This window comes from Cantharellus anzutake (genome assembly GCF_015039405.1).
Source record: "Cantharellus anzutake strain C23 chromosome Unknown EI90scaffold_2, whole genome shotgun sequence".
NCBI lineage: Eukaryota > Fungi > Basidiomycota > Agaricomycetes > Cantharellales > Hydnaceae > Cantharellus > Cantharellus anzutake.
In genome coordinates, this window is record NW_024066952.1 from 679,453 (window position 1) to 929,248 (window position 249,796).

General features: G+C 49.5%; 86 protein-coding genes and 3 non-coding genes across 89 annotated transcripts in view; 44 read left to right on the top strand and 45 right to left on the bottom strand.

The window, feature by feature from the left end:
- The first annotated feature begins 830 nt into the window (after nucleotides 1-830).
- On the top strand, nucleotides 831-1,340 carry EI90DRAFT_3030269 (uncharacterized protein). The gene is made up of 2 exons (XM_039058198.1): nucleotides 831-1,083; nucleotides 1,143-1,340. The coding sequence occupies exons 1-2, from the start codon at nucleotides 987-989 to the stop codon at nucleotides 1,286-1,288; spliced, it is 243 nt and encodes an 80-aa protein (XP_038923238.1). The 5' UTR covers nucleotides 831-986; the 3' UTR covers nucleotides 1,289-1,340.
- A 204-nt stretch (nucleotides 1,341-1,544) lies between these two features.
- On the bottom strand, nucleotides 1,545-4,545 carry EI90DRAFT_3149869 (uncharacterized protein). The gene is made up of 4 exons (XM_039065622.1): nucleotides 4,448-4,545; nucleotides 4,203-4,369; nucleotides 3,069-4,134; nucleotides 1,545-3,013 (listed from the first exon to the last, which is right to left on the bottom strand). Exons 1-4 carry the CDS (start codon nucleotides 4,504-4,506, stop codon nucleotides 1,930-1,932), a joined length of 2,376 nt encoding a protein of 791 aa, XP_038923239.1. The 5' UTR covers nucleotides 4,507-4,545; the 3' UTR covers nucleotides 1,545-1,929.
- Nucleotides 4,546-4,855: 310 nt separating this feature from the next.
- Nucleotides 4,856-7,608, bottom strand: EI90DRAFT_3030271 (nucleoporin protein Ndc1-Nup). Its single transcript, XM_039058199.1, has 10 exons — nucleotides 7,462-7,608; nucleotides 7,300-7,402; nucleotides 6,951-7,245; nucleotides 6,767-6,893; nucleotides 6,556-6,716; nucleotides 6,366-6,504; nucleotides 6,225-6,305; nucleotides 5,389-6,172; nucleotides 5,069-5,323; nucleotides 4,856-5,003 (listed from the first exon to the last, which is right to left on the bottom strand). Exons 1-10 carry the CDS (start codon nucleotides 7,561-7,563, stop codon nucleotides 4,891-4,893), a joined length of 2,160 nt encoding a protein of 719 aa, XP_038923240.1. The 5' UTR covers nucleotides 7,564-7,608; the 3' UTR covers nucleotides 4,856-4,890.
- A 1,093-nt stretch (nucleotides 7,609-8,701) lies between these two features.
- Nucleotides 8,702-10,369, top strand: EI90DRAFT_789359 (uncharacterized protein). The gene is made up of 2 exons (XM_039068050.1): nucleotides 8,702-10,236; nucleotides 10,289-10,369. The coding sequence occupies exon 1, from the start codon at nucleotides 8,789-8,791 to the stop codon at nucleotides 10,157-10,159; it is 1,371 nt and encodes a 456-aa protein (XP_038923241.1). The 5' UTR covers nucleotides 8,702-8,788; the 3' UTR covers nucleotides 10,160-10,236; nucleotides 10,289-10,369.
- A 1,103-nt stretch (nucleotides 10,370-11,472) lies between these two features.
- On the bottom strand, nucleotides 11,473-12,802 carry EI90DRAFT_2964582 (myosin regulatory light chain cdc4). The gene is made up of 5 exons (XM_039055495.1): nucleotides 12,499-12,802; nucleotides 12,258-12,414; nucleotides 12,136-12,201; nucleotides 11,894-12,041; nucleotides 11,473-11,809 (listed from the first exon to the last, which is right to left on the bottom strand). The coding sequence occupies exons 1-5, from the start codon at nucleotides 12,499-12,501 to the stop codon at nucleotides 11,758-11,760; spliced, it is 426 nt and encodes a 141-aa protein (XP_038923242.1). The 5' UTR covers nucleotides 12,502-12,802; the 3' UTR covers nucleotides 11,473-11,757.
- Nucleotides 12,803-13,238: 436 nt separating this feature from the next.
- Nucleotides 13,239-15,292, bottom strand: EI90DRAFT_3030279 (major facilitator superfamily domain-containing protein). The gene is made up of 10 exons (XM_039058200.1): nucleotides 15,222-15,292; nucleotides 15,132-15,167; nucleotides 15,030-15,076; nucleotides 14,957-14,966; nucleotides 14,816-14,905; nucleotides 14,642-14,762; nucleotides 14,238-14,580; nucleotides 13,750-14,147; nucleotides 13,563-13,682; nucleotides 13,239-13,498 (listed from the first exon to the last, which is right to left on the bottom strand). Exons 3-10 carry the CDS (start codon nucleotides 15,074-15,076, stop codon nucleotides 13,458-13,460), a joined length of 1,170 nt encoding a protein of 389 aa, XP_038923243.1. The 5' UTR covers nucleotides 15,132-15,167; nucleotides 15,222-15,292; the 3' UTR covers nucleotides 13,239-13,457.
- A 2,741-nt stretch (nucleotides 15,293-18,033) lies between these two features.
- Nucleotides 18,034-20,302, top strand: EI90DRAFT_2988007 (concanavalin A-like lectin/glucanase domain-containing protein). Its single transcript, XM_039056030.1, has 11 exons — nucleotides 18,034-18,811; nucleotides 18,861-18,950; nucleotides 19,014-19,080; nucleotides 19,134-19,202; nucleotides 19,252-19,291; nucleotides 19,338-19,422; nucleotides 19,480-19,584; nucleotides 19,649-19,724; nucleotides 19,780-19,963; nucleotides 20,021-20,157; nucleotides 20,214-20,302. Exons 1-11 carry the CDS (start codon nucleotides 18,341-18,343, stop codon nucleotides 20,246-20,248), a joined length of 1,359 nt encoding a protein of 452 aa, XP_038923244.1. The 5' UTR covers nucleotides 18,034-18,340; the 3' UTR covers nucleotides 20,249-20,302.
- Nucleotides 20,303-21,056: 754 nt separating this feature from the next.
- Nucleotides 21,057-22,281, top strand: EI90DRAFT_789943 (uncharacterized protein). Its single transcript, XM_039068051.1, has 2 exons — nucleotides 21,057-21,836; nucleotides 21,895-22,281. The coding sequence occupies exons 1-2, from the start codon at nucleotides 21,390-21,392 to the stop codon at nucleotides 22,183-22,185; spliced, it is 738 nt and encodes a 245-aa protein (XP_038923245.1). The 5' UTR covers nucleotides 21,057-21,389; the 3' UTR covers nucleotides 22,186-22,281.
- EI90DRAFT_788718 (uncharacterized protein) lies at nucleotides 21,797-26,230 on the top strand. The gene is made up of 15 exons (XM_039068048.1): nucleotides 21,797-21,836; nucleotides 21,895-22,425; nucleotides 22,480-22,846; nucleotides 22,900-22,995; nucleotides 23,054-23,141; nucleotides 23,204-23,297; nucleotides 23,353-23,440; nucleotides 23,506-23,514; nucleotides 23,570-24,246; nucleotides 24,299-24,381; nucleotides 24,431-24,450; nucleotides 24,500-24,938; nucleotides 24,986-25,836; nucleotides 25,893-25,924; nucleotides 25,982-26,230. The coding sequence occupies exons 2-15, from the start codon at nucleotides 22,215-22,217 to the stop codon at nucleotides 26,041-26,043; spliced, it is 3,117 nt and encodes a 1,038-aa protein (XP_038923246.1). The 5' UTR covers nucleotides 21,797-21,836; nucleotides 21,895-22,214; the 3' UTR covers nucleotides 26,044-26,230.
- A 611-nt stretch (nucleotides 26,231-26,841) lies between these two features.
- On the top strand, nucleotides 26,842-27,878 carry EI90DRAFT_3030298 (uncharacterized protein). The gene has a single exon (XM_039058201.1). It carries the CDS (start codon nucleotides 26,900-26,902, stop codon nucleotides 27,419-27,421), a length of 522 nt encoding a protein of 173 aa, XP_038923247.1. The 5' UTR covers nucleotides 26,842-26,899; the 3' UTR covers nucleotides 27,422-27,878.
- A 2,946-nt stretch (nucleotides 27,879-30,824) lies between these two features.
- Nucleotides 30,825-31,637, top strand: EI90DRAFT_3030309 (uncharacterized protein; the record flags this gene model as incomplete). The annotated part of the gene is given in 5 exon segments (XM_039058202.1): nucleotides 30,825-30,883; nucleotides 31,100-31,177; nucleotides 31,197-31,311; nucleotides 31,364-31,469; nucleotides 31,484-31,637. 3 exon segments carry the CDS (start codon nucleotides 30,825-30,827, stop codon nucleotides 31,306-31,308), a joined length of 249 nt encoding a protein of 82 aa, XP_038923248.1. The 3' UTR covers nucleotides 31,309-31,311; nucleotides 31,364-31,469; nucleotides 31,484-31,637.
- A 188-nt stretch (nucleotides 31,638-31,825) lies between these two features.
- Nucleotides 31,826-37,874, top strand: EI90DRAFT_3030312 (uncharacterized protein). The gene is made up of 22 exons (XM_039058203.1): nucleotides 31,826-32,319; nucleotides 32,384-32,930; nucleotides 33,011-33,392; nucleotides 33,458-33,553; nucleotides 33,614-33,701; nucleotides 33,771-33,864; nucleotides 33,929-34,016; nucleotides 34,085-34,093; nucleotides 34,149-34,855; nucleotides 34,914-34,996; nucleotides 35,047-35,063; nucleotides 35,089-35,091; nucleotides 35,116-35,554; nucleotides 35,602-36,452; nucleotides 36,511-36,542; nucleotides 36,604-36,800; nucleotides 36,857-36,880; nucleotides 36,931-36,986; nucleotides 37,037-37,091; nucleotides 37,144-37,461; nucleotides 37,517-37,592; nucleotides 37,651-37,874. The coding sequence occupies exons 1-22, from the start codon at nucleotides 31,879-31,881 to the stop codon at nucleotides 37,800-37,802; spliced, it is 4,755 nt and encodes a 1,584-aa protein (XP_038923249.1). The 5' UTR covers nucleotides 31,826-31,878; the 3' UTR covers nucleotides 37,803-37,874.
- Nucleotides 37,875-38,836: 962 nt separating this feature from the next.
- On the bottom strand, nucleotides 38,837-39,617 carry EI90DRAFT_2892443 (uncharacterized protein; the record flags this gene model as incomplete). The annotated part of the gene is made up of 3 exons (XM_039053997.1): nucleotides 38,837-39,005; nucleotides 39,064-39,229; nucleotides 39,281-39,617. Coding segments are annotated over 3 exons (672 nt in total), but the record flags the coding sequence as incomplete, so codon positions are not given.
- Nucleotides 39,618-40,905: 1,288 nt separating this feature from the next.
- EI90DRAFT_791062 (uncharacterized protein) lies at nucleotides 40,906-43,480 on the bottom strand. The gene is made up of 6 exons (XM_039068054.1): nucleotides 42,963-43,480; nucleotides 42,840-42,902; nucleotides 42,668-42,782; nucleotides 42,273-42,608; nucleotides 42,039-42,213; nucleotides 40,906-41,977 (listed from the first exon to the last, which is right to left on the bottom strand). Exons 1-6 carry the CDS (start codon nucleotides 43,104-43,106, stop codon nucleotides 41,131-41,133), a joined length of 1,680 nt encoding a protein of 559 aa, XP_038923251.1. The 5' UTR covers nucleotides 43,107-43,480; the 3' UTR covers nucleotides 40,906-41,130.
- A 767-nt stretch (nucleotides 43,481-44,247) lies between these two features.
- On the bottom strand, nucleotides 44,248-45,166 carry EI90DRAFT_2894971 (uncharacterized protein; the record flags this gene model as incomplete). The annotated part of the gene is made up of 4 exons (XM_039054012.1): nucleotides 44,248-44,425; nucleotides 44,549-44,657; nucleotides 44,711-45,046; nucleotides 45,100-45,166. Coding segments are annotated over 4 exons (690 nt in total), but the record flags the coding sequence as incomplete, so codon positions are not given.
- On the bottom strand, nucleotides 45,053-45,695 carry EI90DRAFT_790528 (uncharacterized protein). The gene is made up of 2 exons (XM_039068053.1): nucleotides 45,385-45,695; nucleotides 45,053-45,333 (listed from the first exon to the last, which is right to left on the bottom strand). The coding sequence occupies exons 1-2, from the start codon at nucleotides 45,526-45,528 to the stop codon at nucleotides 45,163-45,165; spliced, it is 315 nt and encodes a 104-aa protein (XP_038923253.1). The 5' UTR covers nucleotides 45,529-45,695; the 3' UTR covers nucleotides 45,053-45,162.
- Nucleotides 45,696-45,921: 226 nt separating this feature from the next.
- On the top strand, nucleotides 45,922-46,606 carry EI90DRAFT_3115347 (uncharacterized protein; the record flags this gene model as incomplete). The annotated part of the gene is made up of 3 exons (XM_039062773.1): nucleotides 45,922-46,014; nucleotides 46,067-46,131; nucleotides 46,192-46,606. 3 exons carry the CDS (start codon nucleotides 45,922-45,924, stop codon nucleotides 46,604-46,606), a joined length of 573 nt encoding a protein of 190 aa, XP_038923254.1.
- Nucleotides 46,607-47,303: 697 nt separating this feature from the next.
- Nucleotides 47,304-50,403, top strand: EI90DRAFT_3115348 (uncharacterized protein; the record flags this gene model as incomplete). Its single annotated transcript, XM_039062774.1, has 8 exons — nucleotides 47,304-47,344; nucleotides 47,408-47,717; nucleotides 47,773-47,986; nucleotides 48,050-48,207; nucleotides 48,261-48,862; nucleotides 48,921-49,273; nucleotides 49,330-50,105; nucleotides 50,164-50,403. 8 exons carry the CDS (start codon nucleotides 47,304-47,306, stop codon nucleotides 50,401-50,403), a joined length of 2,694 nt encoding a protein of 897 aa, XP_038923255.1.
- Nucleotides 50,404-50,603: 200 nt separating this feature from the next.
- Nucleotides 50,604-51,312, bottom strand: EI90DRAFT_2988029 (uncharacterized protein). Its single transcript, XM_039056031.1, has 2 exons — nucleotides 50,885-51,312; nucleotides 50,604-50,831 (listed from the first exon to the last, which is right to left on the bottom strand). The coding sequence occupies exons 1-2, from the start codon at nucleotides 51,265-51,267 to the stop codon at nucleotides 50,726-50,728; spliced, it is 489 nt and encodes a 162-aa protein (XP_038923256.1). The 5' UTR covers nucleotides 51,268-51,312; the 3' UTR covers nucleotides 50,604-50,725.
- A 71-nt stretch (nucleotides 51,313-51,383) lies between these two features.
- Nucleotides 51,384-51,455, top strand: EI90DRAFT_t21. Its single transcript has one exon. It is a non-coding gene; the product is annotated as a tRNA-Glu (tRNA).
- A 1,054-nt stretch (nucleotides 51,456-52,509) lies between these two features.
- EI90DRAFT_791643 (uncharacterized protein) lies at nucleotides 52,510-53,457 on the top strand. Its single transcript, XM_039068055.1, has 3 exons — nucleotides 52,510-52,580; nucleotides 52,667-53,279; nucleotides 53,340-53,457. Exon 2 carries the CDS (start codon nucleotides 52,840-52,842, stop codon nucleotides 53,242-53,244), a length of 405 nt encoding a protein of 134 aa, XP_038923257.1. The 5' UTR covers nucleotides 52,510-52,580; nucleotides 52,667-52,839; the 3' UTR covers nucleotides 53,245-53,279; nucleotides 53,340-53,457.
- Nucleotides 53,458-53,726: 269 nt separating this feature from the next.
- On the top strand, nucleotides 53,727-55,187 carry EI90DRAFT_3011281 (uncharacterized protein; the record flags this gene model as incomplete). The annotated part of the gene is made up of 6 exons (XM_039056454.1): nucleotides 53,727-53,894; nucleotides 53,971-54,093; nucleotides 54,588-54,649; nucleotides 54,803-54,824; nucleotides 54,883-55,070; nucleotides 55,115-55,187. 6 exons carry the CDS (start codon nucleotides 53,727-53,729, stop codon nucleotides 55,185-55,187), a joined length of 636 nt encoding a protein of 211 aa, XP_038923258.1.
- A 4-nt stretch (nucleotides 55,188-55,191) lies between these two features.
- EI90DRAFT_3030336 (uncharacterized protein) lies at nucleotides 55,192-56,334 on the bottom strand (the record flags this gene model as incomplete). The annotated part of the gene is made up of 2 exons (XM_039058204.1): nucleotides 55,730-56,334; nucleotides 55,192-55,665 (listed from the first exon to the last, which is right to left on the bottom strand). Coding segments are annotated over exons 1-2 (241 nt in total), but the record flags the coding sequence as incomplete, so codon positions are not given.
- EI90DRAFT_3115351 (nuclear protein 96-domain-containing protein) lies at nucleotides 56,058-63,373 on the bottom strand (the record flags this gene model as incomplete). Its single annotated transcript, XM_039062775.1, has 17 exons — nucleotides 56,058-56,161; nucleotides 56,213-56,231; nucleotides 56,282-56,334; nucleotides 56,391-56,892; nucleotides 57,233-57,460; nucleotides 57,514-57,714; nucleotides 57,766-57,883; nucleotides 57,937-59,093; nucleotides 59,145-59,205; nucleotides 59,253-59,476; nucleotides 59,577-61,699; nucleotides 61,755-61,940; nucleotides 62,000-62,588; nucleotides 62,639-62,775; nucleotides 62,828-63,094; nucleotides 63,158-63,238; nucleotides 63,301-63,373. The coding sequence occupies 17 exons, from the start codon at nucleotides 63,371-63,373 to the stop codon at nucleotides 56,058-56,060; spliced, it is 6,123 nt and encodes a 2,040-aa protein (XP_038923260.1).
- Nucleotides 63,374-63,819: 446 nt separating this feature from the next.
- On the bottom strand, nucleotides 63,820-65,615 carry EI90DRAFT_3030347 (uncharacterized protein). Its single transcript, XM_039058205.1, has one exon. The coding sequence runs from the start codon at nucleotides 65,535-65,537 to the stop codon at nucleotides 63,861-63,863; it is 1,677 nt and encodes a 558-aa protein (XP_038923261.1). The 5' UTR covers nucleotides 65,538-65,615; the 3' UTR covers nucleotides 63,820-63,860.
- A 75-nt stretch (nucleotides 65,616-65,690) lies between these two features.
- EI90DRAFT_3143445 (3-hydroxyanthranilic acid dioxygenase) lies at nucleotides 65,691-66,342 on the top strand (the record flags this gene model as incomplete). The annotated part of the gene is made up of 3 exons (XM_039065023.1): nucleotides 65,691-65,855; nucleotides 65,907-66,009; nucleotides 66,077-66,342. 3 exons carry the CDS (start codon nucleotides 65,691-65,693, stop codon nucleotides 66,340-66,342), a joined length of 534 nt encoding a protein of 177 aa, XP_038923262.1.
- A 499-nt stretch (nucleotides 66,343-66,841) lies between these two features.
- Nucleotides 66,842-68,174, bottom strand: EI90DRAFT_2902548 (uncharacterized protein; the record flags this gene model as incomplete). The annotated part of the gene is made up of 7 exons (XM_039054098.1): nucleotides 66,842-66,963; nucleotides 67,022-67,106; nucleotides 67,161-67,304; nucleotides 67,360-67,440; nucleotides 67,498-67,551; nucleotides 67,603-67,658; nucleotides 67,727-68,174. 7 exons carry the CDS (start codon nucleotides 68,172-68,174, stop codon nucleotides 66,842-66,844), a joined length of 990 nt encoding a protein of 329 aa, XP_038923263.1.
- Nucleotides 68,175-69,799: 1,625 nt separating this feature from the next.
- EI90DRAFT_3030354 (eukaryotic translation initiation factor 2 subunit alpha) lies at nucleotides 69,800-71,313 on the bottom strand. The gene is made up of 6 exons (XM_039058206.1): nucleotides 71,191-71,313; nucleotides 71,008-71,140; nucleotides 70,635-70,956; nucleotides 70,317-70,578; nucleotides 70,169-70,258; nucleotides 69,800-70,111 (listed from the first exon to the last, which is right to left on the bottom strand). The coding sequence occupies exons 1-6, from the start codon at nucleotides 71,281-71,283 to the stop codon at nucleotides 69,983-69,985; spliced, it is 1,029 nt and encodes a 342-aa protein (XP_038923264.1). The 5' UTR covers nucleotides 71,284-71,313; the 3' UTR covers nucleotides 69,800-69,982.
- Nucleotides 71,314-71,491: 178 nt separating this feature from the next.
- EI90DRAFT_t25 lies at nucleotides 71,492-71,585 on the bottom strand. Its single transcript has one exon. It is a non-coding gene; the product is annotated as a tRNA-Trp (tRNA).
- Nucleotides 71,586-72,819: 1,234 nt separating this feature from the next.
- On the bottom strand, nucleotides 72,820-73,558 carry EI90DRAFT_2964621 (uncharacterized protein). Its single transcript, XM_039055496.1, has 2 exons — nucleotides 73,552-73,558; nucleotides 72,820-73,469 (listed from the first exon to the last, which is right to left on the bottom strand). Exon 2 carries the CDS (start codon nucleotides 73,421-73,423, stop codon nucleotides 73,070-73,072), a length of 354 nt encoding a protein of 117 aa, XP_038923265.1. The 5' UTR covers nucleotides 73,424-73,469; nucleotides 73,552-73,558; the 3' UTR covers nucleotides 72,820-73,069.
- A 259-nt stretch (nucleotides 73,559-73,817) lies between these two features.
- EI90DRAFT_3030360 (uncharacterized protein) lies at nucleotides 73,818-75,336 on the top strand. Its single transcript, XM_039058207.1, has 3 exons — nucleotides 73,818-73,968; nucleotides 74,167-74,409; nucleotides 74,456-75,336. The coding sequence occupies exons 2-3, from the start codon at nucleotides 74,314-74,316 to the stop codon at nucleotides 75,176-75,178; spliced, it is 819 nt and encodes a 272-aa protein (XP_038923266.1). The 5' UTR covers nucleotides 73,818-73,968; nucleotides 74,167-74,313; the 3' UTR covers nucleotides 75,179-75,336.
- Nucleotides 75,337-76,699: 1,363 nt separating this feature from the next.
- On the bottom strand, nucleotides 76,700-78,519 carry EI90DRAFT_3115358 (uncharacterized protein; the record flags this gene model as incomplete). Its single annotated transcript, XM_039062776.1, has 7 exons — nucleotides 76,700-76,813; nucleotides 76,862-77,226; nucleotides 77,281-77,326; nucleotides 77,380-77,442; nucleotides 77,496-77,954; nucleotides 78,008-78,392; nucleotides 78,461-78,519. 7 exons carry the CDS (start codon nucleotides 78,517-78,519, stop codon nucleotides 76,700-76,702), a joined length of 1,491 nt encoding a protein of 496 aa, XP_038923267.1.
- An 86-nt stretch (nucleotides 78,520-78,605) lies between these two features.
- Nucleotides 78,606-82,629, top strand: EI90DRAFT_3030363 (nuclear condensing complex subunit). Its single transcript, XM_039058208.1, has 16 exons — nucleotides 78,606-78,993; nucleotides 79,046-79,235; nucleotides 79,289-79,480; nucleotides 79,534-79,801; nucleotides 79,855-80,034; nucleotides 80,089-80,323; nucleotides 80,377-80,531; nucleotides 80,589-80,768; nucleotides 80,818-80,946; nucleotides 80,999-81,172; nucleotides 81,230-81,484; nucleotides 81,533-81,657; nucleotides 81,710-81,798; nucleotides 81,855-81,964; nucleotides 82,016-82,215; nucleotides 82,264-82,629. Exons 1-16 carry the CDS (start codon nucleotides 78,699-78,701, stop codon nucleotides 82,484-82,486), a joined length of 3,000 nt encoding a protein of 999 aa, XP_038923268.1. The 5' UTR covers nucleotides 78,606-78,698; the 3' UTR covers nucleotides 82,487-82,629.
- EI90DRAFT_3030364 (formyl transferase) lies at nucleotides 82,370-83,992 on the bottom strand. The gene is made up of 7 exons (XM_039058209.1): nucleotides 83,869-83,992; nucleotides 83,740-83,814; nucleotides 83,616-83,689; nucleotides 83,286-83,555; nucleotides 83,132-83,224; nucleotides 82,943-83,077; nucleotides 82,370-82,885 (listed from the first exon to the last, which is right to left on the bottom strand). The coding sequence occupies exons 1-7, from the start codon at nucleotides 83,984-83,986 to the stop codon at nucleotides 82,535-82,537; spliced, it is 1,116 nt and encodes a 371-aa protein (XP_038923269.1). The 5' UTR covers nucleotides 83,987-83,992; the 3' UTR covers nucleotides 82,370-82,534.
- Nucleotides 83,993-84,121: 129 nt separating this feature from the next.
- Nucleotides 84,122-88,453, bottom strand: EI90DRAFT_2902817 (uncharacterized protein; the record flags this gene model as incomplete). The annotated part of the gene is made up of 28 exons (XM_039054111.1): nucleotides 84,122-84,447; nucleotides 84,502-84,661; nucleotides 84,710-84,785; nucleotides 84,837-84,929; nucleotides 84,977-85,020; nucleotides 85,070-85,096; nucleotides 85,153-85,166; nucleotides 85,219-85,591; nucleotides 85,641-85,715; nucleotides 85,778-85,817; nucleotides 85,873-85,990; nucleotides 86,058-86,208; nucleotides 86,264-86,411; nucleotides 86,460-86,523; nucleotides 86,581-86,653; nucleotides 86,702-86,822; nucleotides 86,883-87,118; nucleotides 87,168-87,320; nucleotides 87,375-87,462; nucleotides 87,517-87,611; nucleotides 87,667-87,678; nucleotides 87,730-87,771; nucleotides 87,831-87,860; nucleotides 87,925-87,970; nucleotides 88,017-88,034; nucleotides 88,087-88,133; nucleotides 88,183-88,278; nucleotides 88,334-88,453. The coding sequence occupies 28 exons, from the start codon at nucleotides 88,451-88,453 to the stop codon at nucleotides 84,122-84,124; spliced, it is 2,886 nt and encodes a 961-aa protein (XP_038923270.1).
- A 292-nt stretch (nucleotides 88,454-88,745) lies between these two features.
- On the bottom strand, nucleotides 88,746-89,495 carry EI90DRAFT_793038 (uncharacterized protein). Its single transcript, XM_039068056.1, has 2 exons — nucleotides 88,899-89,495; nucleotides 88,746-88,844 (listed from the first exon to the last, which is right to left on the bottom strand). The coding sequence occupies exon 1, from the start codon at nucleotides 89,418-89,420 to the stop codon at nucleotides 88,956-88,958; it is 465 nt and encodes a 154-aa protein (XP_038923271.1). The 5' UTR covers nucleotides 89,421-89,495; the 3' UTR covers nucleotides 88,746-88,844; nucleotides 88,899-88,955.
- Nucleotides 89,496-89,499: 4 nt separating this feature from the next.
- On the top strand, nucleotides 89,500-92,258 carry EI90DRAFT_2988056 (mitochondrial intermediate peptidase). Its single transcript, XM_039056032.1, has 4 exons — nucleotides 89,500-90,063; nucleotides 90,118-90,643; nucleotides 90,724-91,401; nucleotides 91,459-92,258. Exons 1-4 carry the CDS (start codon nucleotides 89,539-89,541, stop codon nucleotides 92,082-92,084), a joined length of 2,355 nt encoding a protein of 784 aa, XP_038923272.1. The 5' UTR covers nucleotides 89,500-89,538; the 3' UTR covers nucleotides 92,085-92,258.
- A 338-nt stretch (nucleotides 92,259-92,596) lies between these two features.
- On the bottom strand, nucleotides 92,597-93,258 carry EI90DRAFT_2838619 (uncharacterized protein; the record flags this gene model as incomplete). The annotated part of the gene is made up of 3 exons (XM_039053676.1): nucleotides 92,597-92,947; nucleotides 93,007-93,099; nucleotides 93,190-93,258. Coding segments are annotated over 3 exons (513 nt in total), but the record flags the coding sequence as incomplete, so codon positions are not given.
- A 238-nt stretch (nucleotides 93,259-93,496) lies between these two features.
- On the bottom strand, nucleotides 93,497-94,297 carry EI90DRAFT_793711 (uncharacterized protein). Its single transcript, XM_039068057.1, has 3 exons — nucleotides 94,204-94,297; nucleotides 93,615-94,148; nucleotides 93,497-93,564 (listed from the first exon to the last, which is right to left on the bottom strand). Exons 2-3 carry the CDS (start codon nucleotides 94,140-94,142, stop codon nucleotides 93,556-93,558), a joined length of 537 nt encoding a protein of 178 aa, XP_038923274.1. The 5' UTR covers nucleotides 94,143-94,148; nucleotides 94,204-94,297; the 3' UTR covers nucleotides 93,497-93,555.
- Nucleotides 94,298-94,859: 562 nt separating this feature from the next.
- On the top strand, nucleotides 94,860-96,732 carry EI90DRAFT_3115364 (mitogen-activated protein kinase; the record flags this gene model as incomplete). Its single annotated transcript, XM_039062777.1, has 12 exons — nucleotides 94,860-94,935; nucleotides 94,999-95,230; nucleotides 95,287-95,356; nucleotides 95,415-95,465; nucleotides 95,523-95,532; nucleotides 95,592-95,799; nucleotides 95,852-95,898; nucleotides 95,951-96,125; nucleotides 96,187-96,249; nucleotides 96,315-96,402; nucleotides 96,462-96,527; nucleotides 96,577-96,732. The coding sequence occupies 12 exons, from the start codon at nucleotides 94,860-94,862 to the stop codon at nucleotides 96,730-96,732; spliced, it is 1,242 nt and encodes a 413-aa protein (XP_038923275.1).
- A 99-nt stretch (nucleotides 96,733-96,831) lies between these two features.
- EI90DRAFT_3115365 (uncharacterized protein) lies at nucleotides 96,832-99,498 on the top strand (the record flags this gene model as incomplete). The annotated part of the gene is made up of 8 exons (XM_039062778.1): nucleotides 96,832-97,210; nucleotides 97,831-97,898; nucleotides 97,960-98,341; nucleotides 98,395-98,496; nucleotides 98,544-98,740; nucleotides 98,797-98,824; nucleotides 99,012-99,262; nucleotides 99,346-99,498. 8 exons carry the CDS (start codon nucleotides 96,832-96,834, stop codon nucleotides 99,496-99,498), a joined length of 1,560 nt encoding a protein of 519 aa, XP_038923276.1.
- A 965-nt stretch (nucleotides 99,499-100,463) lies between these two features.
- On the bottom strand, nucleotides 100,464-102,051 carry EI90DRAFT_2964645 (heterotrimeric G protein alpha subunit B). Its single transcript, XM_039055497.1, has 7 exons — nucleotides 101,969-102,051; nucleotides 101,816-101,910; nucleotides 101,442-101,761; nucleotides 101,134-101,392; nucleotides 101,009-101,080; nucleotides 100,752-100,956; nucleotides 100,464-100,688 (listed from the first exon to the last, which is right to left on the bottom strand). Exons 1-7 carry the CDS (start codon nucleotides 102,021-102,023, stop codon nucleotides 100,624-100,626), a joined length of 1,071 nt encoding a protein of 356 aa, XP_038923277.1. The 5' UTR covers nucleotides 102,024-102,051; the 3' UTR covers nucleotides 100,464-100,623.
- Nucleotides 102,052-102,197: 146 nt separating this feature from the next.
- On the bottom strand, nucleotides 102,198-105,615 carry EI90DRAFT_3030381 (fungal-specific transcription factor domain-containing protein). Its single transcript, XM_039058210.1, has 13 exons — nucleotides 105,501-105,615; nucleotides 105,342-105,421; nucleotides 105,212-105,290; nucleotides 104,945-105,149; nucleotides 104,776-104,891; nucleotides 104,371-104,724; nucleotides 104,161-104,318; nucleotides 104,044-104,112; nucleotides 103,804-103,991; nucleotides 103,707-103,748; nucleotides 103,263-103,656; nucleotides 102,452-103,207; nucleotides 102,198-102,401 (listed from the first exon to the last, which is right to left on the bottom strand). The coding sequence occupies exons 1-13, from the start codon at nucleotides 105,588-105,590 to the stop codon at nucleotides 102,353-102,355; spliced, it is 2,580 nt and encodes an 859-aa protein (XP_038923278.1). The 5' UTR covers nucleotides 105,591-105,615; the 3' UTR covers nucleotides 102,198-102,352.
- Nucleotides 105,616-108,613: 2,998 nt separating this feature from the next.
- Nucleotides 108,614-111,741, top strand: EI90DRAFT_3030383 (putative NADH dehydrogenase). The gene is made up of 18 exons (XM_039058211.1): nucleotides 108,614-108,769; nucleotides 108,832-109,193; nucleotides 109,247-109,268; nucleotides 109,328-109,467; nucleotides 109,525-109,552; nucleotides 109,615-109,763; nucleotides 109,812-109,833; nucleotides 109,888-109,959; nucleotides 110,006-110,040; nucleotides 110,093-110,144; nucleotides 110,202-110,269; nucleotides 110,318-110,473; nucleotides 110,525-110,649; nucleotides 110,700-110,706; nucleotides 110,760-110,986; nucleotides 111,036-111,125; nucleotides 111,176-111,259; nucleotides 111,311-111,741. The coding sequence occupies exons 1-18, from the start codon at nucleotides 108,751-108,753 to the stop codon at nucleotides 111,327-111,329; spliced, it is 1,677 nt and encodes a 558-aa protein (XP_038923279.1). The 5' UTR covers nucleotides 108,614-108,750; the 3' UTR covers nucleotides 111,330-111,741.
- EI90DRAFT_t22 lies at nucleotides 111,547-111,634 on the top strand. The gene has a single exon. It is a non-coding gene; the product is annotated as a tRNA-Tyr (tRNA).
- Nucleotides 111,742-111,875: 134 nt separating the features above from the next.
- EI90DRAFT_3030386 (GPI mannosyltransferase 2) lies at nucleotides 111,876-114,149 on the top strand. The gene is made up of 4 exons (XM_039058212.1): nucleotides 111,876-112,204; nucleotides 112,269-112,675; nucleotides 112,727-113,003; nucleotides 113,054-114,149. The coding sequence occupies exons 1-4, from the start codon at nucleotides 112,202-112,204 to the stop codon at nucleotides 113,663-113,665; spliced, it is 1,299 nt and encodes a 432-aa protein (XP_038923280.1). The 5' UTR covers nucleotides 111,876-112,201; the 3' UTR covers nucleotides 113,666-114,149.
- A 2,057-nt stretch (nucleotides 114,150-116,206) lies between these two features.
- EI90DRAFT_3030389 (Spc7 kinetochore protein-domain-containing protein) lies at nucleotides 116,207-120,476 on the top strand. Its single transcript, XM_039058213.1, has 10 exons — nucleotides 116,207-116,392; nucleotides 116,451-118,313; nucleotides 118,371-118,520; nucleotides 118,573-118,962; nucleotides 119,027-119,150; nucleotides 119,200-119,267; nucleotides 119,320-119,583; nucleotides 119,636-119,811; nucleotides 119,860-120,041; nucleotides 120,096-120,476. Exons 1-10 carry the CDS (start codon nucleotides 116,246-116,248, stop codon nucleotides 120,377-120,379), a joined length of 3,648 nt encoding a protein of 1,215 aa, XP_038923281.1. The 5' UTR covers nucleotides 116,207-116,245; the 3' UTR covers nucleotides 120,380-120,476.
- Nucleotides 120,477-120,766: 290 nt separating this feature from the next.
- On the bottom strand, nucleotides 120,767-123,759 carry EI90DRAFT_3284932 (uncharacterized protein). The gene is made up of 2 exons (XM_039066945.1): nucleotides 123,609-123,759; nucleotides 120,767-123,555 (listed from the first exon to the last, which is right to left on the bottom strand). Exon 2 carries the CDS (start codon nucleotides 123,482-123,484, stop codon nucleotides 121,013-121,015), a length of 2,472 nt encoding a protein of 823 aa, XP_038923282.1. The 5' UTR covers nucleotides 123,485-123,555; nucleotides 123,609-123,759; the 3' UTR covers nucleotides 120,767-121,012.
- Nucleotides 123,760-124,341: 582 nt separating this feature from the next.
- EI90DRAFT_3191144 (uncharacterized protein) lies at nucleotides 124,342-126,084 on the top strand (the record flags this gene model as incomplete). The annotated part of the gene is made up of 11 exons (XM_039066391.1): nucleotides 124,342-124,565; nucleotides 124,628-124,721; nucleotides 124,773-124,874; nucleotides 124,924-124,959; nucleotides 125,018-125,054; nucleotides 125,105-125,156; nucleotides 125,208-125,338; nucleotides 125,394-125,438; nucleotides 125,493-125,554; nucleotides 125,605-125,658; nucleotides 125,717-126,084. 11 exons carry the CDS (start codon nucleotides 124,342-124,344, stop codon nucleotides 125,726-125,728), a joined length of 849 nt encoding a protein of 282 aa, XP_038923283.1. The 3' UTR covers nucleotides 125,729-126,084.
- EI90DRAFT_794469 (uncharacterized protein) lies at nucleotides 126,085-127,558 on the top strand. The gene is made up of 8 exons (XM_039068058.1): nucleotides 126,085-126,373; nucleotides 126,447-126,804; nucleotides 126,860-126,892; nucleotides 126,952-126,996; nucleotides 127,051-127,116; nucleotides 127,177-127,185; nucleotides 127,254-127,428; nucleotides 127,483-127,558. Exons 1-7 carry the CDS (start codon nucleotides 126,195-126,197, stop codon nucleotides 127,401-127,403), a joined length of 840 nt encoding a protein of 279 aa, XP_038923284.1. The 5' UTR covers nucleotides 126,085-126,194; the 3' UTR covers nucleotides 127,404-127,428; nucleotides 127,483-127,558.
- Nucleotides 127,559-127,650: 92 nt separating this feature from the next.
- On the top strand, nucleotides 127,651-130,332 carry EI90DRAFT_3284935 (FMN-dependent dehydrogenase-domain-containing protein). The gene is made up of 15 exons (XM_039066946.1): nucleotides 127,651-127,747; nucleotides 127,805-127,846; nucleotides 127,916-127,958; nucleotides 128,020-128,082; nucleotides 128,169-128,298; nucleotides 128,372-128,566; nucleotides 128,617-128,703; nucleotides 128,769-129,056; nucleotides 129,121-129,181; nucleotides 129,236-129,270; nucleotides 129,332-129,403; nucleotides 129,460-129,613; nucleotides 129,670-129,809; nucleotides 129,865-129,997; nucleotides 130,052-130,332. Exons 1-15 carry the CDS (start codon nucleotides 127,669-127,671, stop codon nucleotides 130,114-130,116), a joined length of 1,587 nt encoding a protein of 528 aa, XP_038923285.1. The 5' UTR covers nucleotides 127,651-127,668; the 3' UTR covers nucleotides 130,117-130,332.
- Nucleotides 130,333-130,581: 249 nt separating this feature from the next.
- Nucleotides 130,582-131,321, bottom strand: EI90DRAFT_2902879 (uncharacterized protein; the record flags this gene model as incomplete). Its single annotated transcript, XM_039054116.1, has 2 exons — nucleotides 130,582-131,052; nucleotides 131,166-131,321. 2 exons carry the CDS (start codon nucleotides 131,319-131,321, stop codon nucleotides 130,582-130,584), a joined length of 627 nt encoding a protein of 208 aa, XP_038923286.1.
- A 1,884-nt stretch (nucleotides 131,322-133,205) lies between these two features.
- EI90DRAFT_794953 (uncharacterized protein) lies at nucleotides 133,206-135,274 on the bottom strand. The gene is made up of 3 exons (XM_039068059.1): nucleotides 134,379-135,274; nucleotides 133,724-134,318; nucleotides 133,206-133,666 (listed from the first exon to the last, which is right to left on the bottom strand). Exons 1-3 carry the CDS (start codon nucleotides 135,033-135,035, stop codon nucleotides 133,344-133,346), a joined length of 1,575 nt encoding a protein of 524 aa, XP_038923287.1. The 5' UTR covers nucleotides 135,036-135,274; the 3' UTR covers nucleotides 133,206-133,343.
- Nucleotides 135,275-136,794: 1,520 nt separating this feature from the next.
- On the bottom strand, nucleotides 136,795-137,865 carry EI90DRAFT_3149905 (retrieval of early ER protein Rer1). The gene is made up of 6 exons (XM_039065623.1): nucleotides 137,778-137,865; nucleotides 137,586-137,721; nucleotides 137,518-137,533; nucleotides 137,270-137,462; nucleotides 137,080-137,214; nucleotides 136,795-137,021 (listed from the first exon to the last, which is right to left on the bottom strand). Exons 1-6 carry the CDS (start codon nucleotides 137,831-137,833, stop codon nucleotides 136,958-136,960), a joined length of 600 nt encoding a protein of 199 aa, XP_038923288.1. The 5' UTR covers nucleotides 137,834-137,865; the 3' UTR covers nucleotides 136,795-136,957.
- Nucleotides 137,866-137,976: 111 nt separating this feature from the next.
- On the bottom strand, nucleotides 137,977-138,426 carry EI90DRAFT_3030408 (uncharacterized protein). The gene has a single exon (XM_039058214.1). The coding sequence runs from the start codon at nucleotides 138,331-138,333 to the stop codon at nucleotides 138,157-138,159; it is 177 nt and encodes a 58-aa protein (XP_038923289.1). The 5' UTR covers nucleotides 138,334-138,426; the 3' UTR covers nucleotides 137,977-138,156.
- Nucleotides 138,427-139,218: 792 nt separating this feature from the next.
- Nucleotides 139,219-140,600, bottom strand: EI90DRAFT_794998 (cornichon protein-domain-containing protein). Its single transcript, XM_039068060.1, has 8 exons — nucleotides 140,334-140,600; nucleotides 140,249-140,268; nucleotides 140,118-140,179; nucleotides 139,967-140,035; nucleotides 139,796-139,908; nucleotides 139,600-139,722; nucleotides 139,496-139,518; nucleotides 139,219-139,408 (listed from the first exon to the last, which is right to left on the bottom strand). Exons 1-8 carry the CDS (start codon nucleotides 140,456-140,458, stop codon nucleotides 139,398-139,400), a joined length of 546 nt encoding a protein of 181 aa, XP_038923290.1. The 5' UTR covers nucleotides 140,459-140,600; the 3' UTR covers nucleotides 139,219-139,397.
- Nucleotides 140,601-140,896: 296 nt separating this feature from the next.
- On the top strand, nucleotides 140,897-141,680 carry EI90DRAFT_3030418 (uncharacterized protein). Its single transcript, XM_039058215.1, has 2 exons — nucleotides 140,897-140,921; nucleotides 140,982-141,680. Exon 2 carries the CDS (start codon nucleotides 140,986-140,988, stop codon nucleotides 141,334-141,336), a length of 351 nt encoding a protein of 116 aa, XP_038923291.1. The 5' UTR covers nucleotides 140,897-140,921; nucleotides 140,982-140,985; the 3' UTR covers nucleotides 141,337-141,680.
- Nucleotides 141,681-142,871: 1,191 nt separating this feature from the next.
- Nucleotides 142,872-144,749, bottom strand: EI90DRAFT_3030423 (uncharacterized protein). The gene is made up of 4 exons (XM_039058216.1): nucleotides 144,239-144,749; nucleotides 143,355-144,122; nucleotides 143,117-143,297; nucleotides 142,872-143,035 (listed from the first exon to the last, which is right to left on the bottom strand). Exons 1-4 carry the CDS (start codon nucleotides 144,689-144,691, stop codon nucleotides 142,971-142,973), a joined length of 1,467 nt encoding a protein of 488 aa, XP_038923292.1. The 5' UTR covers nucleotides 144,692-144,749; the 3' UTR covers nucleotides 142,872-142,970.
- A 745-nt stretch (nucleotides 144,750-145,494) lies between these two features.
- EI90DRAFT_2964670 (uncharacterized protein) lies at nucleotides 145,495-145,982 on the top strand (the record flags this gene model as incomplete). Its single annotated transcript, XM_039055498.1, has 2 exons — nucleotides 145,495-145,572; nucleotides 145,623-145,982. Exons 1-2 carry the CDS (start codon nucleotides 145,534-145,536, stop codon nucleotides 145,980-145,982), a joined length of 399 nt encoding a protein of 132 aa, XP_038923293.1. The 5' UTR covers nucleotides 145,495-145,533.
- Nucleotides 145,855-149,188, bottom strand: EI90DRAFT_3030431 (uncharacterized protein). The gene is made up of 6 exons (XM_039058217.1): nucleotides 149,117-149,188; nucleotides 148,484-149,058; nucleotides 148,086-148,425; nucleotides 147,409-148,020; nucleotides 147,235-147,353; nucleotides 145,855-147,186 (listed from the first exon to the last, which is right to left on the bottom strand). Exons 2-6 carry the CDS (start codon nucleotides 148,967-148,969, stop codon nucleotides 146,254-146,256), a joined length of 2,490 nt encoding a protein of 829 aa, XP_038923294.1. The 5' UTR covers nucleotides 148,970-149,058; nucleotides 149,117-149,188; the 3' UTR covers nucleotides 145,855-146,253.
- Nucleotides 149,189-149,212: 24 nt separating this feature from the next.
- On the top strand, nucleotides 149,213-151,239 carry EI90DRAFT_3030432 (thiamine biosynthesis protein). The gene is made up of 8 exons (XM_039058218.1): nucleotides 149,213-149,338; nucleotides 149,390-150,053; nucleotides 150,115-150,238; nucleotides 150,292-150,435; nucleotides 150,495-150,536; nucleotides 150,586-150,912; nucleotides 150,964-151,019; nucleotides 151,074-151,239. The coding sequence occupies exons 2-8, from the start codon at nucleotides 149,438-149,440 to the stop codon at nucleotides 151,208-151,210; spliced, it is 1,446 nt and encodes a 481-aa protein (XP_038923295.1). The 5' UTR covers nucleotides 149,213-149,338; nucleotides 149,390-149,437; the 3' UTR covers nucleotides 151,211-151,239.
- Nucleotides 151,070-152,847, bottom strand: EI90DRAFT_796166 (uncharacterized protein). Its single transcript, XM_039068061.1, has 4 exons — nucleotides 152,771-152,847; nucleotides 151,856-152,716; nucleotides 151,684-151,809; nucleotides 151,070-151,623 (listed from the first exon to the last, which is right to left on the bottom strand). The coding sequence occupies exons 2-4, from the start codon at nucleotides 152,623-152,625 to the stop codon at nucleotides 151,569-151,571; spliced, it is 951 nt and encodes a 316-aa protein (XP_038923296.1). The 5' UTR covers nucleotides 152,626-152,716; nucleotides 152,771-152,847; the 3' UTR covers nucleotides 151,070-151,568.
- A 1,337-nt stretch (nucleotides 152,848-154,184) lies between these two features.
- EI90DRAFT_796379 (uncharacterized protein) lies at nucleotides 154,185-155,093 on the top strand. Its single transcript, XM_039068062.1, has one exon. It carries the CDS (start codon nucleotides 154,431-154,433, stop codon nucleotides 154,899-154,901), a length of 471 nt encoding a protein of 156 aa, XP_038923297.1. The 5' UTR covers nucleotides 154,185-154,430; the 3' UTR covers nucleotides 154,902-155,093.
- A 192-nt stretch (nucleotides 155,094-155,285) lies between these two features.
- EI90DRAFT_3115382 (uncharacterized protein) lies at nucleotides 155,286-155,687 on the bottom strand (the record flags this gene model as incomplete). Its single annotated transcript, XM_039062779.1, has 1 exon — nucleotides 155,286-155,687. One exon carries the CDS (start codon nucleotides 155,685-155,687, stop codon nucleotides 155,286-155,288), a length of 402 nt encoding a protein of 133 aa, XP_038923298.1.
- A 1,016-nt stretch (nucleotides 155,688-156,703) lies between these two features.
- Nucleotides 156,704-157,135, top strand: EI90DRAFT_2839973 (hypoxia induced protein conserved region-domain-containing protein; the record flags this gene model as incomplete). Its single annotated transcript, XM_039053682.1, has 2 exons — nucleotides 156,704-156,782; nucleotides 156,945-157,135. Coding segments are annotated over 2 exons (270 nt in total), but the record flags the coding sequence as incomplete, so codon positions are not given.
- A 2,516-nt stretch (nucleotides 157,136-159,651) lies between these two features.
- On the top strand, nucleotides 159,652-161,936 carry EI90DRAFT_3030452 (uncharacterized protein). Its single transcript, XM_039058219.1, has 4 exons — nucleotides 159,652-160,074; nucleotides 160,126-160,182; nucleotides 160,230-161,185; nucleotides 161,251-161,936. The coding sequence occupies exons 1-4, from the start codon at nucleotides 159,990-159,992 to the stop codon at nucleotides 161,590-161,592; spliced, it is 1,440 nt and encodes a 479-aa protein (XP_038923300.1). The 5' UTR covers nucleotides 159,652-159,989; the 3' UTR covers nucleotides 161,593-161,936.
- Nucleotides 161,937-191,837: 29,901 nt separating this feature from the next.
- On the bottom strand, nucleotides 191,838-193,532 carry EI90DRAFT_3115393 (uncharacterized protein; the record flags this gene model as incomplete). The annotated part of the gene is made up of 10 exons (XM_039062780.1): nucleotides 191,838-192,033; nucleotides 192,072-192,207; nucleotides 192,329-192,397; nucleotides 192,457-192,528; nucleotides 192,593-192,811; nucleotides 192,861-192,981; nucleotides 193,041-193,148; nucleotides 193,210-193,325; nucleotides 193,382-193,397; nucleotides 193,461-193,532. 10 exons carry the CDS (start codon nucleotides 193,530-193,532, stop codon nucleotides 191,838-191,840), a joined length of 1,125 nt encoding a protein of 374 aa, XP_038923301.1.
- Nucleotides 193,533-196,609: 3,077 nt separating this feature from the next.
- On the top strand, nucleotides 196,610-200,012 carry EI90DRAFT_2964679 (uncharacterized protein; the record flags this gene model as incomplete). The annotated part of the gene is made up of 6 exons (XM_039055499.1): nucleotides 196,610-196,933; nucleotides 197,394-197,488; nucleotides 197,540-197,856; nucleotides 197,879-198,150; nucleotides 198,213-198,507; nucleotides 199,597-200,012. The coding sequence occupies 6 exons, from the start codon at nucleotides 196,610-196,612 to the stop codon at nucleotides 199,701-199,703; spliced, it is 1,410 nt and encodes a 469-aa protein (XP_038923302.1). The 3' UTR covers nucleotides 199,704-200,012.
- Nucleotides 200,013-201,759: 1,747 nt separating this feature from the next.
- Nucleotides 201,760-203,494, bottom strand: EI90DRAFT_799191 (uncharacterized protein). The gene is made up of 3 exons (XM_039068065.1): nucleotides 202,242-203,494; nucleotides 201,992-202,172; nucleotides 201,760-201,917 (listed from the first exon to the last, which is right to left on the bottom strand). Exons 1-3 carry the CDS (start codon nucleotides 203,262-203,264, stop codon nucleotides 201,853-201,855), a joined length of 1,269 nt encoding a protein of 422 aa, XP_038923303.1. The 5' UTR covers nucleotides 203,265-203,494; the 3' UTR covers nucleotides 201,760-201,852.
- An 831-nt stretch (nucleotides 203,495-204,325) lies between these two features.
- EI90DRAFT_3030480 (uncharacterized protein) lies at nucleotides 204,326-205,832 on the bottom strand (the record flags this gene model as incomplete). The annotated part of the gene is given in 7 exon segments (XM_039058220.1): nucleotides 204,326-204,423; nucleotides 204,436-204,475; nucleotides 204,486-204,497; nucleotides 204,542-205,633; nucleotides 205,676-205,681; nucleotides 205,698-205,703; nucleotides 205,715-205,832. Coding segments are annotated over 4 exon segments (1,128 nt in total), but the record flags the coding sequence as incomplete, so codon positions are not given.
- A 356-nt stretch (nucleotides 205,833-206,188) lies between these two features.
- EI90DRAFT_3030484 (uncharacterized protein) lies at nucleotides 206,189-208,238 on the top strand. Its single transcript, XM_039058221.1, has 4 exons — nucleotides 206,189-206,743; nucleotides 206,809-207,693; nucleotides 207,763-207,943; nucleotides 208,007-208,238. Exons 1-4 carry the CDS (start codon nucleotides 206,273-206,275, stop codon nucleotides 208,069-208,071), a joined length of 1,602 nt encoding a protein of 533 aa, XP_038923305.1. The 5' UTR covers nucleotides 206,189-206,272; the 3' UTR covers nucleotides 208,072-208,238.
- Nucleotides 208,239-208,430: 192 nt separating this feature from the next.
- EI90DRAFT_3030487 (uncharacterized protein) lies at nucleotides 208,431-208,838 on the top strand (the record flags this gene model as incomplete). The annotated part of the gene is made up of 2 exons (XM_039058222.1): nucleotides 208,431-208,507; nucleotides 208,558-208,838. Coding segments are annotated over 2 exons (253 nt in total), but the record flags the coding sequence as incomplete, so codon positions are not given.
- Nucleotides 208,839-209,719: 881 nt separating this feature from the next.
- EI90DRAFT_3030489 (uncharacterized protein) lies at nucleotides 209,720-210,487 on the bottom strand. Its single transcript, XM_039058223.1, is given in 5 exon segments — nucleotides 209,720-209,740; nucleotides 209,789-210,004; nucleotides 210,045-210,314; nucleotides 210,326-210,396; nucleotides 210,410-210,487. 2 exon segments carry the CDS (start codon nucleotides 210,168-210,170, stop codon nucleotides 209,903-209,905), a joined length of 228 nt encoding a protein of 75 aa, XP_038923307.1. The 5' UTR covers nucleotides 210,171-210,314; nucleotides 210,326-210,396; nucleotides 210,410-210,487; the 3' UTR covers nucleotides 209,720-209,740; nucleotides 209,789-209,902.
- A 1,713-nt stretch (nucleotides 210,488-212,200) lies between these two features.
- EI90DRAFT_3115399 (histone-fold-containing protein) lies at nucleotides 212,201-212,954 on the bottom strand (the record flags this gene model as incomplete). The annotated part of the gene is made up of 6 exons (XM_039062781.1): nucleotides 212,201-212,255; nucleotides 212,308-212,426; nucleotides 212,492-212,582; nucleotides 212,642-212,700; nucleotides 212,793-212,870; nucleotides 212,940-212,954. The coding sequence occupies 6 exons, from the start codon at nucleotides 212,952-212,954 to the stop codon at nucleotides 212,201-212,203; spliced, it is 417 nt and encodes a 138-aa protein (XP_038923308.1).
- An 844-nt stretch (nucleotides 212,955-213,798) lies between these two features.
- EI90DRAFT_2964687 (histone-fold-containing protein) lies at nucleotides 213,799-214,513 on the top strand (the record flags this gene model as incomplete). The annotated part of the gene is made up of 5 exons (XM_039055500.1): nucleotides 213,799-213,880; nucleotides 213,952-214,080; nucleotides 214,139-214,243; nucleotides 214,312-214,400; nucleotides 214,454-214,513. 5 exons carry the CDS (start codon nucleotides 213,799-213,801, stop codon nucleotides 214,511-214,513), a joined length of 465 nt encoding a protein of 154 aa, XP_038923309.1.
- Nucleotides 214,514-216,218: 1,705 nt separating this feature from the next.
- On the bottom strand, nucleotides 216,219-217,195 carry EI90DRAFT_3030498 (uncharacterized protein). Its single transcript, XM_039058224.1, has 2 exons — nucleotides 216,513-217,195; nucleotides 216,219-216,366 (listed from the first exon to the last, which is right to left on the bottom strand). Exons 1-2 carry the CDS (start codon nucleotides 217,188-217,190, stop codon nucleotides 216,244-216,246), a joined length of 801 nt encoding a protein of 266 aa, XP_038923310.1. The 5' UTR covers nucleotides 217,191-217,195; the 3' UTR covers nucleotides 216,219-216,243.
- Nucleotides 217,196-217,275: 80 nt separating this feature from the next.
- Nucleotides 217,276-218,250, bottom strand: EI90DRAFT_2903117 (PWI domain-containing protein; the record flags this gene model as incomplete). Its single annotated transcript, XM_039054126.1, has 3 exons — nucleotides 217,276-217,842; nucleotides 217,901-217,954; nucleotides 218,008-218,250. The coding sequence occupies 3 exons, from the start codon at nucleotides 218,248-218,250 to the stop codon at nucleotides 217,276-217,278; spliced, it is 864 nt and encodes a 287-aa protein (XP_038923311.1).
- A 240-nt stretch (nucleotides 218,251-218,490) lies between these two features.
- Nucleotides 218,491-219,307, top strand: EI90DRAFT_3143462 (emp24/gp25L/p24 family/GOLD-domain-containing protein; the record flags this gene model as incomplete). Its single annotated transcript, XM_039065024.1, has 4 exons — nucleotides 218,491-218,800; nucleotides 218,851-218,929; nucleotides 218,994-219,124; nucleotides 219,186-219,307. The coding sequence occupies 4 exons, from the start codon at nucleotides 218,491-218,493 to the stop codon at nucleotides 219,305-219,307; spliced, it is 642 nt and encodes a 213-aa protein (XP_038923312.1).
- A 72-nt stretch (nucleotides 219,308-219,379) lies between these two features.
- Nucleotides 219,380-220,763, bottom strand: EI90DRAFT_3149921 (DNA-directed RNA polymerase III, subunit Rpc31). Its single transcript, XM_039065624.1, has 7 exons — nucleotides 220,577-220,763; nucleotides 220,438-220,527; nucleotides 220,252-220,381; nucleotides 220,060-220,197; nucleotides 219,951-220,009; nucleotides 219,733-219,895; nucleotides 219,380-219,683 (listed from the first exon to the last, which is right to left on the bottom strand). Exons 1-7 carry the CDS (start codon nucleotides 220,604-220,606, stop codon nucleotides 219,673-219,675), a joined length of 621 nt encoding a protein of 206 aa, XP_038923313.1. The 5' UTR covers nucleotides 220,607-220,763; the 3' UTR covers nucleotides 219,380-219,672.
- Nucleotides 220,764-220,789: 26 nt separating this feature from the next.
- Nucleotides 220,790-221,345, top strand: EI90DRAFT_2903455 (uncharacterized protein; the record flags this gene model as incomplete). Its single annotated transcript, XM_039054138.1, has 3 exons — nucleotides 220,790-220,822; nucleotides 220,888-221,130; nucleotides 221,187-221,345. The coding sequence occupies 3 exons, from the start codon at nucleotides 220,790-220,792 to the stop codon at nucleotides 221,343-221,345; spliced, it is 435 nt and encodes a 144-aa protein (XP_038923314.1).
- A 1,284-nt stretch (nucleotides 221,346-222,629) lies between these two features.
- EI90DRAFT_798410 (flavin-binding monooxygenase-like-domain-containing protein) lies at nucleotides 222,630-224,520 on the top strand. Its single transcript, XM_039068064.1, has 2 exons — nucleotides 222,630-222,654; nucleotides 222,706-224,520. Exon 2 carries the CDS (start codon nucleotides 222,831-222,833, stop codon nucleotides 224,169-224,171), a length of 1,341 nt encoding a protein of 446 aa, XP_038923315.1. The 5' UTR covers nucleotides 222,630-222,654; nucleotides 222,706-222,830; the 3' UTR covers nucleotides 224,172-224,520.
- A 2,980-nt stretch (nucleotides 224,521-227,500) lies between these two features.
- Nucleotides 227,501-228,069, bottom strand: EI90DRAFT_3011323 (uncharacterized protein; the record flags this gene model as incomplete). Its single annotated transcript, XM_039056455.1, has 2 exons — nucleotides 227,501-227,766; nucleotides 227,823-228,069. The coding sequence occupies 2 exons, from the start codon at nucleotides 228,067-228,069 to the stop codon at nucleotides 227,501-227,503; spliced, it is 513 nt and encodes a 170-aa protein (XP_038923316.1).
- Nucleotides 228,070-228,317: 248 nt separating this feature from the next.
- Nucleotides 228,318-230,376, top strand: EI90DRAFT_2964702 (uncharacterized protein). Its single transcript, XM_039055501.1, has 7 exons — nucleotides 228,318-228,665; nucleotides 228,743-228,991; nucleotides 229,062-229,684; nucleotides 229,814-229,866; nucleotides 229,959-230,029; nucleotides 230,105-230,230; nucleotides 230,313-230,376. Exons 1-7 carry the CDS (start codon nucleotides 228,506-228,508, stop codon nucleotides 230,363-230,365), a joined length of 1,335 nt encoding a protein of 444 aa, XP_038923317.1. The 5' UTR covers nucleotides 228,318-228,505; the 3' UTR covers nucleotides 230,366-230,376.
- Nucleotides 230,377-231,179: 803 nt separating this feature from the next.
- Nucleotides 231,180-232,265, top strand: EI90DRAFT_797936 (uncharacterized protein). The gene is made up of 2 exons (XM_039068063.1): nucleotides 231,180-231,972; nucleotides 232,033-232,265. The coding sequence occupies exon 1, from the start codon at nucleotides 231,355-231,357 to the stop codon at nucleotides 231,949-231,951; it is 597 nt and encodes a 198-aa protein (XP_038923318.1). The 5' UTR covers nucleotides 231,180-231,354; the 3' UTR covers nucleotides 231,952-231,972; nucleotides 232,033-232,265.
- Nucleotides 232,266-232,518: 253 nt separating this feature from the next.
- Nucleotides 232,519-233,495, top strand: EI90DRAFT_3030523 (uncharacterized protein; the record flags this gene model as incomplete). Its single annotated transcript, XM_039058225.1, has 3 exons — nucleotides 232,519-232,572; nucleotides 232,633-232,733; nucleotides 232,843-233,495. The coding sequence occupies 3 exons, from the start codon at nucleotides 232,519-232,521 to the stop codon at nucleotides 233,288-233,290; spliced, it is 603 nt and encodes a 200-aa protein (XP_038923319.1). The 3' UTR covers nucleotides 233,291-233,495.
- A 6,514-nt stretch (nucleotides 233,496-240,009) lies between these two features.
- On the top strand, nucleotides 240,010-240,377 carry EI90DRAFT_3030531 (uncharacterized protein). Its single transcript, XM_039058226.1, has 2 exons — nucleotides 240,010-240,173; nucleotides 240,202-240,377. The coding sequence occupies exons 1-2, from the start codon at nucleotides 240,077-240,079 to the stop codon at nucleotides 240,276-240,278; spliced, it is 174 nt and encodes a 57-aa protein (XP_038923320.1). The 5' UTR covers nucleotides 240,010-240,076; the 3' UTR covers nucleotides 240,279-240,377.
- A 657-nt stretch (nucleotides 240,378-241,034) lies between these two features.
- Nucleotides 241,035-243,219, bottom strand: EI90DRAFT_3030534 (uncharacterized protein). Its single transcript, XM_039058227.1, is given in 9 exon segments — nucleotides 241,035-241,294; nucleotides 241,326-241,741; nucleotides 241,796-241,893; nucleotides 241,920-241,984; nucleotides 242,008-242,219; nucleotides 242,288-242,534; nucleotides 242,558-242,654; nucleotides 242,688-242,842; nucleotides 242,854-243,219. 8 exon segments carry the CDS (start codon nucleotides 242,840-242,842, stop codon nucleotides 241,103-241,105), a joined length of 1,482 nt encoding a protein of 493 aa, XP_038923321.1. The 5' UTR covers nucleotides 242,854-243,219; the 3' UTR covers nucleotides 241,035-241,102.
- Nucleotides 243,220-245,551: 2,332 nt separating this feature from the next.
- EI90DRAFT_3030538 (uncharacterized protein) lies at nucleotides 245,552-246,078 on the bottom strand. The gene is made up of 2 exons (XM_039058228.1): nucleotides 246,013-246,078; nucleotides 245,552-245,951 (listed from the first exon to the last, which is right to left on the bottom strand). Exon 2 carries the CDS (start codon nucleotides 245,916-245,918, stop codon nucleotides 245,709-245,711), a length of 210 nt encoding a protein of 69 aa, XP_038923322.1. The 5' UTR covers nucleotides 245,919-245,951; nucleotides 246,013-246,078; the 3' UTR covers nucleotides 245,552-245,708.
- Nucleotides 246,079-248,937: 2,859 nt separating this feature from the next.
- EI90DRAFT_3030555 (uncharacterized protein) overlaps nucleotides 248,938-249,796 on the top strand; it is a gene marked incomplete at its 5' end in the record, with an annotated part of 3,593 nt that continues 2,734 nt past the window's right edge. The window contains 3 exons of the mRNA XM_039058229.1: nucleotides 248,938-248,995; nucleotides 249,058-249,680; nucleotides 249,735-249,796. The exon at nucleotides 249,735-249,796 is cut by the window's right edge and continues 848 nt beyond it. Coding sequence (XP_038923323.1) covers nucleotides 248,938-248,995; nucleotides 249,058-249,680; nucleotides 249,735-249,796 — 743 coding nt within the window. The remainder of the gene's footprint in view (nucleotides 248,996-249,057; nucleotides 249,681-249,734) is intronic.

Consider the following 249,796-nt stretch of genomic DNA (forward strand, 5'->3'; position numbering starts at 1 on the left):
TAATATTCCAGGTGACACGTCAATAATGATTTGTTCGATCGCGTCGAAGAAAGGAGCTTCCACAAAGTCCACCGAGACTATTACCATTGCTCATCCACCCGGGGGAAGCAAGCAATGCGCACTATTGATTCATTGGGGAACTTGAGGACGTGGAGACAATTTGACAATACTATACTGTGATAAATTGTAGCGTCCGCGTTGATGATCATCAGGAAGCACATTTCTCCGAAGAGAACTTTGTAACAGAACACCCCTTTGAGAAGGCACCTAGTGATGCCACCGTTGTCGCTGGAGAATCCGGAGATGTCATGGAGTTTACGGAGTGAATCAAGCTCGTTGTTGATTCACGACATGTTGCCGCTCCGGCTCAGGAGCGAGGCAAAAGGGGGCATAGCAAACAACGGCTGCGGCCGCATGCCAATGAAGGGCTTAGTTTAGAAGTAGTCTTTCAGATCTCTTGCATCATCTTCCTGCCACTGCAAGGGACCATTAGAACTGATTTCCATCATTGTGGCGCTGAATGCGGTATTTTGTGATCAATTCAGCCTCCATGCTAACGCCCTCAGTTGCTCGTGGGATTGCTCGATCTTGGACGAGATCGAATGGGACTTGTGTGTCCCCGGCCCATCCTGGTGCTCACATCCTTTCCCTCGCGTCCGCTGCATGCCTCGGGATATCTGGGTGTCCTCTTGTACGCCATACCCGCCTATGGCTTTTCGCACACTGATCATCATCTGCGTATGCTCAGTTCGCAGGTGTCTTGTCTTCTTCCTGGTCATCTGCCTAGGTGTCTTGTAAGTTGCGCACACAAGATGACTATATAGGTTCGAGATGTCTCCCTCAAAGATGGACAGAGATAGGGACTCAGGCGAGGCTAATTCCAAGTGAACGCTCTACATGTTACAGCTGTTAGAACGGCTGAAGGCTAGAGTCACACGTCTGAAGTGGCAGGGAGCTGTGCATGGGAAAGTGAATAGGCGAGGGTGATGTATATTAGGCTTCTAGTGTGGCGGATGATCGCATCAACCAGCGGTTTCTCTTCCTCCAGTACGACGTTCGTGCCCTCTACCAGAAATAAATGGCCTAAAACCGTCGACGTGAAATCTTCGACACAAGCGCAAGTTTCGATCTAATGCCCTCACTTCATAATATCTGGCGCTGCACTGGCGGAAGATGCCACCCCCATCGGTGTATATGTATATGTATTCATGTGCCTGGGGAGTCGAGCTTTTCTTTCAGGCACAATATCTTCGCCTCCCATTTGCCAATGGACAGGGATGAGTCATAACGATCAGCCTGTCTTCCAATGCGAGGGAGTTTCAACTTCTACACCAAATTCCGTCAACACAATGAACTTCAAATTGATGGCCCCGGCCGCCCAGTTAGAAATTTGGGCGCGTTCGAAGGATCACCGAAGCGAAGTTCCATGGCAGCGCCAGTCTAGGGATTGTGTTCATTAATAATACTATGGTACAAAATGGATTTGTGCAGCGGACAGTTCATATGAAAGAAATATGTGGTGACCCCCAACACGAAAAGAAAAGGTCGCAGAGGAAAGTGTAGTGAGGCAAAACAATACAGACCCAATCTCTTACAGCAATAAAGGAAAGAACAGGAAACAGGCTGATGTGAGTTGCGTCGACTGTATGACTAGGGGTTTGGGATGAAAGTGCAATAAGGGTTGAGTCAACGTAATGGCTGGATCATGATTATAGCAGCTTAAAGTTCATCCAATTTTTAAGGGCCCTGGCGAGGCATACACGTACACGGTGTATGAAAACAGTGGGCGGCGGAATCCTCCTGCTGTCTGCCGGCTAATGAGACATTAGATGGTGATACAATCAGTCAGAGCAGTCCGATATCGTGAGAGCGGTAGTGTCATGATGTCGGAGTCGAGATCTTCAGGCTTCAGCATCGATTTGACAATCGCTAGGACTTCAAACGCTTACGGCCATGCCCAATGCCACCCTCCGATGCCACGACCCCCGCCGCAGGCCCATCAACATCATCGAGGTCACGACTCCGACGGCTTCCGACGGTCGAGCCAGCCTTCGACCCAAGTGGGTCTTTTCCGGGGCTGGCTGAGCCAGAAGTATCTTCAAACTCGAGGGCAGATTCCGATTGTCCATCTTCGGCATTGTCTGGGTCCAAACTTGGAGGGGAAATGTTCTCCGCCTCGGGGGATGGACGTGAGGACACCTCTGTCCATCCTTGTGCATGAACAACGTAATCCGCCCAATTCTCAGCTTCTTCCTCGAATTCTTCTTCCTCATCGTCGTAATCATAGAGCTCTTCATCGTCAATTTCGTGCGTCTTGTACTGCCGCAGGAACTGCTGGGTGATGTCGCCACCAGACTCCATGAGCTGCTGGAGTAAGGGCTCATCTCGGGTGTATTCATCCTCTGTATCAACACTGGTGACACCACGTTTGCATATCGAACAAGAGCAAGTGAACAACGGCGTATAGACCTCTTGCCACAAAGACTCTAATAACTGCGGTATTGAAGGGCCGAGATACGTCCAATATACCGGTATCCGAGGCACATGTTCAAAGGGGCGAGGCTCAGCAACAAGCAGGCGTGTCGGGGATGACGATGACCACTCTCCAGGTGTCGATGATGACGTTTGGGAGGGTACGACAGTTTGGCATGTGGGAAGAGATGGTGACATTGATTCTGCAGGGAGAGGATTAGACTCAAGTGATTGTGGTTTAACTTCGGGAGAAGGTGAAGGAGTTGTTCTAAAGGTGGTCGCAGGACTAGAACGACCATCAGTTCCGTCACTCCCGCCCCGACCACTGCCACTGCCTTCGGATGCTGTCGTGGTAGACGCTGTAAGACTAGGGGAAGCTTCCTCCGTAGGCGAGGTACTGGTATATTGGGCTTGCCAATCGTACCCTGCCAACCAGTTTTCAGGCGCGCGTAAGTATTCACATGACAGAAGCTGCTCGGTTTTGATTTTCTGGGCAACTGTACAAGGATCGACACCGGAGGCTTTGGACATCGCAATAAGCCTGATGCGGAGGCGTGAGCACTCAGTCGCGGCACGCGATTTAACCCAAAACGTACCTTCTGAGGCAATTCTCCAAAGCTGGTCGGAGAATGAGCCTAAAGATGCGCAAGAAAGCAAATTGGCAATCACTGAGCAAGCTACCACGAGGTGGAGTAGAGCCGAAGTGCACGTTGCTAGGATACCGCAAGCCCTCCGGATTAATTTGGAAGCCTTCGTGTGGATGGACCACAGCAACCCCTCTGTGTGCTGCAGACTCCAAGTTCTCGACGGCCGCTGAGTATCCGTCTTGCCAGAAGTCGGCAGGAGCAAACCAATAACCTTCCATTACTCGGCACTTCGCCCACTCATGGAGCGCCATATTCCGCAAACTTTCTCGTGCTTTGTAAGTGTAAACCTCGTGAATACTGAGATTGTCGGGAAGAGGCTCTACATGATAGCCTTGGGCCATGCGTTCATGTTGTTCTGCACGCATACGCTGAAGAAGCTCAAATTCCTCCGCACCAATTCTATTCAACAGTACGCTCGATCGGTACTGTTCCATGTGCTCGTCATACCGAGTGTTCTCCTGAAGCCATAGCCGATCATCGATATCAGCAGTTACTCTTTTGATGTCGCCCCGACCAGAACGAACAAAATCAGAATAAATGACGGGAATAATGGAGTCAGTTGCAAGTTGACCGATGTTTGGGCCGAACGTCCGAGTAAGCTTCTTATCGAGTTCTTCTCTGCGGCAAGTCAAGCATGTCATCAAACACTGGGCCCATGTCTGCACGTCATCATTAAGGCAGAGACCAGGAGGTTTCCAACGTCCTTGGTGATCGACGTCGTGCCACGGTCGCAATGTTTGCGGCACATATTCATCTTGAAGACATACAGAGCAAAAACGCTCCTTGTGATGCAGAGCGCATGCAGAAACCCAACCCAGATGGGCAGTTTGCACCTGGTGCTTGGCAGGAGTGGGATTTAATGATGAAAGGTTGAAGAAACATGGAATGCAACAGGTATTGATGATGGCCTGGTATATAGAAAATGGCGATGGGCGCTCCAAGTCAGAAAAGACAGTATGTTGACGTGTTCGGTCCAGCATTTCTACAATCTGTGTCCAGAACCTATGGCTAAAAACTAGTTTAGGGAAGGCAGCACGCGCAACGTCAGAAACGGTGACACGGCAGCAACATGAATTGACTCACGCGCAGATTCCCACCGTCTGCATACCGATTGCAGTGCTTGCAACTCCTCCGCGGCGGATAGCATTAGCCAGAGGGTGCGCGCATGATACTTGTGTGGCTGATCCCAAGTGCGCGGGACATATGGATTGACTAAAAAGAAATCGTTGATGATCTCGGTGGCCACAAGCCTAATTGTAAGGAGAACAACGTTAGCGTCCTTAATCAAGAGAGAAGCATTCGGTTCAGCAAAGGCTCATCAGTCTCACTTTAGGACTTCAGCGGGGAGTTCAGACCAAGAGCGATAAGCGAGTTTCCCTTTGAACATGGTGAAGCCGACGGCGAAACGACGATTTGATCGGAAGGGCTGACGGGAGGCGGGGTTACAAAAAAAATGGGGACAAGCAATGAGTTCAGTAGTGAAAAGAGAGCAGAAAACACCAGAAGCAACCGCGAAGGGCGGTCGAGCTTGCTGGTGAACGTCCTTAGGCGCGCTCGTTCGAAAGTGGAGGGGAAACCAAAGACGAATGTGGCGCAGCTCCGTTTCTTCTGTGGAAAGGAGTTACCCGTTATCTCCGTGTTTATCCCGTCACCGGGCGGCTCACGTGCAGGGCACGACACGTCACTCAGAGAGGCCAGATGAGTCAGAAGCGCTCAAGGCTGTACCTAAAAAAACTAGCTAGCTTAATTTTATTGTGGCGTGTATAGCTATTCATACTTGTTCTACTATGAGCTGGAGTTGCACAGCGACATCTGGCGGAAATTTGAATGCCTCCAACCGCGGACCAAAGGCCGCCGTAATTATCCTTACTCCTCCTCGCAGTGCTGGGAATGGCTTTTTCAGCATCACACATCACAGGAACGCCAAAAAAAAACACATGGAAGCTTACTGCTAAGAAGTGGTCCAATCATTTCGCTTACTGCCTCGCTTTCTTTTAGCTGCCGGTACTCCAGATATTGTTCAAGTGCCTCATCTCCGGATGGCTCGAAAGAATGGGCTTGAATAACATCTCTTTGGATCTCTTGTGAAAATGCCTCCAGGACTGATAGAAAAGACACGAAGGCTTCTAAGATGCGAGGAACATCTCTCTGTACAACCCCATAAGAATCTTCCTCCAGGGATCGGGCGGTGAGGTACGAGAGGCCTGAAAGTGAAGAGGACTCTTGCATCAGTGGCTCAGCGGGACTTGGAAGCAGCGACGACACTTGCTTTCCACAATCCAAACGTCAAGTTTTCGCCAAGGAAGAGAAGACTCCACACATTCCACCTTACTTCCAAATAGTGCCCATCGAACATCGTACACGTTCCGTCGCAAGGTCGGAGTAAGACGATTCAGAACAATGCGGTCCACCTTCTTATCCAGCTGTCGTAGAAGTTGCCTTGAATCCGGGGTATCTCTAATAGTCTGCAGACTTGCACTGAAAGCGGCCGTCACCATACTCGCAACCGAACTCGTGCTGGCGTTAGTGTTGGGTCTGGGGGAAGTTGAGGCCACCAGTGCAGGGGAACTCGAAACTGACTGGCTAAGGAAAACTTTTGGGATTTCTTGAATGTTTGATGCGCCGTCCCTGGCCGATTCCACTAAATGTGTGAGCACTTGAGTACTCGCACCCTCACTGCTAAAACTATCTGCTATGATCTCAGTAGTAGACTTCGCCGGCTGGCGGAAGATACCAGCCGCCGGTCGGATCACAGAATCTTTAGACTTCGCTTGGGGCGTGGTAGGAACGACGAGGGTTGTGGTAGCGGAAACGGGGGTGGAAGAAGCTGCAGGTGGTGCCCCACGCCTGAGGAGTGTCTGATAATCCCGTCCCAAAAGAAGAAGACATTCACGGGAGATGACTGCCCATGCGCCGGCACTCGAAGATCCATTGGTTGGGGCGGAACTGGGTGGATGGGCCATTTTCAAGTCCGAAAACAGTGCCTTTCTGCGCGCAACAGCATCTGGCGAGCTGGACTGTGCCAGGACGTCGAGTTCATGGAGAGCATGATGCTGATACAAGATTATGAGGTGGCATGTATCATGAGGATTGACTAGAAATTACCTTGATATACCGATCTGGCGATGTGACCCCAGAAACGAGGCATGAGTTAGGGTCTGGTGCATAATGGGATAGCACAATCGGCTTTCGTGGGTGGTCATGGTATGATTAATCCCATACGAACATAAAGGCCAAACTTATTACCTGCGAAAAGTACCCATCCACCATCACACGCAGGATCTCCCAAGTCAGTGCCGTTGTTACATTGACAGAAAGGGAACGGCATATCAACTCAAGGGACACCGGTGAGAATTTCGCCCGTACGAACGTGCTCACGTACGGTCTGTCAACGAGTAAGTAATGAAGCCGCACATGGATATCGAAATCGACATACCTCAGGAAGAAAGCAAAGTATAAAACGAATCTCCAGACACGAAGCCGGAAAAGGTAGTAACTGACAGAGAATATGATGGACACACTGCTTGCCAGTAACACTGTTGGCATGATGACAATCTTAAGCTGAGGCAAGTAATTGGGACGATGCGGAGGGTTCGTCTGTCATTCTATGTCAGCATTCGCTATTTGGACAAGACGAGACAACAAACCGTGAAGCTTGGCCACGAGCCCTTGTGGCGCCAGAATATGGCGACTGACGACGCATAAACAATTCCAGTCAGCATATTCGATAATGCTATGAAGAGAAACCGTTCATTCAGATTGAGCCGGTATCGCCTAAAATGTTGTCCGTTAAAGGTCATGGAGGAACGCGTAGCTCACGGAGATACGAACACGGTTGGAGCGAACAATGCAAGACGCGGATCGTCACGTTCACGTAAACCGGCAGAAACGCAATAAGAGAACGCCAAGACCCATCCCTGAAATGCATACAGCACGAATAAGCGCGCGATCGTTGCAGTGGGGAATGATGATAACCGTGCTGCCAACGTTAAATACGGTTTGGGGGCGACCGTATACTCTTGTTGCAGCATGATGCGAAGCAAAATAAATGATGGAAGGACTCCAAAGCTGAATGTGGGGACTATCAGGAAGAATTTCCAAGGGGACAAGCTCGCAATGATCTCATCTTCGAAATAGTAAGCCTTTGAGCAACGAGCCACTCGAAATATTGTGTACATACGAAAAATTCCATTCTTCGGTGAGAATGAAAGAGTATTGCCAAGGATCCATGTCAACACAAATGACAGAGTAATGATACGAATATTTCTCTGCCGCAACACTAACTGTGCCAATGAGTCAGCTGGTGGTGGCACGCTTCAGCGGACGTTTCTCGATCACATACTTTGCATGTATCGGCATACGAAGTCGAGGAAGAGCTTCTGCTCTTTGGGGGTCGTATGGAATAAATTGATGAAGGAGTGTATGGTGACCTGGCGGACGACATGTTAAAGTTTGTTGGAGGATGCTTGGATGGTGGCTGTGATCCCGGTGAATCCCGTTTCAGGATGCGAACCTTTGGTCACGAGCCATCAAAAGGGATTTCGTTTCACGTGAATGTGGGAATCAGACTGAAGCCCAGCCCGAGCCAACCATTACAATGATGAACCAACGAACCATAGCCTTGCACGGCGGAGCTCGGGCGCCCTCATTTCAGGACCACCTATATCACCTGAAGGACCTCGACACCATGAACCAATGCTAATGTCATGTCACTTGGGAGACGGAGTCCGGATCTTGAGGAGAGACATCCGGATGCGATCTTGCATCACGCCAGCTGCATGGGCCCTACTTTTGTCTTTTCGGAGCTGTATATACATGGTGCATCTCAGGATGAAGGCACACCATGTTCCAGTCCCCGGTCAGGGAAGTACATCCCGTGGCATGGCCCTGATAGAAACTTGCAAGTGAGTGTATTGATCATAAGTATTCCCGTTGTCGCGTCGTTCAAGACCGAACAATGAATTTTTGCGTGCTAATATTGAAGTTTCTGCGACAGAATATGCAGGAGGGTATGCCATACAAAAACATCATTTCTAGGTGGGTCGGGATCACGACCATATCAATGTCAATATTGCGCCTGAGAACTCGTCGGTCGACATGCGCAACGACGCGGATCTTATTTTCTAGGTAAGCCGAGTTCGGCTCTGCATGATCCAGATATCACACAGGCCCGCTTAGGCCTTCCGCTTAGCGCCCATATAACAATTTTAAATCAAAGCGAATTTGATGTGAGGTGTTGGATCGATGTATGCAATTCTTCAAAATGTGGTGCTAAGTATCAGCCCGTTACCAAGATCCGCCAGTTGTAAGTTGTAAGTTGGTTCATAGGAACGTCGAATGGTTGCCAAGTCACTTGGAATGCTTGTACTCGCTTGGCTGTGTACATAACAAAGAGGGGAACTTCATCGGCTCGATTTGAGGGGCATGCGCTTTTGGCTTGACGGCGCTTGTTTTTGAGCGCCCGAGAATGCTTGGAACACGGCCGCCCAACAGGGATTAAGGTTGTTCAGGGACCAGCTGACGATGAGAAGTCGGAGACACAGATTGTACAGTAATTGAAATGTCTGAGGCATATACATACATGAAATTCCAAATCAGTGCCCTTTACATATTTGCATGTTGGCCACAACAGCCCACCTATCCACCCACCATTCCCTTCATTCCCTACCATGGCTTATGCAGGCCACCAAGATGCTTTCACATTTCAACGCGACCCTGAGCATAACGATGCAGCAACCAGCCCTGTTTGCTCAATGCTCGACGCATTGATGCATCCCGTTCCACTCTCTGTCCTCGCTCTTTCAGTTCTCGTCGCTATGGGATTCGGCCCGCAGTTATACTACAAGGCCTCTCGTCGATTGCTGCAAATACCCGTTTCTGATCTCCAAGACGAAACTCCCCCAAAGGCTCTCAATGAGTTTTCACCAAAGAAGCTGGAGCAACCGCAAGCTCAGCAGGCGGGAAAGAAGAAACGCGCAAAGGAGCGACAGAAGCGCGCAAAGGAACCTCTGAAGGAGATCCCTGCTAAGCTAACGAAGAGTGGAAAATCAAGCTCGTTCGCTCAGCTTCCAAGAAAAAATGAATATCAAACGCGACATCAACCGCCTTTGCATCGCTCGCGTACGGCCGTTCACAATACTTTTGCCGATGAAAGCACCTTTTCTGGCTCCAGTGCGGCAGGAGATGATGACGGACATGTGGATCCGTCCTCTACACTACCATCAACACCAACCGCGGATGAGCCCCATCAAACCCCTACACAGAAAAATCTCCCCATTTCCGTGCCCTCATTCCCAAAACTCTCTCCCCCACTCCCCGCATCATCACTGACTGTGTCTCTACTCTCTCGATTCGCAGAATCACCAAGTTCACTGCAATTTGCACCGGCTGGACCAAGCGCCGAATCACCGATCGTTCCCTCTCCCGACCACGACTCACGAACATTGACCTCATCTCCCACCTCGCCTTCCGTACTCTCGGGTATCGCATCGACTACCCCTTCATCACTCCTTTCCCCCCAAACCCCTCCCGTACTTCCCCTTCCTACCTTCCAATCATTACCAACGAATATTTCAGAGAGCGACGAATTGTTATTCCAAGACCTTAATAGTCATATTGCACCTGACACCGATAATCTCTGGATCGAAGGTAATAGCAGGGCTCAGCCTCGATATGGCCACGAGGCAGTGCAAGGCACAAAGATAGCTACGTCTGTTTCTGCGCCGGTATGGGACAGCTCACTAGACTGGGACAATGAAAGCAACAAACGGGGTTCCGATAGTACGTTGCGAGGGCAAAGCGTCAATTCATCGAGCGTGGAGACCCTAGTATTGCCCGAAATAGCCGATTCGCCTTACTCCGTCTCCCCCCGGGAGAACAATTCTCTTTCCCTTCGCTCAATGACCCACCGCCTACCCCTTCCAATCTTGATCTCTCTGCCCCTCATGATAGTGTGCCTGAGGGGTTGGACGTTGGTGCTCTTCGTGCGGCTCTTGAGGAATCAAAAGCGAACGAAGAAAGGTGGAGATTGGGATGCGTGAGACGCGGAGAGGAAATTGAAAGACTTAAATGGGCTTGGACCGAAGAGGTCAGGAAATGGTCCAGAAGGGAAATGGAGGTAAGCACGCGTTTAATGCCCAAGGTCCCCGACTGAATCATTGTCTCAATAGATGCAGCAGCAAATATATCGATTTATAAGCATGCAAACTGTGCAATTGCAGCAGCAACAATACGGTGTCCCATCCCCGGTCAGTGGCACATTTCCGCTGGTGATGCCGAATGGAAGCGGAAAGCCTGGCGTGCCGTTCAGCCCTACTGGGTCCCTTCCTGTGAGCCCGCAAATACATGCGCCACATCCCCAGTTCGCCATACCGGGCTCGTTAGGCTTCCCACCATTCTCGATCATCAATGGCATACCTGTTGGTCCCAATCCGCTGGGATCTCCAACTGGTATTCCGTCCCGCCCGAACTCAACGGCGCCGGGTAATCGTCGGGGTAGCAGTAATTTTCACAAACGACCTTCAGCAAGCTCTCGACACTCTTCTCGATCCCGTGCTTCGTCTCCCTTCTCTCCCGTTGGTCCTAACCCCAATGCACAAGCGTCGTCGTCTCAAATTAAATCTTCCCCCGGTAAGCCCAAGATGCAACCGTCCAACTCACTAGGATCAAGTAGTTCCCAAATTAATGGCTTCCCGCCTTTACACGGATCAAATTCTGTGCCACGATCTATTGCATCGCCTTCCAGTCGGTCTTCCTCTGTTCTAGGGGGGTATGATGTGGAGAGCGGTACCCCTATCGATCTCGCTATTGCTGAAAGTGACGAGGGGGCCGAAGAGGAAGATGCTATACCTGAGCATCTTGCCAGTGCTATATTGAAAAATCCTGGAGGGAAAGCAGGTTCGGTCGAAAGCTCCGCTAGCCGAAGTTCCACAGCTTCTAGTCCAAGAAAAACACTTCAGCCTCTTCAAACGATATTCTCTGATTCCCCACCATCGGGGCCCACGCCGGTTGCTGTTATGGAGGGTGTGGTCGTCAGAGGTGATGGTGTGGATGGTGTTGACCACAGTGATTCTCGGAGTGTCAGTCCAGCCTCGTTAGATAGGGACCAAAGGACGCGTTTTTTGGCCTGTATTCCTTAGGTTGATCACACACGTTAATTTTTTGTAGTTTGGTTCTGAAATCGAACTCAAACTCTTTTCTCTCTTTTGTTGATATTTATTCCCTGTTTTTTTTTTTTTAGAAAAACCTTCTCTTATTATTTTCGTCTTATTATCGAACTGATCATTTTTACTGTTCGTTCATCCCACCTACTCATCGTCAATACCTCGTCTCACGCAATATCTGCCTGACCACCATCCACCATTCATCTTTGATTCATTATCATTTTCATAAACATTCAAACCCCCAAGTCCTTCACGCATTGCCCCGTATGGAACGGGTAGCTGCCAGTATACTGTAAGCTCAATTTGTCCCAACTTCATGGCATCCCTTGGCCTTACGCGCCTCAATAGCAATTATCCTACATGGTCATCCACAGGGGGAGCATGGCGTAAGGTAATCTTGATGCAAGGAAAATTAAATAGATACAAGGTACGATGCGAGGTAGCGGTAGCAACGGTAGTTGTTAATGCGAAAAACATCATAGGTTGAGGATCATTCTCGTGAAGCTTTCATAATTGACATTCCCATCCCTGTTGGAGCACGCGGAGCAAGGGGAAAAAAAAAGACGGTAGTTCATATGGGCCGAATGGAACTAAGCGAGGAGAAAAACTCACGGCCCGATCTGAACGCCCTTAAGCAGTTCGTCGACTTCTTCGTCGGTCATCTTTTCCCCTAGTTGTGTGAGGACGTATCTAAGTTCACCTGCGCCGATGAAGCCATTGCCTTCCTTGTCGAAGACTTGGAAACCACGGACGAATTCTTCTGTGTATTTTATAATGTATGTATTAGAACGGAGGAGGATACATTAAGTATCCTCCCCGTGGGTATATGGATCGATAAAAGTGGGTTCACGGACCAGGGGTTCCGGCAGGTTTGAAACCATCAGGACGATTTAGTATCGTAAGGAAGGTCTTGTAATCGACTAATTTGTAACGGAGATTTATGTGGCTTGGGGTAAACCAATTTGGATGGACATACCATCCCGCGGAGCTGCTTGAACGATCTCTGATACTTCTGCCTGTGTTGGATTCTGGCCTAATGCGCGTAATAGGTCACCAAGCGTTTCACGGGGCACGGCGCCCGTTCCTCTCTTGTCGAACAAAGCGAAAGCTTCCTTGTATTCGGCGTTGTCGCTCTAAAGGAAAGAAAGAAAGAAAAGGACACGTTTGTTGGATGTGATCGCCACGCGTTCCGTAGCATCGTAGTACTGGGAGCTTACCATGATCGGACTTGGGTAGCGTTAGCGTTTGGACGCGTTTTCTTCGATATGAAAGTGTTGAGTTGCGGGGAGTGCCGCGTACAATAGCAGGCGTTTGCCGGAATAGGCGGGAAAAGTAAGACGAGCGCAGGCGCGTCGACTCAAGATCGCGATCCGTTTTGTGCTTGGTCAACAGATTGCTATGACTCTCCGTTTCCTGGTTATATCCAACAGCGTAGTCAGATTTCTCCTATTTATCAACACGTACGTCGCCTCTGTCACTCCTTTTGGTCTTCCTTCTGCTTCCTTTTCAACAAATTCCGACCGCCTATTATGACCTATCCCGATCGCGTGTCCATATATCCTCCGTCAACTGGGAGAATGGCTTACTTGTTCCCGCTACACGCTTGGCACTAATTATCGTTCGAGAAGCTCTTCGACGCGATCGGCAACTGGGCGAGACCGAGATGTTATCGTCCGCCCCTTTCAGCTAGGCAGGATCCCAGCCTCTACTAAAGTAGACCTTTCAGCACTCATTGGAGTGGATGGAAACATCGCTCTCGGCCTTCTTCTCTTTAGCCCTGGAATATTTCTGCAAGCTGGGAAGGAGGCTTTATCTTCACGTCCCCTCGCTTTGCAGCAGCAACGTATTTCTTTGGAATCAGTAATTGTACTCGTGAGAACGTTTAATTCTAGAGTATCTGATTCCCACTGGTCAGGATCTTTTGGAACTGGTAGGGCCTGGCGATGCTTCGCATTGCATAGCACTTTTTGGAATCATGTTTGGGTGCTGGAATTTTTACATCTTCTAGTAACATGGGCCATTTTACATTTGGAATGAGTCTACATTTGAACGGTCATCACAGTATGTACTGTGATTCTAGAAGGGGTTGGATAATTGAATCGTCATCAATGGATGATCAGATATTCAATTTAACTGTTTCCCCCGTCTATCTTCGTGTGCCAGTTGGTGTGTCCGATTAGAAGCGGACAAAAATGCGGGGCATTCGCTTGAATCGGGCTGCAAAGACGAAAAGAGTTATTAGGACGGCATCTGGATATATGTCCACAGGCGACATGCGTACCCCAAAGGAAGATCACAGCTCCACATATCTGAACACCTCCAGCGTACAATGAAACTATGTGCCAATTTTGATTGGAGCAGCTCAAAATGGTGCCAGCTAGAGTCGGGCCAGCAAAGTAGCCTGCGTTGGTTTGATCTGAGGAGTTAGAAATATGAGGGTGACGACGAATTAAATCCACGATTCTCACCAGGAAATCCCGAAATCACCAATAAGCCAGAAAGATTCGCAGGCTGATCTGATCCGAAGAGTTGCGCACCAACAGGGGTAAGCAGGCTAACAAAACAACCTCCCCAGAATCCGTATAGAATCGCGAAGAACATGATCATGCCATAGGTGCTCGACTCATTTGCTCCGAAATTGCCAATCAGATTCCAAATGATGACCTGGGTGATACCGGAGATAAAGAGGGAGATGAAGAGCGTATTTGCTGGGCCGAAATTGTCGGCAGTGAGACCGACAATGATTCTACCGATGAACGCCGAAATGTTTGCAATCGTTATCGGGAGCGTGCAAAGACTGGAACTAATTCCAGGAAGCTTCGAGCGAATAAAAAGTGGCAGGAATAAGAAGGGTACTAGGTGGCCACTATGGCGTGTCGAGACATCATTGGTCAAGAAATTGATGCAACATGAGTGAGCGATTAATTTGTCTCCCAATATATGAATGTACTCTCACAAAACTGCAATCGTCAAAGAAATTTCTAGACTCCAGAAAACCGAATCGCGAAACAAACTGGAGTTGAGCCATTTCGTGCGCGGCAGGACCTCAGGTTGCACTCTTTCGACTGATGGGCTTTCGACATCCTCGGAACCTTCGATTTTCGCGTCGGGAGATATTTGCTGCTTCTCGACATTAAATGGTGCCTCGGCTTCCGCCCGTTGAGGATACTCTCGCTCCTTCATCAACACAAAGGAAATTCCAAGAATGACAACTTCCACGCCGGATTGCACAAGATATACACCGCGCAGACTCATGTGTGAAAGCAAGGCGCGGATAATCAGTGCATTCATCCCGCCACCTTCAAGGTGCACAGACCATCAACGCGAACGGAATGGTGGGACCAGGGATATCAAACTCACCGAATGAACTGCCAGCAATGACAATGCCTGTGGCAAATGCTTTGCGGCGCCTGAACCACTGAGCTGGCAGTGCGCACAATATCGGAAACAAGATGCCGTTGCTCATTCCGAGCATGAGTCCCTGGAAGGGCGTGTTGGATGCCCTGACAACATGTCTGAACACAAGTTGCGCACCTGCGTTATGAAGAAGTGCCAAATTTTTGTAGACCAAGCAGAAAGGAATACCGATAACACGTGGAGGACAGATCCAAGAATGATGAAGCGCTACAATGAAGATTAGGGCCGACAACGAGTCCGAAGACAAGGATTTGTTACCCTGTAGCCACTGAAACGGGGAATAAATGTACTGAAGGAGAACAAGTTCACAGTGGGGGGGCTAATGACTTACTATTGGTCTTCCAGCTTCCCAAAAAAGAACGACCCTATCGGAAGCATCTTGCATGGCATCGTGTCAGTAGCTACCAGAGCAGGGAAACAACGAAAGACATACACTTGCTTGAGTGGCACCGAGAAGACCTAATACTGACTGCGAATCTTAGCTAAGGGTCTGGGACTGCGGCGGGGAAGACAAATGACGAACCTCGTTTACCCCTGGGAACGTGTTATGCGACTTGAAATACTCCAAGAACACACCATAGGCAAGTGGCCAACCTCGAATGCAAGTATTACGAGGTGAGCTTCAGGAGATAATGGCGGGAGTCGTACTGATAGTTATGTAGGCTTGAAGGAAGCAACCCAGGACGACGAGCCAACCAGCACGACCTCCGTCAGGAAGCTCTGTATCAGCTTCAGCCTCAGGAACCTGATCCTTGATGATCGTTTGCTTCTCGATCGGCGAGACATTGGAAAAGCATCCACTCTTCTCCGATCGCGGTTCCTGTAAGCTGGGAGTCTTCGAGGTGGTGATAGAAAGTTCTTCGTTGGGGTTGGGCGATGGCATATGGAATCCAGCAGTGGGGAGCCTGAGCTATGGGTTAGTGGAAGCTGACCTTGGTGACTTTTTAAGTGCTTAGATTTTCCTCTCTGGGTTCGGATGAGGACGGTCCGTCTTAGAAAGCCCAGAGTTGAGTACACACGCGCGAGCCTAGGACTTTCAGCCGTCACTCCGCACAGGGCGCCGCAGAACGTAATTGGCCAGGGCAACCATGGCCATATGCGAGTGACCACGGGGTGTAGTGCAATCTCCTAGCAGCTAAAAGAACGAGCATTTCCATGATCAGCTAGAGGAGCCAAAGCCAGGCAGCATCGAGTACAGAATTGTACATCAAGTGATCATGTCCTAATATCACGATTCCGTCTGAATCGGGCTATGAGACACCCCTCAGGAACGTAATTAATATCAACTCATTAGGGCCTCCAGAATGGTAACAAAGCCATCGGAATTGTTAGAATACAAACGGTCCGACCACTGGCTTGAGGACTTGGGCGGCAAACTTGGCAAGGGTCCTGGGATTCGGCACGCTTCTAAGTAATACATGGTCCCAAGGGATGACCTACATCTAACCAATCATTCCTTGATCTATTATCAGTATACCAAGTTGGTCAGTCAAGAGGAGCATTCTCCTTCCAGGCATGCTCCCATGAATGGCTAGAGCGTCAGATATGCTGATTCGCATCGGTGTGACGGCTGTCGCGCAAGAGATGGCCAAGTAACAAGGATAACCGATAGTGGAAGCACATCATGGCAAGTTCCGTGTTAGGCTCTTCGAACAACATCAGTGATGTTTACATCGGATGTGCTCCCCATAAATTTCTTCAAAATAGCTCCCATCATACATGGACGTCCCAGGCAGGTTCGGTAACTTTTCAAGCGGCCCGTACGTCACGTCCAGCCGATTCCACTTGGAGAGACTGCGATCTGATTTCCCGCTCCGCGAGAATCCACAGGAAGTACAACAAAGGCACAAGTGTCCTATTGGTGGTAAAACCGTTGGGCCCTGTGACTGCTGGACAGGGCTCATTAATCAAACTAATACTAGTGCCTGTGCGGCACCAGATCTACTTAGGAAGATGGATGTATCCGCAGGGTCAAAAGCTTCGGCCGTAAACCCGGCTAGGTGACGCCCTATCGCAATGTTTGAATAGAAGTGGGTGTTGTCTTAAGGATAAGGCGCATATCGGGCGGATGAAAGAGGATAATTGGGTTATTGAAAAACTATTTTCCGGCGATTAGAGGCACACAAGTCTAAAGGAGTCGTGACAATGACGTAAGGAAAATAAGGTTAAGCCCGATAGCCTGCAACAGCCGATGAAAGCCGGTTCGTCATTCCCGATGTAAGATATTGTTCTAGGCTCTCTGGTATCCTGGTGGTTCAACCTCTCACTGAAGGGCTCTTCCAAGGTTCGGGTTATCATGACAAGCTTAAGAGCACTTCGGATGCCCCATCCCCGCGACTATGCCTTCGCTAGGCGCTCAGTATTACCTCGTAAAGGATCGAATAGCTCCTATCAAAGTATTGCGAAATAAGGGGGATACAGAAATGTTCGGACCCCATTCAGAAAGGCATGCCGTAGGGCGTTAAGATGCACAACAATGCTGAATCCAGGATGGCGAATCGATGATGCCTTCAGGATGCTGGGTTAAAGTATCCGATAGCCGTACAATTCCAGGGAGCCCCCGAATGCAAGAGATTGACGTACGACAGTCAACAGTCCTGTTGACAAAACGATATATGTCTGCCGAGCGGACTCAACAGTAAGCCGTGCTGATCAATGTGAAAACAATACACCGTATATGTGGTTGTGCATAACAATCCAGCCTAGTTGTGAGTGTCAACCCGGACGTCACACATATTGGCTGCCTGAAAGCACCTGCACATATCCATGAAGGCTTCAGAGGGTGCCTCAAAACGATATGCGAGCCCTAGCCATCTTCTGAGCGATCTGGCCTGTTGACCAAACCCTCAGTCTACCTCCACGAGCCCTGCTTTGAAGGCACGTGCCAGGCGAAAGGCTAGACAGACTTTCAAGTCCAGGCACCTGCCTTTTCGATTGAGGGCTTAGGCGCATACCATTGTGCTAGGCTAGGTTGGGGGTTGGGTGCTTTACCGTGCGTCAACTGTTATGGCGCCGATGATTCCCGGCTATGTAGGCTACTGTAAAAGGACATGGCTCAGTGATCAAATTCTCCACAATACACTTACACAGATCTGAGGTTGCGCCACGAGACGACGGCCGAACCGGGAACACAAACACACCACGACTGCTAGAGGCGGAACTCCCGGCAGACGGCAAAGTAAATTATTTCCCCTAGTCTCGACAAAGTCGCAGGGTTCCACTGCTTGGTTTTAGCATCCTTACGCAGAAATCTTGTCACTTTTCCTACTCAGAAAGTCAGTTGATGAGATTGCGTTTCTTAATTTGGCAGTGGCATATATCTGAGCACGTGTAGGTGGACCCGCAGTCTCACAACTAGGCTTAACGATCGATTCCCAAAGTCTCTGCAGCTAGTCTACGAGACTTTGAAGATTCTTTCCTTATTTTCTTTCGGTGGTGAGCACGACAGCTCTTTCTCTCCCAGAGCACACCTGCATACGTTTGTGACATTTTTTTTTTGTTCTGCGTTGTAGGCCGCTCGATTTCCTGTCACCGCTGGGCTTCTTGCCACCTTCGGCACCCGTTTCTGCGTTCTCGAACGTGCTCAGGAAGCATTTTCACCCTTCAATTTTGCATCTTTCCCCCAATCTCCTCCATCGCAACATGAGGCGTAGCTCCATACTTGCTGGCTTTCTTCTATGCATTCCTTCTTCCTTGGCCTTCTTCGATTTTGGTACGCCCGGAAGCCTTGGAAGCCTCGTTTCGCGTGAATTCCGCACATCATGGGAGACGTTCAAGGACTCTGCACTCGCTCGACCGCCACAACGCCACCGTTTAAGGCGCGCAAGCACCACAGAAAAGTGCCAGCTTCGCCTCCTCCACACCCATAACTCTACGTCCAGTCCTTCACCGACCAAAGTGTCTACGAGTACGTCCTATGCAATCCCAAGTACTACTCGTTCTTCAACGTCAATAATGTTCCCATCAACTACCTCTCAAACGGTGTTGTCTTCCTCAACAGAATCGCCTGCACAGAGCACAACCTCTGCATCTAGGACCTCCTCTTCAGCCTCTCCCGCTACCTCGTCCTCCATGCCTCAGCCTTCATCCGCTTTTACTTTAAAGCAGTTTTATGTGCGTTGACAGATTCACAATGTGGATGCTTTTTTGACCCTCTGCTTAGAACGGCAGCTCTTTCTTCAACGGATGGAACTTCTATTCCAACAATGACCCTACCCAGGGGATTGTCAACTACCTTGATCATGATACCGCTGTGCGTGAGGGTTGCCGGACTCGGATAAGATACTTGCTGAACCGTGATCACGCCCAATTTCAGTTCAGCACCGGTCTTGTGTCTATCAATAGCGCAGGACATGCCATAATGAAGATCGACACAACTCCCGGTAAGCATGTTCTGTTGCTACAGCCCCTAGGCTCTCATCTCGGTATTTCTCAGTTGTATCAGGGAACCGCAACAGTATCCGTATTCAGTCTCAGATACATTTCAACGGTGGTCTCCTGATGCGTGAGTGCCATTTATCTCTAAAATAACATTTTTTTCAGGTGGTATTTAGTGGACGCCGTTCATATGCCCCATGGGTGTGGCACATGGCCGTGAGTCCAATTATTCTCATTGGTTCCCCTGACCGATGCCCCTCAGTGCATTCTGGATGAATGGACCGCATTGGCCCTACACTGGTGAGATTGACATCCTTGAAGGTGTTCATGACTCCACGCAGAACCTGGTTCGTTCTTGCAACCACTTGGGCATGGAAGGCATTGGTTGATTGGCGCATTTTCAGGTGTCACTGCACACCGACAATGGGTGTAACGTCGCAGACAATACCGGCTCCACAGGCGTATCTGTAAATGGGAATTCATGTTCAGCCACTGGGGGCGCTAATACGGTAAGGTGGTTTATTGTGACCGACTTTTTTTTGCACCAAACCCACATTCCTGCTCCTTCATTAGGGCTGTGGAGAACGAGTCACAACCCCTAACAGCTATGGCTCAGCTTTTAACAGTGTTAACGGCGGAGTATATGCTCGTGGGTCTAACACTTTTTTCTGTTTCTCGAACGCATTCCAACCGGAGTTTCCTAGTTCTTTGGGACACCACTGGTCTCAGTGTGTTTTGGTTCCCTCGTGCATCTATACCGAATGATATCAAGATTGATGCACCGCTACCCAATACCTGGGGGACACCGGTCGCGCGCTTCCCAGCATCTGCTTGCAACCCTTATCAGTTCTTCGTGGATCAAACAATCATCTTTGACACCACGCTTTGGTGCGTTTTAGTTACCGACCGGCTATTGCTAGGCACTGATGAGCTCCTTTTTTGCAGCGGTACCTGGGCAGGGAGCAATGGAGCTTGGAATTTAGCGAACTCGGCCGGGCAAGGTGCGAGCTGTGCAACGTCAACTGGAGTTTCGACCTGTACAGCCTTTGTTCAGAACAATGGCGCCGCTTTCGCCGATGCATGTGAGCACCAATTAGAGGTTCCCCCGTCTAACCCGTTCTTATTCATGGTCATGCAGATTGGGAAGTTGTAAGCGTCAAATTGTTCCAGTAATGTGTTTTTCCTAGCGAGATGGGAGTTATTCGTCGTTGCTTGGTCGATTTTTTGTGTAGAATGTAAACGCTAGCGTCTTTGTATCCATTTGTTGTTTAATATAAATAGCCTTTCAGGCTGGAAACGAAAGGACATCGCTTGCGCACTCCGGGAGCCGAGGTAGTCGCTCGGTACGAGCCTAAATTGCAAGGTCCCATCAGTTTACATCTTATGTAAAGCTAAGGATTTGCACAGGCTCCGTTTGTTTTCTTTGCTTTTATGCTGAATGCTTGAGCTGTATTGTAGCGGAGTTAGCCGAATTTCGCCTTGATGATTCGCATGTTTGGTAAGGGGGATTGGCTCGACCACGATAGTCTCTTTCCTCCCGTTAGTCCCCTCAGTCGAGATTGCATATGAAACGTTTGGATACAGTAGGTATCAGTTAACAGGGGAGTTAAGACATTCAAAGCCTCGCCCTACAGCCGGCTTCAAATGAATCTGCCGGTTTCGATTTCATAGGCGGGTAGAACAGTCATCTACCAAAAAAAGTTACTTATGTAGTTGACGACATCGCGAGGGATCTCTCTACTTGGGTAAATCGCCTGACGCCACGGCTCAAATTTGGTAGAGGGGCGCTGCACCCAGACCCCTTTCGCTAGATTGGAACCGGTGGGTCTTTTTGAAAACGGCTGTAGTCCGGACACAGTGAAATGAGGAAAGGGAAAGTGATCCGATCGGCGATTATGTGCATATCACATCGTCTGTAGACAAGTTTGACTTCCATGCCAACGAAGTCTTTTGTTCTTTTTACTTTATTTAGGAGGGGGATGTGAACTCCATTCTATTCCCGTTAAATAAAGGCTGGTGACCCGCCTACCCCGTGCACTTGTGGGCTGTTTCTGTCCGCTTAGCACCCAGGAGTCGAGTTGCAGTGTCAATGATGAACTGTGGGATCCTTGCGTACCCAGATCCACCAGGAAGACAAAAGCACCTCTCAAAGGAGAGAAATCGCCATCTGTTCATCGCCCCAGCGCTTTGCTTTATGTCATTACCCAGAGGTAGTTACAGCCTCATTGCACCATAAAAGCCGTATAGTTTCTTGATAGTCTCTAATCATCAGTTCACCTTCGGCCTTATTACCATAAATACAAGACGAGGATCCATGGATCGGTCCACCCTTTTATCGCGCGTTGGAGCATCCCAAGATAAACAATGGACTATACATTCTATGGACGATCCTGGGACTCTCATAAACTCGGTCACACTGTTCTCATTTTTTACTGTTCTTTCCTTGTCATATGTTTCACTTATGGCGATTCTCGACTCAGCCACGGTGGTGGGAATTGGGCGTGTCTCAGTCGTCGCAGGAATTACGAATTACCTTCGTCGTCTATTCTGTCAGTTCTTAACACTTGATGATCTCGTACAGCCTGAGAAGTTTGGCCGTGCCACGGCCCCGCGGCTGGAGCCTTCCGCATGGAAATGCAGGGCGATCGACGTTGCCTTCGTACTTCAGCTACTCTTGTCTATTGTTCAGGTTGTATCGGCTCTGTCTGAAGGGTTAGGCTTGAGTCGTATCATGGTTCTCATTGCAGGATGTGTTTCTTGGGTAAGTGTGCTCCGATAGCGAGTCGTCACAAATGTTTCACTCCGTGCATTTCTTATAGGTTTATGCATTTGCCAGGTCTCTTGTGCGAAGGAAGCCCACGGTGCCCTACTGGCTGGTTTGCTTCATCCTACTAAACTTGATAGCCTCCTTCTTCGGCATCTTTGAATCATTGTCCAGCTACCCTACACACCCAGCCCTCATATCGATTTACGCCATTTCCGTCTCAAGCATGCTAATCATGCTTGCTATCCTTGCTACATACCCCATGCAACACATCTTGCCAGCTCCCAATGTTGCGCTTGTGGGGGCATTCCTTCCAGCAAACTTTCGTCCCCCGAAGACTCCGTAACTTTGTGGAATTGGATCACTTTCAATTTCATGGAGCCCATTTTTCAGCTGGCTTCCAAACGTACTTTGCGAAGTGAAGACGTATGGGACCTCCCACCCACGTTTAAGCACGCCAATATCTTTGGTAAATACCTCGAGGTCCAGAAGGAACATCCCAAAAGCCTCCTCTGGTCTCTTTTGTCCTCAAATTCGTTAGATCTTTTCATCGATATTGTTCTGAAGCTGTGGAATTCCGTGGCAGGTACGAGACGCCGTAGCAACAGCCCCAGACACAGCTTTTCACAAGGTTTTGTAGGTTTTGTGCCGGCTTACTGTCTCAGCAGGATACTTGGTTCTCTTGAGGACCACTCGCCGGGAAATAAGCACTACGATGCTTACAAGTTTGCCTTTATCACATTTTTGGTGCATATGTTATCTGCTCAGTCAGAGCTGTTCCGTAAGTGGCACTCCAGACGTGCTTATGAGCGGACTAGAGGCCTGTTGTTCTGTATGTTGCATCGGAAAGCGCTCAAGGGAAATGATTCAAGGGGGATAATCTCTGAGAGCAGCGAGAACGGTGTTGATGTGGGATCAGAGGTTGGGGGTGACAGAACTCACTTGGGAGAGAACAGCGCAGCTGAGAGTCAGAGTACCAGAATTGGGAGGATTACAAACTTAATCTCGTAAGTGAATCATTATTTAAGGTGGCACCGCAGAATACTGATGGGAACACAAGAGGTGATTCTGAAGCTGTCGCCCAACGTTTCTGGGGATTCTCTTCCGTCCTCGCTGCACTTGTGAGCCTTGCTATCGCTTTTGGGTTTCTCTACAGGTAATTTTCGTCCGACGGCATGTCATCAACCCCATGAATGCTCTAATTGATTTTGAAGTGAACTAGGATGGTCATCTTTTATGGGTGTCCTTGTTGTGCTTTTAGCATACATTATCATATGGCCTCTGGCAAAGTGGAATATCGCGGTCAGTACTCCATTTGCACCGCTCTTGAGACTCCGTGACTTAGGCGACCACTCCAACGCTAGATTACGAAATCATCCTGGGAAGCAAGAGATTATCGTATGTCTCTTGTCAATGAGCTCATCCAATCTATTCGTTCCCTCAAGTTCACGGGAGGGGGTATGTATCGATCTCTTTACTAGGAGGGTCCCAGAATAACCAATCCAACTTTCAGAATCACACTGGACGCAAAAAATCAAAGATGCTCGAGAAATAGAGCTGTCATGGAGAGTAAAAGAATACATAGTTTCAACCATATCACGGTGCGAACAACCACTAATGAGTATGAAGTCTCTGAATCTGATACATATTGCTCCTCGCATCGAAGTTTCATCTGGTATCTAGGAAATCGGAATTCTATCTAATCTTTCAATTGACATATTTCTTTCAAGGGCTTGGCTACCGAGTGCGGCTGCACTCGCTGCATTCTACTCGTACACCATGCTTGCTAGGGAGCCCCTCACTGTGTCGAAGGCCTTTGTCTCGATATCGCTACTTTCTCGGTTGCGATGGCCAATGGAGGAGCTGCGAAGTCAGATTTTCGCGCTTTTGGAAGCGTCTGTCTCTCTGCGGCGAATTGAATCGTATCTTCAAGAAGGGGAAGTTGAAGACTGGGCCACAACGCTGAAGCGCGAGGAGTGCCAGACATCGTACAGCCAGATGGAAGCTTCCAAAGCTTGGATTAGAAATGGAACATTCGCTTGGCATGCTGGTGGACGTCAGGATGGTCAAGTAACTTTCAACACCCCTGATTCATTCATTCTGAGCGACATCTCTGTGGATTTCCCCCCTGGTACACTTTCCTTGGTCACTGGGCCCACTGGTTCTGGGAAATCGTCCTTGCTTTCTGCGCTTCTTGGCGAGATGGATCGTATGTCGGGCACTTTGCACCTCATGAAAGGGAACAGAAACGTCTCTTATGCTGGTCAATTTCCTTTCCTTGAAAATGCCACCATACGAGACACCATTGTATATCATCAACCATTCGAGGTGACCCGTTATAACGAAGTCCTGGAAGCTTGCGCGTTGCTACCTGATTTACGGATTCTTGATGCTCGGGACCAGACAGGTGGGTCTAGGCGGACGAATCCGAGCTACTACTAATTTTTCGGAGAATACAGAGATTGGAGAGAAGGGCGTGTCCTTATCGGGAGGTCAGAGGGCAAGGGTTGCTTTGGCACGGGCCATATACGCGCCAAGCAAGGTCGATAGTCCCTTCTGTTCTGTTCTATTTTACTAACACGAGGAGCTAGGTGGTTCTCTTAGATGACCCGTGAGTTCTCTGATTCGTGCTTCTCCATGAGTCCTGACCCAAAGACCAGCCTAGCTGCAGTAGACATGCATACTGCACGTCACCTCTTCAATCATTGCCTTAATCCCAGAGCCAAGCTCACGCACGGCCGAACAATAATTCTTGTCACGCACCACGTATCGCTTTGCCTTCCCGCTGCTTCATACCTTGTTGAACTTGGGGGTGGTCAGGTTATTAAGCAGGGTCCAGTTGAGGAACTCCGGCAGTCGGGTATTCTGGACGTCGTGGGAGAAGATGATCCAAGCGTGACTCCCCGCGAGGATCCCCCCTCTTCGGTAGCGGATGACAGCTCAGAGACAGTATATGGAGATGAAAACGAGGTCAGCTTCGGCTCCGGAACGCCCGTTGACGAGGAAACGCATGCGGAGGGAAGAGTTTCGACGCAGACATATCTGTTGTACATTAGATCAGCAGGCTGGCTGTCGTGGGCTCTTACGTTCTTACTAGTGGTTGGTTGCATTTTTTCCTACATTGAAGCTCCACTGAAACCATTTAGGCATTTATACGCGCAGTTGGGTTTGCAGAACAATTATACATCGCCAAATGGGCGGACGCTTATCGGGACACAACGGACAGGCTGGACTACGTCATCAAGCAGATAGGGTTTGGTCTTCTGACCCTCCCGTCTCCTTCGAGCAACCCCTTACCATGGTTACTTCTGTATCTCACGATCACTCTTGCCGGGGCTCTGGCGGTTCTTTTGAACGTCATTGTTGGGTACTGGGGGGGGCTCCAAGCATCTCGATCGCTTTTCATCTCCATGCTGGACGGGGTTGTGCGTGCTCCAACTCGAACATTTGACAAGACTCCAATAGGGCGGATTCTCAATAGGTTCGTTGCAGACGTAGGCACCGTTGATGACGCTTTAAACGAGTCCTCGCGAAACGCTCTCCGTGGAACGCTGGTATTCATCATATCTTTTTTGATTATGGTATTCAGTGTCCCGCGTTTCACACTGTTGGCCATGTTCATCGCCTTCTTGTATATTCGCATCGCGCCTCCTTTTGTCCGTGCGGCAAGGGACCTCCGACGACTAAAATCCATCAGCCTCTCGCCAGTTTTTGCAGGGTTTGATGAACTTTTACATGGCCTTCCTCATGTGAGGGCATATGCTACTGAGCTAATATACCAAAATCGGTTCTACTCACGCGTCGACAAGTTTCAAACCATGGACCATGTATACTGGCTGGCTCAAATGTGGATCAAATGGAGATACGATGTTTTAGGGTCTTTCGTCGTGCTTCTCGCGACGCTGTTCGCACTGATCAGTGGACTACACGAAGGTTCGGTAGCCATCGTGAACCATCAGGCAATCCTTTTTGCTGAGGCTTCAATGGAGCTTGTGGAGTTAGTCCATACAGTTCATGGAGTGGAATGCCATTAATTCTAATTCCTACAACCAGGGTACTCGCACGAGCCGAGATGGACTTCAATTGTGAGTATCAGTATTTGTTAGTCGCACACGTGTGGGTTGCACTGAATGGCCAAACAGCTGTGGAGCGCATCAAGGATTATCTAGAGCTAGATCAAGAAGCGCTTGCTCACAACCCGTGATCAAGGTGGTATTTACATTGCCCACGCTGCCTGGTTTTGGCGTCCATGGAGTCTGGCAAGCATGTGCAGTGCAGTGTGGGAACTGCGCGAAGGATGAAATGAAATTATATTGTATATGTAGACGTCATATGATCCTTGTCTAAATATGTCAACTACATATATATATATGGAAACTGCCGATGCTTAAGCGCGAAAAGCTCATTTCATGTGTCAGGAATATCCATAGAAGATGGCATCATTCCAGCGTCGAGATTTTATATTGCCAACTGTGCAGAATAATTTAGCGGATAGACGAATATGTAGATGACTAATCGGCCTGGGTATAAATTCGGCCAACTCCGCTACGCTTGTATGTCTGGCGGAAAGTGCCAACCCAGGCTCAGTCACGTGTGCTACCTTGATTTTGAGTGCGTAGCTTCAACTTGCGTTACCAGCCTCGATTGGAATAGAGCATAACGTTATCACCGCTGCAGCTGCATTCTCCCTACTGCTACGCCACCACGGAACTATGTCCCACATCATTCGGTCAGCAAAGTCCGGTAGCGACTGGACTTCCAACGAGCTAGAGGCTTACAACATCGTCATTCGAAACCAATCGGCCAAGAATTTCTTTGGCCGAGATCTTCCCGCCACTCTTGAAGACAATATTGACCCTGAATTCGTGAATGCTGACGTTAGTAGCGAAGTTGCGAACGATAATACCCATCGTTTATTGATGTATCTCGATCTCGTCACAGGGGCCAATGCAAGTACGTCACTTGTCTGTCCACTTTTTCAGTGTCCGATCCGGTTCACGTTCGCGTAAATACTAGGTCAAGAGTCTGCGATTGACGATTTTGCTAGGGAATTACTGCGTATGCTGGGTTTCGAAGAACGTAGCCTCGTCCTGAGGTCCCGGTACGCCGTACCTTTGTTTATCTGCGGAGATCCCACGCGAATGGTCCAAACCGGTGTCTGCCTTCTCCATCACGCGTCAACCATTCTTCTTGTCGTACAGGAAGGCAAGACTGAACTGAGTGCCAAAGATCCGGAGCCCCGGGTCATATCAGAGGCTATTGCAGCCTTTCAGATGAATAATAGCAACAGAGCTCGGCTTGGTCTGGAGAGGAAGGACAGCATGTCGATTCCTTGCATCACGATGGTTGGCACGCGACCAATCTTTTACGTTGTCCCTGTGACGCAGCAGCTCAGTACGGCTGTGGCGAGAGGCGAATTCCCTGAACACATTACCGAAGTTAGGAAATGTGAAGTTGTTGGCGACAGAAGACGGTCAAGCGAAGGGATGGAGAAGCCTGACTACAGGCTGGAGGCTTTGAAGCACTATACGTTGTTCCGTTCCCTGGCTAAAAGCCTTTGGTCTGGATTCCTCGTTGATTGATACGGGTCAAGACCGTGCTGCGAGACCCAAGCTGGCTTTCCATATGTTGTGTATCGTATCAAATGCTGGGATGTACAACAGCCATTGTCGATCATTCCCAGTCATCTGCAACACCGTCGTCATAGTTCGCTATCGTATGTGATTCGTTCTGCTGGATCCTAAAGGATCAAAAGATGCTTCTGCAGGTCGGAAGGGACAGCAGCAAGTGATTCCTGTTATAACAGCTGGTCACAATGAGCGCGCGTTGATCAAGGAAAGGCAAAGCATTCCGTGACGCCTTTCCGCTTTATCATCTTCCCGTGCGTGCTTCTTCGCTTGACTCGTACCCCTGTGTTCATCTCAATCATCCCGGCGCCCGGTTTTTCGGGGTGGAACCCGTGCAGACGCGATCGAGCGCAGCGAACCTCTTGGCTGCACCTCGTGAGCATATAAAGGTTCGATACAAAAGAGGCTCGGCTGGGCTAAGCTACTCATGCATCTACTTTCAATGCTTAATTAAACCTGTAGATAGTAGGGCGGAGGTGTTCGGTAGTGCTCGATAGAATGTATCAAGTCCATCATCTAATCTCAGGCGACGTACCGCAGTTTCTATGGTGCAGACTCGCGGTATGAAGCGTCGACATCAGGGCCGGGGGAACCGGATGCGGGAGACTCATGAGCACCAACGAACGTACTCGCAAACGCAATACGCGATAGCTGCATGCAGTTTTTTCCAAGCAGGACGCTCTACAAGCATGCCGGTGGACAGCTCGTAAATTAACCATGCATGCATACATGGGTAGAGGAATGTGTTCGCGGCAGCCCTTGCGCAGTTGAAGTTAGCATGAAGGATTGCTATCATTATGATACAGATGATGATAAACGGAAGGAACTCCTTCTGCTCGGGATCATACCCAATTCCATTCGCTGAGACCAGGAGGTCGGATAAATAGCAAACAGGGGGCTGCTGGGCGCGAGTTCGCTTCTCCCCAGACCTTGTCATAGCCCTGGCGCCTTTCCTTATGTTATTATCCGATGACAACTAGCTAGAGCCGCACTGTACCACAATTAAAGGCCACATAGCCCTCCTTACAGCAAGCGTCCAACTGCGCGGCCGATTTAGATGGAAGGTCTTGCTAATTGACTATTTAATGGTGGCCATTCGTCCAAATGAGGGGTGCGGCTTTTTTTGACGCCAGCTGTAATGATCATCCGTTCGGATCCTGTAAATTTCATTCCCTACAGCCGTTCCTTCCGCACTTAATTCCCTTGCACCGCAATTTGGCGGTCAGCTGGGGTGAACCAAATACGCCAAATTTGGCTGCCACGAAGCGATCCGGAAGGAGAGGGGGGGGGGTGGAAGTTCCCGCTGCAGAATTGGACTATGTCTGAACCATTTGGACAGGATAAAGGGAAAAGGGGAAATTTCAGACAACGTAGATTCACAATTAAGATCGAAGCTGAATAAAATTAAGGGCGATGCTCTGAGAAAATAGATAATGAGGAGATAAAGCCACACCAACTATGTAGAAGAGAAGTGAACGAGGACGTACAAGTTGGTTGGTGAACAACTGATTCTGAGAGAGGGTGGCGGTTATTACACATACCATAAAACCCAGCAGTCCAAAGGATTTGTCCGAAGATGATTTAACTACGAATTATGCATTTTGACTATATGACCTCGGGACCCCCACACATTTAGGCGGGCGCTCTTCTCATTTTTGATTGGTCTGTTTGTTTGTTTTATTCCGGATATTTGAACCCGCGGACTACTACTTTAGGCAGCTAATTGTGAGTCGAGCGCCCTAAGGCAGTGCATGGTAGTGTCAGAATACACGAAAAATAACAAGATAATCCGACAAGCTCTCGTTAAGATGGATGAATCATACTACCGCTTACTGGTAGTGAACCCTTGGACTCGAAAACAGACTATGGCACGGTATGTATGCACGGCGACGATCACGCAATCGACAAGCCCTGGGATACAGTTCAACGCGACTATTGATCTTTCGAATAAAATCAAATGGGCACCAGCTGAGCATGCAAGGTATATGACATGCCTATGATTTTTGGCGTTCCAAATCAAGCAACCCGCTTCTCAGGGGTTCAGTCAGAGTCTAGAGGGAACTGAGAAGTATGACTGATGTACATGCTGCGCAAGCGCTGGAAGCGCACATATTTCTATCATGACCATAACTGGTGGACGCCGCCTGGATGCGGCGGAACCCGCCAACTGATCTTCTGGCCTCGGCGCTTGTTGGAAGAAGAAATTAGTTTTCGACGTTGCAAGGTGACACAAGGCATACATGGAAAGAGTATGCATGAAGACAGGGACAGAGTATAACAGAACAAGAGCATACGAACGGAAAACGGAAGAAGGCGCGAGCCTGAGAAGTCGACATATGAAGCCCTCAGGACAAGCCCCCGACGATGAACGCGGCTGACGGCTATTACTCGGTGTTCACGATGAGAATCGCTTAAGTCTGAAACGTAGTGGAAGAGAATGGCGCCGAATACAGTATGCGGGGATCCAAAGGAAATTAAACGCCGAAGGTCACAACACCTTCTCCTTTAGTAAGCCCGAATACTTGCCGCCCGATGGGGGTAGTAAAATCGAGGAACAAAAAAAGGCAGACAGAATACGAGATTGAGAAGAACGCGTGCCGGACAATAACTCAGTAGAGAAGGCACGGGAAGCCAAAGCGCAATCCAATATCACGTTCCAAGGAATCTGAGGACCCTCGATTTTGGCGAATCGGCAATATGTAATAGAGGACCTCGCGAATAAACACATTCAATTCGGGACCGACAAGACCCGACAGAAGTAGCGGGAAATGATACCTCCACGCGCAGCACCTGGTAATCCTCCACACAACCCCTCCACATGATTATCTACGTAATCTCCCGATATCTCTTCGGCGGCTCATCATATATGTCCCTCACAATCTTGATCCACGAATGAGCGCTTGTTTTTTTGTTTTTTGTTTTTTGTTTTTTGGCTAACCGAATTGCAAGACACCGCTAACAAGATATCTCATCCCAGTTCAAGGTAAGTGAACGTACTGAGGAGAGCAAGAAAAAAATACACGAAAAGTGGCCATTAAATAATTAAATAAGCGGCGCCGCAAGCGTTTATCAACAAATGAAACAAGAAAGGGAAACACTGAAAATCTGAGGGTAAATAAGTATCCGTGCGTGTTCAACGCTGGCACGTCGACTTGATATATATAACAATCACGACGTGGCAGGCAGCTGCATGCGAGTGTTGGGTTCCATTCATAATACTTGTTTATCCAACGCAGCCCGAGCGGCCGCATTGGATCATCCCAATGGGCTGTACAGCGCTTCCTCGGAGGAACTTTTTATCCTAAAATAGAAGCGTAAGCTGGTACGTTAGGACGAATGAAATTGGAACAAGTTGTGCATGTGGGCTTCCACGCGCCAGTACTACTGGGCAGTGGGTGCGTTGATTAACCCGTGGCTGTAAGTCCTACTCATGAAAAGGGGTTACGTCGGATACCTATCGTAGTATATTACACGCTAGCTGGACTTAATCATCTGAGCTACACAGATGCGTTGATTGCATATTGATGTACTACTTAGGCGCACGAGCAACTATTTCAAACAATAGCGCCCACTCCTATTGCATACCAGATGGACAACTTTATAGTCAAGCTGGATAGCTTTGGAGCGCTCAAGATATGTCGTCGGGGGCGTGGGTGGGGGGAAGGCAGTGAACGAACTCATATATACACTAGGGCTTCATGTGCAGTTTTTGTCCACTCATGAGGACAAGAAAGGAGAATCGAGTCGCAACAATGTCACGTTGCGGTAAATACATAACGAACCGGAAGGGGGGGGGGGGTCCTTATGCACGGTTCTACTTGTTTTTAAAGAATATAATATAAAGGCTATGGGGGCGCGTTAGGCTGAGCCAATAAGTGCGTAGGTTGTTAGACACACGTAAAGCGCAATGAAGCCATGAGCTCTCTCCTCGGAGTTCTGAGGGAGAGGAACTTCAGAGGTTTGGACTCCTATACGCGATCGAGCTAGCTATGCATGCCGAATGGCTAGATCCGCGTCGTACAAAAGAAAAAAAGACAATAAGCGAAGTTGCTAGCCACCAAAACTTTCCAGCTTCAAAGCACCATTGTCTGCAAAGTTTTTTACTCGATAGAGGTAGCCTATTGTTGATATTCCAAACACTTGCTGGCGCCAGGAGGACAACACAGGGCTTGGCACGATTCGGAATTTTCCTAAGGTAGGAAAGGAACACCATTGGATTAAGAAGTTATCAGGAGAAGAAGAGACATTTGCAACACGCCGGCGCCTCCCCCCATACGGCCAGTGGTAGTTACAGCCTCATTGCACCATAAAAGCCGTATGAGTTTCTAATCATCAGTTCATCCTCCCCCCCAGACATCGTTCGGGCATATTACCATATTAGGCAATCCACAACACGAACTCCCCAAGGGATCATGGATTGGTCCACGTTATTATTATTTCGTGTTGGAGTACCACAGGATGGGCTACGAATTATACGTTCTGCGGACGACCCTGGGGCCCTCACAAACTCGGCCACACTATTCTCGATTTTTACAGCTCTTTCTTTGGCCTACGTTTCACTTATGGCAATTCTCGACTCCGCCACGTTGGTGGGAATCGCACGTGTCTCAGTCGTTGCAAGAATTACGAATTTCCTTCATCGTCCATTCTGTCAATTCCTAACTCTCGATGATCTCGCACAGTTTGGCTTTACCACGGTCCCACGGTTGGAGCCTTCCGTATGGAAACGTAGAGCGATCAACGTTGCTTTCGTACTTCAGCTAGTCTTGGCTATCGGGCAGGTCGTGCTGGCTCTGTCTGAGGGGCTAGGTTCGAGGTCTATCTTCATTCTCATCGCAGGATGTGTTTCTTGGGTGAGTGTGCTCTCCGATAACGAAGTCGTCATAGATGTTTCAACTCCGTGCATTTTCTTATCAGGTTTATGTATTTGCAAAGTCTCTTGTGCAAAGGAAGCCTACGGTGCCATACTGGTTGATTTGCTTCATCTTGCTCAACTTGATAACCTCCATCTTCGGCATCTTTCGATCATTATCCACCTTCACATCCCCTTCACACCCAGCTCTCATATCAATTTACGCCATTTCCGTCTCGAGCATGCTGATCATCCTTGCCATCCTTGCTACATACCCCATGCAACACATCTTACCGGCTCCCAATGTTGCTCTTGCGTCGAAAGCGGAGTGCATTCCTTCTAGCGACCTGTCGTCTCCCGAAGACTCTGTGACTCTGTGGAATTGGATCACTTTCGATTTCATGGAGCCTATTTTGCAGCTGGCTTCCAAACGTACCTTGCAGATCGAAGACGTATGGGATCTCCCACCCACGTTTAAGCATGCCAATATCTTTGGTAAATACCTTGAGGTTCAGAAGGAGCATCCCCAAAGCCTCCTCTGGTTTCTTTTGTCTTCAAATTCGTTAGATCTTATTATCGATGTTGCTCTGAAGATGTGGTATTCCGTAGCAGGTACGAGATACCAGTAGGAACAACACACCCCCCCCAAAAAAAAACACAGTTTTTCTCACAAAAAGGTTTTGTTTTGTTAGGTTTTGTGCCGGCCTACTGTCTCAGTAGGATACTTGCTTCTCTTGAGGACCACTCGCCTGGAAATAAGCATTACGACGCTTACACGTTTGCCTTTATCACATTTTTGGTCCACATGTCAACTGCTCAGTCAGATCTGTTCCGTCAGTGGCATTCCAGACGTGCTTATGAACGGACTAGAGGACAATTGTTCTGTCTGTTACATTGGAAAGCGCTCAAGGGGAAAGACTTGAGGGGGAGAATCTCTGAGAGCGCGAGCAACAAGAGTGGCGAGATCGGTATGGATGTGGGATCAGACGTTGAAAGTAACGAAACTCACTTGGAAGAGAAGAACGCCGCTGAGGGCCAAACGACCGGGATTGGGAGGATTACAAACTTGATGTCGTAAGTGAATCATATATATTTTTTTTACAGGTTGGCAACCACAGAATACTGATGGGGAACACAAGAGGCGATTCTTATGCTGTTGCCCAACGTTTCTGGGAATTTTCTTCTGTCCTCACTGCACCTGTGAGGCTTGCTATCGCTCTTATCTTTCTCTACAGGTAATCTTCATCAGACGCCGTGTCACCAGTTTCATGAAGGCTCTAATTGATTTTTCAAAGTGTCTTGGGGTGGTCATCTTTTATGGGTGTCCTTGTTGTGCTTTTAGCATACATTGTCACATGGCCTTTGGCAAAGTGGAATATCGCGGTCAGCGTTCCCCCTTTTTTTGTTTTGGAATTTGGAATTTGGTGACTTAGGCGACCATTCCGACGCTAGATTACGAGATCCTCCTGGGAAGCAAGAGATTATCGTATGTCTCTTGTCAATGAGCTCATCCAATCCATTCGTTTCCTCAAGTTCACGGGATGGGGTAGGCGTCGATCTCTTTTTTTACACAAGAAGGGTTCCCAGAATAACTAACCCCAAACTTTCAGAATCACATTGGACGCAAAAAGTCAAAGCTGCTCGAGAAATAGAGCTTTCATGGAGGGTAAAAGAAAATATAGTTTCGACGATACTAGGGTATGAACAACCACTCATGAGTATGATGAAGGCTCTGAATCTGATACGTATTGCTCCTCGCATCAAAGTTTCATCTGGTATTTAGAGATTCGAAATTCTAACTCATCTTTCGATTAACCTATTTCTTACAAGGGCTTGGCTACCGAGTGCGGTTATACTCGCTGCATTCTACTCATACACCATGCTTGCTGGGGAGCCCCTCACTGTGTCAAAGGCCTTTGTCTCGATAGCGGTATTCACTCGGTTAAAAGGGCCAATGGAGGAGTTGCCAACTCAGATTTTTGCGCTTTTACACGCGTACGTTTCTCTGCAGCGGATTGAATCGTATCTTCAAGAAGGGGAAGTTGAAGATTGGGCCACAACGCTGAAGCGCGAGGAATGTCGGACGCCGTACAGCCTGAAGGAAGCTTCCAAAGTTTGGATCAGAAATGGAACGTTCGCTTGGCATGCTGTGGGTGGACGTCAGGATGGTCAGGTCACTTTCAACACTCCTGATTCACCGCGCTCCGTCTCTGTCGCAAAAGAATTCATTCTGAGTGACATCTCTGTGGATTTTCCCCCCGGTACGCTTTCCTTGGTCACTGGGCCCACTGGTTCTGGGAAATCGTCCTTGCTTTCTGCGCTTCTTGGCGAGATGGATCGCGTGTCGGGCACTTTGCACCTCATGAAAGGGAACAGAAACGTTTCTTATGCTGGTCAATTTCCTTTCCTTGAAAATGCCACCATACGAGACAACATTGTATATCATCAACCGTTCGAGATGACTCGTTATCACGAAGTCTTGGAAGCTTGCGCGTTGCTACCTGATTTACGGATTCTTGATGCTGGGGATCAGACAGGTGGGGGGCGGTCAAGGCGGACGAATTCGAGCTATTACTGATGTTTCGGAGAATACAGAGATTGGAGAGAAGGGCGTGTCCTTATCGGGAGGTCAGAGGGCAAGGGTTGCTCTGGCACGGGCCATATATGCGAGAAGCAAGGTCGATAGTCCCTTTCTCTTCCATTCTATTTTGCTAACACGAGGAACTAGGTGGTTCTCTTAGATGACCCGTGAGTTCTTTGGTTCGTGCTTCTCCATGAATCCTGACCACAAGACCAGCTTAGCTGCAGTAGACATGCATACTGCACGTCACCTCTTCAATCATTGCCTTAATCCCAGAGCAAAGCTCACGCACGGCCGAACGATAATTCTTGTCACACACCACGTATCGCTTTGCCTTCCCGCTGCTTCATACCTTGTTGAACTTGGGGGTGGTCAGGTTATTAAGCAGGGACCAGTTGAGGAACTCCGAAAGTCGGGTATTCTGGATGTTGCAGAAGAAGATGACCTAAGCGTGACTCCCCGCGAGGATCCCCCCTCTTTGGTACCGGATGACAGCTCAGAGACAGTAGATGGAGATGAAAACGAAGTCAGCTTCGGCTCCGGAACGCTCGTCGACGAGGAAACACGTGCGGAGGGAAGAGTCTCGGTGCGCACGTACCTGTTGTACATTAGATCAGCAGGCTGGCTGTCGTGGGTTCTGACGTTCTTACTACTGGTTGGTTCCATTTCTCTCCACATCGAAGCTCCACTCAACCCATTTAGGTATTTATACGCGCGGTTGGGCTTGCAGAACAATTGTACATCGCCAAATGGGCGGGTGCTTACCGGGACACGACGAACAGGATGGACTACGTCATCAAGCAGATAGGGTTTGGTCTTCCGACCCTCCCGTCTCCTTCGAGCGACCCCTTGCCATGGTTACTTCTGTATCTTACGATCACCCTTACCGGGGCTCTGGCGGTTCTTTTGAACGTCGTTATTGGGTACTGGGCGGGGCTCCGAGCATCTCGATCGCTTTTCATCTCCATGCTGGACCGGGTTGTGCGCGCTCCAACTCGAATATTTGACAAGACTCCAATAGGACGGATTCTCAATAGGTTCGTTGCGGACGTAGGCGCCATTGATAACGCTCTCAACGAGTCCTCGCGGAACGCTCTCCGTGGAACGCTGGAATTCATCATATCTTTTGGGATCATCGTAATCATTGTCCCGCGTTTCACACTGTTGGCCATGTTCATCGCCTTCTTGTATATTCGCATCGCGCCTCCTTTTGTCCGCGCGGCAAGGGACCTCCGACGACTAGAATCCATCAGTCTCTCGCCAGCTTTCGCAGGGTTTGATGAACTTTTACATGGCCTTCCTCATGTGAGGGCATATGCTACTGAGCTGATATACCAAAATCGGTTCTACTCACGCGTCGACAAGTTTCAAACCATGGACCATGTATACTGGCTGGCTCAAATGTGGATCAAATGGCGATACGACGTTTTGGGGTCTTTCGTCGTGTTTCTCACGACATTGTTCGCACTGGTCAGCGGTGTACACGAGAGTTTGGCAGCCATCGTGATCATCCAGGCCGGCATTTTTGCTGAAGCTTCAAGGCAACTTGTGAAGTCAGTTTCATAAAAAGTTCTGGAGTGGAATGTCATTCATTCTAATGCCTACAACTAGGGTGCTTGCACAAGCCGAGCTAGACTTCAATTGTGAGTATTCGTGTTTGTTAGCCACACACGATGTGGGTTTTGTACTGAATGAGGCAAATAGCCGTGGAGCGTATCAAAGATTACTTGGAGTTAGATCAAGAAGCGCCTGCTCGCTGCTCACCCCCTCCTCCGGCGCGCTGGCCTTCCTCGCATGGTGGGATCACCTTCGAGAACCTCGTGATTCGCTATGCGCCACATCTCCCGCCGGCTCTCAAGGGAGTCAGTTTCACCATTCATTCGCATGAAAAGATTGGCGTGGTAAGTTCGACTCCAGCCTTTAATGCTCGGAAGCACTGATGCAGTTGGTCATGTAGGTTGGTAGGACCGGGTCTGGAAAGGTATGATCAGGTTTCGTTCCAACATTTGCATGTGATGAATTATCGCGTAGAGCACCCTGGCTCTTTCGCTTCTTCGTATTTTGGAAGCGTCTGAAGGTCGAATCATGTAAGTGGATGCAGAAGGTTGCGATCTTGTGCTTACAACTCTACAACTAGATTGGATGGCGTCGACATTTCCAAAGTTGGCTTAGATGACCTCAGGGACAAACTGGTAGCGTCTTGAATTTTTGGAGGATGGGGCCCCGTACTGAACACCTCTGTAGACTATCGTTTCGCAGGACGTGGCTTTGTTTTCGGGCACTGTGCGCTCAAACCTTGACCCATTTTCAGAACATACAGATGCAGAATGCTGGGATGTGTTGGAGAGATGCCAATTGGGTACTTCTATAAGGGCGGGAACTCCACGTTCCACACACGCCGGGGTTGTCAAAAGCCTGGATATGAAAGTTAGTTCAGGAGGATCTAGCTTTGCTGCTGGACAGAGGCAGTTGTTAGCACTTGCGCGCGCTATGCTTCGCCGCAGTGCCTTCGTTATCTTGGACGAGGCTTCATCATCTATTGATCTCGTCACTGACAATCAGGTAAGCCTGCTGAAGCTCGTCCCGACGTACACATGACGCAATTTTCGTCCAAAAGATACAGCGCACAATTAGAGAAGAACTTGCTGACTCATTGGTCATCACTATCGCTCATCGTCTCAAGACGATCATAGGTGAGTGGTAACCTTTCCACATGATTCCAGTTGACACAGCTAATGCTATCTCCGATAGATTATGACCGGGTTCTCGTCCTCGGCAACGGTGAAATTTTACAGTACGACACGCCCCAAGAATTGTTTGCAAGAGGGGGCGCATTCCGAGATATGTGCGAAGAAAGCGCGGACTGGGAGGAACTTAGACAAGCTTTCACAGCAGCGTCATGATAGCAATGCTTGTACGATGAATTTTTGTACGGATACATAGACATACAAGAAAGTCGAACTCAACCAGGATGATCGCACAGGGTGAGAATCGCAATTTGGAAGTGACCATTCGATCCCAGCACGGGAAGAGGACAGCGAACAAGAAAAGGTCAAGAAAATGGCGACTCGAAGTATCTAGTGACCATATCATGACGTGAGCGCGCGAGCCTGAACATGGAGGGCATTTGCGTCCGACCAGGGAGGTGCAAGTTGGGCCATGTAGCCTAACATGAGCTACCAGTGCTCGCCTATTGGCGGAAAATGGCCGGAAACTTCTAGGGTCGTTGAGACCCTATCCGCCGAGGTGGAGGTCTTGGACCCATCGGAGAAATGGGTTGCCCTGAAGCTGGATCGTAGCCCCTGGCCTCAACGGGTGACGTACTTCTGTGAGAGAAGGATGTGTTGAGCGGGCCAGCACTCGAAATTGTGGGTTGCAGGGATGTTTCGGTATGTACGGGGGATGAGTATAGTAGTGAGGCATGTGTCGGACTAGCAACCACTGGCGCTGGATAGGTGGGGGTATGAGGAAGGTTGACAACCCGGGGGGGATGTAACGTTTGTGAATAGGATGAGCTGCTTGCACGTATCCTCTCTGGGTACGGTCTGGTATATCTGGAAGGGCTTCCAAGAAGGGTCCCATTCTCTGTTGCATCTCGTGTTGTCTGGTATCCGGGACCAGGGGTGTCCTGTTCTCCAGACAAAGAATCCGCTGCGCCAGCCGCTTCGTTTGCCAGCGGTTGGTCTGGGGGTTCGGGCGAGTAGGGAGATGATGGATATTCCAATCTCGAAGGGCCCTGGGGTGATAGGATCAAGACAGGAGGGGTTGGGCGTACAGAAATTTCAACAAAGTCATCGTCCTCAAGATTCGAGGAATCGGGTAGCACCAGCGCTAGATTCTGACGCAGGTGGTTTGGTGTAGGTGGATTCTTGACGCTGAAATCGTGGAAAGGCAGTGAGGCTGAATTCCTCGACCGCCGACGGAAACGTCCAGCAGGTAGGAGCGACGGCCTTGTCAACGGATACAGCAAAGAGTTTACGAGTCCACTTGAGCAAAACAGAACGTCTGAAACAACGGTGGCGGCCCAGGGGACATCATGCCCATTGAACGCACGCCAACGGCATATGGCAATTGGGAGGACAGTTATCGTGTACGCCAAAGGGTACCTTCCAATAGCCAAACATCAAAAAGTGTGTACTATCCCTCCATTCAAATAGCACCTACCAAAGCATCGGTCCCGCCCTCCTGCCATTGGTTTGCCATGGATCTGCTGAGGATCGACAATTGGTCCATATCACACGCAAACCACTGACATAGAGATTGCCGCGCAATGAAAAGTAGAGAGGGACGTATACCAACAAGGTGAAGAATGTCGTAATCCACATCCAGGCTAAGAGGATGGGTCAGTGGACAGGGCCACAGAACGCATGAGTCAACGTACCATACTCGAATAGAATGCGCTGTCTTGTGTACTTGGGGCCAATCCAACACCACATCCCAGTGTCAGTAATATATTCTCGGCGGTGGTATAGGGCCCAAGAGATGCCGTTTTCCAGAGCGATGAAAAGCCAAATGGCTAACATAACAACAAGAGGAACGGTAGACCTTCGGGGGACTTTCCATCTCCACAGCAGGACAGCTGCGGTGTGGATGGTGATTGCGAGTATGAACATGGCCACGCCAACATCTCCAACGTTCTTCAGAATGCCCTGCCAGTTGCAGAGGGAACCTGGGTAAACGGCGGCATCTGCTGCCCATTTCACGTTTATGATGCCGCCTTGGGGATGTCGAGAATGAATTTACAATTGATAATTGCGAAAAGCCTGCATCATTCTGACTCACCGATCGACTGGATAAGGTCGAATGCCAGTACGTTGAGAAAGTAGATATCGACATGGGTGTTAATTAGCTTCCAGCGCGTTGAATATGCAGGGTGACGGTTGCGGATGGCGTTGAACTATACGAAGTTTATATAGCCGGAACAAGGGGATGGGGAGGATTTATTCATACAGCGACATATGAGACCAAGCATGTCACGGCGAGGCATGAGGATGACGAGGCTTGAGCAATGAACTGACGAAGCGTTTTTTTAGCACCCATGGCGACGATAAGGCTCGACCGACTCACAATGAGACCCAAGCGATCGCCGAACGACAAAGGAGGTACGGGCTGTTGTACCGCATTGAGGGACTCCAAGGCGCCAACCATGGGTGGAAGAGTCAGCAGGAAGGATGTGCTGAGGGCAAGAACACTAGCACTCGAAGGAGTCATCGGCACATTGGAGAAGTCCAGAGGGCGTCATCCGGCCGGGTGAGAGACTGCGGACCATTGGTGTTTTATATGTACCTTATATACGGGGAATTAGTTTAACTGGCTGTTTGTTTCCTTTTAAAGGGGATATAGATATCTAAGGCAACGAGCGCCGCACTGTACGCAAGGCTGTGTCCACCGTTAGATCCTAGACAAGAGGCGCGAAATCTGATCACTTGGGAGAGGACTTGCACCGCAGACCGAATTTAAAAAGAGAAAACGATTTTTGCCTTCACCCCGCCTTAACGTCGTATGACCGGAAAAACGTAGGAAGCAACATGCATTGGGTTGATGAGCCGCCGGAGCGGACACAGCCTAATACATAAACACTGGAGTTGGATTTCCGTCCACCTTTTCGGGCTGGGCGCTTCGCGGTGCTTGGATACAGCATGTCCACTGAATCGGAGCATTGGACCCTAAACGACAGGAATATTGGCCCGTAGACGCTCAACGTTGTGCTTCGCGCGTCCACCGAGGCCATATTCTCAATTTAGTTTTGGTTCCGGCGAGCCCACACGCCTGCGGTCATTATATTACTACATGATGAACGGCCACTGTTGCACAAGATTGTTGGTACACCTTCCTAACGTTGTCTCTACATAACAATTATAACCAAATCATGACCGATCAGAGAGGTTTACGCACGAAGCACGGTCCTCTTATGTAAAGATCACATCGTGATGTAATTGTTCGTCTAGTGAAGGCAGATAGACTACAATAAAGCCTGATTCGAGAAGATTGTGAAACCAGCAGGGGGTGGAAGCAGACGAGGACCGTTGTTGGATCTCATGAAAGTCGGTCACAATACGTTAAGACTGGGAAAAAGGGCGGAGGTCCGTCAATTCCCTTACGAGTAACAAATGTCTCGCAAGCTCGGCCAATGATGCGCAAATTACATGACACCAACAGCACGAAATAATAGAAGGTAAAGGGACAGGGCTTGTGTCCACTTGTCAGCGCCCGGCCATTGCCGAACACAGATTACGGCTCCATATTCAGCCACGATCCTTGAGACCTCCATCTCGATCTCGGTGAAGGCTGTGAGCTCGGCGGAGAAGTAGACGAGCTCTCGTGGGAAGGGTGTGTTGAATGGGGCATTGCTCTAGATTGAAGGTTGCGGGGGTGGCTTGGCACGTGGAGGGCACGAAAGATGGGGTGATGATGTGCGTTCCAGTTGGCAGCAGCTGCTGGCGTCGGAAAGGTAGGGGTTCGAGGGAGGCCAACGACTGAGAGCGGATGTGACATTTGTGGATCGGGTGGAGAGGATGAAACTCGTATTCCTCTTTGGCATGTTTTGGCACGCGAGCTTGAGAGCCCAGTCTCCGTTCCACCCCATGTTGCCTCATAACCGTCTCGTCCTTCAGAAAATGTATCCGTCGTGCCAAGGGCTTCGTCCAGCAACGATTGACTAGAACGCCCGCGCGAGCAGGGAGATGATGGCCAGCTTTCTAAGCTCGGAGCGATATCAGACTGAGGCGACAGGGCGAGGAAGTCAGGGAGTACGGAGACCTCAATGTGGCCACCATCTACGGGGTTCGGGGAATCAGGTGGCATCAGTGTTGGACCCTTGGGCAGGTAGTTTAAGGGTGTTGAATTCCTTTGAATGCTGGGGCCATAGGGAGGTGATGACATTGAATGCCGATTGTGACGTCCCGCTGGTAGGAGTGACGGCCTCGTTAATGGATACAACAAGGAGTTAACGAGTCCACTTGAACAAAACAGGACGTCTGCGAGAACGGTGGCTGTCCACGAGACATGATATCTGTTGAATGCACGCCAACGACATACGCTGAATGGGAGGACAATTACTGTGTATGCCACAGGGTACCTATTTTGATAGCCAACTATTTAAAAGAGTGCTGAGCCTCTTTCCAAAAAAAAATGCTGACCAAAGCATCGATCCTGCACGTGCATAGCTCGTCCTAGCATAAACTAGCCCTGTATCCGCTGATGATTGACTTGTCCATTTCACACGGAAACCATTGACATGGAGATTCCCACGCAATGAGAAGTAGAGAGGGATGTACATCAACAGGTTGAAAATGGCTGTGATCCATATCCAGACTGAGGGAACGTTTCAATTCTAAGCTGTGAGATGTGCAAAGAATTACAAGTCGACGCACCATATTCGAACAAAAGGCGCTGGTTTTTAAAGTGGGGGCCAATCCAGCACCACATTCCTGAAATATCGATATATTGTCGGCGATGATACAACGCCAAAGAGAGGCCGATCTCTAAAGTGATGAAAAGCCAAATGGTCAACATGAGAACAATGGCGGCCGTGGCTTTCCTAGGGGCTTTCCACCTCCACAGCATGACAGCCGCAGTATGGATGGTGATCGCAAGTATAAACATGGCTACGCCAAGAGCCCCTATATTCTTCAGAATCCCCTGAAAATGGCAGAAGGATCCACGGTTGATTTCGGCAGATAATGCCCATCTCACATTCATAATGCCACCTCCAAGGAGCCAGACGTCAATCGATTGTGGCAAAAAATTTGCACCGTAACTAGCTCACCGATTGAGTGAACAAGGTCGAATAGGAGTACGTTCAGAAAGTAGACGTCGACGTGAGTGCTAATTAGCTTCGGACGGGTTGAACGCGCAAGGCGACGACTTTGGATGGAATTGAACTACACGGAATATGGTGTGAGCGAGGGAAAAAGTGGATGAGGCATTTTTCTACGCACGGCGAAATATGAGAGCAAGCATGTCACCGCGATGCACGAGCACGCAGAAGCTTGAGCGATGAACTGGAACGGAGCGTGTCAATGTCCACGATGATGACGGTAAAATTCGATCGACCAACTCACAATGAGACCCAAGCGATCCCCGAACGACAAAGGTGGGCCCTGCAGCTGCAACGCTCCGGTAGGGTTCAAGGCGCCAATCATGGGCGGAAGAGCCAGCAAGTACCATATGCTGACCACACAAACGCGGGCGTTCGAATAAAGCATTAGCACACCAGCGAAGCTGACCAAGGAAAGTCAACTGGCTGAGTGGAAGAGGTTAACCTTGGGACCGCGTCGGACCAAGGTTCTTTGCATGTTTGTTCCTCCTTTAAAAGGGATGCAAATAGCTCTCAAGGGCCGATCCAAAACACACGCTGTTGTGTTCGTGATTACAAGAAGAGGCTGGAGATCACGGGGGCCAACACTAGCGTTCACAAGGGGTCTGCGTCACAATGGCACTATTGTATTGGATGAATATTTGTGCGCTCAGATCGGCACAAGCAAGAAGATTGTAAAATAAGAATGAGGGGATGTAGGAAAGAAAAGATCGATGTGGGATCCTAATTTCAGTGGTCATCCGGCCGCTACAGGTTAGGGGAACAACGGATAAGAAACCGAGTGGCGGAGATCTTCAAACCGCTCATGGAATACAGATACCAAAGCCATCTGGCACTTGGACCATGATAACAATGCGAGGGAAAGCCTAGATAAGAAAAAGGGGGGGGGGAAGGGGAAACCGATCCGGGCAGGCTGTGTCACTAGGGGCGAGCTGTTAGCAGTCGCCCATTTGTGGGAAACACATCACAAGATTCCATAGAATGGTTAAAACCGCTGAGACCCGATCCATTTTCCCGGAGCCACATCGCAGCCTCTGGGCTCAGTAGGGGTTGCGCTTCCACAAGGAGCGGCGTCCTATGTGAAGGAATGTAGGGGGTGAGGGGAACGGGTATGATGCTGATGCGCGTCTTGGTGGACTAGTAGCTGCCGGCGCCGGAAAAGTAAGGGCCTGAAGGGGTAAGACGGCTAATTGCGGACGCGGAGCTCGCGAATGAGGCGGCCACGATGAATCGCTCAGATGTATTCTCCTTCGCGATGCTCCGACATATCTGGAGGGATATCCATGGAAGCCATTCTCTATTCCACCCCATATTGGCTGGTGTCCAGGACCAATGACGTCTTGTTCCCCGGACGAGGTATTTACCACACCAAGTGCACTATATGACAACGATTGATCCGAAACTCGGACTGAGCAGGGAGGTGATGACGAGGGTTCTGGTCCCGAAACACCCCCGGGCCGTGGCTTATTCGTTATGCTAGAGGAACGGAGAGGTGGCGAAATGAAACTATCTGAGCACCGATGATGACGTCCCGCAGGTAGGAGCGACGGCCTCGTCAATGGATACAACAAGGAGTTTACGAGTCCGCTCGAGCAAAATAGAATGTCCGCAACAACGGTGGCAGCCCACGGGACACTATATCCATTGAATGTACGCCAACGACATATGCTGAACGGAATGACGGTGATTGTGTATGCCAGAGGGTACCTTTCGATAGCCCAAACATTAAAAAGAGTGTGATCCTTCCTTACAGAAAATACTCACCAGAGCATTGATCCTGCAAGAACGTAACCCGCCTTGGCATGAGATAGCCATGAATCATCTGGTGACAGACTTGTCCATTTCACATGGAAACCACTGACAGAGAGATTGCCACGCAGTGAAAAGTAGAGGGGAATGTATACCAACAAGTTGAAAAAGACTGTAATCCACATCCAGGCTAAAAGGATTCCTCGGTGAGATTGGGGCTGCAAGATGTACGGGTCAACACACCATATTCGAATAAAAGGCGTTGGTTTTTAAAGTCGGAACCGATCCAGCACCACATTCCGGTGATATCGATATACTGTCGATGGCGATATAACGACCAAGAGACACCGATCCCAAGAGCGATGAAAAGCCAAATGGCTAACGTAATGACAAGAGGAATGGCGAACGACTTAGGGACTTTCCATTTCCACAGCAAGGCAGCCGCAGTATGGATGGTAATCGCAAGTATAAACATAGCTCCGCCAAGAGCTCCAGCATTCTTCAGAATGCCTTGCGAATCGCAGAGTGGACCTGGGGAGATTGCGGCATCTGCCACCCATTTCGCATTTATGATGCCACCTGGAGCCAGACATCGATTATAACGCCTGAAAGCTTGCGTTATACTAACTCACCAATTGACTGGAGAACGTCAAATGCGAGCAGGTTCAGAAAGTAGATATCGACATGGGTGTTAATTAGCTTCGGACGTGTTGATTGCACCGAGCGACGATTGTGGATGACATTGAACTGCGCAAAGGTAATATTGTGACTGAGGGAGAAAAGAATGAGGGGTTTTTGCGCACAGCGAAATATAGGAGCAAACATGTCACGGCGAGGCATGAGCATGCAGAAGCTTCAGCAATGAACTGACGGAGAGTGTTGGTGCCCACGACGACGGTGAGGTTCGATTAACTCACAACGAGACCCAGGCGTTCGCCGAACGAGAAAGGCGAGCTACTTGATTGCACCGAACCTGGGGATCTGGAGGCACCGATAACGGGCGCAAGGGTCAACAAGAACCATGTACTCAGTGCAGAAACACTGGCACCCGAAGGGGTCATCAGTGTCAGGGAAGGCCACTGGCAGGGACGTTAGCCAGGTAGGCGGGAACAACTTTGAGGCAGAGCCAAGTATTATATATGCGTGGCTAGTGTAAATTGTGGGGGGCATGGCCGGGGATCGATGCCAATTATGAAACGATGCAGAGGTGACTTGGAGGATCCACCATAGAGTCAGGATCATTTCTGCGGAAAAAAGTAGTGGTGAGGGGTATTTGCTACAAACGGCGGCAGAAATCGCCCACTTAAACACCTGTACCCCCCATCGGATCCCTGGTTATAAGTAATCAAAAAATACCTGGCATAAACTGCATCGTTGGGAGACTGAATACTCACGCCAATTTAATTTTGCTTCCGTCGACACACTCAACGTTATTCGACGGAGGGAATGCAGTAATGGCGCAAGAAAGCACAGTTTCCTTTGCTCTCGGTCCGACTCTCTCCCCAAGTCCCAAAAAGAGTGGGAGTGGAGGGATCCCGTTGCCGCAGGTGGACTCATTCTTTCATTCACTTTGCGACATGCTGACAGTCGATTTCCTAGGAAGCACTGGTCGGTATCTTTGTGGGTGTAGCTGTCTTAGCGAGCTGTATGATAATGCTAGTTCAGTGAGTGAGACTGTTAAAGAGTATCTCCAATACTCAGTCTTACAACATTTGTCCCTCCAGCTTCCTGAAAGTATCCCCACGCGCAAGGGGATTTAGGAACTTCATATCGTGTTCTCGTGGGCGTAATCCCCGGCCCCTTGACCCCAGGGAAAGATCAGGATCTGAACACAACCTATGGACTCCTGGGAATGGCATGCTCCACATCACTCCAGAACTTTTGCACTCAACGCTCAGTCCAATCCCGACCATGTATGACCCTACACAGCCCCGGCATTATCCTACTCGAGCAGCTGATGTCGATGAAAGAGGTCGCAGGACGGGACCACGCACGGACGATGAAGGGAATTGGGTTGACGAAAAAGAAGAGCTACCTGCCTACTCGCGACACAGCATCGGCCTGCCAACATATACTGAATCGGATGCCCATTACTCATCTGAGAGGTTGCCTCCACCTGTCACCCATTCATCACCCTAACCGAAACCACCTACCGTACCACCTGCGTTCCGCCTTCCAACCACCGGCAGGACTCCGTGGCGTCAATTTCTCACCAAGTATCATTTCCATCCTCACATCACCACATTTTTATCGCTTGTCCGAATTGTTATTGAATTGAGCCACATCTATGACTCCATTTTGACTCGATTTCCATAGCCCCATTCCAGCAAACTATCACACCAATCGCAGATTATGCCCTTTCTGCTCGTATCCCCTCGTTTGTTGATCTGATACCTACGCTCACAACTTGTATTATTTACCCCCCGGAATTTACTATCATCAAACGCCTGCAAGTACGATGGGGTCCATGCACGCATGAATCCACTATGAAGGTTGTTCATGCGCTTCCTCGGAGGCCTCCCCATCCGCATCCGGTCTGATGAGCGTGCCGACTATCGCATTACACCAGCTCCCAATGATCGCATCTTACTGTGTGTGTGAACTCTGTCTCGTTGTTCCGGGGCCCCATTGTTGGTGGCAGCGCGGCTTCCCTAGCTCTATGGTTACACGGTGCGCACAAGAGGGGAAACATCCGTGGAGCTAGCGAATAGGCAGGTTACCAGCCTCTATTGAAATAGAGCTAGCGAACTGAACTCGTATGTAGCCATTTTTGGGGTCGGCAATTAGCGCATCGGCCGACTCCGCTACATTCAGCGCTAGGCCGTCACCAGCCACCATGGCCACAAACACAAACACGACAGGCGACGTTTTTCACGGGTAAGTGTCTGTGCGCCCTCTAAATGCCCCTACTTTCTCACGAGGCCACATTTGTCGAGATAGGTCAACTGTATTTGTTTCAAATCTTTCATATTCTACTACCGATGAATCCTTGCGAGCCGCGTTTGATGACTTGGCACCCGTTCGTTCGTGCTTCATTGTCCTCGAGAAGCTGCAAGCCTTTTCTGAAAAATCTGGTGCTGAACCGTCCTCGAGCCAACCAAAATCGAAGGGGGTTGGGTTCGTCAAATTTGCTTTGAGGGAAGACGCAGGGAACATAATTGCTAAATATGGTCCCGGCGTAAAGGGGGAAAAGAAAGAATTTTTGATGGTCGATGGGAGGAAAGTAAGGGTTGGTTGGCCAGGGGTGAAGGTAAAATAGTTCATCTATTTCGTCGTATCTTTACATTCTCTGAATTGGCCGTCAGCCCCCTACTAATGAGGTCAAGGCGGAGGGACGGAAGACGACAAAGAAACCCGTCGCGAAATCCACCATAACAAAGGACCCCGAAGCCAACAGAACCCTCATTATTACCAATTTGCCATCGACTGGGCTAACGAAGTCAACATTATGGAAGAAGATACGGAAGTGCGATGGAGCTAAGAGTATCGAATGGCCTCTTGATGGCGATAACACCAAAGGTCAGGCCTGAATGGACTTGTTTCGTCTCCGTCTGGGATCACTCAACGTTTATTTTGTCTCAGTCTCCGCCATATTTGATACTCCCTCTGCTGCCACGGCTACTCTTTCAAAGCTCCATTCTCATGTGTATAAAGGATCTACTCTGTCTGTAACCCTAAAGAGACCGTCGGGCAATCCCAGTCGCACCAGCGAACTGATCGTACGAAACCTGCCATGGGATGTAAGCACCTTTTACCTTGCTCTTCCATTTCGCTCATCGGATGGTGTGTACAGATAACTGAGGCTGACCTGGAAGCTTATTTTTCCTCTTATGGCCCTGTTCATTCCGTCCGCATCCCCAGTCTGAAGTCCGAGCACAACAAAGATGATGATGCTGCCACTTCTCCCAAAAAGAGGAGGCGCATCAGAGGTTTCGCCGTTGTAGGGCTGTTGTCAAGAGAAGGCGCAACGGACGCTATTGCCAAATTAAATGGCACAACGATGTACGGCGGGTTTGCGGATGACAGAGCCGCTTCCGAAGATAAACATGGAGACAAGGATGTGTCGAAGCCGCAAGGCAGTCGGAAGAACGAGAGAGTTGTTGCGGTAGATTGGGCAGTGGGAGCAGATCGATGGCGGCAGATAGTAGAGGAGCAGGCACAAAAGGAGGGAATTGATGATGAGGACAGTGATGGGGAGGAAGACGAAGAAGCTCCGGAAGATTGGGATACCGAATTGGGCACAGACGAGATGTCGGAAGGGAATGCTCATGATCATTCTATGAGTGTTGATGGAGAGGAAAGGTCACGACCACCCCCACCCCCACCTGAGGAAGGGTCGGTTCTTTTTGTTAGGAATCTTCCATTCGAAGCCATAAGTGAGGACCTGAAGGAAGTGTAAGTTTTTTCTGAATCCTCATTTAAAATCTCATGTTTGGTGTGCGTTATATGACAGATTCCAGAAATTTGGGCCAATACGGTACGCGGTTGTCACTATGAATCGCGAAAGTGGCAAGTCCAGAGGGACCGGATTTGTCTGTTTCCGGAATCTGTCCGACGCCAATACGTGCCTCGAAGAGGCACAGCGAATGCGAGAAGACCTGGATCCAGAGCTGACAAAGAAGAATCCTTTCTCACTTCTAACTGTGGACCCCTCATCGTCTCGTGCTGCTCCTCTCGTTCTTCAAGGTCGCACTCTGGATGTCGTGCGTGCGGTGACGCGAGAAGAGGCTCAAAAGTTTAGCGATCGGAACGAACGTGCGCGAGAAAAGGAAGATAAACGGAATCTGTATCTAATACGCGAGGGTGGTGGGTAGCATTGTCAGAAGGCCCATATTTAACCCGAGCTAACATCCACCACATAGTCATCTTTCCTTCCACGCCCTCTGCAACTACTCTTGCGCCGGCTGAACTCAATCGACGTCATCAATCATGGTCCGCGCGCAAGACTCTGTTGCGCAACAATCCTTCCCTGTTCATAAGTCGAACACGCCTCAGCATTCGCAATCTTCCTCTCTGGGTAACAGACCGAGGACTCAAGCGGCTCGCGATTCATGCCAAGCAAGCCTTCTCCGAGGAAGCTTCGCAGGGACATCGTGCTGGACTAACAGAGGACGAACTGGCAATTCCGGCTAATGCTGCCGGCGAGCAGGGTTCCAGAAAACGTAAATGGAAAGGCATGGAATCAATGGGGGTTAAGCAAGCGAAAGTTGTTCGTGATGCCAACCGCGTTGATCCTCTCACTGGGAATGGTCGAAGCAAAGGGTACGGCTTCCTCGAGCTCGAAACGCATGCTGACGCTCTCCGAGTTTTGCGGTGGGCAAACAACAATCCAACCGCAAACAAACTCATGTGGACCTGGTGGAAAGATGAGTTGCAGGCGCTTAGCGAAGGGCGCTTCGGGACACTCCGTACTTTGGGAGGGAAAGAAGGAAGTACTGGGGTGGAGACACGTTTGAACCGTCTAAAATCGCGATTAGAGGAAATGGACGGGCCCGGAGGTGACAAGGAGGCAAAAATCAAAGATGGGCGATCTCTTCACATAGAATTCGCGATTGAAAACATCCTTGTAATGAGACGGCGCCAAAACCGGCAAGAAATGGCCAAACAGAGACCCGATAAGGGTGCCGATGGCTCCGAGGTTCGCATCCTTCTATCTATGTATGTCCTGTCTCACTCTCGCTAACGTACGATAACAGGGCCCAGAACCGTCCGTCAAGTCATCTCGGAAGCGTAAAAGTCGGGATGACGAAGACGGAAAACCTCCAACACCGCGCAAGAAGCACAACAGCAGTAGAATGGCCATCAGGGAGGATGGTGATGCGGAGTCGGCGTTGGAGGGGCACAACCCCAAGATCGCATCAAAAACTCGCGTTCCAGTCGGCCGTATCATAAAAAAGAAACGGATGGAACGGCGCACGAAGGCGTTTGCGAAATGATATTGCACAACCTTATATTATTCTACAACCCGCACCCATACTTACTCGTTGAATTGGCTTCCAGTAATTTTTGCTGTCCACTTATGGTAGTTTATCTTAAAATATGACGGGACATGTCATGAATCATGAAGGGGCGAGTGGCATGTTCTTCATCGTTTCTGGAGAAGAGAATGATGACGGAATAGTAACTTCTGGTGTGAGCTCCTTGCTAAATTCCTTGCTTGGTGGTGGTTCGTCCTTAGATGGATGGTCTGGCATGCGATTGGGATACTCTAGCACATCTCGCAATGAAGCGTTTCTGGCAGCGATGTCAGGAAGTACGTCAGAAGATCGTGGTGGCCTCTCGCCTTTGTTTAAATCGAGCAATGGCACCAGACGGGTCTAGAAACCAATCGTTCTGTGCTTCTGACGCTGCATTGCTTGATGGACTGTAAAGTGGGGGGTCACATGAAACTCGGAGCAAATCCCAGAGTCCACTGACCGATGTGAAGAATTTGTAGAGACTGCCTCAATGACGAACATATTTGGGTTCCTGTCGACTTCGACGCCTTTTATTACACCCGGAGCCTCAGTGACTTTGATGCCTGTTACCGCTAACCCTTCCGACACACTTCGAACAACTGGCAGTTGACAGGATGTGGGATCACAGTCTAGAATAATGTATGGCTGATTCTCGTGGTCCTTGGACGGCATTAAGGATAATGGTGGATCATCAGCGTAGTGGTAGTGTATAATGGGGAACGTCAAACGAGGCGCCGGAGTGTTTGGCGCACCCACGACTCCCGTAGTGCTCGCTGGGAGACTACCCTGAGAAACAAGGACATAGTGGGGAGGCAGAGACTCCGGGACTGATGCCGATCCCATTGCGCTTAGCTCTTCAAAAGTAGGCCTTAGGTGCGGAAGTTGTCAGCTGACGTCGAATGGCTGAATTTAATTTCTAAACAATGATCAGAACCAACAAGCTCCATCTTAAAGGGGTGTCCGCTGTAGTCCAACGGCTAGGATATATCGCTTTCACCGATGAGATCGGGGTTCGATTCCCCGCAGCGGAATTCACTTTTTGGCAAGTGACCAACCAGCCCTCGATCAATATTTTTCCATTTTAGGATGTAAGATCTTTGCATCCCGTGGTCCTTCATCTTTATTTAACCTTATCATTTAGGGGGTCATGTTCAGAGTTTTGATCGGTCAACGAGGTCTAGCTCTTCAGTTATGACCTTAGCTGTATTAGGGGGCCTCACGGTTGATTAAAGTGGAGCTAAACTGGGTTCTGAAGTGGTTCAAATTTGACCTAAATTCCACCTCAAGTGGGGCCTCAGTTTAGAGCAAGTTTAGGTCGAGTTTAGGTCACTTCAAGGGCGCTCACAGTTGGGGCGGTTCTAAAGTGCGTCCAAAGTAGCTCGGGCCTGGATCTCATAAGTCCGTTCCATTCTGTGTCACGCAATCACTATACATCCGAATGCCATCTACTTCCGACTGCCAGCTCCTCATACACGCGGTGTGCTCCGTTGGAGGAACAACCTCAGAGCATATTTACCTGTATTTACGTTGAACACGTTACATAGAATCAATTGCCATCCCGACTGAGTCAAGCCTTTGAACTGGTTCTTTTGATGAAGACTTGGGTGAACGGGAGCGTGAAGTCGGGCTAGAGCGCGATATAGGTGCAATGTACAATCCATTGGGCTAATGACAACAAAGGAAACAGTGAACGTGAAACTAGTGCCTCTGACGCTTTGGCTGAAGCTGCCCCCTCCCCCTTCGTCCTTGTGTCGCATCTGCCATGACAACATGCAGCCCTCCAGCATACTCTGTGAATACATGCACGTCACCATCAACAATGCCAATGTCTAAAATTAAGGATTCACTCTTGAGTTCTAGTTCGGACACTGATGACAACAGTGACAATAATATCCACGTCGAGCAGCAGCAGCAGCATGGTGAAGGGAACGGACAGGTGACCTAGGTAGCAAACTGTACAGTTAGTGTTAACGCGGACTTACTCAGTTTTAAAGCCGAGTTTAGATGGGTGACTTTAGGCGAATTGGGGCTCCTGAGCCCCAAGTCGAGAAGGACCTAAAGTGGCGACTTTAGATCTAGTTTTGACGCACTTTTGTCACTTTAGGTTCACTTGAGAAATCTCACTTGAGATCCAGTTTAGGCGAATTTATTCAACCGTGAGCCCCCCTATTGTAGCGGAGTTGTCCGAATTGATTGTTATATTGTTATATTATATCTCCGTTCTCTTTCATTCACGTCATAGCTCATTCCGTGCGCGCTCCCTTTCCCCCCGTCCAGATCCGCAACTCTTCGAACAGCCGGTTGCCCTGTCTCATCCGGAAACTGTCACAAGTGGGGAAGTAGAACCAGGTGTTTGACAATGATGCAAGTACGAAGAACACAATCTTGCATGCACGACAGTAGGGATTGGTAAAGATGTCGGGGGGTTCCAGTAGGTACAGCATTCCCTTCCGCCCAAACATGGAGACCCCGTTAATCCGCCCATGCAGCAGCCAATCTCTACGCTTCCTGACGGATTTGGAGTTGAACACCCTGATCCTAATCGTGGAAGTCGCTGTCTTCTCTGTGGCGCGAAATGTGTTTCAGTGTGTGTATAGCCCCCGATCATACTTCCCACCGCCCCAAGAGTTTGTGGAGGTGGATACTTGCTGCGTTCAAGTCGGACTCGAGAGAATTGGTGTGCACTCATGCTGCCAGGTCGATGTCGACTTCGCCCCATTCACTTTTCGCCAGATACCTAAGAACGGCCTTGGCGCTTATTTATTCGTTCGCTTCTTGCCAAAATATTCGTCCCGTTCTGGTTCGCGACCTAGGCGATAGTCTGAGTCTTGGAAGCACATGATTGGCGAGATGTAGTGAGTCACATTATCGTGTTCTATGAATTCTATGAAACCTGCTAACTTGGATCTATTCAGCATAGCCAATCCTGGTTTGCCGCACACATCGTCGTTGCATATCTACTTGTAGGTCATCCTTGCATCTATTTCCCCGAGTATCGCGGATTTCCGTGCACCTTATTTCCGATAGTTTACGTGCTGTGGCTTCGTTGGGAGATGTCCATTTTTATACGTCTCAGGCACGTACAAATACCTAATTTCGTCGAAGCTCGTTCAGGCAAAAACGGTTCTCATTACATTGCTCCTTGACGATCTACTTATGTAACAACTGAATCAGATTTCAGGCTACTTCCATCCTTGTTCTTGGAGGAATAGGTAAAATTTGGGTATATCGTCGAGCTGAACTCATAAAGACAGGCTCGACGCATGCCAGAAATCTGAATCAGTGAATTACTTGGTACAGCAATGACTGAACAAGTCGAGGCGGAGGAAAAGAAGAAAAAGAGAGCTGAACTGCGGACTGGTGTTGATGTCACCTGGAACCCTCCCGCAGACGATGTTGCCGGAGACGCTAGAACGGACCAGGGCAGGATTGATGAAGTGGATGTTGAGGCCGCAAACCTTCTGCCACCGGTGACTATATTGGCATCGGCAAAACGACCAACACATCCGTGACACAATTGACTGGGTTAAGGCTCGTGTGCGGCAGCTTATTGACAACCGCAATGGAGAAGAGGATCTTCCACGTGCAAAACCGTTCGGTGCGGCAATGATCATGTGTACTCTTCAGATGGGGGCGCGTGTATTGGCTCAGTGCATTGGCTACCACGAGGTGGGTTTCAGATGATGCCTGCAACAGAACTCGACAGTCTCATCCAGACACTCTGGCTCCAGTAGCCCCTGATAAGTGGGTCGGACTCTATCAATATCGACTCTTCGTATCCCTACTTTTCTGCCTGTCGGTCCTCACCAGTACGGTGTCGGGTACGAAGTGCGGGCCCGCTTTATCATATCGTGGGGTCTGACTCTCGCCATTACATATCGTTTTGTGGTCGTTCCTTGTTGCGTTTTCAGGTAGTTATGCTCTCAAGTCCAGTAGGCGGGTCAAGAAATAACGGCCCCGGTTTTTGTTGATTCAAACCGTTCTCAAGCTGGCTTCGTTGGGTTTGTCGACTTCCCACAGATATCATACAAGGTGTTCTTCCCCCACTATCATTCTATGTCCATTACGCTTGTTTTCTACGGTGTATACCTCGATATTACTCATTTCTCTTGATGTCGGGTTTTATCTTTATCTTGAATTAGTGTATCGGACTGAATTTCTAGTCATTCGGGCGTGATTTCTTGATCGTTACCCTGTCTTCTGGACTACAACAGCGATTGTTCAGGTGAGCGAATGCATCCTTTCATTGCCATTGGGAGTGTTTTACTTATTTTATCATAAAAAAGATCATTCAGCATCCGAATACAGCTGTCGATCTGGCCCAGAACCTGCAGGCCTTCGGCTTCTGCATTTTCCCTCACGTACATAATTGCGAAAGGACCTCGGCAGCCGTCTTACAGGTACATGTGATACCCAGCGTTATCACTGAAAGCACGCTCTGAACCTTTTGATACTCAGCTGGTTCGTTTAACTCTCCATTACATGATGTTTGGCAAGACACTGCGACAAGCATACGAAGTGGAGTGTCTTGTGCCTTGCACTGATCTAGGAACAAAGCTACCACGAATATCTCTCCTTGCCACCATTGCGATAGCGTACAGCATCATTGCTACAATCATCTGTGGCTTTTCATTTGGCCTCTTGTGGTGGGTTCATTTCATTTGGGAGAATCGACATCCACCTTTTCTAGGTTTGCATGGAAATTTTTGTTCATTTGGGTAATGGACCAGCAGAGACGCGAGGATTATAGTGCATCATACTAACTGGAAATCCAACTCCTCATTCACCATCTCTCAGTTTCCCGTCAGCCTTTGCAAGCTTCCTCGCAATCCCCACACTTTGAACCCCCAATTCGAATATACCAATCGCGGGACTTTATATCAAGCAGCTCTGAGTCGGGCATTTGATCGTACGTTCTGTGCTCAATTTAGGATATTGTTCTTAACTTTTACATTCGGCAATAATTGACTATTTGCCTATGAGTTTGGCGATAAGGGATATGGCGCAGTGATACGCCAAACGTAAAGTCCTGGGTCATTATTTGCACCAGGAGATCGACCAAGCTATAGTCTTATTCCGCCGCAACCGTAAGGACTTCAAACCTCACCCTTACACAGTTGAGTTAGACATCAAGTCAGTGGAACGAGATTCCCACCACAACACAAAAATGACTGACTTAGACGTTCATCGTGGAAATCCTGTGACATCCACGGTGGCAATAGCACCCAGTGTTGTCGAGGACTACAACAATAGAGACATGTGAACCCCTCATTCTTCGCGCGCGCGAGTAGATGAGCCCCCATACAGTTCGAAAATCGCCCCAGCAGGTGAAGCCCTGAATTTAAACGCTCCGATGAAATGGATGACGATGATGATGGTGTGAAAGAGCACGAATTCGATCACCTGGCGCACGTGGGATCTGGATACCCCAAGATCCATTAGGTCTGAGCAAGATGAACTAAAAGTGGCCGGAGTCGATGCCTCTGATATAGGGGCTTATGTCAACGAGATCACCGCAATATTCTGTTGTTAGATCTATTGGTTTATCCGTTACATTAATAGTCGAGATCCTCTAGATGAAGGCTGACAAGGGGGTCAATATTTGTGATTCTGGGCTAGGGATGGTCTAGACTCTATGGTGCGAGCTTGTTGCTCGTTGGCGCCTCGCCTCCAGTTTGTTCGACAAAGACTAATTCCGCTTCTTCATCATCCTCTGATTTAAAGGTGTACCGTCTGACTGCAATACAGATTCATGCCAGAACCACATTTCGGACGAGATACTGCTTACCTTCTGCGTTTCCCCATGCCTGGAAGAGTGGTTAGATCCGAGAGGTTCGGGAAAGGGTAGAAAACTTACGTGGTCCAGGCCCACTCCCACGAGATTGCGTAGAAAAGTACCATGCGATACGACTAGATAGCAGTGCTGTACATGCTGTTCCCCGCACCACCTCAATTAGCAGACTCACCGACAATGTTTTTCTCCGATCTGTCCCGTATCCATCTCCGAACCCACTTCGCCCGTTGGAGTACATTTTCTGGCGCGTATATGCCTTGCTTCTTGTTCCAATCGTCTTCGAGAGTTGAAAGGTCGATACCGTTAAATTCAGGGATCTTCTCTAACTTGCATCTATCACTCCCTGTGTCGCAAGGGGCGTCACCAACCTCTTGGAGTTGAGGCAGCACGATCAATGGCTTGGGATCTGGTTGAGATTCGAGACGTTGCTTCAAGTGGGGATAGCCCAGCAGCGCAGTTTGGAGCGTTCGAATCAGCGGCGAAGTCACGAGTAGATCCGCTTGAGACTGGATCGCATCCCTGGTCGTGCGATCTAGTTTGCGCGCTTGGGAAACGCCTAAGGGAGTGAGCGGCGCATCTGGGATCCCACAATCCTCATTCGCATTGTGTTGGGCCTTCACGACGGCAAACGGGTATAAATTGGAATTGCTCACGTCTGCACAAATGATAACCTGCTAACCTGGGCATGTCGAGTGAGATGAATTACCGACTTCACCATCTGGGGCCCTTGGCAAGTTGGGCTCAGCAACAGAAACTGGGGAAACGTCGTGCGAGAAAAAGAATTATATTGCAGATCAGAGATATAAGAGACATCTGGGTATTTACAGCAGCAGCGATCCAAGAAGTTGTCTCTAAGCCGATGCCTCGAGGGCATTAGCAAGGCGGCGTAGGGCGTTGTTTTGGATGTTATGCAATCTGGCCGCCTCGGACACGAGGTCGTTGTGTACATTTGTGGCAGAAATCTTAAGGGGTCGATATGAGGTAGTGAGAAGCATACCAAGGAAGTGAACTTACAGTCGGTAATTGCAATTCCAGCAGTCTTGAAAGCATACGAGCCAAGCAGACATTGTGCCGCCAATTTGTTCGGTCAGGCAGAATGCCTGGAAGAAGCTGAATCAATTGCGGTACAGTACGCTGGAATCGATCCAGCCTCTCTGCCTCTGTAGCGTCAGGTATGATATCATGTGAGGCTCCAGCCAGGGAGGGAATATCCGTCAAACACTCGACATAATCCAGACACAGCTGCCATAAGTAAAATAAACCCTTCAGTCGCTAAGCTGAAATTACGAACTTACTTTACCGCGGAAAGACCAATCCTTGATGTCCTGTGGATTAAACGTAATAAAGAGGGACCTCAAGAGTTCAAGATCATCACGAAGAATTGCTTCCAGTGCCAATTCGCCCAATGCGACATCATGAGCCATCTGAGGATTTCCAGCGCAGAGATAGCTGTTATATGCATCGAAAGCCTTGCTATGATATTGGCATAACGTCGCCTTCAAGGAGTGTGAAGAGGTGAAACAATGGGTAAATAAGGATTTCCTTACCTTTGCTTCATATATCCAGGTTTCTGGAATTTGCAACGTGTTGCAAAGGAATTGTTCCATTTCGTCAGTTAGATATTCTACGTGTCTTGAAATCACATCTTTGACTGCTATCTCACGACTGAAGTGGGGGATGAGAGGTGCTATAACTAAAGGAATACGATCGACACGTACTCAAAAGACCTCTCGAGATGTAGGAGTAGGAATATAGCGTACTCCCAAAGGCCTTGCCTTTCCAGCTGAAACGCGTAGGATACCGTAAGCTTGTTTGCATTCAAACTGAGCGGGCGACTTCCGGGGGAGTCCTTCTCAGTAGACATATCTTCAGTCACTCGATCTCCAAAATCACGGAAATTCAAACAACGAGAGAGGAGAATGGAAGTGTGCCAAGGTAGACGGCTGTCGAATGGACTTGGCGAAAATGACCACGGCGATAGTGCACGTTCGAGAGGGGCTGCTGGATTGGAGCTCAGAATCATCAATTGAAACAAGCCATCATTTTCTTGGGTAGCCATCTGCCAAGAACGCATGATACTGGTAGTATCGTGTAATTCTTGGTACCACGGCAAGGGGCGACTCGCGGTCTCAGGTCGCGTGGATCGGTACGACTCCAGAGCATCGACGTAAGGAGTGTCAACCCCAATCCCATACCACAGGTGCAGCCCGAAGACACGCTTCCAGTCCAATCCCTCCGCTACGATAAGCTCACGACATTTCTCCACCGGATCGATGCTCTTGGAGGCAGGCAGAACATCGACAACTCCAGCCAGGAGGGAGTATACCTTTCGATAATGCTCATCAATATGAGCGTCTATGTTCTGTTCCCTCCATTTTTTCAGCTGACTTTCGACATCGGCCCGAAAATCTGGATCCCCTCCCACTTGAGAGACGAGGGTTGCAAGATTGAAGTCTCCTTCAGCCAATGCAGCATCCACGGCACGGTTAATCTGATGGCCTGTCAACATCGTGAAAATCTTACGCGATGCGCGAGCATTCGGAAAGGAGCGCAATTCCTCCTCAACCGTTGAAGCGACAGCGGTCTTCAGCCATGTGGAGAGATTAGTATGTCGTCGGAGAGCTACGATATGCTCGCGGGCGTCTAGCGAAGTGTGCGTCTTCAACTGCAGATCCATTTCATCAAACAGCGCAGCTCCCAAACGCCAGACGGTTGGTTCATAACTCTGATCATCGGGACTGAAGAGCTGAGCATAGCGAAAGAAACGTAGATCCGACAAAGGCGAGGCAACCGGATATCCGCGTTCATCCACCTGAATCGTCGAATGCTCCTGTTGAAATTTAAGCAGCCTTAGAGCATTCTCTTTTTCATCCAACTTAAATACTTATGTGAGATCATCTTCCGTGAAAAATCCTATATACATTACCTCTGGCGCTGAAAGTACGGGGACGGAAGTTACGCGCACAGTCGATGAATACGCTATGGAACTGACAAAGGAAATGAACACCATGTCGGTAAGTAAAGGAGAACTCACCCTTTTGAATGCGCACCACTGAGACACCCAAGATGGGCCAGTGTCCCAGAGGGGCCCCAACCAACACGAAAAGATCGTCCCATAGCTAGTCCAGCGTCCAGAAGTTGTCGCTCCTGTCCGATGACGGCGGAATCCGACGCATGTAACACAATCTCAGTGTAATTTCTGGCGGTTGGTTGAGCATAATCACGTTGTGCCCTCTTCCGATCAGGATGTCTAGTGGTCTGTTCGAAACAAAGGGAAATGAAAGATAAGAGGCTGTCAAATTCATATTCACAGGGGCCCAAAATATTATAGCTATATACAAAGATGCAGCATGCTCACCCCGCGTTCGTGAGTGCCAGGTGACTTGGCCGCGCCGGGGACTCGAACGCCAGCTGTCCTGTCATTAGGTGGTGGTGGGTAAGCAGAACTGGTCGAACGTGTAGCTGGTGGTACATCTTCATCTATTGCCTCGGCGAAGAGGGAAGCTTGCATGATGTTGACGCGGTGAGGATCAAGCCCGAGGTGAGAAGCCCAAGGACGAGGGGTTTCATGATCATTTGCTTCGTCATCTGATGAGGGACTCTGGTCACTGAGGTCGGGACTTGAGGATGAAGTTGGTTCTCGAGCGAGGGCTGTAGGGGAGGCTACACGCTCATCTGGCGCCTCTTCAATTAATGCTGGTGCCAACTCAGATTCCATCTCGATGGGGCCCTCGTCATGATCATCGTCTTCCTCATCATCTTCCTCATCATCAAGCCCGTATCGTGTGAAGTGCTCGACACGGAAAGTCCAAACACCAGTCTGACTGTCAAAAGATATGAAGGTTGTGTTGGGCATATTCTGGAGCACCTTGAGGTGCTTCTTGAAACGGGGATGATTTTCATCCTTGACAGTCTCGCCGGTATCTTTTGTACGAGCCCAGCAATTTTCTAATGAAATCCTCGCTGGGACGTTAAGACCTTCACCAACGGGGGGCTTGATGCTTTCGTCTACGTAAACTACGCAAGCGCGTTCCGTAAACTCCACGACCCCTCCGGGGATGTCCGCGATGACCTTGAGGGTGGTGAGATTGACGGGCTGGAGGAATGTAGCTTCGCCATACCCGATGCGACCGACGGTGAAATCCTCCACTTTGGAGAGATCCACCCAGTCACTCTTCTGGAGCTCGGCGATGGTTGGACGAGTCCAATACTCCCCTTCGGCAGGATTGGATTGGGAGGCAGAAGGGACAACGATCAGCTCCGATCTCGGAGCCGAGGTCGATGGATGGCGCGCAGATGGAGCTATAGAATCGGCAGCAGAGGTTTTGGCTGCCATTTCAGCAGCAACGTTCCACCGAACCTTCGAGGAAGGCCCTGAGCTTGGAGGCAAAGAAGAGGCACGGAAAGATTCAGTACCACGGTTCACACCATCTCCGAGACGTTCGCCGTCAACCCGATGCGGCATCATCAACTTCTTCACGCTGACCTTTGGTCTAAATGCGTCGAGGCTCAAGCCTGGAGTTGCACGCGATGACGCTGAAGCACTCAGTGCCTCACTCAATGATCCACCAAAGGCGGGGCGAGAGGCGAACGGGCTTGTATCAGCTTTGCCCTGACCAGCTGGACCTACACTGCTCGCGCGCAAGGGCGAGCCAGCACGATTTGGAATAGCACCAGCGTCGCCTCCTATGGCATTCGAAAATCCCCTTAAGCGCCCGATGGTTGGAACGTGTGGTCTGGGCACATGACGCATAGAGTACGCAAACGGCGATGCGGGGGGCAACTGCTTCTTGTCCTCTAACTCGCTGAGATTGACAACATGGGGACCTGGTCCGAGAGATGACAGGAACTGATTGTGACCAAAGGCATTTTGGTCAACTGAAGCGGAGAGACTCGGAGCTGGGGAGGCTTGAGCACCAGTTGCCGCCGGACGTCCGAAAAGAGGGGGAGGTGCAGCTGCAGACAACCCAAAAATTGCTCCACTGGGGGCCGGACTCGAGCCAAAGATCGATGGTTGGGTTTGATTCTGCTGCTGCTGCTGCTGTTGCTGCTGCTGATTGGTGCTCTGGCCGAATCCACCGAAGATGTTAGAAGTGGTGTTCTGCGGCGCAGTGGAAGTCGTACTGGTGCCTTGTCCGAATGTTCCAAACGGACCTGGCTTAGCGGTGGCACCGAAAATATTTGTCGTACCAGGTTGAGTTGATTGTTGCCCTGTTGTCGAGGCATTGGTGCTGCCGAAGTTGCCAAAAGCAGGTGTCCCACCAAAGGTATTCCCAGTAGCTGGCGTTGTGCTTCCGAAAGGCGACGTCTGCTGGTTTTGGTTTTGGTTTTGCCCAAATGAACCGAAGATGTTTGTAGTACCAGTATTCGTGGCGGGTTTGCTACCAAATGCACCAAAAGGACTGGATGTATTGGCTTGCTGTTGCGCATTGTTGCCAAATGTACCGAAAGGGGAAGATTGTGTCGAAGGGGTTCCAAAAGCTGTCGGACGATGCTTCAGGCCCTATAACAGTCAATTCACAAAAAAGGCACTAACCATTGGACTGTTGCTGTTGGGGTTGTTGTGATTGTGCCGATTGGCCGAACATATTTGTATTCCCAGTAGCAAATGCCCCGAATGGACCCGATTTGTTTTCGGTGGTTGGACCTGGTTGGGGCTGGCCAAAGATATTGGTTGCTTGTTGTGGCTGTTGTGCGGGTTGACCAAGAGCACTCGTTGTGTCTAGAAGGACGGCATAACGTTGAAATTTGAAAGAGTGAAAGAGAAAGCAAAGTGCGAACTTGTTTGACCGAATGACCCAAAAGCATTCGTAGAAGGCTGGGAACCACCAAAGGCGCTAGGCTGCTGTGGTTGCTGCTGTTGTTGTTGTTGTTGCTGTTGCTGTTGTTGGCCAAAAGATCCAAAACCCGTCGCAGGAGTCGTCGTAGACGATCCAAAAGATCCAAAACCCGAAGCCGCCGGTTTGGCCTGGGCAAATCCACCAAACCCGCCCGCCGAGCCGGCAGTCTGGTTTTGTGTCTGTCCAAAAACTGGAGTTCCTCCGAAACCCGAGTTAGTTGTTGTGCCACCAAATGTACTGCCCGTCGTCGGCTGCGCGCCAAACACATTACTCTGTTGTGGTGGCTGAGTCGTTGCACCAAAACCACTGAATGGGTTAGGCTGAGTCTGCTGTTGCGACTGCCCGAAGGCTGAACCACTGCCAAAAGCACCGCCAAACCCACCCCCAGAAGCCGGAGGTTGGGTTGTCCCAAAGCCAGAAAATGGACTCGTAGTAGGTTGGGTGGCAGCAGAGCCAAAGGCACCGGTACTCGGCGTGTTAAACTGATTTGCAGTTTTACGACCCTGAGCATAATCTTGGAGGCGAAGTTCCTATTGAATCAGTCAGAGGATGAACGTGGGAGAAGAACGTCATAAGTCACCTCAAATGAGTTATTCCGATAAGCAGGCATGGCAGTGATCGCCTGGAATTGTTGAGTTATCGAGATGCCGGCATTATTGGGGGCGTCTTTCTCTTGATAGGTTTGGTATGGTGCACCCCCTGTCCCACTTGCTTGGGCTGATACAAGCAAGGTGAGTGAGGAATTAGAGCCAAATCGAGAATGACTCACTGGGCGCGGTGGTCGAGGCACCGAAAATGCCGCTGGTCGCCGGTGTCGTGGAGGAGCTGCCAAAAGCTGACGCAGGCCGTGCAGCCCCGAATGTGCTAGTTGAACCAAACGCAGGGGTTCCAGTATTTGTACCAGTATTGGAACTAAAAGCGCCAAATCCGGGGCCAGGTTGCGTCGAAGACGCGCCTGCGGATGCACCAAACGCGCCAAAACGATTCTGGGGTTGCCCAAAAGCTGAAGTGGTGCTTTGGGGCTGCCCAAACGCGCCTGCAATCAAGAGTCAAAAAGTCAGCCGTCTTTGAAAGTTCGCAGGAGGAAGATTGGGCGTACCAAAACCAGTGGATTGACCCCCTTGAGGCTGCTGCGGCTGCCCAAAAGCGTTGGTTGGTGGCTGGGCTGGTTGTCCGAACGCTGCCGGCAATATGGTGCGTACGTGAGGATGGGATGACCGATTGAGATTGCAGTTTACACACCACCAAATCCCCCAGACGGATTATTCTGCTGCTGTTGGTTGTTCTGATTACTTCCCCACGCTCCGCCGAACATCTCAAATCTGCTAGAGCCCTCGAAGAGGTTATGTAGTCCAGCTAAAACCGCGACAAAGGTCCACGGGTTGACTCGAAGTTGGTGAGTCCTGTTGACGGTCAAGTCCGACGCACGTGATCTCGTGACTATATATATATGGCAATATTGCATTGTCATTACATAATATCACATCTGATCATTTTCGACAACATTCTTCACACATTAGGCAGGACTCTGACTTCGTAACATTATACTCACACATCTCACGGAATGCACTCGAATATTTGTGACCCAGCTAGGAATCACTCGTTGCATGGAAGAATACAGATCTATGGAAACAAAGGGGGGAACGACATTCGTGGTAAACGTAGGACATTATTACTAGCCAAAGCCAAGTACTTAATCGCGCTTGGCACAAAAGCACTGAGGATGGAGGCAAGTGAGAAAGAGGGACAACTAAATACGCCCCCAGCTCTAGCTCCTCTGAGAACTTCCAGCACGTCGTCAATCATGGCCACGACAATCTCCTCCTAATGGCGCGGAAAAAAGTTGTCGCGCTGGATACTACGAACTGAACAGGATGGATTTGGACACCTTTTTCTTGGTATGTTCGCTTTTCTCCTGCTTGTATTCCTCTTTCATGATATTCTGGGCTTCGTCGCGATTCACGCGTGAGTGGGGGCGACGAGCCTTGGTTGGCTGATGATGAATCGTGGAGATCCAAGAATGATTCGGGCTCCACACGATTGTGTCTGTCAGACGTTTCCTCATCTCTGCCAGCCGGGAGTGCTTCTGCATGCATTCCGGCATACGCACTCAATGATTTTCTGAGAGCAGTTAAACCTTCCTCCACTCCAACATTTGGCGACTGCTTCAAGTGGGAAGACAGGGGGCGATCCTCAAGTACAATCTTGCCTCCAGCGTCTTCAGATGGTGAATGATCGCCCTGTGTTCTAGGGCTTCCACCCCTGCCGACCAACGGCGGCCGCATGGATTCGGCTTCATGCGACAAAACCTCTGCTTCGTGATCTATGTCTCCATCAAAGGATGTCTCAGTTGCCCCTCCATCCCCAGCCCTTGGCGCTACGGTAGCTTTAGATGCTTGCGGGGTCGTTTCACACCTGATCACTGATGATTTTGATGGTTCCCCGTCAGAAGCGTCCGGTTCTCTATCATCACCACCAGCCACCAAGCCCAGTAAACTTGGATAGTCATCCCTCCGGAAGGATCCTGCTCTTCTGGGTCGTGATGGCCGTGTATCTGCCGGATACATTGGTTCTTCACTGCTGTGACGGGGCTCTAAATCGTCGTCCTCACTTTCTGACACTCCCGTATGCCCATACATTTGCGCGAATAAAAGCGATCCAGGTGTGGGTGTTACGGCTCCCAAGTCAAATCCTTCTTCCGATTCCGAGGATGAGGATGAGCTATCCAGAGAATGGACATCATCATCCATGTCGGAATCCTCCACCATATCAGATCCACTGTCCTTTGAGGTACCCATCCATACGCGCTTAACAAAGTTGTCTTCAAGATATTCCTCCGGTTCCGGTATCCATACTACACGAGGTCGCATCTCTTGCATTCGCCTAATGCGTTCGGGCAAAGGGAGCGTGGTGCAGAACATTTCTTTCCAGTCGAAGGACAACGTAAGAGTATTTCTATTGACGGCAAGCGAGGGGAGGCGGACTTGTCGGTAGTATCGGCATTTAATGAGGACGATGACTTGAACCTCCATCTCTAACTTCTCCAGGATAAGATCATGCTCTTCGTCTCGTGCTGGAACATAATGCGCAATTTCGGGCACTCTTGAAAATGCAGATCGAGAATGCAAGTTCAGAAAGGTGAATTTTTGGCCTCGATGGTGATCTGGCTGGACTGGAGTAGGGTTCACAGGGAGATCGGCGGTACTTGGTGGGGGCGTGTAATAATCCGGATTAGGGATATAGAATACCCAACTTTCTGCTCTGCGAATGTAAATCCGTGTTTGCGGTAGATAGACACGAGGGGCGAGCACTCGGAGAAGATACGAGTCGAAGTTCTTGCACACAAGACGCAGGGGCCAAGCATCCCAGGGTTCCAGTTCTGAAAGAATATTCGTAAGCACCTCATTGGGGAGTATCTGGCGGTCAGAAGCGAAGGAAAACGCAGAGGAAATAGTGCGACTAATCATCGATTCTGCCATGAATGGTGCAGCAGACAAGCCCGATTTTGTAGTAGTCGGTTCCGACGGCACCGAGTTTTAACACCGAGAGCCCGGCACCGAACATAGCTCGATCCTTACGTAATCAAAATTTCATTGTCCCTTCGTTCGACTCCGTTGCATGCCCGCCCAATTATGCCCGTCACACCTCCTATCAACCTGCCCAGGTGGATATCCGAGAATGTCGATCTTCTCAAGCCTCCCGTCAACAATTTTTGCCTGTATTCTGGGACCGATTTCATCGTGATGGCTGTGGGTGGCCCAAATGAACGATCAGATTACCACATCAATGAGACAGAGGTTTGTACGGCTGGCAGCCTCGGTCTGACACATTGGTAATATTCATTTTAGGAATGGTTTTACCAGTATAAAGGCAATATGCTTCTACGGCTGGTTGATAGTGAAGAGTTCCTCGACCTACCTATTAAAGAGGGAGAAATGTTTTTGCTTCCACGTAAGAAAATTGAGCCCATATTCTTGCCTAGCGCTTGTTGATGTATGTTATGCGCGCAAACCCATAGCTAACACTCCACATAATCCAGTCAGGTTTCCCGATACCATAGGGATCGTTGTTGAGAGAAAAAGAGCACCTGAAAACATAGATCGACTTCGATGGTACTGCAGAGAGGAGGCAACTCTATGCAAGAATAAGCCCACCATCATCTGGGAGGAGGCATTCCACGTCACGGATCTTGGCACCCAGCTCAAGCCAATCATACAAAATTGGATTGACAATGAGACCGTTCGCAAGTGTCCAGCGTGTGGAACTGTAGCGAAGCCGATGTAAGATACCTGCCAATGTACAAACCCAAACCTGTAGCAATACTTGTTGTGTCCAACTAATGTATATACATCCTGTTAGGAGTGTGCCAATATGCTAAACTAAAACAGACCCGCTAGATCCGCAAATGGGTCCATGTTTTTCGGAGGGTTCGCTGCTGACGTCGCAGGCGCGAAATATTGCTGGGGAGAAGAGGATGGCAACGTCCTCAATGGGCCATTGCTAGCTCCCAACGCAATGCCACCGCCACCCGGCACAATCCCAGAATCGAGCGGGCTACCCGAAGATGAAGGGCCTGACTGTAGCGAGGACGGAGAAGGGACCAGAGGTGCTCCAGGTGGAGGATTCGTTTGAGGTGTAGTCTCGAATAAGGAGAGAAAGTCTCCAGAATTCGTGCTCACGGCCGAAGGTGCCGGTGCATCTATTCCAAATTCAAGGTCAATCAGATTTTGTTTTGTGCTAAATTAGCGAAGTGTTAGTATCATTGATAGGCAGAAGATATGAATCAGATATACCTCTGTTGCGCCGACGCCTTGAGAGGGGAGGGGTCCGTAAAATCCCCTTTTTGATATTTTTCATATCTCGATAAGACGCTGTTGATCAGATCATTCATGGAGAGGAAAGTATCTGCGAAACGAGACAGTAAGTTTCTCCATAGGTAAAACATGAAACCACGTTAGGGGACCTAATGACTCGGGATCGTCGGTTTCAGCATCAGAAATCCACTTCTGGATTTTTGGTCGCGCGTTGCGGCATATCAAGGCAACTTGCTATAAGATATCGTTGAATTCTTGGAAAATCTGGAGGATGGATGAAGTACATACATCATACGCATCCCCGGACACCATGCGCTCCGGTCGTGCAGGATCCAAATTGTCCAGCATATCATTGAGAAGCATAACGTGCGATTTCAGTTTCTCAAGTTCATGGAGTGTTTTTGAACGATAGTCGGGTTTAGAGTCGGGGTCCTTACGGGAAAGTTGAGGGGAGGGAAGCCGACACTAGGGAAAAAGATATACTTACCGCGCCCGCCATAATCTTCATCAGTTCCTGCGCAGCAGCAAGATCCTTCGGTGCTCCCCTTCGAATGAGCTCCTGCAGTTTCTGCGTACGGGAGAGGGCTAGTCAGGCAAAGACCGCAGATGGAAGAGTTGGACTTACAGCGGCGTGGGCTTCCCGATCCTCTTTTTCCAGTTCCTCCGGTGATTTGAGATTCTGTTCAGCCATTTAGCTATGATAAGCTGTTCTAACAAGAGAACGTACTACGGTGGCATCCTGAGGATTAAAGTTTCCATTTCGGCTGGCCTCTCGAAACCGATATCCTAGGAAATAGAAACCGAACACCTATCAAGACATATTAAACATAATCAAGGAATCCACATAGTCATACCCTTGAAGCTTAATAGGCGATGCATATCTCTGATGTTTCCAAAGTCTTCTTTGAATCGGCTGTCTTTGCAAATACTCTCCTTCCATGAGTGTATCAAGTCCAAGATACGAGACATAATCGGGCCCGGAAATGGCGGTGGGCGCTCAGGAAACCGTCTCACAAGTTCGTTCAAGAATTCCTTAGTCGAAATCTGAAGATGAAACGGGTACCCACACTGCTGCATGAGGGTTTGCAGGAGAGAAATGGCAAGGATTGAAATGTGGGGGTTTCGGTGGTTGACCAACCGAACGACGGCCATCGCTGCCTCTCTTGGTGTGTTTGCCTTCTTCGTGTTGAGGTACTCAGCAAGTTCGAGATTTAAAGCATAGTTAGGCTCGGGAAGAGAGGGGTCGCATGCACGATAGACGTACACCTCAACGGGTGACGCGGACCACGAGTTGCCAAGCATTGTGTAAAGCTTTGAAGGACTGTAAACGTGATCGGATCAGAATCAATTCATTCGAATCGCACAAGTTGAAGCTGTGACTTGACGGCCGCACGTCTCCGCGCATCTTGCCCACTTACACCTAACCATAGGATTTATGCGCCCCTTAAACCCATGGATGCTCCACCCTAGGATGACTCAGCACACTGTCACCCACCCATCGTGGTTGCGGTCGCCGGTAATCCTGCACGACTTGTATATCTGGATTGATAGGAAATATGGAGCTACTTGCTGCTCACATTCGTCTCGATATTCCGAAGTCACAGAACCATCGAACTCCGCGGCGGCAAAGAGGATGGGTTGGCACCCGAAGCCGCTGATTCCTCTACTGCGAGCAGCTTTCACCGGGATATGTGACGCTCCCTGGAGACCCTCCATGGATTCGACTATCAATCCGAGGTCTATATGGTAACACTATGTGACCTCGCATTCCGCCCTGCCCAATGTTCCGAGGGTTGCATCACAATTTGAACAAGCCTCACGGTGCTCGGAAAACTGAAGCCGTTTCAAGGAAAATCGGGGCTCTCGTTAGGTGTCGGCCGACACTTCTATTGTTACATGGACATCATGTCCCTGGCTCTTCAAGCAAATGTGCCCGGACCTTACGTTCATGTTCTATGCATACAAAAAAGCATTCCTGAGATTCAAGATTTCAGTTCCAGGGTGGAACGAGCACATGGTCCTCAAGCTCCAAAATACCTCTGCCTTCATCATTCAACAGTGTTTTGATTCCAAATTATTTTTAATGTAACACTCAAATTAACTGTTCTTTGCTAAGCGAAGCGTTTTTGAGGACCTGAAAGTGAGCGTTGACTCATTTGGCGTCCATTCTAGGCATTCCTATAGATCGACATTCACGCGATGAGCTTGCGAATGTGATTCGTGAGTTGGATGCATTCGTGGGCCTCGCGTACGAGATGAATTTGTTCCTCTCTGGCGAACAGCTTTTGCACCTGGATTCGTTTTCTAACATTCAGGTGGATCTTCTCTAGCAAGGCTGCGCCTCTTTTCCCAATGCTGTTCTTTCCCTCATCTCCCACCTGCATTCCATCACCGGCCCAGCTGTATCTGGAAACCTTCCATAAGGACCCTTGGGTAACGTCATTTATTCTCGCCGACACATCGAGCTGGCCGATGCGGTGTTCTCTCGTATAGGCGTGTCACGATTGGGTTACGTTCAGTTGGGGACCGCGGAAATACCGGAGGTTGCAACAGAAAGGCGTATAGTATGGTCCTTTGCACCAAGGTTAGGAAGCGGGCTGCGATCGGCCCGCAACAGCGTAGCGTGAATTAATGTTTGCAGCGCCTGCCCATTGGGCCGGAAGATACGCCAAGTGCACCGATAAGACAAGAATATTTTTGCCTCGTCGTTACCATGAGCAGTCGTTTGGGTCATTAACATGAGATTCTCGTAGTATAAAGCAAATGTCGTGGGTTGTCTCAAATAGATATGCACAAGGAAAATCAATCTCATGAAATCGAGGCTGCCTAGGTCAGAGCGGCGCAAAAGATTAAGTAAAACTACTTGCCACACATTCAGCCGAGTATGCAAGTAGACGTCCGGTGCAAGAGCACTTATCACCGGAATGCTGCTGTGAGATGCATCCTGGACTGCTCCGGGCAATGCTGGCCCACAAAGGATGCGCAGAACCAGACAGGGGGGTCTAGGCTGAGCTGACATGGAATGAAGTCATGATTGATGCATATCTTTAATCACGAATCGTGTGTTGACAGTAAAGTCATTGCATCATTGGCCAGGCCCCCAACCGGGTCTATATCTCATCCTCCCCAGGCTCGCTCTCATCTTCCGCCTCGTCGCCCGATACTTGAGTATTTTCCTTCGTGGCACGGGCCATGAGGGCAGCAAGTTCCATGTCGTCAGTCTCTGATACTGCCTTTGGCTGAAGAACACAAAGTTTGAGAAATGGTGAAGGTAGTTAGTTGATCCGCAGGCTCACCTTCATCTTAACGTTGAGTTCTCCCCCTTCAGATGTTATCGATTGGTTGATGGCTTGAATGGCAGCTTCCAGCGTTTCGACACCGGCATGCTGTTAAGAGTGTTAGACACGAATGTGCGCCACGCTGTGCAACACCACCACCACATGCCTTGTCGGTTGCGTTTGTATCCAGGACGTAGAATGGAGGTGCAACTAATTTGGCTGTAATCGGTACAGCGGGCGTGCTTGCGGCTTCACCCGCAATTAATGCTCGTTTTATCGCATCGATTCCAGCAGGCCTAAAACATGTCAGCTCAATATCTGCCCGCAATTTGATTGGCTGAGGGGTGAGACGCCGGGCGACAGTTGCCATCAGAAGCTTGGTGATTCCCGGGGATAAGTTCAATTCCTGAAACACTTCGTCCGGTTCGCTACATTTAATGAAGATGAGCACAACGATGGGTACCAGGCGGTGGAAAATACGGACGTAAGGGCAAGTTTGAACGCATCGTGTGGATGACCGTATTTCCGACTGAGAGGCCAGGCAATTTTTTCGTACAACATCTCCATAATTTCTTCGCCACTCCCATGACCAACATCCAAGATACCACCGATAAGATCTTCATCTTCATGGTCTTCTACATCGTTTTCAGGCGCTGACTGAGGAGCGGATATGCTCGACGACGCCGATGGGAGTTTGGATGCGACGTGACGGAGAATGGAAGCCACGGTTTTAGACTTCATATATCGGTCTTCGCACTTAGTTATGTCTTCGGGAGATACTCGCCGTTTTGAAAGGTCAATGTACCCTGATTACAAGTAAGAGAGCGATAAGGGATCGAGGTACAAATGTACACCACCTTTTTCCTTGTCAACACGCAATACAACAACAACTTCATTACGTCCCACTCTAATAAGCTTCTGGATACTCCTTATGCGCCTCCTGGAAAGCTCGGAGAGAAGGATCATCCCTTCGACGTTATCATATTCAAGCTTTTCGTGATCAGCCCTGTTCTTGTTATATGAAGGCAGAACCGCCGTACCAGCTTCACATATGCACCCATTTCAGCAATCTGCCGCACCTGGACCATGACAAGCTCCTCCACTTCTGGATACTTTGGTTCATAATACCTCATCCTGGTAAACCGAGAAACGTAGATGTGACACGACAGCCACAAGTACAGCAGTCCTGCACGTGCATCATGTGATCAGAACTGCCGATTTGAAAAAGTCCAAAAACGCTTGCATGATTATCCTCATGAATACTAGCTGAGCTTCCTGGCATCGGGTGAGGTGATGGCATGAACTTGCTCAGAGAACGAATTCTGTCGAGGCAAAAATATATGACCTCCGTGTGACTTGAACACACAACCTTCGGATGAACCAAATGATTTTCCAAATTTGGAATCCGACGCGCTACCAATTACGCTAGGAAGTCAACCGGCCAAAGAGTCCGAGTCTTCTGAATGTGAGCTTTTATAAGTGTCATTATTCAATCCTGTAGTCAATTCAGGCAGCCTCTGTCGTCACTAGAGTACGGCCACTCGCAATGCCTCGCATAATGCTGCACAGCGTTCTGCGCGCGGTTTAGGTTGCCACTATCACTACAGAGAGAGATATGCATAGCACCGCAATGAGGGGATCGCCCCTAGACAGTTGTCACACTTTTAACTCGCCTACGCCGCCGCGGGGTAATAAGACAGATCTACCACGGCCCCATACAATACATGCAACGATTGGGGAAGCCGCACTGCCACCACCATAGAATATACGATCATGTGATGGAACATAGACGACAGCACGTGCCTCGCGACACGCTTGCACTCGCACGTCCGTGCATTTACGTACATGAAATGTATTACAATGGAAATAAACCACGCAAGCGCTGGATAAGAATTTACTTGAATTGTTTGGACATTTCTCACGACAATCCAGAACATTCCGGCAGGTTGCGGTGATCGGAGATTGCGCAGATTAACTAGGCGGGCTGTCCCTTCAGCCCACAGATATTCATGCCGAGGGTGGTGGTGAAGGGCTCGCGTACGATTGCCGTGGGGTCGATGATGATGATGTTGTTGTTGTTGTTGATATCATATTTGTTACCCCGCGGTCGCGTTAGCACGTGACAGAGCGGCATATCCCAATTACATCTGTACATCAGGGGACTTTCACAACGTGGGGTTAGTAGGGTCGGGGTGACGGTGTCCTCTGGGGTCTGGTTTCGGGTTGATTTGGTTCGTCTGTGGATGGGGTTACTCCCCGGGCTCAGTGCTGTCACGATGGGTGGTTTTCTTGAAAGTTTCGGTCGATGGGAACCGAGGTACGATCGGCAAGTCTGGGTCTCTTATCGATGGCGTGTGACTTCTTTAGGTACTTTGCCAGCCTGAGGATTCCTTTCGGTCTCCCCATCAGCACCATGGGTCTGGTTTGCCGTCCGCTGCCCAGCAGGTGTCGAAACTTCCTGAGTTGCAGGCAGTTTTGTAGGACGTGAGTTCGTGTCTGGACCGCTGCGCCGCACTGGCATTCTTGGCTCTCTGTATGAATGCCGAAGCGCTGGTAGTATTCCCCAATGTGCGCGTGTCCGGTGCGAAACTGGATTAGTCTGCTGAAGGTTTTCCGGTCTAGTGACTTAAACGTGGCCCGGACACCAACTTCCAGGTCCTCCTTTTCCTCAAGCAGCCCACCTATCGTGTTCCTGAAGGCCCACGAGTGTTCTTGTGCCTTCCCGGGTTTCCCCTGGAAGATGCGTTTCACCGCACTGGCGTTGTCTGAGTATAGGACGATGTTCGAGGGGCTGTTCGGGTTGTTCTCTAGGTAGCGTTTGGTTAGTTCGGCTGCTGTGCGTAGGGGTCGATGATGTCAGTGGGCTTAAGGAGCGCGGGATTGGCGGATTGGACGAAGTCGGATTCGCGCAGCTCAACGTCAACATCCTGTATGCCGTAGCTGAGTAGAGTAAACGCCAATCCATAGGATAAGGTTTCCGTCAGGCTCGCCGACGTCGGCAATTCGGACAATCTCGGTACTTGACCAGTTGACTTGATTCTGGTCGAGGATGCTGTGCACCTTGAGGGCAAGGTTATCCTCCCAGACGTCGAAGAGCTTGTGTTCTCCTAGGCTACGAGGCTCCTTAGCCCTGGGGTATGCCTCCAGGCCGGAGGGCGGGTCCCACGGCCCGCTTGTGCGAGCAATCAACCAGGGGTTGGAATGCAGGGCCTCGAGTTTGGAGACACGGGGCGGAGGCGAAGGAGCAAGGTTATGACCAGTCATGTCGGTCATGAGCTGCCACTGAGCTTGGTAGGGTCGGAGGGAGTGATGGAAGATGCTGTGCATACGAATGTGGAGATTAGCGATGGTGCACAAGAATGAGATACATCGCATAAATGAAGGGGAAAACTCAGACTCACCTCAGTCCGCTATGCGTGAACTGAGGAAAAGTCGTAAGGTCCAAAAAGTCCTGTTTTATAGTCAGGCGCTAACTAACTTTAGCAGCAACTGACCCAAAAAGGGTAAACAAGGTAAATCTTAGCGCCGCAAGACTCCACACAATTATGTGATGCCATGATTGACACGTTTTTTGACACACAACCACCACCACCACCACCGCCTCGATATCATAGTCCTCGCTTTATTCCCATCACTATATTCGCGCTATATTTACACTTTAGCCTCACTATTATCACCGTCTACTATTAAGTCACGTTGCCTCCGCAGTCAACAACAACTAAGCGCTCAACAGCGTAACCTAGCATGTCCGACCCAACTTTGATGTCTAGCTTGACCCAAATGGAGTCCGATGTCACTACCGGTTCCCCACTGCGAGTCTGGCCAATACAGATGATGAATCTACTGCGATCTTGGCTACGGAACTTCATTTGGAACAAGGTTGCGAATTGCTCGTTCGTGGACTGCCTAATACTTCCCATGCGTCAGCCTCTCGTCACCTACAGAAACTCCTTGAAGGCTTCATAGCTGAAGACCCATCCTTAATAAAAGTTACTGCCGCACCTTCTGGCACCAACCTTACTAACGCCGTTGACTATGCTTACGTCAGATTGGCCCAGTACGCTCTTCCTGTCCATGCAGTTCTGGGAAAGTACATCAAACTTTTGTCTGACGGAGGCTGCGAGACGGTGTGGAGCCCATGCGGTGACAGTGACGATCTAAGGATGGTAGATGTCATCTACAGCAACGATAAAGATGTTCGCCCGCCAAAAACTTGGGAGAATCAAGTACTCCAGTGCATTCGGGCCAAGGGTATGAAGGTAATGGTGCCGTAGTCGTGGGGCGGAGCATATTGCATTGGGAAAGGTTGCTCATGTGGAAATGCTAGTGAAGGAAGGACTGACTATAGGGGGTCACCTTTATGACGTCGTCAAGAAGGAGTGCATTGAGCCGCAGGGATCTTATGCGCTGGCGATCAAAGGAGTATCCAAATACCCCACCCTTCGCAATCATTTCGACAAAGCCTTGCGTCGTCGTTTCGGGACGGATTTCCTAGGCTCCCACTTGGGCCTCGAGAGCAAAGATGTCTATGTGTTTTACCTATCAAACTGGGCTCTTACCGCTGAGCTTCTTAACCAACCGGCCTTCCTTATCAATGCGCTCAATCTATCCACAGTCCCCAAAATATCGCTTATTAAACTCCTTTACGAGTTCAACAAATCCAACCTCTTTATCAGGAACTCCGACATGGTTGGATCGGTCCTTTCCGATGCTCGTATTTCGAAGTTTAGCGATGACGTCATCCAGCTTGCAGAGACTGTGAAGGAAACTCGCGAGGATACCCGTAACACCGTTAAGGCCCTAGCTGAGCGTATGTTGTCACAGGACCGTTCAATTGCTATGCTGGAATCAACGGTGGCTGAGAATACCAAATTAACCAGATCTTGGCAACCTCTTGTCTTGGCCTTACCCTCACAGTTGGCGAGCAGTCCCAAGCAACCCGAATTCTGGAGGATATGGAGTTCCTGCACACGCAATGGGCTGCCGCAACTGACTTATTGGCTAAGAAGGAGATTGAGCAAGAACTAAATGCGCTGAAGGAGAAGAGAAGGAGAGTTAATGACGAAATCGCCCAAAAGAATGAGGACAACGCTGCCATTCTCAACTCCGCTCTCAGTGCTATGGTCCCGCACACTGATGTTTCAGCCTCGTCATCTTCCTCTCGTATACCAGCTCCTGATTCTGATGCCTCCTTGAATGGTCGATCCAGGAAGCGGACACATCCTGCGTTGGAAAGTGAAGGGGACGCTACTTCATTCGCACCTGTTGATGAGGATACCCCAATGGTAAGCCTTCTCTTGCATCTCGGTCACATTATTCACATTCTTGATGGCGTGTTGCTTATGTTAACCAAAATGTCCTCTGCTTTGACGGCTCCTCGAAAATTCCTATCGGGTACCCTTCCTGCAGCTTTGAGTGACTCTGCACTCATTCCTATTGAGGGAGACCCTGGGGGGACGAGGGTAAAGCGGAGTCTTTTTAAAAATCTTGCAGAACCAGTGTCCTTTTCCCATGTTGTATCCTGTCCCAATCCTTTCTCTGATTCGTTTTCTGGCTTGTTGTTTGCAACACGTCCCGTGCGTTTTTCTTCCACTTTTTGCGGCTTGAATAGGGGCTGCCATTTTCTATTTTGGGCTTTGGGGGTTTTTTGTTCCGCTTGTTGGGGCCATGCCGCTTGGGGGTTTCAGTGTGCTCTCTGCAAACCTTAATGGTTCCGGAAATGCATATAAATTGTCTCTAGCCTCTTTGGCTGTACAGACACACCGCCTAGCGCTTTTGTTGTGAATGAAACTAAGTCTACTGACCCTTGTGCACACTTGCTGGCGTCCTTGCTCCGATTCCCACGCCTGAGCGCCAATCGGCCAATGACACTTCGCATTGACAGCATGACGCTTATGAATTCGATACTGTGGGCGTAACTTCACTCTCGGACGCAAGCTTCTCTGCATCTGGAATGGTGTCTGCTGCTGCACCGGAGCAGCTAGTGCTTGTGCATAATTTAATGAGACAATAGGGGATGCGACATCAACGTATCGCGAATAGATAGGGGCAGTCATTACCAAATCCCTATGGATCAACAAGCGTTTATCACACACTCATCTACGAATGCTCCACTGATGTCGGCCAATGGCCTCAACGCTCGAAGATTGCCACACCTGACAGCAACGGTATCTATACTGATGGCACCTCCAGGACCCTAACAGATCGAGGTTCGGGGGTGGAAACTAATTCTTGGGAGTGCCACAAAAAGCAATGTAAGAACGGATAACCGTATAAATGAGTAAGGTCAAAGTGTCACCGTGCCAGATAGCGAATTATCCCAGTAGCATATTTTGCACTGCCAATCGTGCATCATCTTGTCTAATAATTGCCATTTCTGGATTTCCTGTGAACATCTTGATACATTTCTCTTGCAGCTTCGACGAAGAGGCTGCGTGAACGACCAGCCTTGCCGAGACCTCACCCTGAATTGCAATCACTCAATATCGCTGAAAACGTAGATTATCTCTGATACTCGCCAGTTCGACAAGGCATGCAATTACAATCAGCCTATATGGGTAGCGATAAGTCTCCACCTGGAATAAAGGTAGTCACTGACCATATGATGATCCAAGTGATCTTGTCCATTGCACCGGTGTTAAGGTGTTCGTGGATCAAATCCAGCTTGTGATGCTTGAGCATTTTCCCGTCAGGTTCATAAGGGAGACATACCAGATCCGAAGCAACGGCCAAGCGATCGTTTAGCACTTGCGCTCTTGAAGTAATTTCAAAGTAGTCCCGACAGGCATCATAAAGGTCCTTCAAGCTAGCCTCGCTCCAAAACAATTCCGGAGTGTCGAGGACATTGGATACTAAATTCACATCTCTTCTCAGCCTGAATAATTTTCCTGTCAACTTTAGGGCATCAGCCCTTCGCAGTTGCAGCGATCCTGTGGTCGCAAGTCGACGAGGTATCGCCACTGTCTGAGGATCCAGCAACACGGTTTGGGCTGTTGTCTCATAATGAGCCAGAAGCGTGGATTGGGCCAGAGCGTGTGCCAAAGAAAGGGTGAGAAGGTGAGAAGGGGTTTTAAAGGCTGTGGAATGTCAATCTATCGAAGAACCGGTGGTAGTTGTAGTGACTCACTCACTGAAGAAGTCGTTATAGATTCGGGGATATTGCACGGCTGCATCGTACTGAAAATGCGTCCATGGGTATCATGACACTGGCTATTGCTGCGGACACTGACCATGTAATGGTGTTGCTCGATCTCCCAATCGACCTCTGGCCGCAAACGAATACATAATTCCGCCTTGGCAAGGTGATAGATGAACAATAGTCCAGATATAAAGCAAAATTTCTCACCTGTCGCACATCCTCTAAGATTTCATGCTCCTGTTGCTCGTGGAAGCCAAGGAATACTGCGACTCCGTAATCGAATATAACTACTTCCCCGATGCTCTGTTCGAGGTTGAGAGTTGCCTTGTCCTTCCTACTTCTCGCTTCTGACGGGATCCCAGGAACACGGGCTACAACGGCAGGAGATGATTCTGGCTCCGTCGAGGCTGAGTCTTGCTCTGCATCAGTGTCACTGTCCAAATAGTCTCTGTCCCGATTCGGAGAAGATGAAATATAGCCGTCTTGGTGGACGAATCCCGCGTTAATTGGGGACGGAGGGGTGGTAAAGTACGAGCCATCATAGCCGTATTCTTCGGCCTGCGACATCCCAAAGAGAATATTTCTGGTCCCAGGGGACTTGGATGGAGCGGAGGACCGTACGTTGACGTTTGGGGCGTAACCAGGGAGGAGAGGAAGGTGGTAAGCCTCAAATGCGGTATCAGCCATATAAACCAAATGGTCGCGGTGATATGATTCACCGCATAAATCGCCTCATCGAATACACGGGGACTAACGCCATGTTCGCGTTTGAGGAACGCTGCGAGGGCCTTTGAACGGAAACCCTCTGCGATACAGTATGCCGTTAGACGAGGATAACCCTGTTGCTCCCTTTCTTCTGTACTCATGCGCTCGGCTTCGCTTCTGTGATGGGGAACGTCGGTCAGTGGGCCGGTCTGGGGCTCCAGTGGCAATTCCACGAGTTTCTGTGACACTTTGGATGTTCGTTGGACTTTTGGCCCAACTCTCAACCCTATTACGGATGTCAGACACAAAATTGCCAAGACGATTATTAAATGGCAGTGCCCTTCGACAACGAATTCCGGCGCTGCAGCCTGTTGACGGATTCTGGTATTGAAGGTAATGCTGGACCGCGCAGTGCTCTGGACAGAAAGTTCAGAGATAACACACGCCATTGATCCATTGATCCATACTTTGCAAGTCCTGGCATCGGTGCAGTGGCGCGATGCGAAGGCGGAGGACGAGATGCCATGTCGAGTGACAAAGTATTGTGGGTTGTTTATGTCGAGGCGAAGTCAGTCTCTCGCTCACAACGCGCTCTCAGCACTGTCGAGCGCGCTCCGAGATACAAAGGACTACAGGACACCAGGATATATTTATAATACAGCACAAGGATATTAAGCACACGCGAAAAAGCGCGTTACGCACACCATGGCGCCAAGATTGGAGGCATTAGTTGACGGGATACCGGGGATCTTCATGCAGTGCCAAAACTCATTGGCTACACACAGAAAGAACATAATACATCTAGCCAAGATACATTCCAGCACTTCTGATATTTGGGAGGATGCTCCGCCTCGTGGAATCAAGTTGACTGGGGAGAAGGCGTTTAATGACCAGTTCCTCAACATGGTCAATCGGATATTACCTATTAAGAAGGGGATATCTAATGCTGATCGAGTAGTGAAGCTTATCGGGGCGTTCATTATGCACATATCCCAGAAAGGTTTGACACTCTTTCCCGGTACTTGTCTCCCAGCGTGACCAGTTGGATGCAGCTGCCGAGGAGAAAGAACGCCAACACGAGGAGAACCCCGACGATGAAGATGATGAGGATACACCGAGTTCTCGTCTAGTTGCCGTCTTGCTGAAGCATCTTATGAAAGGCTTCCATGCTAAGGACAGAGTTGTTCGATATCGGGTTATGCAGATCGTTGCAGAACTAATTTTCTCCCTCGGAGAAATGGAGTAGGTTGGCAGGCGTCTTGTTCTCCGTTAACTCGCTCACCGTAGCCTGGTAGCGAAGACCTTTATACCATGCTTCGTGCCTCACTACTGGAACGTGCTCGAGACAAGGACTCCAATGTGCGTCTCCAAGCTGTCATTGCTCTCGCAAGACTCCAGAGGGGAGAAGAGGGCTCCGGGGATGTTCCCGATGACCAGGAGAATCTCACGGATTTCCTCATTGGGGTTCTGCAGTACGATTCGATGCCGTACGCACAGGCCCGTTGTCCCGAAGATGGCTTTGACACAAATCCGTTTACAGAGAAATTCGGCGCGCTGCGTTGGTAAATCTGATGCCAACACCTTCAAGTCTCCCTGCTATTTTAGCTCGCACACGCGATGTTGATGCCACTTTGCGCAAAATTGTTTATCATCATGTTTTGGCTGAATTGCCGTCCCCTCTTGTTCTCACAATCGCTCAGCGAGAGCAAGTTTGTCAAAATGGGCTAGGTGACCGCGATCCAGCAGTCCGCGCAGCAGCGGGGAACATGATCGGAGGCTGGGTAGAAAGTGTCAGAGGATTGGAAGGCGTGCGTTCGTTTTTTTTGCAATATTAGATTACCACAGATCTTTCCCATTGCAGTTTCTCAAAATGCTCGACATCACCACCTCCAAGGTTGCAGAGGATGCGTTATTTTCTGTGTTTGTTACTAGACCCGATATATTCGAATCAGTCGAGTTTCCGGACTCGTTCTGGTCTGATCTAACTCCTGAGAGAGCATTTCTTGCTCGTGGCTTCGTAGACTACTGCAAATCCAACAAAGTGCGTCTCGTCATGGTATATGTGCTTGGGACTCTCTGATCCAGGATCTGGCAGGATGAAACTAGCCTGGAGAATGCCCTGCCCGTCGTCACTGCCCTGGCTTTTCGAATACAGCATGAGTATAACGCATTGACGACATTAGTGGGGCCTGACGCTGGGATTAATGACGAGGATGAGCTCGAAATGGCCAGGGGAGACAAAGAATTCATAGTGGCCGAGCTGTTGAAGCTTGCAGTGAATTTAGATTATGCCGATGAGACTGGGAGGCGCAAAATGTTCGCCCTCGTTCGTAAGTTCTTTCTCCATTGTCGCCTTTCCCTGAATTGATTGATGTATTCACAGGCGATATGGCGTCTGCCGACTCGCTTCCTGAGGGCCTTATCACTCGCTGCTTGGACGTTCTACGAGTGTTGTCTTCCAGCGAGCGAGACCTGTTCCTCATGATAGTTGAGATAGTGCATGAACTGCGAGATACTGTGAAAGGACCGGATGAAACGGTAGGCTCGATGCATCAAATTCCATGATGTGCGCTAAATTGCTCCATAATTGCCTAGATCAGAGACAGGGAAGAAGTGATGGAGGACGGGGAACGAAGTGCCGCGGACGCACATGCAGCCATCAAGGCTTCAGTAAAGGCTATGGAAAAGTTGGATCCCGAGCAACGGGAACAGCTCGAGGATATTAATTTGAGATGCTTGGCACTTTGTATCGCGGCGTTGGAGAGGGTCAACGGAGTATGTCTTCAGGCATGATCCGAGAGGCGGGTACTAAAGGCTCTGCTAGACGCTGGAAGATCACTCAGCCCTCGACGGCCTCCTCACGGACTTCGTGCTCACCGCTATCTACCAGAAACACCCTGTGTGGCGAGAGCGTGGGATGACTCTCCTTGGCCTAATGTGCCTTATTTCAAAGGCATGAACCATTTGGTTACCACAACTGAGTTTCGCCTGATCGTTGTCACTAGCCCATGGCCAAGAAGTCTGCACAGCTATTCCTTGGCCAGGCCCTTCCAGCTGCTGGGCGGAATAGCTCTCACGCTCACAGTGAAATCCAACTTCGCGCGGTGCAGATGCTATTTGATATTGTAATGGTTTTCCACTTTGATGGTTTGGAGCGGGAAGGAGGTCCTCATGATGGGGTAAATGACTCTTTTTCTATTCACCATCGCAGTAACTAAATGAGATATATATTCCAGGAAAGCAAAATACTCAGCGCGTTCGAGGGTGCTCTCCAGGACGAATCATCTTTGGAGGTTCATGCCGCTGCTTGCGAGGGGATGGCGAAGTTAATGCTCTCTGGGATTGTGACAGACGAGAACGTCCTTGCACGCTTGGTGGGATTATACATTGACCCTGCAACTGCAGACAATCAACCTCTCCGCCAATGCCTGAGCTATTTCTTCCCAGTGTACTGTTATTCTTCCCTGAGCAATCAAAAAAGAATACAGAAGGTAAGAGAACTGACAAGTTGATTTTTTCCACGGCTGAGAGGCTGGCAGATATTTGTCAAGGTCATTGAAGCTATGGCCGACTTATACGATGATCTCGAAGAAGACGAGGAGATGGTCTCGCCACTTCACATAGGAACAATGCTTGTCGATTGGACAGATTCAACCAAGACAGTGTACGTATCCCGTACTAAATTTTTGTTTGCGTTTGATTTACACCTCGGACAGGGAATTCAAGGGCAAAGGAGCCGATCCCTCCGTGCATGTAGATGTCGCAATAGACATAGCAAAGGTTCTCTTCAGAAATGATGTAGACAGTTGAGTACATCCTTGACTACCTAGCCGCAGTGACTGACCGCACAACCCTGTTCAGATGTCCGGAAAAAGGTCTATGCACAGTTGTTATCTAAGTTGCATGTCTCAGATACCATTGATGAGGACCGAATACGCAGATTGATGCTGCTCCTAAAGTCTTTACACAGAGTGTGTGAAATCCAGTGCACGAAAGTATTACCGCTAATTTAACTGTCTCAGCGCCGATTCTTGAAGGATACCATAACGCGGAACGCAGTTGCACGTTTCGAAACAGGTCTCGCAAAGAAGTTTGCCCCACTGCTCGAGAGCTTCGATGAGGCTCAATTACGTGAACTTGAAGCACTAAAGGAGCTATTCGAGTTCTTAGACAAACTGACATCGGATGAAGACGTCTCGGACGAAGCAGAGAGAGCGGCGAGGTGCGGTTTCTTACGGGTGGCTGGATGTTATTTAATCGGACTTTCCAGTGAAAGTGGTCGGCGTCGAGCAGGCTCTAAGCCACCCTCCAACGCCGAATCAAAGCAAGCGCAGGGAGATGTAGACGAGGACTCCGTCGAGAGGTCTGAAACAAGCACTCGAAAGTTAATATTGAGGAAGCACGCCAAGTCACAAAGCGTTCCTAATGAAACCGACCAGAGCCACCACAAGGACGAGGAAGAAGCCATCGAAGATGACCTTGTAATCAACTAACATAATGACATACTTTCTCCATTTATCAGAGTTTATTTCCACGTGTATTCACCCCGATTGTACCTTGTCCGGATGTGCATTGGCTTTACGAGTACCTACGTTAGGGGAATGTCCTAATTGCAATATCCGATTGTCAGACAACCAGTTGGGCCGGATCCCATTCCACCACTCTTTGGCGTGCAGTGCCCGCCTGTTTTCAAGCTGCAACACGTGCACCCGAATGAGAGTATTATCAGAGCAGCGCACAACGATGAATTCCCGAGAAGGGATATAGGTAGCATCCCCAGGCTCTGTAAGGGTCCCATCGAGTTCTGAGATAGGCATTTCGTTATCAGTAGGCGAGATGTCCAGGAGATTAAGGGAAACGTTCGTCTCTCGAATTACAGTCTGAAGAGGTCGCTAGCATTGGGGAGCCAAACACTGAGCCTGCATCCGATCACATGGAGGCCATCTTACCTGATGGCTAATGGCACGATGTAGGCGATGCAACATGGACGCGTCCATTGTGCCCCAATTAATCGTGGCGGTCCTTTTAGTCACTAAACGAGCTTTTGATGCCAAAGCGTGATTTTGGGTGATTGGTTGTATATGCTGATAGTCATGTCAGTATCAAGACCCGAGATCAAAGGCATGGAAAGGTGGCACCAAACGGTTGCGAAGCGTGTTCACAAGAAGATGGGCTCCTTCATACGCCAGTAAACTTTCGAGGTCTCGATAATAGGCGTTAGGTGGGATTGCCTAAATCATAGATGGAAACGACTTTAGGTTGTAAAAAATCATATAGCAAAGTCAATTTTACCACCGTTTTCTGAGCCCACATGGGGCCCGAATCAAAGCCGTGTAACGCCACATCTTCCATCTGAAGCACGCTGACACCCGTCAAAGATAACCCATCAGCAATAGCCCTCTGTATTGGTGCAGCACCCCGATACTTCGGTAGCATAGAAGGGTGAACGTTGAGACGTAGGGACGGAACGAAATAATCCAGCACGGAAGTTGGGACTGCGTGGCCAAAGGATGCTGTGATAATGGCATTCGCAGGCGACAAGGACTGGAACTGATGAGGAATCTACAATTAGACGTTAGGAAATGTGTCCAAGAAGTTGATTAAATTTGTCGGCTTGCACACATTCCATTCCTGATGATCCCCGGGGACAAAAGACATGGGAAGGTTAAATTTCTTTGCCACTTGCTTAAGTGGAGCTTTGGAAGATGTCAGAGTTAGGCCATTCGTAACGAAACTCTGCACTTACAGACCGATAAGTCCTTCCCTCTTCTTCCTACGCGCTTGTCTGGCGTAGTGACGACGTGTATGCTCTCCCAGACGTCTGGACGATATTCTTAGCTTCAAGTGCGAATAGAGCCCTATCAGTCCTGTTTACCGCTGGCATCATGAAGTATTTTCAAGTTAAGGCAAGAGAACAAGTCTCGTCCCAGAAATAAGATATTTAGACGAGGTTTGGTGAGGGAGGTTGCGTAAAGTCTGAAAGGGGGAATCATTTGATTCAATTGATATGGCAATTGTGGGAATCATATCATCAGAGTATCGACAAGGAAACTCAGGAGCAACATGAGCAAAGAGGAAATGAGTATAAGAGCAGTACCTCGTCCGCGTACGAAACATATGGTGCAAGTCTAAGCAGTGACGTATCTTGCAGCATTTGCCTTCAAACATTCCAAAACTTCTGCTGTCTTGGAATTATTAGCATCTGGTTGAGATGATAAATGTAGAGCTGTTTTGAATAAGTAGACAAAATCGGCCTGCGCGGCGAGGGGCAATGTCGTTGACGCCAGTCTCTTCTTCGCTAGTTTTTCTTGGAATTGACGAGCAAAATCTTTAGACACCACCTCCGCCCTATCGACAACAGTTGATGGAACACCCGCAAGACTCGCGACGTGCGTGCCAAACGAGGAAGTTGCCACTCCGTTAGTGAGTTTATAAGTAAAGATGAGCTGTACGGCTCATCAGCAAGACATATGAGAATGGGAGCAATAGGTAGGATAGCTTACCCTACGATTGTCTTCATCAACAATCGTGTTCATATGCATGTTGCGAATGTTTACATGGTACTTGTAGTCATCAGTGAGCGATGAATAGTGCGTCGCAAAACATGAGAGTGCAAGCGTGTGCGTCGCAAGCTGGTGTAAAACGGCACCAGCAATAGCCATTCCATCCTAACAACAAATAAGGCAAAGCACTTTCCAGTCGGAAGATACGCTTACATATGTCGAGGTTCCTCGGCCTAATTCATCAAGGATGACGAGAGATCTCGGGGTGGCCTCCCGAAGAATCTTACAACTGACGGAGTAGACTTAGCATATGGGCATTCTAGGTGATAAAACTACTGACCACTCGTCCATCTCAACTTTAAATGTGGAAGAGTTTGAAAACATATTGTCGTATGCACCCATGCGGGTGAGAATGGCATCCACAGGTGATAGGCTAATGGAGTCTTAATCATATCACATGAGTATGGTTATATTACGTACCGAGCTTTACGCGCCGGGACATACATCCCTAGCTGTGCCATGATCTTTGGAGGAAGGTTATATGACATATCTGTAAAAGGGAAAGATACCTACCACACCCATGGCTGTCATTCGCATTGCCTATTATTAAAAAGCCTTAAGGAGGAAAGAAGACATTGAAGATCTCGATAACCCACAGTTGATTTGCCACCTGTGGAGGTTGGAATCATTATCACTTGAAGAAAAGGAGTTTTCTTACACACCCATATTAGGCCCTGTTAACAACATAATACGTTCCGATTTCCCACCCAACCTGATGTCGTTTGGAATGAAGTCATTTTTTAGGGCGATGGAAAGATGTCTGAGCTCTTCGAACTCCAAGAAAGCATGATCAGACTCCACAAACTCCGTCCGACATGATGGTTGCCCCATTGAGGAAGACGATTTTGCGAGGCTGAAGAGGCAGTCAAGCTCTGCCATAACCTTGACTGCCTGTAACCACACGGTTCGCTCATCATCAAACGCAGCATACAAGCGAAGTTTGAAATCAGAGATCACGCTCTTTCTCGTTTCCCGAGCCTCCTTCAGCTGCCTAATCATCGGGACCAACTCAGGAATGATCCAACGGGTAAAATTCTAACCTTCAGGTGAGTATATCGATGGGTAACAACCAGTGCTGACCTACCTTTGTGGAATTACTCTTATTCCAAGTCTTTGGGACTCCTTTGAATGAAGAAGGCGCCTGAACCAAATATATCTCCTGATGAGAGCACGTCAACGTTCCAAGGTTGCAACCCTGACCAGAACAGCTAATTATCTTACCTTCGCACCGACAGCTGAATGCCAGTACGCCAGATCAGGGCTGGAAGGATTATGACTTAGGCTTCTGTGCACTTAGTACCGAGCAAAGCACCGACCAAATATTCTCTCTGAGGGCCTCTAGTTCACCGTCCAGATTGTTTTCCAAAGTATGTATCTCTTCTTGAATCTGATCGTATTCCTGATCTTTCCCTTCGACCGGTACCAAGATATCGACTATCTCTACGAGAGGAACAAGTGGTGAGAGATTTCTGTCCCTCAAGTCCACTACCTATGAACCTACCTTCTTCCGATTCCTTAAAGAGACCCTCGATATGAGAAAGGTATGGCCTTAAGTCTGGCGCAGCTCGTAGTAGACCGGAAATACTGCGAGACTTGAAGCCTTTTGCTAGGTTTTCAAGCTCGGAAAGACCAGCATTGAGCCTGCGGAATGACTGTGTTTACTGTAGATTAAATGACGCATTGACAGGGTATTGTGCCAGGACTTACAGCCAGTACACTGAGGAACTCCTTTGGTTTGCATGAACCAGCATGAATGCGAGAAATCATGCGCTCCAAATCAGGCATTCCCCGAGCCAACGACGTGAAGGTGTCTTCACAAGTAGGATTATCCATGATGTCATCCACAGCGTCCAATCTAGCGGTCATAAGCAAAAGACTAAGATGCTTCATGTTGGTCTCGTACCTCTCATTGATAGCCTTTACATCTTGAAGGGGCATGCAGAGCCAGATTCTGAACAATCGTTTCCCTGGGGGTGCCGCCTCAACATTGAGTTCTCACGCTACACGATGCCTCACAAACGTACCGAAGGGTGTTATGCAGTTTCCCAGCAGCGAGAGCAAGCTCCCCTCTTCGGTGCCTTCGGAGTTGCGAAGAATCTAGGGATGGGCGTCAAACTAAGTACGTTTCTCCACGAAATTGCTTACCTCAACGTGGGCCAAAGTTTGGCCATCTAGAACAAGACCTTTGCCTTTCCGCATAGGATCGTAGATGCAGAAATTTTTCATTGTCAACATCTCCTTATCCAAATTGAGGGTTCGAAGGTACCTGAATTTTTGCGCTGCTGAGCAGTGCACCAAGACATAAGGTCAAAGGGAAACCCCTCACCAAATCATGGCACCCAACGCTTCCATGGGCACACGTTTGTCCGTCATAGCACGGATTGCGTCGGGCAGAGAACCGTTACTATCGTCCATGGAGTCGGGGGACGCTGGAAATATCTCCTGTAGGGCCGCTAAGGTATCCTCATATCCCAACCCTTCTGTGCGTCGTAATGGTGACCAGATGCATGTTCCTGGCAGCAGTGATTTGAGCGACCGAGTGGTACCAACGGACAAATTGCCCTGAGGGCCCGGGTCAGATCGGACGCATGGAAACAACAACACAAACTACCTTTGTGTACAATATCTCCTTCGGGCGAAGTTGTCTGATGACAGTTTCCAGTTTGGTGCCGCATGCATCATCCATAAATTCGCACAAGTTGAATTCACTCGTGGACGCGTCCAAGATACACAAACCGAATTGACGTGAACCATCCTCTTCCTCCTTAGTCGACCATTAACCAGGCCGAAGCGGAGTCATAACAGCCAGTCAACTTACTCGGATTGAAACAAGGTGACCAGCCTGATCGTCCGTCAGCATGTTAGGGTCCACCAATGTCCCATTGGTCAATATCTTCCCCAACTCCCTAAGCAATGTAGCATTGAGATGAATCCGCAAGTGAGCAGGGATTCATTCATACCGACGAACTATTTCTTTCGGTCCGCCTTTCTTCGCCACGCGCATTTCCGCACCAAGCGAGGTCTCAATTTGGTCAACACGGCCTACTTTATAACCCTATTGGGCACCCGTGAGTATCAGGCATGCTGTCAGTCATGGGAAGCCGAGTCACCCTTGCGAGAAACTGCAAGACAATTAGAAAAACGAAAGGAGACTAAAATCGCAGAATCTCTACCTTGGCAGCCCAGAAATCGAAAGACATTTCTGGTACGCCCACCTGTGAAGGCAACACTTCTTTTAATGCTGGGGGTTGTCGGACCACATTACAAGACAAACCATCTTCATCTTTACGCGATCAGTAAGTTTCTACGCAAAGGCAGCATCCATCAGCTTCAAGCCAAGGCGCAGAGAACTCGGTTGCCAGCACTACCAAATCAAATTCAGTGTGCCCAATCTCTGCATCGTTCTCGTACAACCTGAATTTAGTTAGAATCTGAAACAGTCCCCCACATCGTCCCTTACTCGTAGAATTTCCCCTTCCTGGACAGAACCATCAATGATAACCCCTGTGTCTAGCAACTGTACAACTCACTGGAAGAACAACACAGTGTCAAACTGATCCTGCTTGATAGTCCAGAACTAAAAAAAAGTTTAGCTAACGACACCTCTCAGTTTCGCAATTTCATACCTGTTTTTCAAAAGGAGTGAATGATTTCCACGCATCCTTTGGGATGTACAAAGTGCGAGGGTCAAAATTGGGATCATTTGGCCGGTTGCCATCTTTCTATATGGTGAGAATTCTGCGTTAGCACTTTACAAGCCGGAACATCAAGACCTACATCACGCCTGTCCAGCAGGAAGGAGTAGCATTCTTCATTGGATTGTTTTATCGACTTGGCATCAAGAGCACGTTGTTCAGCCGCCGTCAAGAAGTTGTTTGAAGAACCGGTGGATTGCATTGATGGGCGCGGCTGTAATCACAAATCAGCCAGGCTTCATCTGAACGCATCAGACAAACCTTGGGTTCCGGTTTTCTTTTCGACTGGGAAGCCGCCCTACTTTTTTTCCGTGGTTCATCTTCACCAGAAACGATGACGTCGTCATCGGAAAACATGTCATCATCTGAGGTAGCCCGACTCGATGATGTCTTGCTTTTGACGGAGGGCGGCCTTCTCTTGCCAAGGCGATTCAGAATGGGAAGGTCGTCGTCATCAGATAAGATGAAAGCGTCTGAATCAGAGGCCCGCGACGAAGACGCTGGCTTGGTTGATCCTGCCTCCGACTGAGCGATATCAGGGTCTTCTGAAGTCGCCTGAGCAGACGAAGTACGCGCCCGCTTGCCCTCGCGTCCTGGAACAAATCGTGATTCATCCTGGCAGATTCGGCAATTTGAAGTTCCCATACCTTGAGGTTTTTTAAATCCAGTAAGTTTTTCTGCAAAAGCAGTGGCTGACAGAGGTTTCATTTTAGCTTCCTCCTCGGAAGACTCGTCATCATCGACCAATAATTTACGCTTCTTTCGAGACTACACATCCTCCAGTTGATGGGACTCCTAAAACCATAAATATTGGTGCGTACCACCTGAGTGCTAAGCACTACGTCCTGCTCATCCTCATCTTCGCTAATCATCGTGACATTTGGGGTGCTGGTCAAGGGCGTACTACGAGCGTTGTAAGAGCTCGATGAAGTCAATCGTGACGCGTTAGCGGGACTGCTGGAGGAAGTATAATTATTCTTTGTGGATCGTTCTACGGATTTAGAGGGCGGAGTCGCGTTTGGTTTTGCTGCTCTAAATTGGGAAGGCTTCGAAACAACTTCTGGGGCCTTGGCTGGGGAAGGCTTAGGCTTGGAGTCCCCCTGCTGCTTCGAGAAGAATCCATGAAGAGTCTTCTGTTTGAGGGGTGGATCCTTGTCTTTTGGTGGCATGTTGTAACGTCCGCGCCAAATGGATAATGTCGAATTCGAGGTCGAGTTCGCGTTCAACTTAAATTTGATTCCGCTCCAATTCAGTTGCAATTGAACATGACCGCCGCTGCGTTGAGCCATGCTCATTCGTTCTTTATTATTGCGGAAACAAGCTCGCAATGCCACCACTAAGAGGGTCTTGACGCTCGGTTGCTTCCCCGATGCATCAACAGCCTCTGTTTCGCCTCTTCGATTACGAAGACTTGTCCAATCGAGACAGCAAGACAGTGACTTGCGCGTCTTGCTGGACAATCCAACCGCAGCATCCCCATCGTCGTCTGCTGCAATAGCACCAACGGGCCTTTTTATGCACTCCGCCCTTCGGCGGCCATATGATTTCATCTCTTTGACCCACTCTACAATCAGTCGCGCCAGAGCCATAGTAAGACGAATATCCAACGCACGCTCTTCTGGCCTGTCGGAGATGCGAAACGTTGTCAAAAACTTTGATCGACTGAGCGATGTTTTATGTAGCGTGATAGATGTGGCTGAGTTGGTCAGACACACACACCCAGACCCCAAATGGGTTGTTGCGTCCAATGAGGCTTATGAAATGCTTTGCTCGTATATGAATGTGCTCAACACGCATACGGGACTATACGAGGTGAGAAAAAAGTTGATCTCCATTTGCACTGCTCAATCCAGCGCCTGTGCATAGGTGCTCTCAACGGTAGTGCACGACAAAGCGCTATCCTCACATTTTACCTCGGAGGAGAGAGCAGTGGCCACAATATTTCTTCGTGATTTTGAACGTTCCGGAATAGATCTTCCGCCATCACAAAGATCAAGATTTGTAGAACTTTCCGACAAAATTTTGCACATTGGAAGAAAGTTTTTAATCGGGGACGGAAGGGAAAGAGGGGAAGTGAGCATCCCTTTATCGGTTTTGAGCAATACCATCGTCCCACAGGGTCAGCACCACCTTCATAACCTCGGCAAGCGGGCATCTCGCCTTACACGCAATGTCATGGTACGGGGTGGATCTTGGGAGGCGCAGCTAATAATGCGATACTGCGCTGACGCCCGAATACGGAAAGATGTCTATCTAGCTAGCGATCAGGAGAATATATCAGGAATAGAAACGCTTGAATCCCTCTTGCGGGCTCGGCATGAACTTGCCAAACTTGTAGGCAAGAGCAGCTTCGCGGAAATGACTTTGACCGACAAAATGGCAGGATCGCCAGGTGTGTGTGCCATCATCCAAATGTTTTTTGATTTTTGATTCTTATGCATCGCTAACCATTGCTTGTCGCCCCCTTCCTAGATAACGTCCTACGATTCCTCCGTGCACTAGGCCACCACCATCGTCCATCCGCATTAGCTGAAATCATACGACTTCGCGGCGCCAAAGCTACTCCTGATTCCCCATTCCCCACCATCTATCCATGGGATCGCGAGTTCTATGCCAACGCATTGCCGCCCTCCTCTACCGCCTCCTCCCGGCCGCTTCCAATTTCGGTTGGCTCGGTCTTCGGCGGCCTATCTAAATTATTCAACCACCTGTTTGGCCTCTCATTCCGTGTGACAGAGACAGCTGCTGGGGAGGTTTGGCATCCTGACGTCAAGAAGTTGGAGGTTTCAGATGAGGACGCTGGGGTGATTGGTTGGATCTATGTAGACTTATTCGGGAGGGAAGGCAAGCCTCACGGTGCCGCACACTATACAGTGAGGTGCTCGAGACGAGTGGATAATGACGATTGGTTGGGTGACGCTACACACGAAGACCCAACCATGCCTCTCTCGTCGTTGTTGGAGACTGGGCGTGGCAACATTTTGTCCGGTTTGGGTCCACGACCAATCCGTAACAAAGAAGGGTTATATCAACTACCCATAGCTGTGTTGTCATGCGATTTCGCCAAGCCTAGCGTGAAACACGGTCCAACTATGCTTACCTGGACCGAGGTGGAAACATTGTTCCATGAGATGGGTCATGCCGTGCATTGTAAGTAGGCGTATCCTCACCGTGTTCAGTTCGATATTTAGGACAAGCCTTCATTAGCCATGTTGGGACGAACCGAATTCCATAACGTGGCAGGGACACGTTGTGCGACTGACTTCGTCGAGCTGCCGTCTATTCTGATGGAACACTTTCTAGCCTCAGCACCCGTCCAGTCCTTGCTTACAGACAAACCGAATACAACTATCGTCGCACCCTCCAGGTCCCGGGGGCCATTGCCCGCTGTAGACGCGCACGCCCAGATCGTACTCGCCACCTTAGATCAGCTCTACCATTCACCCAAAGCAGGAGAAGAAGCGTTCTCTTCATCACAGGTTCTCGCAGAGCTTCAAGACACCCTTGGTGTTTTCCCGTTCGTACCGGGGACAGCATGGCAGACACAGTTCAGCCACTTGTACGGGTACGGCGCAACCTATTATTCTTACCTGTTCGACCAAGCCATCGCGTCCCGCGTTTGGTCACAGCTCTTCGAGTCTGACCCCCTGAACAGAGAGACGGGCGAGCGCTACAAAAATGAAGTACTTATCCACGGCGGAGGCAAAGAGCCTTGGGAAATGGTCGGGAGCTTACTCCGCGATCCAATGATAGGATCTGGAGGCCACAACGCGATGGAAGCTGTTGGTCGATGGGGAATTGACCATTCCGTTTCTGCGTCCCAGACACACTAATTGATATTCATTGGTTGGGTGAACAGTAATGCAATCCAGTTCATAGACCTCATTATCGGGATAGACACACATATGTAATGTTAATTCGCTCATGGCTGGGAAGTTCATGAATCCCCAAGATGAATGGTGCGGTTTGAGGTGTTTGCTCGATATATAGATGAATGACATAACATGAAGTATATGGCATAATGCGCGGGAGATCGTTGAATCAGATATGACACAGTGCATTGTCGTTAGAGATTGAGGTAGCGGGAGAGGAAGGGTTAAATGCAAAGAATAATGAGTCGTTAGGTCAAACATGGAGGTTGAAAAGCGATAAAAGAAAGCAGAATATAGGGGAGCACGAGGTGTGGTAATTTTGTGGCAACATGTTTAAGGAGCCGAACAAACAACGATACGATAAAGGAGCGAGGTAAGCAATCCAAAGGCATTGGAACTACCAGGGAAGATGGACACGCCAAGTTGAACACGATATCTTTCTACTTGGGGTTCGTGGGTGAAGCATTTCCTCGAGGTCCGCCGCGTCCACGTCCGGGTCCACCACGGAAAGGGCCGTTGGGAGCGCCACGGTTAGGGCGGGAAGGTGGCCTGTCCGCTCGCTCCTTCCTGGTCTCAATCTGAATCCTGGGCACACCGCGAGGATTCTTGATTGATTGTGGGTCGCCTTCGATGATGCGAATACCTCCCTCTCCACCAACATTTGGAGGGAGGGATGTCATAATGGCACGACGCGCAGCCTCCACAGTAGTGAACTCCAGGAAAGCACACCCCTTCGATGCAACAACGTCAAGCTCCTTGATAGGCCCAAAGCGCGAAGTGAGGATTTCTTTCATTAGTGTCAGGTTAATCTTATCATCGACACCCTAAAAATCGATGCAGTCATGAACGAGGGGCGGCCAGAGAAAAACCAACGGGGACGCACCTTGACAAAACACTGAGCACTAGTGATATTATTTGCAACAGTAACCATAGGATGGAGGTTACGTTCGCCGGGCGAGCTGGTGCCTGACGCATTCTGGGACCTTTGGGCGCCTCCAGGCCTTGGAGACTGTGACTGTGGGGGCCTTGGGGGCTGCGCCGGTGTGGGAGGGGGTGGGGTACTGACACCTTTGGAGTCAGGTGCGAGAGTAGCTCCCCAGGAAGCGGGCTTGCTGGCAGCGAGAGTTGCCCATGTCTTCGGGGTAGCAGGCTTTGGCGGGGCCGGTGGTGTTTCCGGAATGGCGGCTGCAGGTACAAGGGGGCCGGGAGGAAAAGCCTCCACAGGTTTCTCAGGAACCGCCGGTGCAGCAGTCTCTAGGGGATTCTGCATAGGCGATGCCACAGGGGGGGAGTAGCGGGAGGTTGAGAGCCTGTGGTAGTCAACTCCGCCGCTCCCGGAGCAGTCTCAGCAGGTTCTGGTGCCTCGGGTTCTGGTTCTGGAGTGGCGGGAGCCTCCACTCCATGATTGCCGTTCACACCATTGACAACAGCATCAGACGGACTAGGAGACGCCTCAACATGGGAAGGTGTAGGAGGCAGTAAGGGCTCAACAGCAGGTTCAACGCGGGTCTGTTGTTGCGAATTGGGATGGAAATTCGCTTCAACAGCAGGTACTGGCTCAGGGATGACCTCTTCTTCGGCAATACCATCGGACACTTGTTCGTCGGCATCCTCGTTCGATTCCTCCCTCAGGAAACGGAAGATGTCATTCAAGACGAAGTACCCGTTGGGCTGCTCTGCGAGGAAGAAAGTCTGGGCGAATTTCTTCCAAGGCTCCCCTTTATTCGACATCTCCCCGATGACTTGGATGATGATACCATTGTTCGCCGAGGATTGTGCGTCGACAGAATGGATGAAGACCTTGCAGTCCTGGAAACCGATAGACAAGATCTTCTCGTGGATTTCATGCTGACCATAACAAGGTTTCCCATCTTCACCCTCGGTGCCGTGGATGAAGGTAGAATTCTTGGTATAGAAGCAATGAAGCCGGCTCGGTTGCTTGTTGACAAAGGTGTAATACTGTGGTACAAATTGCCAGCCCACCTCCGACGGGATGACTTTGGCTGGGTTAGCGGTCATTATAAGCTGCGGATCAGGCCATTTAGCAGGTTCCCATCGTACAGGCAAGCGCGCCACCTACTCAGAAGACAATCTAAGGCGAGAGGAAAGCACGGAGGCTTTTTTGCAGAGGCGCGGTAAAATGCCCAAGGCGTTTGAGTTCTGATGTAAGCACGGGTTTTGCCGTCAAGTTGCAACTCGAGCCCACTGCAAGTTCAACGTTGGAGACACAAACAACCTGTTGACGTCCGGTCCGCGTGCCCGTTCAATAGATACAGTTTGTGATACAGGAGTTGGGTACATAGTTACATTAAAGGGTTTTTTTCTCAATGTCGTTGAGTGTAGTGCGTTGTGATTGCGAAGGCGTATCATATCATATATCTTCTTCCATACATAGCGATAGGTTGCATGTCGCATGGGTGCATTTCGTGTAGTTTGAGCTATATTCGCCTTCACCAGGCCGAATTTGATTTGTAAAATTTTTTTGGAAAATAGTGAATGCCCAGCTGTCAATTGCCTGGTCTTTCGCAATGGAACATCACCGCCCTACAAGCGCTCACATCCAAGAGGCTCAACAGGCTAGCAATTGTCGATCGCCTGTGTGATTATATAACACCAGAGCCCTCACAACAATACGAACTTCAGGGTGTGGGGCTGTACTTGACAATATAAGCTGCCACAATCTCGCCTCGAGGACCAAGCTTCTTCCCCACAATCCGTGTTCGTGAACATTCCACAATGGCCACGAGCGAGTCCAAGACCAAAACTGAACAGCAGAATGCACATCCTAGCCGCCGGGTGCGATTCAATGTTGGTGAGTACCGTTCAAAGTCGTCACCAGCGTGGTCGCATAATCGTATCCACCCATTGATCGCAGGTACAAAGTACCAAGTATTGGACGTCGTCGGAGAGGGTGTAAGTTCCTCCTTCATGAGAACGAGACTAAGCGAGCCTCATCTGTCTTCCAGGCTTGTCAGTGTAACGCACCATCATCCCTCTTTCCGTACTGAACTTCCGCAACGAATAGATGGAATAGTGTGCTCTGCTTTACACAAGCCAACAAATCGGAAGGTTGCCATAAAGAAGATTTCGCCATTCGATCACTCCATGTATGGCAGCTTGACGTTCACCTTTCCTTGTTCGGATATTCAAGCGTTGCGCATAGGTTCACATTGAGGACGCTGAGAGAGCTTAAGCTTCTCATTCATCTTTCAGAAACTGGCGTCAGCGAGAACGTAGGAAATTCGTATTCAGCTTCATTGCCAAGCATTTATATATTTCGACGCACGTTAGATTATCACAATTCTGGATATCGTGAAGCCAACCTCCCTCGAATCGTTTAAAGTGAGCCCGATATACGTTCGTGTCACAATTTTTTTCCCACTGATACACGGTCCCCAGGACGTATATCGTAGGTGTCAACCAGAGTTCAACTCCAATCATTGTACCACCGATACCCTTTTCATATAGTCATCCAAGAGTTGATGGAAACAGATCTCCACCGTGTGATACGCACCCAGGATCTCTCGGATGATCATGCGCAGTACTTCGTCTACCAAACCCTCAGGGCTCTCAAGGCTTTGCATTCGTGCGACGTCATTCATCGCGATCTGAAGCCCTCAAATTTGCTCCTAAATAGCAATTGTGACTTGAAGTTGTGTGATTTTGGTTTGGCTCGGTGAATGCATTTCGTCTATTGTGGTCATATTCAATAGCTCATTTCCCCTCAGCTCCGTGAGGACCGCAGCACCTGGAGGAGAAACTGGTTTCATGACAGGTACCCTAACTCGGACCATAATTGTTTTGCCTCCCTATGACATCTCCTCCAGAATACGTGGCGACACGATGGTACAGGCCCCCAGAAGTGATGCTCAACTTTGGGCAATACACTAAAGCGATTGACGTTTGGTCTGCGGGGTGCATCCTCGCGGAGATGATCAGCGGCAAGCCGCTGTTTCCCGGGAAGGATTATCATAATCAGCTAACACTAATCCTGGACGTTCTGTGAGTGAACACGTGGTATTTGCTGCATATAATTTTTCATTCTGAAATTTAACCTCACCAGCGGAACACCAACCCTAGAAGAATTTTATGCGATATCTTCCAGAAGATCTCGAGATTATATAAGGTATGCGACCTGGGCTTTATTCCCGGAGGAACTGCGCAATGCATCTGCCACTTATGCATCACCAGAGCTTTACCGTTCTGTAAGAAGAAATCTTTTGCGACACTTTATCCAACTGCGACGCCGGAGGCTGTCGACTTCTTAACCCGCACATTAGTAAGTCACACTGTGACCGATTGCGCCGCCTCATCACTGGTCCGTCCTGCGCATCGTAGACTTTCGATCCGAAGAAGCGGCTCACAGTTGAGGAAGCTCTAGCTCACCCCTATCTTGAGGCTTATGTGGGTCGTCCTTTTTCCTTTCTATTTGTTCTTTGACCTCTGGCCACAGCACGATCCAGATGACGAACCAGTGGCAGCGCCCTTAGACCCCGAGTTCTTCGAGTTTGATCTCCATCGGGATGCTATTGGCCGGGATCAACTCAAGGAACTGCTCTACCATGAGATTATGGCCTTTAGGCCATTTCCGATCGCGCAGGCTCAGTAGTTCTGGCCATTCTTCTGTTTGGATACCCTGCTTCAGACTGTTATAATATGATGCTGAGCTACCAGTGAACGTATCAACTCTTGATGAGTCCTTGTCGCGATGGCTATTCCACGCGCAATCAACATGCATGGTTTCCCTTACTCCCTCCTATCGATATCAGCCATATTGACATTCTTATATCATTGGCGCGGAATGCTCCAGGTTACAATTGACGTCGGAAGCGCCATATTGGGCATAATAGTGAAGATCGTGGATAATCACTCGCGCAGCCCTCCGAGCAACAGGAGCTTGGGAAAGTCTTCAGGGGGTGATCTCGTTAATCCTACGAATCTGCTTTACCCTTCCATACGGCCATCACTCGATTCCTCAGGTGGTGGCCAATTTCACTTTAATGCATTCGGACCCGCCGTGGAGAAGTACCCCTCTGCTCCAGTCCGCTTCAGTTGGTGGGAACCCACTAGGGATCTTCAGGTTTATAGTGAGAGAATCCTTTGCAAGGAGAAGTCCAGCCAGGAAACTGGAACAGAGCAGAATGAAGTGCCTGTGAGGGTGGGATGATCCCAGTCCCGGATACTTCGAACAGTTGAAACGTGAGGCCCTTCTCCATGGCAAGCAGTAATGTTAACTGGGAAGAATCTCCAATAGAAGGATTGAATGTGGCAGCAGTTGCTGGAATGGGGAAAAAATCGTCCTGCATACGTAGCTGTTAGATTTGAGGTGGACGCGATGACGCGAAAGTGCAGGCTTGTTCGCCCAAATAGATTGCCTCTTTGCTTATCAATGGTTGAAGTTAGGCCGCAACTTTTTCTCCGTTTCCTACCTCTGTTCACGTTGAGATGTGGGGAACCATGCTGCTTAATGATCCCCTGCAAATGCATAACTGGAATGAGTGCAGTGCTAGCCATTATTCACACGGATTGGCTGCGCGATGCTAGCTCTGGCAAGAATGATTTGAACTGTCGGACAGAATTCCATGAGATGCCTTATTTGGCACCCTCAAATACCCACTACCGAATCTGGAAATTGTCATCCTCCAACCAATCGTCCTAGATCGCAGTTTGACAGCCCCAGCCTGTGCTGACTTCCGAACACTTTTAGGGATCTATTGCAAGATGAGCCGTCATATCGACGTTGTCCAGGGTGATATTCCCTATAGCGAATTCCTCGTAGGTGACCTTGCACTCATTCCCCGTGAGGCTGACCATCGTATCGCATTTAAACTACAAGGGATCGTACCTAATACCCAATAAGCCATGCATTCTCACACAGAGCTTAACCGAGGGGTGGCCGTGTTATCTGTCATGGACTCACCCATCCGGTGACGTCAGCTCGGAGTCGAGACCAGCATGGCAGTACTTTGCCCAAATTTACGGGCGTCAGGAAGTCACAGTTGCTGATTGTCGTACACGGGACTTCAGCGACCAGAAAAGGCTCAATACTACTGTAGCTGAGGCCATCCATCACTTTCAACCTAGCACGGACTCGGACCAGGAGCGTCCCCTCTACTACATTAAAGATTGGCATATCGTTCGGCAGAGTGGCCGGGACAAGACCATGAATCTTCGGGACCGCGAACCATATTTCACACCGTCCATTTTCCTTGACGACTGTGAGTGAACGTTGCATTTGAGTGACCAAATTGATCTACGGAGTACTCGTTAGGGCTCAACGGCGAATCCCTCAGAGGCAAAGCAACAGCTGACGATTTTATGTTCTGTTATGCTGGTGTGGCCGGTACATTCACCCCGCTCCATGCGGATGTCTGTGGGTAACAGGTCTCATCAGCCGTGTGACCGGATCTCATGGCCCAGACTCATCATACTCTTGGTCAACCAATATTGTGGGGAGGAAACTGTGGCGGTTGTTCTCCCCTAGCATTACGCATTGTCTTAGGAAAGATCCTGAAAATCGGCGTTCAGAGCGCATATTCGATGTCCGCTCCGTGGACCTTGCCTGTTTTCCGCAGTGGTCACAAGCTGAAAGACAAATGATTATTGTCGAACAATTCGTACGTCTCCAACCACTGGTCCCAATCATAAAGTAGCTTTCCAACTCGCTTCATAGCCTGGTGAAACTATATTCATTCCTTCCGGTTGGTTCCACCAGGTGGAAAACTTGACTGATTGCATTTCTGTTCGCACCCCTTCCTTTCCAGACGTCAAGAACAACACTCCTGACACCAGATAAATGCTTTCCTCCGAACATGTCCGAATCGGGCCTCCGTGTATGATTGACCCGTTCCGATCCCATCTAGCTGAACCACAATTGGTGCAACTCAGTAAATCTCCCTTCAATGTACGAGGCGATGCGAAATGAGGTCGAGGACGTGTCGTGGGCCATCTCGGACGTCAAGCTCGTGATCCGTGATTCGCATGCCCGGGACGCGGTCGGAAAACATACCGCGGAAGGTTGGGAAGTTGAATGGCTTCGCCAAGTGGATAAACTGGTGAGAATGGACTCCGGCTGGGGCTGGATTCATTTCTTCGAAATGATAGCGAACAGTATCGACGTAGACCTCGTGCATACGCCAGTAAGTGCACCAACTCGACGAGGTCTATGGATCGGGTATTGAAGTCCAAAACTTGCACATGCAACTGAATTGGAACTCCTCAGGTACACCTCAGGCCTCCTACTGCTTTCGTCGTCTCACGCGTGGGGCCCATTCTGGAGGACTTCCGTACACGGGAAGAATACTTGTACCTTCCGGAAGTTCGGATCGTGGCTGATCATGTTCAGTCTCTGCTTTCGAGAATTCGAGGCGACTAAATTCCACATGGAGTCTTTGTAATGATCTTTAACAGGGATTTAGCGGGACCTTGAGGTGCTGCAAACGACTCAGCAACTCAGACCCATGAGCGACGGTTGTCAGGGTCGTCGCTACGCTACTCTACCGCTCCGAGTCGCCCGTTGCGCACAAGCGTTGTTTACCTATGTCCGTAGATAATATACCCACTGTGTCAATTATCTCCTCGGGTGACTTCCTATTCCCCGTTGATTGCCAACCATGTGGTGAATGTTTCGGCATTGCTGACAGCACCTGGTACTTACCGCCAGTGGCGATAAATGACCCGACACGCCCGCTTCAACGCGGTGGCCAGCTTCAGGCTTTCCATGTCAGGACAGTGATTCAACTACAGAATCGCAAGTTCCACCCATCAAACCGAAGAAATGCCTACTTTTCTCTCCACATTACACCTAGATTTCAATGGTCGTTTTCGGTTTGAACTTCCTCGATGCACGATCCGCGGCACGGAACCGGAAGTGATTGCCATACAGCTCGAATTGTATTGAAGGCTCTCCCTCGAGTGGCGATTCGAGGGACGATTTGGGTGACACCATGCGCTGATGTTCCAAAGCTATATTGTGAATTGTAGTGATGCAAAGTGATATAATGATTGAGGAGAAGACGGGGGGAAATATACAGAAAGGAGGGATACCCAGAAATCAAGAAAACAAAGGTGAAAAGGAAATGGGCATTAAATTGGGGCAGGTGGACCATTTGATCTGTGGGTGCGGTTTCAGGGTGTCAGCATGTTATTCCTGCTTCACCCCCCACGCTTAAGGTCCAAAGAAGTCGTACGCTTCGCCGGGAAGCAAATGTAATGGGTCCGGCTGAGTGGAAAGAGACTAAAAGTGGGCATAACTTCGTAAAGATGTACATGTTTAAGGTCACGACGTGTAGCGAGTGGTTCGAGTTGCCGAGGCGTGGATGAAATTATAAACCAGGTAATGAGAGATTGTCCATCGGAACGAGCTAGCTGATCGAAATGTGGGGCGTCGGAGGGATTATCGGCACTCGAGGGTTGCGACCTGGTGGCGGGAGCGGTCGATCATGTAGCTTGGGGATTAAGCTCACTCAGCGCACTGAAATATCGAATATCTGAAACCCCGCTACAGCAATCCAACACTGGCCAAGTGGGCTTTCGTTATTATGTCATGCATTGCAGCTAACACAACTATGGACGAGGGATGGGGCCAATCAGCCCTCAGCTTTCAGCTTACAACTGATCAAAGCTTACATTTAGTCTGTTTCGTGTCGGTGGCACACGTAAAATGTGTGTAGAGTGGTTTGTTTGGGGATCGATTAAGCGACACAAAAAGCTTCCGGAAATAACCACAGGCAGCCTCGTACCCTTCTCGTCCGGAGTAGTCCTTGACGTATAACTTAAGAGGTTTTAAATCGATCTTGTCCGCCAAGAGATCAATTTTATTGAGGAATAGGATCTGTGGGACGAGTAAACATCGGTACAGGAGTGCGAATGTAGCGCAGACAGACCATTGAAGAATTGGCGAGCCATCTGGAGTTGCATACCGAATCGAATAAAGCGACCGATTCCGCCATCCTACTCTGGGTGGGGGTGAGATCACGGACAGACGAAGTCCTATTAGGAAGATACTAACCACTTTGGAATCCTCCCTAAGAACCTGGTCATATTCACTTAGAGCGACCATGAAGACAACGGCGTTTAAATCCTCGAAGCAATGAATCCATTTCCGTCTTTCTGAACGTTGACCCCCGACATCGAACACCTTGTACGTCAGGGGGTCGATGGAGAATGATATCTCCGTAATCCCAGTTGTCTTGACCCTGGAGCGTAAAATATCTTGATCTATCGGCATGTAGTCACGAGTAGACATTCGTGGAAGCTCTTCGAAGTAACTGGAGGGGAAAAATTAGACTATCTCCAATGAGCACCTTAATGACCTACTAAGGGGCTGAGTCATTAAGCTGGAATTCATTGTTGCGCACTATTGCTTGTTGGAATCCCGGATCCTTCGTGAGCGCCGTAATTGCCTCATAAATCTCCTTTGGCAATGTCGGGGAGATAATACTCGTAGGAAGCCCCATTATGTATTCACGATGACCTTCATTATCTGGGTGAAGTGGTAATAACAGAGTCGGCATTGCCTGCAGGATAGCCTTCGCAGACAGAATCGTGTTAGCGAAGATGATTTCCTTGAACGAGATTCGCTCCTCGTCGCTGAAGCCTCCTTGATGAAGTATCTTGATTTGCTTAAGGACCGTGGACTGTGTTGGAGTATAAGCTCGGCGGTTACATTGTGCCAAAGGGGGAGCTCAAACCTTGCCGGACTCGCCAGCGCCAAGTAATAACATCTGAACAACGCTCTTCCGACTTTCCCTGTCCCTTTTAATCTGGCTTTCTATCTCATCATGTACTGCGCGAGGAACACGCCATTTAGCTGAGATACGCCGGTTGGTGCGTGGGCGACTGACCAGCTTTGGCCTTGGTATCCACTTCCTTGGAAAGCGTGGATGAGACACATCCCATGATGGGTACAACTCAGACAATGAGACAGCACGGATCCTGGAGAGTGGATGAAAGTTGAGCAAGCAGAACGCTCACCGCATCCGAAACAGTATCCGTTGAGGCGCGGGTTATGCTTCCGTGTTATGGGCGGCAATTCCCCGCTGCAAATTGTCGAGTGTAAACGTGACAACATCGTACCAGCCTAACAACATCGAGGGTGATGATTATCATTGAATATTATACAACAGTAGAGCAACGGTGCAAACACAAGCAGTAGCAACGAACAGACTGAAATGGACTCCGATGTGGCGCTAGGAAGCGTCACATAGCAAGCAAACGAGATCAACCTGTTAGGTCCGGACCTTCAAGGTATCAATCAGATTGTCCCACGAATCCCACCTAGAATTGATGGATTAGCAAACATGTACAAGGGAAAATAAGCGACTTACTCGAAACCGGATGGAGCGAATGACCACAGTCCGAGGGCATCACCTTCTATGAGGGTGCCTTCGCCACTGGCTGGCGGGGGCTGCAATTGAGAAGCGTGTGGATGTTGGTTAATCAAACCCTCAATGGGATTTTCCTTTTGTGCGACCCCCATCGATGACCTGCTCGGTTCGCAGACATAGGGTTGTCCAGGCTGAATCCCGTTCCCACCCCCATTGTATAATTGTTGGTAAGCTTCAGTAGGGTGGCAAGGTCTTGCAGATAGGGGTGAGGTAATTTGTGCGATCTTTGAATTGGGAGTATGAGAAACACCGCCAGCCCCATAATTGACGGTGTAAGAGTTGGTGGGAGCCGGACTAACTTTGTATTGAGTTTCTGTCTGGACGTTTAGCCAAGGCGGATAAGGAGGTCCTGAGAATGCAGAGAGCTGACTAAGCGCAGCAGTATTGTGCGGAAGAATGCCAAATTCGGCGACTGCGCCGTTAGCACCCGGAGCCGTGGTTCCAGCACATGTTGAAGAGAGGTCTGGTTTATATGGAAAGAATATGGCGGGCTGCGTATAGCGTTCCGCAGACCAGTCCGCGGGCCTCCAATGGTCCTGGTTAGGTGAGCTCAGGGTAATCCCAAACTCGTCATCACCCTCACGGTTACGCTTCCCTTGATTGGGTGAGAAGGATGGGAATACCGCGCTTGGGGGCGTATCCGCATCATTTGTGAGAGTCAAATCCCCCAGAGAAGCAAGTTCCTTTATCATATCACTATTGAAAATCAGTTAGTAGAGAATCCAAAAGGGCTTCGCGAGATTGAACGTACACCACTTTCCCGGCTTGGCGGTAGCCTGGCTCTTGACTCATCAAAAACTTGACGCAGTAATCAATGTCCTTGACGTGCATGTCATAATCCAGCGAAACACCGCTATTCTTTGCACCCCAAGTCCCGATAAGAAGTGTGAGCGCCGAAGAAAATGCTGCGAAAGAAGTTATGGGCATCGATCGGAGTCCTCTTCGTCTGGCTGCATCCAGCACATGAGCACATGATCGTGCTGCATTTGTACATATGGAAAGGGAAGGGAATGCGAGGCGCGAGGGCTTGTTAGGTTGAGGGATGAACGGTCTATGGACCAAAAGCTGTACATTGTAGTATGACGCATACAGAAGTGTGGACCTTTCCACCGTAATGTCGTCTTCGCAATGTGGGTTCCAGCGCACTACGGAAGATGTTAAGTCAAAGCAGAATCCACACAAAAAAATGATTCACAAGTTTCAGGGATCGAGTCAATCCATTCGTTGAGGCTGGAATCTGCGAAATGCGCGATATGAGACGACGATCAACACCACAGATGGAATCCACCCACCCAGCTCAGCAACAACATTCTGCTCATAATCGTCACCCAAGAGGTCAAATATCATCTTTGGTTTTTTAAGTGAATATAACACTCGCAAACACATGTTCAGGATATTGATAAGCCGAAGATAACATGAGAAGAACACGATATGGTGCTCCTCGTGGGAGGTCAGCGCCGTTGGCATCTCCGCGTCCATGCTTAGTTGACTTGAGTGGTCAATCATCCCAATAATTGTGACGTCATACTCACTCTTCAAGTTGGCACGCCACTGGCCTGCCCAATCCTGCGCTGATGTTGACGTCGAGTAGAACGAGACTCCTTGGGAGGTGTTAATACGGAAATCGGGGAGTACACGGTAGCGCATACCAAAACGTTCGTTTCCATAGCTCCGTCTCAACCGTACTTGGGCTTCGCGTGGGTTTGCGTCGGTGCGCGCCTACATCTTGCCCTAAACGCACGGCAACACCTAGCAATGTCCAAGCTGCATGGTTGTAGCTAGACAGATAAAGAAAGTATGACGAGAGCTGGGCCCTCTATGAGCCCGGACAGACATATCCCGCAAGTAAGGAAACAAACCGCTAGGCCTTGGAATTGTGTTAAAGATATTGGATTCTGGATACGCGAGTAAAACGATCTGACTTCTTCGTAGTACTCGTCACCAGCATGACGATAATTTGAAGGATCGAGTGCTACACGTGGGTCATTTCGAGCAAATTTGCTGGCAACTGCAAATACAACCAAGGTTAACGCAGCTATTGATTCGTCCTCGAGATGTGCCCGCGATCTCCAGTTCTCCTGGAACTTTTCCTCTAGTATTATTGAACAACAGAGCTGACATTTGTGGAAAAATGTTTCGGTGAGTAAAGCCGCTAAATCGTCGTCGGGGAAATTGGCCTGCCGAGGATCACGGTTTCCGAAAGGAGGTGGATCCTAAGCAGGAAACTGAGGATGGAAGTCAAGGTGACAACGTGGTAAGCTCACTATACTCCCCCAGAATTCAGGTCGCCTGTTCTTCCATGCTGTCCCTTGCTGAATGCCAGTATACTCCGATTTCATAAATCGTGCTTGCATCATAAACCTGAAACCTGAAGACTTCCCTATCACCAGTGCCTCAGCGCGAGTAGACCAACAATGAAAGAGTGTGGCTCACCATGATAATGTAGTTTGATGGTGTCTTCTGGGTCGGCGAGATTGATTTGGAGGAGGCTTCGCGATAACTCCGGAATGCCGGATTCGTCAAGCTCGTCAACGACAGTGTCGCTCGAACTGTGCACTGTCCCTGGAGATGATGCGGCCATTGAGACTTCCTGGGACGAATGGGGACGTTCTTGAGTGGGGGGCAGTCGAGGTTGAACCTGAACGAGGCAGGCAGGCTGAGTAATGAGACAAATCAGCGATGTGAGTCGTGACTACATACTCTGTCAAGGATGCTTTCCATCTTGGAAAGACGTTCATCGAGAGATCCAGGCTGGTCACCGGCTCGCCTCTTATTATGGCTGAAGACCAATTACGCTATGACGATGAAGTTCAAATCGGGATAACCTCACGTTTCATAAGTGCAGGGGATGTTGTGGGTGACACATCCAGTGCACCGCCGGTCGGGCATATCGGCACCGTCACAGCGGACCTGGTGATTGGGATGCAACACAAAAGGGTCTGTGAATGGGAGATCGATTGCCATAGCTCGTGCTGAAGCTTTTGTGTACCTTCTTTTTACGGCACACATCACAGGCAAGGCGAGCCCTAGGCCGTTTTGCGGTATTCTCTTCAGTTCTCACCTCACTGTGGCCATTCATATCAAAGGGGGAGGCAATAGAGCAGTCTGGAGGTCGTATGTTGGGAGAGGCCCAGGCGGTTGCCGATTGAATTGTACCCGTTAAGGCCAGGCGATTGCACCGGTGGCCGCTGTTGGGCAGGTCAGGGGGTTAGCCGATACTTAATCAAGACGCCGACCGCGGCTCCGAAGTGCGCGACAGGCCGAGACAACCACGGCCTCATCAGAATTGGACCTCAGTTCAGTTGCAGCAGCATAATCACGAGAAAAGTCCAGCGTTCCGAAGAAAAATCCGAATTGTTTTCCCTCCAGTCCGACTCAGAACATAGGCAGGTTACCGGCTTCTATTAGTATAGACTCAGAACAACTTTTGCAATGGAGGCTCTTCCAAGAAGCGCCGATGACGCAGCGGAAGAACCTCCGGGGTCAACGCAGGCGAGCATGTTAACTGATAATTTGTAAGCAAGGGCTCGGCGTGAGGTTTAAACTGCATGATCTTGTTTTGTTATTTCTTATTTATTCCGGACGTACAATATCGACTAATTAATGTCCAAACCAATACACCGGGATTATTGCGCACATATCCCGAGACGATTTGCGAAGAGCTGTCTACCTTCATTCCCATGCGATCTTACGCTGGTGCTTACATCTGTAGTTTCGGGGAACACAAAACCTGGCTTCTGGGCTAAGTGGTTAGATCGAGAGAATACAGCGTATTGCGGCCGACCCGATTAAGTTCACGAGCAGACAATATCCACGGTTGTGTTTTCCAACCTGACGGAGTATTGTGCATGTGTGGGCCCCCTTGTCGGGTGTCGGCTGCACTCTGTGCCAAAATGTAGGATAGCCGGAACAGGATATCATGGTTATTCAAACAGTACAATGGATGCATCTACGTTTGATAATTCGCTGACTTTGGTAGTTGCGTATGTTGTTTCCAGCTGTGTTTGATATCCACAAATGAGCCCAAGCCTGGCTCAGCACATCCATCGCCACCTGCCAAGGGAAGCTGAGCGCTCCCTCCTTTTAGACAGATGAGATTTCCACAACTATGATTATAAGGCATAGCATAATGAAAATAGGATTCACTGGTGAAATTCCGGAGTGAAAATTCGAGGCACGGCAGCTAGCACTGGGAGTTACGACTACAACCCAAGGTATTCACAGTCAGAGCGAACTAATTTCCGGCCCCATTACCTAACCCTAAGCTACTACATCAGGACATTTCTGTATATAGAACGAGGTGGGGTTTCGCGCCTTTCTGGATAGCGTTGCTCCCACCTGATAGCAAGAGGGATCGGCAGGCATCAACCATGTGAACACTTTGAAACCCTAGCGGTCTGATTCGTCGGCGTATGTCGGAGCAACATTGGCGCAGTGTGAGGCTGACATTGCTCCAATTCTGGAACAGCATACGTCCCAGCAGGCTGTCTGAGAATGAAGCGACTAGACGAGCGATAAGCTGTTTCTGAGTTGCGGAAGCTCGTGCTTCTCCTGTGGCCATATGTCGATAAGTTCTTCCATTGCATGAGTCTCAGTATTAGCAAACGCCAATACCATCAACAATGGATCGATCCCCTAGTCCATACTCACCGCTTGATACTGCGACGCAGAAGGGCAAAAGTCATTCGAAAACCTCAGAATATCGGTTACGGGGTTAGTGCAAATATTCTGTCGAAAGAAAGCCTCATGCACAAACCATGGAAGTGTTGAAACAAGTCCAAACTTGGTCCCTCATAATCCGGACCGACGCGACGGCAATTCCGCCCTTAGCGTGACAGACACACAGCCCCATCACTTTTCTTCTATAAATAGCTTAGATGTAAATCCCACTGCAGCGGGTCTAACTACAAGGAAGATGTGCCGTAGTTCTTAGTCTAGGACTAGACGCGTCGCAATACGCTTGATAGTCGAAATATTAATGAAACCGTGAGTGTGCCCAGCTCCAGCCAGACGTCTATCGTGGGGCTCCAGCTGGCCTGAGTGTACGCCCATTCGACTCCTTTTTCTTTCCATTCCTTCAATGGCTTGCCATGTAGCATCGATTGGACCCGGTCCAAGACTAAGGTACATCCGCACCACTCTTTCACATTTTTCGTTCGAAGCAATGTCGTAGGGCCAGTCAGTTGCCCATCTGTTTCAAGGGCTTGGACATGACAAAGAGACTCGAACAATTGTTGCAGCTAAGGCTCGACTAACGGTCCTTGATCTGCCCAAGGCGAAACCAATATAAAGGGACTGGGAGAAAGCAAAGCTACCAAGAACCAGCTTCATTAGGGTAGAAGGGAACATGAGGGAATAGAAACCAAGAGGTGGAAGTATGAGGGGACAGCGGTGGGGATATGTCAACAATATCAGCATGTAGTTTGACCTAGATCACTGGTCACTCGATGAAGGTCAGCCACGGCAAGGCAGATTACCAGCTTTTAAGAGGCCACGGCGGAAGAACGAAGCTACTGAGCACGAGAAAGGCATGTAGTGGAGCGGCGCCCAACATGGCGCTCGGATCAAAAACCTGCGGCCTTTCTCCAGCATAACGATCCTCGTAGGGCTTGGGAGGCCGGTATTTTTAAACGAGCATCCGTTGACAGGACCAAGGACCAATTATCGACAGTACGATGTCGCTAACGTGTTATAGATAACATCGTCGCGCTCTATATGTTGAGTATGTATTGAAAAGGTCCAAGGCAAGACAATGGGTCGTTGATAATATCATAAAGTGCTCCCAGGCGCTCCCAAGTGCTCTAGGTGCTCGGGAGCACACAGGAGCACAGAAAAAAATGAACCTGTCGGGTTCGTGGCAAAGTGAGACACTCAGAAAGACATGCTAATTAACTGCTCTCAAGGGACTCCGTCCACGAACAACACCGTGAATGTGGGCAAAGGGGTAGCAGCCTCTATTAGTATGCAAAGGGGCTCTCAGAATAGAGGCTATGTAGCACTAGCTGGCGACGCGAGGCCGACGTCAGGTTGGCAGAATGGCGGTAGGAAAATAGGTCGCCGAAGGCGGTTGTCAATATACACGTGATTTTCTTCGCCGTGGGAATAAGATATCAATTTTAGGAGCACCCGTCATTGAAGGAGGCTCCGAGGCGGACTTTTGCTAATTCTCGCACAGAGAAACCTTCAAGGATCCATAGGACATCCTCTTGCGTGTTTAATCCCCCTTCCCCCGCCTTCCCATGGCCTGTTTATCCCGAGGTTTGCTGTTCTTCCTTTGTCTTGGCCTACATGCTCGTCCTGAAATACTTCTCGTTAACCAGCAGGCTTCCTCTCCACCTCCAGGAGTATTTGGTCGAGGCGAAAGGTTTTTATTCCCGCTGCTCTGCGCTGTACTCCAGCCACTGGGATCCCGATAGTTCGACGTACCCTAGCATCTTCAAGCTTGCCTCCGTCTCCATCATTTCAGCTTTCGCCATGGAGAAGGTTCCTCCAGACACTTGGACGCGTTACCCTTGTCACTATTCTCACAAGCGGCGGCGTTTTTCTCTATATTACACATAAAGACCGGACACCCGGCCCTCAGGAACCATTTGACCCTTCCAAAAAAACAATTGTAATATTGGGGAGTGGATGGGGAGCAACTAGCCTTCTTAAGTCCCTGGACAATGAGGATTATAACGTCGTGCGTTCTCCGTGCCTTTGCGTTGCTATATCTTCGACTCTTGCCTTCTTCAGGTGGTCATTAGCCCACGGAATTGTGAGTCGGGAGTTATTTCAGTGTTTAGGCCTAGTTGATGCTTTCCATTCTCTGAATAGACTTTCTATTCACACCTCTCTTGCCTTCGGTTGCCATCGGTACCCTTGATCCACGATCGATAATTCAGTCCACGCGTTATATCACGCGTCACAAGAAGCGCATTGTTCATGTGTATGAAGCAGAAGCCACAGAAGTTGATGTGCGGGATTTCTTACGGCTACGGAAAGTTGATTTTTGCTCATTTCCTACCCTACAGCCTGTCAGCAAGACAGTGACGTACCAGGGTTTGTCATCCTTGGTCCCATCTTCGGCCGCTGATGATGTCGATCTTACTCCTGTGCTTCAGATACATCTCCCGTCAAGGGACAACAAGATTCCGGTACAATTAAATACGACTATTTAGTCTACGCAGTTGGCGCCGAAACTCAAACCTTCAACATCCCTGGAGTCAAGGAGCATTCTTGTTTCATGAAGGAGCTAAAGGATGCTGAAAAGGTTAGTCATGCCTGAAGGCTACAAGGCATCGCTGACAACATTGGGTAGATGAGAACAATGGTTATGGATTGTAGGCATTGGCAAATATTTACCTTTATCGCAATCGAACTCGTGACATATTTAGGCATCGAATCTGCTGCTGTAGAAGCCGGGAACCCGGATTCACAAGACGACATCAATCGGCTTTTGCATATGGGTAGGTGCAGGAATGTTCTCCCGACAGCTTGCTCATCTCCCATCAGTGGTAGTTGGTGGGGGTCCGACTGGTGTTGAGCTAGTGAGTTCGTTCTTTTGTCTACGACTCTTTTTGCTGTAACCATCTCGGTTAGAGTGGAGAGCTCCACGACTTCATTGTCGAAGATCTGAAGCAGTGGTATCCGGGTTGGTCTGTTTGACGTGTATGCCCAAAGCTTCCTAATCTGGGCTGCAAACCCGCAGAACTGGCAGACAGAGTGCGAGTGACTCTGATTGAAGCGCTTCCCAATGTTCTTCCGATGTTCTCGAAGGCATGTGTTCAGTCACGAGATGGGTTCAAATCTGAGTTTTCTACACAGCAACTGATTCAATATACTGAATCAACATTCAAAGAGAACAAGATTGACGTCCTGACCCGCACAATGGTGAAAGAGATCAACGAGAAGTCTGTCATTGTGCAGAACGACAAGGGGGAGCTGGTGGAAATTCCATTTGGTGTTCTTGTTTGGGCAGCTGTGCGTTCATGGCATCTCTCCTAACCGATCGTCATATTGACTGTCTTGGAGGGTAACGTTGGCAGAGCCCTCACCCGTGATTTGATGGCCAAGATCGGCGCTACACAATCAAACAAGCGAGGTCTCGAGGTTGATGATTTTTTGCGTATAAAAGGTGCTGAGGACATATTTGCCATGTAAGTACATTTACTCTGACGTGTCAGTGTGCTCATCCAGTTACTCGCAGTGGAGATGTCAGTATGCACACCGGATGATCGCGTGAAAGGCTAATGTTCTTTGTGTACAGTGCACAGCGACGAGCTATGCACCAACTGCTCAGGTAGCAACTCAGCAAGGCGTTTGGCTCGCTCGTCATCTTGGCCAAATCACTAAGAAGGAGAGACTAGAAGCCAGACTGAGGGAACTGCGGTCATCCCCGGGGTCGACGCCTGAAGCCATCGAAACCACTGTCAAGCACATCAATAAACAGTCCAAATTCCGCCCATTCCATTACTCGCACCAAGGATCCTTAGCGTGGGTCATACTCGAGCGTGATTCGCTTTGGTGCTGATCCGCTTCTTAGTTACATCGGGTCTGATAAGGCCATCGCCGATCTTCCCTTCCTAAATGGCAATCTTGCCAGCGGTGGTGTTGCAACATTCCTGTTTTGGAGGTGCGTATAGGTATGGGCTGATGGATGTTGCGATTAAGTCCGTACTGCAGGAGCGCATACGTCTCGAATTTGTTCTCCCTTCGTAATCGAGTGCTCGTCATCAATGACTGGCTTAAGGTTAAACTCTTCGGACGGTAGGTTGTATGGCAAGGGACCTGTATTATGACTAACCTCCTTTTTTATAGCGACGTCTCTCGGGACTGATGAAGTCCAAGCTACACGTATTTATGCCATAGAACTTTGGAATTTCCTCAGCTTATTGATCGATGTTGCATGTTTTCATTTTTGATTTGTTGACTCAGACAATGGCCCAGTAATGTGCTCGAAAGAATAGACACTACACTTGATGGATTTGAAACAGTGGTCGTGGTAACGTAGACAACCTTTTATTATATTCCACTCCCGAAAACTTTGAAGGTGACCTCGAATAGCTCAGTTGGTAGAGCGTCAGACTGTAATTGGAAGCCTCTTATATCTGAATGTCACCTGTTCGACCCAGGTTTCGAGGATGCTCTTTTGTTGGCGCTGTCCCACTCTCCCCCCTAGCAGGTGCATCGCGTCTTTTTCCATCTGGACACACTCGAATCGGTGGGGATCCCGCGCACAGCAGAAAGTAATGTGTGGCGAGGAATGAATAATGCTTTATATATACAACTCTGTTCATCCCTACCTGATCGGATAACTGCGTCATATACTCAAATTTGAACTGATAGCAGGTCTCACGCATCCTTGCTACCGAGCTGCAAGAAACATATGTATTGCACAACGAATGGCAGGAGTATGATGAACGATATTGCCACTGACGATGATCCTGCGGCGATACTATTAGAATATTAGCGATTTACGCTAGCGTGTTACGCTCAGTCAACCTTTGTTGAACTGAGGCAGACGAGAGAGAAAAATTCTTATCTGCTTTTATAAACAGTCGCCTCAATGGCGAACTGACTTTGGTAGCAGGAATACCAAGAAAGGAAATATAGCGCCGCAAGCTCAACATCACATTGTGAGTTGGCCACAGCGCACTATAACTCCCAAGAAGATCAAGATCATTACACGGTAGAAGAATTTGGTTGTTCATGGTGGGATTTGTGATTTCCAACTGCCTAATTTCTGTCCAGCATGTGACATTCACCTATGATTCAGAAGTTGGCGTCAGATATCCGCGATTATCGCCAGCACCGTCGCGTCATCTTTTTGTGCAATATCGTCTCCAAGCTCATTGTCACTTCAGTGGTGCTTTTTTCATCGTTTTCGACCTCATTCGATTCCTCACATAACCTCATCGTCGCTGGCGATTCTCTGGTCGCTCGATGGAGCCGTTCAATGCTCCGTTGGGATGCATTCCATTTCGCTCATATTGCTCAGAATGGTTATGTGTTCGAATATGAATATGCTTTCTTTCCGGGAGTCCCGCTGGTCATGAGGGCGGTAACAGAAATTGCGCGCATTGCGGGTTTGGTTTCTTGGACTAAGCAACCAAGTGTAGAGCAACTATTATATTCTGGTGCTCTTAGCACGCTATTTATCGACTCCTCACCTGTTTTGTACGAGTGCGTAACGTCAATTTTCGCTGGTGTGATTAGTTTAACGCAAGCTGGTAGATTGACGCTGGCGGTGACGAAGTCGACACAGTTCGCGCTTCTCTGCAGCTTGCTGCTGTCGTTGCCAACGTCGCCAGCAACGCTCCTTTTTGGGACGTACGCCGAACCCTTCTTCTCTTACTTTGCGTTGCGAGGGATGCTGCATGCTGAACGCCAACAGTTTGGTTCGGCAGCAATCTATTTCGCTCTCGCCACCACATTCCGGGCGAACGGAGTGTTGCTCGTGGGCTACCTCATGTGGGGAATGGTGGTAGTGCCGTTACTTCGATTCCAAAGAGTAAGTGATTTTCGTGATTAATTTGTCCCGGAAGGGAAGACGATATCCAGACCCCTCAGGTAACAACTGCGACGGCTGCAACAGCGTTATTATACGTCACTGTCTCCATTTCTCCGTTCTTTCTGCACCAAATACTGGCGTTCCAATCTTTCTGCCACACACCTTCCGTTGGGTTATTGCCCGAATGGTGCGTATCGACTATTCCCTTAATCTACCCGTATGTGCAAAGCAAGTATTGGAATGTCGGTTTTCTGAAATATTGGAGAGTGGCGCAAGTCCCAAACTTCATTATGGGTGGACCTGTCCTCACCTTATTGCTCTGGACATCCGCTTATCACTTCAAAATGGGCGTTTTGGACGTCGCACGGGTTGCGTCCAGTCACAGAGCCGAACACAAGCCATGTCTTCGGAGCCCCCTAGACGTTCAACGTATTCGTGTCATTCCTTATGCTTTGCATGGCCTCATCTTTGGCTTGATCCTTTTATTTGCCTCACACACTCAAATTGTGTTGCGACTTGCGTCCTCACTGCCAATAGTATATTGGGCAACAGCAGACCTGCTCATCCATAGAAAGAGGCTGGCTCGTTCCTATATTGCATGGAATATTGTGTGGTACGCAGTGTCCTGCGTATTATGGGGCGTTTTCTTGCCCCCAGCTTAGGATGTTGCCTGGTTCACCCCATTCTTGCACGGACAATTTATTCGCACGATATTCCCTGCACCCCTTTGACGTGAAAGTGGTCTCCAATTAATATTGTAGGTATTAACGTTAACCCATCATATGCATCTGCAGGCCCTCACTAGTCTCGGTGCCAGACTCTCTGGTGGGCTGCGCGTGACCATAGGGGCATTGAATTGATGTGTTGTGTTGTGAACACCGCTTAAATCCGCGACCAGAAGGCCTGGGACCGAGGCTAGGCCCTCACTTGAGCGGGTTATTCTTGTACAGTTTCCCTCAACACCCCACTACGTTTACCAAGAGTTCGTCAGACAATATCGTCTTCATATTTGTGCCATGTTTACGTATTTCTACGACTCATTGCACTGTGGGAAGTAAAGGGCCGTAAAAAACCATTTTTGGTCTGGTTTTTGACCATTTACCATTGTTTTCGTGATATTTTTTTCATTGTAAATTACAATATACGTTTCACGATGCTAAATACCAGACTCTTCCCTGCGTAAATTACCACTCAATTCATGGTATTCGAGCTGCGATGTATTGTACAAAGGTCAGAGGTATGGACGGCCGGAGTTCGGTTAGTCATCGTCGTCGATTGACCTTGCGAGCTCGCAACTGCGATCGATGATGGCCCAACGATGGGAATGCGTACGTACCATAGGGAAATCGGCCACATACTGAAGAGACCGAAGCAAGAGCGATAATTTGAGTGTAGTAAAAGAGGTCGGTGCCAAGGCAGCATCCATGTAAGCACCGCTATCTGAGACAAGGTCAACGAGGTGACGCATGTTCTCACAAGCGACGTTTTGTGACGTGCTCGGGGATTTGAGTCCACAGCTACTTCAGCTCAATAGTGAGAGCCATGAAATTCAAACACTCCTACCCAGACGAAGGATAAGTTCCTAAATTCAATTCGTCGTTTTTGGGCCCACATTGTGGAAACTTTGTCACCTCCCCCGACAATGCGTGATTTCCCTAGCGAGGCATAACCAAGAGCTCGATTATATGTTGGTACGGCTTGTTGTAGACATTAGTAAACTAGATCGCGACGTTGCGATGGGTGGAATTGTCAGGAATGTTTCTTGTCGCGAGGAGCCCCAAGTATGGAAGCTGGCACTTAAAGATGTAAGGGTAGGTGGGCAGAGACTGTGGCGCTTAGACTGAAATCGGACTAAGTTGTTCTCGGCAGTTTCCATTCCACTCAGTGCCTTATCCTCTCCACCATACCATACACGTTCTGCAACCTGCTCATTCCCTCCCAATTTGACTATCCTTTCGCTATGCAACTAGCTACTCTTCTCAGAAGTGGCAAGTACTTATGAATATGGACACTCGGCATGCTGCCTCACTGACAGCGATGCCATGAATGGCTTCCATCTGGACGTGTTTCAACGCGTCTTTACGCGTCTTTAACTCATTGGTGAATGAGAAATAGCATTTATTTATTTTAGAAAATCGTCAAGCCTCTCACAGCAAACAGGAATCTATGTTACCCAAGGGTCACACCTGTGGTAGAAAAGCCCGTGCATCTGCTTAGGGCGTAGTTTGGCCCCATGTGCGCTCATTAGTTTATCTCCCAACTACCTCTTCCCCCACTGCTGGCTTGCTAAATTTCCCCCTGTGCTAGTAACCAAAAAACGCGACTGGAATTCGAAAGCAATGATAATGATCAAGGCCCGATGACAACCACCTCTACTAGTACCGCGAAAAAAGAACCCCCGTGGCTGTCACTATGATGGCCCCACAACAGAAGAAAGTCTGAATCGATTAACCTGGCCCACTCAGAAGGAAAGACCGCCTCGCGAAGCTGTGCGCAAGGGTTGAAGTTCACTTATGGTATCTTCTACCGTCTTATTCACAGCCCGAGACTTCCTCCACTTTCATTAGGTTATGCTCTGTCAAATCAACCTCATCAAAATCGAATCGATGCTCGACTTTTATGCTACCCGTCTCTTGCTCGCACTCAACTCCGTACTTTTCTTGTGAGCCCAAGGCTTCAATCCTGCGTTATGCTTTCCGGATCGGCTCTTCTTCGTCACTCCTCGAATTGACCTTTCTGTCTTTTGTTCACCTCAACTCGGTTCATTCCCTCACTTGCAATGACTGCTATCCACCGCAACGTAACCTAGAGTCTCCGCTGTATATCGCCATAAATGTAGTTGTAAATGACGATAAATAACCACGTTTTTCACCAAATTAACAATATTGTAAATGATGAAATCCGACTGGTAAATTACAAAATGCACCCTTGTAAATTGACCGTTTACAATCGTTATCGTGGTGGAGAATCATTAAAAAACAGGTCATCTACCTCCTTTAACGTGGTAAAGGAATCCTGGTAAAATGCAATGGACCACATTGTAAAACACAGTTTTAATCATGTTAAAAATGAGTGTATTATACAATGGTTAAGATGATCTTTTACGCATCACTAATTCCCTCTGTGATTGGCTGGCGTTGCCTTCTGCTTGCCTCTTTTGGGTGGAGGTCGGTGGCAGTGCGGTGAATGCATGTGGCAATCAACCACAAACAACGCTAAGGTCATCTGGCTAAGTGCATGTTATGGATGAGGATCCTCGCCGAACGCGTATCTCTTTGGGACTACCTAGTTTTCCCGAGAAGGGAAACGCGTCTGCGCCGCGGAAGCGGGCGGTGAGTATCGCTGGGACACGCGTCATTAGCCCTCGAAGTCTGGCACGGCGAAGTATGGTGAGTTTGTTTTTCGCCACCGATTTCCGAGAAATCTTTGAGACGAAGCAAATGAAAGGCCCCGCGGAAGTCTATTTTGAAGCAGCACGTGTCTCTCCCAGCGGTTGACGATGAGACGCAAACTTTCGAACTACCTCTGTCCGATGCTCCTAGTACACTGAGAAGCAGTCGACAAAGCGAAGGGGGACGCCGTGTTAGCTTCGCTGCGAATGCCCAAGTAAGATTATTCGATAAACTTCAAGGCTCGCCGAGTCCTGCGAAGATCTCGACTCCCAATCGTGCATCATTCAGAAGCGACGGGGACCCAAACATCTCTCCTCTGAAGCGACGAGGAATGTCCCTCCCACGCAGACGGTCTAGTCTTTTGTCCCAAGGCACTCCCGACCACAACTTAGATACTGAGGAAGGGTCAACTTCAGCAGTGTCACGGCTTTCAGTCCAACCTGATGATGAAAATTCAGACATGGATATCGACGAAGACGGTGAACATGGTGACGGGGGACGATTCTCTCCCAAAGTTCATGGTCCTGCCTTTCCCAACATGCCAGTGGTCGGTGATGAGGTCCCTGCTCCGCTCAGCCTTCCGGCAGTTGGACCTCTGCTCATCGAACCTGCGAGTCCTGGGGGTGGAATAAACAGTCCACGTGTCTCAAACACGTCTGACATGTCTATTGCGATAATGCCCAGTGACTTGTCTCCAGAAACACAGAAGATCTTGCTCGACGCTGACCACTCAGATATGTCTATCGCGCTCACCGCTAAGGGCGGTCCGAGTCGCAGGGAATCCATCGTTTCTGATATGGACGTCACCAATATGGATGGTCTGGTTCCTACAGTTGAGGAGCACCCTGCCCACGAGTTTGTAGTTCCTTTGGGTCGCAGTATTCCACGCACAGACAGAGATGGGAATGTTGTCTCCCCCACACCTGCTGAGAAAGCAAAGGCGGCGGCGCTGGCGTCACTCCAGCAGCTTTCCGCGGCAAGCGGAGATTCGCCCAGTGAAGATGGAGACGAAGACGAAGGTCCAGTGGTTCCCATCAGAGCAACTTCTGACATGTCTATTGAAGACGCCACCAGGAGGCTTAGAGCTGCTTCCCAAGACTTTGAGCTTAGTGCAGACGATCAGACTGGCTCCACGTCTTCAAATGACATGTCCCTCGTGACAGGAGAACCAACGGTAAATATTACGACAATGCCACGGTCGTCTTCTCTCCATGGGCAGACAAAGGATGATGCTCCAGACAATCCGGCTGTGGATAAGCCATCTATGATCCCAGTACCCTCTGCAAAATTTCCCACTCCTTCATCCTCCAAAATTATATCTACAATATCTCCCGTGAAGCCTCGATCAGCCTTTAGGGCAGCATTTACGCCTCCATTTATCTCACCTCGCAAACGTGCATTGTCAGCACCTTCCCCTTCCCCATCTCCAGCGAAAAGGCGTGGGTTGATCCCTCCTGTGGGAGCGCCCCCTAAACGAGAAAGAGCACAGTCTGTCAATCCTTTCCAGTCATCCCCGCTGAAAGTGTCCCAATTCACCCGCAATCGCGCACCCTTGAAAAAGGGTTTATCATTTACGGCTTCCTTGAGTCGCAACCCATTCTTGGAAGAGGCTCCACATACGATTTCGGGAAATTCGTCTTCGGCAACTACTACCAGTGTTGTCGACCAGAACAATGTACATCAGACGGTGCCAGGGTCTTTACAGCAATCTGACCTCCCAACCCCGGGCAACATTGCACACAGAGCGGACTCCCCGAAACATACCTCATCAACGTCGAAGCTGCAATCTCCTGTGTCTCCCTACACAACTACCGAGGAGGCTATGACCCGTATTGGTGACGAACAGCTTTCCCAGTCAGTTAAGGACCATTCAGGCGCGTCCCTTGTGGAACAAACAAATAACACTCCTGTCGACAAAGTAAATAAGGCTATAGTTTTTAAATGTTTCTGTGCTAACGGAGTATCTTTTCTGCAGCCAATTAAGCCTTCTGCACCTCCAATAGGAGTTAGAAAGTCCTTTACCCCGTTCCCACCTATAAACCGTTCGCGCCGTCTGAGCACTGTGCTTAAAGGGCGGCTCTCGAACGTTATTGAAGCTCCCCTCCCAGAACCGACTGCGTCGAAGGTGCGTGGGAGTGAGTTTCTTCCGTTTTAGGAGTCTGACCATTGCCCCGCAGGCCCCCGAAGTCTCAACACATTCCATTCCCGCTCCTTCGGAAGATATGACTTCTATAGTGCAGTCAGACGATGGAACCGTGCCAGCCACTGGAATTGATAGTAAAGGACTGCCTGGAGTGGAAGCACGTCGTCGCCGCTCTGAACTTCGCCGCAGCATTGCAGCGCGATTAAGCCTGTCAAAAGCCCCAGAAACATCTGAATCCCCTGCTTTGAAGGCAAAGGCAATCACGAGGACTCCAACCACAGCGAACATGCTCGCAGAAGCTGCAAACTCTCCCCTCCATATTCCATCCATGAAGCCCCGTTCCACATTCGGTAGGGCTAGCTTTGTTCCTGCTCCAAGGCCATCTCTTGTGCCTCAATTACAGTCCCAAAAGGCTGAATCGCGTGTAAGTGGCCCGGTCGTTGTCGTGATTCTTTATCAAGCGATTCTCACATGAAGTTGCGGGTTAGCCCACTCCCGCCACTATGTCTTTGGCGGATTTCGTTCGGGACACAGGAAATGAATTCAAAGACATCACCGTTGATCCGCCAGTTCCCCGTCTCGACGTTTCCCAATATCCCGAGGGGAGTGAAGGTGTGGCTAGTCACTGTTTATGCAACTCCATTTTTAACGGTGTCAACAGGGTATTCGTTGGCTGACACGATACAAGCCATGACTATACATTATCCCCAGATAGATTTCTACGAAGACGTGAGTTCGTCCTTGCCCTATGTGGTTCCGCATATACCATGCCTTTCCATAGTCAATATCCGAGATGAAGAGACAGATTGAAATTCTCGAAGACTCCTGCCAACAAATGTATATGCACGCGGAACGACACACTCCAGAAGTGATCCTGGATTGGTTGGAAGCTGACGATGATACCCGCGAGATGATAAAAACGGCACTCAAGATCCGACGAACAAATGCGAGTCTCAAGGCAGACGAAGCATGGATATCGTGGAAGGCACAAAATACTCAGCAAATGTTGGATTCTGCCAAAGTTCATCTGGAAGATTTGGAACAGGTAAGATATCAGATGTCCTGCATTCTTTGGTTGGGCTAAACTCAAACCGCAGCTCAGAGTGAAGCTTGATGAGATCGACAATCAGCTTCCAACCACTATCACTGCACTTCAATTGGAATATGATCAGTTACAAGCTGAATTGGAGCAGGAGCAGGCTATGATCAAAGAGTTGGAGGAATGCGACCCTCAGCTGCTCGAAGATGTCAACCAAGAGCTACATTTGCAAAAGTATGGTACATTTGCCTGGAGCTGTAACCCTTCTCATTCCCTACTTAGCATAGAGCTGGAAGAAGTTCAGGCATCTGTTCGCCAATCCACAGCACAGCTAGAGGTCTTGTTGGCGAAGGAGCGTGAAGTACAAGCGGAAGTTAACGGGGCCAGGGAGGCAATCGAACACGCTAATGCAAGGGCTGATCAGATACGTGGGGACACTCGCGAGGAAGCTGCCAGGTTAAAAGGTAAGTGAGGTTTCCAATCTATCCAAATGATTGGATGTTGATTTATGCGTGGAGGTGTATTCACGATGCTGCAAGATCTGCATGGTTGGCACCTCATGAAGGTGCAAACAGACTTGCTACTGTTCCAATATGATGCGCAGGCAGCCCGGTTCCTCGTCCAGCTTCAATGTCGTGGCCTACAAGTTCATGAAGTTGACATCTCGCTGTTACCCAACGGGCCCTGCCAGACCGAGGATACCATTATCAATGAACTGATGCTAGACCGAGGCAAGACTCAGATAGCCCAGACCAACCTACCAAAGAATCCTGAACAGGTCCGCTCACGCTTTGTTACTTAAGGGGTTTATGGTACACTCATTGTGCCCTATTCGTCAGGTTCTGATAGAGTTGAATCTTATGTGGGGCTGCATGTCACGGTTCAGGCACCAACTACAGACTCTTAAGATGTGGCCACTCCGAGTGGAAATTCTCGACGACAAGGGTTTGCGAGCAACGGCCAAGGTGATGCTCCCCGGCGTGAAGGGACGAGCCGATGTTATCTTCACCTTCAGCCGTGACGTTATCTCAAGTTGGCCGGCGAGAATATCGGGGGTATCCTACGAAGTCTGTCTCCAATATGGAAAAATTGGGTAAGTACTCGTCCCCACAACAATGCATGTCACTCAATTTGTCTCAGTTTGGACGAAGCTAGAAACATCATTGCTGATGCTATGAGCCGAGCCACTCCTACGCAATGTCACAATGTTCTCGCTCGTGCTTGCGCCGAACTGCGGAATGCATACGCGTAACTGTAAGCTTATTGAACTATTTATTTGCCTCCCATTGCGGTTAGGGTCGTGAGAGATGTACGTGATGTAATGTACACCGGAATGCGCAAAAGGTCCTACATAACAAAAGGTCGTGAACATTACACATGCAAATAAATTATAAGATCAAAAAACGAAGGTGCAATTGAGAGCAAACATGTATGATTATACCGTTGGCATCTTGGCATCCAGTGCCAACACCAGCACCTGTAATGTTGACCGTTCGGCGGCAAGGGAGGCATGCTCAATTTTTGCAAACTCCGCTACATAATTCCAAGTTTCCTTCGTGCTATCTGTATAGCTTTGTGCTAACTCGCTCGCCAGCTTACGCATACTAAGCCTGCAAGCCGACTCACGGGAGCGGGTGACCGAGTATGCAGTGGCAATCTCAGCTTCCAAGTTAGCAACCTGAGCTTCCTGGGCCTTTGAAGCTGTTTCGTGGGCGGCAACCTTTACACGTAGCTCAATGATCTCCTGTTCAGTAAACAGGCGCACTGAATGAGGCATCGCCGCGAAAACCGGGGATGGTGAAGGCATTTCTGAGGGAATTGTAGATGCTGGGAAGAGGAGCTGGGAAATAGAGCCTGTTGCACCGCTCTTTTGGCTGTGAGTATAGAAAGAACGGTCTAATGGTGAAGGAGGAACGGACGCAGTCTGCGCATCCGCGTCATCGAGATTGAAGGACAATTCAGATGATCCCGGTGTTGTCAGAAGTAGCGACGATCGATGAACGTCGGGAGTAAACGGTGCCGGGACCTCGGACAACATGGTGTCCATGTCACCTTCTGAGAACTCGCGAGAACGTTCTGCAATGGCGTCGAATGACAGTATCGATGGACGGCTAGTTGGCGAGTTGACGGGCGCTGTGCTAGGTCTCCCACGTCGTGTCGCCCGCGAAGTTGTGCGTAATGGTCCAGGAGGCTGATAAGGCCGACTGGGAGGGAGGAAAATCGTCGGAAGAGAAACTGAATTGGACAAAGGACTGATGCTGGGATTATGATGGTCTGGTGTGAAATTTTCAAGAGAAGGTCCGTCAAAATCTGCCGTGTCATCACTTGGAAGGGTCATGTCAGCAAAAGAAAAATTCATTAGTCGATTTCGTGGAATAGAGAAGGTTTGTTCAAATCTTGGTGGAACTTTGGACGTGGATGGGGTCTTGGGTTGATGAGCTGGAGAACGTGGATGTGAAGTGCGTACGGCTGTGCGACGTGGCGAAGCTGCAACATTATTGGACTGCCGCGAGTTGCTGCGTGAATCTACGACTCTGATGTCACTTTTTCGCTTCTTGAAGGTGCCCCTAAACCCATCTGAAGGATCTCCTTCAGTCGCTGTCCGCCTCGAAGCTGCACCTTTCATAGAGATTCCTTGGGCCCTCTCCCAAGTAGGATAGGATACCATTGCACCAGAGCTACTTGGACGGGGAAGACCGCTTCGTCGCTTAGCAGTGGTCGAATTTGAGTCAGAAACCGAGCTCTTGGAGTTTTTGACCACAATTGAATTAGTATTTGATGGCTCATTCGCTTTCCCACTGTCGTGAGCCCCCCCCTCCGCCGTTGGTGGATTTCCTATCACACACTTGGGGAGAGGACTGAGCGGTCTCTTTATCAGGCTCCGGACTGAAGCAGTGGGAGACGGCTGCCGATGCTCATTCTGATTATCCTTGATAGCCGACTTGATGCTCCCAGCCACCCGAATGGGCAAACCCGTCACAGATTTCTGATCACCATCATCTTCTACAGAACGAGTCTTCTTTGGGGAAGCCAAAGACACGGCTAGCTTCGGCCTTAAATTTTCACGAGGCTCACCGAGTTGAGGCATTGATGCAAAGACCGACGAACGAGGCCTGGTTTTCGGTTGTGGTAGAGCCGAGACTGATGCCACCTTGATAGAAGAAGCTCGGGTTAAACCAGGTACAGATTCAGTAGGAGATGACAAATCTCTGTCTTCGGCCGTCGCAATTGGGAGAGGATGGGGAGAAAGCGAGGGGGTCGCAACTACGCTAGGAGTAGCAGATGTTGAATGAGGGGCTCTAGTGATCAATTTTGTTGGGGGCGAGGCCAATACAGGCCCATTTCTGGGCTTGACTTCAATTGACCTTGATGAACGGCGAGAACCTTCTGGTCCGAAAGCAGATGCGACAGAGGCCGATGAGACGTGGCCTACTCGTCGAAAAGAAGCCCCAGGGCTAGATGGTGCCTTTGATGTAGTCGGTAAAGATGTCCCTTCCCTAGGAACATCCTCACGGGTCAGGACTGGGGTGCCTCTGCCGGTGCCTTTTGATGATGGGCGACTAATAGGATTTCTATCCCGCTTTGGCGGCGTGACTTTAGTGCTGCTAATGGAGCCAGAACGCCTAGCCGGACTGGACGGAGTGGGTTGATTTGGAGGGGACGACTCCACAGCAGTTGACGAATCATAAGCGTCACTTGAGGATTCAAAAACTTTCGCCAAGGCGCGCGCGGACGGCTTTGGAGGAGTATGATTCGATTTTCGATTGTTTACAACATCTGCCAAAGCTTTCCCAACCATCGAAAGGGACCGTCGACCCCCAGTCCCTAGTGCAGGTGTGAGGGCTTTAGGGGGCGCCTTCTGAGGGGTCTTCCTTCCATCTTGAGTTTTCTTCTGAAATATAGGCATCCCCGATCCTAAAATGCTACTCGACTACTGAGGGGGGTGTAAGCTGTTTTCCGCGTAAGGTCGGTCGTGGCCTATGATTGCTTTCTCACAACAACAGCACTAGTTAAGCCAAAAGGACACATACTAAGTTTACACACGGTATCCCCAACCCTCGTCCTAGGTATTGAACTTAATCTTATTCCCAATGCACGCGCAAGACGCGCGAAAAGTGCCCGGAGAGACGTGTCCTAATGGAGTCCCAAAGACTTGTCGACCCTTGTTGTGGCCTGTTTTCGTGACACCACGGACAAACAATGCAGTCCCCACATGTCTGCTGCAGTAAAAACTTCTCACGCCCTGAACACGCGTTCCGCTGGACAAAGGCTTTTCTCATTGCGATCCTTAAAAAAAATTCACTCATGAAAATTTCGTGGCGTGCTCATGTATGGCGCATCGCGTAGTGAGCTTAGTCTCATCTATGACGGTGGTGTTTCTCCTACGACCATCAAAGTCCCCAATTCGATTGCATGCAAGGAACCTCGCTGTTACTCCATTGCATTAGCCCAACCATCGAGCAGACTGCCGTATCAGCTGTGTCGAAACGAATGGCTGCCGGACGAAGACCTGGACGAATTAAATTAGGCACATGCCTCTACCGCAAGGCGGAAAGCAGCTCTTTTGTTTGTAAACACGAGGCGGTTGCTATGGCTGGATTACCTTGCAATTGAAAATCATCCACACTTACCCAGCTGCTATCACCTGAGATAGACAGTGCGTATTACACATCTCTGCATATAACCCTCTGGATCTTGGTGTCTCCTAGTCCTCTCAGATTACTACTTCTTAACGAAGCCAGCCCCTCATCCCGCACCAACGAAATGGCGGACACGATCCCTCCCGTTATCACGGAAGCTGAGACAAATGACGCCGCTAGCGTCTTTCTCGCCGAACAAACGTTCTCAGTTCCGCAAACACCAGGCGGTGCACTGTCGCGGGCCTCGTCTTATGCTGGTCCTGAGTTTGGACCTCTCCAGGAGCTTGTCACTACGATGAAAGGGACGCTTGACCACCTCGGAGGCGTCTTCGATACTCTTGGAGAGCAGTAAGCTTCCCTCAGGCCGTCCCAATGATTTTGGAATTCTAAGGAACACCCAACTCCTCTAGGACAGCTCGCGTGGCTAGCTTGGCGCCCGCACTACATACCGCGCATCAAATCCACCAGCTTCGCAAACAATTGGTGGTTCAAGATCGCCGCCAGGTAGGATTTCAGCCCTATTGCTCTGACAGTTGGTAACAACTTCGGTTATAGGAGGAACGTATACAGGAACTTAAGCTGCTCCTGCGGGATGTGTTGAAAGAACAAATTGCTACCCATCTTCGGGTCCATGTTACCCGCATGATCAAGGAGCAGGTTAGTCGCTGGACAACCTATCCGCACATGCAAACTAAAATCTCTCAAGATTCAGTCGAGGGTCAAGGATCAGGTTTCGAAACAGGTAAATCCCGATGATTTTGTTTGTGAGGAGCGGTATTGCTAATATCTGGGAAACACAGTTGCAACTGCAGTTCCCCGAGGAGATGCGCATCCAAGGTAGGGATTCGCCTTGTTGCGGGTATCAAACTTAATGAGTTGCACTGCAGTTGCCCAGCATCGGCCGCAGCTTGCAGGCGTAAAGCGCAATCTCCACGACACGTAAGCTAAGCTACTAGTAGCTAAGGCCCTCATGTTAACCACCTTCTCCAGTAACGCACGCCGTCACAACGCACACTTCAAGTCGCACCAACTCTTCGAGCCCCTGCAACCCTTGCACACGGCTAATGGGAAACCTAGTCCCGACTTTCCTAAGGACCTCGCTACTATGTTCTCGGTGGATGGTTAGTCTATCCCTCCTCCAATCAGTCAATGATCTTGACATCTCTCCCTTTCAAGCTGCAACTGCAAAGAAGCTGTGCAAGGATTATGAACTACCATTAGGTACAGGATAAACTTGAATTTGGTGCCGTCTCCACTCATCATCGCAATTCTTAGCTCCTGGGGGTGCTGCAGACGAGCGGGAACAAAATCTAAACAAGTTCATGGCATACTGCGGAGTAAGGATATTTGGACATCGAGGCCCAACCGTCTACTCACTATCTTTTAGATGCAATTCCACATGCTACCCCCACCGCCAAGAATACAATTCAATGGCTTAGCCGTGAGTCCTTGTTCCCTAAGCCTAAGCCTTAGACATCGACTAATATCACGCCTTCTAGTTCGGCGCCTGATTCACCTGTCTTGCTATTCATGTCCTCCCCCCTTCCGCATTTCTTGTGATCGCCCTGTTACCTCACGGCATCATTGAACAAAAGCACGTAGCTGAGCTTGAAATCCGCTTTGTGTTCAACGAGCTCCATAGCTAGAATATACTTATGTTCATCTACACGACCTACATACAACGCTGGGAAAGCCAGGCTAGTTCCCTTGATATCGAACGTTCGTCTTGACAGTGCCCCATCTGTTTGTTGCTCCATTTCGGTTTGAAATATTGTCGGATTGATGTATAAGTACTAAACCCGCACGATATCTTCTGCCATGAGAACGCCCTCCGAGAATGCTTTGTTTCCATACCAAATCGCTGCATAGCCACAAATGCGAATTGAGGTAACTTGGCTTCGTTCTGGAAGTTTTCTATTCCAATAGAGGTGAACTCGCCTGGAAAGCTTTGACTTTACTTCGTACCCCCGCCTCCCAATGTCCTCTCCAAGTCCTACGACATCCTCGGAGAATCCTGCCCAGCAGTCTCGCCCCGTGCCTGTATCATGGCTCATACTTAAGCTCATGTCAGCGTTACCTGCTCTCTGTCAATGGGCGCAAGTACCAGTGACAGATCTCAGCTCGATCGACCAATGGAAGGCGTGCGGCGGAAGCTGGTAGGTTTTCTTTAGCTCCATAGCTCTTTCCCTGCCCTTAACCAATAAGCATTGACATTTCTCGTCGTTCTAGTTTATTGCTTAATGGGCTCGCCCAAAGGGGTGGTACCAAGAAAGAGGTGTACAATGTTGTGGCGATTTGGCTCCGCAATATCGCCACGCGACACCAGGAAGATGTTCAGATAATCACAGTGCTCGTCCAAAAGTGGTTGTATACATATGGCCGGTGGCCGATCACGATCGCGCTCTTCGTCACATCCGCGCCTTCAGCTTCAAAGCCTCTCCTTCCTTCTGGACAGCAGCCAGAGGGGGATGATGTCCCGAACGGATTAAGAGGGGACGTGTATAAAGCTGCGATGGACTTCAAACAATTTTTGGCCGACGATGCAAGTGATCACACTACATTACCTATGGTGCCTGTGTTTTGGGAGGTTCGTCCCCCAGTTTCTGTCACTATATCCCATCCTCGGACTATTTTCTATATAGGATGTGTTTGCCTTGCGGATGTCTTTGACTAGGGTAAGCCGCGCCGCTGGATCGTCATTTCCGCCGCCGAAATCTCAAGAGACGCCCCCTAGATCCTCACAACCAGGCCCCCCATTTCCCCTAATCTCCTCGATGCAGTAAGTGCACTATCTTTGACATAAGCATATTGCTGTTGCTGAGGACTTCTCAAGGCCTCATCCGCGCTTGAAACCCCTGCTCGACCCGATCCGCACCATTCTGATCCGAGCGTTGAACAAGTGAGTTGTCGCTGTCTTTTTACTTCTGCTACCATGTATACTGAGGACTAAGTGACCCAGACTTCAGAGGTCAGTCAAAATACTCTGTCCAATCACCGCACTGTATTTCCCGATGACGAACGACGTATAATCCATAGGCACTGAAGGGATTACAGCTTGATTCGTCGAAGGAGCCTGTGTCATCTCCCGCGAGCTCGCGCTCGGCAACGCCGAAAGGAAATGACGTTTCCAGCGGGAACGAAGCGAGCTCCGAAGAAGATTCTTCCCCTGAAGGAGCGACGAAATAAAAGCACTAGTTCACATTCCGGTTTGGTGGGGTATGCTAATTGCTTACAGTCCGTTTGCTAATGGAGTAATTATCCCTAGATTATTGTTTGTTTGAAAATTCACGAATGCGGGAGGGCCCACGCGGGACACCAAGCTTGTTGGATTGTAGACTCCCACTTGATCGGAGTCCTCTTGATTATATGATTGTTTTGTTATTATATCAATGTCACGCGGTCCCTTCAATGCTTGGCCGAAACAGCTCGCACTCATAAGCCATTACCATCCATGTCCGTGCCAAAACTGATCCCGGGAAATGTTGTCGCCCAGCATAATTCGAGAGAGAGCTGCTGGATCATCGTCCACGGTCGGTGTGATGCAATATTCGTTATTTGTGCATCCTAAGACTTTGCAATTACCGAAGGCAACGTGTACGACGTGACCGAATTTCTTGACGAGCATCCAGGCAAGGGATTCCCTAGATTTCGTCGATGAACGCGTAGTGGTGAACTTCATCTCTGGCTGGGTTCGATAGGTGGTAGTAAAATCATCCTGAAATACGCTGGTAAGGACGCAACGTAAGAAGCTGTTCGGGCTGCTGTCATCGCTGGGCCAGTTCCTGACTTTTCCATATGGTAGAGAGGAATACGAGCCGATACACCCTCCGGACGCTATCACAACCCACCTCCCTAACGAGAAGCAGTACGTCTCGTTTGGACCAATCATGCCATTGGTGCTCGGTGCTTGAACTGACCAACGTGAACGTCATTGCTTTTCCGGACCGCTAGCCTCGGCCCAGTGGATTCTTCATCAGTTATTAAAGTAGTGAAGGAGGTCACTCGGGAAGAGAAGGACCGGCTAGCACTATTCGAAACTCGGCCACCGATCTCAGAATGCTTGAGCCTACATGATTTCGAGGTAACTGACGCCCTGCCGAGGCTACTCAATTCCCGGTGGTTCCGAACTTTAGTCACTGACCCTTTCATGTTAGACTGTGGCTAGGCAGGTCATGCCCGCAAAGGCGTGGGCATACTATAGCTCGGCAGCCGACGATGAGATCACAAGCCGCGAAAACCACCTCGCTTATCACCGTATCTGGTTTAGACCTCGAATATTGAGGAACGTTTCTGTGGTAGATTACAGCACCGCTATCTTGGGACATAAATCAACCATGCCAATATACATCGTAAGCTGGGGAGCTAATACCATGCACCCAATCTAACTCACACCGCGAAGACTGCCACTGCTCTTGGAAAACTTGGCCATCCTGATGGCGAACTCAACCTCACGAGAGCGGCCGCCAAGAAAGGCGTCATCCAAATGGTCGGTCCTTTACATTCTGTACTATCAGGACCGGTTTGCTCATTCATTCCTTGTGCTCTCGTCAGATCCCTACATTAGCAAGCTGCTCCTTCGACGAAATTGTCGATGCTGCGGAACCTGGACAAGTTCAATTCTTCCAACTCTATGTGAACAAGGATCGGTCAAAAACGGAAAAGATTGTAAGACATGCTGAGAAGCGGGGCATCAAGGGGTTATTCATTACTGTTGACGCTCCACAACTTGGACGGCGAGAGAAAGATATGAGGATGAGCTTTGATGACGCAGGTGCTCAAGTGCAGAGTGAAGAGGGTCAGAGTATTGATCGGAGCCAAGGGGCAGCCAAGGCAATAACTGTGAGTGCAGCGGCCCCGCTTTGCAGCCCTGGATGCAGTGCCTAACTCATTGTGCCCAATCCAGTCATTCATTGACCCTTCTCTCAATTGGGACGATATCAAGTGGTTTCAAAGCATCACACGAAGTGGGTAAGCTGACCATTTGAAACCAACAATTGTTTTTTTTTTTTTTTTTTCAGTGCCGATTATTCTCAAAGGAGTCCAGACTTGGGAGGCAAGTAAGAGCGTCACCTCATGTATATTATGGTACCAACTTTTCCCCTTCGCCTCCGCAGGATGCAGTGCTCGCCGTGGAGTCTGGTGTGCAAGGCATCGTTCTTTCCAACCATGGAGGTCGTCAACTTGAAGTGTGTGTCCCTCCGAAATATGGACAAATTCCGCTGAACGTTTGGCTTGTCATTAGTTTGCCCGGTCGGGAGTCGAAGTCCTCGAGGAGGTTGTTTCTGCCCTTCGGGAACGTAACATGTTCCCTAATCCCCGCTTTTCAATTTTTGTGGACGGCGGTGTGAGACGGGCTTCCGATGCACTGAAGGCCATCGCAATGGGTGCTACTGCAGGTGGGAAATGAAGTGAACCACCAAGGACTCTCACGAATGGCTGTTGTTTCTCCCAGTTGGTATTGGCCGGCCCTTCTTGTATGCCTACAGTGCTTACGGGCAAGCGGGTGTGTCCTTCATATTTAAATCAAAAAGCCGTCCTTTCCTGATATTTCATGATTGCCCAGGCGTAGAAAAAGCGCTTCAAATCCTTGCGGTGAGTTTTTTGTTGTCCACGGTCACATCCCCCCGTCCTTATTGAATGTCACAAGGATGAGTTTGAAATGAATCTGCGGCTTTTGGGAGCTAGGAATCTCTCCGAAGTGGTGCCGGCGGTGGTAGACACAAGCAGTCTAAGGAATCATGCTACGAGCGTTCCAGAAGATCACATGTATGGAAGAAATTGTGAGCATATACCTTGACCTGTTTCTCTTTCCATGCTCACGATCCAATGCCCAGATGTCAGCATGACAGGACCTAACTTCCGGTCACTCAGTGGGCGTGGACAAAAATCGAAACTCTGATCTTTTTGTCGACTATATGTATATTAATCCTGTGGCTGTATGTGCTCATCATCGCAGCACCAGATAGTATCAACATAGATCACGCAAACCAGAGTTGCTACTTGATTGACAGGATTGAATAACATGGGAAGGGTATGGATGTTTTTACCATTGTAACAGATCAAAGAACAAATAGAACACGAATAGTTCAGAAATACAACTTAGGGATAAAAAGTTCGTAATGGCTATAATTCGTTCGTTGAATCATTCGAAGGATCTTACGACTTTTCATCGCCAGTTTCATTTGATTCGAATGGTTTAAAGGTCGTCTTGAGAGGGCTAGACACTCGTGCTGCAAACTCATGAACAACACTATTCACGATGGAAAAAGTAGAGACTTACGTGCAAAGGCTTGACTCCTGCACCGCGCACGTTCCAGAGGAGGCATATTCGACTGGGAAGATGCTGCATGAGGGTGGGATTTAGCTAAAAGTAGCGCAACAGACATTGACTGGTACCTTGAACGATGACGGGTGATGACGAAGAGGCCACTATTGTCACATCTCCGTCCGACAAAGCAGAACGAGAAGGAAAGAAATCAACCTCCATGGTTGAGACGAGCGGTCTGGGAGGGGATGGAGGAATCAACCCAGCGCCAAGAGCACTCTCGATAACCATCTTCGGCTGCATGGACTTTCGTCTCTGAGAACCGGTTAGAACTATCATTCCACAACTACACACGAGAAGACGTACTCTTTCCATCACTACTGGCCCCGGTTCATCTACAAGGAAACGCGATTCATCCGCTCGCTCACGCCTTTCCACACACTCAACAACCCAACCGATACCGACCAAGAATGGTTTCGGTTCGTCATAGAGCTTGTGCTTCCCTAGCGTAGTCGGTGATCCAGATTTGAAAACGACGTGCGTGATGCTGGGCGTCAATCGAGTGAGAATCTAAGGCCGAGATGGAAAACAATGAAATAACGATACAAATGCAAAAGATATAGATAAAATCCAAAAAGCTTTTAAGTGGAAGGGACCAAAATTCATGACATAGCATCACTCACTCGTGCACCTAAGCCTTTCAGCATGTTAATAAACAGCTGCCCTGCATCTGATCCATCATCAGTCCGCACGTCAACGTATATAACGCAATCCTTTAAGGTTTTTAATCGTGTTTTGGCTCCATTCGAGGCAATAACACTTGGTTGCAATGTCGACATTGAGGTCTCGGCCTCGGATTCGGGTTGGACAAGTGGAGTCGCCTGGTCAACAAGAGACCTCGAAGCCATTGATGCCCATCGGTTGCGCTGGTCACTGAATGCGAGCGGGGCAGTGGAGGAGGTCAGAGGGGGGATCTGTTCAGCTTGGAGTCCCATCTTTGCTGCTACTAGAGGTAGGGTTGGCATGACCGATTTTTGGGCACTAGAAGTATTGGGAACACCACTGAAGGGCATTGTATTCACAGTCGATGCGGTTGACTTGTCGCCTGATTCGCTACCAGCGAAGGTCATTCTTGCGCGATGTCGTGGTATCTTGAGCTTTTCCAGCGCGGATTCAAGATTGGACAATGAGGTTTGGGTCGAAGAGTGAAGGGATGTCCGACGGTTAGTAGAGACTTGATCGTTAAATCCCATTGAGGTGTTCGGACGTGGGGGGCGGGTGGTGGGTGCAGGAAGAATCGATGAAACCGACCGTTTCGTCGGAGGCCGGTACACGGGCGCAAAATTGAGTTTAGTTTGACGACCTGGACCTGAATTCCACGCGGGTCGAGATGTTGTCGCTTTACCGGATGATCCGGCTACTCTCCTGTCACCAGCAACCACACGAGCACTGGCCAGTAGAGGCTTTAACGTGGGCCCTTTGAGTTTGAAAGTACCAGCAGCAGCCGCGAGAGTGGTCCGTCGAGGGATCATGGACGATCCTGGAATAGGCACTTTCGGCAGGGTCATCTTAGAGCCATCATCGAGCTTTGTTCTCTTCGATGGACTCTCAAGTACCTCTGTAACATCATCGTCATTCATCATGCTCATATTTCTATCTCGATAAGTAGAAATGTTCTTGGTACTTGTTTCCGGTGCTCTGCCTTCGGCCGATAGAGTGGCCCGGGAAAACAGCTGGGGTGCAGGGAGGGGTTTCTTTGAAACGTCATCAGAAGCCACATTACCCCCGACATTAACATTGCTCCTCACCGTAGGTGGGGCAGGTTTAGGCGTGCTGGATACTGAAGGACGCGAGAGACGCTCATATAGAAATGGCTTAGATGGTGATTTGCATTTGTGATGGGATGTGGGTGGGTTGAACAGGTCAATGGTCATCACCGATGTGCTGATGGCTGGACTGGGGAACGCGGAAGAAACTGTTGACACAGGTTTGACTGATGACAGCATGTTTAATATGGGTATATCCTTATTGGGCGCAGGAGTAATTGTTGGTCGCGTTGTTGGTGTGGTGGATGCACTGTGGGCACATGTTGCAGGATCGGACACTGATGGTGTTGGTTTAATGATGGCAGGGCCCAGCGGACTTGGTGTAGAGTCCGCACTATGTGCTTTACGCGGAGACGCGCTGCCTAATCTAGACTTCTTGAAGATGGGGTCTGTGTCATTCTCTTCATTGAAGGAGGATGAGCGAGCGCGCTTCTTGATTGACACTGAAGATTCCGTTTTCTCCACTTCCATACAATCAGACGAGAATGGATTGTGGGTTCGATGCGATTTTGTCGGAGAGTTAGTTAAGGAGTCCTGCAAGGGCCGTCGCGACGCGTTTCGGGCAGCCACTTGAGAGCGTGTCCTGATAATAAAACGCGACTTCAGCACCGAGTTTGGTGCCGGTATATTGCCTTGTGACCCTCTTGATTGCATGACACACGAATAGCGCAGCAAGTTTTGATATCGTGAACCAATCTTCCCCGAAGCATGGAAAGAAACTTCAGGCAAGAGACCATGCGTGAGCAATACCGTTTTGGAAGCAATTGGGCAAATATTAAAAGCTCTTACGGCTCGAATATCCACTAGTGGGTTCTCCAAGTGTATCACAGCCCGCGTCCAACGTTGACGCTGGGTTACCCGTCACTCAACACTCAAGTCAAATTGAATTTGATCTTACGTAAGCATGACTGACTTCTGTCCCCTCCATTGAACGTTGGGGACAAGAACAGATGGTACAAGAATGCTGATAATGATACAAAATTGCGGGTAGTAAATCAGAACCCAGAACACTATTAGTCCATAAATAATAAAGCGCTAACTCCCCAAATTCATGCTCCTTACTCCATCCCCAGCTCCTTGTATTTTTCTACTACGTTCACGTTCTTCCTTATCAGAGGCCCTATTCGGTAAACGGTGCACGGGCCTCAGGATGGGGGACGAGTGCACACTCATGCTTCTTGATATTGAAACAGGCGACCGAGGAACACCTGGTGGGCCGAAATGTCCAGGAATGGAAATGGATATCGGTGACGATGTTGCACTAGAGGACACTGCATGTGCGAAAGAGACAGACGGGGACACAGCACGTCTCTTTGATGACGAGTAACTATAAGGCTCATATCGCTCGTCTCCAGTATCTGTGGCGCGAAATGGTGTGAACAACTTGAAGCCGGAACGGAAATGTCACAACTAACGCTTTCGTTTGTGCACTCTTCCCGAAGCTGTTGGAGTGTCTCTCCAGCCATTTCCGTTCCCGTTCGTGGAGTTGTGACCGCCATTGGAATAAGCTGACCCCGATGCCCCAGCCATTGGTGTAGAAGTACCACTCATGGCAACGGTAACTGCGGGACTTGCAGCAATACTTGGTGACGTAGAGAGATTAGCCTCAAGAGGCATAGCGTAAGCTTGTCGCTTTGATAAATGAATACACATCGAGTTTACCATGTCCACATCCATGCCACTTCCTGGACCTGCGTAAGGGCTCTGATTCAACCATTGCTGGTCTTCAAAGGTGCTGTGGCCGATGCTTCCTTCACCGGGAACACTTTGGGGATACCCCAAGACGTAGTCACTCTCATCATCCTCACTTGGTGTGTGCTCTTCATCGTCATCCTCAAAGCTAGCCGATTCGGGGAAGCGACCGCGCGCGCTTCGTGGCGTACGAGGATAAAACGGGATGGGTAAGTCTGCGTGAGAAGCAAGGAGTCGCTGGAACGATGCTTCGGAACGCAATTCTTCTTCTACGGGCTTGGATTCAGAAAGGAGAGTGAGTAGCCTTGGCGGCTTGAGCTGTAGAAAAGGGGATGTCGGTAAGTAACAGGAGCCCGTAAGAAATGTCACCAAACCCACAGGAAATCTTCGAGGGAGGTCAGATGAAATTGAAGGATTGAAAGGAGAATCAAGACGAGGAGGGGGTGTTGTTGGCCGAGTAGGTTCATTTGCCTGGATTTCGCTCTCCCCTCCTTCACTTTCATCCAGTGTCATGGTACGACTACCCGGCCGACTCCGTTCAATCGAAGGGAGAGCCTCACCCTCGTCTTTATTTTCAGTTTCTGTGTCATTCCGTTCCATGGTGAGAGGACTAGATGCTCGGTCCTTCCAGGGCGAAAGTATGCCAGTGTTAATTGGGTTGGGGGAGCTGCTGCCACTAGAGCTGTTCCGGGTGCCTCGGCTGTAAGATCGGGAAACCGCAGGCTCACTCAACCTGTCGCGGTGAAAACTCAACAAGCTCGACCTGCGCAGCTTTCTGTATAGCGGATATGAGCTAATGGCTGCGTTGGTAGAAGGGTTGGTAGGATAGCAGAAGTCATCAATGACCATGGAAGAAGTGGATGGGGACGAAGGTGCAGAGTTTGAAGAGGAGTGCGACAACGCAAAAGAAGCAAGAGAAGTGGGTAGCGGTTGTCGGGGAGAAGCTTGCATCGGGTCGACCGTCATTTCGAGGTCATTTGGAGTGGATGGCCTTTTTACCTGACTGAGAGTGGAGGGCATCATTCGCTCTCCCATGCAGGACTATGGCTATGTTCGAGGGCGTCCCTTAAGCGAAATTTTCAAATCGCCGGTGTCGCCAGTCGCGCCACAATGGAAGGTTGAGATTCTGAGGATTGAAGGTCCCCCCCCCCCTTGCACATAGAGTGCCTGTTAAATCAAATTTATGCCGAGCTATATCGTATTTGGTCAAGCCTAAAGTAGCGAGGATTGGCGGATCGAAGGGAAACGCACAGACGGAGCCTTGGGCATTATCGGTCACGTCACACTGTCACAGCACGTACCTGCCCCACTGATTGGTGCATGGGCAGAATTAAGCAAATATCATGAACGTACTGCTCCATCTGTGCCACAGGGATAATAAATAAAGAGGCAGCCCCTCATGATCGGCCCTCCTACTTCCTTTTGGGGCGTTCATGAGCAACTTTCGGAATGAAATAAACTCCTGCACCAGCCTGTTCTGCTCCCTCTCTTCAAGTCAGGCCATCTATGAAAGACTTTTGTTTTCTGTTAATACCAGAACTTTCCCGTCTGCGCCACGACTTCCGCCCATGGGCCCTGCGGCTGTCAATCGCTCGCGTACAGGACCCCACGTTCCTCATGGAACGCCCAGGTAAACGTATGCGGGTCGACCTATGATATGTCGTAACGATACATATTGATCTGGAATGCCCTGCGTGTGACGTGCGCTCGTGTCTTCTGAGACTGTTGTTGACATGTGCAATAGACTATGGTATGACAAATACACTCAAGCTCGTCCAGAAATATCGCGAGACGCAGCTGTTCGAGGTGAAACACGATGGAACTAGGTATGATGTCGCAATGCCATCGAGCAGCAATCTATCGCACACGTTCATAAAGAACGATTTCTTGGCTTGAAGCTGCTTTCAGAAATGAGGTCTTCTTTCCTTCACTGGAACGTAAGATGCCTCTTAAATCTTAAAAATAAATGAAGCCACCCCACATGCATGTGCAGCAGTAGGGGCGCCACTCTGTTACCCTTCACCTATTTCTTCCGCTCCGATGCGCATGGGTGGAAACCTCCTGGCCACTCATTGATGCCGTGACGCTGTTCACAGGAGGCGCTGCCTCCAACGTGTAGTACACACACCACGCGGAAGCGTTTCGCCACCTCTAGGAAGCTGAGCCCTCTTAGACTTCTACGGTCTAGCAATGAGGACACGCTATATCACTATTAGAGCGGCTGATAGGGGGTGACTGCTCCCGGTACCCCTCCGCATCACCACCCTAACTTACCGATTGTGTTCTTCTCTGCGTCTCCGCCCTACCAGGAATTACGCCAAGGAACCCACTTTAGCCCCACGCTTTTGGTGCATTAAAACTATCAATGTTTCTGAGCCGGATCAACGAGGCTGTTTTCAATCTACGGACAGTTTAGAACCATGGCTCCAAACACCTAAGACACATGGTGCGTTACCTGGGCTTTCCGTGTAACCGGGTCGAGGCTACTGAATGGGAGATGCTCCAAACACTGTTGCCTTTTGCTCCAAGTGGTAGGACACCGACATACGGCGATGTAGCCTCGCTCCGCCACACAGATCGCCGTGCCCAGCATTCAATCGACATTCGGCACGGATCTGAACCCATGCCCTGATACCATGTTGGAGACACGAGACCACGACAACATAAAGAAATTAACATGTCATGTGTGCTGTATGATGGGGAGATGGCGAACCCTTCACCCTGGAGTTTTGTAAGACGCGACAGCGAACAGTGGCGCCATTCCCGAGGCCGGACAGCAGCTAACTTATTCAATCTCATGTATTCATGTTCAGCGTTGTGACAATATTATTGTGAATCCCGAACAGCAAGCTCCTTGCATGCAATAACAAATTCATAAATTCCATACATAACCAAAACGACAGGCCAACTCTACTGATCAGAAACAACAGTCACCGAAGTAACAACGGCGACCTTATTTACTTCGTATTATACTTTTGCTTCCCAATGTCGAAGGGAATGTATCTGTACTTGATCATATGGCTGTTCCACAAGAATGATTAATCGTGCCCAATAGGAAGAAAGGAGTGGCAACACGTACGAGATCTGGCGTTTCATCGTAAGGCCAAAGAGAATAAGGAAGTACATAAGGAGGATTGGCCAATAGACAGGAATATCGAACAATTCCGTAGTAGTGCACAAGAGAGAGATAACGGTCGCTCTCGTTGCAGAAAGCCTGGGAACAAATAAAGTCGGTGGCAGTCGTAGCCTTGGCATACGAATGTACACACCAGAAATCCCACTCGGGAAGCCGTCGCATAAACGGTCGGAATTCCTCATCAGCATACCTTGGCATCGTGTTCATGTCCGCTGCATCTGCTCCTTCTTCAACTGCATCGGCATTCAGGTCAGCTTGTAATGATGGGTCAAATTTAGGTTGTAGGAATGCCAATAGAAGGTTAAGTAGGTATATAGCGTGGGCGTCTGAGGGCGTGAACTGGGTTAGCCATCATCACCTTTGAAACACGCCGGGGCTCACAGCATACAATGTACCACTGAGGTGATGATGAGTCAGAAGCACTCTAAAACTTTGAAGGAACAGCATACCCCTTGGGCCAGCACAATTCTGAGAATGAACAAGGCGATAAGAACGACGGTGCTTAGCCATCGGTGCAAAACATGCGGAACAGAGCGGTCAAGATAAGTTTGGTATATTCTTTGGTACCGCTTGATCTTCGAGAATCTGCACAAGAAAGTAGATGAGGCCACATCCTCAACGCGTAGAAAAGGTTGGCATACAATGGCTGAAGTGCCTCAGACATTGGCGACTCATTAGTCGAAGATGGATCCATCATTGCCTAGCCAGCTGCCGTCCCTAGAATCTCTGATGAACGGAGCAACTGCGAACAGTATCGACAGATTTTGGCGACGCGAAGTCAACGGAGTTACAGCTAAAACCCGACCTAACCCCGGGTGCTTCGCAAATGTAAAATATAGGCTCAAGTTGGGTAGGACTCTAGTCCCTATAACAAATTCTAAATCCTCATCAATGCAGTATCTAAGACTGGTACAAATGAGCAGATAGGATTCGTTGCAATTGAACGCATTCCTTCAACGTCCCGAGGATTTCTGCTTTACTTCAGTATTCTCACCCAGTTCATCCAACTAGAGCCATCTTTTAGGGATACGCTATACCAAACGAGACCGAAGGACTCACGAGCTGTAATTGGGTTCTGAACTTCCGCGCCTTCTGCCCCCCTGGCCGTGATGGTGGCGCTTGACGAAACAATCCAGGCAAGTCAAGGATCATTTTGACAAGTCCCCGGATGGTAGCCCTGCCCGGGGCACCGGCCATGACGTGCGGAAAGACATCTTTTCAAGCTTTCTTCCTGCATAATGGGGTGGACATAGCATACGCTCCTCATGCGCAAACAATTAGAAGTTTCTCAACTCTCTAACCGCCGATGAAAGTTGATATTCTGACGCTTCCGGATCCATTAGTTGCTATGATTCGTACTAACAACTCATGTACGATGGTTACATGCATTGTGATGAGCTTTTATTCCACAAATGCGGGATATATATGGAGGATTCTGTCTTGGCTCATAAGACAACAAGACACAAAGGCACTCGCACACCAAGAACACCGAGAAAGGACTGACAGATCACGAAGGCCTGAACGTTGACACGGATATTCATATCCGTTCATTTCAATTTTCTTCGCTTGGGGCTGGGGTTCGTCATTTCTTATCTCACATTGTATCTCCCATAGACAGGCTATTCCTCATAGCCGGTGAGTATTTCGTCAAAGGTGGTGGCTGAGGGTGCAGCCAAGCGTTGCATCTCACTCGAGAGAGTATCCGGGTATAGCGGAGAAAGTCGGATTAGGGAGGGATGGAGGACTTGCCTAACACCAGGCATGCAGGATCCAAGCATGGTTGGGCGAATTTAGGTTTAGTCTCTTGACTGAGGCTATTGAACGAAGACCACTTACCGGTCCTTGCGTTTCTGAGCCACAAGCGGTAGACCCGACCACATCGTGGTGGGGCCAGATGCACTCATTCCGACGAATGATACAGCCTAAGCCCATGTTAATTGCGGGCGCGAAGAGCAGAGCGAGTCAGTGGCAGACGTGTAGGCACAGTGTGAAGGAATTCGTGTCGTTCACACAAAATGCGGGATGACGGGACAAACAAATGGGATAAATTTGTTAGTCGTTACTTCCCTCCAACTCGTGACAAAAGATAAGGGAACCAAACATTAATTATCATCCGTCATGAGGCATTTACAGAAGATCGTTGACCCAGCACCATTGCTGCACCGTCCCTGCACGTTCCTACTGCAGCCCTCCCAAGAGAGAGAGAGAGAGAGAGAGAGGGATCCTACCGATCAAACACCCCACCAATGAAACATTGTCCTCTAGGATTCCTCTATAGAGTGACAGCGAAGATAATACATCATTCATTTTTAGTGGATCATGGAAGGCCACCTCAAGGCGTCTGAAAGGGTTCACTCACCAGCAATGAGAGCTAGGATCATTCTAGTGTGTACAAGGGCAGGAAAGGCAGCGTTACTACTTGTCCCTGGACGGGGATCCGTTCATGAAACGTGGGGAACTCACCGGTACAGGTAATAGAAGAACGAAACAAGATAAAACCCTAGTTTTATAAAGCTTTCTTTCTTCTGGGCACCAAGCGTTCGGAAAATCTCTGTTGCGTCGTACATGTGATTTTGCTGTCGGACTCTATGGTGAGCAGAGAGGCAGGGCTTCAGCAAGAATTCTGTAACGACGATAGGAAAGTAAACGAAGATATTACTTTTGCACATTGTATGCGATTAACGGCACATTGAGGAGGAAGGACATCCATTGCCCCGTAAATAGGAATAATAATGAGAGAGCAGCATGTGCCCCCATTTCTGGCAGCACGAACTAGCGAAATGAAGGAAACGTCAGTCGTTATACGGCCATCCATGACAAACGACTGTACCTGATTGAGCTTCTGGCAGAGGTCGATAGGGTTGATGTAGTCGCATTCCAGGTCAGAGAACATTATTATCTATCAAAATGCATAGAAAGCGCCGAAATCCAAAATCAGCTCTTTCTGATGTGGCCAAAGCTTGCCACTGCATGCCGCATACGTAGAAAACCATGGTGAAGAGCAGTGCAGCCGCAGCAAGAACGCTGAAGAGATAAAGCCAACCTGAAATAAAACAATTAAATCATTGGGACCTAGCCCCGTCAAAAGGTAATTCTCGGGAATTTCCCTCACCTGTGCCACTCATTTTGGGCCTATGGATGAGTCTGTGGTTATACTGGGCTCAAATAGGGAGGGACTGTGAACTTGACGATGTCACCTAGGAGAAATTAATGTCGTAGTCGGAAAGACGCGTGTCCGAGGTGGCACTTTGCTTCCGGCCTTGGCGCTTATAAATTCTTTGCGCTCGTTTTCCCCATTTGGACAAATGGGAGTGTGAAACATGGCGCTACATGATACGGTGCAGAATTTTCCCGTATGCTAGTACTGGCAAGCAAATTTGCGTATATGGTGGAATGTATGAGTCTTGTTCAACAACCAGTGCCAAATGTTAGACACCCGGGTAGCACTATATCTGATCTACAAGAGCAATCATGCATATCCTACAAGGGGGGTATATTAGTGGGCCATGTATCTGTCTTGGAGTTAGTTGTCCAGGTCTTCGTGACCGTATGAAATCGAAAGAAGAGGGGTCAGAATTGCACGTCGAATTCTCAGGAGATGACTCATCACCCACTTCCAAGTTCTAGATTCGTGCTTGCGCTTAGATTGCTAAAGGCCTCCCCCAACAATTCCACCAACCTATTGTCCCAACATCTGCAGGTCAATACTCTTTCAATAGAACCTGAATTCATGCAGCTTCTTACGTATCGGGGAATCCGTCAGGGATTTGGCCCATAGCATCAGCCTTGTAAGACGATTGAGCTGGTCTTCTCTCCCTTCGCAGTATCAACGCAAAAGGACTCACAAGAATGTCAGCATGGCCCATAGCCTCATTTACAAAATCTTGGATGATCCATGCATCTTGGATAATGTCTAGCCATCCACCGCGACCCTCCACGGTATACGGCAAACACAACAACTCCTCTACGTCCCATACCCAGAGTTTAAACTTCCGACCAACTGCCGAAACACCCCACATCCGTTGCAGGCCAAAGAAATCGGCGTCGGTGGATAGATATCGAGGACTTCTTGCCTCATATTCCTTCACTTCTTGTAAATTGAGCTCCACCGCGTTCGATCCTTGCAATGGAAGCTTCGGCTTGAATGTGTCGAGGAGAATGACAGGAAATGGTTTCGACCCTTCGACGCCGATAGGGTGATAGACTAAGGCGAGATCGGTCTCCACATGTCTCGGTCGCTGGGGGTCAATCTGTCCAGCCCTCACAGACCAGAGCTTAGTCACGGTATGTTGGTTAAGCAGATAATTCCAGATAGCCTTGGTTTGCTGGCTCGACCATCCTGTTGAGTCTGCAGCTTGAACTAGGGCTGCGAGCACCTCCGAGTTGTACAACATTGAGGAGGCGTATTCTCATGGAAAGATTTGGAACGATCGATTTCAAACGAGGAGATACTCAGAAAGACTTATTCGTCGAACACGTTGTTTTAACATGTAGCAGGTCCTTCCTTCATCCCATCGATCGAAGGATGAACGTGTACTCTGTGGCTCACATCGACAACGTCATCAATACATATTGCGCGCTCAGGCACCTTCGTGGCATGCGTGCCGATATTACGTAAAACGTGCTGGATTTGATGACGTGTTCTCATACAGCCTTGTGACTCTTTCATCCATTACGTAGCTTTAACGGACAAATCTTTCATGTGACCTTTCCACTCAGTAACTGTTCGTTCAACTTTACGAAGTCATAGAGGCGAGAGTCCTGCCTGCGTTCAACCAATACTCCTCTCAATGGAGTTCCAATGTCCATTAGATATTCGTCCTTGTTCAGCTTCGTTAGCTGCAGCAAGTTTATGGCTTCAAAACCAAAGTCGGCGAAAACACGATGGGATCCAACTCTCGCATTCTTTCTCGGCATCGGAAAACACGCCAAACAATTTCTAATAACTACGTGCTCGACATCGTTCCGTTGACGCGTCAAGCCTTCATCAAAATATACTCGAGCAGTCTGTTCTTCTCGATCGACCTGTATATTCCTGTTCACAGCTTCCTACGGTGAACGTCAAAAATCTCAGCGAGGATTTTGTTCCTTGATGGCATTCACGAATGAAGTAACGCTTTCTTTCTACTTGGACATGTCTTCTTCCCTGATCCCCTTCCCAGTATTCCTTTGTTGCGAGCACATTACTCGGTACTTACCATTTTGAGCATGACAAGGACATTGTGGCTGCTCAAAGTACACTTGAAAAACGAGTCGGTTTCAAGTGGCATCGGTGACGGACGCAGACCATATCACATCCCTCGCTGTTTCTCTCTCCAAGCGCACGTTCTGTAAGCAACCTCGTACATTGTGGTACTTGGCTAAACTCCTTTACTATAGAAGCTTTCCATCCCCAAATCGACCAATAATGTTTGCGGATGTTGGCTGTTTCCCCGCCCGAATTTTCAGATAGATCCGCTCCCCTTGTCAGTAACCATGCAGAGGGTGGCTCACCTTCCAAATGACACTTCTCCGGGCCATCTTTCTCCAGTCAAGCACCGAAGGCAGGAGTAATGCGAGAAGGTATGTTCCCCCTCCATACTAAAGTAACCCCTCTCTTTCATCTTAGGATCGCGCTGTTTACAGAACCGTTGCCTGCATATACACTTCCTCGTTTGGAAGGGAATTGGCACCCACACATTTAGAAGCTTTAAATTTGTATTAATTGCGGCCAAGCAATTATCATTTCGTGTCGTACATGTCAAGTGATGAACAAACGATTCCAATGAACTCGCAATTTGGGGTGGGGGGGGGCAGGTCCAAGTGACAGATGCTACCCACCCCGTCGTATGGACTTAAGATGGGCAGTAGGTGTCAATCTTGTAGAATATCGTACTGTACGTCCAAGTTGGTTCGAAAACTGTTCGATTCGCAAATTAGCGTTCAGCCATCTCACGGAAAAAGAAAAAGACAAGAAAAAAAATAAAAAAAAAAAACTCACCGCCCGCTTCCAGTGTTACGGTGACGGTGTGTACGCCGGCAGGTACAACAAATTCTCCTTTGCTCATTTGACTGTTCAGGCAGTTTTGGTAGGTATTGGGAGTGATACCACACCAAACGAGGCGATTGATGGCGTATGCGTCTGTGTCGCCTACGAGGACTCCATCTATCGAAATTTTATACTGCACAAGACGAAGAAGATGAGCTTCCCTTCTTAAGGAAGCGTGGAATTCACTTGCCTTCTCGGCACGGTAACCCGCATCCATTACCGTTAACTTGGTGGGGAAGTTGAAGTTGAAGGAGAAATTGTAAGGGTTATTCTTGTAAACATCGACAACCGCCACATCCTGAACAGGCCTTTGCGAGCATGGAGGTGGAGGAGGGATAGTAATAGTACATTGACGCTCAAGCTGGTAAAATATAGTCGAGTAGGCATCAGGGTTATTGACAACTCCGAGGATATTGACGATTTCGACAACGTGCGATCCGGGGGGGATGATGAACTGTCCTTTACTGAGGCCTTTGACTTCACAAGTGTCTTTGGCGGCGGGGGTGAGAGCGCACCAAACGCCCGAGTCAGGGTTAATGGGGGAAGTAGTTCCAATCTGCTGTCCGTCGACGACGACAGAGTATCTTTCCTTCTTGTAACCCGCGTCTTGGATACTGAGGATCTGTGGGGATGGATCATTGGTTACGAAGCGGAAGGGGTTGTTTGTGTAAATATCGACATTGGTCCAGGGCTTGAGGACAGCAGGCGTGCATGTTGGTGTGGGAGGTGACGGCGTGACGGGTATAGTGATTGTTGCGGTGGTTGTAATGGTAGAAGTGACAGTCAACGGAGGAAGAGTCACTAAAGAAATTGAAGTGACAGGTGGCAAGGTCACATAAGACGTAACTGTAACTGGAGTGGCGAAGAACGTGGTTGTCGAAAAGGTGGTGATGGGCGGAAGAGTTATGTACTGAGTGTCCGTCGTCCTCGAAGTAACAGTGGACGTAGTGGTGATGTACTGGTCGCAGTATAGACCATGTTGAGGCGTTGCGTCTGACTCGAGCAAGAACACTGGTAACTCACCGATGTCTGATAATCCACTCGATCGACAGTCGTCGTGACAGGAGGCAACACCGTCGTAGTAGTCGACGTAATCGTCGAAGGAGTGGGACACGCAGGAACGGTCGTCAACGCATGACTCGTGATGGTCAACGTATTTCCAGGGCCATTGGGAATGGTCACGGCCTCCTCAACAACCGTCCATTTACCTCCGTCTTTGGGTGGGTTAGTAGGCACAGCGATATAAGCAGGTTTGGTCGCTTCGAAAACAACGGTCGTAACACCATCTGCCTCTCCAAAACCAACGACAGTTGCGCCATCAGGTGTAGGCCACGGCTCCGGTCCCGTCATGACTTGTTGATAATTTGTTGTAATAGGATAATTTTCCAGTTGGTAGCCCCCACACCCCAGTTGATCACAGACACCAGGACCACATCCCCCCTGGACAGGCTGCTGAGCCGGGTCCGCGGCTGATACGAGAACGGATGGGAGGGCAAGAAGGAAAGCAAGCGAGCGCCTGGTAAACATTATGGGCGTAGAAGCGTTTCCCCACTAGTGTCAAAAACGACGAGTTGTACACTTGAGGGGTTGCACAGAATAGGTCATTCGAGCGGCTTTTATAAACATGCAAAGTTGAAGGGTCACTTGTACCCTGACAGTCCGCGGGCGTGTTCGGCAAGCCCGCTCCGCTGTCAAATAGTTTGTCATCATTTAGATTGACGATTTTCCTTCAAGTCTGTCTTTGGACAGGGTGTAAGAGTTCGCTAATGACGAGATACAATCGCAAGACTCGTTGCGAAGAGTGTTGGTTGTGCTGCTAGCAATATTTGGCCGGGCTAAGGCGTGACCAAAAAAAGGCAGCAGTTAAGACATCAGACTTGGGCTGGGGACTGGGGACCTCACCTTGATTTGTCAGTCAGTCAAGCCTGAGCCATTATCGTAGGGGGCCTCGCTCCGCCACTCTGTAGCGGGTCCTGTGATCCTATTTCGGTAACTGAATTGCGTTATGCAAGGAGACCTCACTTAGACTTTTCTGAGTGTTGCATAAAAAATACTAAATAGTGACGGGGTCTTCAATTCACTTCCATTTCTTATTGCTCCTCGCATCATGGGTACCGGATCCTGTCATTAGATGACCAGAATTACTCCTTGTGAGTTACAATATCGACCCTGTTGTTACTTCGTGCCTTATATTGCGCCCTTCCACAAGCTAGGATACTCTGCGCTAGCAGAGACAGTTCTTGGCCCGTCCAACACTGCCAGTCCATTTCCACAACTTCGGTGACCGAGACGACCATCCGATGGTAATATACAGGCACAGTCTCTGGAGGCTGGATTCTATCCGGCATCGGTTTAGAGGCAGGGGGCAAATGACTAGGCATCGATATGGCTGGTCAGATCGGTTTCTTGTGCGCATCAACCACTGACTACGTAGACTACTTGCATAGAATAAACATAGGACCAACATCACCGAACCTTTGGACGAGAAGTGTGCTGTCTCCGTGGATCGTTTGTTCAGCAATATCTTTCGCATAATGCCAGTACACCATTATCTCTGTCCAGCTACTTTAGCGAGCACTATGACAGAGATGCAACGTGCCCTGAGACTGCCGGTTTCAACTTCATCCTCTTCGCACCGAAATCATCGAAATCATCGGGTTTGGAGTACGAAGTTGCTCTACTGACTAATCATGGAGCTTGTGGCCCCTTGGAATATCGTTCTATCTCCTCTGCCGATGAATGTCATAATGGAGGAATATCCAACCCCATAGACGGAAGCCTTATAGACGGTATCTCTCCAACACAACTTGTACCATAACATGGAGAATGTACCCTGAAACAGATAATCAGAATGTGTGATCTAAATTCATGCATGCTGTGTCGGTGAACCGCGATGCAGAGCACACACTCTAGCATGGTGACCTAAAATGGCCCTAATATATACACCACACCACACTTTTTTCTGAGCAAAATGAATAGTCCCAGTTGGGTTGAAGAAAAATGAATGTAGGGTTCTCAACGATTGTAGGCAGGTTTGAAGAAAACAATAAATCACAAGTGCAGGTATAATGCTTGGCAAGATACACGCTTTACTGCCGAATTATCTCGGTGCCGAACGGAGACATGACATTGTCATCTGATATCACAGGTTGCTCTGAGTCCTCGAGCGGCTCAGAGACTGGGGAATCGATGGGATCCAGGTGAGACAAGTCGATCGGTGTCTTGTGCTGCAAATCGGACGCAATGCGGCCAGGCTGAGGGGTTGATGGCGGTGGATTAGGTGCGACGTAATCATCCAAATGAGATAAATCAATGGGGGTGTGATTGCTCAGATCTGTTTCGGTCCTACTTGGTCCCAGTCCGGGAGGGGGATCGAGATTCGACAAGTCGATGGGGACTTTGTTATTTAGATCCGTCTCCGCACGCATGCCATCTGAATCCCCTGCAACAGGGGAGGGTTCGGAAGTAGTTGACGAGCCGTGTGCAGGGGCAGACTCGTCCTTCGGATCATCATGCAGGAACGCAATAGCCGTCTCCAAGAACCATTCATTGCGCTTGATGAAGTGCACGACGATAGTTCCACCAAGAGAGGCGCCTCCCATCCGCTGCTCACGCGTCTCTCTTCGTCTCCATGCACTGGCAACTTCCTGGGCACTCGCCTCCCCTGAGCAGCCCCCCAAAGTCTCATCCCTCAACCGAGAAAGGGGAGAACCTTCAATCAGAGCTTCAACTTCTTGGTCCGTAGTCAAGTTTGAGGATGGCGCCTTATACGGGTAGCCGAACTTCGAAACAGTCGAGTGCGTAAGTGAAGGATCAGCGGACGATGTAGACATTGGGAGAAGGTGGATCTCCGCAGGACTTGAACCGTGTGTTGTTTCGTGACGAATACGAGCGACTTCCGAAGGGAACAAAAACCCATGCGAGTATACAGTACCAGCTCGAGGATGATCATATATCCAACAGCGCTCGCTTCGCCAACGAACATCGCTTGCCCGAGGATGAATTCGCAACCAACGTGCAGTCTAAGGTTGTGGGTTAGTTGGAACTAGGCTCCGATGAAGTTGACATACCAACTGGTCTTCTTTCCCTTGTACAGTGGACGCCACCACCGGGTCTGTTGCTATGTAATCTACGAGTGACGAGGATAGTGCGTACAACTCCCCTGCCATGAATCGAGCCTTGACAAGATCTTGCAACGCAAAATTCAGAATGCATAAGATCGGAACGGAAGTGTTCATACTCACAACCCCAATAAATCATTGGATCAATGCTCTTCTTGCCACCCTGAGACTTGTAAGAATCGTAACCGAATGCGGTAACGCTGGACGTAGACTGGGCCTCCGCTGCTATCCAGGTCGTGGACCGCTGTGGGAGCTGCACTGCACTGCTCGTCATGGGTAACTTGGTCTTGGGCAACGCTTCTCGATGACCAGAACTACCCGCTGTGCCGGCCTCGTTCGTCACATCCGAGAGTGCTTCGTACCACTCCAAACGCAAGCGAGCCTCAAGCTCAGTCAGCATCACGAAAGAGTCATCCTCCGCTTTGACGAAGAATTGGGGTCGCACCCACTCAGTTGACGTGTTAGCAGTCCTGGGATCATGCGGGGCAGGGGGAAGAGGCGCTGGGCGACGCCCATCATCAAAAGATGGAAATAGCGTGCCGGAGAGTGGTATTGCTGCTCGTTTATGGCTATACTGCCAATCGTACGGCGAGGGATGTTTGGCACTGTAGCTTTGATTAGACGAGGGATCGGGAGGTGGAACGAAAGCATTTGTGTGGGCCCATTGGACAAAAGCGTGTGTTCTCCCACTATTCGTGTCCTCCGAACTAGGGAGTAGCACGATATCCTTGTATGCTGCAAGAATCAATATTCAACATCAGAATATGTACCGTGACATTCCGAGTCTTGACGCGGCTCACTCTCAGATTCAAGTTGAATCCTTCTCATCCAGTCGGCAGAAGGAGCACCAAGAATGAACCTAACGATTGTCCGATCGGTGCCACCGTTTGACCCTCTACTCCGTGGATGCTTGGCCCAAGTGCTGCGAATAAGCATTCTTCGCTCAACAGCACTTTCCACGCTCATAACACCGATGAAAATCCCGACTGGCGGAAGTTTACTTAGTTCAGCAGCGGAAAATTGGGGCGACAGGGCACAATATGACCTCCATGGAAGCGCATTTTTGTCCGGATTGAGGACGCGCATGAGGAACAACGTAGTTGCTAGTGCTGTCAGAAAAATGGCAGCGATGGTCAAAAACTTATGCAAAGCCCCGTCAGCATCCACTCAAAGTCAAAAAGGGAACCCAATCACGCACAATCGAAGAGGGTGAGGATGGGAAAAGTGGATGCCTAACAAAAGCAGTGAAAATACGCATCTTGAGGCTGACTTGTAGATGTCGACGTCGTGCACGGCGCCCCAGCTCATTGCCGAATCGTTTTCGTCTCGGCGAAGAGACTACAGGAGTGGAGCGCCCACTCGCGTTCCTCAGAAGGGGTTGGAATGGCTGATCATCTTCAGAGTTAAAATACTGGCTTGGCGAACCCGAACGAGATTGGGAGGGGTCGTGATAAGCAGAAGTGGTCGAATACGCGTAGTAGCTTGCAGGCTTATGATGATGGTAGTAATGAGCAGGCCCACCGAATGACTTTTTTGGGGCGATAGTGGATCCATCTGAGGAGAGCGACTCGATGTCACAGATTGTGTCGTCCGTGAGCGTTCGAGGCGATGTTGCTCCTGAGCTTGAGCCAGATGTTGAAGACGATAAGTACGATGTACGGAGTGGGTACGCCTCTCGAGACATGTTGTAGGCAGCAACCCCCCTACGGTTGTGGTCCTGGGGAAAGAAGAGCGGACCCAGAGACTAAGCTAGCAACGGTCAGGTGGTCACTTCTGTCGAATATCCTAAACAATAATTCACCCCATAGATGACGTTGATGACGGTACTCACAATCGCAGGATCAGATTCGAGCGGTGGCGCCGGAATACAGGGAAGAGTGAACCGTTTGTGGGAGCCCTGGGGCGCTGACGGAAAACTCATTCACAGGCAGATTTAAAAACGTTCACGGCACTTGGATGCTATGGTGCCACTGTTATCACAGCTTTGACTGCTCAGTCTACTACGGGTGTTGTAGGGGTCCATGCAACTCCACCTGAATTCGTAGAGCAGCAGGTGGCACGTTTTTGTTACGCATAATTCGGGTTGTTGACAAGGCCTTAGTAGCTTCGCGCAGTCTTGGATGATTTTTCGATCAAAGCATTCAAGACGGGCATGCTTCATGATGCTGCCATAATCGAAAAAGTTACAGAGGTGCTGAAAACTCATCAAAATGGTGTATCTAATGCACACATTGTGGTCGATCCCGTCATGGTGTCCACCTCTGGGCACCGGCTGCTCGAGCTGTCGGCCGTGAATACTATGCGTTCCAAGCTGTTTCCGCTAGCTACCATAGTGACCCCTAACATACGGGAGGCGGAGCTTCTGCTTGCGGAGGGTGATGTGACGGTCCGAATTTCTACCATCACTCACATGTGCAATGCGGCGAAGCGTCTTGTGATGACCTATGGCGCTAAAGCTGTTCTTCTGAAAGGCGGCCATCTCGAGATGAACTTAGAAGAATTTTTACTAGAGCTTCGGACACTCGAAGATTGTGCGGTTGATTACGCAAATTTGCTTGATCCTGAATATCCTGCTGTTCTTCGCTCAGCGGTCAAGGCCGTTCTCTTGCCCAGCCTAGTAGTTGACGTGCTTTACGAGCCGGACAATAAATCCATTCGCAAGCCATTTACTCTGTTCGCCAATGCTCGTCTGCCATCCTCTAGTACCCATGGTACAGGTTGTACCCTCGCAGCAGCCATTGCATGTGGGCTTGCAAAAGGACTCACAAGTGAGACATGGCGATTGGTGACACCGTGTGCAGTTCTGCTTACTTGATTTACCCGATTCAGTCGTTGAATCGATTAAACAAGGGATTGTCTACACCCACGAAGGGATATCCACAGCTGTTCCTCTGGGACGTGGAGCGGGCCCTCTGAACCACCTCCACCCTGTCATACCGCGGGTGGTTCCACTGTGCGCGTCTTGGCAACTTCCATTGTTAACTGAGGCCTCATCATTTTTCACAGTCCTTCCACTGAAGCCCCTCATCCTTTCGTCAGTAGTCTCATCTACGGAAATGTTAGCACATGGAAGCAGTATGTGCAGCACCCTTTTGTTATTCAATTGGGAAACGGGACTCTTCCAAGGGAATGTTTCGTTCACTTCATCGAGTGAGACGCAAAAACCCTCTTCATACCAGTCCGACCGCTCAAGTCTCCGTCCCCGCCAGGCAAGACTACCTTTACCTGCAATATTATGCTCGTGCACACGCGTGCGTACCGATTATCACCCATGAGTCATGCTCAGGTGTTTTACTTCAGTCTGTTAGCCCTCAAGTCCACAACTTATGAAGGGATACAAACTTCAGCCCAAATCATGCTTCACGTAATGCGCGAATCCAAGATGCACGAGTCATTCTGCGACCAATGGGGCGTCTCAGTCAAGGGCGGTGTACCCATCATGGAGTCCACGACGACGACTGCGTATGGGAGCTTTATCATTGATGCGGGTTTGAGAGGTGATGACCTCACGTTGGTGGTTGCATTGGCAGCATGTCTCCTGGGATACGGAGAAGTGGGGCTTTGGCTCCGGACAGAGTCTGAACGTGAAGATAGTGGAATTCATTTGGAGGGTAACCCCTACCGAAAGTCTGTTACCACCCAGACTTGATAGGTAACTTGCTAAGACATATCTTTCAGGTGGATTGAAGATTACTCGGGGGAAGAGTACCAAGCTGCTTGCCAAGCCGGTCTCGGTGAGATAATCACAGGTTTCCTGGCCCACTCTCAAGTCATTAACGTCCTCGTAGCTGCGCTTGAATCACGAATCGCCATAGAAGGACTCACACCTACAACATACGGAAGGTTGAAAGCTACCTGGTATCGTTGCGTTGAATTGGAAAAAGCATTCTGGGACATGGCATTTGAAGTCAAGAGGGATGAGTGAGACACAGAGCGTCGGAAGTTGTATTCTTGGGCCTAGCCCTAAATAACGACCCCTCGTTGATCGCCAACTCCCTGACCCAACTCTGAATGATGAACACCATTTCAAACCTGGAATTCTGCATCTGTCACTATCACTTTTGACGTGTCTAGCGTCCTTGATAGTTCATCCAGAATCGTCGACGTTCCTCCGCGACTGATCGAAATTAGTCCTAGGCTGGCGTCCAAACATGAACAAGCTGATATAATGGTACCAAGTAGCGTTTCAGGTATAGGCCAATTGCTTGGCGTGACATTGACATATAAGGATGAGAGGGCTGGGCGAGTGGAAGCAGCAATGATAGACTTCGAAAGTATGTCATCTATAAACCCCGGCGAACCCTCGAGGCCCAGAGTCTTGAGCGATGTCTTCTGTATCTAAGTATGAAGTAGGACGGATCGAAGCGGATCCTAGAACACGTCACGGATTGAGCTCACGAGGCCAATGAGAAGGTCCTTGGGATGAACCAAGGAATCGGGGAAAGCCCAATCCTCAGGCTCGGCGTCTTGCGCGAAATATAACGTCTGCAGGGATGGAAAGCTGACATATCCAATACAGAGAGACTGAAATTGCTGGTTAGTTCCAGCTCCTATGACGAGTGTGTGTAACCTTGGTGCAGCTGGCGATGCATCACCAAAGGTGATTCCAACTTCGTCAGTGTCTGCTCGGACCCAGTGAAAAGTGAGGACTTCGAATTTCGGGGAAGGGATAAAAAGTCCAGGAACGTCCATCCCCAACGCGAAGTCACAATCTTGCATATCCAATCTGTTAAGGTTTAGGCAGATCCCTACTACACCGCATAAAATGAAGCCGCGAAGGGATAAGTCGCGTAGGGCGGGATAGCGAATGTAAGCATCGTCTGGAATTGAGATCTCCTCCAGGTGTGGATTGTATTCCGCGTCGACAATCAAAACCATCTCTTCCAGTGCGGGAAACTCGCACGCAAGGATGAATCCTACAAAATCCCGAATTTGATTGGAACAAGGATCTGCTCGGACAAGAACAGATTTCCATCTAGAAGATTCTTGTTTCAGCGTCTCAAAATCGAGAGGGGAATCCTCCCCTTCTTCGACCAAAGTGAGCTGGCTGGGCGCCGTGAGGTGGGCGCGGATATCGAGAGGCTTTCCTCTAGATCTTTCAAGCCAGGTTTTCTTTTGAGCTTCTGGCCAATCAATGTCAATTGTTGACCACAGACTTGACCGTTGTATGGCGACATCGCGCCAAGTCCGATTTACTCCAGTGATGGCTAGGAGAAACGCAGTGCGATCCTCGATCTCTGAGCGCTCCACGGGTCGTTTGATGGTGTCCAGAAAAGCCTCCCAAATAATCATAGTCACCAGCTCGGGCATGCTCCCTACGCTACTTCCCGAGCATTCCATCGATGTTTCTACGCGCGCCCGAATGATCAAAGGTACGAGCGCCTCTCTGTGAAGTTACGCACGCATCCTTCCTTTCGACGATGATTTCAAACTAGTTGATGTATGAGCAATGAGCGTAACTTGGGCCAAGCGATGTCATACCGACTCAGATTACTGTACCTGCACGATCGGGAGCCTCGACGCAATACCGGCAGTTGCTGGCAGACTCTGATTCCGGAAGCGTGACACGTGGGAGCCGGCATTTTCCTGCCACACAAAATATGCGTATCACGACTCACTTACTGTAGGCGACGCGTGCAGGAGCTTATTCTTATTTTATAATTATATATGCACATCCACCTCTACTCGGCCGTGCGGAAATTTTTCATTTTTGTGACCAGCCTCTATTAACCTACATTAAGAGCACAGGTCGGCGACGGTTTCCCGCCCTCCGATTGGCTCAAGCGTCGCACTTGAAACTTAACACCGAGTTGTGACGGTTCCGACTCGGTCACTCTGATGGGCTCCAGTTTCGGTGATCACGTTAGTGCTTACGGTTCCGAGATGTTTAAATTCGATCGAACTTTCATCGGTGTTGGCGTGTTTGGGGTGGCTCCAGACCGTCGATTTCTAACTGGAAATGCTAAGTGCATCGCTGATATATCGAAAACAGGAATGCGCTGTTGATGTCCGGAATTTGGGTTGACAGTGACATCCCCTGTCAACTACTATGTAGTGAGAGTCCATTTGCACTTTGACGGTGTTTTCTTAACGCCGAATCCTTTGACATGCACGTAACCTAACTGCTAGGTTACACCACAACCTCTCTTTTAAAGGTCATACGTTTGACTTCACCCTCCTCTTATACATGGCTCAAGCTTTGACACCTCTCGCTAATTTTATAGGTTACAATACGTTCCCAGACGTGAAAATGGACGACTTTACAGCAAACTCCTTATAGGTGAGTATAATTTCGGCTCCAGTACTCGCAAGACTCATTTTGGGGACCAGGTTCAGACGAGGGGAGGTACTGGTCACTTTTGACTGGTAACACAGTGCTAAATCGCCCCAGCATGGGCGATCTCCTATTCCATACGAGGCAATCTCATTGCCTGAGTGATCAATGACGTGGCGTCCTCTACTTTATCCACATGCGCCGTTGACGCCCGGCCGGCTCTGTGCAGCCTTTGTCGGAGACATTCGACATTACTGGTACGACGACCACGATTGCCGATCAATCATTTGTGATTGCAACTGGATCTTTCGATCCCTCGGTTAGTTCGATTCACGTTCCACTCTCACCTTGCTCTCAGTTTCATCAGATCGTTCAATACTCTTTACACATTCTGATTCCTGCCACTCCACGTTGGCAGAATGAACGTATTCACGATGTCAGAGCCAACGTCGTGCGTTTGAATTTAGTTATCTCCCAGTAGGAGGGTCCGGATCTTTTTCTTCCAGTCCCCAAAAAAGGAGTCTCTTCAACCGTCGAACCACAACTGAACAACCCGATTCCAGTTTTTCCACTTTCACGGCTTCAACCAGTGTTGCTGCATGAGATCTCATAGCTTCCAATGCTCCCGCTGGTTCCAATCCTCGAATTCAGACCGTCCCGTCTTCTCATCCTCAACAATAGTATCTCGTCCGCAGCTTCGAGGAATGTGATTCCTGGCTCAGTCCCTTTCTTCCCGAGCCTTTCCTCCTGTAACTTCCACTCCTGCCAATCCGCCCACTGATTCTTTTACTTCTTTGCCACACAATGCTTCAAATTTGGTGAATGTGATCCCTCCCTTCCTGGTCCTCCTTTTCAACGTGATCAAACTGCAATGGAGGAGGGAATCCCCGCTACCACGCAAACAAGATCAAATTCGACAGTGCACCCAATCCACTCAAAGGGGCTATTTGCACCAATCATGCGAAATCCGCGTGTACGAAAAAAAATCAACGTGTTGTATATAACCAAACTTCATCTGCGCTACGTCGAGATCAAGCTGCTAAATCCAGTTTTGTCCTCCTTTCCTCAAATTCACAATTCGTCGCAAACAATTTCCTCGCCGACTGCCCTAGTCCCACCACGCATTCAAGTTATCATCAACGGTACTTCTCGACACATTTTTGCACAACACTATGGGAGTTTCGGAACATCGGACTCACTATACTGGTGCATCACTTTCTCTTATTGTCCAGGAAGGGAGGAAGGGAACACATTGACGAAATTCAAAGCATTGTCAGGTGGAGATGTAATAAAAATTAGTGGGCGGATTGCCAGGAGTGGAAGTTTCGGGAGGAAAAAGTGAAGAAGGCCGAGCAAGAAAGTTGGGAAAGAGACTGAGCCAGGAATCGCACTACTTGAAGCTACGGACGGAGTTGTATTGTCGAGAGGAAGAGAAGGCAGAAGAGTCTGAATTCGAGGACTCGAACCAGGGGGAGCATCGGAAGCCATGACGTCACCTCCAGCTGCACTGGTTGAAGCCGTGAACCTCGACTCGGATTGTTCGGTTGTGGATCGACGGTTGAACAGGCTTCTTTTTTTGGGAGAGGGATGAAACAGATCCAGATAATGCTGCACGGAGATGTCTTTCAAGTCCAAACATAGGTGATGTCGTGATAACGTGCAGACAATTGAACGGCACGACCAACCGAAGGAATGCGTACATTCTGCCAACGCGGAGTGGCAGAAATCAGAATGTGTATGGGATATTAAACCATTTGATGAGACTGAGAATTTTTTCAGCCAAGTGAGCGGAACGTGAATCGAAAGATCCAGTTGCCATCACAAACGATGGCTCGGCAATGGCAGTGGTCGTACTAGTGAGGTTGAATATGACGTTCGTCTCCGACGAAGGTTGCATGGAATCGGCGTGATGACCAGTTATGAACACTGTGCAGGTGGATAACGTAGAGGATGCTAGGAGCTCGTCGTTGATAATTCGAGATTGTCTCGTACGAAAAGGAGATCGCCCATATTGGGGCGATTCAACACTGGCGTAGAGGTCAGCCCTCATCCGAACTTGGACCCCGAAATGAGTCTTCGGATCGGAAATTCTCCTCACCGATAAGGAGTTCGCTGAAAAGTCGTCCATTTTTCGCGTATTAAATTGAGATCGATTTCAATGTGACGTAACTTGGTAATCACTTCACCAGACACAGAGGTTACGCATCAGATTGCAAATTTCGCCTTGAAACGCTTGTGAGGAAGGTCATGGTTGGGTGTTGTATCTGATTCAATGATAGCAAGGAAATTCTCTGATCGTTCAGGCCCATCGCATGGAGGACCACCGTCTTTGGATTTGACAATGGAGTCGAATGCATGGTACACATATCTGTTGATCATCTCAGTACTGAATTTACATTACAACTTGACATGTTTGTTGTTAGTTTCGGTATATTCGTCATTTTGAGGAGCAATGGGACGAAGGACGGTGGCGGCCTGGGCATCAGTTTGAGAGGTTACTGACCCTCGATTGAACAAGCTCCGCAGCGCAAGTACGTAAGTAGCCAACGTCTTCTAACTCAAACTAGGCCACATTGTCGTGAACGTCATGGAATCGAGCGGCGACCTGAACAGAAAGGAAAAGAAAATGGAAACGCACCAATCATGATGTCACTGTGTAGGCAATTTTAGGAGTGGCGTTCAGAAAAGCGTAGCCCGCGGACTAGGGAGGGTTATTAGTACGTTGAGCGATTTATGGGATTGTGGTGTCGGAATTGTTGTCAATGCTCGAAAGTGAGAGGTGAGAGAGCGAGAAAGGCAAGCGATCGCGGGGTGAAATAGAAGTGATTGACAGACGAAGATCGGCGTCTACCGAGGCTTGAGGATGTGTAAACAGGCCAGGTGGATGAAGCGGCATGTGAATAAGTGCGCAGCCGATGGGATCAGGGTCGAACATGAACGATTATTGATCCAGCGGAAAATCTGGTTCAGCCGAAACGACTCACTAGAGATTCCGGGGTGAACCGTGCGTGGGAATGAAAAACCACCCGATCACATGATCCTCCCTCAGACGTCAAGTTGTCTCGTTCCCAATTTGAAAGTGCCGGCGTAACTCGTTTGTGCGGCGTGTGTGGCACAATGTCGACGAGTCAGGTTCCGCTACCACCACGTCCGCCCCGCACAGAATCGGATTTCTGGCAGAAAGGTTTGGAAAAGTGCAAGGAACAGCCTTTAGTACCCCTTGGTGTGTCTTTGTCCGGGCTGGATGAAACGGGAGGCTTGAACTAAAGGTTTTTTTCTATTATCAACGCTCACCCGTCAATTCGTTATTGCCATGATTCATCTTCAATCTGGATTGCCTACCCTTTCGTCGTCCTCATTACTCCTGCCCTGGATTGGGACATAGGGATACTGGCTACATGCGCTGCTTTCATCGGCGCATCTTATCAGCTTCGGGTTGGGAACCGAAACTCGTTTAACCGTTACTTGCGAGCCCGCGTAATAGCACAAGGCGCTACAATTGCAGCATGTGTCATCGGCGGTTATGTTTATGGGAGCAACTCACAAGCTTCTATCGATCGCAAGGCGGAAGAGCGGAGGGAGGAGTTGGAAAAGATTCGACTAGCTGGGACAGGGCATTCCAATGTGCAGGATGAATTGGCAAAGTCGTCAGCAATTGCACCGACGAGTCAGCCCTCAACAGATTGTCACCCGCCCGATCTACCATCAGCTCCACCGATGTCCGCAGCCCAGTCTTTCTGGAGCCTCTGGGGTGTGAGCTCAGGGAAACCGTGATTATGTCAGTCTGTCTTTTCGCACAACCCCCGCATATATGTGTATGTACGTGCTCCACCGCATCCCATCTTGGCAGTAGTGCTATCAGTCGCCACGTCTGAATAGAAAAAATTTTGGTGCCCTTTGGGCGACTCAGTTCCCTATGCGCCACAACTGCGAAACTGCTAGCAGTTGACTAGCGCCTCGATGACTTACGGTGTTCTCCAGTTTTTTGCTACCCATGCATCGTGCGTTCCGGCTGCTCCATTCCGGCTGAAGAGCCCCCCGAAGGGCTATGCAGATTGAGTGTGCCTTAGGTTGGAGTTCAAGCGCCCTTTCCAGGCTCTTTGTGTGCGAATCCTTGGTACGATGCTCCTACTGGTTATATCATCGCCAACTGCGCCACATTCTCCTCCTTCCTATGGCTGCTTCAAGACTGCTAGGGATATCTGGGATGGTCGCTCGAACGATGTGGGAGAGATCTTACGCATCACCGATTCGACGGGGCTGGTGTCCACATCTTGTCGACCCAGCACCATATTTGCTCACACTGACGTCCATCTCAAGGACTTGACGCATTAGCGCTACCCGAGAGAGCCGACCTTTAAATGCTTTGTCCCGGGTGATTGATTGGGCACTGCGAAACTCGAGCTTGGTATAGGTTGCTCAACGTTCGACTTGGGGACGAGTGGATGCCGGAAGACAATTTTCGATGGGTTGTTTACCATATGCATCGTTGAAGATCCATCAACCCTTTTCAAGACCGCGACCTTTGCATCTTCTTGGAAGAGCCTGGGCAGCGTTGTGAACCTCGACACGCTCTGGGAGGCTACGTTCTGGGGTGCCGAACAGTGGTGACTGTGGTTGGGGGGAAGCGACCTGCGATTCCCACCACTAACAAGTTTCGAACTGGGATCTGTTCGTATTCATACCGAAACTGGACGCTTCATATGGAAGCGTGCTCTCAGCATGAGTGGGAGATGTTGATGGGCATAAAGGTGCCCCTTTGCAACGTTGATTTTGTCGGTATGTTTGTGCTAATTCGCGACGAGACCCCAGGCACTCTATACGCACCACGGTCCTCGGATGGGGGCTAAGCGTGGTGAAAAAAAACCTTGTCTCAACCATTACCGTTACCCATTATCGTAGACACCATACATAGTCCCAAAGCAGGGTCATTGGAACTCGTGATTTGATTTCGTGACTTTTGCGCGTCATCTTTTGACGTTCATATGTTCCCCGCTGAAAAAATCAGATGGGTACAAGGTGCAGCTCTAGGCTTTGAAGGGCCTCTTCAAGTTCTGAAATATGTATTGACAGTTACCACCAGACAAAACGACACGGTACCAGCACCAATTCCTACCCTTCATACCACGATGAACACTGACCAGTGAGGGGTCCCGGTTGTACCGTCCGCAGTGCCTGGTGTTCTTCAATCTAGTCTCCACCGGGTTTCAGTGTTCGATCGGGAACACTCGCAAGGCAACATTGCTGTAATTCCGCGGATTCGGTGAGGAAGCTCGGTTGAACATTGAGGCCCATACTGCAAGCCCCCATGGATCCTACATGAGGATTTGAATCATATCCTGAATTCTTCGAAGATTCTGAGCCAAAATCTGGGAAATTCCGCTTGGATGCCTCCAGCGTCCAGACTTAGCGGAGTCATTCGCGCGGGTTCGAAGTAAAGTATGGAGGAAGAAAAGTTGGGGGGAGTTAAAGAGAGTAGCCCTTGATAATTTCGAACCACAACCACGATCTCGCAAACGTATCATACGGACAAGCATCGATTTGTTTAAACCAAACTTATTGAGCTACCTAAACTACGAACTGAACGAACTTTTTTTTTTTCCACCCACACAAATATGCTGATATTTATGATACCCGTACTATGAAAAGCCCACTCAAGAATGTTATTGTGTGACGTGCACCCAGGTACGATTGCAAAAACGTGCAATTCTGTACTTTCCCTGGTCTCCTTGGCTAAGCAGTAATCCTCTCAAAGATCGAAAAGCCTGTTCGAAAGATTGCGGGAATCCAAAACTTGGCTCGAAGCATTATTGTATTTGGGAATCTGTCCCCAGATTCCACGGCCCAGGGGATCAGAATCTAGTAAACCGCATACCAGCCTGGGGGTGGGATCCGGCGAATGGTTGAGAACTCACTTGGGAGAATGTGACGAATCTTCATTATAGTACCTATTGAATCGCGAAAACAATGACTTAGGTCAATCCCCCCCGGGGAGCCATCCTTACTAGTGGTGGGTGCAGAGCAGGTGAGATGGCGAAGTGCGGGTAGAGTCAGCCGACTCGGCTTCGGCTCCGGCTTAACTAATCAACTTGTCGTCGTTGCTTGCTCAACATTTGAGCCCAGTCCATGTCCCTGGAACTCGACTCCAGCTATATTTGGAACGAGGGGTCCAGGCAGCTCAATGGCTTCAAGGTCGTCCGACCAGTTGAGACGCGTCGCACCTTGACACTTGGCCCCTTGCACCGGAGACTCCTACAGCCATAGTATGAACAGAGGATGAAATTAAGGCTATTAAACCGCTTATGGCTCAACTCTCAGGCTCTTCCCGTTACCATCCAAGGGCGTGGACGTTCCAGGTTCGTGTTGCGGCTGGCAACTAGATTCTCATGGCCATCACAGGCCGAGAACCGGGACTTTGCCAGAGGGACACATGAGGATCTCCAAAACTCATACGGCCCACCTGCATCCTGAACTACAACGAGCTTTGTTGGGTGCTTTTATACACGACCTCATACGTCTGTGACCTCCAGCGTTGCTCCTGTACCATTTTTGCTGATGTACAGAAGTGTCTAGCTTCCAAAGCACACAGCAAATTCCTCTGGTGATGCGTAAGTCACCCTCTGGTTTTCAATACGTCGCGAGTTTACGTTAGCTCTCATGGCTACGGTAGCCAACGCACCTCTCTCAAAGCTAGCGTCCACGAATGCAGGCTCTCTTCCGGAGCTCATCCACGTGATTTTGTGGGAAGCTTTCCTGAGCGTCGCATATCCTCACCGCACCTATTTTGATACGGATGGCAGAACATCCCCTGATGATTTAACAACGTTTCTGACAACCGTCACTGCTGTCTCCCGAACTTGGCGGGCAGCCGGGCTGAGGGAAGCAAAGTTTTGGGCTGTCATTGAAGCGCGGTGGCCCTCGAAGCAACATCGAGCTTGGCTCGAACGTTCTCGGGGTGTGCCGCTAGAAATTCGGGGTAGACTAAGTGATGGTCCACTTGAGGACGATGAAGATCGACCGATATTCGATTCCTCGGATCTCATTGAAGTGTCAAACCGTTGGGGGACTCTTATCCTTCATGACATTGACTCTAACGTCTTCCCTGACCTCTTTCATACGGCTCGCGAACGTCCTCTTCCATCGCTCACTACTTTACAGCTTGTTGGGACCACTGATTGGGGACATGATCCCATGGAATTCGGACCAGTCAAAGAGAGAACCGACATGTATCCCGCATTGCGCAACGTCAACCTTCAGCACGTACGACTTTGTCACCTTCGTTGTTTGACGACACTCGTTCGAATGGAAATGGAAAATGTTTATAGTGACGAAAGGGTGACGGCGAAGGAATTTTTCGCTCACGCCCCATCCCTCGAGGTTTTCAAGATCGCTTACGCATACTTCGAGACGGATGACGAAGATGTTTTCTCAAGCGAGGTGGTGATGGCACCAAGCCTGCACACTCTCGTATTGGGTTGTTCGGTTTCCCTGTATTTCCAATCTGTTGCCCTCGTCCTTGCGAATTTCCCTTCCCTCCGGACGCTCTATTTCGTGGAGAATAGGTTTCAGTGGAGACTTCCCCAGAACACCGCTCTGATAGAGCCTCGGAAGGCTCTTGTCGCACTTGTGAGCGCTGCACGTCATTCCGCGCCATAAGGCCTTGTGATCCGCTGAGCTAGTTGTATTGATAGCTGAACAGGACGCCCCTGGAGACGCTTGCCCTCGAGGGATCTGCGAAATTCTTAAATGATGTCTTGTCCAAAACTATCTGGAATCATCCCCTGAACCACTCTCTTCAGCGTCTACATTTAGTGGTTGTCGAACAAAGATGCACTTCCCGGGAACCCCTGGCACACACCATCCTTCAGCTTGTCGATAAACCAGGGTGTTCCTTAACACACATTTCGATTCGGGGGGATGGAGGACTTCTCGACGATGTTCGTGACCACCTAGCCCGAGGCGATGGGGAAGATGAAGGTAAAGAGTTGTCTCGCCCACAGGTTATTGTTAATGCTGCAAAATTTGTGGGGTAAGACGCCGGGTTATGGTGAGATAACACGCTTTCCTTCCCCACGAGTAGCTTCTCAGGCTCATCTTAAACATGATTTGAAATACTTGATTGCGATGGGTATTTGATCTGAGCTTAGTTCCTGGATTTTGGTTGCCCTGAAGTTCGATCAAGCCCCTCGGATGTATCAATATTTATGCTGTTGACGTCATTTACTCTGGTGCCGTTATCATGCTCGTGACAGGCCCCACATTGTATATAGACAGTCGTCTGGCCATCCTGATGTGATTTATCCTGACATGACTTCCTATTAGACGAAATGTTGGACTAGCGAGTTTATCGCTCAGTCCCGTTGTACGTGAACTAGAATAGATTAAAAAGTAATCACCTAGCGAGTTTATCGCTGGTGGACTAATGTTTAGTACATGATTTAAAACATGATATAACCAACATACCTCAGTCCCGTTGTACGTGAACTGAGGGAAGGTTGGGTTGTCCAAAAATTGGGGTTTTATAGTCAGGTGCTATGAATGCGCACTGACTTTGGCACGGATGCCACCAAGAAAGGCAATAGGTGTAAATCTAAACGCCACACGACTCAACATCACCAAACGTGAGTTGGTCATAGCGAACACCATAATACCAAGAATTCTAACACGCCCACTCGCTAGATCTACTCATGTAATCCCATCGCAGTACAGAACTTCGAATGTTTTTCATGCGCCAGAGCCTTTGTAAGGACGTCGGCTACTTGGTCGTTCATCGAAATGTAATCAAGTGTGATGTCGTTGTGTTCAACGTGTTCGTGAATAAAATGATGTTGAACACCAATGTGTTTCGTACGAGCGTGGAAGGTGGGATTTGACGCCAGCGTGATAGCACCTTGATTATCGATGAGTAAGGAAGTGGAATGGGCGAGAGGGAAGTTGATATCGTGAAGGAATTGCTGGATCCACAATGCCTCTTTAGTAGCGTGTGTCATAGCCATGTACTCGCCTTCAGTGCTAGACAATGCAATCGACGTTTGCTTCTTCGAACTCCAGCTAATAGCCGCGCCAGCCATTATAAAAACGAAACCAGATATGGAACGAAAGTCTCTTGGGTCTCCAGCCCAATCCGAATCAGAATATCCAGTGTGATCGTCGTATTTTGACTTTCCGTTGTAGACCAATTTGTAGTCTTTGGTGGCATTGAGATAGCGAAGAAGTCAATTGATGGTGATCCAATGTTCTTCCCCTGGATTCGATGAGTACTGACTCAGTGTGGTGACGGCGTAGCCAATGTCCGGTCGGGTACCAAGCATCACGTACATAACGGAGCCTATTCGTGATTGGTACTCGCGGGTGTTGATCTCAGGATCGGGTTGATCATGGTGAAGGAGTTTAAGGTTAGGGGTCATGGGAGTTGAAATACTGCGAGAATTAGTAAAGCCAAATCTTTCGACAACGTCAGACACGTATCGTGATTGGGAAATGGTAATTAAGTGCCGTGCGCGATTGCGAGTAATCTCCAGTCCAAGAAACCAATGAATTTCGCCCAAGTCTTTCATTTTGAACGCAGAACGCAGCTGCCTCTTCTTCTTTCGAAGTAAGTTGAGATCATTTGAAGCGATGAGGAGGTCGTCGACATATAAAGCGACGATGCAGAATTTGGTGTGGGAGGAATAAATGAATACTGCATGGTCGGATTCACAGCACATGAAGTAGAGTTTGTTGAGTTCGGCTTTCGCCTTCTTGTACCAGGCGCGTGACGCCTGTTTGAGTCCGTAGAGGCTCTTCTGCAACTTCCACACAATATCGGGCTGCCCATAATCATCGCATCCAGGAGGGGGATCCATGTAGATTTTGTGCTCTAGATCGCCATTGAGGAAGGCGGTTTTTACATCCATTTGATGAAGTTCGAGATCGAGATGGGCGGATAGGGCTAGGAGTATTTGAATGGAGGTCCATTTGACCACAGGTGCGAAGGTCTTGTCGTAATCGATCACGTGGACCTGACTAAAACCTTTTGCAACCACGCGCGCTTTATAGTGCTCCACTTCTCCGTTAGCATTTCTCTTTATCGCAAATACCCATCTCGAACCAACCACATTCTGAGCATCGATGTCTCGCTTTCGCACTGAGACGTAAGTTCCCATCTCCCTGAATGCTGATAATTCTTCCACACAAGCCTCGAGCCATGAACCCGCATCGTGACGGTCCATCGCCTGTTTGTAAGTCCGTGGTATTTCCACATTCGCGTTTAACGCCCAACTAACGCCCACTGTTTCAGGGGCTCTCATCGAACAATTGTAAGAAGAAACGGAGTATCGAGCGTTGTCGTCAGGGATGGGGGCACGATGGATACATCCTGAGCGTCATGGTTCAGGGGGCCTGGATTCAGGTTTAATGTCAGGGGATGACTCCCGGGTCCCCATGACCCTCCCCTATGGTCCACAGCCCTGAGGTGTAACCAGCCCTATCCAGGGCACAACCTACTGTGGGTAAGGAGATGGTATAAAACAAGGGCAAGTATATACACTTGCCTACTGTGGGTAAGGAGATGAGAAGGAAGCTAACTTCTCATCTTCCCACAGTGGCCACAATATCAGCAAAACTTCCGGGGATACCCGGAAGTCACATGAAGGGGTAGAAACCGGGTCCGGAGCATGCGGCGCTGAAAGGTTGCTTACTATTTTGGGGACGGTAACGTTCCGTTCCCCCGTTTGCCTCAGGCCTCAGTAGGTCCGTCTAAACATAAGCTTTAATGAGCTGTATATTCAACGGGGTAGAGGTAAAAGGCTACCGGGCCTTTACAACTACTCCGAGGTATATATATGTAAATTACATATCTCGGCACAAATAAATAAAGAAATAACCACATCACTATAATGGGAATTATAGCGATGCAACATAATATAAATATCACTATAATCGGAATTATAGTGAAGTAAGGTTAATCCCTTACAGGCACGCGGAGCGTGCATGCATGTGGGAAGCGCAGCAGGTGGAAGCGGGTCCGGATGCGGGTCCGGGTCCGGGCTAGTCAGGGTGTGTGCCCTGACATTTAACAGGTATGTCTCCTCCATCTACCTTCTCCTCATCATCGCTCTCACTTCCCCTTTCCTCTCAATCTTCGTGATCACCATCACCATCACTGTAATGAAATAGGAGCTATCGTGCATAACTCAGTCTCAAAATAGAGAACTTGTATTAAGATGTTTACCTATCGCGCGTAACTATAACATGAAAATACAATGAGTTATGCGCAAACACAGATAGGAAAGAAATGGTATCACCTCAGTCTCGAAATAGAGAACTGAGGGAGGGAGAAAAATTACGGCGTCCAGCGTAACTTATACGACTGGAGCCAATATCGCTTAAAACGATTGCCAGTGACAACTGGCGATATAAGACAAAGTAAATTGGGAGCGCGTGGTACCGCGACTCTGAAACAAAAAGGTATAGTCGTTGTTAGTCACGACGATATTAAGTTAAAATAAAAGCTCCCCAATCCACGCTGCAGCTCGGCTGTTGTCGATGAGCGTTGATATTCCAACACACTGTCACCATCTTCATCTCCCATTTCCTTAACCTCTCCTTCATCACTCTTTGCGGGCACAACGACGTGCGTCGGGGAATCTTGTGATTCAACCTCGATCATTGTTACGGTTAAGCCGTAACCCCGGACGGACTTAACGGAGGTTTCACATGTCCCGCATATCTTAGTTCCATTTCAACTCATGTAGCTTAAGACTTCCTGTATGTTTCTCTTGTCTCATATGTCTCACCTCGCATGTTTTAGCACATCTTCATGTATATAAGGAGTTGACCAGTGAAGACGAATTCTTCAACTGGTCAACACAGGTCGCTGACCTCAATAGACTTCTTGTGATCTTGTGATCTTGTGGCTTGTGATCCTGCTTCCCGTGATCTCACGACTCTCACTTCGCTCCGCTCCGTTCCCACGCTCGTTAGCGCCGAGAGGTTCGTGACAATCATCACCCGCTCAGATTCTCCATCCATTCCCTCAAAAAAGTGAACGTCCCTGGACTCGTGGAGTTTATGAGTCTTGGGATCGAAGACAACAAAGGCCTTCTTGCCTTGCGCCATGCCAAGATGGATTCCAAGAATTGAGCGATTATTGAGTTTTCGACGAAGATTGCGGTGGATGTGGAGGGTGGCTTTACAGCCAAAGGTACGCATCATGGTAACACTTGGCTTATTGCCAGTGTATCGTTTGTAGGGGGAGAGATCGTGAGGAAGTGCAGAGTGGGGGGATACATTTTTGATTAGTGCCGCATGTCGCAGCGCGTATGGCCAAGCAGTGCGGTCAACTTTCGACTTGAGCATAGCGATAGTCATGGTGACTAGAGTCCGGTTGACTCTTTCAGCTACGCCGTTCTCCTGCGGTGTTCGCGGATTTGTATGCTCATGAACGATTCTGATTCCTTTTAGATACGACAAGAACTCATCTGAGAAATATTCGCCACCACCATCAGTACGGAGGATCTTGAGTTTAGACCCCATCTGGCATTCCGCTTCGGCAAGATACTCTTTGAATCTGTCGAGTGCATCGGACTTCTTCATCGGGTAAATGGTAAGATAGCGGCTGAAGTCGTCAACAAAGGTGATGAAATACTTAAAGCCTTCTCGCGTTACAGTTTTGGTCTCGCATACGTCGGAGAAAACTCTGCCAAGGACTTGATCGGCGCAAGTATGAGTTTTGGAGGGGATAGGATTACGATGGTGTGAGGACACCTCGCATTCTGCGCAATATTTTGGTTCGTCCTGCGTTTCACTCCCAATCAGATCCATACCCTTTACCATCCCGCTTCTGATCATTTTGAGGATAGATTCCTTTGAGATATGACCAAGGCGTTTATGCCACACATCCAATGATGCGCTGGCAGTAATCGATCGTGCAATATTGGAGGAGTAGGAGTTGGCGGCGTGGGAGGAGGTGATATAAGCCTTCTCCAAGGCTATGACCGTAACAGGTAATCGGTACAAACCGTTCTCGGCGTTGGCAACAGCAATGAGCTGGTCCGCTGAGTCAAAGATCTCACACTTTCCGCTTAGGAACGTTGCATATGCGCCGGATGAATTGAGTTGGATGATGGATAAAAGGTTATGGGCGATCTTCGGGCAATAGAGGACATTGCGAATGATGGTGTTTCCAGGTGAGTTTCCAGTAAGAAAAGTCACTTTCACCTGTCCAATGCGTGGCACTAAAATTACCTTTTTGTTACCTAGGACGATTTTTCAAGGAGGATCAAGGGGACGATAGGAGATGAACCACTCGCGATTACCACATAAGTGCGTGGTGGCTCCAGAATCGACTATCCACTCGGAGCGTCGACATTCATTACCAGTGAGTGTTGCACTTAGTAAGTCTGAAGCTCCGGTGACTAAGACTTTGTCTTTTTCATCAGGAGAGGTTGCGACTTTGGTGGACTCCTTCAGCGTTGTCGACTTTGACTTGCCCTTCCCCCTTCCGCGTCTCGATCTCTTCCCTTCCGACCCTCCACCTTCCGACCAACATTGTTCTATCGTATGACCTAGTGCTCCACACTTAGGATTCGAGCAATGAACCACCGGTTTGGAAGTATTCGTTGTCGAGCCACTCGACTTTTTCTTTTCGCGACGGCCAGACTTTCCACCATTGGTGAACATGGCGGCGATCTCAGGGTCGTTGTTCCTGAGTTTCTCTTCTTGGAGTATGTGTCGGATTAGGCTTGTGGAGGTTACGGTGTTGACATCATCGACGTGGACAATGACATAGGTCTTTATGGCATGATACATAGCGGGGAGTGCTTTGGCAAGAGCTATGACGAAGTCACCTTCATCAACCTTCCGGCCCATTTCGGATAGTTGGGCGTGGAGTTGTCGCATTTCATTGATCTGTGGCTCCAGCGGCTTAGAGTCGTCCATGTGGAAAGTATACAGATCACCGTGGATAATCATGGCATCATGTGCACCACGACCTTTGTAGCGATTAGAAAGGAGTTTCCATGCTTCGCGAGCATGGGGAGCTTCATCAATTAGCATGATAGGTTTGTCACCTATATAGCACTTGATATACGTTAACGCCTTCATATCCTTCTTCAACCAGTCCATGAGGTCTTGGCCTGTTTGTGTTGGCATGGCAATGCCGCCTGTTGACGTGTCTTGCACGACCTCCCAAACCTCTCCTATCTGAAGTATCGACTTCATCCTAGATGCCCACGTACGGTAATTCTTGCCCTCATTGTCTAAGACTTTAATGGGGAACCGGGAGCTGTCTGGGGAGATGGTTGTTGTTGAGGAACTGGTGGCTGCACTAGCGGTTGCAGTGGTGTTGGACATTGGGAAGGAAGGGGATATGGAGTTCACAAGGTAGGACGAAGTTCAGAGTGAATGGGGCTCGTAACCTATTAGACGAAATGTTGGACTAGCGAGTTTATCGCTCAGTCCCATTGTACGTGAACTAGAATAGATTAAAAAGTAATCACCTAGCGAGTTTATTGCTGGTGGACTAATGTTTAGTACATGATTTAAAACATGATATAACCAACATACCTCAGTCCCGTTGTATGTGAACTGAGGGAAGGTTGGGTTGTCCAAAAATTGGGGTTTTATAGTCAGGCGCTATGAATGCACACTGACTTTGGCACGGACGCCACCAAGAAAGGCAATAGGTGTAAATCTAAATGCCACACGACTCAACATCACCAAACGTGAGTTGGTCATAGCGAACACCATAATACCAAGAATTCTAACACTTCCCACCGATAGTAGGGAGACGTTAGCGCCTGCATACGATCATTCTGTTTACAGAACCGGTGCCTACATATACACTTCATCGTTTGGAAGTATTATCAGTAATAATTTTCGTGTTAGCTGAACGGAAGGGCATTATCTCTCTCTCTTGTCTTTGTTAAGTTTATGACTTGACATGGAATTAGAGTATGTGGCATACAAGTAGATTGCATATCTATTGTTATTTTAAATTTAATGGAGGCACGAGATTAAATAGGACTTGTGTGCACCGGCCTCAGTGCCTCAGTCGTTTCTTGGGTATCTGCCGTGCCCTTTGCTAGGTTTCGTCATCTGTACGCATTATTCAATGCCTGATGCCTCTAGGCTGATCATCCGCGATGTTCAGTTTAGTTTTTCTTGGTTATCTGTTTGGAAGTCTGGTTCTGATTTCTGCTGCATGATCGGTACGTCGGTTTATCTTTTTCTCTTGATGCGCGTCCGCGGTACGCTTCAGCCTCCATGCCTTCTCTTTTGCGTCCACGGTACGCTTAGGCTTCTCAGCCACTTCCACTGCACGCTATAAAATACTCTCTCTTGCGTCCGCGCACGCTGGAGTTTGTTTTCTTTTTTCTATGACTTCGTCGTTTATTATTTAACTAATCAGTTCTGCCATTGAATGTCCGGTTTTGCATTGGTTAAGGCAGTTTAGCCTTGGTTTCCCTTGGATCCCGGATGTTTACGGTGGCTCTTCTTTTTTCGGCTGATCCCTTGTTTTTGTAACTTGACCTCTTCCCTCTTGGTGGAATCTCCATTGTTATTCTCAGTCATCTTTCATCCTTACCCTCCACCTGCCCCATTGCCTCCTTTTTGCTTATCTCTGTATTTACTGGCTCGCTTCTGTTGTAAGACAGCAACAGTTGGTTCAACGCTTTAGCGCAAGGATACCTGACCTACATTATCTCGGTGAGATGCCCGATGATTGATGTTAGGTTTATTTCTAGTCGGTCTCTACTGTCTGATCATTCCATGTTTATTTAGCATTTATCTCCCTTTTTCCGACCTGTTGGTCGCTTCACCTTCCTTTATTTGTAATAATCCTCACTCCTGTTACATTCGATTAATCGACGCTTAAAAGCTCGATGTTTACTTCGCTGATGCCCTCAGTTCTCATTGCATTCACAACCACAAGACTGAGGTCGGTATACCTTTTATCATATTCACTCGTTTACTTGTTCTAAATCTTCACCTAGTATTATTCTATTCTAGGTAGATATCCAATTACAGTTCTCATTGCGTTCACAACCACGAGACTGAGTATTATTCTATTCTAGTCCATGTTAGGGATATGAGCCCAGTCTCACTCTAACTTTAAAAACTTGCCATCTTATTCTAGCCATGTCTACTAATCCTAGCAACATCAAACTTGAGACCAAGATCTTCGAGTACGACCATCTTAAGTCTGACGGGTTGAACTATGGAACCTGGCAAGCTATCATAGAACTTGTTTTAATCAACCAGGGACTACTTGGCTACGCCGATGGCTCTATCACAAAGCCGACCTCTACCTCTACTCCCACTCCTCCTTCCAATCCTCCAAATCCCCCAGACCCCAATGCTCCTGCTGCTGCTACACCTGCTACGGCTCCCACTGCACCTGCGACTCTGACTGAAGAAGCCTGGAATAAGGGTAACTCTAATGCCTTGCTCCAAATCTTGGTATCTGTCGACAAGGAAACTCGCGTATATATCAATGATATAAAGGAAGCCACTAAGGCGTGGTCCATTATCAAGAAGCGCTTCGAGGGCAAAGGCCCCAAATCAGTCTTTTACTTACTGATGAAGCTCTTTTGGAACACTATCTTGCCCGAGAAAGACATTCAGCTCCAGATCCAGGAAATCAAAGAGATGGCAGTTAAACTTCACTCACTCAGCACCACCATTAGCGATGAAGTCTTAGCCACCGCGATTCTTATGTCGTTGCCAGATGAATGGGTAAACATCCAGGACATCCTCCCAAACAGCTCTTCCCTAACTCTCCAAGACACTATTGACCACATCCTTGCGCATGATCTGAAGCGAAAGCAGATGCAGGCCATCGCCCTCGTTGCTCGCAATAACAAGAAGACCACGAAGTCTGGATCTAAGCCAAAGGATGGCGATAAGCCTACGTGTTCAAATTGTAGGAAGAAAGGCCACACTGCTGAACAGTGTTGGGCCAAAGGGGGAGGTTCTGAGGGGAAAGGACCAAAGAAGGACGGAAAAGGGAAGAAAGGAAAGAAGAGGGGAGGCGGACAATCTGCAAGAGTGGCTGACTCAGAAAGTGGAGATGGAGATCACATTACTTACTATGCTCTAGAGACCTCTCCCCAAACCTCAGCCTTACTCGCATCAGACACCCATTCCCACATTGACTTCATCATTGATTCTGGGGCCTCGTCTCATATGGCCTCGGATCGTTCCTACTTCACTTCCTACCAAACACTCCCCAATCCAAAGAAAATCCGTATTGCTGATCAGAAACTAATTGATGCAGTCGGTATTGGCAACATCGAGATCAAAACCTTGGTCGGATATCAGTCTAAACCTGCCACACTCTCCAGAGTACTCCATGTCCCTCACCTCAGTGAAAACCTTCTTTCCATGCATCAAATGGCCAAAGGCGGTCTTCAGACCACCTTTTCCTCCAGTAGCGCCGACATTGTTGACCCCAAATCCGGTAAGGTCCTCAGTCAGGCTTACTTAAACGGAAACCTCTATAGGCTACATGCTGAAGTCGTGTATCTGGAGGAAGCCAGGTTTGTGCACATTGAAGAAGTTGATGGATGTGCCCTAGTAACAAGTGTGAGTAATGCTTCTAAAGGTAGTCTCACCTTGTGGCATAGGAGACTTGGCCACATCGACAAGGATACTGTCCTCCGATTGGCAAACACGGGTGTGGTTACTGGCATGGAGGTATTGGACAAGAAGAAAGAGAAGTGCGTACCTTGCCTAAAGGGCAAAAGGACGCATAACCCCATTCCCAAATCCACTCCACAACGCGCTCCTGAAACCCTGGGGAGGGTCTTCAGCAATATGTGTGGACCCATCCTACCCGAAAGCCGCAAAGGTTACAGATACTTCATCACATTCATTGACGATGCCAGTCGATACACTCACATTGGTTTTACCAAGACCAAGGATGCCGCTCTTAGTCAATTCAAGGCCTGGAAAGCCAAAGCCGAGAAGGAATCCGGTAAGAAGTTGAAGATCCTTCGTACTGACGGCAGCGGTGAGTACATGTTGGAAGAGTTCAAAGCGTACCTTAGGTCCGACGGCGTCACCCACGAACACACCAATCCCTATACCCCACAAGAAAACGGCATTGCTGAACGTACTAATCACACACTGAACGACCACGCCCGATCAATGCTTGAGGACGCGAAAGAGGTCCTACAAGATAAGAAGTTGCCTCAAAACTCCTGGAGCGTTGCAATCCAACATGCAGTTTGGATTAAAAATCGCATACTCACCTGTGCTCTCGACGACAATAAGACGCCTTACGAGGCATACTTTGATCATAAGCCATCTCTCCAAGCCCTTTGACTCTTTGGTTGCCTTGCATACGCTCACGTCCCCAAGAAGTACCAATCCAAGTTGGGTGCACGGGCGATTGAGTGTGTGCATGTTGGCTTCATGGAAGAGAAGAAGGCGTATCTGTTGTATGATAGAGTTGTGCGGAGGATGTTGGAATTGTGGGATGTGGAATTCTTGGAGGCGGATAGTAAGGAGGGGGTGCAGATTGAAGTAGTGACGAGAGAGGAAGTTGGAAGCGAGGGAAATGGGCTGAAGGATGAAGGTCAGGGTGCTGATTCAGGGGGGGATAGGAACGTTGATATGGATACTGATGTACCGAGAGCGAACGATTCTCTGACTCATCCCCCTCACACTTCCCATGATCCTGTTCCTACACCTGCTCCAAATCTCCGACGTTTGAATCACCCTAATGCCGGGAAACACCCTATGCGACCTGATGAGGACCTGAAACTGAGTCTAGGTTCAAGATGAGTCAAATCTCTGGCACCTTTGCCAGCAAACTCGGATTCAGTGGGTGATAATCATACTTGGGACGAAGAACTTAACTTTGCCATTCTCAAAGACGTTGGCGAGTTTGCTCTTTCCGCCGAAGGCGTTGTAGGCGGGATAATCGCCCACACGCAGAACCGGCTCGGATACCCGTTCACACATTCAGAAAACCACTTTTATTCATGCGACAACTCGATACGAATTTGGTATCAAAAAGTAGTGCCAATTTGTACGATTCCGACGGTATCAAAAACGTCCCAATCGGTGGAGAATTGACGGAGTTCTGTGTAGGGCAAGTTAGGCATGGCAGGTCACGAGCATGTGCGGGTGTGGGAATCTCAAGTGGCAACCCAGGATTCCAGCCTCACTCATTCCCACGGCGTCTAATAAATTGGTAAAAATGCTTATCGGCTGCGTGAGAGTTATCTCCGGCTACATTTCCAATTTCGGCTCATAATTCCGTAAATCCGTTGAGAAATCGCTTATTTTCTTTTATTTTCATATTTCACCATCATTTCAGTTATTGATTGATATTCTTTTATTGTTACTGTTACCCTTTTTTATTATTTCGCCTAATAAGGTACCCAGGTGCCATATGGCACCAATATTTGCCATCTATTATCTCTAAAAATAATTGTTCCTTATATCCTGTACATACCGGATTTTGGAATAGAAGTTCTGCCCTCCCCCAAAAATTCTCTAAGGTGCTAGGACGCGCTAGAGTGGGTGTGAGTGAATGGATTCCAACAGTAGGAATAAGGGCAACAATCTAGCCTGCAACGAGTGGGTAGTGGATTTGTTGAGCCCGGACCTTGCGGAAATCCCGGAGAACCCACCACGGAGTTTTAGGATCGAGCATAGTGAAGTCAAGAGAGAAAGTAGAGGTTTTGGAGAGTTTGGCCCCACGAGCTTAGTCGGCATAGAGAGCCGCGAGCCCTCTTTCAGTGTCCCACGCAATTATCACAAAGCTATGGGCCGAAAAGACTCGGATGAATGGACAGCAGCTATTGTGGAAAAACATCAGAATCTTGTTCGGCGTGGAGTATTCAAGGAAGTGGACCTACCTCAAGGTATGAGAGTTCACAATAGTCATCTTGTTTTCACAGAAAAGATGAACTCTGAGGGAGAAGTAGTGAAGAAGAAAGCGCGATTAGTTGCGAAAGGCTTTACTGAAGAGCTAGGTGTGGATTATTTCCAGACATACTCACCAATGCTAGGTCACGACACCCTATTCTCCTCACTCGCACATGCCGCATCCCTCAACCTCGAAATCCATCAACTTGACGCCATTGCCGCTTATCTTAACAGCAATCTCCGAGAGGAGATCTACATTAAACCACCCCCAGGAGTCCCCATTACACCCGGCAAGATCTGGCTACTGAAGAAGGCCTTGTATGGTTTGAAACAAGCTGGACTTGAGTGGTACCGCACGCTTCATGATTACCTAAAGTCATTGGGATATAAACAATCAGGGTATGATCTTTGCCTATATCGCTCAAAGGACTCACATTTTGTCCTGGTCTATGTGGATGACCTACTCGTCATTGCCCCTAAGTGCGACATCTCGAAAGTCAAGTTGGAAATCACTGAGCGCTACGAGATGCGTGACCTCGGTGAAGTCCATTGGTTTCTTGCGATGGAAATCACACGTGATCGAACAGCGAGAACCGTGACCATTAGCCAACACCAGTATGTGACTGAAATTCTCATGCGATTCAGACTAGAGACGGCTCGATTGATGAGCACTCCAATATCTGCTAACTTGAAATTAAACAAAATAAATTCCCCTGAAGTCGACACTCACCTCTACCAATCTATGCTTGGCTCACTCATGTACACCTCCGTCAGCACTCGTCCTGACATATCCTTCACTGTGGGTCTACTCGCTCAGCATGCGATCGCTCCCGGAAAAGAACATCTCATGGCAATCAAACGAGTTTTTCGTTATCTCAACAGAACTCGCAACTATGCTCTGGTCTTTGATGGGAAGAAGGTAAAGGAAGGACTAACTGGCTTCTCTGACGCCGACTGGGCTGGCGACTCGAGCACTGTCAGGGACAGCTCTGAAAGCGGTGAGGTCCCTGTGCGCGGGACTCGGTGGGACGAGTAGCAGCTGTGCATAGCGGCGATCCCATTGTGGGGTGAGCGTCCCTGACCACTTAGTCTGAAGTGGGAAGTTGAGTTATCATTAAAAGGGGAAGCTACAGTACTTGTTACAAAAATGGGGCCGGAGGCGCCCATTTTCGTCCGTTCAAGGCACAGGAAAGGGGAAAGGTTGGGGAAGAGGGTTCATAAGAAGTTACAGATGTTGTTATAGATGTTGTAACATGGAGTTTAACAGATAGTTTAACAAATGGGTTTTCAATGGTAATAGTTGGATAAACTCTATTTATTTACATATCATGTGATTTGGGTGTGTGCAGGGCCCATAAGAGTCTAAATTGGGAAATTTCCCATTTCCATAACAGTACTTACCTGAAGTGGGAAGTTGAGAAGAAGGCTGCTTCTTCTGTTCCCACCCCAGGTGCTATTATATACATGCGGCTGGGGTCACGTGGGAGGAGCCACGTCATCCCCGTGCACAGCCGCACTCCCCTGGGTATCTCCGTGGGAGATCCCAGAGGTGTGCCGCTCTGTGAGCGGGAATGTGCATGGCAGGTGCAGCGATCGGGGGAGCGGGGTCAAGTGTGTAGTAATACATAGAGAAGGGGAAGTTGACCATGGAACGGAAATAGAAAGAAAGAAAGAAGGAAAGGGGAAAGAAGAAACAGGGAGTGGTGGTGGGGGAGCGGAGTAGGGCGGCGCGGCATGGGGTCAGGCGGGTGTGCCCTGACAAGCACCTGACGCTCCATGTCCGGGTATTGTTTCATCTATGGTGGGGCCGCGGTTGCCTGGTCATCCAAGAAGCAACCCACGATTGCATTGTCGAGTACCGAGGTGGAGTATATGGTGACAACCCATGCCGGTAAGGAGGCAGTCTACTTGGATCATCTTTACGACTCCTCTGGAATTCCCGTTGACTCACCCATTACCATTTTTGTTGACAACCAATCCGCCATCGCCCTTGCCGAGAATCCCGTATTCCATGCCCAAACGAAGCACATTGATGTTCGCCACCACTGGATTCAAGAGAAGATCGAAAGTGGAACTTTGGAACTCCAATATGTCCCAACCACCGATCAAGTGTCCGACATTTTCATGAAAGCTCTCCCCATTGTCAAGTTTGAGAAGTTCCGAGGAGAGCTGTCAGAGTCTGGATTATTGTCGGAGTCGGAATACTGTCAGAGATCTGGGATGCTGTCAGAGACTGGGAATATTGTTGGAGTCTGGCAGACTGTCAGAAGACAGATAGACGACGGATTGGGTTCTGTCTGAGTTGAGGTCGGAGGTGATGCAGAGGTCTGTTGGAGCGCGCGCACGGATATGCGGGCGGAAATATGCGGCGCGTCCGGAAGTGCTGTTCAAGGTTAGCAGAGTGGGATCGTGGCCTCAGCGACTCAGGTGGAGCGCTGTGCCCTGAGCTTGATGTTTGGGGGAGATCCCGTATTTACGGATTGACACTCACAGCGGACTTCAAACAAGACTTGCAGGCAGAGCGGACCTATAGGAGGAGCGTGGACTCCGCGAGCACGGACTCAGAGGGGGGGAAGCCCCCTTTGCAGAAGGAGAGACTCAGACCAGACAGGGGGGTACTCTAGTTGATTTCAGACTGAGGTCCCCAAAAGTATTTACAAGGTATATAAATAGGCAAGAGGGAATATAGAAAGGCCGGTCAGTCCGGCGTGGTCCGGCGCGGAGATAAGCGGGGATTGTCAAACTAAATAAGGACAAGAGCCCGGGAACTGGAAACGAGGAACAGATCAATAAACAATAAGTGGCAAGGGTTATTGATGAATAACTGAATGAGATCAATAACCTAGTGCCAATAAAGAGGGGATCAAATGCCGATATTGGCAGGGAAGCAAACAATAAATGGCACTCAGCAAGGAATGAATGATAAGCTGCCAAGTGACAAATGGCCAGAGGAAAAGTGGAGGTCAGCATGTGGCGCCGATACAAGTCCGCAAATAAGCGGGGTCGGTGCGGTGCCGACACAAGTCTGCGAACAGAGGTTGATCTGCCAGCACTGTCACACAAGGACAGCATGAAGGCCAACAGAGGTACAGAGGGGAGTGGGAGTGTTGACCTGACCAGAGGTGTCAAGGGCAACCAGAAGTGGCCAGAAGGTGCAGATGGACAGAGGGTGCAGAGTGGGCAGAGGGTGCGGAATGCACGGAAGCGGGGCATGGCTGTGACCACATAGTGGGAAGCGATGAGTGTGGTTCGGATGGAGACAAGGCAGGCATGACTGAATGCCGGGAGCGCCAAGGGCTCAGGAACTGGAGGTAAGGTCGGAATACTGGCAGGGTCTAGGTTCTGATTACTGGCCAAGTCTCACGCAGTAAGGCAGGGGGCCAGACATGGGGTTGGGGGCTGGTTAGGATGGGTTTCGGGTCAGCGGATTCGCCTATCGGCATTGGTTCGCCGCTGACGGAGCCCCGGGATTTGTCGGTCGTGACAAGAGCTGGGTTTGCATCGAGTCATCCATCACTGAGTGGGTGTGTTGTAAGACAGCAACAGTTGGTTCAACGCTTTAGCGCAAGGATACCCGACCTACATTATCTCGGTGAGATGCCCGATGATTGATGTTAGGTTTATTTCTAGTCAGTCTCTACTGTCTGATCATTCCATGTTTATTTAGCATTTATCTTCCTTTTTCCGACCTGTTGGTCGCTTCACCTTCCTTTATTTGTAATAATCCTCACTCCTGTTACATTCGATTAATCGACGCTTAAAAGCTCGATGTTTACTTCGCTGACACCCTCAGTTCTCATTGCATTCACAACCGCAAGACTGAGGTTGGTATACCTTTTATCATATTCACTCGTTTACTTGTTCTAAATCTCCACCTAGTATTATTCTATTCTAGGTAGATATCCAATTACAGTTCTCATTGCGTTCACAACCGCGAGACTGAGTATTATTCTATTCTAGTCCGTGTTAGCTTCTGTTAGGATTCTTGGTATTATGGTGTTCGCTATGACCAACTCACGTTTGGTGATGTTGAGTCGTGTGGCATTTAGATTTACACCTATTGCCTTTCTTGGTGGCGTCCGTGCCAAAGTCAGTGCGCATTCATAGCGCCTGACTATAAAAGAACAATTTTTCACAACCCAACCTTTCCTCAGTTCATGTACAACGGGACTGAGGTATGTTGGTTATCTCTTGTTCATCATCCATAAAATGTGTATCTAATATTCGTACACCAGCGACAACATTGCTAGGTGATTATTCTAATATACTTTTAGTTCACATACAACGGGACTGAGCGACAACATCGCTAGTCCGACATTTCGTCTAATAGCTTCAAATCAAGAGATTTTGACTTCCTGTCAGGGCCGTCACCACGCTATTCTTGACACATTCGCTCACACACAAGTCCAGTCTAGCTGGTTGTGAGGGTAATCTAACTAATAAATAATTGCCGAGGGTCATCTACGAGATCTGATTGGCTCGGTTCACCCTGAAGCCAGGTTTTGAACCACTCTGATTGGCCCTTCCAGCTTACCTCATCGATATTGAAGGTAGCCACTTACGTTGCTAACTTACTCCCTCTGTGCATTCCCCTTCTTCTGACCTGCCCTTTTATATGCATGCCTGTATCTTACCTCATCCTTTAAATTCCCTATTCACACACAGACATACCTTTCTGATCCAATGTTGATTCCTGTAAGGTGGGTGTCCTAGAACCTGTTGATGAGTGACACTTGTGATCTCGGAGCTGGACTATAAGCGGGAAGCTCAGTCTCAGCTAATATGCGTGAAGAACTAATATATTACCTATAAGCGGGAAGCTAAAGGTAATGTACATATTGTAAGTTACAATAGTAAAGGAAATAGTAATAAAGGAATGTAACTAACCTCAGTCTCAGCTAATATGCGTGAAGAACTGAGGGAAAAGGAAATGAATGAATATATCCGTGGCCTGGCACGGGTTAGTCCGAATTAATATAAAAGAGGTGTTGTGACTAAGTAGTCACACTACCACGGGAATGTGGCTGTCCGGGCAAGTTCCTCACTCGGATGTGGGAATGTGGCTGTACGAAAACTCATCCGGCCTCCCATAGCACACGGTTCCTCCAACAGAACCCAGCTGTGAGTATCAAATATGTATGATTCACAGTGGGTAGGACGATAGTGACCTCCCTGGGTCACGTGACCCCTACATACATGGACTGTGACCTGACAATTCCATCGCTTCATGGTCATTGTGTGCTATCCTATCTCTATTTGTTGTGCATCAATCATCGGTGGAGGCTCATTTATCTCACACCTCCTTGACCGATGAGCTGCATTGCAGGCGCTTGGGGGCTGTGTCACGACCCGACATATCCGTCACTTCCCTCTATGCGCCCTAGTGCCACTTGGTCCGTCCCTCCCGCTATCATCATCATCCGTCCACCCATCCGTCCACCCGTCACCCTCATCCACACTTCCTCCCTTGCGCGCGTACCTACCAACCTAGGTTGCCCGCTTCATTGTTGTCCGCCCCCAGCCGGACGGCTTGCTAGACGGCCGGATGGCCTTTTCTCTTTTGTCCGCTTACGGACTATTGTTCCTCCTATTGTTCCTTGCTTGCCTTTTGTTGACCAAGTTTGCCGATATTGATTATTTGTTCCTTTCTTCATTCATTAATATCGCGCTTGATCCGCCACTCCTTCCGGGCCGGTCTCATTTAGTTGCTTGTGTTTATAACGCGTGTAGGTTACACCGGATGTACCTCAGTTCGTATATCGACTTGGATTCCCCCTCTAAACTCTTATCCTCATCGTAAGGCTTCTGTCTGAAATTGGGACACCAACGTAAGAACGAAGCGCAGCGCTCCACCCGAGTCGCTGAAGCTAAAGTCCCGCCCCTCCGACCTTACGAGCCCGGACGACCTCGCGCACCTCGCGGGTCACCCGGATACGCTTCTGACACGTTCCTGACAGTATATACGAACTCAAATCGCTCTTACGTTTTTTCCTTGCTCTATCATTGTTTCACTGAACTATGTCTAGAGCTTATCAAACCCGTTCACAGATGCGCACCGAACCTGGTTCCTCTAGGCTTCCAGGTCTCGGGATGCTTGAAGAACTTTTGCGCAGACATGACCTAGACCCTTCTGAATGTCCGCCATTCCAAAGCTTTACGGCTGACCGTGACGACCCTACTTCCTCCTCCACTCTGTCAGGGACGCATCCGGGGTGGAGGGGGCCCGGCTGTAGCGCCCGGCGGAGGGACCCTCTCGGGGGACGAAGCGGGCGCGCGTACTGACGGGCCCGATCTGGGACTATAGTCCCTGGCCACTTAGACTGAAGTGGAAAACGTGAATTGTTATTAAAAGGAAGAACTACACTACTTACCTGAAGTGGAAAACGTGAGAAGAAGGTTACTTCTTCAGTTCCCACTTCAGGTACATTTATGTACATGCGGCTTGGGTCACATGATGGGTGCCACGTCATCTACGGAGAGGGCCGCAGCCATCCAGGTATCCCCGCGGGGGATCCCGAGGGCGTCCGCTGCAGGTGCGCATGCTGGGTGTAGCGGGAAGTCGCCCGGGGTGTCCGAGCCGGACGGGTCAACAGTACAATGATACAAGGGAAGGTGGTCCGTGTAAATAGAAAGAATAAACAGAAAGGGAGAGTGAAATAAAGGAGAAAGAGGAAAGAGGGGAGAGGGAGGAAAGGGGAAGAGGGAGGAAGGATGGGTAGCGGGGAGCGGGTGAGCGGGTGAGCGGGTGAGCGGGTGAGCGGGTGAGCGGGTGAGCAGGTGAGCGGGTGAGGTGGGCCCAGGTGGGCCCGGGTGGAACCGGGTCAGGCGGGTGTGCCCTGACACACTCCTGCACCCTCCCGTCGATTCCGCCGTTCCATATTCCAAGACCATGATGAGGCGGCTGCTGTTGAGAGAGATGTCGACCTGGACAGCCAAGCTGATGACTATGACCCCGAAGCTTCTCGTAACCCTACTCCACGTCCTGATCCCGCTAATCCTCTGGACCCGCCAGACGCCCCACCCAACCGTGGTAACAGTGGTGGTGACGGTGATGGTGGTGGTGGTGATGACGGTGGTGATGATCCGCCTGAGGATCAGCTGCCAGATGACCCGGGTAGCCGTGTGTTGGCCCAGTTGACGGACGCTATTGCTGCCCTGGCCCGCTCAACCACTGCCGCTCGTCAACCTCCAGACCCCAGCCGTAGAACGAAGCTTCATGAGCCTGACCAGTTTGACGGTACTGACCCTCAGAAACTCCGCACTTTCCTTGTTCAGTGCGAACTCAACTTCCAGAACCGCCCCCAAGCATTTGTTAACGAGCGTACGAAAGTCATCTACGCTACGTCCTTCCTCAAGGGGATCGCTCTGAGTTGGTTTGAGCCTGAACTTCTACATGGTAACCCGCATCGCCGTCCACGTTGGATGGACGACTACGAACTCTTTGTCCGAGAACTCGAAGAGAACTTCGGCCCGCACGACCCCTTTGGTGATGCTGAGCGTCGTCTGAGTACTCTGACTATGTCGGATAATCACAGGATCGCCAAGTACGTCGTCGAGTTTAATCGCAATGCTTCACAGTTACCCGGATACGGTGAGGTTGCCTTGAGGCATCATTTCTATAATGGGTTGCCGGATAGGATCAAGGATGAGATCACTCGTTATGGTAAGCCACGCTCGTTGCACGACATGCGCTCTCTTGCCCAAGATATCGATGGACGATATTGGGAGCGCAAGGGCGAGTTGTCACACCGTCCGAGAGATCGAGCTACCTCACCCGACTCCTCCAAGCAGAACGCGAAATCGGGCAAGAACCCGAAGTACTCTAAGTCCTCCAACCCTCCTGACTCCACGTCCGACCCCTCCACCTCCGCTGATCGCTCTACCAAGGACCCTAAAAAGTCTAAGGGAAAGCAACCCGACTCTGATCTGTCCTCGAAGCTTGACAAGAGTGGCAAGCTCACCAAAGAAGAACGCCAGCGTCGCTTCGAGAACAACCTCTGCCTCTTCTGTGGGCGCTCTGGGCATGTGGCCAAAGAGTGTCCCAAGTCCTCCTCCCGTGCGGCCAAAGCTAGGGCAGCCCAGGCTGAGGATGTCGTGGATTCTGTGGTGGATTCGGACGAGGAAAAAAACTAGATAGTGACCCTCCGGGCCCCGTACGACCGGTTGGTCACGCTGACCCTCCTCGTACGTCTAGAGTCCTGCGCTTGAACGCGTCTGGACTATCCGCCCCTCATTCTCTTTTTCTCCTTGTTCTGATGATGGTCGATTTCCGACTTCAAGGGAGTGTGCTCCCGGCTCTGATCTGTTTTCTGTTTCAAGGGAGAATGCTCCCGGCTCTGCTCTGTTTCCTTCTTCCGGGGGGTCTGAACCCCGTAAAAATATGTCTTTTCCTTCTCCACTTCCGTCTGGAAACTTTTCCGCTCTTATTGACTCAGGATCTTCTGACACATTTGTAGATACATCCTTCGTCAATAAACATCACATCTCCACGTACCCTGTCGCGCCTCTGCAACTCCGACTATTTGACGGCTCCATGAACTCCATGATCACCCAAGCCGTCAATCTGCCCATCCGATTCGCCACTGGTGAGGTTACTCCGACGACATGCTATGTCACATCGTTGGATGGCTCTTGCGCTATCGTCCTAGGACATGACTGGCTCACCCGACACAATCCGTTGATTGACTGGGTCTCGAGCAGTATAACTTTCCGGACGTCTGTGCAATCCAGTCCAACCACCCTGAGCTCTCCTCCCGTAGTTGTGGACCCAGTCCCAACGCAAGGGAATCCGACCTCCGACCCACAGTGTGCATCCGTCCGTCAGGCAATCACCATCGAGATCGTCAGTCCGGCTGTGTTCGCCCGGACTGCCCGACTCGATGGGTCCGTCACTTTCTGCCTGGAAAATCTGTCCACTTTAGCAGAGTTGCGCTCGACATCCACCTCTTCTGACCCCGTCGACCTCTCAACTGTTCCTAAGGCGTATCACGAGTTTGCGGATGTTTTCAGTAAGAGTAAAGCCAATACTCTCGCGCCGCACCGTGAATATGACCTGAAGATCGAGTTGGAGGAAGGCTCCCATCCTCCCCTTGGCACCCTATATTCCCTGTCCCAGTCTGAGCTTGAGGCTCTCCGTACATTCCTTGACGAGCACTTGGCGTCCGGTTTCATCCGTCCTTCATCTTCAACCCACGCCGCGCCAGTGCTCTTCGTCCGCAAGAAAGACGGTTCTCTACGTCTTTGTGTGGACTTCAGGGGCCTCAACAAGATCACAAAGAAAGATAGGTATCCGCTGCCACGTATCTCTGATCTCCTAGACGTTCCTAGCCGTGCGAAGATCTACACCAAGCTCGACCTCCGCCATGCGTACCATTTGGTGCGGATAGCAGCGGGCGATGAGTGGAAGACTTCCTTCCGCACGCGCTACGGATCCTACGAGTGGCTCGTCATGCCATTTGGTCTGACCAACGCACCCGCAGCCTTTCAGCGCTTCGTCAATACCATCTTTGCTGATCTTCTTGACACTCGCGTGGTGGTCTACTTGGACGATATCCTGGTTTATTCGGAAGATGAGACTCAGCATGAGGATCACGTCCGGGAAGTCCTGAGTAGGCTACGCAAGCATGGGTTATTTGCCAATCCGCAGAAGTGTGAATTCTCAACTGACACTACGGAGTATTTGGGCTACATCCTTTCGCTGACTGGTTTGTCCATGTCGCCCGAAAAGATTCAATCCATTCAGGATTGGCCCGAGCCCCGTAAGGTCAAGGACATCCAGTCCTTCTTGGGATTTGCAAACTTCTATCGCCGTTTCATCCATGATTATTCCAGTATAGTTCTTCCGCTGACCAGACTCACCCGTAAAAATGTGGCTTGGTCCTTCTCTGATGAGTGTCGTTCCGCCTTCCTTCGTCTCAAAGAAGCTTTCACATCCGCCCCCATCCTTACACACTGGGTACCCGATCGTCCGCTAATAGTTGAAACTGACGTGTCCGACTATGCAATCTCAGGTATTCTCTCCATCCATTGTGAGGATGATGAGATTCGCCCGGTTGCTTTTCGCTCGAGAACGCTGACAGCGCCCGAACTCAACTACGATACCCATGATAAGGAGCTCCTGGCTATCTTTGAAGCTTTCCGCTCTTGGAGACACTATCTTGAAGGCTCTGGCACTCCTATTGACGTTGTCACGGATCATAAGAACTTGGAATATTTTACCACTACCAAACTCTTGACCCGCAGGCAGGCGCGCTGGTCAGAGTTTCTCTCGCAGTTTAACATGGTTGTCCGTTTTCGTCCGGGAAGACTTGGTGCGAAGCCTGATGCATTGACTAGACGCTGGGACGTCTACCCCAAAGAAGGGGATAGGGACTACGCCCACGTCAATCCGCAGAATTTTCGCCCTGTCTTTACCACAGAACAGCTCTCGGCCTCCCTACGAGCCACTTGTCTAGCCACTCCAGTCCTCCGGGCCAGCTCTATGGTTGACGTTGAAGCTATCCACAAGGACATTCTCACCGCCCTGCCATCCGACCCCTCCATTGCCGAATATCTCTCTGATCCTATCCCTGCAGACTCTCGCTGGTCCCTAGACGCGGACGGCCTGTTAAGGCTCGATAAGCGTATCTACGTACCGGACGCAAACGATCTTTGTCTCAGGATCTTGAGATACAAGCACAACCATCCACTCTCCGGACACTTTGGTCAGAACCGCACATTGGATCTGGTCCGTCGAGAGTACACTTGGCCGGGTATCCGTTCATTTGTTAAGGACTACGTCTCGTCCTGTACTGCCTGCGCCCGCGCCAAGGTCCCTCGTCACAAGCCCTATGGCTTGCTGAAACAACTCCCTGTCCCCGGTCGCCCGTGGAACTCGATATCCATGGACTTCATTGAACAGCTTCCCCCGTCCTCTGGCTTCATGGCCATCCTGGTAGTCGTTGACCGTCTTTCTAAGCAGCGTGTCTTTATTCCTATGCACGATACCATTGATGCGCCTGGTCTCGCCAAGCTGTTCCTCCTCCATGTATTCTCGAAACACGGCGTACCCTCCCACATCACTTCGGATCGAGGATCCGAGTTTGTATGTTAGAGATGGGCGGAAACGGACGACTCCGGAGTGGAATCGGAGACTTAGCGTGGAGGGACCTTGGCCTCAGCGACTCAAGCGGAGCGCTGTGCCATTGCTGTTTGTCCATTTGGTCCTTAATTTCACAGTAGGTGAGCAGGAAGTCTCTTGGGGGCATTTCAGGTCGATTTCGGACTGAAAACAGACGAGTATGTACAAGCGCCGATATATAAGGAAGGGGCAAAAGCACAAGGAGAAACAAAGGGTGACCGAATCGGAACGAAGACGTCCGAACGGGAACAAAGGGTTAGAGGGAGCGGAGCGGTACCGAAGGTCATAGGGCAAGACCTGTGATACATCCGAAAGGAGGTAGAGTGGGCGAGGCCCAGAGGGGCAGGAGGATGAGGGGAAGTGGGGGTGATGACTAACTGGCTAGAATAGAAAGAAGCAGTAGTCCAAATAGGGATGAGGGGGAATTGCGAGAAATACATTACAAACGGCGAGAGTGCCGGAGGCGGTCCGCGAAGCTTGGGGGTTACGGAGCTTACGGAGGTTACGGAGGCGGGGTTGGAAGTCCGAGGAATATTGGCAATGGTGTTCACGTAGTATGAGGTCACCAATGCAATGGACTAAGACCGAGGTGGAGTCAAAGTCCGAGGTATGGACTATGACGGAGGCTCGGAGTAAGGTACGAACGGTGTCCGAGTGTGAAGTACGGAACAGCGGTGGATGGTCGTAACTTGGCGGAAGGGTGGCGGAGGAATGAGAGGGGGAAGGTAAGGAAGAGTAGTCAGGTCCGAAGGTGGATATCGGAACGGACGGAGATAGCGTAGGGGATGACGGGAGGGTGGAGGTGTGGTGAGGGGGGAGCGGAGTTGTAGGAAGGGTGGCGAGTAGGGAGATGTTCGGTCCGAGATGAGTATCGGAACGGACGGAGAAGGGGTCGGAGAGGTAAGAGGAGGGGTGTGTTGCCGAGACCGAAGGTGAGTATCGGAAAGGCAGCGGTAGGTTATGACTCCGGAGGTGAAGAGGGTGGAGGTCCGGAAGTCGGGTCGGGGTCGGGTATGCACGGATATGACATTGTATCCCATTTCTTCCGCTCTCTAGGTAAGGCTCTTGACATCCGCCTTCACTTCACTTCGGGTTATCACCCAGAAGGGGATGGTCAGACCGAGCGGATGAACCAGACGTTAGAACAGTATCTTCGGGTGTATTGCAACTACCAGCAGGACAATTGGGCTGAGTTATTGCCCTTGGCTGAGTTCGCGTACAACAATGCCCCCAATGCTACTACTGGCGTCTCTCCGTTCTTTGCCAACAAGGGATACCACCCGACCCTCTCCATCCATCCGGAACGAGATCTGACTTCAGTACGCGCCCAAGAGTACTCGGTTGATCTCGATTCCTTACATCAGTTCCTACGTGAGGAAATGTCCTCAGCGCAACGGCGTTATCAGGGCCCTGCGGACGCTAGGCGTTCACCCGCACCCGACTTTGAGGTTGGTACTATGGTCTTTGTTAAGGCTAAGTATTTTAGGTCCACCCGACCCTCGAAGAAACTCTCAGAAAAGAACCTCGGGCCCTTTGAGATCATTGCCGCACCAGGAACCCATTCCCGCACCATCCGCCTCCCTGAGACTATGAGAGCCGTGCACCCGGTCTTTCATGTGTCCCAACTCGAACCGGCCGTCCCCAACACCATTCCCAACCATGTACAACCTCTGCCTCCGCCCGTTGAGATCGACGGTGAACCTGAGTATGAGATTGCTGAAATACTAGATTCAAAGTTGGATTGTAGGCATCGTAACTGTAAGTTACTGTACCTGGTACGTTGGCTCGGGTATGATGGGACGGACGAGGAGACTTCTTGGTTGCCGGCCATGGAGCTTGGCCATGCCTCTGACTTGGTTTCTGACTTCCACGCGCTTTATCCTGACAAGCCGGGCCCTCACTTTTCTTAGAGTACTCGCGCGTCAACTGGCCTTGTTGATTAGGGTATGGCACATTGGAGGTATATACAAAAAATGAAAAAAAATATAGAGGTTTCAGGGCGACGTGCCCACACCACGGGAAGTATACGTGGGCGGGTCACCCGCTCCCCCACCCTCCGACTTCTCCTTCTTCTTCCTCGACCTCTCCTCCCGCGTAATCTTGGCGACCTCGCTGGGCAACTGCCTCACAGCGTCAGTCAGCTCCTTGAGGGCGTCAACGATCGCCTCACCCCACTTCTCCACATCACCCCCATCCTCGTCCCAATCATCCTCTTCGTCCTCCATATCATCTCCCCCATCCTCAGACACGTGTACTGGCGCCTTGGGTGAGATCACCTGCGGTTTCTTTTGCTGTGAGGGCGTCGCGGTCCCCACTCGAATCATGACCAGGTCACATTTGGCCCTGGCGCGCGTGCAGTTCATGCATGCCTGGTACCTGCCCCGCTCGCAGACCAGCTGGGACTTGATGCAACGACCACAAGGGGGCCTTTCCCTTGCAGCCTGTGGTGGGTCGACTGAGGCCTTGCGCTAAAAAACAAAAACAAAAAAAATACTTGTGTTAGACTCAGGGGTCTCTTGGCAGTAAGTGATTAAAGAAGCTGGCTACTCACCTTGCCTTTGGACGACCCAGCCGCCCGCGCCTGTTGACGCTTCGCCTCTGCCTCCCACTCCCTGGCTTCCTCTTCCTCACGCTTTTTCTTTTCTTCGGCCGCCCACCTAGCTGCCTCGGCCGCTTTCTTGGCCGCCTTGCGCCTCACCCGTTCGTTGAGCTTAGCCTGCATCATGGCAGGCTCGTCATCCGTCGCCTCTTGGATATCCTCTTCCTCCCAGGACGCGATGTTGAGGAGGTCAAGATGTTTGGACATGGAGGGCAGGGTATTGAGTAGAACTGTTGAGTAATGACTGGACTTAGTCAAATTGATGGAGCGAATGTTTGATTTCACACGTGGATTCAAATTCGGAATTGGCCGAACGATTCCCACGTGCACCAATTGGGCCTCCAGGGGCGTCGGCCCTAAGAAGGGGATACTGTCACGACCCGACATATCCGTCACTTCCCTCTATGCGCCCTAGTGCCACTTGGTCCGTCCCTCCCACTATCATCATCATCCGTCCACCCATCCGTCCACCCATCACCCTCATCTGCACTTCCTCCCTCGTGCGTGTACCTACCAACCTAGGTTGCCCGCTTCATTGTTGTCCGCCCCCAGCCGGACGGCTTGCTAGACGGCTGGATGGCCTTTTCTCTTTTGTCCGCTTACGGACTATTGTTCCTCCTATTGTTCCTTGCTTGCCTTTTGTTGACCAAGTTTGCCGATATTGATTATTTGTTCCTTTCTTCATTCATTAATATCGCGCTTGATCCGCCACTCCTTCCGGGCCGGTCTCATTTAGTTGCTTGTGTTTATAACGCGTGTAGGTTACACCGGATGTACCTCAGTTCGTATATCGACTTGGATTCCCCCTCTAAACTCTTATCCTCATCGTAAGGCTTCTGTCTGAAATTGGGACACCAACATAAGAACGAAGCGCAGCGCTCCACCCGAGTCGCTGAAGCTAAAGTCCCGCCCCTCCAACCTTACGAGCCCGGACGACCTCGCGCGCCTCGCGGGTCACCCGGATACGCTTCTGACACGTTCCTGACAGGCTGGTGCCCTTTGGCTGATTCCTTTTTTCATCACATGCTTGATTCATACATCTATGTCCCCATCACATGAATGTTCCATGCACTTGACGTGCTCGCATTCGTGCCTAAGTTACCAGTTCTGTCATCAATGATCTCCTAGGGCATCCACTTGCGGGGGGTTTGGTCTTTTTGGAAAGCGAGAGAAAGATTTCAAACGCCCCTACTGTTAGAACGGGCGGAAACGGACGACTCCGGAGTGGAATCGGAGACTTAGCGTGGAGGGACCTTGGCCTCAGCGACTCAAGCGGAGCGCTGTGCCATTGCTGTTTGTCCATTTGGTCCTTAATTTCACAGTAGGTGAGCAGGAAGTCTCTAGGGGGCATTTCAGGTCGATTTCGGACTAAACCAAAATGAGTATGTACAAGCGCCGATATATATAATGGAAGGGGCAAAAGCACAAAGAGAACAAAGGGTGACCGAATCGGAACGAAGACGTCCGAACGGGAACAAAGGGTAGAGGGAGCGGAGCGGTACCGAAGGTCATAGGGCAAGACCTGTGATACGTCTGAAAGGAGGTAGAGAGGGCGAGGCCCAGAGGGGCAGGAGGATGATGTCATATCCCGGAATCCCGACCCCGCACACTCCCACCACATCACACCTTCCTAACAACTTCACCATCCCCTACACCATGCCTCCCCACTCTCCAAATCACCTTCCCTCCTGGCTGTCTCAGCTCCGGTCGGGTTGCGACACACCGAACCTTGGCTACTCCCATCCCGGAACCTCGGTCCCGAGTCGGAACATTCGGAGACCCCGGATTTGCTCCGATATCCTGACGGACCTCCGACATCCCGTGACATGCCCTTAAACCATTCCCTCGCCCACTTCATTTATTGTAGTCACCCAACATCCTTCGGACACGCAACTCCGCTTTCGGAACTAACCGTATCCTTCGGTGATCTCCTTCACGCTATCACTTATTAGTCATCTTCCATTCTTAGCACGACTACCATTCAGTCGGCTAACCCCCCTTCCCCATTTGTCTTCCTCATTCATTTTCCGGCCTCCAACTCTGCCCTCCTTGGCCCGACACCTCGGTTCCCCGTTTTAGATATCGTTCGGAACCATTCGGTACCTCTCGGTATCATTCGGTACCTTTCAGTGTTTTCCCCGTTTTGTCATTTCGGGCTTTGACTAAAGTCCTCCCCATCCACTTTTATAAATACACGTAGATTAGAACCTGTAGTTCCTCAGTTCTAATCTCGACTAAAATGCCACCCAAAGTCCCTCTGAGTGATTCCTGTCTCTGTTCTACAAGACACCTCAGACATAAGAAATACAAGGACTAACAGAGACGTAACGGAGGCACAGCGCTCCCTCCGAGTCGCTGAGGCCGCATCCTTCTTAGAGCCTCTTGTACCATCCAGCAGAACCGGGCTCCCTGAGGGGCTTCGGTTCATCACCGGAGCCCTCGGACCCCCCTCTAGTTGAGCCCCCGCCTGCATTCGGACTCACGCATTCACCCCTTCTTCCATAACCGACGGGTTTTTGACAGATGAGGGGAAGTGGGGATGATGACTAACTGGCTAGAATAGAAAGAAGCAGTAGTCCAAATAGGGATGAAGGGAAAACGCGAGAAATACATTACAGGCGGCAAGAGTGCCGAAGGCGGTCCGCGAAGCTCGGGGGTTGCGGAGCTTACGGAGGTTACGGAGGCGGGGTTGGAAGTCCGAGGAATATTGGCAATGGTGTTTACGTAGTATGAGGTCACCAATGCAATGGACTAAGACCGAGGTGGAGTCAAAGTCCGAGGTGGGGACTATGATGGAGGCTCGGAGTAAGGTACAAGCGGTGTCCAAGTGCGAAGTACGGAACAGCGGTGGAAGGTCGTAACTTGGTGGAAGGGTGGCGGAGGAGTAACGGAGGGAGGAGAGAGGGGACAGGTAAGGGGAGAAGGAGTGGCGGAAAGGAGAGTAGTCAGGTCCGAAGGTGAGTATCGGAGCGGACGGGGGAAGCGTAGGAGGATAACGGGAGGGTGGAGGTGTTGTGAAGGGGGAGCGGAGTAGTAGGAGGGTGGCGAGAGGGGCGGTGTTCGGTCCGAGATGAGTATCGGAGCGGACAGAGATAGGGTCGGGGAGGTAAGGAGGAGGTGTGTTGCCAGGACCGAAGGTGAGTATCGGAACGGCAGCGGTAGGTTATGACTCCGGAGGTGAAGAGGGTGGAGGTCCGGAAGTCGGGTCGGGGTCGTGGTATGCACGGATATGACACCTACACACTGTAACCGTTCTTGGTGTTTCTGGACAGCAGAGGGTTCTACGGACTCGCTGCTATGACAGAGACACCATTTGGTCCCTCCCACTCTATTCACTCATTCATCGCTTTCTTTCTTCAATGGACAGAGATTATGTCTTATATCCGAGTCGCTCACTTATCTCACAATTGATCTAATCGGGCTTTGGAATTGGTCTTTGAGCCTCGGAAACTTCAAGCCTGTAACCATAATCGCTTTGTAACATCCTCCTTTCTCAATCTTTTCTGATGGTGATGGCCATTGAGAACCCAGCCCTTCATTCTGAAGTTCGACGTCAAACGGCCAGAAATCATACTGCTCTTTCCACCAGATCAACATACATACTTTTGTCCCCTATGTGTGACCACTTTCGATGGCGATCCACCCTGTGTGGACGGTGTGGGGCTCTACTTTTGTAATCCAAAAGTGTGGGTTGGTGTTGCCGTCGTGGCACCAAATGTCTTCCATGCCTTCCACCATTACCGCACCTCGCCCACCAACACGGGAAGGCGTCCCGAGCATTGAATACATAGTGCACAAGCTGTATCTGGAGAATTTCATTCCTTTCAAGGTACGACACTCCTCTTTCACACTCTGACCTCATTCGGGGTAGGTCCTTACTTGTTGTGTATCACCAGATGCACATACCATTGAATTTTCCCAAGTCAAAGATCGGGTCATCCCATCAATTGGTTTGTATTGCTATTTCACTGAGAAAAGTGATTCCACGATAAAATCGTGTCTGCCATACAACAAAGGTTTTACCATAAAACGCGATTTTTTCCTGGTCCCGTACATGTGATGAGTCCCGCTTTTTTCGTGGATTTGACCAGAATCCTGTCATAAAATCTTGTTTTGCAAGAGGATTTAATCAGTTTCTCCTGTGAAAACTCACGATAATATTCTCAATATGGCTGGGACTAATCCTGCTTCATTCTGGGACTTAATCAGGTATCTGCAGGGACACTATCTGATTGAAGTATGACATTACAGTTGAAGGAGAATTTGAGATGTGAAAGAAGGCATGAAAGCCCAGCAAGCATGACGTTATATTACACACAAAGGAGAACTTGTGATGTGAAAGAAAGCAACAGGGAAATGAATGAAGCGAGGGCCAGGAAACTGATGAATTGGCACAGTGGTGGCGACGGACAAGAGAAGCTGGGGTGCCAGTGGAGGCTGCAACGTAAAGCATGGTGTTCATTAGCCTAACAAGATCCGGAGTAAGTAGAGGTCGGGGGTGATGGGGGTCAATGAACAATTCTCATTAGCTCTATTCTGAATGGAACTCCTTAGGCTCGCGCGCCTACTTCTGGTCAGCTTGTTAGCTCCTTTCTGGCCTGAGATTATCAGACTCGCACGTCTAATTTGTCCTTCTGAATCACAGGGGTAAGGAGTGCCTAGAAATTATTTATGAACAATGGATCAAGAGTGAGACGCTAAGTACCTTTTCCCGGTTTAGTACAAGTGCGGTTCCCATCTGATCCACCATGCAGCTCTCGCGAGCGTTTGCTACTGGATCCCAGTTCACACTCCTCATCCAGTGGGGCTGTCTTCCTGGGAAGGGCACGGGCTATTCCAAATGAGTGAGATGAATGAGCGGGAGAGAAAGTGACGTATGTTTTGGTCGTGACACTTTCGTGAATATCAGTGCACTATACCAGGATGCTCACAAAGACAAATTTAAAGACACACCTTTGCCCCACAATGCTTCGTTTGTGGCAGACATGAAACCACCCTCGATCTCAGCTCCACTTGTGGGATTGTCGCTATCGTTGTCGTTGTCATAATAACTTGCATGAGGATGACCTATCCGCCCCAGTGAAGCCGAAATTAATTATATCAACAAATCATACGCTTAGGAGAATGGTCCATGCCTGTATGATCTTAGAAATTGCGACTAAATAACAAATAAATGAGCTCCACTTACCTTCATTGTTGACAATATCATGGGCGTTCTTACTGTTCAGGTGCAGACACAAGTGAAGCCCTGTTGGCTCTAAATAGAAGGTTCAGCACAGGACTCTTGAGGACACTGTTGGTTTATCAGCCACTTACCTTTGATTGGATGATCAACTTTAGCGCTGTGTTTCATCATATGGGCAGAGGATTGCTTCGTACTTTCCGTCCCTAGATAATGTAGAAAGGTAAGAGCCAAGTACCAATGGGAAATACTGATGATTAATATCCTTACCTTTCCTACGTGTCTGAGGAGTTCCCCCCCAGCGGCCACTGTCATCTGATTCGTTACAATCCTCGTCTGTCCCAGTAGGTTCTTCGTTCAATCCGCTGCGATCTTCGTCCGATTCACGGTCTGCATCTGATCCACCACAATCCTTGTCCAATTCAGTGTGGTCTTCATCTGCTTCATTGGTCGACCTTGAGATCCGCTTGACACTTCCACCCACATGGACTGAAATAGAGCATCAACGGTTGTGTGGCAGGTGGGGAGATTGTATCACCTTTTCTTTGCTTGCTTCGTTGAATGCCTGTCTTGCAGTTTCCTATCACTGTCCTGATGAGTTCCTGAATAGGCCATGCCCCTTCATAGTCTGACTTAATCCATGGATGTTCTGCGATGACCTGCATGGTGCGAAAAATCAGAGTGTAAGTGATATGTAATACAATTTTAATATGCTCACATCGTTTTGAATCTGCCAAAGCACCTTGTAGTCAAGTTTTTGGAGTTGAACCATGCCATTATGGAATGCCTTCCCCAGATGCGTCTGCAGAGCAGATCGAACAGATTCCTGGTATCATTCCCAAGCTGCAGCATCTCGTAAGAATAAAGGCTTCTTTACTCACTCATACTAGAGTCATTTCATGCTTCTCAATGCCCATTGCCTCAGCTAGGTGGAACCCACCCTTGACACGATCCGGGCAACCCCTTGGCTGCGCTATTTTCTTGTGGACACATTTCCGAGATGCTAAGGGGACGACAACACATCAGATCAGCCCATATGACAAGGATGCTTCATCCTACACGTGGTGCTACCCTTCTGAAGACCTGGATGACGTGATAACAACAAAAGTGATTAGCGCGTTTGGGGGTGAAAACTCACCTTCCATCTCCCTATCAAGTCAATCTCTTTCGCACTGAAGAGAGGAGAGCATGCATTTTGAAGTTTGGACATGAGGCATGGGAGTGGGGTGAGTGATTGAAAAGGGATCACGGTACGAAACTAAGTTGAATCGACTCTCGCCCCAAATAGAATCAAACAATCCAACACAACGCATCCAAAGCGCCCTCTGCCCACTGGGGTACACTGCTGCAACAGATCTCATTACTGGGCCAATTCATTCCTTGTGAGAATATAAATACCCTCATCATCTTAGTTAAACATTCTGGTGCTCTCTGGCACCCTCTTGGGCATGGCTTTCTACAGTCGCCACACTGGCAGAACTGCAGCGATCTGGGCTCGGGATCCTGGGAATTCAGTTAGCACGGCTCGCAGGCATCGTGAAGTAGAAAGGTCACTCCTATTAGGCCGTCCGATTCCCCAGAGCTACTATAAGAGACGGAAACTTATTTCTGATCCTGTCCTGGAAGCAACACCAGACACCGTGGGAAATTTGCTGCAAGAAAGTGCAGTTGAATGTGAGCGTGGGGCCTCAGAGACCGACCAGATACCCTGTGATGATGATTACAACTTTGTGTGAGTTTTCGCTCTGGGATTAAACAATGGCTTTACATTGTTGTTTGCTACCAGTAATCAACAAAGCGACAATCAGAATGATGCCAAACCATACAGTGATGATGGGTCGGAAGACTTTGCAGGTTCCAGCTGAACATCTCTAGACGAATGGATGGAAGCTGTTGAGAGATATATGTAAGGCAGATGCAACTTTGCGGCGATATAACCAATTTTGTGTGCCCTATTCCCTTGAATTTTTATTGCCCGTCAAACCTGCCAATGTCCAGATAACCAACCCCTCTCAGACTTGGACTACAAGAACCTCAAGATGTTCGATGTTCTGATCCGCAGCAACATGTCCAGCTCAACATACAACATCATTCGGTCACACTTCAAAGAACTTCAACTGAAATCACTGTATCAACTTCACTCAAACATGTCAAGGCTCTCTCACGTCATAGAGTACTCATATGACTGTTGCATCAACAGTTGTTGCTGTTTTTCATCTGAACTTTCCAACCTTGATGCTTGTCCACACTGCAGTCAACCATGCTTCAGACCAAATACCCGTGTTCCCCTCAACACTTTCCATTATCTCCCAATAGGGCCTCGCCTCAAGGCCCTTTATCTGAACCGACACTTTGCTAAACTACTAAAGTATTGCGGGACTCTGGACCTGGGCATGGCAACTATTGACAATGTCTTTCACGGGGCTCACTATCTTGGTCTACTGCGACAACAGGTCAAAATAGATGGGCAGCAACACCAGCACCGCTTCTTCAGTGACCATCACGATGTTGCCCTGGGCATCATGACGGATGGATTTCAGGTATTCAAGCGCCAGCATGATGGCAGCACAACTTGCTGGCCTATCATTGCAATCAACTTCAATTTGCCACCTGAGGAACAAACCAAGCTTTCAAATATCCTTCCACTGGCAATAATTCCAGGACCAAAGGCACCGAAAGACTTTAATTCCTTCCTACAGCCACTTGTTGATGACTGCAAGCAACTGGCACAAGGAGAGTGGGCATTGGACATAGCTTCAAATGAAACTTTCAAACTGCGTGCCTACCCAATTTCTTGCCATGGTGATATGATTGCTATGAAGCACTTAATGAACTTTAAGGGCCCTAATGGCATCTTTCCTTGTCCGGTTTGCCGCATCAAGGGTACTAGGAACCTTGACGGTGCAACAACTCACTATGTTCCTGTCAGGGGACGGACCCTGGGTCCCCATGACCCCTCTCTCTATGGCCCACAGCCCAACCTGTAACAGCCTAGTCTCAAGGCCAAGAGCTACTGTGGGTAAGAAAGTGAGAAGAAGGTTAACTTCTCACTTTCCCACAGTGGCCCAATATGGCGAAAACTTCCGGGGATACCCGGAAGTCACATGAAGAGTGGGAACCAGGCCCAGAGCATGTGGCACATGGAGCATGCGGGGCAGAGCGCACAAGCGGGTGCAGGTCCAGGTCCGGGCTAGTCAGGGTGTGTGCCCTGACAGTTCCTCATGCGCCTCCTCATGACCAGCCCCGAGTCTGCAATACATACTGGGATACTTCGGGTGGCTTGCTTTGTTCTGAGTCTGACTACTGGCACACCCTCTCAGAAATCGCTTCCCTTCAAGGTGGTTCCTGTCAGGGCACACCTGCCTGACCCGGTTCCACCCGGGCCCACCTGGGCCCACCTCACCCGCTCACCCGCTCACCCGCTCACCCGCTCCCCGCTACCCATCCTTCCTCCCTCTTCCCCTTTCCTCCCTCTTCCCCTTTCCTCCCTCTTCCCCTTTCCTCCCTCTTCCCCTTTCCTCCCTCTTCCCCTTTCCTCCCTCTTCCCCTTTCCTCCCTCTTCCCCTTTCCTCCCTCTTCCCCTTTCCTCCCTCTTCCCCTTTCCTCCCTCTTCCCCTTTCCTCCCTCTTCCCCTTTCCTCCCTCTTCCCCTTTCCTCCCTCTTCCCCTTTCCTCCCTCTTCCCCTTTCTTCCCTCTTTCCTCTCTCTCCTTTATTTCACTCTCCCTTTCTGTTTATTCTTTCTATTTACACGGACCACCTTCCCTTGTATCATTGTACTGTTGACCCGTCCGGCTTGGACACCCCGGGCAACTTCCCACTACGCCCAGCATGCGCGGACGCCCTCGGGATCCCCCACGGGGATACCCAGATGGCTGCGGCCCTCTCCGTAGATGACGTGGCACCCATCATGTGACCCAAGCCGCATGTACATAAATGTACCTGAAGTGGGAACTGAAGAAGTAACCTTCTTCTCACGTTTTCCACTTCAGGTAAGTAGTGTAGTTCTTCCTTTTAATAACAATTCACGTTTTCCACTTCAGTCTAAGTGGCCAGGGACTACAGTCCCAGATCGGGCCCGTCAGTACGCGCGCCCGCTTCGTCCCCCGAGAGGGTCCCCCTGCCGGGCGCTACAGCCGGGCCCCCTCCACCCCGGACGCGTCCCTGACAGTTCCAGAGGCTCGAAATCGAAGCTTTCCCATATTCAACAACAGTCCGGTATCAATGGGAACTGCGTACTAACTGAGCTCCCATCTATTTCGATATCTTCCTCTTTCCCCCGTGACTGGATGCACCTGTGCTTAGAAAATCACTCAAAAAACTTAGTCACACTATGGCAAGGAAAATATAAAGGGTTGGACGAAGGAAGTGAAAGCTATTGTATCCCGGACAATGTCTGGGAAATAATTGGAAAAGAAACAGCTCTGGCTGGCAATACAATACCTTCGTCTTTTGGATGCCATACCCCCAACATCTGGAGTGAAAAACACCTTTTTACAGCTGAAGATTGGGCTTTCTGGATGGTCCACATCGCGCCGTATGTCCTCAGAAACCACTTCAACTGTCCCAAGTACTACAAACATTTCATGAAATTTAACTCAATCCTTAAACGTGTCAGGGTTCAGCACCCTGCCTTAGGGTGCCCCGGACTCCCCACCTACTTTACCCCCTTTTATTCTTTGACTGTTGCCTTGTTGTTGCCTTTGTGTGTTGTGTACATGCGTGCACGGGATAGCGTGGGAACTTTCTGAGCGAGCAGCTCGCCCAGAATGTTCCCACGGGTCACAGCCACAGTTCTGGGTGAGCAACTCGCCCAGAACGTTCCCACGCTTACTGGGCACTGCCACCTGGATGTTCCCTCCGGGTCACACTACACAACTCTAGGAGCTGTATAGTTGTGGGCATGTGACCCATTCCTTTATATAGCAACCATGCGGGGAGATGAGACCTTTACCCTTCTTCTCATCTCATGCCCCGCATAGGCAAGTGTATATTATCTTTCCTTTTAACCGCATAGTGTGAGGACAGGCCAGATGGGGGTTGAGGTCAGGGAGCCTCCGAGTCCGAGGCCAGGCCCTGACAAAACACACGATCCAATATTCTTTCACGGAGCAAGATCTGGATGAGCTTGAGCAGGACATTGTTGAGTATGTGAAAGAATATGAAATGTCAGTTCTCTCATTGTTTAAGTTGCATGCGTGACATATTTGCTTTTCCAGTATTTACTACCAGTTCTCCGCACAACGACTGTCTACCTGCCCCCTCATGCTGCATGTGCTTCTTCATATCCCATATGACATCCGAAACAATGGGCCACCATGTAACAATTGGACCTTTATCATGGAGCGGTGGTGTGGCTCACTTTTACCTGCCATCAAGTCTCGAAAGGAGCCGTTCACATGCCTTGCACTAAGACAGTACCAGAAAGTGCAGTTATTCGAGGTTGTCAATCGGTACAACTTAGTTGAGCTGATGCCACAAAGGCGGGATATGGATGTCCCTTCACGGTACGAGCAACTGTTTAAAAAGTCCGCTTGTGAGTCCTTCCCTTGTTCCAGTTATTTCAGCTAACTCCATTTATGCAGATCTAATATCTTTTTTACGCAAACCTGTCGTCCAGCAATATATCCCTGACCTATCTATTCGAAAAAAGATCGCCAAGCATTTGACAACATCTTTCGGTGGCTCGATCGGGTCCTGGCTGGATATCCTGCTACCAACAATGCCATGTTGGGCGAAAGTTCACATCGGAAATGGAGGCGATCTTATTCGAGGGGCCGTTGGGCAGATGACTGGCCAGCGGGCCTTCTGTGATGCTTCCTTTGTTCGTGTATGTGATCATATCTTTGTCTGCACATCCAAACTGCTATTGAACTTCTCTGTTTATGATAGTATGAATTGCATGCTGATGCAAATGCGCACCGTCCACGAGCTAAAGAGAAGTTTGTTCGTACTGTCTACTATGGGTGTCTCAAATATATCCTACAGTGCACCATCCCACCAAATCCCATATCCAAAAATACCGAACCTGAAATTGTTCTTCTTGCTGTTGTGACCACTTGTGGTACACAGGGACGCGATGCCACCCTAGAGCTGACGTATTTCAAGGCCGTCACATCGTACATTGAAATCGTCGACCTGGCCTCCATTTGCGCAGTGGTTGGTCGCATCCGAATCAGTGTGGTAGATCCTGTTAGAGCGGGCGGAAACAGACAACTCCGGAGTGGAATCGGAGACTTAGCGTGGAGGGACCTTGGCCTCAGCGACTCAAGCGGAGCGCTGTGCCATTGCTGTTTGTCCATTTGGTCCTTAATTTCACAGTAGGTGAGCAGGAAGTCTCTTGGGGGCATTTCAGGTCGATTTCGGACTAAACCAAAACGAGTATGTACAAGCGCCGATATATATAATGGAAGGGGCAAAAGCACAAGGAGAACAAAGGGTAACCGAATCGGAACGAAGACGTCCGAACGGGAACAAAGGGTAGAAGAAGCGGAGCGGTACCGAAGGTCATAAGGCAGGACCTGTGATACATCCGAAAGGAGGTAGGGAGGGCGAGGCCCAGAGGGGCAGGAGGATGAGGGGAAGTGGGGATGATGACTAACTGGCTAGAATAGAAAGAAGCAGTAGTCCAAATAGGGATGAGGGGAAAACGCGAGAAATACATTACAAGCGGCGAGAGTGCCGAAGGCGATCCGTGAAGCTCGGGGGTTGCGGAGCTTATGGAGGTTACGGAGGCGGGGTTGAAAGTCCGAGGGATATTGGCAATGGTGTTTACATAGTATGAGGTCACCAATGCAATGGACTAAGACCGAGGTGGAGTCAAAGTCCGAGGTAGGGACTATGACGGAGGCTCGGAGCAAGGTACGAGCGGTGTCCGAGTGCGAAGTACGGGACAGCGGTGGAAGGTCGTAACTTGGCGGAAGGGTGGCGGAGGAGTAGGAGAGGGAGGAAAGGTAAGGGAGAAGGAGTGGCGGAAAGGAGGGTAGTCAGGTCCGAAGGTGAGTATCGGAGCGGACAGGGGAAGCGTAGGAGGATGACGGGAGGGTGGAGGTGTTGTGAAGGGGGAGCGGAGTAGTAGGAGGGTGGCGAGAGGGGCGGTGTTCGGTCCGAGATGAGTATCGGAGCGGACGGAGATAGGGTCGGAGAGGTAAGGAGGAGGTGTGTTGCCAGGACCGAGGGTGAGTATCGGAACGGCAGCGGTAGGTTATGACTCCGGAGGTGAAGAGGGTGGAGGTCCGGAAGTCGGGTCGGGGTCGGGTATGCACGGATATGACAGATCCTCAATGGGCGATTGTTGACTGCAGCGGTTCCTGGGCTCGCACCGTATTCACAGACGACTCGCTAGCTGCAGGTGTAGATGTATCCCAGCGAAGTGAACTCTGATGGAAAATGAACTCGGATCAGCGCTGCTGCAACCCCACATGCGCGCTATGTGCAAGCCAGCAAAGACTCTTTTTTCTGTATTATTCCCCTTATAATTGCGTTTGTCCTGGCCCTCGCAACCTTGGGACCAATGTGCTTAGATACTGAATGAAGTCTTATTTCGCTCCTAGTAACTTGAGTCTACACAAGATAAAATCGTGCTCTATTCAGCCTCCAGCGAAGCCGTGGCGACGGTCTGTGGAATGACATGATTAAAATCGTGCTCGGTGCAACCTCTGCTAAACCGAAGGTGAGAGTCCCTGGAACGACACAATGGTTGAAAAAATCCTGCCTCCAATAATCCTACAGTGGTGCGGGATTTTCCACGAAATCCTGTTGCGTTACACGGTTTTATCGTGGAATCACTTTTCTCAGTGATTTACTGTCCACTGAACAACTCATTCACCCCGCGTTCTCAGCCCCTTCCCTACCTCGCCTGCTTACGCCTCCCGAGATGACCAAGGAAAATGAGAATGTCTGAAACCATCAGTCGCTGTAAATGATTCCCTCCAACTGATGCCAAGGGGTTGTCCTTGACTGAGAATCGCTGTAGTGTACTGTCTGTAATACCATTTAAAATGAGAATCGAAATTGATTGTGTCTTGAATGCCTGGCCTACAAGCATCTCATGCAGCACCCTTCCTGAAATTAAAAATGCAAATGTCATCCGGGCCCTTTGGCTGACTCTTCGCTTTTCACTGATACCGCCCAATTTGTCACTTCCGTTGGTCAAAATTCCCAACCTTCAATTGATGTATAGTACGGTATTGTAATGCTCGCATTTTTAGTTTGCTTATCAGGTTCGCAACCAGCCGAAGGCAGTTCAACTAGTAATAGTAATAATCAGGCATAGTGCAGTCGCCGACCCGTGAGAATCTGCAAGCCAACTTTGCTGATGTTCCTTGTTGAAAATACATAGCGCATATAGCGCAATCTAATCAGGGCTAACAACTGCTGGTAGTGGGCAACGGCCACAAAGGGCCCATGTGAAATTTGCCGCATGCGCGCGACGCGTGACCCGCGTTCTCGTACATACAAAGGAAGAGCAGGAAAATTACTAGAACTGATGACAGCCACAACTGAAAGCGCTAACAACTAAAACAAAAACAGCAAACAGAAGCTAATGTACAGAGGTGAAATACAATGAAGAGAAAGTGAACTACAATGAAGAGAAAGAGTAACAGACGATGTGAAAAAATTCGAAAAGAAGAGATGGAGGAGTATCGGGGAGGAGGAGGGAGACAAGAAAATATAAGCTAGGGGCTGGAGCAGATGGGAATGTAGTCGAGAATCGCGGTATTGGCAGCAGCAAATCCGGGATAGAGTAATATGCAGGTGGCAGCAGCGGCAGCGGGTCAAAAGCGTGAGCCCGGAAAGGCAAGCGGCAAATTGGATCTCACTCACCAGGGGAGCGCGAGATACCAGGCGATAGGGAGAGGGGAAAAGGGATCCGTCAGGGCCCCTTTATAGGCACGACCTAGGTAGTATGAAACCTAAGGTAGTATGAAACCTCTCCTCAACAGCGAAAATTCAGTACGTACCTCCACTGAATGGTCCGCTTCGCGCATCTGCGCCGAAAACATTCAGCGTACGACTGAGGCAGCGTGATTTGACCCGTTCAGGCTAAGTTGCGCGATAAATCATGGGAAAACCACGATCAGTGAGAGAAGGCATGTGAATGCCAAAGCGGTCGCGACTGGGCGCAGTCAGGTTTCCCAGCCAGTGGCAAACAAGGGCGGAAACCTGAGGTCAGCTGGGGGCAGACTGCTAACCCGTGATTAGTCTCGTGAAATGAAGACATTGAACAACAATAAGTAAATAACTTACAGGTGGGTTCTGCCGCATCAGGCAGCATCCACCAGTTATTACAGGAGGGCAGAGAGTTGACAAGGTAACATTGTGATGATGGGAATTCCCGGTGCATTTTCGAGTTCACAGCACAAATCCATTCTGCAGCTACAACAACTTGACAGATATTCCACTAGTAGATATATGCCATACATACAGTACTCTCACTCAGCAAAATGATAATTCCTTTTGAGGGGCGTAGCAGGAGGTATGATCGACTTTTGCTTAGGTGTCCCACTTCTGGGTTAGCAACAGTATGGACTTAAGATGGACAGTAGGTGTCAATCTTGTAAAGTATCACACCGGCTTCAAATTCTGGGTCAATAACTGTTCGGTTCGCAAAATTAGCGTTCAGTCATCTCACGGAAAAGAAAAGGGCAAGAGAATAGAGAAAAACTCGCCTCCGGGTTCCAGTGTTACAGTGATGGTGACTGCGTCGGCAGGTAAAACAAAATCTCCTTTGCTCATTTGACTGTCCAGGCAGGTTTGGTAGTCATTGGGAGCGATACCACACCAAAGGTTGCGATCGACGGCATATGCGTCTGTGTCGCCAACGACGTATCCATTTATCGAGATTTTATACTGCACAAGTGACGGTAGAAGATGAAGACGGTGAGCTTCCCTTCTTAAGGAAGCGTAGAATTCACCTACCTTCGCGATACGCAAACCCGCATTCATTATCGTCCACTTGGTAGGGAAGTTGTACTTGTTGGGGAAAATGTGAGGTTTAGAGTTGAAAACCGGGATAGCCTCCACATCCTGAACAGGCCTTTGCGAGCATGGAGGTGGAGGAGGGATAGTAGAAGTACATTGACGCTCAAGCTGGTAGAAGTAGGCATCAGGGTTCTTGGCAACTCCGATGATGTTGACGATTTCGACAACGTGCGATCCGGGGGGGATGGTGAACTGTCCTTTACTGAGGCCTTTGACTTCACAAGTGTCTCTGGCGAAGGGAGTGAGAGCGCACCAAACGCCCGAGTCAGGGTTAATGGGGGAAGTAGTTCCAATTTGCTGTCCGTCGACGATGACAGAGTATCTTTCCGTCTTGTGACCCGCACCTTGGATACTGAGGATCTGTGGGAATGAATCATTGGTTACGAAGCGGAAGGGGCTGTTATCGACATTGGTCCAGGGTTTGAGGATAGCAGGCGTGCATGTTGGTGGCGGAGGCGGCGGAGGTGGCGGCGTGACTGTCACGGTAGTTGTAGTAATAGAAGTGAACGTCGTCGTAGTAGTCGACGTAACCGTCCTCGTCGAAGGAGCGGGACACGCAGGAACGGTCCTCAACGCATGACTCGTGATGGTCAACGTGTTTCCAGGGCCATTGGGAATGGTCACGGCCTCCTCAATAACCGTCCATTTACCAGGTGGGTTAGTAGGCACAGCGATATAAGCAGGTTTCGTCGCTTCGAAAACAACGGTCGTAACACCATCCGCCCCTCCAAAACCAACGACAGTTGCGCCATCAGGTGTAGGCCACGGTTGCGGTCCCGTCATGACTTGTTGATAATTTGTCGTAACAGGATAATTTTCCAGTTGGTAGCCCCCACACCCCAGTTGATCACAGACATCAGGAGCACAAGCCCCCTGGATAGGCTGCTGAGCCGGGTCCGCGGCTGATACGAGAACGGATGGGAGGGCAAGAAGGAAAGCAAACGAGTGCCTGATAAACATTATGGGCGTAGAAGCGTTCCCCCACTAGTGTCAAAAACGACGAGTGTTACACTTGAGGAGACAGGACTCCAGCCTCTAACACTTGAGGGGTTGCACAGAATAGGTCACTCGAGCAGCTTGAAAAGTTGAAGGGTCACCTATACCCTGACTGTCCCGGGCGTTGTTCGGCACGCCCGTTCCGCTGTCAAATAGTTTGTCATCAGACTCGCTGCGAAGAGTGTTGGTTGTGCTGCCAGCAATATTTGGCCGCGCTAAAGCGTGACCAAAAAAAAGGCAGCAATTAAGACATCAGATTTAGGCTGAAGACTGGGGACCACCTTGACTTGTCAGCCAGTCAAGCCTGAGCCCATATCGTAGGGAGCCCTGCTCCGCCACTCAGTACTGTGATCCTGTTTAAGTAACTGAATTGCGTGATGGCAAGGTGGCCCCAATTAAACCTTTTCTGGGACGTTACATAAAAAATGCTAAATAGTGACCAGGTCTTCAATTCGCACGAAGCATCTTCTCATCATGTGTATCGGATTCTGGTCCTTAGATGACCCTAATTACTCCTTGTGAGTTAAAATATCGATCCTGCTGTTACCACGTGGTTCGGTTCGGTTCTGGGGCGATTTTTTGAGAACCAGAACCGAACCAGTATACGAACCAAACCGAACCACAGCTCGGTTCTGGAACGGTTCAAGCAAGCCTTGTATTACTGTCCAAGTTAATTATTGTAATCATACTACGAAGTGCACTAATAATACTTGGAACACGAAATTTCAACCAACATTAATAATCTAGGTTGATTCCCACTCTCGATCTCTTGCGTGAGATCGAGACTTGCTCCATATTCACACCACTCTCGAGTGCATCTCCTCAGCTGGGTACGTTACCGGTAGTGAGCGACCTTCCTTGATGACACCTTCATTTATGTTTTGAAATATATATCGCATGAGGCCATAATTCACTCTCACCTCGTGCATGGCAAGGACGAAGAATTCCGTTTGGCCACGATATAGCCCCGTTCGACTTCCCCATGTTCGAAACTCAAGGACTCGCAAGGACATCAAATTGGCTTACCTTTGGTTCTATCAGTATAGGAACGCTGTGTAAGCCGGTTAAATTGACAATTTATGTCTCTTGGAGTTGTCAACAAAGTCATCCCGGAGCACCGTGGAGAACAGGATGGTATTTGTGTCTTTAGATCCAGGGCAGGAAGCGGGGTTGTGTCCGATTTGTAATACAACTTCCTTTTGTTCCAGCCGAAGGTCTCTCTTTGCCTAACAGTCCTTGTCAATGTGGAGAAGTCTAGGCAGCCCTAACGAGGAGAGAACCTGTACAGTCGCTGTGTCTCCCATTTTCCTAGCCCAAAAACCTCAGCCACATCATCCAGGCCTCCATCTCCCTTCAGCACGCTTCTATCTCTTTCCACAAAGCAGACTCCTCCATCTCTCCGAACTAAAATGATCGTAGTTAAACGGGTGCCGTTAAGTTTGCTTCTCTCCGTCGGAGGTGGTTGCGCGGATGAAGTGGCATCAGAGTCGACTGGGGTTGAGAGACGAGGTACAGTATTGAATGGTGGGATAAAAATCGAGTCGCGGAGGTGATCTAGGGAAGAATCGGAAGACGGCAGCGACCATCCCATGAGTTCCATGAGAGCCTCTATCAGAGCCGCTTCCTGCTCGTCACCGGTCAGTTCTGGACTTGAGGATCTTCCAGCCTCGAAGATTCCCTCGAACTGTACACGACCAATATCTATCTTTAGCCATGGTCCTGTTCGACCAAGACCATCTATGGGGCTCCCGTCTATGGCGTTGGATATTCCTCCATTATGACATTCGTCGGCAGAGATGGAACGATATTCCAAAGGGCCACAAGCTCCATGATTGGTCAGCAGAGCAGCTTCGTACTCCAAACCCGATGATTTCGATGATTTCGGTGCGAAGAGGATGAAGTTGAAACCGCCAGTCTCAGGGCGCGCTGTATCTCTGTCATAGTGCTCGCTAAGGTAGCTGAACAGATATAATGGTGTACTGCCATTATGCGAAAGATACTGCTGAACAAACAATCCACGGGAGACAGCGTACTTCTTCTCGTCCAAAGGTTCGGTGATATTGGTTCTGTGTATAATCGTGTTTATTCTATGCAAGTAGTCTACGTAGTCAGTAGTTGATGCGCACAAGAAACCGATCTGACCAGCCCTATTGATGCCTAGCCATGTGCCTCCTGCCTCTAAATCGATACCGGATAGAATCCAACCTCCAGAGACTGAGGGTGCCCGTCTAGCATCATCGGATGGTCGTCCCGGTCTTGCACTGAAGTTGTGGAAATGGGCTGGTAGTGTTGGACGGGCCAAGAACTTTTCCCTGCTAGCGCACAGTATCCTAGCTCGTGGAAGGGGGGTTGGGGCCGTGCGCAATTAATATCAGGTGTAAGGCACGAGGTAACAGCAGGGTCGATATTTTGACTCACAAGGAGTAATTAGGGTAGAATCCGATACACATGATGAGAAGATGCTTCGTGCATTGAATTGAAGACCTGGTCACTATTTAGCATTTTTATGTAACGTCCCAGAAAAGGTTTAATTGGGGCCACCTTGCATCACGCAATTCAGTTACTTAAACAGGATCACAGTACTGAGTGGCGGAGCGGGGCTCCCTACGATATGGGCTCAGGCTTGACTGGCTGACAAGTCAAGGTGGTCCCCAGTCTTCAGCATAAATCTGATGTCTTAATTACTGCCTTTTTTTTGGTCACGCTTTAGCGCGGCCAAATATTGCTGGCAGCACAACCAACACTCTTCGCAGCGAGTCTGATGACAAACTATCTGACAGCGGAGCGGGCTTGCCGAACACGCCCGGGGACTGTCAAGGTACAGGTGACCCTTCAACTTTGCAAATCTATAAAAGTTCCTCGAGTGGCCTATTCTGTGCAACCCCTCAAGTGTTAGAAGCTGGAGTCCTGCCTACTCAAGTGTAACACTCGTCGTTTTTGACACTAGTGGGGAAAACACTTCTACGCCCATAATGTTTACGTTTGCTTTCCTTCTTGCCCTCCCATCTGTTCTCGTATCAGCCGCGGAACCGGCTCAGCAACCTATCCAGGGGGCTTGTGCTCCTGATGTCTGCGATCAACTGGGGTGTGGGGGCTACCAACTGGAAAATTATCCTGTTACGACAAATTATCAACAAGTCATGACGGGACCGCAACCGTGGCCTACACCTGATGGCGCAACTGTCGTTGGTTTTGGAGGGGCGGATGGTGTTACGACCGTTGTTTTCGAAGCGACGAAACCTGCTTATATCGCTGTGCCTACTAACCCACCTGGTAAATGGACAGTTGTTGAGGAGGCCGTGACCATTCCCAATGGCCCTGGAAACACGTTGACCATCACGAGTCATGCGTTGAGGACCGTTCCTGCGTGTCCCGCTCCTTCGACGAGGACGGTTACGTCGACTACTACGACGACTGTCGATCGAGTGGATTATCAGACATCGGTGAGTTACTAGTGTTCTTGCCAGAGTCACACGCAACACCTCAACATGCTCTGCACTGCGACCAGTACATCACCACTACGTCCACTCACACTGCAACTTTGACGACGACGGACACTCAGTACATAACTCTTCCGCCCATCACCACTACGTCCACTCACACTGCTACTTTGACGGTGACGGACACTCAGCACATAACTCTTCCGCCCATCACCACTACGTCCACTCACACTGCTACTTTGACGACGACGGACACTCGGTACATAACTCTTCGGCCCATCACCACTACGTCCACTCACACTGCTACTTTGACGACGACGGACACTCAGTACATAACTCTTCCACCCATCACCACATTTTCAACAATCACGAACTTCGTCACTTCTATCACTACAACTACCGCGACAGTCACAGCGTCACCTCCCACACCAACATGGACGTCTGTTGTCTTCAAACCCTGGACCAGTATCGATATTTACACAAACCGCCCCTTCCGCTTCGAAACCAATGATCTATCCCCACAGATACTCAGTATCCAAGACGCGGTTCTCAAGATGGAAAGATACTCCGTCGTCGTCGACGGACAGCAAATTGGAACTACTTCCCCCATTGACCCTAGCAGGGGCGTTCGTTGCGGTTCCACTCTCGCCGCCAAAGACACTTGTGAAGTCAAAGGCCTCAGTAAAGGACAGTTCACCATCCCCCCTGGATCGCACGTTGTCGAAATCGTCAACGTCATCGGAGTTGCCGATACCCCTGATAGCTACTCGACGGTGCTCTACCAGCTTGAGCGTCAATGTGCTTCCACTATCCCTCCACCTCCATGCTCGCAAAGGCCTGTTCAGGATGTGGCGGTTGTCGATGTTTACAGGAATAAACCTTACAATTTCTCCCTCAACTTCAGCTTCCCCACCAAGTTAACGGTAATGGATGCGGGTCTCCGTGCCGAGAAGGTAGGTGAATTCCACGCTTCCTTAAGAAGGGAAACTCATCGTTTTCATCTTCTACCCTCACTTGTGCAGTATGAAATCTCGATAGATGGAGTCTTCGTAGGCAACACAGACGCGTTCACCATCTATCCCCAAGTTCGGTGTGGTATCACTCCCGACGACTACCAAGCCTGCCTGGACAGTGAAATGAGCAAAGGAGAATTTGTTGTACCTGCCGGCGCACACACCGTCACTGTGACAATGGGACCGACTCGTGAGTTTTTCTTTCTTTCTTTTTTCCGTGATATGGCTGAACGCTAATTTGCGAATTGAACAGTTATCGGACCAACTTGGCCGCACAGTCCGATATTCTATAAGCTTGACACCTACTGCCCATCTTAAGTCCATACTGTTGCCAACCCAGACAGAAGGGGCCATCAGCAAACATCGAAGGTCGATAGAAGTGATAGGTAGCAATTCAATCTTCTCAATTTGCTCTATCACTACTACATTATATGTATGTTTGCTTCCTATGAATGGTACATGAATCTATAGAAACTGGAAATCGGCAGACTGAGCAGCCTTGAAGAAAACTGATCACCCTGTGCCAACCATGATGGCCAACCCATCTTTCACGAGCTAGGATACTGTCCGCTAGCAGAGATGAGTTCTTGGCCCGCCCAGCCCATTTCCACAACTTCGGTGCAAGACCGGGACGACCATCCGATGATGATAGACGGGCACCCTCAGTCTCTGGAGGTTGGATTCTATCCGGTATCGATTTAGAGGCAGGAGGCACATGGCTAGGCATCAATAGGGCTGGTCAGATCGGTTTCTTGTGCGCATCAACGTAGACTACTTGCATAGAATAAACACGATTATACACAGAACCAATATCACCGAACCCTTGGACGAGAAGAAGTATGCTGTCTCCCGTGGATCGTTTGTTCAGCAGTATCTTTCGCATAATGGCAGTACACCATTATCTCTGTCCAGCTACCTTAGCGAGCACTATGACGGAGATGCAACGTGCCCTGAGACTGGTGGTTTCAACTTCGTCCTCTTCGCACCGAAATCATCGAAATCATCGGGTTCGGAGTACGAAGCCGCTCTACTGACCAATCATGGAGCTTGTGGCCCTTTGGAATATCGTTCCATCTCCTCTGCCGATGAATGTCATAATGGAGGAATATCCAACGCCATAGACGGAAGCCCAATAGATGGTCTTGGTCGAACGGGACCATGGCTGAAGATAGATATCGGTCGTGTGCGGTTCGAGGGAATCCTCGAGGCTAGAAGGTCTTCAAGTCCAGACCTGACCAATGACGAGCAGGAAGTGGCTCTGATAGAAGCTCTCATGGAACTCATGGGATGGTCGCCGCCGTCTTTCGATCCTTCCCTAGATCACCTCCGCGACTCGATTTTTATTCCTCCATTCAATACTGTACCCCGTCTCTCAACCCCAGTCGACTCTGATACCACTTCATCCGCGCAAACACCTCCGACGCAGAGAAGCAAACTTAACGGCACCCGTTTAACTACAATCATTTTAGTTCGGAGAGATGGAAGAGTCTACTTTGTGGAGAGAGATAGAAGCGTGCTGAAGGGAGATGGAGGCCTGGATGATGTGGCTGAGGTCTTTGGGCTGAGAGGAAAATGGGAGACACAGCGACTGTACAGGTTCTCCCTTCAATAGGGCTGCCTAGACTTCTCCACGTTATCATTAATTGACAAGGACTGTTAAGCAAAGGAGCCTTCGGCTGGAAGTTGTATTATAAATCGGACACAACCCCCGCTTCCCGCCCTGGATCCGAAGTCACAGATACCATCCTGTTCTTCACGGTGCTCCGGGATGACTCCGTTGACAACTTCGAGAGACATAAATTGTCGATTTAACCGGCTTACACAGCGCTCCTATACTGATAGCACCAAAGGTAAGCCAATTTGATGTCCTTGCGTTTCGAACATGGGGAAGTTGAACGAGGATTGGGTCACTATACACGTGGCCAAACGAAATTCTTCAGGCGAAATCCAAGCTGAAGAGAAAAAAAGGACAGTGCAAGTCGCTCCTGTATGGTTCATCGGATGAAATACCACATCTTCGCGTCCTGCCGTTGGTGAGGGATGTCAGGAAAAGTAAAACACTATATCCACCGTAGCAAACCCGCGACTTGGTTATGCACGATAATAGGTGGGGTCGTACACAAGTTCGCCGTTAGGCCCGAAGTTGACCTTAGGAATGATCGAGGTAGTTAACAAAGTGTGTCTTCAACTTTATTGCGGTCGCGAATGCCGAAGCTAAAAACAGCCAGCCCGTGTACGCATAGAGAAAGTGCTTCAAAATTGTGCTTCCGTGCCTCGAAAATCTGGAATACCTGCACCTTCGTGTTTCCTGTTGCGATAGCCCTCTTCCTAAAAGCGTCGAACGAATGATCATCCAAGTGAGGGGGTTTAATAGCAAACACCACACCCTTCGCGCAATGCCCGGTCTGGAACCACATAGGCTGGCCGGTCTTGAGAATAATGGAGGCATGTCGGGAATGGCCATTAGTGACGGCTGGATTCCTGCATTAAATCCAGTGATGGTGTGGACCGTCCGGCGAGATCTGAGGTGAAAAAGGTCCCCCAAACGGAAACTGAGTGGCTGTATAATACATATGGTTCTTCGCGACAAAGGTGAAATGGATCCCACCCCGGTTTTCGCAAGGACAAAAGGGCGGGGTGCAGATAAGTTGGGGAATCCTTGCCGTGCACGACGTGATAGTGAATAATGATAATTATGGCCTCATACAATTTATATTCCAAAACCCAATAAATGAAGGTGTCATCAAGCACGCTTCTCGAAGGTCGCTCACTACCGGTAACGTACCCAGCTGAGGAGATGCAATCACCGGTCAGTGGGACGAATGTCATGTAGCGTAGCGCCGGTGAAAAATCGAATACGATACATAATATGATGTTCGTCTCACTGGCTGGTGGTCGCATCACACAACAACATAACTTGAACTTTCCATGAACATGAACGCACGAACCATGCACGTTCTTGTTTACATCCTAGAGCGTCGCAGAGAAGCTCCGGACTGTGGAGCACGTAAAGGAACAGAGTTCAGAAAAAAAGCTGCAAAGATGGGAGGGAGAGAGTATGCGTGAACCTGCGAGACCATGCATGAAGCGACTCGCAATCGACCAGTGCGGGCCGATCGGTGGGGCTCGCCCCGAGATAAGATCGACAGATGACAGCTTCCTTCCTACTATACGGGACTGTCCTATGTGCTGCCCCACTGTTGCAGCAACGCGCAGCACTACCCACGCCATATGTACGGACGACTCGCCAGCCAGCTTTGCGTGATGCTTTTGTTGGAGTTACAACGACGCGTGACTCACTAACCAAACTCACATGATCTTGTTTTTCGTTTCCGTTGTATTGATACCGTGACTGCATTGTATATAGGTAATTGTTTGGGTCTACTTTCCTTTTCTCCTCAGTTCTTCATTAACGGAGACTGAGGTTAGTATCATTGTTTTTAGTTAGTTGTTACATTACTTACTCTGTACTCTTCTGTACTATAGCTCCCGCTTTAGGTTAGTATTAACCGTAGTAATTCAGTTCTTCATTAACGGAGACTGAGCTCCCGCTTTAGCCCTCCTATTAGCTTTCTTGCAAAACGAATCCAAAAATTTCCCCCTGTCCCTTAAAAATATAATTTGGAGGGCTTCGATCACTAGCCTCCGAGAGGGAAACAGAAGCAGGAACAACCCAACTTACTTGATCTTCTTCCGGTCCGCCACCGGTTTCCATTATCATCAGCTGACTTTCCCGCCGGTCTTGGCGTCCATCAACCGGACGAACTACTCTTCAACTTAACAATCTGCATGCCAACCTAACTCCTCTCACTTACCCCCAGGCCGATAATGCCTTGCGCCATCCTCTAGCCACTAACATTACTGTAGGTATCTTATCGTCATTGATCGCAGTACTTGCGACTGTTGGACATGACATTTCGATATTTTTTGGAGCACGACAACGATGGCGTTTATTTTGTTATAGCTCTTGGCCTCCCTGGATAAAATTCTGGAATGAACCAGCCACAAAAAAAGTGACCTGCCAATCAACATTCAAAGCGCTCACCTCCGTCGATCGGCGCGCAGGCAATGGCATTGGGTTCCGTTGACACGACGATTCATGTTTGTCTGTAACACCACCACACTTGCTACGTACGAAATGCAACGGTATGTATGCAAGTACCAACTGCGGTGTATGCTGGAGGTCTTCGAATGCACTACCAATGCTAGAATAATGTGGACCATGAAAGATGGTGGCAGGCAGGCACTTGCTGCGACGAGCAGCATCCAGTCATCAATGACTCGCCCTCAAGAGATGCACAATACTGTGGGCGGACTCGGAGACAGGGTTTACAACTCATACGGATGATCATATTGGCTGCACTAGGATTAGGTACATAAGGAACATAAGTAATAGGATGAAGACAAATCAAACATGTACAAAGAATATAAAAAGAAACAGGAGGATCTATGCGGTACGCTCACCCCGCAGCCTGCGAGCGAGAGCGAGGTCCTTCGGTTGTCTGACGGCAGTGATAAGGCAATGCTGAAAGTAAAAAGGGAAAGTGGACTTACATGGTTACACGCTTCGCATGGATGGCGGCTAAATTGGTGTCTTCGAAAAGTGAGACGAGGTAAGCCTCGGCAGCCTCTTGCAGCGCCATCACGGCAGATGATTGAAAACGGAGATCGGTCTATAGTATATATATATATATATATATCAGGACGGATGGCTGACTAGGGAGGCATGTACACTAACCTTGAAGTCCTGAGCAATCTCACGAACAAGACGTTGGAAGGGTAGTTTACGAATGAGAAGCTCAGTGGACTTCTGATATTTTCGGATTTCACTAAAAACCATTGAGCTCAACCCTACTTTGGCATGGCTACATGCGTTGGATAGACTCACCGAAGAGCGACAGTTCCAGGGCGGAAGCGATGAGGCTTCTTGACACCACCAGATGCAGCCTAGGAGATGGCGAAGCATCGCGCACGAAAATGCAGCGGTGAAGAAAGCGCGAGTAAGGATACAGTCACGGGCCCCATATATGATCACGTACCGATGTGCTCTTTTTGGCCTGCTTCGTAGAAAGTTGCTTACGTGGGGCCTTGCCACCAGTGGACTTGCGAGCGGTTTGCTATGTGTGATCCACAGCGAGTGAGCACACAAGTTGGCGACTTGAAATAAGTGTCACGCGATTGCCTACCTTAGTGCGGGCCATTGAAGGATTGAAGTGGAGGTGTTGAGAGAAGAGTTAACGAGTTTGGAGATGATGGTGGTGAAGAAGATGGAAGGGAGGCATTGTTGGCGTCTGTCAAGGGGTTTATATCTCTCGAGCAGGTCGAGTGCGGATGCAAATAGAGGCTCCGGAAGAGGTCGGTTGGCTGGTGACTCAATGGCGAAAACAAACAAATAAAGTGCACGTGCCGAGTCTTTGGGTGACGACTTTGCGCACACGGTGACCATCTTCGCCTCCAAGGGTCTGTGGAAGATCTAGGGATTTGATTGCAGCGAAACGGGGGAACTTTGCTTTTTCTTCTGGTTTTTTTTTAGGGTGGGGGGAGATTCCAATCGGCCCACGAGTTTCGGCTGTGGGTTTGGAGACGACTTGTTTACGCTAAACAACTCACCGAGTCATCTGGTATAGGGGGTGGCTGACATGATGTCCGTTCTCCGTTCTAACCTCCCGCTTTGCGTTGGAGTCGTCTATAGCTCTGGCCGTGCAGCGAAATGGTTGGGTAACTCATCTACTGTTACGAGGACCGCAGCTTACGCTTAACGCGGGTGCAGAATTCCCCTAGACCCTTCTAACATGCCTAAGGCAAAACTGAGGGTACGTTCGTTTCGGTTATTGTTTACATCGGAACGTTTGTTTATTTTTCGGGTGTCGCACCTGTTTACCAACCGAAGGTGGCGGTTTGCATCCGGCACCTCCACAAAGAATATATATACCACGTCTATCGATCCTCAGCACTGTTCCCGTCCACATTCTACCAGCTCTCTTTCTGACTCGCAACCAAACGCTTCACAAAAGCCAACCTTTCTAAGACATCAACGCATCAGAAATGGCCGGTCCCGCTTCCAAGTCTATCACGGCTGACAAGCCTGCTTCCACCGCTGGGAAGGCTCCCGCCAAGTCCAGTACGCGTCTTCCCTACCAAAACCTGACTTGAAAGGCCTAGTGGGCTAACGTTCCGGTTGTGTCTTGGCTCGATTAGCCGCTTCCAAGTCAACTGCGGCCAAAAAGACCTCCACCTCTAAGAAGTCTGCAGCGCCTGCTGATGCCGAGAAAAAGACCAAGCGCAAGAAAGCTAGGAAAGAGACATACTCTTCATACATCTACAAGGGTGAGTTTTTGCGTCGGTTCCGATATGGAGTCATGGCTGACATTCATACTTGAGCCAGTTCTTAAGCAGGTGCACCCTGATACCGGTATCTCCAACAAGGCAATGGCAATCCTCAACTCCTTTGTTAATGATATCTTCGAACGTATTGCTGGTGAAGCTTCCAGTATGTTGACTTGGTCTTTAGTAGCAGTTGTTTTATCAGCACTCATACCCGTACCCGCCCCTTTTCAGAACTCGCTGCCTACAGCAAGAAGAGCACAATCTCGTCGCGTGAAATTCAAACAGCTGTGCGTCTGATTCTGCCAGGAGAGTTGGCCAAAGTAAGTCGCCATTGTCGTCTGATAGTCTTACTCTAATGCATTCCCCCCAATAGCATGCTATCTCCGAAGGTACTAAGTCGGTCACCAAGTTTTCTTCCTCTCAAGCCAAGTGAACGCATTGGTTGCTTGTGTCTCCCTTATGTATTGTTGTTCTCTTCTGGCTTTGTATTCTGTATCTGTCTACTTTATGAGTCGTATTTTGGTGTTCGAATATAATTCGCATCATACTGGGATTGTATTCAGGTGATTGCTTTAGTTATCTGAGCTTGCGCGGGGTTCATGTCAAATGCAATGCGCGTGCTTGTGCTTGGACGCGCCGCCCCGATCGTCGCGTGCTGAAGAACTCATTTCCTGCTCCATGACTCCCTTTCGTGCTCATAGGACTGCCTCGCACGCTGCACAACCATACTCAGATAGCACTTGCAGTATGTAGGTCTTTGGGTTGGGAAGCGCAGATGGAGGAAAGACTAAATTTGAGATGGGAGCAAGGAGGGTCGGCCAGTTGATATGACAATACGGAGACGCCAGTGAGGTTCTTGACAATGAAAGGGAAAGGGCATCCAGCTTGCACAAAACTTGCCCCGGATCGCGAGCGTCCGCAGGAACAAACTTTGCAAAGTCCCGTTCCATTGTCCTGACACTTCCCCGATGGGTAGTCTATTTCCGTTAAATAGAGGCTGGTAACCTGCCTAGATGAGTAAGGTCTTATTCAACGTCCTTTTCGCTCTATTGTCGTCTGGAGCCCCAAATGTCGGTCTGAAGCCTTATACGCAATAGATAAGAAATTCCAGTCTTATGACTTGTGCCGTAGTCCCAGGTGTGCCTTCGCTGGTCGAATTTTCCTACTCAACAGATTCTCAGCTGACATGTACTCAAGCTTCGACCTTTCATCGGACTCCCACTCTCATGACCAACTGTGTTTAGGAAGGGGAACGCAGGAACGAACACTGAGCACAACGTTGTTGTGAAGCCCGGTCCGACCAGAGTGGAATGCTTCCATGCATTACCCGTTTTCCGCTTTCCTACTGTTCTCTTTCCTTCCTCCGATTCGGGCAGTATGAAATCAGCGCCTCTAGTCGCTCTCTTGTTTCACATGATTTGTGGCTAGAAGACGAGGCTCCTAATGCCCAACTGTGGAATCTGTACTATCGTGTAATCCTCCCCCTCCATCTTCATGCACAACTACGAGGTATTGGTGGCCTCTACTCGGGACTTCCAAGCAGCCTTGTGAGTAGGCAGGAATGCTCGCAGGGATCGAAGGCTGAATATCATCATTGGCGATCCGTCCAACCCTCAAAGCAACAGCAGGCCAGGAACGTGCATTCGCCTTGGGTCTACAGCGTTGATGCCAATTGACCTCGCCCCGGATCATTACTTCTTCCCCTGAATTATCTCCCTCGATGGCGAAAGCGCCAGCACAGAAGGTTTGACTTCCAAGCAACTCCTTTGACAAAAACGAACTTACGGTAGGAAAATCGGATTAGTCTCATTCTATACTCCAGATATGTGCTAACGTACATATGATGGAGTGTACAAGATCGCCAGGTGCCCACCCAATTTATAACCTCTCACATTGCAAGCTCTCCAAACGTCATCTGCCGGTATACTCCTGTACCCTACCGCGATATCAACGGTAACGCATTCTTGCTAAGTCCTCGATTAGTACATGGTTGTAACGAAAGAGGGCGCGAGTGATACATTGACTTCCTGACAGCTGTCAGTCCGGACCGGTCAGACATCAAACAAATATCTTGTAGTTAATTTAAATGCGGTAAATACAGAGAAGATGACAGAGAGTTAAGTGAAAACTGATAGAATGTCTCACATAGCAAGTACCTGTCGGTTAGTTTGGACCAAGTTCCAGTTGTCCAGAATACTCTGAATTTCTTTTCATGGTGTTTATAACCTTTTGTCTGAGCATTCTCTCCTTCAGCTCGTTCTCCAATCGGTCCATCTCTGCACGAGACTGCAAGATGTTCAGTGAATATTTTTGGAGTGATTGCAGCAAATGGTAACGAATAGATGGAATACGTCCACAAAGAAGAGAACAGTTGTGCATCATCATTAGCACGCAAATACTGTTGGCGAGAAGTGGGTTTAGTACTGCTTCACCTTCTCTTTTTCATCTTCGTCATTAGGATTTCTGGCCCACTTGCTTCCCCCCAAACGATCGATAAGTGAACGACTCTGAATGGGGGAGCGTTCGGGTGTGCGCGAACGAGCACGGATGGGGGAAGTAGAAATCATTTTCGCATCCGCTTCTCGACGACGACTGGCTGCGCCTTTGATGCTCGTTCCTCCCGTGCCGCTTGGCTCTTTCGGTCTGGGCGCAGGAGGGCTGCGACTGCGACTCGGAGCAATGGATGGGCTAGATCGGCGGGGAGGAGAACGTCTCCTGGTTTCACGATAACGATCACGAGAAGGGCTCCGTCTACGACGCTTTGGAGGGGGTGAGATGGACATTTCATCTCGGCCCCGACGACGAGGTGGGGTGATTGAGCGAGAAGGTGATGTTGAACGAGATTCAAAATACGCACGACCTTTGCCACGAGGTGGCGGAGACAGCGATCGAGAGTAAGGACGGTACATCTCTGGAGAACGAGCTCTTTTCTTGCCATTGCGAATTGGCGTCATCGACATTTGGCTTGGACTCCCGCGGTATGGTGGTGTTCTTGAGTGGGAGCGGGCCTTTCGGCGGGGAGGGGTTCTGGACAAGGAACGTGAGTGAGCTGTTGAAGGAGATCTACGAGCAAGAGGAGCCTCTATTCGCTTCCGACGGTAGGGGGACATACGCCTTGGTGGAGAGCGCCTCTTTGGTGCCGGGGAGCGCCGTCCTGGTGAAAGGGATCGCCTCCTGAGTGGTGGTGAACGTCTTCTAGGAGATGGAGAACGTCTTCTTAGAACCGGAGAGCGTCTTCTTGGAGATGGGGTGCGCCCTCTTGGAGATGGCAGGCGTCTTCTTGGAGATGGAGAACGTCCCCTGGGGGGTGGCGAGTGCGAACGTCTTCTTGGAGAAGGTGAAAACCTTCTGGGAGATGGCGAAGGTCTCCTTGGGGGAGGCGAACGACGGGGAGGGACCTGTAACACTCTTAGACCAATCAAATAAATAGCAACATTGATATCTAACCCTGTCATTGTCTGGAGCCCGTCCTCCACGCCCTCGGTTAGGCCACCCAGAATCTCTATCGCGACCCCCATAATCCCCCCTTCCACGCCCACGCCCTCTCGCTGCTTCTCGCTCGCCTTTCTCCCTGGTACGAATTTCATCCATGCGCTGGGCGTTCACAGCTCGTTGTTGGGCGTTATTAATCGCGCGAGCGTCTCGTTCTTGCTGTTGGCGAAGTTCTGCCTTCTTCTCGTTGACAAATTGTGCGGGAACGCCACCAATTGATTCCTGTGCGGAGAGAAGTAGCTCCCAAAGTGCTTTCATGAACGCAGGGGTCTAACATGCGAGAATCAGTAATGACGAAGAGGGGCTAACAGGAGAGTGGGTGAAGGACCTTTTGTTCAAGGAAGCCAGTCAAATTAATCTGCATTACTTTGGGGTCGGGCGTCTGTAGACAGCAGTTAGCTGTAGGTACCCAGGGATATGGTTTGGGGGCCATACTGGATTCGATTTATCTTCCAAAAGCTCCATGGCATACTCGACGACTACTTCATCTTCGAATCCGACAAGGTCAACAACTTTTTTAGTGATCCAAGGCCGCATAACCCCTAGATTGACTTTGCGCATGTCAACCCTCTGCTCAAATACGGGATCAAATTTCATGGACTTGAGCAAACGAGACTCTTTGTCTGAAAAACGGCGATCTTGCTCCAAGGAGGTGCCTTTGAAGAAGCCCGCATCCATGTTGGCTCTACCTAGCTTTTTGACACGAGCTCTGATGAAGAGATGAAGCGGATGATAGTTAGAACAACGTAAAGATTTTGAGGAAATTTCAAGTTGAATGAACGCGGCAAACGCCTTTTCAATCCTGCTCTGTCGAAGTTCAGCGCTTAAATCCCGTTCGCAAGACAACTAAGGAAGTGCATATCCTCCCACGGGAGAAGATCAACTGGCTTAACGACTTCGAGAATGCCCACGTTAGCGATGACTCTTTTCGCCCTCCTAGCCATCATCTCTTGTATTCTTTCCGTACACGCCATCAAGTTTGAACTGCCCTCTTCAATAGAACCAGAGGAGAAGTGCATATGGAATGCAGCACATTCGGGGGCGCTTATCATTGTTACGGCCAACGTTGGACCAGGGAAGGACCAACGGGTTGACGTCGAAATTAGAGAACGTGAAGGAGGCAACGTGTATCTTAACAAAAAAAACATACGCGGCGAAACTCGCTTGGCTGTGACGGCCCATCGAGATGATGATGTGGGCGTGTGTTTCAGGAATACGTTGGAACCCAGTAAGTCTCTCGGTTTGTTTTAATAATCTCAACTCTGACATCTTCGTCAGCTGCCGCCAGGTCGAAAGTGCTGTACATTCGCATAATTGACCTAGACGTAGACATAGGTGCCGATGCAGTGGACTATAAGTGTGTCAACTATAATCGCACTATTGCACCATCGCTTGATCTTGTTGATTTCCTCGCTTGTTAGTGCCATTGCCAACCAAGATGGACTGTCTGCACTTGAAGTGGAAATGCGGAAGCTGGAAGGGATTGTGAAGGAGATAGTAGAAGAACTTGGATATCTGAAAGAGCGCGAATCCCGATTCTCAAGCACAAATGGTATGCTTTATCACCTTCCACTTTCAAGAAGGCGGAATGCTTATATCCTTTTTGGGAATAGATTCGACGAACCTGCGAGTTCAAAACTTTTATCTCTTTACAATCTTCGCGTTACTCTGTCTGGGGGTCTGGCAGATTCTTCATCTCCGGGCATTTTTCCGTCGAAAGTATCTTATCGACTGATTAATCAATCGATCGTTGGTTCCCTGACTTCGCTGTGTCCTCCGTGATCCCCCTTCTTCACTTGGTGCCCTTCTGTGAGCGAGATGGCATATTATCCGGAGGGAGCGGGCCTGAATTATGAACCTTCTGCGGGACAACCGGTCATGCAGAGATTCTTGGAGGCACGTTGGTCATTGTCACGCCCGTTCTAGATGAGCTTTCATTTTCACTCACGCGTCTAAGGGTAGCGCTGTTGGAGTACAGCTTGGGCGGCAAGATAACATGCAGTGCCGATGGATAGGACAAAACTAGTGCTGCCGAAGCAAAAAAGAGTAAATGAGATCGTTATTTACCTCGTGTTGACAGGGTAGAGGTTGATGTCTTTCTTAATCGTAATCTACATGAAATTGGTTAGCGCAAATGCGTCAAGACTGCGAATACCTTACCGAGGCCTCCACCGTCATCCCCGCCTCCCAAGTCATCCATATCCTCCCCTTCCCCGTTATCAAAATAGTTGTCCACGTAGTCATCGTCCTCTTCGTCCTCATAGGCACCCAATTCCTCATCCTCCTCATTTTCTTCGCCCTCTTTATCTTCTTCCGATCCCGCCTGTCGCGAAATGTCTCGCCGCCCTTACACAATGGATGGTACACTGCGAACCTACCTCGTGGTCATCCTCTGGAATGTCCCCTAGATTAAGCCCAGTTGTCTTCTTGGATCTTCCTGTGAACGATCTCTGAGGATGTACAATCAGATCGACAGGGGCAACCTACCTTTCTTCAGCCTTTTCTTTGCATTGAAGCAGATATCCCACAGCTCTGAGGGAAAGAATGATTTATCCAGATCACTTGGTTGAAGTTTTGGCTGGGTTTCAGCTGTGGCCCTGTACCGATCAGAATAACGAGGAAGGTCTGAGTATTATAGAGCATTAGTTCACGTATTTTCCATAATAAAAATACACAAACCATCCTTCTTAACATCTTCAACAATATAATACCTTGAGTGTCGAAGCCGCTGAATTACTTCTTGCTGGTATCTGGCGGACCTTAGATCGTTCTCGGTCACATCGGTCAGCATAGGGAAGGGATCGAGAGGCTAAGTTGGTTCCAAAATGGGCGCACGAATCGCAGTACAAAATGGGGGGCACGCACTGGGAACAATGTCGTTGGCACAATATCAAGTGCATTTAGCTCTTGCCAGGTGCCACCAATGGGTTGATCGATTCCACCTCCACGGCCACGCTATTCGGCGACCTCAGAGTCTTTCTATGATTGCATGCATGCTACCTACCCCCCGACCCGCGCCCCGACCCCTCGACATCTTAGGGACGTCAGTTAGACTTGACTGCTAGGTCAATTTCACTTCTAACCATCGGAAGCAAATTCGAGCGGAGTTTCAAAGTTTGAGTGATTCACCACAACAGCCTCAGCAGTGACCCCCAAACCCAGACCAAAAACTCGCCCTACTCGCCCTACTCGCAAGAAAAAACTTGCTGAAACTGTAATGGCCACTGCTCTTGACAAGTCTCTCGATGATGTGGGTTTTGTCACCTTCTACCCCCTTGACGCGTGATGCTCAGACAAGCGCCGTCACTGCTGTAGATCATTTCTTCACGACCAAAGAATGGACGCAGACGCCCGAACCGCAACCCGCGCACCGCTGGTACTGGTGGTGCCAAGACTGGCGGTGCGGCGGGCGCCACACGCGCGCGATACGCTGGCGCTGTCCCGACTGCCAATGGCAACCGCGTTGTCGCACCCGCCTCTCTTGTCAATATTCAGCCCGATGCAACCAAAATCATTGTATCAAATCTTCCCCGAGACGTGAATGAAAGTCAAATCAAGGTTAGTAGCTCTAAATGACTATCACATCCTGACTCAACTTCTTGTTTTTCATTTAGGAATTGTTCGCGTCGACTGTCGGGCCTCTACGTGAAGTCAACCTTCATTACGACGCTAAGGGAAACTCGAAAGGGACCGCATCCGTTACTTTTTCCCGCAAGGGGGACGGAAACAAGGCTTTCACCCAGTATAACAATCGGCTGATCGACGGGGGTTAGTACCCCTCTAGTTCTCCCCTCTTCCATCACCTTCCAGGGTCCGCAGTTGGATGCGTTGCCTTATGCTGTCCGGCTTCGGTTGCATTGAGACCTCTGATGACTCCTGCCATGCCTTGTTGGCCCCATTGAGTCTCTCAATTGAAGAACTACAACGTTATGTGGAGCTCAGGGCGTTGTGATAAAATATATCACCGCCCAAATGAGGATGCATTACTATCCTTTTGGTTTGTGCCTGTCTTCCGTGGTTCAGGCGCGGTCGATTACTTCTGGTTGTGGGCGCTCCATCAGTTTGTTCCCCGATCAGCGTACCGAATGCCTAAGGGACTCCTTGCTCGTGTTCGGCTGCCAAAGTGCAAGTGCAGAACTAGCGCACGACGTCGGAGACAAGTCCGATATTCGTTCGAGGTGGACGGGTGTCGTGCAGACAAATGCCTTTGGTTTGAACGAGAGCTTTATCCGAGTCGTAATTATTCACTTAACTTGGCATGGCAGTGAAGAAGAGGTTCCAGTAGCACCATGAAGTCCTCCTGATCGCAAGTCCTTGACCATCCTCATTTCAACCTCACTTCGCTTGCTTTCGGATTGATTGAATATCGAGAGTTATGGGCACTAATTACGCGTCCTTGTCCTCTATCCGCCTTCAATAGAGCGTCCTATGAAGATCGAAATTATCATGGATCCCGCCAAGCCCCCGACGTTGTCTCAACGAGTTGCCCCGGCACCTACTCCAACACCTATCGCTTCTGCGCCTACTGCAAATGGAAATACAACAAGGTTAGTCGGTTAATCCAAATCGATACTATACTTGGCACATCGGAACTTCAAACACTTACGAAATCCATCATTTTCTATACCGTATGGTGGGCTAATAGTGGAACAAAACCTCGCAGGAGAAATATCAGAGGAAGAGGTCGTAAAAAGGATGACAGACCTCAAAAGAGCGCTGCAGATCTGGATGCGGAAATGGAGGTGAGGCTTTTTTCGGGTTTTAGGCCCGCAACACGCTTGACCTCAGTGATTCGGTAGGATTATACTAATGTTTCGTCTGCTCCCACTGCTGCCCCTACTGCTTGAGTTTCCCCCTGAAATGTTGAATGTTGCAGCATTGTTCTCTTAGTGTCGCCAATTGTAATTTATTGGAACTGTCTTGCGAGCACTCGATGCGTTGGCATTCGCAGTCTCCGACCGGATTGGCCAGTGGCTTTGCCAGAACAAGTAGGTTGTTGTGGCTGTGTTTTCATCACTCGTCACTCACAGATGCCCACTGTGATTGAGAATTGGAGTCCGGTGCGAAGGCTGGGCATCATCGGTCAGTTCGAAGTTCTAAGAGGTGCAACCATCCTCATTCTGAGGTTCGTAGGCGGCGGCGGTGCAGCTGGCCTTGCTATTTTGCGAGTTTTCTTGAATAAACCTGAGTTCCAGGGGCAGAATGCTTGCTGGTCAATCCAGGCATTTGAGGCTCGGGACGACATTGGAGGCATTTGGATGCCCGAGAAAAACTCAGATGAACTTATTTGCTTCTCATCGCCAGATTCAGACTCAGGTTACGTTGAAGTCCCGCCAACACCACTGTACCACTCATTGACAACGAATATTCCTCACCCATTGATGACCTTTCATGATTTCCCATTCCCACCCTCTACGCCCCTCTATCCACATGCTTCAGTCGTGCTCAACTACCTGAGGTCGTATGCTGATCATTTCGATCTGCGGAAGTATATCCGATTCAACGCTCGTGTAATATCTCTTGAGCGGGATGAGGCCAATGATCGCTGGGAAATTAGATTGTCTAGCACGCCTGGTTCATCACTGTATTTCGATTCCGTTGTCTTGTGCCATGGACGATTCAGAGAGCCTCAGTTTCCTGAAATAGCTGGTCTGAGAGACTGGAATAACTCAGGCAGGACAAGTATGCACTCCATATACTATCGAGAACCATCTGGGTTCCGCAATCAGCGTGTGCTTGTGGTGGGAGCGGGTCCAAGTGGCGAAGATATCAGCTCCGATATCTCTCGGACGGCCGCACTCGTTTTGCAATCATGCACGCGCACCAGGCGGTTGAATAACCCTTTAGTGGAACAGCGTCCTCGTCTCATTGAACTACGACCCAAGGATGGGGCAGCGATTTACGAAGACGGCACCTCAGATTCTGATATCGACGCTGTGGTGTTTGCAACTGGCTACAAATACTCCTTTCCCTTCTTCCCACCACTCCATCCTTTGGCATTTTACGACACGACAAATCCCATTCCTCCACATCTCTTCAATTCATCCTGCCACGTACATCCCTTGGCCCGCCATATATTCCCTTTACATGACGTCCCGCCGAACAAGCTTGCGTTCATGAGCCTTCTATACAAAGTTGCACCATTTCCCATCTTTGAAGACCAAGCTCATGCAATTGCTTCCGTTTTCCTGGGGAAGCACAAACTCGATGAGGAGCGGGAGCGGCTTCTTATTGAACGACGCTTCAAAGTACTTGAAGTGCTATATAATGGAGACCCCAGACAAATAGCCAAAAACTGGCATGTAGTCCCCGAGAATGATCCCGAGTTGGAGGATCAGTACCAGTATAGAGTTGATTTACTCGAGATTTCCGGATCCGATAGCTTTCCACCCCCACCCCCATGGAATAGAGAGATTTATCTACAGAAGAACAAGCTCCGTCCATTATGGGTTGACATAGAACGTCGAGGGATTGCGGATCAGGTTCTGGAGGGATTGGGCAAAGGTGGTGAGCACGAATGGGTGGAGTTCATGTATAACCTTTTAGGCGGCACGCACGGAACCACCCTTTCGAGCATTCGAGAACGAAACTCTGATTAGACATTCTGCAACGAGAGATGGAATTGAAACTGGATTTCGAAGGTCATGCGGTATTTAGCAGAGATGTGATCATTACAAGCTTTTACCCAAATACCCTCCATCTCCCAGTATCACTCATCCGGAGATTGGCTCCCCTTTTCTCTCACTATTTTGGAGCGTAGCTTTGGTTCCAGGCAGTGGGATTGCAGGGGCGATGCGATTCCGCGATGAGTGTGTCAGCGAGATGAGATTTAGGCCAACGACTTCCATCATGGTCCATGTCCTTCCTACAACTGGAATGACAGGTCTTGACTAAAACTATCACTGGAATCATTTGCTACACACGCATCGACCAGTGAATGTTTCTAGACCAAGGAGTGGTGGTGATATATATGATCGTCAAAGGGGAAGCGACACTCCTTTGTGGCCGGTCGAATGGTGGTGGCAACTACGAGACCAAGGGTCCGAAGCAGTTAAGGGGGAGAAACCGAGCATCGGAGATTGACAGCAGCACAAGCAGCATAGGTTCCAGCCGGGCCGATGGACTGTGAATTAACATATTGCCTTCTTTCGCAATACAAGTACATTCGTTCAATGAACAGCAGAAGCCGATCATGGATAGGGATACTTAACCTACAGTCGGTTGCACCATGAAGAACAGAAATCGGCACGAGGGCGCGGTATGGATCAATGGTTAATGACTTTCGTTGACACTGGCCATGGATAGGTTAAGGCTTGTGGTTGTCAGAGCGTTTGCTCTTCGGCGCGGTAATCACGGCGGTGGATCGAGGGAAGTAAACACTTGTGCGGTAACGTTCAAACAAAGAAGGGGGCCTCGGCGGCTCGCGAGTGAGAACCTCACCTTGATGGTGTCCTCAAGCTGTATCCCGTCAGAATGCAGGAAAAAATACGTCTCCGCCATCTTGCTACGACGGTCCCCTACAAGTGCGGCATGCTACAGCACGGCCAGCCACGACTTGTACACAATCCCACCTGCGCTCCGCTGAAGTTAAATAACGGCTAGGTGCATACGGGCGTTGACCAGACAACGACCATCCTGACAAATACTGTGGACGGATTTATGCATCAACAATAGCAAATTAATAGGGCTCCATCGGATAGATAACACGCCACTAGCGCGTGTCTCCGCCTTTGTGCTCATGCCCGCAAGGCCGCAACTTTGACCTCCAGCGGCGGAGGGGAGGGTGGTTTACGCCCATGCGATCTGAAATGTCATGGGTCAAAGAGAGGTCCGAGTCTCCATCGGTGCGTGGTCGTGGCTGATCAACCTCATGCGAGCTGCAAGCTTCGATTTCGCCGCTTTCCGGCACTCCGGTGCCACATCCTATCTTGTACCCGAACGACGCTGGACGTGCCACGGCGACGGAGCTGGATCGAATCGTTTGAGTAGCTGCCCATCAATCTCGCTTCTTTGCGTGCCTATGCGAGAGCGCAACACCTGCGATCTGAAGAAACAAAGTTATTGAGAGCCTGGATCACTTGACTACCAAGACTCTTCGGGAATCGTGAGGTCCAGTTCATGCGTACTTGTCTTGCCTAAGCCTAATTGGGTCCACTTCATACGTCATGATCTTCACTAGTATCCTGGACTATTACAACCAGATTGATGAACCTACCGATTGGGCGTACTCAGCGCCAGGGTCTTTGAATAGAAGGTTCGGAAACTGGGGTGGTGTTGAGAGAAACTCGAGTAGTCTTGACCCCCCTTGATTTCCGTCGATGTAATGGAAGCTTTAACTGTCCGTCTGCAACCTTGCTGCGACTGTCTACTTTGGAGTTTTCCCAGTGCGCATATCGATGCACTGGGCCCCTACACCCGACACGGTAAACCCCCTCGCGACACACATTTCTCTTCGGGGCGCGCGAGAAGCCCGCTGATGGTGATCATGTCCATGGGTTTGTAAGTGGTGACACTGTACAGCACTACGGTGGTCGTGGATCGGCTTCCGGCTCTCCAATCGAGGGTACAGTGGATCGACGCTGATTCGTCATTTTGTGAGAGTATCCCAGGAAGGACTCCAGCTTCTATGACTTCGTAATATTGGATAGAAGAGGTGATTGCCCCTATCGGGGTTCGGGGGAAGAGATCGAGGACTCCGGAAGTTCAACGGTGTTATTAGGAGTTGGAGACCATGTGGTAGAGGGCTGTAGGAATGTGTGGGCAAGACACCCCGCATGTCGCCATTCCCTTAACCCTTATGCGCTCCTTTTAAGGCCCTCTCTGGCCATGGCGTATCGTATAAAGTGTTTGGAGGCTAAGAGTCTTTCGTTGACCCCGTTCTGAAGAATCATGCGTGAAGCTCAGATCTCGTGAATTCGAGAAGGAGAGCCAGAAGAAATTTCCACAGGACCCCTGCACAATACTGTTATCAACGATACGATCGGCATATCGGCGAGGAACCACGAGCAAGGGAGTGCGGACCGGATTTCAACTACATAGTACCTCCCAGAAGAGGATTAGTATCATCTGAGTAACTTGGGTGCGCGACATAAGACACACTAAGGTCGGTTAACGTAAGACAAATAAGACAAATAAGATTGGCCCAATACATACGACTCAGGCATGAGGTAATTCATATGAAGGTCGCGTGTCAGATGACGGATCATCCCTGCCGCTACCAATGGCGACAGCTTCAAGCATGGCATTGATATTGATGTCAATGGTGTAGTGACATCACCAGTCGAAATCACCGTTAACGCGGCATGAATGCGAGCCATCACACATCTCGGCCACATTTCGGGAATTGAGCGTACCGTTAGATGGGGACTTGCTGAACAGGGATCGATCACACCCTCTGGATGACCCTAACATATCGGGTGCCCCCCCCCCCCCCTTTCTCCTCAAGATCACTTTGCAAACCTTGCATGTCCTTTGCATGTCGATTTGCATGTCGATCAAATGCTTCTGGCCCAGGATGCGCTGCGGTGCTCTCCCAATGTATCGTCTTGTATACGGCTATTGGTGCAAGAACGGTACGAAGCGCAGAAAGTGATCGAAGCGAGGCGGCCACCACTGGAGCTAGCTACCCGTAGAGTTTGCTTCTCTACATGCCTATGCAAGGGCATACGTATATGATCTGCAGAAATGTGGGCACGGTTGCCAGAGACCTCAGACGGGTAGGGAATGTGTAGGCAAGTCTCCTTCAATGCCATTCCTCTGTCTGTTTCGTCAACACTTTACAAGGCTTGATATATTTATACAGTCTTTCATTGACATTATTCTGCGAAGTCTAGACTCTAATCAGCTGCCATAAACGTTGAAATGGACAGAGCCACCAGCAGCACTACCAGCCATCTGAGCTATATCAATATTGCGGCGAAGGGGATTCTCAGGCACGGGTAAGCGCCGAGAGTGCGGATCGGATAGACACCAAGAAGTTGACCAGATTTTGACGAGTCTGTTCTGACAAAGCGAGCATTGTGTACCACAAATCGGAATGAGGATCAATATAGTTACCCTGAGAAATTTCTCGTGCTTCAATCTCCTCCATCTCTTTGACCAATTGTTCCCCATGAGTGTCACGTTCATGAGTCGGTCGACATTCAGCCCAGACACGGAATTCGAGCATCAAGTCAAGCATACGTTTGTTAAATTCTTTTTGGCACAAGTTATCGAGCCTTTTATGTGTCAGCACGCGTTGGTTGACTTACCAGCTTCGAACTCTTCTTGCAACTTGGCGTCATCTTCAAATTCAGTCATCAGTTGGAGTTGATCAAATCGTCCAGGATTCTGTGTGAGAATAGAGTCAAAAGAGTTCGAGTTTCCTGTGGTGTTGCTCTTTGGCGATGGGTTTCCTTTGGTGGTAGCATTGGTCTGAACAGAAGAAGCGAAGTTGTCCGGCGCGAGGGCCGAGATTTCCTTGGACGCGTTTCTTTCGGCCTCTGGGTTAGAAACCATATTTACAAGCTCGTTTTGGTCGAAACGGAAATTTTGAGTGTTTGGAGGCTCGGGGCTAGAGTACTCTGAGTTTGGCGGAGGCGGACGCTGGTAGGGCGTGGTTCCTGTGCGGCGGAGACGTATATATCATCATCTGAAAGAATAAGGTCGCGTGGATCGGAGCCTCCGACATTAGGAGAGGCTCGAAGATCGCTAAATTCAGACTGCGATGGGGATTGCACGTCGGCTTCCATGAGAGTAAAAGTGCAAACACAGGAGATTCGGCCAACTCCGCCGGTCAAATTCATCTTCACGGTCACATGGATGCGAATATCTTTTCCCGCGCGTGTGGCACATTGCTGCTGCCAGTGTTCACTTGTCGTTTCTCTTCTTCACCTTTGCTTTCTCGGGCCCATAAAACCCTTCCGATTCTTTCGACGGCCGAAGTCTTTGGATCATGTTATCGCGTCCTGGACCTGCTCTGAGGCTCGCGGCGGCACTCGCAAAGGGTACTGGGATATCACGTCATGGTGTAGCGTTATGCCGTGGATCTATAATAACCGCGGGTCGGGGGCACTTCCGTGCTGCATTATTCCATTCGTCGAGATATGCTCTAGGTGCGTCGTTCGAAGCGTCACGCCTCTGTACTAAATCCCTCAATCGCTTATTGCATCGTCATGCTGTGCCCGAAAAGGCATCGAAACCGTGAAAGTTCCTAACGTCGCGGAGTCCATCACGGAAGGTACCCTCAAGGCATGGACGAAGAAGGTAGGCGAGTACGTCGAGGCCGATGAGGAAGTGGCAACGATCGAGACGGACAAAGTGGACGTCTCTGTCAACGCCCCTTTCGCTGGAAAAATTGTCGAACTGTTCGCAAACGAAGAAGATACCGTTGCTGTAGGGGCTGATCTTTTCCGAATTGAAGAAGGTGCTGAGGGTGAACGTGAGCATAAGTTTTCAATTATCCATTCCAATTTCGGCTCTTGATGATTCATCCACTATTGCCATTACAGCCTCGTCTGCACCGAAAGAAACGGAGGAGAAGGAGGAGCAGCCCAAGGAGGGGTCAGCGGCCCCACCACCCTCCAAGGAGGACAGCAAACCTGAAAAGAAGGAATCTGCACCTCCCCCGCCTCCTCAACCAAAGGCAGAATCGAAGCCTGCACCAGCCCCCAAACAGGAAATTAAGCCCCTTGATGTCCGCCCGGCAACTGGAGCGCCTACTACTGGCCCCGGCAGTCGCAATGAGACTCGTGTCAAAATGAACCGCATGCGTTTGCGCATTGCTGAGCGCTTGAAGGAATCACAAAATGCTGCCGCGTTCTTGACAACGTTCAATGAGATCGACATGACGTCGCTCAAGGAGTTCCGCTCGCTATATAAGGATGAGGTACTCAAAAATTCGGGCGTTAAGCTTGGTTATATGTCGGCGTTTGCCAAAGCCAGTTCGTTGGCGCTCAAAGAGATCCCCTCCGCCAATGCGTATATTGAAGCCGACCAAATTGTATACCATGATTACGTGGACTTAAGCGTTGCAGTTGCGACTCCTAAGGGGCTGGTGACACCGGTGGTCAGGAATTTGGAATCGATGAACTTCGTAGAGATCGAGCAAGCGATTTCAAATTTGGGAAAGAAGGTGAGATTGAAAGAGGGGACCTCATTTGGCCAGAGCTCATTCTTTCATTCGTATTGAACTCTCACATTTCATTGCACTGCCCAAATTCTTCGCATCGGTTGGATTTCATTCCCGAATGAATTCCAATAGGCCCGTGATGGGCTACTTTCGTTAGAAGACATGGCTGGTGGAACGTTTACCATGTAGGTGGGCCATTACCAAGTTTGGCTGATCCGCGCTATTGCGTGAGGCATTTTGTCTCTAACGGCCCCCTGCTTCTTGAATTTGATTCTAGCTCTAATGGGGGTGTGTTTGGGAGTTTGTACGGTACCCCAATTATCAACTTGCCTCAGTCGGCTGTTCTTGGTGCGTCCCGTGGCATTCGAGGTCGTATTTCTCTAACCGCGCGGCTTGCTCTTTCCTTCCGTTTCCCCTTGTCAGGCATGCATGCTATTGTGGATCGACCCGTCGCTGTGAATGGGAAGGTGGAAATTCGACCTATCATGGTGGTGGCGCTGACGTATGACCATCGACTGTTGGATGGGAGAGAGGCTGTGACGTTCCTTGGTGAGCCGCCTGGTTCCCCCCTTATGCCCCACATTCTTCCTACTCCGCATACTAATCTCACACGCTTGCCTTGCGTTACCAGTGCGTGTGAAGCAGTACATCGAAGACCCGCGGAAGATGTTACTGGTTTCATAGAATAGGGTTTGTTTCGAGCCAGTGGGCAGCTTTTTTCGTTGAACCCCGAATAATTATTATTTGCACGAAACAAATTATATGTATACAGTATAGTAATCATCTCTTGCAGTTCTGCCCTGAGTGGATGTCTGGTTTCAATCTCACCCACGCCTCAATCAGGCGGTGTTAATACTGACTGAATTGTAATTGAGGGGTGATCGGAGATAATAACGGAGTTAATAGTTCCACTTAACCGGAGCTTACCTAATACCACATTGTATATTATCGAAGCAACCTCCTCTTTCTCTCCCTCTGTAACTCGCAACAAACACCTTGTGTCCTCCCTTCATCTTCCCCTCCTCTTGTCGCTCTCCTCGTCCCTTATCTTACCCTTCTTACTACTACTTCTAGTCATACACCATGTCAGTCGCCGTATCAAGACAGCCTCAACTTTCCTCTTTCTCCCGTTCACCAACAAGGGTCCACAACCCAGCACGTTCCTCCCCTGTTCTGGCTCGTGGCATCATTCGTCTCCCAAAGGACATCTCGCCTATTCAGCAAGGCCCCCGCCAAGCAAAGCCTCGTCACCGCCGTTCGCCCAAGTCATCCGCTACTGCTCCGAGCCCACGGCAAATGCCGGTGACAAGGAAGACGAGTTGATTCAACCCTTGCAGCATCACAATGCTACTCCCAAACGCCCAATCAAAGACGCTGCCGGTAGCAGGAAACCTATAACACCCTCCGCGCCTAGAAGGAATGTACACCATACTCCGAAAACTCCCGCCAACCCGTCTTCGCAGGCAGAGACGACTACCCTTGATACGTCTGACTCTGATGTGTCTCAACCGCATACCCGTCCTGAACTTCCATCCACTCCGTCCCCTAATATTTCCAAGAAACGCCCCGCTACATCACCCTCCTCTTTTGAGACGAATGGCAACAAGGAAAAATACGAGGGAAATGGTAACAAAAATTCCCGATCCCGTCGCGGTGGTCACAAGTCCGCTCAGATGCCCGCTCTTGTGTCTGCGGCCATGCCCATCCCAGTTGGCGGTCGAGGCCAAAGCGCAGCTAGAGCGCCTATCCCTGCACAGTTCATGTCTCGCTCTGTCCCCTTGAGCAGCAGCGCAGGGAAAGCGCTCCCTGATTGGGATATGCCACCTTCCTTCAGCACCATAACGGACCCTTTCATTGTCGACCCCGAAGAGCAGGCTGGTAAGCCCACTCGAGCTTCTCGTTCCATGTCACCCGAAGTTGGCCGCCCACTTCCATGGCTTGAGGTCCAAGACGACGATGATTTCCCTCTCATGTCGCCCCCTTCCACTCCTCCGGCTTCCAATGCCAAGAGTCATTCCACGTCTAATCTTCTCCTCCCCTCTCGGCACTCCAACACTACTCCCCGTCGCAGCGGCCGACCAGTCAATCGTCATGCCCGCACGGTTTCCGTCCCAAGCCTCAGCACGCAACCCCTTGTGCAGAGGGAGCAACAGCCCCCATCTCCAGTGTCACCTAAGTTTGCAGACGGTCATCAGGTAAAATATGCAGGGGGTCGCTTCCAAAGTGCCCCTGCACCGACCTTTTTACCTATGCCAACCTTTGCGATCTAGGCGGGGCTGTTGTTTGAGCGGGTAAGCTTTCCACGTGTTTGGACAGGCAGGCAAAAATCTGATCATCGTACTACATACTAGACACCCATGACACAGTGACGTGCGGACAATCTCGCAAACCTCCTTGCTCCCTTCGCTCGTTGACCGCAACCTGAGTCAGGCCATCTCGTTCGCCCCTTGTTCAATGCAAACATTCCCACGTCAAACGGCTAACATACTTTCGGATACCATCGACTACTATTAACGGCCCCCTTCAACGATTCCTCAGTCCACATGGCTATTTTATTTTCCAAACTCGCTTTCTGCTTTCTCGCTATAACTTAGATCAACAACGTTTATCGTTCCCTACCGATGCGCTCGATGTCGAACACTGAACAGCAAATATCGAAACCCTCTGGTTTTCCAGGGCTGAATTTCCGGAACCGTGCGTCGGTTGTACAATTTCCAGATCCTACGGCGAGGTTTCTACAATCTGTGGATCCATGTGCATAATCATTCCTATCCTTATTGGTGTACCCCTCCCCACTCTTTCGCTCACAGTCACCTCGCTTTGACGTTCTCGCGGACATGTGCCTCTGTCGCGATCAAGCTTGGTCCCTGGGATGGTTATCGCTATGCTCCGTATGTTTGTTAATTTTGCTCACTATTCTACAGCTTCGCTTATTTGACCATGATAGACAGTCCCTCTCCTCTCCTCTCACGCCGTCCACATCTTTCTGTTTACAACGCATTCTTCTGTATCTCTGCACATTGATTCTTCCCTTAACAGAATCCAAGTACGAGTTATTCATTTTCTCACCCCTATTCTCTCTTACTTTCAATCCTTCCGTGATTCCCAGTGCTTTCTACCTTTTTAACGTAGTCTATTCTTTTTTTCTCATTCTTATTGAGGGACACTCTTGGGTATTTGCATGCGCCAAAAGTTAAGATTGAATGCTGTGTTATATCCCCCTCTGTACTACCTTCTGCGCATACTCGGCTTTTACGCGCCTCAACTTTACTTCCCCCCTCCTCTGCCTTATGTTTCCTCCCTCCAACTTTCTATAATCCGTTCCCACTAACTGCTCCAACGGACGCCGTCCTCCGTCCGTCCATCCACCTTATTCGCCCATCTTGGCCCATCTGTCCATCATCACCCTTGCAACACCTCTGCAATCGTCCAGTCACTCGTTCATTTCAACAGTCCAACCAACAACCCGCAAGTTTTACTCGAATGTCATTTGCGATCGTTCAACCGTTTTCTCCTGCCCAATCCTCAACATTCCTGCCGTGTCTGCTTGCACTGAAGGACTTCGCACCGTTCGTTCGATTTCGCTCATTGTATGCGCGGAGCCGGTAATCCGAACCAATTTGTGAAGATCGGGATGTGCTCCCACAGTGTTCTTGTTCCCATCTCCTTCCAAACGCCAGGTTTGACGACGGCGACAACATAGAACGGGAGAAAGACTAGAGAGCCTAGAATCGATAGGTAGAATGGTTTTTTCATATCTTTCTGAAAGGGTGTTGTTGGGTCCCTTTGTCGATTCGTGCCTCTTCGTCTGGAGTTTCCTTCTCCCGCTGACTTGGTTTTTGTCTCTTACATGCACATTACGCGTTCTCTTTTTGTCTTCTTGTCTATCTTGTCCCATCGCACCTTGGCAACCTGGTTTCCAACTTGCTTTGTGTGATTCTTTGTCGTCGTCTTAACTTTTTTTACTGTCCTCTATTGCTTCTTCTGTTTAGAAGAAAAACGAATGCGAGCAAACGTGGTCATACTTTTTTTTTACTGAAACTTGTTGTGCAGCGAAGCTACGAAGTGCTACCTTGTTCCGGGCATGGTAACCACATTTGGTGCGCGCATCTTGAAAAGTGTACAAAGAAGAACACTGCTACTCTCTGACAAATTGCCCCTAACATGCTGCTGTTTTTCACGTCGTGACACAATGCTGGTGAAATTTGTTCAGGGACAGTAAGCCCGTGCGACAAACATTCGGATGCTGATGATGGATAGGCTCGAGATGTGAGTTGAGGCTCGAGTGAGACATTCCCTCTCTACCACTTCTGAAACATATGTGGCACCCAGAACTGCAGTTTGCCGTGTTGCATAGATGCTGAAGAGAACATGAGATCGGGCATTAACGGAATGAAGAAATGGATTGGATGCAGGTGTTGATTCTCGTATGTGAGAACTCGAACGCCAGGTTAGGCACAGGGTGGGGACTACCCAACGAAATTCCCGCTACCCCTTCAGCAGGTATCGGCTACGATCCACGTCATCCACAGGCCGGGTCGTACCAACAACTGCATGACAGTGCCCAGTCCCATGGCATTCAAGGGCTAGATTGCGAGGACCTACCTGTCTTCGCCTGCCCAACCACTCTAGGCAGGATCCCAGCCTCTACTAAAGTAGACAACCACTCGTCCCTGGGCCTTTGTCTGATGGCGGTTGCACACCTTTCCATGTATGACGACAGCAACATTTTCCACCGGCACAGGATGTTGACAAACGTGATATCCACGCCGTGCTAGTGAAAGATCGATGTCGTTGTAACGTCTCGTAACCGAGGGAACTATCATACCCCCTGGTGTATATGACAGTGCCATATGATGCTCATAACCAGACTCCTACCCAGGTAATTCGGACAAGACCGACTTGGTAGGGGTGAGTTACTCAATGTTTGGCTGTCGCCTTCCCCACCATCGTACTGGGGCTGTTCAGTTCAGTGGTTTCTGGAAAGCGAAGAATTTTAGCAACTCGCTGCTATTACAGAGATATCAAACGTTCCTAGGCTTAGGTACTCGAACCGCTCATACTGTGCGGGGTGTTTACACGCTGCTGTACCAGGGTGTGAAAGATCTTTCCAATTATCGATTGCTCTGTTGCTGGTACAATCTCGGTTTACGTTGCTCATCACTGCTGGTTACAGAACCGTCGCCCAATCTCTCTTGAAACCTGCCGTTATTAAATGTTACATTGGCCGGTTACATTGCATTTGCAGAATTTCTTGTCATACCGACGTACGTACGCTGTGACCTGACTCCCGGAGTTGACTCTGCAGCGTCGTGTTGCCCTGTATATATCGCATTATCTTTCTAACATCTGTGCTGCCCTCCCTTTGGGTGCGCACGTATTACAGTCATTGCTTTGTTCCTGCACAGCCTAATCTCAATGTATGTTTGCAGTACCTCTCGTTGATAAGTGACCATCGCCTTCTAGGCTCCTGCAGCTTCCGCCTTTTACATAATCGGTCTCTTTCGTCCAACGATCGCATGTTTTGTTCCCGGAATCCAAAGCTCATCATTTATCAACAACGATGTACATGGCCCACAGACGTTGGTTGGATGCATGTTACGCCTGGGTTTTTTGCTACATTATTGACTATCAAAACTCTGCTGCCGCTTCACACGCTCTGTGCTTTTAACCCCCTCTTCAAACGCCTTTCCCCTCGCGCGTTGGAGTCATGTCTGTCCATCCCAAAGCTATTTACTCGCGCTTTCGACGTGCGAGAGAATCTGCTGCCAATGCGCAGTCCCATCGTGAAGCTGTGGCTGCTTTCACCCGAAGACGCCGACAAAGAATTTCTGCTGGAGAAAATCCTCCTATTGTTAATCAGCTTACCGTTCACTGACGACACTTCTCAGCTCTTTCCCTGGCGCCCCGGAGCTTTGTCTGATCATGTGGGTTGGTGTCGCCATAATGGTTCCGAGCTATTGCAACCCCTCCCTCCACTCCCTCCATCCCTCCGTTCTTTTGTTGCAAATCCTCCTTTGGATCTGGAAATTTCCCTGTGCGCTATGCTCGCTCTTGAGGAGCAATGCACCACACCAGTGACATGGGACGGGACGCCAGGAAAAGGTAGCTGGCAGAGGTCGAAGAGTTCGAAAGTCTCGCCAAGCTAGAAGGATATGACTGTGCGCCTCGGCCGCAGATTCTCTCACATGTCGCAATCAAGAGCGGACAGCTTGTGGATGACCACACATGGACCCAAACCACAAAAGAGTAACGCACTTGCCAGTGGTGAGGCTGCTTTAAAAACAGGTCTGGAGAACCTCAGAAGGCATGGACCAAAGTAGGAACAGTTAGATGGAAGAAGATGTGAAATTCGAACGGAAGGAAGCGACGATCCCTTCAGCGATTGTTGACCCAATTCGCCTCGAACTGCTATCAGTTTGCCCCTTATCTCGACACTTAGGGATTCGAACTGTATATTGAAGTGTGTGTTTATCCACCGCACACTTTGTTGGTCAAGTTTCGACATCGACTGATGGTGTTGGTCGTGAAAACAGCAATAAATGTCCGGCTTACAGTGTTAAGGTGAGTACTTCCATTTACTTCCAACTTTCACGACTAGGTCAATGCAGGACAAAACTCAACTTCAAAATCCCTCGCGCGGGTCCAAATGTTTATGTCAATGCTAAGGGAATGCGAGATTTCCTTCTACCAATGCAGATTGCTACACTCGAAAGCAACTCTGCACCTCCTCACGAGGACGACTGTTCGGAGGTGATTCTGGTTCTAATAAGAAACCTGCTTCCACTTCAAATAGTAGCAGCGACCACGACCCATGTCAGGGTGTCCCTCCAGTCGCAGATCCTTCTGAAGCAGAAGCGGTAGCGGTTAAAACAACAGGTGGTGAGACTGTGGTCAATGAAGGTCTTCTACGAATTGTCACCATAACCGATGCATTAATTCTATTCTGAATGAACCGCAGACGAACGCCACAAGTGGGATAGTTGATGCTCGTACTAGTCGCTCGCCTCCCCACGAGTCTGGGCCGTCATCGTCCGAGGCGTTGAGGAAACGTCCATGCAATGACTTGCGTGAATCATTTCAAAGAGACTGGAAGTTGGCATGAGTACAGAAGTAAAGAACTCCACGAAGAGGCTGGAATGCACTATGGCGCGTCTGTCGTGAGCACTACAGGACACAGAAATACCCGCAGCCATCCATACGCAGTAAAGTACTCGGTGACGCAAGCAATTTCCGCGGTCGTGACGTTTGGCTTGCATCACCAGCTGTGTCCAAGTTCCTATGTTACTACAAGGGGGGTTCGTGATGCACTCCTTAACGAGGATAAAGGTTAGGTCACAATCGTTGGATTAGGGCTGCTAAGCAGAGGAACTGGGAGATCATTCCGAGGAATACGAACTTATTGAAGAATCAAAAGAATATTGGCTCTCGGGAATTTTCACGGAAGCTCCTTATCGTTAAGTTTCGGAGTACTATGACGGAAGACGATCTACGAGGGTGGGCACGCATAAGGGATGCTGGCGTATTCCCAACATTTGAGAAGATCTTCCCGGCCACTTAACTGTGTTCTCCTCATGCAATCACGCGGATGGTGAGCCCCCTTAGCCTGGATAGAAACATAACGGGGGTTTGTTTAGTGGATCTCCTAAGCCGCGTTCCATCGATCATTACTTTGAACCATTGGCTCGCCGTTAATCCCCTCTCTACCTCATTTCCTTCGAGTGTCATCCGGAAACTTTATCAGAGATTGCTGGAAAATCAAAATGCCAAGGCAATTATGGGTTGGTGTCGGTCGATATCCCCTCGTGTTGTCTATGTCTTTTTCTCGTGTCCCTGAGTAGTACGAAGCCACTCATATGCGAGCACTGACTTGAAATTGAACGTATGAGGGGCGCGTTCCGATTCGCAAGTTGTTTCAACTCTATGGGACGCCGCAAAATCCCTCAGGAATATATCACTAGTCCTCCCACGGACCCTTGCAGTACCGTTTCTGGGATGGACTTGGGTGGAAGCTAAGCGCTTCACCCCTTAGCGCGCCACTCATCATAATAATTGCACGCGCGAGACCAGCAGCATTGATTCTACCCAGCTGACATTTTCCTCGCGGGAGGGAGAGGCGCGTGCAATTGGAACATCGCGTCCTGCCAGAGCGGCACGGAAATGGTTGAAATGTACCTCTTCGGGCATCGTCCGAGTCCGCCGGTTGGACTTACAGGAGTTTGATTATAAACGCATATAATCTGTATGACAGTACCTCACGCATGCGCTGACGTAGAGGAATGTCCAAACTGTGAGCGCGCGTGCGATATGTTTGAGTTGCACGCGCTCGGACTCCATCACATCCCACCCATAAACTTTAGAAAGTCCTGTGAACCTATTGTCTGAAAGCGTCTCAAGCATGCATCGTAAGGTCGGTTAGTGAATGCGCGGTTGAAGTGAGCGGGCCCCCATACAGTAACAGCCGCCGAAACAGGGCGACAGCGCATTAGTACATAGAACGAAATGTCCAGATTGAATTGGCGGTTGGTCGGCGCAGAACCACCACTTAAAGACTCAGACACGCGCGCGCTAGTAGTGCGAATCATAATTCGAGGGATGGGGGCCAGCACACCAGAAGCGACATGTTATCCAATAGGATTTCTATCCTGAGGCAAGAGAAGGCATCCGAGGGAAATGACAAAACCCATCGGCTGGCTCCAGAACAATTCACTGCTCATTACGTAGGCGGAAAGTGAACCTGTCAGAATATATGGCGTTCGGTTATCTCCGCAATAGCTGGACCTGTTGTTTGCTTTAGGGCTAGGATGCTAGTCAAATCATTCCCTCAAATACATAGCTCGCAAAATCCACACGGCTGTATGCTAGCACTGGCTGGCGCTGAGCGCTGTGGAAGGACCGCGGGGCTGTGTTGAATGAGAGTCGTTCGGCGGGTGGCCTTGCCACAAGTCACAGCCTGTGAGCTGACAGTCATTTGTCCGCTCGGTCAGAGTGTATTCCCCGCTACCTGGCGCATGAACACGAGGTGTCTTCAATCGAGATATAACTGCACTTGTATTTCCTGGAAGTTCTTGCTTGGTCCTACCCTTCGAAGTGTTACTGCTTGCCAGAGAAACCACCCTACTCCTCATCCCCTATCTCCAATCACATAGGTCCTCCTTGGTGTTTCGGGCCACATGCTCATGCCCATAAGGATCCCCTGAATCAAATCGGATTTCTGCCAGAAGCCATTGAGTCTCTCTTCCTGATACTCCAGATCATTCACCAGATTTCCGTGGGATCCGGCTTACTAGGCCATCATTGATGTCGGATAGCGTAGCACGCGTGAACACTCCGTGCTTCAGTTTGCCTAGGCCCGTCGGTTGAGCGGAATGCGTATTTCAGCAGAGGGGCCTCAGCGCGTGTCTCGTGCGCGCATTGTCATGCTACGCACACCGTCGTCATCTGCATGCCGCGTACCATTAGTTTTAGTCCTCGACTACTTGTTTTAGTACCTTGAATGGTGTGCTCAACGTACAAATACAGCTGCTTGTCCCACTGCAAGTCTCGTTTCTCTTGAGTTTCCCATTATGCCCACCAGCTCGAAATTACCTGGTTGCTACCCTTGCAGGGTGAACCGACGATGTGAGATATACTACCAACTGGTCACCCCAACACCCGAATCTAATCGTAGTCCTACGCAGTATGTCCAATGACTAAGCAAGACGGGGAGAGATGCAGTAGTTGCAGTGTCAGGGGCTGGCGATGCGAGGGATATGGCGTGGATGTTCCCGGGTGGACAAAGGCATGCTCCTGTGTTCGTATCTGGCCCAACCGCAGCTGCTCATTCGTTTTGTTTGGCACTAGAATGATGCGTTTATCTCGTGGGTCAAGGTGGAGCTGATGAATAAATCCGCCACGATGCCTGGGGCAAACGAGATGATTCCCGAGCCTGGGCGTAAGTTTTCCATTTGAGTGTCAACTTTCGCAATATTCTCAGCCGAATCGCAGCGGTGGCCGCAGCTACTCCTGTTGTGCCAGTGGGCCCTTCAGATCCTGGATCACAGGTATATGACTACCCTAATGGATCAGGGGAAAACCTTGGGGCACCAAGTGCTGACCCAATCCTGGCCTTTCCGAATCTGCAAGCTTATTCCCCACGGGCGGGAGATACAGTAGACGGCCAGACTTCATATGGCGTCCACTCGCGCTTCAACGGGATGTCGCTCCGCCAACAAGCCGTAGACCCTTCGAATCCCCACTACCAACAACGACCAACCCTGCCTATCACCTCACGCTTCACGATCTGATTCGTCAGGTCTTTGCCATCCTTTACCCTTCGCACCAGCTCACAACGGATCAAATCATATTGGCAATCCATGATCTTCAGCAAATGGGCCAAGACCACTGATTAAATCGATGTCAACCCTGACATTGGCTGTCCAGAACACTAATCGTTCTCTTGGGTGCTTCATTGCAAACTGGTTTTCATCTATTTATTTCGTTGAAGGGATGCGTCTGCTCGTCCATGGAGTTAGCATTAGAGTGGACAGCTCACATGATTGTCTTTAATTATTGTGCCGAAGCTTTTAGCTCTTACGCAAAATCCTTCATTAAATAAGCGACAACATTCATAGTTGTTGTGACAATTTCCGTGTCATTGCTGTGTTGTGGTCGTACGAATTTCCGAGCGATGAAGGCTGTAGAACTTTAGGACGAAGGACGCGAAAGTCATGTCCGTCACCCTGAAAGTATTCTAGGCCTCTCTGAGGTGCCGGAGAGATGCTTAATGTGCAATAGATGGCTTAATTATGCTTCAGTGGGAAGATTGTCACTCACTTTTTAGGAGCAAAGACGGAGACAACTACTAATATGGCTATGACGAGAAGACGAGCGCTGCATCCGTCGTATGGGAGACGGAAATTTTTGATCATGGCAGGCCGTTGGGCCTGGCGGTGTACACACACAAGGCACGCAAGCTGGCAGAGCATGGTTGGTTCTAACTGTAACCGTTGGGAGTCAACGATGACTACGAGAGGTCGCTTTCGCAATTTCATTTTTATTCTTCGCTAGCTGCCGACGTATTGGAGGGAAAAGATTCCTTTCCCGCATACTTTTGACACAGGGTACCAGTGTCAGGCTGGGGAATATAACGATTCTCTGAGGCGTTAACCAAGCATCCAAACACGAAGGGAATGGAAGACGATGTGCGCTCGTCATATATGCAAGGGGCCCTTGGGTCGCATCATCCTATAGCACAGTCCTGGAACATTGTGCCAGCGTACCCGTTCATCCACGTCACTTCCGCCTTTTTCCCAAAGAAACATTTTATTCATACCCGCTTTGTGCGCATGGTGAAATTGGGAGATGCTATCGACATGAACAGGGATGCTCCCGTATGTTATTTAACATCTCTGTCGGCGTGTGGAAGGAAACTCGGAGGGTTTAATCACTGAAAACCCGCTGTGGGACTTGTCTCAACCTGTGGATGGTCTCTGCGATCTCTTCCATTGTAGGTGGGCGCGAAGGACGAGTGAACCTAAAGCATTCACGGACCAGGCCACGAAGGATGAGACCCTCGACTTCATCTGGGTGAACAACCAATAGAGTTCCCTGGTCGTTGGCAACGACCGCCTGCTGACCATGGGAGGTTTGATTGGCGTATCACTCCGGGTCTAGGATGAACGTCTGATAAAGTCTGGTTGTATACGAGGCGATCCGTTCCTTCGTGGTGAGAGGCAGGCGTGCTATAATTGGCTGACAACCCATGATGCTGATGCCCGCCATTGTGCCCTCCATGGAGCTGAGAATCCTGTTTGGAGACGTCGATACCTGGGTACGAATGGATGTGAGTTGAGGAGCCAATACTTGGCCTCGGGAAACTGTCCATAGAAGGGGAAGTGGTCTGGGGTTCGGCCACAGCTGATATGTTTGGCAGCCCAGAGAGTTGAGCCCGAGCCGTGGATGGGTGATCGTCTCTTGAACCCCCCGAGGAATTTGGTGTTTCAAGGGCCCAGCCTCGCGGGGGCGCGATAGCCTGAGGATAATATAAATGGTGCCCCGGTGGACCAGCAGCGCCAAACCCTGCAAGTCCATGAACACCGGCTACTAGGGATAAACACTCAGGAAGAACCTTACCCTCAGTTACTGTCCTCTCATTAATCCCGACAGGTGCGGACATAAGGACAGGGGAATCAACAATTAAACCCTGGAAATTGTCCGTATAAGAAGTGACACTGTTGGCGTGGCGGATCTGCCTGACTGTCTTCGATATTCAAGTGCAACCATGTGGGTCGTATGATCATTTGGCACGGACCGGCAGGAGCCCTCAGGCGTATGGGAAATATAACGAAGTGAGAGGAGGTGTATTCTAACGGTGAAATAGGAGTATGTTGAGGCGAGCACGGAGGGCCGGAAGAAACAGCAACAGCGCTGGTGGCTGCAATTTGACGACATGAGATGCGAAAGTCGACATTAAAGGGAAGATTTATGCTCACCCCAACCCTCGTATCGATCCCAGGCGTTGATCTATGAGGGTAAGCACCAGTTACTGAGATGCTACCTGGATAAGGCATGACAGAACTACTACTTGACACTCCAGTATTGGGCCATGGGCCACCGTAGCATGACTGATGTCCCATGATTGGTTAGGGTGCCCAGGTGTGCTCAGAGCCCAAGCAGGTTGGGGGATGGTGAGGGAGGAAAAATGTGGCGAGGGAATAGGATGTATGATTCCGTGCGCATCTCGGGAAGAAAATTCACGCTCGGACGTTTCCATCCCACCAAACTTCGCAGGTATAAGTGGAGGGGCATTAGGAGCAGCGCTTATAACCTGAACGTTGTCCGCATTTGAAGCAGCGGGATTGGTTAAAGTTGGCTGGTTGAGAAACGTGGGATGACCCGTAAGTGGGTCTGCCGACAGTCAGGTGTGTCCATGGTCCAGCGATGTGAGAAAGGACTGTGTATGAAATACGAGTGTGGACCGGTTGAGGGCGACCTAACAGTGAAGCAGCTGGTGCTAAGATATCACGAATATTTATGTCCGAGGGGTAGAGACCTACGTTCGGTCGTCCTCTCACCGATTCGAGTTTGGGAGGGCACCGGGATATGCAGATCCATCGGCGTGTCCTCAGACCGGTTCACCGACCCTTGGTCTCTTACACGTGGACTGCTGGGATTGGTCATTAGAAACCAACGCAGTAGGTTCGGTTTATAGGGGCTGCGGTATTTGTAGCTGGCAGAGCAGAAAGCTCGTCCTGTGAAAGAGCAAGTAACACTCCACAAATGTTCAAGCGATGTCTTCATTTTCTTTTGCAGAGACACGCAAGTGGTGCGCGCAGCGCATTAAACGCGGGGGGCGTTGCGCGTAAGGCAATTAATGCAGGCGAGCATGCGCGGGGTTGATTTATTTCCCTTTTGGGGGCCAGGCTCGCGCTGTAAGCCCAGGCGCAATCGGAAGTTGCAGCCATGATCCGTTTCAATAATTCACGCCCACCAAGTAACCCCGGTATGTTGTTTCCAACAATAATAACTGGAAGAGCCAAACGACTGAATGCTTCCTGCTATTGAATTGGCACAATGATTAGGAATCGACAGTGAGTTTGATGACTGTCACTGTAGGGTCAAGGTGCGTACATCTGGGCTACCACCAGTTGGTTGAGGAAGGTAGGCGTATGCTGGGATACAAGGAAGGTTATATATGCGATAACTGCCATTCATGCGCCAGATTGGCGGGGAATTCACTGGCCTGCAGTAGACAGAGGGGGCCCGCCGAATAGTTCCAATGACCACAGCGCGGCGGGAAGGCTGTTTCCCAGCGCTGAGTGCACCAAGCGCAAGACCTGTGCTCAGGCGTCTATCGTATTGAAATTCCCGGGCCACTCTGGAGGCGAATTTGATTTTGCTCTATTGGGGCAGAGTCAGCTGTTTCGTTGTCCTGCTTTCATTCCAATTATGGTCTCAGGATCTCAGCTGTCACAGGCAGGAGAGCAGCATAAATTGAAATGCTCTAAGGGCTGACAGCCGATGCTCAACTCACCTTACACCGGAGAGCCAATCTCGTTAGTCCGTAGACTGTTTACCATTGGTAACTTGGGTCAAAACGCCGTGCTAATTGCATAGGCTTCACATTATTGACTGAGATTCTGGCTATTGGTTGCCCGCGCGTCGCGCCACCCCAGCTCCCTTTTGGTCACCCCAGGCCCCAAGCGATTAAGAATTCGCTAGCTTGTACTTACGCCGTCTCATCGATGATATTCCATAGGTCCAGATAACGTTCCATCGGCTATGTGCGCGGCTTTCCTCCGGCGGCGCCTACTCCACGCCGCCGCAACCGCCGGTCATGCCTATTTGGGCTTCCCTTTGATACGCGCTCAAAACGGAGCGATTTTCATTGTTCACATTCCCCTCAGACGAAGGAAGGAAGACGCGTTGCATGACACGCGCACGCACTGGAAATTGGACCGCGCACACTCGCAGGGCAGGCACGTTTGAGCCAGCGCACGCGGGGGTTGGACCACAACGTGCATTCATCCTTTACTGTGCGCTCAGCCGGTAAGGCAATCAGCTACTAAGACAATGCGATGAATTTCGAACAATAGAGTGCGACAGAAGAGGATCAAATTCCGTCGAAAGACTCTTCTGAAGGATCATACGATCCTCTGTTCAACGGGCTGCTTATCAAGTTTCAAGGGCCATAGCACAAACTCGTCGGCACGTTCAAATTCTTCAACGGCACGACAAGCCAGGACGAACTTTCTGAGATTACATCGTTGCATTAGCAGTAGGGCTCCTGATAAGTCGGATTCGGATCGGATTGACGTTGGATTTTCTTAGATCTTGAGAGGGTGTGGGCTTGACTGGGGGCATTGGCATGGTCACAGCCGAGTCCGCATTCTCTCAAAACCTGCCAATCTTGGAGCAAATCCAATGCCAATGCAATCCGAATCCGACTCATCAGGAGCCCTAATTAGCAGAATCCGTCGTTTGATGCGTTATGGATAACGAGTCTATGTCCCCGTTTCTGCGCATAGCGGATGAACAGATTTGATTTGTACCGAAACGACTGACCGCTTGCTCCGCATCAAACTACATGTCCAAATGCATGAAATTCCATCATGAAAGCAGCCTGAGATGCGGCTTCTCAGCGTAGGGTACCTTAGGTTGCATTTCCAAAGAATCCGCACACGCAATGCATTGCGTTTGCTCGCCGGATTGAATTCTGGAAGCCACAGAGTTGCATAGCGGATATTGAACCATGCAAAGTTGGTATTATTTTTGGTGCAAGCACACATGAATAGAGCTTGTAGTGGTGACATGGGGCGTCGTTTTTGGTCGTTTAGAACTTCTCCGGGACTTTCCGCGCGACAAGTTTGGCCCGTGGACTGGGGTAGGATTCACAACTGGCGGGCTTGAGCTTGCCATGAGCCTTATGTCGTTTCTCGATTCGGTGGCTTTCCTCACTCGCAATGGGCGCACCAAATTTCCTTCCTCGGATAGCTCACAACGAATCTACTGGCCTCTGTGCATGCTTTCTGCTGGAAGCTCAACTTCGAATGTTTGTACGCTATGCTACGTCTTGCTACGTAGAACGCTATGTCCCGCATCTTTCCATGGTTCCTATTTGTCTTCATGGCCACAGAACTACCATAACCCGGGATTGGGAAGTATGTGTCGAACCGCACCTAGTTGAGACAACCTTTATACTGTGGTTGTCCATCCACATGCTCTGCCAGCCTGTCCACTAGTTTACATGAATGGCCAGGGCCCGGTAATCCCACTTCATCCCTTCGGATCGCCCCACCAGCTCACTGGCATCTAGTTCTCCCATCTGCAGAACGCGCCTCAGTCTCCATCACAGGCAGTCCTGTCACTAGCCTCGCTTCGCACACATATCCAGTGAAAATTATTATTTCAAGCGTCCATAGGTACATCGCATTTAAAACTAAGGACAATGAAATGACAAGGGGTAATCAAGAAAGACGGGCATGAGATCGGATTTCCAGCCGCCGAAGGGGAAGCATGCACTGGGCGGTAGGTTTGATGGCTCCCATTAGTCGTCTTGGCCTATTTGTGGAAGAAGGCGAATCGCGAATGCGACCTGCTCCTTTGTGGGCTGAAGCGAGGGATGAAGAATGGCAAGGGCTTGGCGTACCAGGCGGCGAAGGACGGGATTTTCGGTATCAGGCCGTGGTCCTTGTTGGTCTTTGGAGACCGTCTCGCTGGCTCTAGCCCGTCCGGGCATGGGCGCGGGCTGGTTCATAGGCTCTACCCTGACCTGTTGGAGGAATTTATTCTAGTCCCAAACCAAATAAATCGGCTGCATTGATTAATCAGATGTGAACATGGGTGCATACCTCGGACCCTTTGGCTCCATCTCCCTTACACTGGATGCATCCCACGCGACAACTGCCACACACAGCTCCGTTGGTCTCAGTCATTGGACGTGCTATATATATATAAGTACTATTAGGGGATCGGATTCGGCGCGATGCTGGCAGTCAATCTCACATCGTCGGCCCACCCTACACGGGGAGCACCACAGCACTTCGGAGATAGGTGGCATGAGAGCACTATTCGGGTTCAAATGCCAGATAAGTCTTGAGGATGGGAGGTAGTTCCGACTCGCAGAAACGGCGCTATTTGTACCTGCTGTACACATCAAGGCTCATCGTCGCACAAGACGCGAGGCACTAGGTGATTTGAAGGTCTATTCTCAAAAACCTCAATGGCATGCGGGCACAAGGGACGCGCGGGGGTGTGGTATGACACGCCAACTGGTGAAGCGTTCTCGTTGCTCCTGTATGGGCGCAGCGATATCAAAGCGATATAGCCCCGCGTTCACAGCGGCACCGCTATGCACATCCCAATGTGGTTCTTTGCCCATGTCTGCTCACATACTAAATTGGTTTCGATGACGAGGCTGTGGTTTCCCCATTAAGCGCTGACGGAATCTGGATATCCATCCATTATGCCTGACCTTCTTCCGGCGGCGGCTGTGCCAGTACCACGACTCCCCGCCCGCCCCGCGCGCTTACCGCCCATTCCCGACCCGCGCTCCAGAGGATTTCAGACGAGATTTACACATTCGGCTTCAGCTTGTGAGCAGCCTGCAGTAACGTGTGTCAATCATTTGAGCCTGTAGTGCAATTCGTCATGGGGATTCCCTTTCGGCAGTGGCGCGTAGGTATGCGATATGTGTCGCATTGTGCACTCCCATGGCGTTATTGCGAGCTCAGTTTACGGCTCGCTCAGAGAGTGGATTGGGATGGAATTGGCAAGTCCCCAGTCCGGGCGGCTACACCCTCAAGAGGCAAAGTGATGGTTTCAGTCTCAACATCCAAAAACTCTTAAAAGGGGTTTCTCATCTCGGTAGGCTGTTCTCTCTCCGGCAGGCGCTGCGAGAGTGCTCTCGCACACCGCGATCACGTTCTACCAGTCCGGATCTTTATAATGCCAACACCTGCCCTAACATTACGTGGCCTGTCCAAGCTGCGGAGTCTTCGCACTCCTGGGAGCTGTCGTGTTGCATGTTAGCAAGGACAACAACCTGTATCTGTTCTATCTAATATTACGAAGTCATCGAGGCTGGAGTCCTGCCTATGTATGTGATTCATTTTAAACTCCGTATCCGTGCCTATTGGCATATGACAGAGTGTACAACGAGTTACACTGCACGAAATAAATCTTGCGATTGTACCTCCCGTTTTGCCAGCTCTCCGGCCGCCATCCGCCGGTGTCCCATTTCTTGCAATGGGTCAGGGTTCCTAATTCACTTTCATCCGTGTCACGCCACATGGATATATCCGCCCCCTCGATTCTCTACACATCAGAGGCGGTATTTGAATGTCGATAGCACTCCGAAGTTACAGCGAAGTGCAAAAAAATCTGCCGGTTTCGATTTTGACGGAAGCGATCTGCGGTGGAGTCACCCGCTACCAAAATCAGGATTTGAATGGAAACCCCAATGGCACCGTAGAACTCCCCCTGAATGTGGTGCTTAAGCGCCCAAACTCATTGCCCTTGCATCAACAAACCGTTAACTCTGTCTAGCTAACACGGGAAAACATCTTGAGCGCAGCGCAAAAGACATCTTGACCCAACAAGAGATTGCTGAGGCCTCGGGAGTGTCCGAACGTACTGTTCGGAAGTTGCTCGCTGCTCCGTCGTCCAGTATAGGCGTGCGGCTGATTTGGTGCCTAGTCCCCCTCACCTGTTCTTCCGCACCATTTCCTTGTGTATTATTAGCTGATTTCTTACCTCGTAAGTGGTCCTTGGGCCTCGTATCCATCAATAATGCTGGCAATGCGATTATGAGGGTCAATACAACACCAAATGTTTCTGGGAATCGTAACTCTGTCCGAGTCCAAACTAGATCCAGAGGCCAGCAGCTGAGCGTGATGAACAGCTCCGAGCAGATTCCAGGAGGCATATGGGGGTGACTTACAATGCCAATCAACTCGTTTTTGTGGATGAGACAGGGTCAACCGTCATGCATCGTCGCGTACATATGGCTGGGCCCCTTATGGAGATAGGGCTCACCGACGTGATTTCTTTGTCCATGGCACTAAGTTTGTACTGAGCATCTAATTGGTAACCATGATATTCAATTTTTACTCTTCAAACTGTTGCTGCCCTTGCCGTGATTGCCGAGGGTGAAGACCCGGCGCTTGAGCTGTTGATCCAAATAAGGAAATCCCTGCCGTGAGCCACGATCTTGCCAACTTTTTTGGGTAGAGGATTCACCTGCCCCACTTACCCGTTCGAATCGAAACCGGCAGATTTTTTTGCACTTCGCTGTAGTGTACCTGAAGCTGATGATGAGAATGGCAAAGTGCGAAAAGGACAAAGGACACGTACACGCGCCCTGTGCCCTAAAGAAGAAACAATATGAACAGGGTGGGAAAGTTGAATGTGAGGGTAATTCAGGGCGTAGCCATTCGCACTCTCCGCCCAGTCCCAAGGGCGTATTGAAAGCTTTGCTCAGCTTGTCAGCGTCTGCACAGCATGAGTGGCCACGATGAGCTCTCGAGCCACTGGAGAACGTTCGGTGCAAGATATGGACGATCCACTATCCAGAAGGTCATCCTATTCGCAGTTGTTGCATATTGCCTCCTACTTTTTACAGGAGTGCGTCATGCTTCGAGCTCGTATAAACGTACAGCAACCACTGATGTCATCAACTCATTGACTAGTATTTTTCCCATGTTCTGCCAGGTGTCAGCGATGACGCTCAGTCTCCGCTATCCGACACAGGACAAACTTCGCGAGAAATTAGCAGGATGAAACCCAAGGTCACGTCTGGACGCGTTCTAGTCACTGGAGGCGGAGGGACCATTGGTGCGTCTCGTTAGTACAACATGGGTGACCGAGTGTTAATATTTCAATTTGACGTAAACCAGGAAAACATGTTGTACGACGGCTCCTAGCTGCCAGGACGCCTGTTACGATTCTCGATAGGATCTTCTATGAGGACGAGTTAGAACTCTCTACATTATCCCCTTCAGCCCCTTCTTTGCTTCAAGTCAACATCGGTGATATACGTAATACCTCAGCGCTCTCGTCGGCCTTCACAAATGATATCTCAGGTGTTATTCACCTGGCAGCAGTCTCCCGGGCGGATTGGTGCACTGAGAGCCAGAAGGATTGTTCTGACATTAATGAGCGCGGCACGCAAATGGTTCTTGACGCGCTGATTCAGCTTAATACTCGCGATCAGGGGAGGCGATGGTTTATCTTCGCAAGCTCATTCGATGTGTACCATTACCTGAGTGATCAGCCGATGGATGAGCGCACAATGACTGCACCCGTTAATGCTTATGGCCAAACGAAGCTCGCAGCTGAGAAACTTATGATCCAGCGTCTCATGGGAGGGACAACCCTGGCTGGACGTATCCATGCGGCTGCTTTGAGACTTTCAACAGTCTATGGTGGCGCGTATGATCACCTCGACAGATTAATTCCTTCTATTGTGACTCAGGCCATCTCCAATCAAGTCGTTCAGATGTTTAGCGGAAACCAACAGGTCAGTGGCGCGTCATCCTTAGGCCTACGCATACTGATTTCGCCTCCACTTCAGCTTGATCTGCTCCACATTGATGACTGTGTGGACGCCCTCCTCCTCACAATTGAATATCTTTC

Bases quoted from the DNA above. Each gene is read 5' to 3' on its own strand.
- EI90DRAFT_3030534 (XM_039058227.1), bottom strand. From the start codon at position 242,842: ATGACCAATCCCAGCAGTCCACGTGTAAGAGACCAAGGGTCGGTGAAC. The intron at 241,742-241,795 runs GTAAGGTTCTTC...ATGGACTTGCAG, and splicing joins TGAGAGGACAGTAACTGAGG to GGTTTGGCGCTGCTGGTCCA. The intron at 241,295-241,325 runs GTGATACGCCAA...TCCCATGGTCAG, and splicing joins ACGTTCATCCTAGACCCGGA to CAGGCGGTCGTTGCCAACGA.
- EI90DRAFT_3030489 (XM_039058223.1), bottom strand. From the start codon at position 210,170: ATGTGGTTCCAGACCGGGCATTGCGCGAAGGGTGTGGTGTTTGCTATT. The intron at 210,005-210,044 runs GTATTCCAGATT...ACAATTTTGAAG, and splicing joins CAGGAAACACGAAGGTGCAG to CACTTTCTCTATGCGTACAC.
- EI90DRAFT_3030383 (XM_039058211.1), top strand. The intron at 109,269-109,327 runs GTGAGTCGGGAG...TTCTCTGAATAG, and splicing joins GGTCATTAGCCCACGGAATT to ACTTTCTATTCACACCTCTC. The intron at 109,764-109,811 runs GTTAGTCATGCC...AACATTGGGTAG, and splicing joins AGCTAAAGGATGCTGAAAAG to ATGAGAACAATGGTTATGGA.
- EI90DRAFT_3030381 (XM_039058210.1), bottom strand. From the start codon at position 105,590: ATGAATGGCCACAGTGAGGTGAGAACTGAAGAGAATACCGCAAAACGG. The intron at 105,291-105,341 runs GTGAGGTTATCC...ATTGGTCTTCAG, and splicing joins ATCCCCTGCACTTATGAAAC to CCATAATAAGAGGCGAGCCG. The intron at 103,208-103,262 runs GTACGTTCAATC...GATTTTCAATAG, and splicing joins CGCCAAGCCGGGAAAGTGGT to TGATATGATAAAGGAACTTG.
- EI90DRAFT_798410 (XM_039068064.1), top strand. From the start codon at position 222,831: ATGCCCGAGAAAAACTCAGATGAACTTATTTGCTTCTCATCGCCAGAT.
- EI90DRAFT_790528 (XM_039068053.1), bottom strand. From the start codon at position 45,528: ATGACCCCTTCGGGTGCCAGTGTTTCTGCACTGAGTACATGGTTCTTG. The intron at 45,334-45,384 runs GTGAGTTAATCG...ACTCTCCGTCAG, and splicing joins GCGAACGCCTGGGTCTCGTT to TTCATTGCTGAAGCTTCTGC.
- EI90DRAFT_3030386 (XM_039058212.1), top strand. The intron at 112,676-112,726 runs GTGCGTAACGTC...GCAAGCTGGTAG, and splicing joins TCCTCACCTGTTTTGTACGA to ATTGACGCTGGCGGTGACGA. The intron at 113,004-113,053 runs GTAAGTGATTTT...GACGATATCCAG, and splicing joins CGTTACTTCGATTCCAAAGA to ACCCCTCAGGTAACAACTGC.
- EI90DRAFT_788718 (XM_039068048.1), top strand. From the start codon at position 22,215: ATGGAGCCCATTTTTCAGCTGGCTTCCAAACGTACTTTGCGAAGTGAA. The intron at 23,142-23,203 runs GTCAGTACTCCA...CTCCAACGCTAG, and splicing joins TGGCAAAGTGGAATATCGCG to ATTACGAAATCATCCTGGGA. The intron at 24,247-24,298 runs GTGGGTCTAGGC...CGGAGAATACAG, and splicing joins TGATGCTCGGGACCAGACAG to AGATTGGAGAGAAGGGCGTG.
- EI90DRAFT_3030347 (XM_039058205.1), bottom strand. From the start codon at position 65,537: ATGGCAGAATCGATGATTAGTCGCACTATTTCCTCTGCGTTTTCCTTC.
- EI90DRAFT_2988056 (XM_039056032.1), top strand. From the start codon at position 89,539: ATGCTCATTCGTTCTTTATTATTGCGGAAACAAGCTCGCAATGCCACC. The intron at 90,644-90,723 runs GTGTGTGTGCCA...CCCCCTTCCTAG, and splicing joins CAAAATGGCAGGATCGCCAG to ATAACGTCCTACGATTCCTC. The intron at 91,402-91,458 runs GTAAGTAGGCGT...AGCCTTCATTAG, and splicing joins GATGGGTCATGCCGTGCATT to CCATGTTGGGACGAACCGAA.
- EI90DRAFT_3030269 (XM_039058198.1), top strand. From the start codon at position 987: ATGTATATTAGGCTTCTAGTGTGGCGGATGATCGCATCAACCAGCGGT. The intron at 1,084-1,142 runs CTAAAACCGTCG...TAATGCCCTCAC, and splicing joins CTCTACCAGAAATAAATGGC to TTCATAATATCTGGCGCTGC.
- EI90DRAFT_3030484 (XM_039058221.1), top strand. From the start codon at position 206,273: ATGTTTACGTTTGCTTTCCTTCTTGCCCTCCCATCTGTTCTCGTATCA. The intron at 206,744-206,808 runs GTGAGTTACTAG...CACTGCGACCAG, and splicing joins GAGTGGATTATCAGACATCG to TACATCACCACTACGTCCAC. The intron at 207,694-207,762 runs GTAGGTGAATTC...TCACTTGTGCAG, and splicing joins CGGGTCTCCGTGCCGAGAAG to TATGAAATCTCGATAGATGG.
- EI90DRAFT_2964702 (XM_039055501.1), top strand. From the start codon at position 228,506: ATGTTATCGCGTCCTGGACCTGCTCTGAGGCTCGCGGCGGCACTCGCA. The intron at 229,685-229,813 runs GTGAGATTGAAA...GAATTCCAATAG, and splicing joins TTTCAAATTTGGGAAAGAAG to GCCCGTGATGGGCTACTTTC. The intron at 230,030-230,104 runs GTGCGTCCCGTG...TCCCCTTGTCAG, and splicing joins GCCTCAGTCGGCTGTTCTTG to GCATGCATGCTATTGTGGAT.
- EI90DRAFT_794953 (XM_039068059.1), bottom strand. From the start codon at position 135,035: ATGGGAGAGCGAATGATGCCCTCCACTCTCAGTCAGGTAAAAAGGCCA. The intron at 134,319-134,378 runs GTGGGTTTGGTG...CCTTTTCTACAG, and splicing joins ACCTCCCTCGAAGATTTCCT to CTCAAGCCGCCAAGGCTACT. The intron at 133,667-133,723 runs GTTAGTTGTGAC...TTCGCGCCACAG, and splicing joins AAGAGTGCACAAACGAAAGC to ATACTGGAGACGAGCGATAT.
- EI90DRAFT_3030364 (XM_039058209.1), bottom strand. From the start codon at position 83,986: ATGATTCCCCCTTTCAGACTTTACGCAACCTCCCTCACCAAACCTCGT. The intron at 83,225-83,285 runs GTAAAATTGACT...TCTATGATTTAG, and splicing joins TGTGGGCTCAGAAAACGGTG to GCAATCCCACCTAACGCCTA. The intron at 82,886-82,942 runs GTAAGATGGCCT...CCCCAATGCTAG, and splicing joins ATCGTGCCATTAGCCATCAG to CGACCTCTTCAGACTGTAAT.
- EI90DRAFT_791062 (XM_039068054.1), bottom strand. From the start codon at position 43,106: ATGCTTTATTCGAACGCCCGCGTTTGTGTGGTCAGCATATGGTACTTG. The intron at 42,783-42,839 runs GTGCGTAGAAAA...TATTCCGTGTAG, and splicing joins GCTTGCTCTCATATTTCGCC to TTCAATTCCATCCAAAGTCG. The intron at 42,214-42,272 runs GTGCGTCGACTT...ACGTTCCCTCAG, and splicing joins GCGCCTTTTGTTCGAATATG to TCTGGATATGGATCACAGCC.
- EI90DRAFT_791643 (XM_039068055.1), top strand. From the start codon at position 52,840: ATGTCGGGGGGTTCCAGTAGGTACAGCATTCCCTTCCGCCCAAACATG.
- EI90DRAFT_2988029 (XM_039056031.1), bottom strand. From the start codon at position 51,267: ATGGGATCGGCATCAGTCCCGGAGTCTCTGCCTCCCCACTATGTCCTT. The intron at 50,832-50,884 runs GTCAGTGGACTC...CCCACTTTACAG, and splicing joins TCTACAAATTCTTCACATCG to TCCATCAAGCAATGCAGCGT.
- EI90DRAFT_3149905 (XM_039065623.1), bottom strand. From the start codon at position 137,833: ATGATGGATCCATCTTCGACTAATGAGTCGCCAATGTCTGAGGCACTT. The intron at 137,722-137,777 runs GTATGCCAACCT...TTTCTTGTGCAG, and splicing joins TCTGAGGCACTTCAGCCATT to ATTCTCGAAGATCAAGCGGT. The intron at 137,215-137,269 runs GTGTGTACATTC...ATTTGTTCCCAG, and splicing joins CTTCCCGAGTGGGATTTCTG to GCTTTCTGCAACGAGAGCGA.
- EI90DRAFT_793038 (XM_039068056.1), bottom strand. From the start codon at position 89,420: ATGCCACCAAAAGACAAGGATCCACCCCTCAAACAGAAGACTCTTCAT.
- EI90DRAFT_3030423 (XM_039058216.1), bottom strand. From the start codon at position 144,691: ATGTTTACCAGGCGCTCGCTTGCTTTCCTTCTTGCCCTCCCATCCGTT. The intron at 144,123-144,238 runs GTGTTGCCTCCT...TACTGCGACCAG, and splicing joins TTACGTCGACTACTACGACG to TACATCACCACTACGTCCAC. The intron at 143,036-143,116 runs GTGAGTTTTTTT...CGAATCGAACAG, and splicing joins CGTAACACTGGAAGCGGGCG to TTTTCGAACCAACTTGGACG.
- EI90DRAFT_3030418 (XM_039058215.1), top strand. From the start codon at position 140,986: ATGTCAGCATGGCCCATAGCCTCATTTACAAAATCTTGGATGATCCAT.
- EI90DRAFT_3030498 (XM_039058224.1), bottom strand. From the start codon at position 217,190: ATGTCCCCCTACCGTCGGAAGCGAATAGAGGCTCCTCTTGCTCGTAGA. The intron at 216,367-216,512 runs GTGAAGCAGTAC...AACATCTTGCAG, and splicing joins ACGAAGATGAAAAAGAGAAG to TCTCGTGCAGAGATGGACCG.
- EI90DRAFT_3030452 (XM_039058219.1), top strand. From the start codon at position 159,990: ATGAGGATCTCCAAAACTCATACGGCCCACCTGCATCCTGAACTACAA. The intron at 160,075-160,125 runs GTCTGTGACCTC...GATGTACAGAAG, and splicing joins TTTTATACACGACCTCATAC to TGTCTAGCTTCCAAAGCACA. The intron at 160,183-160,229 runs GTTTTCAATACG...TGGCTACGGTAG, and splicing joins GATGCGTAAGTCACCCTCTG to CCAACGCACCTCTCTCAAAG.
- EI90DRAFT_3284932 (XM_039066945.1), bottom strand. From the start codon at position 123,484: ATGCCTATATTTCAGAAGAAAACTCAAGATGGAAGGAAGACCCCTCAG.
- EI90DRAFT_793711 (XM_039068057.1), bottom strand. From the start codon at position 94,142: ATGACCGCTAACCCAGCCAAAGTCATCCCGTCGGAGGTGGGCTGGCAA.
- EI90DRAFT_3284935 (XM_039066946.1), top strand. From the start codon at position 127,669: ATGTCCGTGCCAAAACTGATCCCGGGAAATGTTGTCGCCCAGCATAAT. The intron at 128,567-128,616 runs GTAAGCTGGGGA...CACACCGCGAAG, and splicing joins CAACCATGCCAATATACATC to ACTGCCACTGCTCTTGGAAA. The intron at 129,998-130,051 runs GTGAGCATATAC...TCCAATGCCCAG, and splicing joins TCACATGTATGGAAGAAATT to ATGTCAGCATGACAGGACCT.
- EI90DRAFT_2964621 (XM_039055496.1), bottom strand. From the start codon at position 73,423: ATGACCGACATGACTGGTCATAACCTTGCTCCTTCGCCTCCGCCCCGT.
- EI90DRAFT_794469 (XM_039068058.1), top strand. From the start codon at position 126,195: ATGTCCTCTCCAAGTCCTACGACATCCTCGGAGAATCCTGCCCAGCAG. The intron at 126,893-126,951 runs GTAAGCCGCGCC...GACGCCCCCTAG, and splicing joins TGCGGATGTCTTTGACTAGG to ATCCTCACAACCAGGCCCCC. The intron at 126,997-127,050 runs GTAAGTGCACTA...GGACTTCTCAAG, and splicing joins CCCCTAATCTCCTCGATGCA to GCCTCATCCGCGCTTGAAAC.
- EI90DRAFT_3030363 (XM_039058208.1), top strand. From the start codon at position 78,699: ATGGCGCCAAGATTGGAGGCATTAGTTGACGGGATACCGGGGATCTTC. The intron at 81,173-81,229 runs GTAAATGACTCT...TATATATTCCAG, and splicing joins AAGGAGGTCCTCATGATGGG to GAAAGCAAAATACTCAGCGC. The intron at 81,965-82,015 runs GTGTGTGAAATC...TAACTGTCTCAG, and splicing joins TCCTAAAGTCTTTACACAGA to CGCCGATTCTTGAAGGATAC.
- EI90DRAFT_3030431 (XM_039058217.1), bottom strand. From the start codon at position 148,969: ATGTCTCGAGAGGCGTACCCACTCCGTACATCGTACTTATCGTCTTCA. The intron at 148,021-148,085 runs GTGAGCCGCGTC...TGATTCTTGCAG, and splicing joins GATTCAACTTGAATCTGAGA to CATACAAGGATATCGTGCTA. The intron at 147,187-147,234 runs GTATGTCAACTT...CCACAACCTTAG, and splicing joins AAGGGAAAGAAGACCAGTTG to ACTGCACGTTGGTTGCGAAT.
- EI90DRAFT_3030360 (XM_039058207.1), top strand. From the start codon at position 74,314: ATGGTAGATGTCATCTACAGCAACGATAAAGATGTTCGCCCGCCAAAA. The intron at 74,410-74,455 runs GTAATGGTGCCG...GCATTGGGAAAG, and splicing joins TTCGGGCCAAGGGTATGAAG to GTTGCTCATGTGGAAATGCT.
- EI90DRAFT_794998 (XM_039068060.1), bottom strand. From the start codon at position 140,458: ATGTTTCACACTCCCATTTGTCCAAATGGGGAAAACGAGCGCAAAGAA. The intron at 140,036-140,117 runs GTATGCGGCATG...GCATTTTGATAG, and splicing joins TCTTCACCATGGTTTTCTAC to ATAATAATGTTCTCTGACCT. The intron at 139,723-139,795 runs GTAATATCTTCG...TGCTCACCATAG, and splicing joins ATCGCATACAATGTGCAAAA to AGTCCGACAGCAAAATCACA.
- EI90DRAFT_3030408 (XM_039058214.1), bottom strand. From the start codon at position 138,333: ATGGCCGGTGCCCCGGGCAGGGCTACCATCCGGGGACTTGTCAAAATG.
- EI90DRAFT_2988007 (XM_039056030.1), top strand. From the start codon at position 18,341: ATGAGGCGTAGCTCCATACTTGCTGGCTTTCTTCTATGCATTCCTTCT. The intron at 19,203-19,251 runs GTGAGTGCCATT...GGTGGTATTTAG, and splicing joins CAACGGTGGTCTCCTGATGC to TGGACGCCGTTCATATGCCC. The intron at 19,725-19,779 runs GTGGGTCTAACA...GGAGTTTCCTAG, and splicing joins TAACGGCGGAGTATATGCTC to TTCTTTGGGACACCACTGGT.
- EI90DRAFT_2964645 (XM_039055497.1), bottom strand. From the start codon at position 102,023: ATGGGATGTGTCTCATCCACGCTTTCCAAGGAAGTGGATACCAAGGCC. The intron at 101,081-101,133 runs GTTAGTATCTTC...ACCCCCACCCAG, and splicing joins TTAGGGAGGATTCCAAAGTG to AGTAGGATGGCGGAATCGGT. The intron at 100,957-101,008 runs GTCTGTCTGCGC...CTCGTCCCACAG, and splicing joins GGCTCGCCAATTCTTCAATG to ATCCTATTCCTCAATAAAAT.
- EI90DRAFT_2964582 (XM_039055495.1), bottom strand. The intron at 12,042-12,135 runs GTCCGTGAACCC...TAAAATACACAG, and splicing joins CAAACCTGCCGGAACCCCTG to AAGAATTCGTCCGTGGTTTC. The intron at 11,810-11,893 runs GTGAGTTTTTCT...GTGCTCCAACAG, and splicing joins AAGGGCGTTCAGATCGGGCC to GGATGGGAATGTCAATTATG.
- EI90DRAFT_799191 (XM_039068065.1), bottom strand. From the start codon at position 203,264: ATGTTTATCAGGCACTCGTTTGCTTTCCTTCTTGCCCTCCCATCCGTT. The intron at 202,173-202,241 runs GTAGGTGAATTC...TCACTTGTGCAG, and splicing joins CGGGTTTGCGTATCGCGAAG to TATAAAATCTCGATAAATGG. The intron at 201,918-201,991 runs GCGAGTTTTTCT...CGAACCGAACAG, and splicing joins TGTAACACTGGAACCCGGAG to TTATTGACCCAGAATTTGAA.
- EI90DRAFT_3030271 (XM_039058199.1), bottom strand. From the start codon at position 7,563: ATGTCGTCCGCCAGGTCACCATACACTCCTTCATCAATTTATTCCATA. The intron at 7,246-7,299 runs GTATGTACACAA...ACTATTTCGAAG, and splicing joins ACCGAAGAATGGAATTTTTC to ATGAGATCATTGCGAGCTTG. The intron at 6,717-6,766 runs GTTTGTTGTCTC...ATAGAATGACAG, and splicing joins GCTCGTGGCCAAGCTTCACG to ACGAACCCTCCGCATCGTCC.
- EI90DRAFT_3030279 (XM_039058200.1), bottom strand. From the start codon at position 15,076: ATGCTTCCGATAGGGTCGTTCTTTTTTGGGAAGCTGGAAGACCAATA. The intron at 14,581-14,641 runs GTGAGTTTGATA...TGCACCTTGAAG, and splicing joins CATTGCTGGCAGTTCATTCG to GTGGCGGGATGAATGCACTG. The intron at 13,499-13,562 runs GTACGCATGTCG...TCGTCTTTGCAG, and splicing joins AGCTGTGATCTTCCTTTGGG to CCCGATTCAAGCGAATGCCC.
- EI90DRAFT_3030531 (XM_039058226.1), top strand. From the start codon at position 240,077: ATGTCAACCCTGACATTGGCTGTCCAGAACACTAATCGTTCTCTTGGG. The intron at 240,174-240,201 runs GTCTGCTCGTCC...AGTTAGCATTAG, and splicing joins TTATTTCGTTGAAGGGATGC to AGTGGACAGCTCACATGATT.
- EI90DRAFT_3030354 (XM_039058206.1), bottom strand. From the start codon at position 71,283: ATGAGGTATTATGAACCAAAGTATCCAGAAGTGGAGGAGCTTGTCATG. The intron at 71,141-71,190 runs GTACGGCGGTTC...GATCACGAAAAG, and splicing joins TGGGTGCATATGTGAAGCTG to CTTGAATATGATAACGTCGA. The intron at 70,112-70,168 runs GTGAGCCTGCGG...TGTGTTCTTCAG, and splicing joins AACTCAACGTTAAGATGAAG to CCAAAGGCAGTATCAGAGAC.
- EI90DRAFT_3030538 (XM_039058228.1), bottom strand. From the start codon at position 245,918: ATGAACCAGCCCGCGCCCATGCCCGGACGGGCTAGAGCCAGCGAGACG.
- EI90DRAFT_3149869 (XM_039065622.1), bottom strand. From the start codon at position 4,506: ATGTTCAAAGGGAAACTCGCTTATCGCTCTTGGTCTGAACTCCCCGCT. The intron at 4,370-4,447 runs GTGAGACTGATG...CCTTACAATTAG, and splicing joins CTCCCCGCTGAAGTCCTAAA to GCTTGTGGCCACCGAGATCA. The intron at 4,135-4,202 runs GTGAGTCAATTC...TCCCTAAACTAG, and splicing joins CAGACGGTGGGAATCTGCGC to TTTTTAGCCATAGGTTCTGG.
- EI90DRAFT_3030432 (XM_039058218.1), top strand. From the start codon at position 149,438: ATGCTTCATGATGCTGCCATAATCGAAAAAGTTACAGAGGTGCTGAAA. The intron at 150,239-150,291 runs GTGCGCGTCTTG...CATTTTTCACAG, and splicing joins ATACCGCGGGTGGTTCCACT to TCCTTCCACTGAAGCCCCTC. The intron at 150,436-150,494 runs GTGAGACGCAAA...CGTCCCCGCCAG, and splicing joins TGTTTCGTTCACTTCATCGA to GCAAGACTACCTTTACCTGC.
- EI90DRAFT_796379 (XM_039068062.1), top strand. From the start codon at position 154,431: ATGGAGGAGGGAATCCCCGCTACCACGCAAACAAGATCAAATTCGACA.
- EI90DRAFT_3030298 (XM_039058201.1), top strand. From the start codon at position 26,900: ATGCTGGGTTTCGAAGAACGTAGCCTCGTCCTGAGGTCCCGGTACGCC.
- EI90DRAFT_3030312 (XM_039058203.1), top strand. From the start codon at position 31,879: ATGGATTGGTCCACGTTATTATTATTTCGTGTTGGAGTACCACAGGAT. The intron at 36,987-37,036 runs GTAAGTGGATGC...CTCTACAACTAG, and splicing joins GCGTCTGAAGGTCGAATCAT to ATTGGATGGCGTCGACATTT. The intron at 37,092-37,143 runs GTAGCGTCTTGA...ACACCTCTGTAG, and splicing joins ATGACCTCAGGGACAAACTG to ACTATCGTTTCGCAGGACGT.
- EI90DRAFT_796166 (XM_039068061.1), bottom strand. From the start codon at position 152,625: ATGGAATGCTCGGGAAGTAGCGTAGGGAGCATGCCCGAGCTGGTGACT. The intron at 151,810-151,855 runs GTTACACACACT...CAGCAATTTCAG, and splicing joins GCATCGCCAGCTGCACCAAG to TCTCTCTGTATTGGATATGT. The intron at 151,624-151,683 runs GTGAGCTCAATC...CTTCATACTTAG, and splicing joins AGGACCTTCTCATTGGCCTC to ATACAGAAGACATCGCTCAA.
- EI90DRAFT_789943 (XM_039068051.1), top strand. From the start codon at position 21,390: ATGGATCGGTCCACCCTTTTATCGCGCGTTGGAGCATCCCAAGATAAA. The intron at 21,837-21,894 runs GTAAGTGTGCTC...CATTTCTTATAG, and splicing joins TTGCAGGATGTGTTTCTTGG to GTTTATGCATTTGCCAGGTC.
- EI90DRAFT_797936 (XM_039068063.1), top strand. From the start codon at position 231,355: ATGCCCGCTCTTGTGTCTGCGGCCATGCCCATCCCAGTTGGCGGTCGA.
- EI90DRAFT_3030389 (XM_039058213.1), top strand. From the start codon at position 116,246: ATGGATGAGGATCCTCGCCGAACGCGTATCTCTTTGGGACTACCTAGT. The intron at 118,314-118,370 runs GTAAATAAGGCT...TCTTTTCTGCAG, and splicing joins ATAACACTCCTGTCGACAAA to CCAATTAAGCCTTCTGCACC. The intron at 118,963-119,026 runs GTAAGTGGCCCG...GTTGCGGGTTAG, and splicing joins CCCAAAAGGCTGAATCGCGT to CCCACTCCCGCCACTATGTC.
- EI90DRAFT_3149921 (XM_039065624.1), bottom strand. From the start codon at position 220,606: ATGTCGAGGGGTCGGGGCGCGGGTCGGGGG. The intron at 220,198-220,251 runs GTTTGTGTATTT...TATAATACTCAG, and splicing joins TGAAGATGTTAAGAAGGATG to ACCTTCCTCGTTATTCTGAT. The intron at 220,010-220,059 runs GTAGGTTGCCCC...GATCGTTCACAG, and splicing joins AAAGAAAAGGCTGAAGAAAG to GAAGATCCAAGAAGACAACT.
- EI90DRAFT_789359 (XM_039068050.1), top strand. From the start codon at position 8,789: ATGGCTTATGCAGGCCACCAAGATGCTTTCACATTTCAACGCGACCCT.